The 241,375-nt window shown below is 38.3% G+C and overlaps 2 protein-coding genes across 7 annotated transcripts; one reads left to right on the top strand and one right to left on the bottom strand.

The window, feature by feature from the left end:
• Nucleotides 1–2,202: 2,202 nt before the first annotated feature.
• LOC117963566 (coiled-coil domain-containing protein 171-like) lies at nt 2,203–170,170 on the bottom strand. Of its 3 annotated transcripts, none has more exons than XM_059031740.1 (25): nt 169,975–170,170; nt 169,091–169,268; nt 166,838–166,988; nt 165,975–166,149; nt 160,930–161,120; nt 154,264–154,410; nt 153,334–153,426; nt 148,970–149,130; nt 148,250–148,376; nt 132,686–132,788; nt 123,889–123,992; nt 121,419–121,487; nt 120,724–120,924; nt 101,955–102,122; nt 97,526–97,714; nt 95,323–95,830; nt 94,589–94,705; nt 88,294–88,520; nt 83,434–83,616; nt 82,909–83,094; nt 66,284–66,429; nt 65,225–65,279; nt 50,650–50,778; nt 40,469–40,621; nt 2,203–5,526 (listed from the first exon to the last, which is right to left on the bottom strand). In XM_059031740.1, the coding sequence occupies exons 2-25, from the start codon at nt 169,240–169,242 to the stop codon at nt 5,362–5,364; spliced, it is 3,900 nt and encodes a 1,299-aa protein (XP_058887723.1). In that variant the 5' UTR covers nt 169,243–169,268; nt 169,975–170,170; the 3' UTR covers nt 2,203–5,361. The 3 variants fall into 3 exon arrangements, with proteins under 3 accessions (XP_058887723.1, XP_058887732.1, XP_058887733.1); XM_059031749.1 differs by lacking the exon at nt 169,975–170,170 and adding an exon at nt 169,749–169,849; XM_059031750.1 differs by lacking the exon at nt 2,203–5,526 and adding an exon at nt 13,073–14,418.
• A 13,093-nt stretch (nt 170,171–183,263) lies between these two features.
• On the top strand, nt 183,264–220,444 carry LOC117421552 (PC4 and SFRS1-interacting protein-like). Of its 4 annotated transcripts, none has more exons than XM_059031754.1 (17): nt 183,264–183,380; nt 184,493–184,587; nt 196,843–196,919; nt 197,418–197,556; nt 198,567–198,689; nt 199,296–199,400; nt 209,716–209,778; nt 210,142–210,208; nt 210,998–211,091; nt 211,713–211,935; nt 212,402–212,523; nt 212,843–212,898; nt 213,189–213,259; nt 213,565–213,666; nt 214,029–214,230; nt 214,455–214,545; nt 219,213–220,444. In XM_059031754.1, the coding sequence occupies exons 2-17, from the start codon at nt 184,516–184,518 to the stop codon at nt 219,283–219,285; spliced, it is 1,680 nt and encodes a 559-aa protein (XP_058887737.1). In that variant the 5' UTR covers nt 183,264–183,380; nt 184,493–184,515; the 3' UTR covers nt 219,286–220,444. The 4 variants fall into 4 exon arrangements, with proteins under 4 accessions (XP_058887737.1, XP_033891968.3, XP_033891970.3 ...); XM_034036077.3 differs by lacking the exon at nt 183,264–183,380 and adding an exon at nt 183,521–183,611; XM_059031755.1 differs by lacking the exon at nt 183,264–183,380 and adding an exon at nt 184,205–184,226.
• The last annotated feature ends 20,931 nt before the right edge of the window (nt 220,445–241,375 follow it).

Consider the following 241,375-nt stretch of genomic DNA (forward strand, 5'->3'; position numbering starts at 1 on the left):
TAATGTTACATTGACATTTTGAATTGCATACCACTATGTAGTTTTCCATATACTTAACGAAAAAAAGGTTTGAAATCCAACATGAAATACTGTACCATTGTTACAGCTTCTGGTGTACTTTTGAAATATAATTTTGTAGTTTCTTTGATAACATGATGTTAAATAAAATATCTATATTACATTCATATATATATATATATATATATATATATATATATATATATATATATATAGCCTGAGTGTTGGAGGAGTGAGATTCTTTGACTTTTAACTTTTTGGGAGAGAGAGCTAATAAAGAGTGGTTTTCACCTCTATTAAAACCAGCCCTGGTGTCATGCCTTCTGCATCGCCGCTGGAAACCAAGAACACAGTCGCTACATTGTTGTCAGAAGTGGAGGTGAGGCAGGTACCCTGAAAACACACTTGGAAGCTGGCAGGGGAGAGTGTAGAAATGCAAAAATAGACTCGCCCAAATAACTGGCATAGGCAAAACTAGATTGGCCCAGCATCGATGTTGAAGCTTTGGACGAAACTACACTCGCCCAAATTAATGGCAAGGGCGAACCAGATTTGCCCAGCATCGATTTTTGAAGCGTTGGACAAAACTAGACTCGCTCGGGCTAGCCCCGAAATTCAGTGAAAACTGTTGAAAAAACGGGTTTCGCCCAGTCGCCTCTTTCAAGTTCTGGGCCAATCTAGATTCGCCCGATTGGACACAGACGAGTGCCGAAAAAAATGGTAACTTCGGGATTCACCAAGAAGCTCTTGGCGAATATATATTTGTAATTATGTCTCAATCTAAACATTCTTGGTGATGCAAAACGTTTGGCCATAGCTGTACTATTTCATAGGGGAGATAGGTTTGAGTCTTCAGTCTATATTCTATATTTTTCCAGTCCTATCACTAACACACATGGTCCATTCAATAGATCGAAACAGTGGCGGATCCACATACTGGTGGAGATATTGTTTTTCACAAATTTGAATGACATAAACAGCAGCAGTAACATTTTTATTATAACCGTGTAACTTCTCAGCATGGTTTTATTTATTTTTAAACATACTTTGGTGTGGAGTTTCAAATGACAAAAAAGAACATTATCTATAGATGGTATCCTCCCATATTCCCTCTCGATATCCTCGAACCCGCAATCATTTACACCAGTGTTCTTACTCCAAGTTATAAAAAATACCAGTAAGATGTATTAGACCTTGCTGTACTGTTTCCTATTTTCCTGGATCACTTGAAGTAACTTTCAGTTTTTTTGTTTTTTTTTAATAAAACAGCAGCCTTTCACTTTTAGTTTTTTTGTATACAGTAAATGTTAATAACTGTTGCGGACTAGTGTATGTGCAGACTAGATATTACCTTTTATCTTTTATTTTGCCCATATTTATACTTTTATTCTCAGTTAGTTAATGTAGATATAGGGCCTTGGGCAAAACCAAGGGTGCTTAATGCTCCAGTTGCTCATTAACATGCAGGTTACAAACTGGCCCAGTGGACACTTTGACATCATTGGTGGGTACGAAGATCATTTTTAAGTGAGGGTCTGTTTTTGTTTTTTTCCTCTCCTTTCATGGAGCAATTAGCCTTCATGGCCAAGTTTTAATGTTTTGGTTTCCAAGACTTTTTCATTTTAATACGCAACGGTCAAAAACACTGCACACACACTTCTGATCTCCACGAGTCAAGCTGGCTGATCATGTGACCACAAGGCTCTAGGTGTATACAGAATGTCAAAATACAGTCCAGTTAATGCAGGCATATTGAAGTGATATTAAGCAGGGTGGAAATCAATTGTATGACTGTTACATTTCCTTGATATTAAGCAGAGTGTGACATTATCCAAAGTGATTTTATCAGGAGATTGTTTCCATTGACTCCCATTATATTGTGGTCGGGAAGTTTCAATTTAATGATATTAACTGGATATTAAGCAGGTATGACTGTATTTGCCTTCTTATGAAGAGGGGCTGAAAACGATATGCTGTACTTGAAGTTAAAGGTGGTTTTCGGTATTGCTTGTACATTACTGTGTTTTAGAAAGTAATATGAAAAATAATCTGTTCTTACCAATTGGCTACACAATGTAATACAGCTTTTTCAGTGGCTAAGGCACTTTATGTCAACAGGTTTTTATTTATACCATGCACAACTTTAAACATGAAAAATGACAAACAATTGAATTGAAGATATGGAGAAAGACTGACAGTCAAAGCATTTGCAATTGAATTTTATTTTAATCTAACTACTTGCTATTTTATTCAAAAGATTAATAAAAAGGTAAACATGAACAATCCATCATTGTATAGGTCTTGCAACACACTGAAATATAAACAGGAATTGTATTTTTATTATTTGGAAATAAAATAATGTATAACCTTAAGATGCTGTTACTTTAAGACCATTTTGTTTTAGCGATTCCAGCAATGGTGTGGAACAGGTTGACTACATCTCTGGCTGTGTATTTCACTGAAAGAAGACCATGCACTGCTTTAAATCACAACAAGCACACAAAGGTAGGTAGGCATATCAAAATGGGATGTTGGTAAAACATGATTGAACTTTATTGCTTGTTTTACACTATGCACAATGAGCCTTTAAACGCCATTATGTGCCCCAACGTTTGCATGAAAATCGTTTTATGGTAAGAACAGATTGTTAATACCAATAACTCAGATAATTAATTCCCACATTATACAGCTGGTGCCTGCTGCTGAAAAGAATTCCTGGAGACTGGGGCAAAGAGAATTACAAAACGTATTAGCTATGCTTGCCAGATCGCACTTTAATTTAGTGAATCATTTTCATCAATCCATTTCAGGATTTTTTGTTTTGTTTTCATTTTCAGCATAGGTAAAAAATACTTCTATATTCTGCAGTAAAATAAGGCCACAGACAACCTCTTAAATTACTATTTAATTCATAATAAAGGGGTGTTGTATTTAGCATTCACTCTCCATTTCTACAAAGGTTATAACTGAAATAATCAGCAACTAAAGGAGCTGTAAATCCACAAAAGAATACATCTTTTCAAAATAATATGCATGGCACAAGAAGAAACAGGACATTATCCAGAGAACGAGGAACTCCTTTTATGACACATAAATGGGATTTTAAAAAGATAGCCCTAGCATATCAAAATAGCAAGGGTACATAATGAGATCAATGCTATACTGTATGTGGCAAGAACTCAATTTTCAGGAGTTTGGGTAATTGTTTCAATTTAATTTTTAATGTTTAATCAAGCATCCAGCAAATGAATGATCTTTAGCTTGATTCTGAGTGCTCATCTTTTTGTTGTTTGCATTTTAAGCAACTCATTTTCATGTACTACATAAAATTTAATAAAAAAGTAAAAAAAAAAAAAAAAAAAAAAAAGCTCAATCAGGCTCAAATAAAACTGACAGGAAAAGTATTACAGTTCATTTCAAACTTATGGAATCAGTTCAAATAAACACAAGGTTGATAATTATTATACACCAAAAAGAAACTGGAACAAATATGTTTTCAAGCGCAGCACACATACTGTTTTTGTATGTTTTCTTGTTTGGATTTTTGTTTTTTATAACAAACATGTCCCCCAAAACGTTAAAAAAAATCCATCCACTCATTGGCCATTAGTGTTGTCAAAACTAGCATACAATTTTGTGTATGAATTGGCATTATCTTCAGGTTTTGGAATACAACACACACACAAAAGAAAAATAAAACATCTACCAAAAAACTTTAAAAAAAGAACGTAGCATGTAATACGGTTTACATAAATACAAATATTACTTTCACTTACTGTACATGAAACGTTCTTCATAAAAAAAAAAAAAAACTAATTATCTGATTTTGTCTTAATTAGTGTAACAGCAAACCCATTATTTTATTTTCTCTTGTTCAGAATACAAAAAAGCTCATGGGAGGGAAAGGTTTTGAGTATTCAATCCTATCAAGGGGGCAAAACCATCTATGTTTTACAGTAAAATAACTTACTGTGCTGAATAAACTACGACTGTAGGATGATGGGGTCAGATATTGTAATGAGCTGTGGAATATCTTTGCACCACACTATGTACTAAAACATCAGAAATACACTGCTGGTAGCATTTTGTGAACCCATCTCCATGCTCAAGGGGTTAAAGAGATTAATCAATGTCAATGCCTGATCTTTTGAATGCAATACAGAACAGACTGTCTAGCAATACCCTACAGAACTTCACTTTGTTAAGTCGCAGAGCACCCCAACGCTTGTCAAGTAAGTTGCCAGAAACTGCCTTCTGGTTAGCACTCAAATCCTTCCTGCTTGACCTATTATTTGATATTTGACCACTTGGTTGCAAGACACTTGCTCTTTCGAGCTGAAATGTCACTGGGGCATCTTGTCAGCTCCCCGACATCTTGGCCTGACATGTGATTTTACTTTTGTGTGCTACAAGGCAGAAAATGCAGGGCAATGGCCTTGATTCATGTGCTGTCAAACATGGGCGTCACCCTTGGGGTACCAGTCAGAATGGGAGACTGTCTTCGAAGGTCAAAGCAGCATTTTCTTGGAGAGTTAAATAAAAATAAAAGTCAGTGGAATTAGTTGCAGTGCCGGAATGGGAATGGTCCTTGTTAAGTTCATAAACATGTCATCTGAATCCTTTGCAGCCCCCGGTTCTCCCTTATCAAATATACACTAATAAAAAAAACAGGTTTTAAGAGCCTTCTGAGACCACAGCCAGCAGTAACACATTCAGATGTGCATGTGTTAGCGTGTAGCTTTACAAGAAGCAACCTAACCTTCTCACATTGACCAAGAGTGACATTATGGTGCAGAAGGGGTAGCAGTCACATCATTTCTGTTTGCAAGTTTGCAACTAAATGCTTGTCTTCAGCTGAGCTGACAAGAGAGAAGTGGGGGCTCAGTGAACCATGGCAGGGCTGCCATGAAATGACAGGAATCGTTGGCATACATTTCAAATAGCTTGCAAGATCCTATTAAAGTGCCGTATTCCCGCTTTAAAACAGACAAGTATGAAACAACTTTGATAGATAGAGACTAAAATGGCTTATTGATTTTTTTTTTCTTTTAAGTCTTTAGAATATTACCTAAAATGTGTCACTTTAACAATTGGAAATGCATAATAAGCATCAAACATAAATACATATTTTACAAAACACAAAGACTTTTTTTGCATTGACCGTTCATGGCCCCTGATGACTTTTCATTCATAAGTAATAGACAAATAATCAAAAATAATTACAAATATACATTACTAATGCACAGATAGGAAAATAAAAGGCTATAAAACAGCAAATCATTTTAGCATTCATTTTAATAGTATTCCCACAGTAGGTCACTGCATTTTATTTGAATGCAGCTCTCATTTAAAGGATTTCTGGACCCGTTTGGATGTATTTATGGTTACAGCATAAGAAGAGTTCTGGTTGTTGCGTCTGCTGCTTCCGGCCGTCTCTCTCAGCAAGCTGTATGAGGCGTCCATCTCCGGCTGCAGTGTGGTAAAGTCTTGATCGGGAAACTTCTCAGACTATAAGGAGAATAAAATGTAAATCAAAATGGGATCATTACTTGGAGGTACATACCAAACTAAATTACTCAAAGCAGTAGTTTAAAACCACATAACAATTTTTGAAAAATGTCAGTCTGTGACCAGATATTCCAAAGAACAGTAATTCAAACAGAACATCAGCTCTCCCCAATTTGAATGTATTTGTTAATGTTTTACTGTTTGGGATAAAAAAAAAAAACATAAACACAGTTACTGTATAACATATTACTGCGTATACAAAAAAATGATGAACTACCTACAGTTTAAAAAATAGGCAAATATAAAATATATACATTGTTGTAGAATATAAAACATGCATCTAACAGAAGTAATTGTTTTATATAAATGTGAAAATAGTATTTCCATTCATTCTGGATCTCTATATAAAAAAAAAAAAATCACAAATTGTTAGATAAATATGGCTCAACACACAAAAAAACATCAAGTTCCATATTGATTATTTGAAATAGGCAATCTTCCATTCTTAAAATTCTAATATATAAAAAATAAACTATATTAAGAACGGTAAGAACTCTCATTGACCAATCAGAATGCTGCACTGTACACAGTAATTAAAAATGTCATCTGTCTAGCTTTAAAAAAGGAAGGACAGCAAAACATTGCAATGGTAAAGAAATCTGTAATTACAGACTGTAAATTAGAAATGTTTAACATATAATAAAGTCACTTTGTACCAGTTTCTAGTCGCAATAAAACCCTGCATTACTGCCTGGTAGTTGACTGCGTTGGGAAGGCAGAGCCTGAGCTGTAGACTTCATTTATTACCCATATTTACATAACCAAGTGTAAAGATGTAGTATGAGCCTACAGTAAATGGTTTAATTACAGGGCAGTGATACTGGTATAATACAGGGTTGGCGATTTGTTTTATTTAAAAAAAAATAAAAATAAAAAAAAAACAATCAGATTTGATTTAGATAAGATTTTTTTTTTTTTTTTTTCAGTACAGCTCTACAGTACCTCCAAACTGTAAATTTAAAACTGTTGGAAATGGTGGTTTGTGAATAGTTACATATCAAACTAAATTACCCAATCTTGAAAGAATACATAAATAAAGCAAATTATTTATAATTGTGGCATCCTCTATAATGTGAACTAGAATATGTGAACTACAAGAATTTAGAGTACGCCAGAGAAAAATACCTCTCTCTCATGCCAGTCATTCTTTTTGTTTATTTTTCTTTCTTTGATTTCCTCTTTCTGTGTCAGTCCAAACACACACAGTTGTTACTTAGGACTACTTTGTTTTTTATAGTGTGTTCAATTGTTAAAATTCCTGATTGCACCACTAAATAAACCTGGTTTCAGCGGGTCTTAACACAGTGCTCAATTGTCTATTTGGGACCCCATCGCTCTGTCATCAGAATCGCTTCGGCGAATGTGTTAATGATGGGGCAGGCGCTCTATAACGGGGCAAGACATGTCTTCACAATACCATTTCAGTGCAGTATTTTTTTTTTTACATCTTCGTTCCATTTATGTGCCACAGAATCGGAGCCAAGCGGCGTTCGCGCTTGCACTCGCATTTGTGCTGTGATCACAATACAGCCTGTGGCAAAGTGCCCCGTCCCTGTGTGCATTTGTGTGTTGCGTGCGTGTGTCAATGTTGGTGTATAGTCATTGGTACACGGGATATAAACGGGTCTGTGTTTCACGTGTATTTAAAAAGTGTATATTTGTATTTAGGCACGGGATTGCACATCACGCACGTGCATTTAAAATATAATATGTGAACACGGGGTTTCACGTAATGAATTCACGTGCTGGGATTCAAGTGAATAATTAATTAGTAATTGAATCCCAGCACAAACAGTATAAATAGATGCACGTTTAGTCACTCGTGGTTTAGGTGTTCGGTGAGTGGAGAACGGGTGAGAGAGAAGGAGAAATACATTTAAATATCAATTGCTATTACGTGCTGGTAGGACCAGCACGATACTTGTTTATTTAAAACTCACCGTGTTTGTTTGTGTGTCTGTCCGTTTACTGTATAGTCCGTTTTGTTTGTCTTTTTATTTTGGCGTGTAGTGCCGTGTCCCGTGTTTTTGTCTGTTAAACCCTTTTATTTTCTGTGCTGTTTTATTAAATGCTGAGCGAAACCATTCGCTCAGCTCCACCAAACTCCAAGTCTCTGTCGTTTGTGTTCCTGTTTCTGGTCTGACGCCACCCACTCCGGCCGTCTTTGTGACAAGCCCTAAGAGTTTTAGTTTATAGACAGTAAGAGTTTAAGATGTTTGTGTTAATAAAAGGTTTTAAAACATACTTTTCCTTGAGAAACTATATAAAATAGGTAGTAAATGAAAAATTATTTAAATCAATACATATTTTTTAAAAATCAAATGATTTAAATCATGATTTAAATCAGCCAACCCTGGTATAATATTCAATTTCATATAATTGTATTCATTAGTAATCTGACAATTCAACATACCTTCCTGTACAAGGTATTCTGTAGGTTAAAAGTGCTACATTTCACCCACAAGGTAAACCGCCTTCCCTCCACTTAAATGAACTACCATTTTACTGTAAAAGAAAGCAAGACCTCCCATTGTCTGTATGCTGTGCAAGATAGCATTTTTGCTTCCACAGGATCCAATTTAATTTCACCCACACAACAGGAATAATTCTGTTTAAGGTAATACCACTGAGATACACAAAGAAAAAGCAACTCATTTTGTAGTTCCTGGTTTTTCTAAACTATAAATAAATATCCTTTTTTGTTTAAGTTGTCAATAAAAATACTCAAATGTGTAAATATGTCTAAGAGTAACATACCATATTTGGTAAGCTGAGGCCTGTGCCTGAGAACAATTCCCTCAGAATATGTTTCCCATTAAAGTTATTTTCAGGTTTTGATGTACTGAACAAAATATATTAAAAAAAAAAGTCCCACAACATTATTCAAAAACTTTAATTAAAAAAAAAACATATATATTTAATTATATGTGAAATGCAGTTGCATGACTATTATTAAACAATGCAGACCCACAAGCATGTCATTTCAGACCACAATAGAGGTTTCAGTTTGGTTCGGTTTGGTTTGATCTTTCTCAAATGAACTGACCCACTATTCTCTCAAATAAACCAAGTGTGATCAGTACAAAACCTCCTATTTTGGACCACAATCTAAAGAAAGTACCTTCAATTTGAAAGCTAAGCATGCAAATGGAACAGCTCTGTAATAAACCACTATTTTAGCAAATACAGCAAAGAACCGGCAATACAAAACTATGGCAAGACAAAACAGAACACAAACTCAAGTCAACAAACTCATTCATTATTTTCTGTTACAACAGACAAAACAATCAAATGCATACTATTAAGCAAATTTAAGAAAGGTACAAAAATTACACTGTCTAACTTGAGGGCAAATATTTTTAAGTTCCCTTGAGTGACTAGCGGATGACTTTCTAAGGCACAAATATGCTTATTTTTATTGCGGTCTCAGGAAAATAGTTTTCATAATCTGTAAGAGTGTTTGATACAACCAAATGCAGGTTAACTCATAACACATCAGTAGAACCATATGTTATTGGAGAAACATGTAATAAGGTAAGCACATACCACTAAAAGCATAAGAAATGGCATCTTTCCAATTGAGACTTGCAAAGCAAAGCCTCTCAATGTTCCAGCCCATCAAACTTATAGTTTACATATAGGTAACAGGATCCAGACATGAAAAGGGCCCTTTTTATTTGCAATATCATTTTTATTTGTCAGCAGCAGGTTTCTTTGGACAGTCATAACATCTTCCTAAAGCAGAAATCTAACTCAATATATCACTCGAAACCATGCACATTCTGTTATGAGCTTATCCTCTTGTCGCAATATTACTTTGTTTTTCTAAATCAAATGCAAGGTCAGAGGAAACTATTTGCTTTCTCTCTCAAAGTTTTTAATTGCCTTTTGCAAAAGGTATTAAAAGCAGGCTACCAACAACCAAAGACCCCTGAATATTTATGAGAACAAATCCCTTTTTATAACACTGAATTCAACTGAGTTGTAGCCCCCCACCCCACCCCCTGAACTCTGTTGACCAAAAGTAATTTTAGGTATATTAAATCAGTTAGTAATAACTTTCAGTCTGATCACACACCAAATTGTGACCACAATTAAATGTATAACAAGAATGGATCAAAGATATAAAGTGAAAAAAAGAAAAATGATATCCCCACTGCGACTGACTGTAAATACAAAATAGAGGTATCAGAACCATGAAAAAGTGGATCCCCATGACCTAAATCCACCATATATTATTACTATTTATTTCTTAGCAGACGCCCTTATCCAGGGTGACTTACAATTCTTAGAAGATATCACATTATTTTTACATACAATTACCCATTTATACAGTTGGGTTTTTACTGGTGCAATCTAGGTAAAGTACCTTGCTCAAGGGTACAGCAGCAGCGTCCCCCACCTGGGATTGAACCCACGACCCTCCTGTCAAGAGTCCTGAGCCCTAACCACTACTCCACACTGCTGCCCTAAACATACAGACAGACAGCTTCCTAAATATGGTAGCAATGATTCTATGGACCATTCTGAAGAACAGATTTGTACCCAGCTTCCATGGAGTTGTTAATCACATATGAACAGTCCAGAGTAATTTGACTACTTTGCAGACTTTGTACTGTCCTGGCAGCTTGTGGAGGTCCTACACCTTATGACAGGTGTTGTAAAAATGAGTTTCTATTGTTTTTTTATTGTTTAGGAAGAAATTGCTTTTAGAATGAGATTTCTTTATTAGGATCATTTTTGTAGTTTTATGTTAATATTATCATTGAAAACATAAGAAAGTTTACAAACGAGAGGAGGCCATTCAGCCCATCTTGCTCGTTTGGTTGTTAGTAGCTTATTGATCCCAGAATCTCATCAAGCAGCTTCTTGAAGGATCCCAGGGTGTCAGCTTCAACAACATTACTGGGGAGTTGGTTCCATACCCTCACAATTCTGTGTAAAAAAGTGCCTCCTATTTTCTGTTCTGAATGCCCCTTTATCTAATCTCCATTTGTGACATTTTAAAAAGAAAAACAATGGGCAAGATCAGACTTCATTGAAAACTGAAAAAAGATGCAAACCTGCATTCCAGCTTTGTGTGTGTTTTGCACTTCTATTTTCCCAGAACATTAGAATATATTGTACAATCATCTGAATGCAGAAGGGTTGGGGATAATGCTTAGAGCAAACAAGGGTTGACACATACAGTGTGGAATGTATTATTTTGGAAAGGATGGTGAAACTGAGCCGCTTTTCAGTTCTCTAACGGTGCTGTAGTCCACATGAACTTTGTGACAGGCCTCTGTCTCTCAGCCACACTTGACTGGCTCTTACTGACACTCAACTGTCAGACAGCAACCTTTTACCATGCTCCTAACATGCTCTACAGCTTCACCCAATTAACTCGCTTTCACTTGACATCGCAGCAAAGAGCTTCTTAATAGGTGGTCAAGGTGCACACTGTCTGCCTGCCCTCTGACTACTCACGCACAGCAAGCAGCTTAACTACCTTTGCTTCTTGCCTTTGTGCTTTTCTCCAGGACTCTGGATCCTTTCCATGGCAGTCTGTCCATTTACTGGAATGTGACAAGAGAGATGTGAAGTGGTAAGCTGTGCGAAACCCAACTTTGATTCAGTGTCTACATATAGAGGCCTTAGTTTACATATCACAGCAAAGGGCTATTTGTCCATTTTTTTATAGATTCAGTTAATAAAGAAAAAAAAAAAAAATGGTGACAGATGCTAGAGGGCTGCTAACACCGTCCACCGATGCCTTATCAATCTGAGTGGAATTTTTGGAGCGTTGCAAAACGGATCAGTGCCCAAAGTGAATATTTTCTTTGTTTTTCTTTGATGCCAAAGGTGGTTTTAAAACTACTTTTAAAATGAAAAAGCAGGATTTGTTTCATAAAGGTTTTCCACAATCCACCAAACTACAATCTGTAGTCTTGTACCCTGAAAAAACACATCAAAACAAGTGGTGTAGCTGAGCTGAGGACCGTGAGCTTGGAAATCAGACATGGCTACTGCGTTACCCTGCAAGCAAATCACTTTACTTGATTAGAGATTAGAAGGCTCAAGTTAGAAGTAAATGGCAAAAGCCCACTTTGAAAGACCCGAGACATTTTAGTCAAGCGATCCAGAGTATCTAGGTTAATTGAAAAAGTTCTTATACAAGGTTCCAATGCAGTTACCTTGCAAGCAATCTTTTAAATAAAAAATAAAGCAGACACGCTAATTGATATTCAAGCAGCATATGAATTAGTCTTCCTTCTGGCCTTGAAATGAAACTGAATTTGGCCCCAAAAAGTAAATAAGTTTCTCCCAGCCCCTCCAGCATCAAAATCTGTAAGCAGTATTGATCACAGGTATTGACCATTTGCCAGCTGCAGACACTATTACATAAACAAGCAGCAGAGGAATTAAAGTGCCTGTGGTTAAGGCCTCCCTCATGAAATTCAAATAAAAATGCTTCAGAGACAGAGTTTTGTGCCATATGGGCCATTAAAGCTCCCTTTTCATCAGGAAAAGAGTACCCAACAACTGTTCCCAGCAGGACACACTGTATGCGTGAGATCTACATGTTCCAGGCAGTTCCTGCTCTGTTAAAGGGCACCCATTTTAACGAATGTAAAACTTGGTAAATTACTAATGATATAAGTGGTTATTTGCTCCTTGTGCTTTACAGTACACAGTATGCATTTCAAATGACAAAGCACTACAACAACTTTTTTAAGACATGTTAAAGAAAGAAATTATGGATATAAATATAAATACCATTTAATGGGCAACAAAACAAGATACCCAAAGTACATTAATGTTTTTTTTGTTTGTTTTTTCTAAAGGAGAAGAAAACAAAACTCATCCACAGTACGGAAACAGAAAGCACATAAATGCATAAAAGCAAAAACTGTAAAACGAATCGCCACAATGCTTGAAATAGTTCACTTTTGTATTTAAGGTTTATTTTATTGAATTGTAACATAAAAGCTGCAATGTCCCACAATAAATAGCGCATTTTACTTGCAAAATATATTTCCTTGGTGTCTGTTTACAAAACTCTGTGCACTTGGAAGATAGTTCGCTAAGTTTATATCCTGCAACAATAGTTGTAGCTGTAGGGAAAGCTCCCCCACTTTTAAAACCTGCTTGCCATTACATTACTGTTACTTGTGTGCCAAACCGGGATGGTCCTGCAGCAGTAGGGTGCTATTGAAGACATCTTCAAGCTCTATTATACTGTAGTTTAAGAAGTAAAACAACCCACTTACCCCCCCCCCCCCCCCAAAAAAAAAAAATAGAAATGCCTATAGAGCTGATACTTAATACAGTATATGAACAAAATCTAGAAAAACATATGACTTTTAAGCACTATTAAAAGTTGCTTTTGCTTCAAATTTAAAACAAACCATTAATTTTAGATGAATGTCATAAGGAAACTAGCAACGGTACACTTACACCTAAATGCAATACAGAAAAAAAATCAACTAAATGTGCAAAGAATCAGATGTGAAACAATTATAAACACCTTTAAATGTGGGCAAGCTGAGGTTTTGTTCAATGCTAATGCCGATCCAAAATCTGACGAAAGTTGAATAATCTGTTCAACAGAACATGCTGTATGCTGTTTTAGTAATAAATATTCCCTACTACTATCCATTTAGACATTTTCAGGGTATACTTCTTTGGGTTTGACTAAAATTTCAGGTTTTCCTATGTTATTTAAAAATCACTCTATAGATTGGTAGAGATTAAAGTACACCCAGTTTTACTTAATCAAATTGAACTGTATCTATTTTTTTAAAAATCTGTATTCATTGAGATGTACAGAATATAAATTAGTATTATTATTATTATTTATTTCTTAGCAGACGCCCTTATCCAGGACGACTTACAATCGTAAGCAAATACATTTCAAGTGTTACAATACAAGTAATACAATAAGAGCAAGAAATACAATAACTTTTGTTCAAGCAAAGTACAAGTGTGACAAAGCAAAATTCAATAATAGAGCAGATAATAGTGATAGTTACATCAGGATGTGATTAAATACAAAGTACTACAGGTTAAACACTTGGCAGATTACAGTATTCTGAAGTACAGGATTAAATGCAGTAAAATAGGGGGCTGATAAGAGCAAAATAAAGCACATTTACATGAAGGGTGATAGTGTCCCAGGATACAAACAGAGGAGTTCTACAGGTGCTGTTTGAAGAGGTGAGTCTTTTTACATAAAAATCAGATTTGTGGAGCAAACTGTCTGATCTAGGCAGGGTCTTGGTGGTGCCATACACCTTCCACTTAATAATCGTCTTGACCATGCTTCAAGGGATATTCAAGGCCTTTGATATTTTTTTATGCCCATCCCCTGATCTGTGCCTTTCAACAACTTTGTCCCGGAGTTCTTTTGAAAGCGCCTTGGTGCTCATGGTTGAGTCTTTGCTTTGAAATGCACTACCCAGCAGAGGGAACCTACAGGAACTGTTGAATTTATCCTGAAATCATGTGAATCACTACAATTTAACACAGGTGGAGGCCACTTAACTTGGTGTGTGATTTTGAAGGTGATTGGTTACACCTGAACTAATTTAGGATTGCTATTACAAGGGGGGGTGGACACTTCTCCAACCCAGTTATTTCAGTTTTTATTTTTAAATAAATGTTCTACAAATTTCTAGAATATTTTTTCACTTGGAAGTTGTGGGGTAGGATGTGTAGAGAAATGAAAAAAAAAACTATTTTAATGCATTTTAATTCCAGGCTATAAGGCAACAAAAGGTGAACATTTTGAAAGGGGGTGTAGACTTTCTATAGGCGCTGTATGTCAGTGACACACATCACTTGCTATGCCTGTAAATGCAAAAATGAGAACTTTGTTAGTTACATCAAGTCTGACATACAAGTAGATGTAAAAATGCCTCTTCATTCTGATACTCTCAAACCTGGTATTAAAGAATGTCCTTAGCAAGTTTCAACACAATAGGACAAATGGTTCTGTAGTTACTGCAGTGACATCTGGTGGATGAAATGTCTGGCTAGGCATTACTGTCAGGCCACATTATTGGAAACACATTATATTATTTAACATGCATAAAATACAAACCAGTATTGTTCTATGGTACTTGTTATGTTGTACAAAGGAACACGAAAGTGTTTACATTATTTATTTCTTAGCTGACGCCCTTATCCAGGGCGACTTACAATTGTTACAAGATATCACATTATTTTTACATACAATTACCCATTTATACAGTTGGGTTTTTACTGGAGCAATCTAGGTAAAGTACCTTGCTCAAGGGTACAGCAGCAGTGTCCCCCCACCTGGGATTGAACCCAGGACCCTCCAGTCAAGAGTCCAGAGCCCTAACCACTACTCCACACTGCTGCCCATAAATGTCTGCATCTTAACCACAGAGCTTGTTTATTCACACGCTTAAGATGGCATCTCTGTCATACACACACACACACTGTTAAGTAACAGAGCGGATCAGATCACCGATGAAATCCGCTCTGCAGCGCTCTGAGCTGCTCAGAGGAAGCGGAACCGAGCATGCCGTTAAGTGGGTTCTTTCACAGAGTTGCTCCCAGCGGCTCACTTACTTAACACGCCCCTTCACTCACTCACGGCATCATGTATCTTAGCAACAGCAAGCATGACACAACACTCCACAACATCAGGCAACATAACCTAGCAACCACAACAACATTCATTGCAAACATAACAATCAGAACGGTAAGCACAATACCAAACAAACAAACAAACATAACAGTACTGTTCTTTCCCTCCCTATACTACTGTAGTTTAAATAATCAAGAATTTCAAATTAGTAATACAAGCACAACATAGAATATAATTAACTAAAAGCAAAAGTAATAGTAAAACACTGTTATTTATGCTTTCACGATAACCACAAGTAGCCAAAATGTCAAAACATGTTCCACTTTATTCAATTGCTAAGTTCAATGTCCAACTTCATACAAAACACAGTTTTATCATCAACACAAATCAGTGAGACACAGAAATGGTAGTGTGGGTTGCAGCATTTACATTTCAAAATCAGCTATTTAGCGAAAACCACATTATACATATTAAACAGCAATACATGTCAATAAAAGGTTTGATTTTATGTACAGAATCATTTATAGATGAAGTTCATCTGTCTGTCTTTCTGGATAAAGATTTTTGTCACCGAACTGTAAAAGGCATCAGCCTTCTGCTGCAAATTTGTAAGTCTCTCCTTCTCTATTGAGAGTAACGCCAATGCAGAAAGCCGTGCTTGACCTGTCCAGTTACGATTAAATGGTTTTATTAGTTTTAGTGCAGAAAAAGAATGCTCCACTGATGCTGTTGTGGCAGGTATAGTCAACACCAGTTATAGCAACTGTGGCTTCAAGTAAAGTTTGCAGCAAGTCGTGCTGAAATATGAAGTTTAGTAACTCCCCAGGCGATTTGCCCCGAAACACAGATGTACTATACATTCCGACGAGATCTGACTTCAGCCTAACTAATTCAAAATGCTTTGCATACTGGCTCAGGGTACCTAGTTTTTGGTCATCAAAATGTTTGGACATATCAGCAAATTTCTTGCCATCAACCAGACTGAGGAACTGCAGATGTCCGAAATTACTGTAGCAAGCTTGCATTTGTTGTGTTATGTTATCTCTAATGTGAAAGAAAAGTCGCTTCTTTTCTGTTTTGATTGGTAGACTGAGAGGCTTTTGTGGATATCACGTTCCTCCGACAGAGCTTGCTAACGGAAAAGCATTATCGATCTTTCTTTCATAGACAGTTACACAAAAAACAAAAACAAGTTCACAGTTCACTGGCGAGACCTCTACGGTCAACTCAGACAAACTGTCTGCGGCCTCGGGGCCCCTGTTCTCCACCTGCCTTCGAGCCCTGCGCAGAGTGTCCCCTGCACACAAGCTCCAGCCCTACGTGCTTGCAGACACTCGAGCTCCCCTCCAAGGAGCAGCAAGTGGTCAAGACATTCGAGGCAGGCCAAGGATATTGTAGACCTGAAAAGCCAGATGGCTCAGGAGCACCTGGTCAGGCAGCATGCTATTGACCCTGCTAATGCCTCAGCTCCGTCTCAGGCACTTGCCCTGGAACTGACCCCATTTTCACAGACGGTTGTCTCGGAGCGAGATGAGGCTATAAGCATGGACAAACACGACACAATCTCCATCGAGGCATCCTGGGATGGGGTCTCGATAGGATGTCCAGTCAGAGGTACAGGAGATGACCGACGACGCAGGCCCCAGCTCTGAGGTTGCCTCAGAGACTGACGTGGCCCCTCCCTCAAGCTCAGTTTGGGCGCTCGTGGAGTGAGCCTCCAGCTTCCTCCAGGTTCTCGGGAAGGCAACGTCTGAACAAACGCTGCTCTGTGTTCAGACCGGCACAAGCTTCGACCCCCCCAGCCTTTTCCGGTGTTCCCGGAGTTTCTGGAAGAGGTCAAGTCCTCCTGACAGCGACTGGCCTCGGGGCCGAGTGTCTGCAAGAGCGCGGTCCCTCTGGCCTCTTTGGAGGGTGCAGAGGCACTGGGGCTAGCACAGTTTCTGCTGGTGGATTCCACCATAGCGACTCAAAAAGGCATACGCAGCTGAAGCGCAGGTAACGCGCCTGGCCAACACAGGAGGCCTCTTGATGGCCTACCTGGATGGCATCCCTGTATCCCTTCCCGAACAGCTAGCTTCAGAGCTACGCCTGGTTTCAGGGACACTATTACAGATCTCCGGCTTCCTGGGGCAAGCCCTGGGCAGAAGCCTGGTAGGCTTGGTGGTAGCAAACAGACAGCTGTGACTGTCTCAGGAGAGGGTCCCAGATGCGGACAAGTCTGCCCTATTGGACGCGCCTCTCTCCCCTGGCCAGGTGGTGCAACGTATTTGGGAACGCTTCAGGGATGCCCAAGTTGATCTCTTTGCCATGGCAGAGACGACCCACTGCCCCCATTGGTTCTTCCACTGCGGAGGTCCACTAGGCGTCGACGCCCTAGCCCAAGGCGCTCTTGTAAGCATTCCCACCGATACCGCTCCTCCCTACCTTCCTAGAGGTCAGGAGAGACAAGGTGACAGTTCTCCTGGCGGCCCCCACATGGCTCAGGAGAATCTGGTTTTTGAACCTTTGCCAGCTGCTGCGAGGCCAGCCCATGGATCTCCTCAGTCAGGAGAGAGGCACTCTCTGGCAGTCGGAACCGGGCAGACTCCAACTGTGTGTCTGGCCCCTGAACGGAACTGTCTGTCCGCCTTACGGCTTTCAGACGTAGTCGTCGGTACACTGCAGAACGGCAGGGCCTATAAGTGGAAATATTTTCAAAATTGGTGCAGGACCAGAGGCCATGACCCCATTTATTGCCCTATAGCAACAATTTTGCAGTTTCTGCAAGATCTGTTAGAGGCAGGTAGATCCCCCTCTACATTGAAAGTGTACCTAGCAGCCATATCTGCATGCTATGTCCCCATTGACTCAGTATCCCCGGGCACTCATATACTAGCCACCCGTTTTCTGAATGGTGCTCAGCGGTTACATGCTCCTAAGAAGGACATCCTCCCCGAATGAAGTCTAGACGTGGTATTATAGGCTCTTACTAAGGCCCAGTTTAAGCCTATACATTCCATAGAGTTGAAATATCTCTCTATGAAGGCAGCCTTTCTATTAGCCATCACATCCGCTAAGCGGGTCAGTGAGATACAGGCTCTGTCCATGCACTGTTCCTGTATGCGTATTTGGGACAATGGAAACAGGGTATCGTTGCGCAAGAACACTGCTTTCCTCCCTAAGGTGATTACGGCTTTTCACTTGAATCAATCAGTGGAACTAGAGGCTTTCCATCCCCCTCCCTTTGCGGAGAAGACAGATCGGAGATTGAATTCCCTCTGCCCTGTTCGGGCATTGAAAAGTTATGTCGACAGAACGAGAGCGCTGCGTAAGTCTGACCAGCTCTTTGTTTGTCATGGTGAAAGGACCCTCAGTCAAGCCCTCTCACAAGCAACGACTGTCCCACTGGATTGTGGATATAGTTTCAACTGGGTGGGTAGCTGCACACTCTACTAGAGGAGTGGCGACTTCATGGGTACTCTTTAGAGGAGCCTCATTCAATGATATATGTACTACAGCTAGCTGGACTACTCTGCATACATTCACCAGGTTCTACCGACTTAATGTGGTAGATCCCTCTATGCCTTTATTAGGCACAAGGGTCCTTGAGGTTGTACGCTCGCACCACAAACATTGTGCGGCTTTCCCTCTATTGCAGGGGACTGGTGCGGCTCACCCTCTCGCTCTGGAGACAGTGGTGGGACCGCTCCCTCTGGCGCTGGAGACGGCAGTGATGGCTCCTCTCCCTCTCCCTCTGGCGCTGGAGAAGGCTCCTCTCCCTCTGGCTCTGGAGGCAAAACCAGCAGGCATTCTTCCTCTGCTGGTGGAGATGGGAGCTGCAAGTAGTCTCCCTTTAGCCCAGTGAGGGTGTAGGTAGGCGTGGCTCCTCCTACTTGGAATGCAACCTGCTGGGGCAGTCCCATATCGGCAGCCAAGTAGTTAATTACCACGGCTGCCGGGTTCACAAAGGGCACTGGGTAGTAGTGTTGTTCCCAGCGCTCCCAATGTTCCCCATCTCTGGCCAACAGCAGGTCAACAACCTTCGGGAGGTCCTCCCCATTCCACTCCGGGTCCGACACCCAGTCCAGCATCTCCTCAGAGAATGGGAAAGGCTCTGTCTCCTCCCTCCTGGGCTGTGGATGCTCTGGGACCTCTCTCCATTCCTGCTGTTGCTGTGGTTTTTGTAGCTTTCTTGTCCTGCCTCTATTCCCCATTTCTTTCTCTCTTATTTATTTTATTTTTGTAATCCTCACAGTACTCCTTCTTGGCCTGAGTCTTGGAGGTGCGGTTGTCCCGCACACAGGGGCGGGGCACATTGCCACAGTAGTACATATCTTAATATAAAAAATATATGTTATTGTGTTTCTGTTAAGTTGTTTGCAGGTATGGATATTGAAAGGCTACTGCGTACAGAATTGTTCCTGATGGCAAGGCAGTTTAGAGCTTTTAAATTTTCAAGAAGTGGCAGGTTAGGCCCTCCTGTTAATTTCAGATAATACAGAGAACAGAAAGTCTCACTAACGGCATGAGTTATATCCCTTGTTACTCATGTTCAAATCAACCAGTGCAAACATGTGGACAAAATTTGTAAAGCTGTAATGAAACTTGGAGAGTAACAAATTATAGGTAATTGGAGAGCTTAGAAAAATCTGAAATTTACATGACATTTTGATCCAGACTACAGACATTATTGATCAATAAAAAAAACATACATATGTAACACACACAAATAAATCCTTAGCCTATACAATAGCAATCACAGTGTGTAAGGAGCTTGAATCTGAAAACGATAGTGCAACATATAGGGCTTAAAGCAACAGGCATACCAACATCTAACAAGCATGATGTTTAAATTAAAAAAGAAAGAGGAAAAAAAAGTTTCCTGAACATAGTACAAAATTATTTTCTCTGGATAGTTTTAAGAGCCTACATCCTGTGCTAGAGTTCTCTAATTATCACCAGCGCAATTTACAATCAGAACACACAGAAAGCCAGTTCAGACCAGCTCATCTGTTGACTTTGGCCCAGGCCCCTCATCTCACTGTATGCAGCTGCCATTTGAGACTTGGTGACTCGGCAGAGGGCCTAGCGAGGGCGGGATGTGAAGTTGGACAAGGCTACAGAGCAAACATGGGCCTACTTCTTCTCAGTACTTTTATCGCACTTCCTATCTAAAGGTACCTCTGTTCAGCTATCTTTTAAGTTTGGTTTAAAATTAGGATGCTTTTTTTTTTCTACAGTACAAGAGCTTGCTGTGTCTGGTTTGCAAAAGCTGTCCTGTCAAATGTGCTTCTGATTAGGTGGCTTAATTACAGCTGTGAAAACAATGTTGATTTAAGCCTCCAGATTCCAGAGCATGTCAGACACTATTAACACTAGAACTGCCGTAGTTGTTATTTGTTTATTTAGCAGACGCCTTTATCCAAGGCGACTTACAGAGACTAGGGTGTGTGAGCTATGCATCAGCTGCAGAGTCACTTACAATTACGTCCCACCCGAAAGACGGAGCACAAGGAAGTTAAGTGACTTGCTCAGGGTCACACAATGAGTCAGTGGCTGAGGTGGGATTTGAACCGGGGACCTCCTGGTTCCAAGCCCTTTTCTTTAACCACTCGACCACACAGCCTCCTGTGTTATACTCATACCTATAACTGCCGCCAGCGGCCATTGTGACGGTTACATTTTAAACAACATCAATATTTAAATGAAAGACAAACTATCGGATACAACTCAAGCATTCAAGCACATCATATCAAACATCTGCATAGCCGATAAGTCATATTTAAATGAACAATTAAACATAAAAGGGTTTAACTTGCCACATATAAAGCACTACTTCAAAAATGAAAACTATAAAAATATATATATATGTATATGTATATATGTGTATATATATATATATATATATATATATATATATATATATATATATATATATATATATATATATATACACACACACACACACACACAGTACTGTGCAAAAGTTTTAGGCAGGTGTGAAAAAATGCTGTAAAGTAAGAATGCTTTCAAAAATAGATATGTTAATGGATTATATTTATCAATTAACTAAATGCAAAGTGAGTGAACAGAAGAAAAATCTACATCAAATCCATATTTGGTGTGACCACCCTTTGCCTTCAAAACAGCATCAATTCTTATAGGTACACTTGCACAAAGTCAGGGATTTTGTAGGCATATAGTCAGGTGTATGATTAAACAATTATACCAAACAGGTGCTAATGATCATCAATTCAATATGTAGGTTGAAACACAATCATTAACTGAAACAGAAACAGCTGTGTAGGAGTGTCACAAAGACGGCCAGAGTGGGTGGCGTCAGACCAGATGCAGGAAATAAAACAACAGAGAGGTGTGGTTTGGTGGAGCTGAGCGAATGGTTTCGCTCAGCATTTAATACACAGAACAGAAAATAAAAAGGTTGAACAAACAAACACAAAACAGGACACGGCACTATAGGCCAAAATAAAAAGACAAACAAAACTAACTATACCGACAAGACACGGTGAGCAGATTTTAACTATTATTATTATTATTATTATTATTACCTCCGTCTCCAATCCCGTTCTCCACTCACCGAACACCCAACCCCGAGTGAATGAAATGTGCATCTATATATACTGTTGTGCTGGGATTCAATTACTAATTAATTATTCACTTGAATCCCAGCACGTGAATTAATTCTGTGCAACCCCGTGCTCACATACTATACTTTAAATGCAATCCCGTGCCTAAATATAATTATACAATTTAAATCACACATTAAACACAGACCCGTTTATATCCCGTGTACCAATGACTATACACCAACATTAACACACGCACGCAACATACAACACATAACACACAAAATACACACAGGGGTGGGCACTTCGTCACAAGGAGGAATAAAACTGGGTGAGGAACAGCCAAACTCAGCTAACAAGGTGAGGTTGCTGAAGACAGTTTACTGTCAAAAGTCATACACCATGGCAAGACTGAGCACAGCAACAAGACACAAGGTATTTATACTGCATCAGCAAGGTCTCTCCCAGGCAGAAATTTCAAGGCAGACAGGGGTTTCCAGATGTGCTGTCCAAGCTCTTTTGAAGAAGCACAAAGAAATGGGCAACGTTGAGGACCGTAGACGCAGTGGTCGGCCAAGGAAACTTACTGCAGCAGATGAAAGACACATCATGCTTACTTCCCTTCGCAATCGGAAGATGTCCAGCAGTGCCATCAGCTCAGAATTGGCAGAAAACAGTGGGACCCTGGTACACCCATCTACTGTCCGGAGAAGTCTGGTCAGAAGTGGCCTTCATGGAAGACTTGCGGCCAAAAAGCCATACCTCCAACGTGGAAACAAGGCCAAGCGATTCAACTATGCACGAAAACACAGGAACTGGGGTGCAGAAAAATGGCAGCAGGTGCTCTGGACTGATGAGTCAAAATTTGAAATATTTAGCTGTAGCAGAAGGCAGTTTGTTCGCCGAAGGGCTGGAGAGCGGTACAGGAATGAGTGTCTGCAGGCAACAGTGAAGCATGGTGGAGGTTCCTTGCAAGTTTGGGGCTGCATTTCTGCAAATGGAGTTGGGGATTTGGTCAGAATTAATGGTCTCCTCAATGCTGAGAAGTACAGGCAGATACTTATCCATCATGCAATACCATCAGGGAGGCATCTGATTGGCCCCAAATTTATTCTGCAGCATGACAACGACCCCAAACATATAGCGAAAGTTATTAAGAACTATCTTCAGCGTAAAGAAGAACAAGGAGTCCTGGAAGTGATGGTGTGGCCCCCACAGAGCCCTGATCTCTACATCATCGAGTCTGTCTGGGATTACATGAAGAGGGAGAAGCAACTGAGGCTGCCTAAATCCACAGAAGAACTGTGGTTAGTTCTCCAAGATGTTTGGGCCAACCTACCTGCCGAGTTCCTTCAAAAACTGTGTGCAAGTGTACCTAGAAGAATTGATGCTGTTTTGAAGGCAAAGGGTGGTCACACCAAATATTGATTTGATGTAGATTTTTCTTCTGTTCACTCACTTTGCATTTAGTTAATTTTTGAAAGCATTCTTGCTTTACAGCATTTTTTCACACCTGCCTAAAACTTTTGCACAGTACTGTATATATATATATATATATATATATATATATATATATATATATATATATATATATATATATATATATATAACATTTTGTTCCAGACTACAGACATTACTGATCAATAAAAAAACATATATATGTAACACACAAATAAATCCTCAGCCTACACAATAGCAATCACTGTGTGCGAGAAGGAGCTTGAATCTGAAAACAATAGTGCAACATATAGGACTTAAAGCAACAGGCATACCAACATCTAACAAGCATGATGTTTAAATTAAAAAAGAAAGAGGACAAAAAGTTTCCTGAACATAGTATAAAACTGCAAAAACGAAATTATTTTTTAATTTAAAACAAAAGTAACATACGTTTTCTCTTCTGCATTTTTGTATAGCCCCTGCATATATTAAATATTATCTGCCATCACTTTTTTGAGGCCAACTCTAAATCACAAGGGTCTATACCCCTGGACTTGTTTTTAGAAAGTAATGATTTTTCTGCAACACTGGTCTGGGTAGTATTCAAACCAAGGTCTCAGAAGCAAACAGTCATGATTTATGGGTTTCGTTTGGAGGATCTTTGCAGTTTTAGGAAAGCTTCAATTTCTAAAGTTACTGCAGGTCAGCTTTATTTATACATTTTTTGTGACAGAATCATTAGGTTATGGATGTAACCCTGGTTCCCTGAAAGAGAAGACGATCACCAACCAGTACTTTTGGGATATGCCTGCCACAGGTCAGGTATTCACTGAGCATTTTATATCAAAGCTGCCGATAGGGCCCCTCTTTTGCATCAAACCCATGAATGCGAGTGATGCGAGTGATGCGACCTCGCAAGTTTGGTGGTCTTCTCTTTCAGGGAACCATGGTTACACCCGTAACCTAACGTTCCCTTTCAATTCGAAGACGACCACCAACCAATGCTTTTGGGAAAGTATACCAAAGCCGCCCCACCGTCACCATCACAAGGAGAGGAGCTGGAGCTGCCTCTGCCTCCACCATCACCCCCAAGAGGAGAGGAGCAGGACGTTATGCCACTGCCAGCTCCGCATCGCCTGGGGTCGCTGCCAGCCCTGCATGGCAGCAGGAAGTACTGTGGCCGGAACCCCATCACGGGGAGCTGCCGGCCACAAAGAAGGGGGAGGAGGTCCGGAGACCACCAACCCCAACAGCAGTTTCGCTGCCGGTGATCGTGGGGAAGGTCAGGAGACCTGCTCCCACTGCACCACTTTCGCTGCAGTAAGTACTGTGGCCGGAGCCCCACAAAAGCCCCCAGCGGGAGGAGACAGCATTGCCAGTAGCTACTGGGAACATTACCACCCATGAACCCCTTAAAGTCCCTGCTCTTGGCCTGGGACTTTGAGCGAGACTTTGGGGATTTTAAGGGGGGAGGTGGCCATTGAGGCCATGTGTGCTGCGCACAAGGGGGGAGATATGTGGCAATGTGCCCTGCCCCTGTGTGCATTTGTGTGTTATATGTTGCGTGTGGTGTGTTAATGTTGGTGTATAGATATTGCGGCACGGTATATAAGTGGGTGTGTGTAGCACGAGTTATTTAAAATGTATAATTGTATTTAGGCACAGGGATTGCACTTCACATGCATTTAAAGTACTTAATAATATGTGAGCACGGGGTTTCACAGATTAGTTCACGTGCTGGGATTCAAGTGAATAATTAATTGGTAATTGAATCCCAGCACAATTGTATACATAGATGCACGTCTCATTCACTCGGGGTTGTGTGTTCGGTGAGTGGAGAACGGGTGTGGAGAAGGAGAAAGTAAAAAGTAAATTAAAGCAAAGCATACCATTGCTATTTTGTGCTGGAAGGACCAGCACAATACTTGTGTGTTTATTTTTACTCACCGTGTTTGTCTGTTCGTCCACTTTTTAAGTGTTAGTCCATTTTGTTTGTCTATTTATTTTGGCGTAAAGTGCCGTGGTGTTTTGTTCAACCGTTTTACTTTTGTTTGTTAATAAACCTACTGAGCGTAGCCATTGCATCTCAGTTTCACCTTCTACTAATGTCTGTCTGTGTACATCTTTCTGGCCTGACGTCACCCCTACAGCCAGCCTGTTCAACACCTACATTTTTGTGTTTTCCCTCCTTTTCTTTACAGACCTTCATTTTGAGCTTGCCAATTGGTAGCATAATCACAAGCAAGTAAGCCACATGGCCTCTATGTTAGACAATCCAATTAATGGACAAGCTACAGGATATAATGGCTCTCACCTCTAAGTCACACCATTTGTTTTAAGATGAAGTCGTAGTGCCCAAAAGTTATTTCCTTCTGACGGATGTCTAGATGCCTTTGTGAAGATAGTTATCTTGATCTCAATGGAATTAATAGTGGGTTTGAAAAACCTAGACTTTCTGTGCTCACTACGAAGCACTACAAAATAATGGATACACCTAAAAAAACAGCTTGCATCAGTTTTATGAGACCAACATCATCAACTTTAATCTAATCTTAATCCAAATGTTCCAAATTCATTCATTCATATTAACTTGTATTGTGTTTTGACATTTCTGAAACATAAAATAAGGTCTGATACTGTACATGGCAATAAAACAATATAATCTAAGGCTAGCACTGTTTATAATACAGGCATGCAGTCAATTGGTCTGATCCAAGAAATGTGATGTTATTCCAGTACATTCATTTTCCCCAAACCTAAAATATGAGTTAACATACCCTGGTTGGCTTTAATTTTAACAACCAAACACAGAAAATGAAATTCACACAGACAAACAAAAATGATCACACACAGAATTGCACATTTTTACATGGCTTAGAGCAGTGGTTCTCAACGATCGGACCGTGGCAGCTTCTTTGCCGGTCCGTGTAAGATTTCATTAACCCTCTGCAGTCCATTTATTAAGTGCATGTCAGGCGCGTCAGGTCCAATTTATTTTCACACGCGCAGTTAATTTTAGACGCGCTGTTTAAAAGTATTTTTTTTCCACAGTCAAACGGGATTAAAAGGCCCTGCATATCAACAAAGCACTCACTAGGCATCTCCAGCCCCGCCCCACCCTTTCGTTCGCTATCGCTTTCACATATGCTAAGAAATAAATAATAATAATAATAATAATAGTCGTACATACCGATCAATCATCTCCTGATCACTTGTTTTATCACCAAACTCCTCAATAATGCGATCCAAGTCATTATTTTATTACTATAACATCTCAAAACATCTCAGGGGCAAGTATCACTATTCATGAGATACGCCTTTTTTGTTTTTTTTGTTTTTTTCAGCTTGTCTCAGCTCCTGTCGCTCCCACTCGGCCACTGAATGGTTTTCTCGGCTTTTTCCGGAGAAAAAACGACTAAAACCAGTTTTTTGCGTCTTTTTGATGATGTTGGACCAGGTCCGACATAGGACCGCAAAGGTTTAAAAAAATTAAAAATAATTTTGTTTGTTTGCTTTTTAGGTAAAAAAAATATATATATATATTAAGAAAAAAACTAAAAACCTGACACAGCATATTTATATTTAATTAGTGTGAGCGGAATTTCACAAAGTCACTCAGCGCTCTTAGTAAACTTCCATTCCACTCCATTAGCTCCACTCCAAGTCTTCTATTTACCTTAATGTTGGTGCGGAAGCTTTCAACAGTACTGTAGTAGAGAGCGGCGAGTGAAAGATTTGTTTTTATTTGATCAGATACATCAAAGCAAGTGCCTTTGCATCGGGTTTTTCAGAACTAGTAAAAGTTCAGGGAAACATAATCGAGATGAGGAATGCAATGAAAGGGAAGAAGGGTTGGAAAAGATGGGGAAACGCTCTGCCTTCAACAGAAAATATGATGGCGCTTACATTAAAGAATGGGTTTATTCCAAGCAGGGATGAAGAATGCCCAAAGCCTCAGTGTGTTTTGTGTGATTCTGACCAACAAAGCTATGAAACCTTCAAAAATGATTTGTCACCTGGAAACCAAACACCCGCACTTAAAAGAAAAGCCAGTCGAATTTTTCCAACAGAGGCAAGATGAAGTGAAGTCTCAACAGAAACTACTGCACGTCGCCACAACAACAAATGAAGGTATGTTAAAAGCATCATATCTGCTAGTCCTTCGCATAGCCAAATGAAGGTATGTTAAAAGCATCATATCTGCTGGCCCTTCGCATAGCCAAATGCAAGCCACCATTTACAATTGGTGAACAATTCATAATGCCTTCAATAATAGATGCCTGTCGTGAAGTCTTGGGTGAAGGATTAACCCTTAGCGGTCCATTTATTCAGCGCGTGTCAGGCTCATCACGTCCAATTTATTTTCACACGCGCAGTTTATTTTAGTCGCGCTGTTTAAAAGAATTTTTTTTCAAAGTTAAAACAGGTTTAAAAGGCACTGCATATCAACAGGGCACTCAGTACTGCATCTCCAGTATGGCCCCACCCCTCGTTCGCGATATTTTTCAAATAACTCGTAATACTACATACCAATAAATCATCTCTTGATCACTCGTTTTATCACCAAACTCCTCAATAATGCGATCCAAGTCATTATTTTATTACTATAACTTCTCAAAAAGCTCTACAAATGTCTGTGATATTCTCCGAGCGCTGGATGCTGAAGCAGCTATCTTGTTTGTGTATGTCCGTGTTATCTATGTGGTGTCGGGTCTATCAGTATTCATGAGATACGCTCCTTTTTTTTTTGTTTGTTTGGCTTCTCTCGGCTCCTATCGGTCTCCCTCGGCCATTGAATGGTTTTCTCGGCTTTTTCTGGAGAAAAAACGACTAGAGACCTGTTTTTTGCATCTTTTTGATGATGTCGGACAGGGTCCGACATTGGACCGGAAAGGGAAAATTGCGATGTCGGACCACGGCAAAGGGTTAATAATGCCTTCAATGATAGATGCCTGTCGTGAAGTTTTGGATGATACAGCTGCCAAAAAAGTCAGTGGCATTCCTCTGTCTACCGATACTGTCTCATGTAGAATTACTGATATTGCAGAAGCTATTGAGTCACAACTGACAGAGAGAGTGAAAACGTCAGGCTGGTTTGCAATTCAATTGGATGAGTCGACGGACATTTCCAGTGCCGCAGTTCTTATTGTTTGTGTGTGCTATGCACATTAAGGGGCGTTTCACGAAGATGTACTTTGCTGTGAAGAACTGCCACAAAATACAACTGGTGCTGACATTTTTCGAGTTCTAAACGAGTATGTGACAGGACGTGGACTCCAGTGGGACTGCTGCATTGGAATAACGAGCATGTGACAGGACGTGGACTCCAGTGGCACCGCTGCATTGGAATAACGAGTATGTGACAGGACGTGGACTCCAGTGGCACCGCTGCATTGGAATAGCGAGTATGTGACAGGACGTGGACTCCAGTGGGGCCGCTGCACTGGAATAACGAGTATGTAACAGGACGTGGACTCCAGTGGCACCGCTGCATTGGAATAACGAGCATGTGACAGGACGTGGACTCCAGTGGCACCGCTGCATTGGAATAGCGAGTATGTGACAGGACGTGGACTCCAGTGGCACCGCTGCATTGGAATAACGAGCATGTGACAGGACGTGGACTCCAGTGGCACCGCTGCATTGGAATTTGCACTGACGGAGCAGCCGCAATGACAGGCAGACATTCAGGTGTAGCGGCAAGAGTGAGGGAAGTTGCACCGGCTGCTCAAGCAACACATTGCTTCATTCATAGAGAGGTATTGGCAACCAAGAACTTATCTCCAGAACTTAATGATGTCCTCGGTATAGTAGTTAAAATGATGAATTTTGTGAAAGCAAATGCACTCAATTCTCACATCTTTGCTGCTATGTGTGAAGAAATGGGGGCTGACCACCATCACTTACTTTTACACGCTGAAGTGTGGTGGTTGTCGCATGGTAAAGTATTAAACCGAGTGTACGAACTGCAACGTGAACTTGAAGCCTTCCCGTCTCAAAAGAAGTCTCCTTTGGCAGAATACTTTAAGGATTTACAATGGCTGGCCAAGCTTGCATATCTGGCAGATTATATTTGATCACATCAGCTGAATCATTCTATGCAGGAAAATGTATCCAGTGTGTTTGAAATGGCTGACAAGATCACAGCTTTTAAAAAGAAGCTCAAAGTTTGTAAAGAAAGAGTCGAGCGCAATTATTTTGACATGTTCCCGTCTTTTGCATTTATGGCTATTGATGACAGTAAAGACGTTGCTCTCACTCGAAATTATTTCATCCCATCTAAAATTAACTCTTCAAAAATTTGAAGAGTATTTCCCCTCCGACTCTGATCCACGGAAAGGAAAGCAATGGGTTTGTGACCCATTCTCATCTCTAGACACAGAGACCTCTCTGTTGCCATCATTGGAAGACAAGTTGCTGGAATTGTCAAGTGATGCGGGTCTGAAGTTACAATTTCAAAAACGTACTCTACCTGTTTTCTGGATCAAAGTCAATACAGAATACCCACAACTCTGTGAACTGGCAGTCAAAACCTTACTCCCATTTCATTCTACTTATGAAAGTAGATTTTGACTGCACTAGAAAGACGCTCCAAAGACGCTCCAAGTGTCCTTGTCTGAAATTCATCGCCGGATTGAAAAACTTGCGTCTACAAGGCAGGCACAGAAATCTCATTAAGAGTCTGGTGAGTGAATCCATCTATTTATTTATTTATTTATTTATTAAAACCAAAATATTTCTAATGTGCAAATTCTGATTATTACTGTGTATTAAAAAAATGACCGTGCTCACTGTTACATTTACATGTAACCCTTATAATTATACCAGAATTATATGCACAAATCTAAACAGAAAAAAAACTGGCGAAAATGGCCTGATCCTTAAAGTGGCCAGCAGTAGTTTAGGAAGACAGCAGGCCGGTCCCTGACACCAAAAGGTTGAGAAACACTGGCTTAGAGTAGGATCTGCATGAGCATGAATGTGTTAACAACCCCTGGTGTCTCCAAGATCTGAACTGTGTTGATTGAGATTTATGTGTGGTTTTTCTAGACTACTTGCCATAGTGCTGCACAGATGAGATCTTGTTTCTTTTTGGTTAAAATGTTTGTGTGACCTGACTGGAACAGTGTGTCACTGCTGCAGGTTTGGCAGACAGCCTGCTCCTTCCTCCCACTTTCGCAGAAATGCTCAGCTTGATTTCATTACAAAAAAAAAAAGGACGAACCAAACAACTCAGGGACAGCTCCGACCCCACAAACGTGGGACCTTGGGAGGCAGACAACAAAGAACATGAAAGTGGGTGGAGGAGTTGGCGAGTCGTGAGAGAACAAAGACGATCTTAATATGTCCCTTAGGTAGCAGTGAGAGCCAGGTCGCAAACAGACTAGCTTTGACATTAAGGAAAGTATTTCCTTCTGTGGTTAATCTCATGCTGCTCAGTTCAACTTTAGAAACAGCACTAAATTCTTGTTGACAAGCTCCTGAGGGAACAGCTACATTTGCACCCAGACCCGCCCCCCCTCCCCCTCTAGATCCGTGTTGTGTTTACTCTGCAGTTCAATCTTTATCCAGAGCCTGTGTCTGTCGGGTGTTTACAAATGGAAGGGGCAATTAAACTTACCCTCTCTGATGTTAGCTGGCTTCCTAAGCTACAGCACATGGCTGTTCGAAGAGAAAAAAAAATCCATGAGGCACACTGATGATTGCTAGCCTTTTGCAAGGAGTCGACAGATTAAATAAACGATGCATTTGTCACAAATGAATGTGCTCCGGGTGAATTATGGTACAGGGAAGCTATCCTCCTTTTGCAGAATATACTTGAACTTGTTATTATGGCAGTAAATGTCTGCCTGATGGATGCAAGCATAAAATACTGTCCCATGACACAGCGATATATGTACTCAATAAACCACTGATGGCAGGTTCTCAACAATTATGAGCATCACCTTATCAGCCCGATTAAGCTTAAATGTCACCGTAAACTAACCTGAATGCGGACATGACATTCTGTTCCATTGTAACCATATATCCTAGCCCACTTATCAAATGGGCAAGGATAAGGTTTTTCCTATTGGTATGTTTTTAGTCAGAAGGCTTTGATTCTCTACATACAGGCATCTGTAACAATAAGCCATCAGTGGAAGTTACTGTTTAAAGGTTTTAATCTAAATAAAGGAATTAAACTGCATCTACCTTTTGGGGTTTCTTTATTAGAAATAAATAATTACACAGGGAAGATTTAAATGAGAACCGTCATAGTTACACCGCTGACCCTACAATAATATAATAGAAAAATCTCCTAAATAAACCAGTAATTGATTTATCATTGTCCTTGTGTAGTGGTTGCTTTGTCCAGTCAGGCCAATACATTTGCTGTAGGGTGAGCAACTCAGCAGCTAAAATATTTCATTCTCCTTGTATCCTGGTTCAAACATGTATGAAGAATTATTTCATTACCATAATCAGCCTCACATAAATGAGCTCTACAATGGCACTGCATAGAAAGGATATAGCATCATAAGATAGTAAATTTGCCAAATCATTTTACTTAAAGTATTTCTACACATTGAACAAAGGGTGTATGGTTGAATAACCATTAATTCACCTATGTGATTAACTCTTTTATTGGCTTGTACCTTTACAACAACAAGCTAGTCCATTTGTGAGTGCGCAAGAGAATGCACAAACAGCAGTAAGCAGCATGAGTAGGCATCAGGTAGTGGATGACAATTTCTCTATCTCCTAATTGTTTTAATTAAAATAATATTCCTGTATCTCTATACATTCTTGTGAATATTTATGCAATCTGAGCTGACTGATAGAATCATTTTAATATGATAAACTCTGATATAAACATTCCATTGTCATCATCAGTGCAGTGTAAGGGGTAGGGCAGTGTGATGCACTGCCATTATGGATTCTGACCCTTGTACATGTTTGTTGTCTGGTTCAATGAACAGTTAAACATAAGCAAGTATAATATGTTAAAAAAAAAGAGTCAATCTATTTTTTTGTTCCCCGCTAAATTCTGTTAAATATTATTATTATTTATTTCTTAGCTGACGCCCTTATCCAGGGCGACTTACAATTGTTACAAGATATCACATATATATATATATTTTAATCTTTCTTGTGCAGGAGGGCCTTTATGGACTTGTTATGCTATACAATGTGCCCAGTGGAACAGGTATTAGTGCAGCCCTCTCAGAGGAAAGCCTTTGCTCGCCCCCGCACTGAGGCACATGGAGTCAGAGTGGGCAAACAGATAACTTCATCAAGCTCACACAAAGCTAATTAACAAAAAAATTATGAAAGTTTCATTTCAGGGGTGTCAGGATACACTCCATTTAGACAATGCAATTTACATAGCTGCTAAGGGGCCATTTGGCCTCAAAGCTTAGACCAGGCTTAATCAGGTTGATGAAAGTGCAGCTTTAAATCCTTTAAAAGTAACAACATATCATCCACTGCCTCATTAGCATATTCCAGTTGTCTGGTATTAGTGTATTGCTCAAATTCTTAGGAAATGCAGATAAAAGCATTTAATCTGTTTTAATTGATTTTTCAGTGTGCTGAAGACAATAACAAACTTAGTGAACGCCTACTTCAGAGATTTGCAATTTTGTTTTTCAACTTCAGAATTCACCACTACATGGCAATGTCTAGAAATTGGAATAATGGCAGGATGCACCATTTCTCCACTGGCTTTTACCATGGCAATAGAAGTAATTATTAGGGCGTCAAAATGGTTAGTGGGAGGAGAACGCTTGGCTTCTGGAATACGACTGCCACTAATTAGAGCATACATGGATGACATAACAATCATGACTACAACAGTAGCCTGCACTAATCAGTTATTGGGCAAACTAATCAATAACATTGAATGGGCATGAATGCAATTCAAGCCCACTAAGTCAAGGAGCATCTCTATAATTAAAGGTAAAGTAGTGGATAAGAGATTCTACAATAACGGTGAGGCAATACCAACAGTGTCTGAGAAGCCTGTGAAAAGTCTTGGGAGATGGTATGATGGGGACCTGAAGGACACAGTTCATGTGGAAGAAGTGAGACAAGCAGTGCAAGGGCTGAACAGCACAGACAGTAGCGCTTTCCCGGACAAACTTAAACTTCTGGTGCTTTCAGTTTGGTCTACTGACAAGACTTCTGTGGCCACTCACTGTGTATGAGGTTTGCTTGACAACAGTAGAGAAGCTGGAAGCGTTAATCAGTTCATACGTCAGGAAATGGTTAAGAGTTCCACGTGGCCTCAGCAGAGTGGGACTGTATGGTAAACGGATACTGCAGCTGCCAGTCTCAGCTCTAACTGAGGAGTTTAAGTGCACCAAGGATCGATTGGAAATGACATTGGTAGAGTCACACGACGAATGTGTGAAGGAGGCAGCACAACCTGTGTTGATAACTGGAAGAAAGTGGGTGGCAAAGGAAGCTGTGGAAGATGCCAATGCTGCCCTTTGTATATATGATATCATGGGGTAAGTAAAGCATGTAAGAGGAGGCCTTTCTCTCAGTTCAGCTCCTCCTACATGGCACAAAGCAGCTCCAGCTCAACGGAGGAAGCTGGTAGTCAATGAGGTGCAAAAGCAGGAGGCGAGGATGACGTGCGTAATGGCAGTTTCCCAGGCCAAGCAGGGAGAATGGACGAGATGGGAGAGTGTGGAACAACGCAAGATCGGCTGGCGAGATCTATGGACAATGGAACAGAGCAAGATCAGTTTTCTCATCAGGTCAACATATGATGTTCTCCCATCACCACAGAACCTTAATCTATGGGTAGAGAGGATTCGTGGTGTCCTTTGTGTTCATCGCCAGCTACATTAATACACATTTTGACAGGATGTAAGGTGGGTCTTAGCCATGGACAGTTTACTTGGCGTCATGACCAGGTGCTGCGATGTTTGGCCTTAGCATTGAAAGACAAGCGCAGCATGACCAACAGGTTGCCACCAATGCCAGCACTATATGACACACAAAGAACATTCCTCCATCCACGGGACAAAACCTCCAAGAAAAGGTATTAAAACCAAAACTCGTCTAGGACAACTGGAAGCTGCTAGAGACTGGAAAATGCTGGCAGATGTTGGACAACAGTGATTGCCAGTGACTAACCTTCAACCTGATATTGTCTTGTGGTCTGGATCAGCACGCCTTGTTCACCTGGTAGAGTTAACAGTGCCATGGGAGGATGCTATGGATGGGGTGCACGAAAGGAAGAATCTTCGGTACGCTCAACTAGCTGCTTAAGCGAAACAGTGTGGATGGAGAGTTCAGGTTTACCCAGTGGAGGTGGGTTGTCGAGGATTTGTGGCACACTCAACAACCCGGTTTCTCAGAGACATCGGATTCAGTAGCCAAGAGTTGCGACACATAGTGAAGAACTTCTCTGAAGCAGCAGAGAGGAGCAGCAACTGGCTCTGGTTGAGACAAATGTTCTGGGCGGAGTCATCAAGCATAGTAGAAAAAAAGCAATGTCGATGTAAAGGAAAGTAAGTAAGCTGGGCTTAGCTGAGTGGGGGGCGGAGGGGGGTGATGTTTGGATGCCAGAATCACTGCCGAGCCCTACCTACTCCGCTCGTTGAGATGGTTGTCATGCTGATGCGCTAGGGAGGCCGCACTGTGGTTGATCCTTGGAGCCAGTATTGCAGCCGTTGTGTGTGCTGATGCGCCAGGGAGGCAAAATAGGCTGATCCCTGGAGCCAGCATTACACTTCAGCCATCAACACCAGGCAGAAGGCTATTTACCTCATCAGATGGAAGGAAAAGCAGATGGATCACATTAGTTTACAGTAAAATAAGCTATGTCTTAGTCGGTGCTTATCTTGGCAAGAGCTGAGTCCAAGATCAGCATGAAGTTTTAACACCTACTCTCATGTAATGGAAATCATAACAACACCATAGGAAATGGCATAATCCCCTGTGGGCTGCATTGTCAGGATTGGTGGTGGTGGTACAATAATGTTCAATGCAAATTAGTGACTACAGCAAGTGTGATTTTATTAACACATTATCATTTTTTTGTTTATTCTCCTTATTTTTAAGCAATAAAGAGTATTTGTTCATTGTTTGTCATCTACCATGCTGATCAACAGGATAGTGGGCTCAGCAGTATTTCTCAGACTCAATGGGCTTGTGCCGCTGTCATCACCCACATCCAGCAGGGTCTGTGGAACCAAGCTGCATACTCTGGTCTTTGTGTTCTTTGTTTTCTAACCATGTAGGATTCACCTGCCCTCAGGATAACCATCTAGCTCATCCAACCCAGTGTTCTTAAGAATAAACAGTTACAACCCCACTATACAGTGCCCTGGATGCACACCGGCTGTGGCATGTATTTCTTCTATTCCGTTTTCTTAACTAGATCTAATCTCCTACATTTTTTATCTTGAATTACAATAAAACTGCCTTTATACTTGTCTTAATTTCAGAAAACATATTATATATATATATTATATATATATATATATATATATATATATATATATATATATATATATATATATATATATATATATACACACACACACATACACACACACACACACACACTGAGTGTACAAAACATTAGGAACACCTTCCCCCTTTTGCTCTCAGAGCAGCCTCAATTCGTCGGGGCATGGACTACAAGGTGTCGAAAGTGTTCCACAGGGATGCTGGCTCATTTTGAATCCAATGCTTCCTACAGTTGTGTCAAGTTGGCTGGTAGTGGATCTCTACTCCGAATAGCTCGTTCCATCTCATCCCACAGATGCTCAATTGGATTGAGATCTGGTGACTGGGCAGGCCACTGCAGTAAGCTGAATTCACTGTCATGTTCGTGGAACCATTCCCGGACAATCCTAGCCTTGTGGCATGGGGCATTATTCTGCTGAAAAAATCCATTAGCAGATGGATACATGGATGCTGCCATGAAGGTATGCACCTGATTGGCAATGATGTTCAGATATCCTGTGGCATTCAAACGTTGCTCCACTTTTATCAAGGGGCCTAATGTGTGCCATGAAAACACACCCCACACCACCAGCCTGCAATGTTGACACGCGGCATGATGGATGCATGTACTCATGTGGTTTTCTCCATACCCTAGTCCTCCTATCAGCGTGAAACAGCAGGAACCGGGATTCATCAGACCAGCCAATGTTTTTCCAATCCTCCAGTGTCCAGTGTTTTCATTCCTTAGGCCACTGCAACTGCAGTTTCTTGTGTTTTGCTGAAAGACGTGGAACTCTGTTAGGTCGTTGGCTGTCATACCCCATTCGTGTCAAGGTACGACGAGTTGACTAACTGTAGCCCGTCTGTTGCTCTGCACAATTTGTGTCAGCCTCCTTTGGCCTCTTTCATCAATGAGCCGTTTTCGACCACTGGCCTGCCGTTGGCTGGATGTCCTTTGGGTGGTGGACCATCCTTGATACACATGGGAAACTGTTGAGATTGAAAAACCCAGCAGCGTTGCAGTTCTTGACACACTCAAACCGGCGCGCCTGGCACCTACTACCATACCCCGTTCACTTAAATCTTTTGCCTTGCCCATTTACCCTCTGAATGGCACACGTACACAATCCATGTCTCAATTGTGTCAAGGCTTAAAAATCCTTCTTTAACCTGTCTCCCCTTCATCTACACTGATTGAAGTGGATTTAACAGGTTACATTAGGTTATTGAAGTGCAAAGTTAGGGGTTTAACATTGAGCACCCAACTCAACCCTATATATATATATATATATATATATATATATATACACACACACATATATCTATCTATATATATATATATATAGATATATATACACACACACAGTCACCTCCAAAATTATTGGCACTCTTGTTAAAGATGAGCAAAAAAGGTATATAATAAACAACACAGGTAATTAGCTATATTTTATGCTCAAATATATGGGAAAACCATATTCTTTTATTCTAATACCATTGCTCAGAGAACAAGTTTTTTATTAACATTATACATTTTTTTCTCAAAAAGATAGGTGTCAGAATTATTGGCACCCCTAAAGATTCTTATAAATAAAATCAAACAAAATTAAATCTGCATTAACATTCTACTTCTTTAAGTTCATCTCAGTCTTAAGGAACTGTATTGTGGCCTTCCATGGCTTCCTGTTTCACTGGGGTATAAAAATGAGGTAACATGCATATGAAATCCATTTGTCATCCATCACCATGGGGAAAGGCAAAGAACTCACAAATGAAAAGAGACAAATGGTTGTTGACTTTCATAAATCAGGCAATGGGTACAAAACAATAGCTAAAAAACAAAATATACCACTTACCACTATTAGGGCAATAATTAAGAAGTTCAAAACCACTGAAACAGTGGTAAACTTGCCTGGTACAGGACGCAAGTGTATCTTGTCCCCGCAAACAGTGAGGCAGATGGTTCGGGAGGCAAAGGGAAATCCAAGGGCCACAGTTGGAGAATTACAGAACTTGGTTGCATCTTAGGGTCACCAAGTCTCCAAATCTACAATTAGACGCCACCTCCACGCCAATAGGCTATTTGGAAGGGTTGCCAGAAAAAAAGCCTTTATTGAGAGCAACCAACAAACGTAAGTGCCTGGAGTTTGCTAAACAGGCACGGGTGCTATGGTCAGATGAGACGAAAATAGAGCTCTTTGGCCACGCACACCAGCGGTGTGTTTGCCATCAAAAGAAAGATGCGTGTGCAGAAAAGAACCTCATACCTACTGTAAAATATGGTGGTGGATCTTTGATGTTATTGGGCTGTTTTGCTTCCACTGGCCCTGGGGCCCTTGTTAAGGTCAACGGCATCACGAACTCTACCCAGTACCAGGACCTTTTAGCCAGAAACCTGGTTGCCTCTGCCAGGAGGCTGAAACTTGGCCGCAAGTGGATCTTCCAGCAAGACAATGACCCCAAGTACATATCAAAATCCACAAAGAAATGGTTAATTGACCACAAAATCAACATTTTGCAATGGCCATCTCAGTCTCAGGACTTGAACCCCATTGAAAACCATAAGCGCAGACCGAAGTATATCAAGGACCTGGAAAGGATGGATGAATGGTCTAAGATCCCTCCCAATATGTAATCCAATCTCATTAAACATTATAGAAAAAGACTCAGTGCCATTATCCTTGCAAGGGGAAAGTGCACAAAGTACTGCAAACAAGGGTGCCAATAATTGTGACACTTCATTTTTTTTGGAAATAAATTTATAATTTGAGAAATGTGTAATTTTGGTTGATTCCATTGAATCATTAATAAAGTCAAATATATTCCACATGTTGGAAAATTACAATATAGCTCAGTACTGGTATTATTTATTTTATACAGCCTTTTCTTTATCAAGGGTGCCAATAATTTTGGAGGCGACTGTATACACATGAATCAGTGATTGGAAATCCTGGCCTGTGATTGGAGGAAAAATAGATCAAACTATTGTGCCAACATCCTTACACCACGGGTCAATAGTCTCAGTCTGTCATGTGATTGGTTCACATCACTGTCAGTCCCCGTCCCTTTTCAAATGAATGCCATTCTCTCTTGCGCAAGAGAAAATGGATGAACACCAATTCTGTGAGTTAACAGAAAATTCATTATAAAAAGATACTACAAAAGAAAGGATGCTCCAAACACTAAAATGGTGATTTAAAACATCACTGTTTTCTGACTTTCTGAAATTCAACTCGTCGATGTAAACAAATATGACAGGAGGGATATAAACTACATTATGCAGCAGTCGGCAAACCAAACGGAGATGGAGAAAAACTTGGCTAACTATACAGTATGAACTTTACAGTATAACTTGTCTGTTATTTATTTACTTATGCTATATCAGGTATATTTAAACAAAATACATAAGTCAATATTTATTTACGTATGCTTAAGGCATTATAGCCCCGTCTGTAACAATAGTCTTCCCTAGGGTCAATAGTTTTCTACTATAGCTCTCCTCTCCAGTCCATATTCTCTCTCTCTCATATACTTTTGTTCAAGTAAAATATAATCCAAGGCAAGATATCAAATCTGATGTAATAAGAACACAAGAAAGGTTACAAACGAGAGGAGACCATTCAGTCCATCTTGCTCATTTGGTTGTTAGTAGTTTACTGATCCCAGAATCTCATCAAGCAGCTTCTTGAAGGATCCCGGGTGTCTGCTTCAACAACATTACTGGGGAGTTGGTTCCAAACTCCCACAATTCTCTTTGTAAAAAAAGTGCCTCCTATTTTCTGTTGTGAATGCCCCTTTATCTAATCTCCATTTGTGACCTCTGGTCTTTGTTTCTTTTTTCAGGTTGAAAAAGTCCCCTGGGTCAACACTGTCAATACCTTTTAGAATTTTGAATGCGTGAATCAGATCGCTGCGTAGTCTTCTTTGTTCAAAACTTTTCACAATATATCCAAGTATTTTGTTGGCCTTTTTATAGCTTCCCCACATTGTCTAGATGAAGACATTTCTGAGTCAACATAAACTCCTAGATCTTTTTCATAGATTTCTTCTTTAATTTCAGTATCTGCCATATGGTATTTATAATGGATATTTTTATTGCCTGCGTGCAGTACCTTACACTTTTCTATGTTATATGTCATTTGCAATGTATCTGCCCAGTTCTGAATGCTGTCTAGATCATTTTGAACGACCTTTGCTGGTGCAACAGTGTTTGCCACTCCTATTTTTGTGTCATTTGCAAATTTAACAAGTTTGCTTACTATACCAGAATCTAGGTCATTAATGTAGATAGGAAGAGGACCTAATACCGATCCCTGTGGTACTCCATAGAAGAAAAGCATGTGTAACATAATAATATATTTAGAAAAGTATTTTAATTAGCAAAAAAATAATAACTAAATAAATGAATCAATAAACACAGCTCTATTAAAGATGCAATTATTATTACTTAAAAAAAAATATTTGGGTGGCATTCGAAACAATATGAATGCTCAAATCCACTGTTAACTTCTCCTTATATTGCTTCCCATTGAAATTATTCTTATTATTATTATTATTTGTTTATTTAGCAGACGCCTTTACAGAGACTAGGGTGTGTGAACTATGCATCAGCTGCAGAGTCACTTACAATTACGTCTCACCCGAAAGACGGAGCACAAGGGGGTTAAGTGACTTGCTCAGGGTCACACAATGAGTCAGTGGCTGAGGTGGGATTTGAACCGGAGACCTCCTGGTTACAAGTCTTTTTCTTTAACCACTGGACCACACAGCCTCCCTAAAATGTGTTGTTAAATTGTCTGACAGTATGAAACAGATTATAAGAGAGACTTACTGGAAGAAACTCCTCATTGTCACGCAGACATGCGGTCTGCAGTTCAGATTTCAGGGCTGCAATGTGCTGCTGGTGTGAAGACAATTCAGTTTCGAGTGTAGATATCTTTGAGCATGCCAGCTGGTACAGGTCCATGAAGCTTGTAATAAAATTCTAAAATGACACAAAAATGTAAACACAATTACAAGATTGCAAAACAATTTCGAAACATGTTTTAAACAATTGGTATAATAGTTCCCATATTTGGGTTATGCCGACAAAATGAACACCCCTTTTTAGTCCTGGGCCTCTATGAAGCAGACTGTGCGGTTTTGTGATATAGACCAACGTCACGTTAAAACCACAAAACTAGTTTCATGAGAGACCTGAGCCAGATTCCAACCCTGGCCTCCAGAGGTAAAGCCCCCCCGCCCCCCACACACACAGTTATAATAAAGCTTCCCCAAAACACTGTAAAAACGTACACACTTGTCTATTAACACATCTATGAGCACAAACTCCCTTCTTGTTCTTTTATCTACACTAAATACTTCTGTGAGGTGTTAAACCCATGAACCTTTATATTTGTTGTAATGTAATGAATTAACCAGAGATTTAGTTCATTATTTTTGTCAAATTTTTACAGAATTTCTTAAGCAAGATTAATTTGAAACAGCACAATAAGCATCTGGTATACTGAAACTAAATAGCCCCATTCTTGCTGTTATACAGGGACTGTACAAGTATGTTTCTTTCATTTTTAAATACAGACTTTATCCAACAAAACTATAATTTACTATCATTTTTGTAAAGCACCTTTCAGTAAATTATGCTTTTTGATGACAGCAGGATTAGACTAATCAATATAGCTCCTGTTTAGATCGTTAAAACAGACCACAACATGTTTACAACCAGTTTGGTTGTCTCCACATTTTTTAATATATAATACAACATTATGACACCCTGCTGGAAACAAGTATGTATAGTTTACTGTTGTGTCAAAATGATGATGAAAAAGTTAATGACCAGGACATAGATCAACAGTATGTACAGAATAGTAGAATAAGGAATGGCAGAGAAATGTTTAAATCACAATGTAACAAGCGGTTCTCAGATATATGCAAAAAAGTGTGACATACAGACAGACATGTCCATATAGTGTCTGAGTGGGCCAAATTAGTAAAAACTGGCTATTTTGGTAAACATCTACACAAAACTGAAAATAATGAATTAGCCTCTTTGACAATTGTGACAAACACAGTTACAAGTCTGCTTAAGTATGATATCACTGCACAATGTGTACATAACTATTATACTTGTGGATTTTCATTCCCCCCTCCCAACTAGCTGTCTAAAGACAAAAGGAGACATTTCACTTATCTTTGTTATATGAACTACTAACAACCAAACAAGCAAAATGGGCCGAATGGCCTCCTCTCAATTGTAAACTTTATGTTCTTAAGTGTGGGGAATTTATCAGCTACATTTTTACTTTTGCATTAATCAATTAATATAATAAATTAATCCAAAAAACTATTATTTAAATTTGTCAGTTAGTAACAATAAGCATTTAATGCCATGTTCAAGTTCTTTATTCAAAGACAAAATAGAATGCTTTTGTTAATTTAAAAGATTACTCAAGACATTTGATAACCTTTTCATGCAGCACTACAGTAACATGTTTGGAATTCTTTCCATGAAATAGAGAGTTGCATGGTCTCTAAAACTAGACATTTTTACATATTTGATGATCCTGTTAAAGGGTATCACCAAAGAAACGTGTTCATACTGTACATGAACTACATAGTAACTGTGTGTTAATTCCTGAGGCTTCCATAGATTCATGTTGTTTTTTTACACTCATTTAATTAAACTGTACTACAAACTTAACAATTAAGATTAAAATAATTTTAAAAAGAATGAAAATGTGTTGCTTTAAAATGTACAACTATATCTAGTTTATTACCAAAGTGCTGCTAACTCAGAACATACCAGAATTTACAGAAGAAAAAAAGAACTACAACCTTTGCTTTCAATTTAGTACCAAGATTTTGCTTTCGTTGACAAAAAAAATTAGACTTTCACATTATGGAGATATGCTAATACCAGGAAGTTATGACCTTAAAAGACAGAATTGCTTATTTTTCTATTCCATACATTTTCTACCTTTCTTTCACATTATCGGTAACTTGCATATTCACGGCTGAGTTTGCTCTAACTGCTGTCACTTAAATTGCCATGCAGAACAGGGCGAATCAGGGCCAGTTTTTGTCAGCAGCATCAATCGGGTGAACTTCATCAGTCTTTATTTCCAGGCATTATGCAAGAAAACTGACATTAAGAGAGCCTTAACTGACAGCAAATTAAATCAATCAGCAAATCACTAGGCCATAATAAACTCTCGAGTTCATGATAACCCTTTCCAGCCCAGGTCTTCGCATGCTTTAAAGATTGGTTTAATTGAAAAATGAACGGTTTCACAGTTTCTCTCACATGTTAGAAATCCCAATGAACATACCATAAGCTGCAGTAAAACATGTATTGGGGAAAAAATGTATTTGAGAAAAAATGTTGCCCATAAAAATTAAAAACACTTTGTTAATTAATATAGACAGTAAGATAGGTTACTGGTAGAGAAACTAGTATTACTGTGATTTACGTAATAGAGAGCTAAATATAACAATGCTTTTTTTAAAACACTGCTTATACTAAACAGTCAATTCTCGTTAAAACAAACTCGGATAAGAGGAATTTCCTGATTCTACAAATTTTCTACATGGTCCCGGCCAAATTTAGCAGTCACTTATTGTAAATGACTTATCATACGAATTCACTTAACACACATTTTTTGTTATTTTTAAAGGATTACATTGTGCTGCCAAATAATGAAACTATTTTAAAAGATGTCTTTCTGTCACTAGATCCCATCCTGACTAACCATAAAAGCATTACAAAAGCCTGAATAATCTTGAATCATTTTGAAAGTGAGTATTTTTAAAACTGACTAAAAAACGATGACTGTAGTCTTGTAACTGTATTCATTTAAATGCTCAGGTGAGTGACGTTACGATTTTCCTCCCATTTAAAACAACAACAACAAAATGTTTTTCTGGTATTTAAGCACAAAACAATATAAAAAATATGAAACCACATTTAAAAAACTGCCTGTAGTAAACACTGTTTTTATTGCACTTGGCTAAATGGCCCTCTTCCTACCAACACTGACCAAAATGTGCGTCATGGTGTACCTTTAGGAACACTAATCTGCCTTTTAAATTTTGAAGCAGACTCACTTAAATCGGAATTGCTACAGGAATATATATATATATATATATATATATATATATATATATATATATATATATATATATATATATTTTTTTTTTTTTTTTTTTTTTTTCAGAATTCCTGAACTACCTTTTTAAGCCTTCAGCATGTTGTTGTTGTGTTTATGTTAAGCCCTATCACCTTTCAAGAGCAAAGCAGGAACCGCTATAGCCAATAAGATTTGTTAACAAAGCTGAACAGGTATGTCTATCAAAGAATTGCACTTTAAGGCCCTTTCATGTAGTCATCTTCTCAGAAGTACTGGACGAGCCCCAGATATGTCCATGTAAATAGAACAGAGGGAGGTCTGAGAAAAGTGTCTTGTATACAGTATTTTTTGAAATTATTTCTTTTTTTGATGACGAGCAAGTCAAGGAGTTTAACCCTCTTGATGAAGAAATCTGCTCTAGGCTTGACAACAATGAAAAAATATTGATTATCAGCTAAAAATTACTATTACCTGGGGGCTCCCGAGTGGTGCATCCGGTAAAGGCGCTCCGCGTGGAGTGCAGGATGCGCCCTATAGCCTGGACGTCGCCGGTTCGAGTCCAGGCTATTCTGCTGACCGTGGACGGGAGATCCCAGGGGGCGGTGCACAACTGGCCGAGCGCCGCCCGAGGGGGGGGAGGGCTTAGGTCAGCCAGGGTGTCCTCGGCTCACTGCGCACCAGCGACCCCTGTAGTCTGGCCGGGCGCCTGTGGGCTTGCCTGCAAGCTGCCCGGAGCTGCGTTGTAGTCCGACGCTGTAGCTCTGAGATGGCTGCATGGTGGGTCTGCAGCTGAGCCTAAAAATAATTGGCTATTCTAAAATGATAAAAAAAAAAAAAGAAAAAATCGGCGACTACTAAATTAAAAAAAAATAATAATAATTCTATTACCACAAATATATTATATTTTATGGACAAATTAGTTGTTTACAGGAAGACAGAGAAACACACATCTTGATCAGTTAAGTATCATTCCACTACATGGCAGAAGACATCGAGGAGAAACTTGTTGAAGCAGTGAGGTAAAGACTCCTTTTCATGCTACAAATCGACAAGAGTACTGACAGCAGTAAATCAGCCCAACAAATGGTTTATGTTCTGTATATCAGCTCATCGTATGTTTTTGATGAACTTTCACTCCCCACTTCAGCAACACTTACTCGACCAGCGCTGTCAGGTTTTACTGGGCTATTTGGCTGACATATTTGACAATGAACTTAACCTTTCTTTACAGGTAAGAACTGTAACATTTTCACCGCACAGGAAAAAGTTCAGAGCTTTTCTCAAGAACTTTTGCTTTGGAGTAGCTGTGTGATGCAAGATAATGTAACTATGTTCCCGACACTGTCTTCTGTCATTATGGATTTTGGAATGTCGGTCCTGGAGGTTAAATATATGATGGTGGAGCACTTGTCTCAGATATGCACGCAATTCAGAGTATATTTTCCCGAAAGTGAGGCAAATGAATTGCAGGATTTTGCCTGGGTTCGAAATCCGTTTTCAGAAAACTTTTGTAGCAAAGGTCAAGATTTCTGTGAGTCTAAAGAGAATTTGGTTGACGTAGCTGGTGATACTGTTTTTGAGAGATCATTTCAAAGTTATGCCTATTGATCAGTTCTGGCTCTCAGTTAGAAAAGAGTTCACTGAATTGTCACAAACAGTCATGGAAATACTTGTTCACTTTGCCTCAACATATTTATTGTATTCTCGCTTATGTCCACTCAACACAGCAGCTTGAAAAGTAAGGGATAACACACAGAATTGGAGATTCGTAGGTCCAACTGTGCTGGTACCTCATGGCTGTATTGTAACTAATTCACATAAATACATTTCTGCTGTAATTATCAATTTAAAAATAAAAGTCCATGGATTTAGAAAAACTGGAATTTATGATGTGATCAGGAACTCCGAGGCAGTGTAAACTGCGCCTGCTACTGTGGTACCTGACGACTGTTATTTTTTTATGTTAAGCAGTTTTGTGTTATTTATTTAGTTTTTACAAGGGGTTAATTAGTACTGTAACAGCCAAATAGTTTATTCCAGACTTTAGAAAGTCTGTAACAAAAGCAAATTTGCTTTGGATTGTTATTGTCGTTGTAGATGCTACTATTAAGACACCAACCGTGGCATTTTTCTTTGTGAACGTGCTACAGTGAAAAATGACAAGTCAAAAACCGTCAAAATCTACCAAGGTAGCAAATCCACTGAATTTAATACCAGCCAAAATTTCCCGTTATACGGTATATAAAACCAACACACATATACATATTATATATATCTTTCTTATTTTAAAACAGTAATGTATTGAATTATAGCACAAGTAATAACATCTACAATCTGCATAATTTAATTGTATAATTTAAAAGAACAGAAAAATGATCTTGTATCGCCACAATGTTAGAGGCACATTGTTTTTTGTATATTCATCTGCAAGTGAAATTGATTTCTTTCCAAAGAAAAAAAAAATAAATAAATTAAAAAAAAAAAAAAAAGGATTTGTATATTTTTATTTTGACGTTATTTCTACTTCTAAATCATTGTTTTAGATTTTACTAGGATAAATACAATCTGGTGAATTTAACAAGAAGTTAAACTATTTGGTAATCTGGTAAGAATTATTTTATAAACCTTGTATCAATTAAAACACAATTGTTTTGTTTTTATTATTTTAGTATACTTCCATTTAAAACAATTATAACAAAAAGCACCATGTTCATTGGTAGTGAAACATGTCTCCCTATTTCTTTTCATTATATTTGTCCTTGTAATCCTCTTTACAAAGTCTGTGAATGTAGTCAAAAGAAACTCCATTTACAACACATTTAAGTGATTCTTGCTGAAAAGAGATCAACTGGAAACTTTGCTTCAGCCTGGGACATGATTTCCAAGAGGTTTGACGCTTTAACATATTAAAATCCTGCTTTTGAGCCACAGTAACAGGTACAGAACTTGGTGACTTAATGCATGTAGACATGTTCCACACCATATTCTACAGGCAACATATTAACACTACTAGGTCCTTCCATATGAAGTGTGACAATGAGGGCACTAGTATGTCACAGATTTATAATGAAAAATTAATTTGTGGGAAGTGTTCAATGTTGGAGAGCAGTAAAGAAGGACTAAGATGTTGTTACTATTGCACTTGAATCCATTTCCGGGGTTACTGTAAGCCTCTGATCTCTCTTAATTTACTGCATGCCACAGGCATGTGGAATAGATGTAGAAATATGGTTGCATGGTCTTGACCTTTAATGTGATCAAATTACTTGTTGTATGGGAATTATAAATACAAGACACACTGTGATTTTACATTAACAGAATATTCACCATATGCACTACAGGGGAACTGACATCCTCGACACAACCAAGTCAATATGCCGTATTTACAATACATTGGGTATTGCGATGTACTCTAGTGCTGTATGAACAAGTGTAATGTAGCTGGATCTTTGAGGATGCTAAAACAATAGATAACAGTGGATTGCGTCTGGAAGACCAATCACGTCACCATGGGATGTCCACTAGCCAGCACATCTGTAGCACAGAATACATATCCTGACAGGTCATTATCACTTAACACGGTAGGGATATATTTATATTGTTTAATACTGCATGATTTTAAAAAATGAAATTGCGGACGGTTGATAGTTTTTGCAGAGGGTGTTGGTTTTAGCGGATTCCACAATTTAATTGTGTGCACAGTTTTCTATTGGCCCTGCTAAAGGGACACAAAAAACTAATTATATCATGTCTTGTTCCCTACTAGGAGAAAAGTGAGGTCAAAAGATGATACAAAATTAGACATTTTTGCCTTACAACTCCAATCCAATTTAAAAAGTGTCATTTAAAAAAAGAATGACACTTTGATTTGATCTATGAACAATGCTACAGCTAAAATGGTTAAGGCACAGCATTAACAAGCAGGAAGGAAAGAGTAGACTGCTAGGCTTCATGTCAAGACCAGCAAACATTGCAAAAGACAGCTTCATAAGGCACTGCCAATAAACTAAACCACCCAGGCCTACGTTCATCTTGAATAATTGTGAACTGTATAATGTATTCAGTCACACACAATTCATAATGGAATGCACAAAACAAAACTCAACACACATGAATATCTGAACACCTTATCAGCACATCTGCACTGTAAGCACGACATTTCACGGTCCATATGTAAAACATTTTAAGTGGATCTCAAATTCAAGTTTATTCTCATTTTTAACCCTCAAGGGTTTTCAAGGTCTTTTTTTTTTTTTCCACACTCCCAATTTTTTATCTGGTTGATACAAATACTGAATAGTACATCACAGGGACCAGTGAAAGGAAAACCCAGTAATGGAGAATTTCCAGTACTGAAGAAGTTTAAAAATACATAATTAGCTTTCCTTTAAACCAACAGTGTGCCACTTCACAGTTTCCAGATCTACTGTAAATGTCCAAGGTTCAGAAAAGTTGGCTGTTACCCATTGAACCGTCAAATCAGTGCTAGGGAGCCAGTACAACTCTTGAGTTACCTGGAGGTATTGTGGACTGGTTGATGAAAACCCAAAGGATGGGTGGTACCCACTTAAATGACCCATCAAATCACTCCTAGGTTTTATGTTTTTATGGATATTCAAATGGCCCAGACTGGCAAACCTGACCAGATTTTCCTTGATCATAAATTGGTGAGAGTGTTTATGTAAGTAGAGTTTAGGTTTGTTAGGGCAGTATTATACATGGGGCCAGGTGCCCTGTCCAAAAATCCCAACATTTGTAGTTTAATTTACCCTGTAATAAAACAATGACAGGGGTAGCATACAAAAATGTATGTTTTTTAAGAGTTAGTTTGATAACGAGCCATTTGGAACCCATAACTCCCCGCCAACCCCAATGGAGGGAGATTTTGGATTTTTATATGTCATGTCAGTTTAAGACATCAGAGTTGTACTGCACAGTATGTTCTATTGTAGGGTCCTTGTAGCTTAAAAAAAAAGAACAGAGACTAGATTTGGTGGTGTTTCCACATCTGGCAGCAATACACCTTTTTGGCATTTTCCAAATATGCCACTCATACACTTACGAGTGTTACGAAGCAGCTGCATTCCCCTTCGTGCAATCACTTCCACCGGCGTCTCCCGAGAGGAGTTGTCTAAACCTATGGTCCTAGTTCTAAACCAGGAAGTGGCTGAAGGTACAGAAATCGGCTGAAAGGAGGTCAATAAAAAAATAACCAAGTAAACCTTCAACTACCAGTGGTTGCGAAAAGGTAATAAAAAAATAAACAAAAAACTTCTGAAACAGCGGCGCTGGCACGTGACAACGTAGTAATGTTAAATATTACAGTTGGGACAGCTACAGTTGGGACAGCTACAGTTGGGAACAGCTACTGTTCATTATGTTTATGTCCTGTAATCACTCAGGTGAAACAATGTCTTGTAAGTTGCCCAAACATTAATATTTTTCAACAAAACTTTCAGGAAGTATAGTAATTAGAATAGAATAACACATTTTTATACATGTATCTCAAGCAGAATACATAATAAAAAATACTTAACTAAAAAAATTTTTTATATATATATATATATATATATATATATATATATATATATATATATATATATTATTTCTTAACAGACGCCCTTATCCAGGGCGACTTACAATTGTTACAAGATATCACATTATTGTTTACATACAATTACCTATTTATACAGTTGAGTTTTTACTGGAGCAATCCCTGGGATTGAACCCACGACCCTCCGGTCAAGAATCAAGAGTATATATATATATATATATATATATATATATAGTGTTAATTATATATATATATATAATTTTTTTGCCCCAACACAAAAAATCTAAGCAAAAAAAAAAGAAAAAGTTTGTATGGTTTCTGAAGTACTTTATAATGTTCCCCAGTGTTCTCAAAAAGAAGACCCCATTTCCAAGATGCTACTGTAAAAAATAGATTTTTAGTGAATTTTTATAGGAAGAGAGTCAACTATAGCCTAAAAACATCTGGTCCTGGGGTAACATCCCACTGATAAATGCTGGGTCCTGAAAGGATTAACTGAAACAGCTTTCTAATGTGAAACAAATACTACCTAAATAACTTAACCATTACAAAGGCACATTTGTCTTCTTTTTTTTTTATTGCCAGCATTATTTAAAAAAAAAAAATCTAAATGTCTGGATGTCATGCTAAAAACGGCAGGCCAAAACGTATCACCACTCCCGTTTAATTTACAGCCCACCAGAAGTGGCAAATAACATCCTTTACACTCTCTAGTCATTAAATTTTTTCGAATTGCTTCCCACCCACCTCATCTTCTCATTCCGCTTTTTTTAACTGTACATCGAGCGAAGTTTACAAATAATAAGTTGCGTTAGAAGTGGTTAGATTAATTTGCTACACACAGTAACGATTGCGGGGACCAGCACTGGCATTTACATTTACTGGATCCGAGGACGACCCAAGCGCCAGTGCCTTATTTGTCAGGAGGTTTTGTCAAACAGAACTCTTAAATATGCAAAATTGAGACGCCATTTATCTACAAAGCATTCAGAATGAGAAAAGAAAAATGTAAACAAAAGAAACAGGACCTTTGCCATCAGCAACTTTCACAATGTGCAAAATGACAACTAGTACCAAAGATTCAAGCCAAGGAATCTCATTAAGTTAGGTACGTTATATAAATACTTTACTTTCTACATGTACTTATACATATATATATACAAATTAGTTTAAAAATGCTGGTATGAAAAAATGTGGCACGTGGTCTGTGGGACAAATCCAACTACCAAGGTGGTCTCTACATTGAAAAAGGTTGGGAACCACTGCTGTAATGTCATTTTCCCATTAAGGAATTATATTCAGATAAAAAAAGGTTTACGCATGCGTGCCAACCTGACAAGCTACAACTTCTGGCCCACCCTTCAGCCCTTCTGCTCCAAAGGTCTCCAGGTACTTCGGTACCTGCAGGGTGAAGTCATTCTTGGCGGCTGCAGTCCATGACAGTGAGAGCCGTTCGTTGACCTAAAGAAGAGAAAACAGCATCAATGGTAATTCCCCTTCAAACACATTAACTGGGATGAACTGGGTCCCCCTGAGCCTGCTGAGTGGACTTGTATTGATCGCTAGGACTGAAACCCATGAATAAATTTAGGACTAATTGATTTTTTTTGTTTTTTGCTGCAAATAAATCTCTAATTCTGAGCAGCGGCAGAGAATGTTAAAGAGGGGAAAGTGGCTTCCTCTGACTGAAATTAACAAAAAGAAAAAGTCTCCCAAAATGATTACATTTTTCCCTCTCCTCTGTATGATACAGTCCAGTCAAATGAAAAACTTGAGAACAGTCAACAAAAAAGTTCACCCTGAGCTTTGTTAAAAACAAAGCAAACAAAGAAACTGTTCCGTATTTGGGAGATACTGAGCTATAGCATGGGGATGTAACCCTTTCCGGACTAAAGACACCAGCTATTTTTTTTTTTTTTTATTGATGTCAGTGGGGATTCTAATACTGGTTTGGGGGAGAAGATGGTGTCAGATCTGCACTGTATACTAGAGTAGTTGTTTGCATGTGGAAAAAAGACGTCTGGAAAAAATATATAATAAAACCTATTTTTAAAGGTTATTTTTAAACTGAAAGGAAAACAAACTGGTAAGTTACAGACAAAATAACTATAAAATAAATTATGTGTTTATGCTCTAAATTAAAGAGCCACACCACAAACTCTGTCAATCCACCTAAAACCCCTTGTTAAAGAATCGGTACTAATTCCTTGTACTGCCTAAATTGGAATAAAAATAAATAAATAAATAGTCAGATACATTGAATAAATTCAAGCTCTATAAATCGTACACATATAAACTAAATGAAACAAATTGCTAGGATCGAATGGTCTGGAAAAATATTTTGAATATTGTGGCAAAATACATAAACACATTTAGTTTTTAGGTACCCTCTACTTTACAGTTCAATGCCTAAATAATTTTAATTTACTGATAATACCTTGAGACCATCCACACAGGCAAAGGAATTTAAAAGCCTTAGAATCTCTGCTTAAGATTTTAAAAAGACACAGAGATGCTCAAAAGCATTTAAGTACTGCAGTGCCACCTAATGGACAAAACCCTATGCCAAAATAAAAATGTAAGCAGTCAAGATGTGAAACTGAGTAAAACAAACAAGCAACCTATATTAAAATATAACATAATGTGTAATATTCTAAAAATATATTACTAAAGCTTGTGCTATGTACATTCAACATTTTGCCCGAAAATTCAGATTGGACATATTTCAATGCTAAAACTATTCTGTACAAAATGTGAACTCTAAGTCACAGAGTAATCTGAATTAAAATATCTATATCCTTTGCGTTAAAAAGGTATGTAAATCAAGCAGTGGAACAAAGAAGTCTTACTACGTTGCATAGATCGTATTTATTTATTTGGTATACTGGTGTATTTTTATTATTCACAAATCAGATTATTTTAGGTGTAATGTTAGGAGTAATGTTAATTAATTGGACGTCTCAAAAGATCTATATAAAACACAGATGCCCAATGCTGAAGCAGCTGGTTGGCAAAGAAATGGGGTCATAGTTGAAATATGCACCAGATTTCAGTGGAAAGTAGTAAAATGTTCCAGAGAAACACGTACACCAATTGTCTATTTTGGTTTAATTAAAATCAATAGTCAGACCATGTTTTCTGAATTAAGTAGTTATGTGGTTGATGTTGCATTCAATCTTGATACCCGAGACAATTAAAATAAATAAATAAATAAATAAATAAACAAACAAACAAATAAATAAATAAATGAAAAAGAATATACTGGACTGTAATGTAATAGGCATTTTTGTTTTTGTATTTTAATGCATATTTAGATTATATATTGAACAAATGTTGCAGTATTCAAATTCTCTCAAAATATTCTGCATGGATAATTTGCATGAAATCAGCCTTTTATGTTATGTGAACTACGCAATACACTTCAACCTCATGAAAATTCCTAGGAAGCCAAACATTGGTTTTAAATAAATCATGTTCTGCAATTGTCAATTTTGAGAACCAAGGTACAGCAGCTGTATATTATAAACACCATTCTAACACAAGTTCATACTGAGGGTGGGGTGCGTTACTGAGCAGAAGTTTAATGTCAAGCAGTAAGGTTTTATTATACCAGGTAACAATTATAAAGTACAAATCAAGCGCTTCATTAAATCATGTTAACATTAAAAATAAATTAAAAAAAACCTTACTGTGCCTTAATTTTATTACCACACAATATCGATTACATTTTTATATGCATTTTTCCCTTTCATTTTATGCTTTTATCTTTGGGATTTGGGACTTTCTAAGTTGATGTAAGGATGTTAGGTCAAAATCTATGGCCAACAAATATAGAACAACAACCTATAATGCAATTTTTATAACTTTGCAAGGTTTTGTTCAAACTCTTGACTCATAGGTACATAGATGACTTACACAATCTTTGGGGAGTTCATTTCATGTGTATTCAAAGAACTGTTCTTTCACCAGTGTGAAATTACCCCAAACACATATTTCTTACCTAAAAGCCTTTAAGTGATGCAAAAGGTATAATTAGAAGTTGCTACAAGTCAGGGAAAATTCTTTAGGCCCTCTTTTTTTCCTCCAGACACCCCAGATAAAAGGAAACACTCCTGTGGATTAAAGTGCTCAGAATTTATCAACATCAAACCACCAGAGTTTTGCCTTCTGCATTTTTGAACCACAGTCAATAGATCTAAATATTTTACTGCAACCTGGCCAATTTATTGTTTGATGTTTAAAAACTTGCGCAGAATCAAAGAAAATTCATAAAATTTGAGCCCCCAAATGAGATGCTATCAGCTTTGAAAGTCTAGTTTAACTGTGATATTGATGATTCTCTTTCTTCTGTGACAAAAGTCACCAGGGAGGCTACTAGTGTCGGAGTACAAAAGCATATTGCCAATAATACCGGAGAACAATGTATACGCCATGTAGGTAAGAGGGAATGAAATCTGCTACTGACACTTAAGCTCAAGATCTGCCAATAATCGTAGAAAAAAAAAAGATAAAAACAGCAAATATCTTCAATAAACAGAAATGCATCCCAATCTCTAACAGGTAAAAAGTAAGATTATGACTTATATTACCTATACCAATTATTTGTCAAAATCCCTGGAAATAAACAGACTGCTAATATAGTTTGAATTTTTTATTTATTTATTTTTTAACATCCATACAAAATACAGCAACCGTATACAAATATGATTCTGTTTGGATTTAGTATATTAAGGTATTCCTGTAGTATGGAAAAAAAACTGCATATCATGTGCACATAGTAGAAGGTAATTGAAAAGGATACAAAAATAAATCAAACTTCTATCTTATGCACGAATATTAGTGATACAGACGGTGACTAAATTATATATCCTGGTAATGTAATTTTTGTAGCTCAGCCGTAACTATGCAATGTGTGTTTGCCAGGATTGACAAACAGCATCAAAAACAATGGTGGGTATGAGGAGTGTATTACACAATCACTGTAATCTGAAACATACTGCACAGTGCAACATCACCGTTTGAAAACCAAAATCACTTTCATATACAGTTAAGTTCAGAACAGTCAGTTTTTATTGATTCAACACTTAAAAAAACGTGAAATGATTAAAATGAATCCTGGCTGCCAAATTAAATATTAAAAGGCATCAAGGAACTTCATCGTGGTGAGATTTCTAAAGAAATCATAATTATCAAACATTTACCCTCATAATAATCCACAGGAACGAGCTATCTATTAGCTCAGTTTATATAAATAATATTTAAAAGCTGAAAAGGGATATTTGGAGCACAAGCCAGCCATAATATTTTTGCAGTAGAATACATTGGATAAGAGTCTAATAATTTTTATGGCATGCCTGGGCTTGAACATTTTTTGAACGTGTACGTTTCTACGGTTGACATATTGTTTAACAAAGTTGTAACTTTTCCTCTAGTGAAAGATCAAAGGACACAAATGATGAAAAAATGCACTCACAATTTCAATAAGCAAAGAGATTCCTATTGTACTCTCCCACTAATGTCAGCCTTTTCTCAGCATACACTCATATCATTAGCATCCCATGTTTTTTTTGGTCCCAATGTACCAAGCTTGTCAATTCAAGACCCACTGACGTCTGTTGTGCTGGTAAGAGTGTGTTTCAGACTCCTGTCCACCAGGTTGTGAGTTTCACATTGCACAGCCTCAAACTCATCTCCCAAAAGGCTACCAAGTGGAATTACCTTTCAGGGGCTGCCTGTGGATTCAGCGGAATACAGGTGCCAGAGGTGAAAGACTTGTTTGTATCAATGCTAATAAACATACTGTGCCACCAATTCCCCTGCTCCAAATCAAATCAAGTGCTGAAAGTTGCTGAGGCAACTTAATTTTTTAATTTTTTCAGGTTTCATTGGTTAGGAGTAACACAGAATTAAAACAGAAGAAAAAGACCAATTATTATGTTTATTGTCTACTTTGTTTTTTTGTACTGCCCAGTTTTCCTGTTTATGTTATCTACAAGTAAGAGATATACAGTAAACTTGTCTTGCACTGGACCTTGCTTCTGTTGCACAATGATTTCTCTTTCTTCATGTTTTAGCAATGCAAACAAAAAAAGACTACAGTAGATGCCAAAACTGGGTGTTGGTTACAGATTGTAGTTGATAGTCCATCTGTCTGCAATAAGATTTTTACTAGAAAAGCCCCTCAGTCACAGTACATTTTTAGTGTATACAATTCAAGTAAACAAAAAAAAAATCTGCCTACTTATCATAATAATAAACTTTACCCATTGCTAACAATGTGTCAGGCAGTATATAACAGACTTGTCTGCTCATTATAGTCTGAAAATTATATACTTTAAATTAGGTCCAAAGACTAGAAGAGTTTTTCCTTTCAACAAATCTGTGATGGGCTTCTGTTTTTTTCTTTTTTTTTTCTTTTATTGAATATGGGTGACATTTATACAACTAAGAAGTAACTGGTTAGATGTAAATGTTGTTTGCTCAGGAGGGCAAACATGTATTTATATAGCACGGTTTAGTCTATGGCTGGATGGAGACATCCAGAAAGTGTGTAGAGTGTATAACACAGAGCAGTTCACAAGGGAACACTGCCTGGATAAGTTTGGTGGCTCATCCAAGGCCATGGGTTTTCCTTGCTTTGCTACAAACGGTGCTACCAACTTGATTAGTGCAAAGTTATTTCCCATGTTGCCTGTTAAAAAAAGAAATCTGGGAAGTGATCAAAGTGTATGTTTGCAACTGAATATATGTTAATTATCTAAACCACAAAATGAATGTACCCTAAAATTGATAAACTTGCCTTTTCTGCAGATTTCCTTCTACTGTATTGTTTTTACCAGGAAATTTCATAAATAGTATTTAGATCCACTGCTGTTTAATTATTCAAACAGATTCCAGGATTTATTAAATTATCATGATGTGATGTTTATTAAAAGCTTAAAACAATACAGTATTTTGTTCTTTTAAAATGCAAACTTTGCAATATCACAAAAGCTTAAAATCTGTCCCATGTTGTCTTTCCTGAATTTCACACCTTTGTGTTTATAGGGGTGATCAAACTAATCTACTATGACAGCTCCATGTGTAATATCATCCCACTGTTTGATTTTCTACATCACATTGTTTCTAACACCTTGACAACATGCCTTGTATCTAACATCCGCATTGTTAAGCACATTTTTAAATAGTTTATTTGTAAAACAGACGCTTAGTTGAGAATTAGGGGAAGGGTGGTTTTATTGATTGATAAGGGTGATAAAAGCTTAACCTTCTCTCTGATAGTTGTGTGCTGATTGAACAGGCAACAGTAAGAGAATACAGTGCAAAACTTGTGTCCTTCATAGAGAATCCATAAACGGTTCAGATTTGGTCTGACAAGGTTTTTAAACCTCTCGGGAGGTAGAGTGCCGTTGTTAGCTGATGGAGGTCAGTATGACACTGAATTGTATGTGATGACAGCACAGCTGGTTAGCTAATGACAAAGCTGCCCAAATGGCTAACTCCTGTATGCCCAGCGCAAACAGCCTTTACAATAAACCTCAGAAATCATCACAGACATACCTTCTTTAGGAAGAATTACATGTTATTTTTAATCGTAAATCTTGTAAGACCCTTCGTCTACACTGGCCCTAACAAAGAACAGCTGTCGTAAATCTCACATGACACATGTGTGTCTGGACAATTATTATTATTATTATTATTATTATTATTATTATTATTATTATTATTTATTTCTTAGCAGACGCCCTTATCCAGGGCGACTTATAATTGTTACAAGATATCACATTATACATTATTTCACATTATTTTTACATACAATTACCCATTTATACAATTGGGTTTTTACTGGAGCAATCTAGGTAAAGTACCTTGCTCAAGGGTACAACAGCAGTGTCCCCCCACTGGGGATTGAACCCACAACCCTCCGGTCAAGAGTCCAGAGCCCTAACCACTACTCCACACTGCTGCTCAACATATAAAAAAGTAATGTCAATATAATTAGGAAGTGAGTTCCTGATGTTTATTTAAGACAAATGCATTAAAAAAAAGATGCTAAATTCATACCAAGGCACTTCTTTTTTTGTTATTTTATATTATACACAATTTAAACCGCAGCCCTGCCTGAAAGAAGCACCTGATAAATTATTCCACAATCTTTCAGTGCAGTCATTTTCAAAAAAAGATGTATATGAATACTGACTATTGAGTACTATTACAGTATTATAAAACCATTACTTACTGTTGCTTCCTTGTGTAATGTGTTTCATAGTTGTAGTTTTGTTTGAAAATAAAACTGAAGGTGCTGTATAGAAGAGGGGCATTTTACACAGCATTTCAAAATTAGTTTTAAGTCACACAGATTCAGTGGTTCTTCACTGGCTATTTGTCGAGCTGAGCGAGAACCAAACGTGAAACTCCGGCCTCACAAGACATCTGAATCCAGCTGCGAGCCGAGCCGAGCCGAGCCAGGGGCGGGGTTAAGGATTTGTGTCCTTACGTTACATCAGTCAGTACGCCCCAGAAAGAAAAACAACAAACATGGGTGGTCAGCGAGTGTGATGAGAGAAAAGTACAGCCTTGGGACGCTGAGGAAGTGCAGGCTCTAGTTTCTCTGTGGGCAGACAGAAGTGTTCAGAAAGATCTGGAGTCGTGCGTCAGAAATGAGAAAGTTTATGCCTGAATTTCTGACAACTTGAAGCAAATGGTCGTGGGTATGGTACACTTATCACACACACTCAGAAACACAAAATTCTACTAAATTTCTCATCTTTGACCATTATTATATTAATATAAAGAAACATAAATTCGGAAAACAATTCTAAACTTAGTCAAATCTTTTTTCCCCTTCAATACAACTAATTAAACTTTAGTACATGGATATAAATCAGTAAAATTTGTGGATTATAAAGAAATTCCTAAATATATTTACAAAATATAGTGATACAGGATACAGCTGTACCGTTGGTCTATTCATTTTTGAACACCATTTGTTTGCGCATCTTTTGGCAAACTGAGTTCAATAACAACAATAATTAATAACAACTGTCTTTCGTTGCATGTGACATCAGTAGCACGGCTCAGCTCTGCAGCAGAAAAACAACCCAGGCTCCTCTTAACCGCACCGTGAGGGCTCGGTACAGCCCTGGCGCGGCTCAGTTATACAGTGGAAAAGAGGCATAGGGTGTATGCCAGCAACCTAACGATACATAACCCTATGTATACTCACCAAATACAGTTTTACTTTAAATATATAATACAAAAACATGTAGCCTAAATTAGAGTTGACGTCCTTAATTGGACAGTATTTTATTGCTGTTTTAATGCGTATTACTCCCTTTTTAATAACATTTTAAAGAATCTTAACAGAAACTAACCAACATACGGTATGTTTGTAACTAGTGTAATTGTGAAGGGTTACCATTAGTTTCTAAAATACAGAAGTCCATGTGGAGGGTACTTCTAGAATTACTTCCAAGTATAGCTAAATAATTCTACAGCTCAAAATATAATTTGATGGCCCTTTAATTTTTTGCCCCACTTTTGAAGTGACAAACATTTAGTCTATAAAATATTATGGTCAACTGCACCCCCTCTCCGCTCTCCTGCCTCCAGAGCCCGCTCCAAGGTGACTTACAGAGACTAGGGTGTGTAAACTATGCATCAGCTGCAGAGTCACTTACAATTACGTCTCACCCGAAAGACGGAGCACAAGGAGGTTAAGTACCCCTCAGTGATGGAACATCCCACCCACGGATATCAGGACTGCTCAGTCTCTGACCACCTTCCAGCGCCTCCTCAAGACACACCTGTTCAGACAGTATCTGTTAACCTCACAACTCTCGACCATACTGGACTATATGGCACCCAACTGTACCAGTACTTGCATCAGCTTGTACTTGCACTGAACTGCTCCATACCTTGCCTGCTCTTACCTATAACTACTTATTGTATCCTGTATTTTATTTTACTATATAGGTAACCGTACTCACGTTTTTTTTGTAATTGCTCTTATTTGAAATTTCATCCATTTATCATACTTCCTACCTGTTCTTACTGGACTTTACTCATATAAGCAAATATTTACTATACGTTTCAACTGCTCTTATTTATAAATTTACTGTATTCTTTATTTTGCTCTTATTTGAAATTCATCTTATTGTACTTTCATAGCTGCTCTTATCTGTATTATGATGTTCTGTATTGTGATATTTTATAATGTGATAAATTGTACTGTGATATTTTATAATGCGATACTTTGTACTGTGATATTTTGTAACTGTACGTCGCCCTGGATAAGGGCATCTGCTAAGAAATAAATAATAATAATAATAATAATAATAATAATAATAATAATAATAATAATAATAATAATGTAATGTTCTAAATGCCATCTTTTTTTTGTTGTGTAAAAGTGTAAAAAAATTACAACACACAATAAGAAACCACCATTCAGTAGCCCTAAATACAAACAACAACAACAACAACAACAACAACAACAACGCTGGTCTAAAAGAAACCAGATGCATACAAACAGACAATATTGTGATGTGGTGGGATCTTGAGTCAAAATGTTTACCTATCTCTGGTTCTAACATTTCATGTTCCGTGTATCACTTCCAACCTGCACAGGAAGCAGTCAGCTGAACAGCATGAATAGGAGTACAGTTGGGACAGTCTGCAAGTTAGACAGCACTTTGATGGATGACACCAAAAGGCTAATCAACAAGAAACACAATTACAGTATGTACAAATAAACAACCACAGCAGTTGCTGGAGGGAATCAAATGATTTGTTGTTTTCAGCAGCTGTTTCTTTTATTTATTTGTTATAACGATTAAGTAGCTTCAAATTACATTTTAGTAGTTTCTTGTTTTTACTGGCTTATTATGTGATGTTTGAAATCATTCTTTTTGTTTTACTTTTTGATATGTTCGGTGTTCAGGATGTGTTTTTCCTTGTTCTAGGTGCCAGTGACAGACATGTGTCTTTTTTTTAAGTAATAAGAATCAGTGCCATATAATGAAAAGCTACTGTATATTGCTAGCAATACAAGATGAAACTTAATACACAGTTGCTGTTAATCAGATGGAACCGATTCTTACTATGGTACCTGTATATATATGCATCTGCCTAGCATTAGCAGGGGCGCAGCATGCATTGAGGCAGTCGCCTCAGTAAAAATCAGCTAGGCAAATTTCTGAAAGGAAAAAAAAATAAAAAAAGTACCAAAATATATCTAAAAGATTATTTGTTTAATAATGTGCAAACTTTAATTTTTAAGCGTAGCATAATTGACATGTTTTCATATTATTATTTTTTTTTTTTATTTGCTGTTTCTTCGTAACATTCTTGTGGTCTCAGGCTGTATAGAAATCTGACAGCCGGGACATTGAAACTTCGCGCCACAAAGACATGTTCGGTTCTCAATGGTCAGTTTCCCTTGTTACCCGCGTGTAGCTCCAGAATTGGACCAAGATTACGGCTCCAGATCCGCTTAGTACAACATCTTTTTATGATCCGACTCCAGTGAATTCGGTTCTGATCCAATTTTTTGTTGTCTTTAGTACAACCAGCCACTGGACCAGCGGATAGTCCAGTATATAATATTTAGTGGACGGTTCTGTACCATACATAGCCTATTCAAAGATGAAACAAAGACACCAATCTATAATGCATTTCTTTCAGAAGAAGCCAACTCTGTGATTTTATTTCTTCTTATATTATTGTTTTTCTGTTGACAGTCCTGTGCAATGTGATGTTTAGCTGCAATATGTTTCGTTAGAGAAAAAATAAATCCAAGGAAGTACTGTTCTTGGGCTCCCGAGTGGCGCACCCAGTAAAGGCGCTCCTCGTGGAGTGCAGGATGCCCCCTATAGTCTGGACGTCGCGAGTTCGAGTCCAGGCTATTCCTTTGCCGACCGAGTACGGGAGCTCCCAGGGGGCGGCGCTCAATTGGCCGGGCGCCGCCCAGGTGGAGGGAGGTCTAGGTCGGCCTTGGCTCACTGCGCACCAACGACTCCTGTGGTCTGGCCGGGCACCTGCGGGCTTGCCTGTAAGCTGCCCAGGGCTGTGTTGTCCTCCGACGCTGTAGCTCTGGGTGGCTGCATGGTGAGTCTGCAGTGTGTAAAAAAAGCGGTCGGCTGACGGCACACGCTTTGGTGGACAGCGTGTGTTCGTCTTCGCTGCTCCCGAGTCAGCGCCGGGGTGGTAGCGGTGGGCTGAGCCTAAAAATAATTGGACATTACTAAATTGGGGAAAAAATAATAAAAATAATTGGCGACCACTAAATTAAAAAAAAAAAAGAAGGAAGTACTGTTCTTAATAGTGATGTGTTGTAGAAAATGTGTAAACCGGGCAGCTGAGTTTGCTTTATTTATATGGGTTTCATTCGGTTTGACGCTGATTCTGTGATTTCTTACATCATTTACTGTCATCTTCATAAGGAATTGTGACACTAAGAGAAAAAAAAATGCAGGTATATCTGGGTTAATACTATGGTTCATGAACAGGGATCCTAGTTTTCCACAATGAAAAAGAAAAAAATTCTCAGATAAAAAACAATAAAAATCTGTGTTATTCCTCAATTAGGCTAAAATTTAGCCCCCCTCTCCCCACGTCACATTATAAGATACACAAACAGTACTACTGAATAACTGATAGCACAAGAAGTATTTATTGGTACATTTTCAGATTCTAAGGAAGTTACAAGCTCACCAGTGCCATCAATCAACAATATAAAACAAACTTACCATTTTACTTTAAGCAGTACAAATACTTCTGTGTAGTAAAAAACAAAAAATAGTATTCATATTAGTTTATCTCCAAGTTAGTTTTGTTATCTGGATGGCTATTGTCAAACTTTTTTTTTGGCATCTTGTTCAGTAGTAACAACGCACTGGATACTGAAGTAAACTGCAGCTACGTTTCAGCATGAATGGGACAGCGCGCCTCGTTCAACCGTGACCTCTGTCCACCAGAACCAGTTTTATTGAACAAGTATATTTATGTAAATGTAAAGCAACATTGCCTGTGATTATATATGATGTGTACTGATTTGGCTGTCAAAAAAACAAAAAAAATCCTTGCATGTTTTTTGCCCCGCCCCAAGGGTAAAACAAAAAATTCTGCGACAGCATTGAAAAGCCGTGTTTTTCCACGTTATTCTGCAACAAAATGGAGTCTATATTTAAAGTAAAGCCTTCAAATCAGTATTTTTATTCGTGGCATCACACAGTCTCAGCACCATTATCAGCAATCTTACCAGTGTCAGCACCAGTCCCAGCACTGGCAGCTCCAGTCTTAACAGCCAGCAGTGTCAGCACCAGTCTTACCAGTCCCAGCAGTGTCAGCACCAGTCTTACCAGTTCCAGCTGTAGCATCAGTGTCACCAGTCTCAGCATTAACTTCAGTAGCAGTGAACCAAACGCATTTCTCTCAATGAAGGTATAAACCCATCTACTTATTCATATATATAAGTTCTATTCTTCTTGTCCTTTTTAATATCACATATTTATGAAAGTGTGAATAGGGTAGTTTTAGGCTGGTGTGTTTTTGCTGGGAGATGTGTTTAAAAAAATGTCATGAAATTACAAACATCATCCAAGGTGGGTAAAAAGAGTTAGTGACCTATTGTTTTGCAGTTTGCCTCAATATTCTCCAGGCTTTATAAGATGATAATTTTCACCTTCATAACATGAACAGGCTATGCAGGTTTTTTTTAGACAAAAATTGGATTTTAGCCTCAGTAAAAATCTATTCCTAGCTACGTCCCTGATTAGTATCTAGAAATGAAGAGCAGTTCAAGTCAAACAGAAAAACAACAATTTAGTAAATTGAGTGGTTTATATTGCAAACATCCTCAAAAGGAAAGGACCTACTGTTTGAAAAAATAGAGACCAGCAAACACACTGCATTTGAGTGGACAACTACAGTATGTGATAACTTACTGTTATAACAACAAAATATCTAACAACCCAACATAAAGGTATTGTGTCTGAAGTTAGCCCCACAAAAATAACTTTGTCTGTTGTTTTTATGTTATTGTTTTTTTTTATTCTCGTTTAAGTTTTTAAATGAACACAAAACTACTGAGTTAGAATCTTTTAAAGAGACCAGTACAATATGCCATAGACTGAATAAATAAATGATCTTTGAACTCTTAATACACAATGATGATGAAAATTAAAAAGTTAAGGGTCTATTTTAATTTGTATCATCCAAACCATAGAGGAAAAAAAAATGCTGCAGCCCTTTAACTCTACAATACAGTATTTTAATCCCAATGGTGTTTTCCCTGAGGGGTGATTTATTGATTTAGCTCAGTCTTTCACCTATGGCTTCAGACTACAGTGTTATAAAAGGGGGGCACTGCATTACTAAATTAAATACAAAAACAAAGGAAACGGTCCATGGCAGAACACCTCTATGAGTTTTAGGGTGGTATGGTTAGGTCATTAAAATAGACCCCTTGGCTTATAAAAAGTAGAGTACACCTCCTGGATCACCTAATTCAATGAAACCTAAGATTTGGGTATTTTAGTGGGTAAAATTATTTTGTGGCTGTTTAATTAAAAAAAAAAAAAAAAAAGTTCATTTAGTCAACAATCCTTGTTTAGCCAGGTAAATCTTTAGGAAGAATTTAATTTATATATATAGAACTTCCAATATAGTGTCCTGGAACCACAATGCACACAGTATTTTTAGCATATCTAGTGGGCTTTGAAATAAAGGTTGCAACTGATTAAGCATTTGTTCACTAATAAACCACCATACAATCCCGCTTAGTTTGGGACAATAAGCTATCAATGCTTGAGAGGCCCTACAATTAATAGTAGGGGCTGAGGTTCCTTGGTTCAAAGGCACCAAATGAACAGTCAAAAAATAATAAAACAATAATTGCTCATTTAAAAAAAATATATATATATTTGCCATTTTTAGAGATTTATATAAAGAGTAGACAAACATGTCAGCTAATTAATTTATCCTTACGTTTGTCATCAACCAATTAATGAGCACTAAATATTTGGCATATTACAACTTTAATATCCAAAATTAAATTAATAAAAGGGGGTCTTTGTGTACTGGATTCTCTTAATTTAAAAAGCTTACTGATGTGAGCAAGCAAAGGGGCAGAAAATGTAAAATCATATTCAAAACACTTGAGTCAGTGTGGACGAATGCACAAGTACAGTAAGTGTGGCCTTTAAAGTAATGACAAATACAATGATTTCTTGAATCACATAAATTAGAAATGTGTGTGTGTGTGCTACACAGCTGCATATATTTAGTATTTTATATGACTGGCTGTGTCTATAATTAAGAATACTATTGTGAAATCAAGATTGTGATTGTTGCCTGTTGCTTCCTTAGGACTCCAGTAAAAAACATATATTAAATTCCAGCGGGGTTTACCCTGGTCAATCCAATTTTTATTGAAATGTTTTTTATCAATTATATTGATGGGAGAAAATATTGTAAGGAATTGGGGCAGTTGTTCCTGCGTTTGAACACCAGCTTTATATCTTAGATCAAACACTGTACATATCAAAATGTAATCATAACAATTTTGCTGTTCTGCCTAATAGTGTTTCCAGAGCTATAAGAAATAAGATATACTACACAAAAATAAACTGTTCCTTATAAATTCATTTGAGATGTATGTTTTCAGTTGTCTACTGTATTCTATGCCAAAAACAACTGTAAACCACATCAATATCAGAGCCATATGTACATTAATCCAAGTCAAGTGTATTCCTTCCTTCTGCTTTTTTTTTTTTTTTTTTTTTTTTTTTACTTATTGCAATATTTAAGTCTGCTGCCTATTTGCAAATTCTCATGTTTTTATCTGGTTACCACATTTACTGTAGCTTTCAACATTCTAACAAGGTATACAAAAGAAACAACTTACCTCCTTAACACTGCCTTCTACTGAATTCATGTAGCCAGCGATGAAATCTTTACTCCTGTAAGGAACCAATAAAATAACATTTGTTATAGAAGTGCGTAGACACACATTATACCTTGATCTTGAATTAGTCTTGAATAGTGCTAAGGTATATGTTTATGGCTAATACAAAATGTGTTAGGAATAAGATCTTTATCATTGATATGGCCAGTGGTTCAAACAATAGCAGTACATTTGTACTTGACAGCACTAGTTATGGAACCTGACTGAAAGAATCCTAGAAAACAAATGTGTGTACCATGTGTAAAAAGTAGTCTCTCAAAAAGTGAGTGGTCTTTGACACTGATATTTACTGCACAACGCTGGCAATGAAACCTAATTGTGAAAATCACATACTACAAAAAAAGTTTCTAAAAACGCAGTGTTCTGTCTCAAAACCATAGAAACATTGAAGTCACAAGACCTCAATTTGGAACTTCTGTTCACTATTTGTTCTTCATTGTAACAATTTATTTAATTGAGTTTCTTAATTCATGCATGAAGGTTATCATAACATGCAACTAGTTTGTAGTTTGGGTACATCTTTTGTGTGTGTGTGTGTGTGTGTGTGTGTGTGTGTGTGTGTGTTTTGTGCGTGTGTTTTGTGCGTGATTGTGCCAGATTGTAGTAGTACATTTCAAAAGTCTGGTTTTCTGAACTTTTTTCTTATTATCTTGGGCTGAGCAAAGCTTTGCACAAATACAGAAAGAATTGATCTTGTGGACAGCAGTGTGGAGTAGTGGTTAGGGCTCTGGACTCTTGATCGGAGGGTTGTAGGTTCAATACCAGGGAGGGACACTGCTGCTGTACCCTTCAGCAAGGTACTTTACCTAGATTGCTCCAGTAAAAACCCAACTGTATAAATGGGTAATTGTATGTAAAAATAATATGATATCTTGTAACAATTGTAAGTCACCCTGGATAAGGGCGTCTGCTAAGAAATAAATAATAATAATAATACTAATAATAATAATAATAATAATAATAATATTTTAAGTGATCTCCCCAGGCTCCGATACTCACTTGGCTGCCATGCACAGGGCGCTCTCTGCATCACGGATGCTCTCCTCCAGTCGACGCTTGTCCTGCTCCAGCTGGGAAAGATGTTTCCTGAGCTGACGCAGAGATTGATCTTTTCTTCTCAGCTCCATCTTTGCCTCGGAAAGACTCTGGAAGCAAGCAGAAAAACAGCAATACTTGTCAGCCCTAGTTCATGACTTCTATTCACGCCATTGGCAATTCAACAACAAAAGATGAGGCGAAAAAAGACTCGCACTGGGCTTGAGTTGTCATATGTGAACATTCAGCAAGATTAAGATCAAAGTGTGCCTCACAAAAAACAAATCTGCAAAATGATGTTGATTTGTTTTAATTATTCATAGCAAAAACATGTATGTAGTAGAAACCTCTCAAACTCCTGACAAGAAAAAAAAAATATGTTCTTTACTGTGCATCAGCAGCAAACTAAATGCGATAACAAGAAAGTTCACCAAACATCATCATCATCATCATCAGTATACACCCGTTTGCTATATTTCAGTATAAGATCAAACAAATGCTTACACTCTCATTGAGCTTTGTTAGGCTGTAACAAAATGTATAGTGTGAAGAAAAATAACTCCCAACAGCTCAGGATATTTTGTTCATGAGTGTTCACTTGACTCCGGTGCATTTACATTACTCAAGAGCACAAGCACAAAAAAACCCAACACACTACACATAGGGACTTATGAGGGACAATGCTACTTGTTCATGCATGGTGCCTGCACTTCTTCTGACAGCTTTGCAAGGTGTATTGTAAAGAGAAACTTGATAAGAACAAGAAATAGTTATCTAAATTCATGTGTTGTTGCTTTGATTCACTTTGTATTATTTTCAGCTTTAGTCATCACATCTAAGTTAAAGACCTTTGTGGCCTCAATAGAGCTCTGTCACAAAGACGGCCGGAGTGGGTGGCGTCAGACCAGAAGCAGGAAATAAACAGACAGAAAGGTGTGGTTTGGTGAAGCTGAGTGAATGCTTTCGCTCAGCATTTAATAAACAGAACAGAAAATAAAAGGTTGGAACAGACAAAACACAGGGCACGGCACTTGAGGCCAAAATAAATAGACAAACAAAACGGACTAGACAGACAAATAAACACGGTGAGCAGATAACACTTATATTTACGCTTTTACAATTCACAATTACCTCTGTCTCCAATCCCGTTCTCCACTCACCGAACACCCAACCCCGACTGAATGCTACGTGTCTCTATATATACTGTTGTGCTGGGATTCAATTACTAATTAATTATTCACTTGAATCCCAGCACGTGAATTCATTCTGTGCAACCCCGTGCTCACATATTACATTTAACCAGCACGTGAAGTGATTTGTGCCCTCCTCGTGCCTAAATACAAATCTACACTTTTTAAATACACGTGAAACACAGACCCGTTTATATCCCGTGTACCAATGACTATACACCAACATTTACACACGCACGCAACATACAACACATAATATGCACACAGGGGCGGGGCACATTACCACATATACCCCCCCCTGTGCAAAGCACACATGGCCTCAACGGCCACCTCCCCCCTTAAAAATCCAGCAGTCCAGGACAAAGTCTCGGGCTGGGAAGGGAGGCTTCAGTGGGCCCATGGCTGGCCATGCTGTCAGCACCCCTGCCGGTAGTGGCACGGCTGACAGCATGCTGGTCCACGCCTGCAGCGAAATTGCTGCGGGGGATGCTGGTCTCCTGACCTCTCCCCCTTTCTTCGTAGCCGGTAGCTCCCTCCTGTGGGGCTCCGGCCACAAGAACTCCTGCAGCAAAACTGCTGCTGGGGAAAGTGGTCTCCTGACCTCTCCCCCTGTCTTTGTAGCCGATAGCTCCCTTTGGTGGGGCTCCGACCACAGTACTTCCGGCAGCGAAGAAGCTGCAGTGGGAGCAGGTCTCCGGACCTCCCCCACGATCTCCGGCAGCGAAACTGCTGCAGTGGGAGCAGGTCTCCGGACCTCCCCCACGATCTCCGGCAGCGAAACTGCTGCAGTGGGAGCAGGTCTCCGGACCTCCCCCACGATCTCCGGCAGCGAAACTGCTGCAGTGGGAGCAGGTCTCCGGACCTCCCCCACGATCTCCGGCAGCAAAACTGCTGCAGTGGGAGCAGGTCTCCTGACCTCCCCCACCTTCTTCGTGGACGGCAGCTCCCCTTGGTGGGGTTCTGGCCACAGTACTTCCTGCTGCGATGCGGAGCGGCTGGCAGCCCCAGGCGATGCGGAGCGGCTGGCAACCCCAGGCGATGCGGAGCGGCTGGCAACCCCAGGCGATGCGGAGCGGCTGGCAACCCCAGGCGATGCGGAGCGGCTGGCAACCCCAGGCGATGCGGAGCGGCTGGCAACCCCAGGCGATGAGAAGCGGCTGGCAACCCCAGGCGATGAGGAGCGGCTGGCAGCCCCAGACGATGCGGAGCGACAGGCAGCCCCAGGCGATGCGGAGCGACAGGCAGCCCCAGGCGATGCCAGACAGGCATCCTTGGGCGAAGCGAGGCCAGCATCCTTGGGCGAAGCGAGGCAGGGAGTCAGGACAAGCTGGGGTGCGGGTGTTGGCCCTCTTCTCGGCCTCTGCGGCCGGGCGGTTCTTCCCCATGCTTCCCTCAGCAGCCTATGCAAGGGCTGCTGAGGACCGCCAGCTTCACGTCCTGGCCCTTCTGGTGAAGGGAGAGGCAGCTCCTGCTCCTCTCCCCCTGATGGTGATGGAGGCAGAGGCAGCTCCTGCTGCTCTGCTCCTGGCGGTGGCGGAGGTAGAGGCACCTCCTGCTGCTCTGCTCCTGCCGGTGAAGGTGGGAGCAGCGTGTAGTCTCCTGGCGACGGAGGTGGGAGCAGCGTGTAGTCTCCCCCTTTTTCAGGGGACTGGTGCTGCTCTGCCTCTCTTGCAGGGGACTGGTGCGGCTCTGCCTTTCTTGCAGGGGACTGGTGCGGCTCTGCCTCAGAAGGGGAAACCAGCAGGCATTCTTCCTCTGCTGGTGGAGATGGGGACAGCAGGCATTTTCCCTCTGCTGGTGGAGATGGGGACAGCAGGCATTCTCCCTCTGCTGGTGGAGGTGGGGACAGCAGGCATTCTCCCTCTGCTGGTGGAGGTGGGGACAGCAGGCATTCTCCCTCTGCTGGTGGAGGTGGGACCAGCAGGCATTCTCCCTCTGCTGGTGGAGGTGGGACCAGCAGGCATTCTCCCTCTGCTGGCAGCTTGGGTCCTAGGGCTATGGAAGCCCCGACTTCCCTCTCTTTGTGCTGTGGACGCACCGACTCCTCCCTTTTGGGCTGTGGACGCACCGACTCCTCCCTTTTGGGCTGTGGACGCACCGACTCCTCCCTTTTGGGCTGTGGACGCACCGACTCCTCCCGCTCGGGCGTAGGACGCTCGGGCTCCTCCCGCTCGGGCGTAGGACGCTCGGGCTCCTCCCGCTCGGGCGTAGGACGTTCGGGCTCCTCCCGCTCGGGCGTAGGACGTTCGGGCTCCTCCCGCTCGGGCGTAGGACGTTCGGGCTCCTCCCGCTCGGGCGTAGGACGTTCGGGCTCCTCCCGCTCGGGCGTAGGACGTTCGGGCTCCTCCCGCTCGGGCGTAGGACGCTCGGGCTCCTCCCGCTCGGGCTGTGGATGCTCGGGCTCCTCCCGCTCGGGCTGTGGACGCTCGGGCTCCTCCCGCTCGGGCTGTGGACACTCGGGCTCCTCCCGCTCGGGCTGTGGACACTCTGGCTCCTGCCGCTCGGGCTGTGGACGCTCAGGCTCCCTCTTCTCCTTTCCCCTTCTCTGTCTCCTCCTCCCCTTCCTCTCCTGGGCCAGTTCCTCATCTCCCTCTTGGTAGGGGCAGCGGAAGGGACAGTTGGCGAACAGATGATCCTGGTCGCAGAGGAGGCACTCTGGCGATGGCTTGTTAAATCGCCGTGGATGTCTGGCCCTTAGGCGGCACTCCTCCTCCCTGTCCTTCACCTCTTTGTCCTCCTTCCATCCCATTTTATTTATTTATATATTTTTGTAATCCAACAATTTTTTTTTTTTTCCCCCCCCAAAAAAACTGCGGTTCCCGCTCTGGCCTGAGTCCTGGAGGCGCTGTAGATCCCACGCAGGACACCACGTGTCACAAAGACGGCCGGAGTGGGTAGCGTCAGACCAGAAGCAGGAAATAAACAGAGAGAGAGGTGTGGTTTGGTGAAGCTGAGTGAATGCTTTCGCTCAGCATTTAATAAACAGAACAGAAAATAAAAGGTTGGAACAGACAAAACACAGGGCACGGCCCTTGAGGCCAAAATAAATAGACGAACAAAACGGACTAGACAGACAAACAAACACGGTGAGCAGATAACACTTATATTTACGCTTTTACAATTCACAATTACCTCTGTCTCCAATCCCGTTCTCCACTCACCGAACACCCAACCCCGACTGAATGCTACGTGTCTCTATATATACTGTTGTGCTGGGATTCAATTACTAATTAAATTATTCACTTGAATCCCAGCACGTGAATTCATTCTGTGCAACCCCGTGCTCACATATTACATTTAACCAGCACGTGAAGTGATTTGTGCCCTCCTCGCGCCTAAATACAAATCTACACTTTTTAAATACACGTGAAACACAGACCCGTTTATATCCCGTGTACTAATGACTATACACCAACATTTACACATGCACGCAACATACAACACATAATATGCACACAGGGGCGGGGCACATTGCCACAAGCTCTCACAATCATATCCAGAAAATCGAGAAAATCCGGTACACCTGATAGTAAACATTAACCCGGCCCCTGCCTCTAAGAAGTACTACAGTAATAAATGCTATATGGAACAAATGTTCTACAAAGGATATCTAAACAACAAAAAGAATATATTAATTAAGATAACTCTTTTCATCCCTATACCGAGTTGCTCACCTGTGGTGGTAGTGAATATAGAATAATTTCAATAGAAAACATGTGGATGAAAACTTTTAAAGGCACAATTTAAAGCCCCTGCTCTGCCAATTTACGATATAAAAGCATTAAAACATCCATTATTATGGATACAAAAGTTAAATAGAAGAGTACTTATATGAACCGTTGAGGTACATAGAAGCCTACACAGAACAAAGCACTCTGTAACGTAACTGGTCGAATCATCCGAGACATATTTATCATCATCATCATCATCAGTAGTAGCCGTTTACAGCCCTATACATACCATCAGAACTCCTGGAGTTGACAGCCTTATTATGTAGGCTACCTATCTTATTATGTAGGCTACCTATCTTATTATGTAGGCTACCTATCTTATTATGTAGGCTACCTATCTTATTATGTAGGCTATGCAGTAGTGGCACTTGGTTTAAAGTTTCAGTGGGGCTAAGAAGCCAACCCCCAATCCCCACCCCAGAATCAACGATACTCTGCTGCTACAATATCACATTTTCTACAATTTTAACCCTTTTTTGTTTGTAAATACATTGCCAGGTCATCAACATATAAAACAGAAACAAGCCTAACTTATCTGTAGAGGAACTGGCCTCTTTGTTTTTTTTGAGAAGCAAACAGTTCTACAACCTGACTGTTAAAATCAGGAATGCTGCAGACAAGTTATTTTTCCAAGGAGAGTACACCAAGTGCGTTAAGCCTGTCGTGTCACTGTGTTGCGCGGGAATGCTTTAATATGCTTCAAATGTACTGAAACATCTCTTGGATTCCGCTGTTGTTACAGTGGAAGTAATGGCAATCTCAGTCAGCTGGAAAGTTTCAGAAAAAGCATCTTGCAGGGTGTTTTCTTCCAGAGGTGTACGCAATGTGGACACCGTCTTCAGACTTTCGAATTCACTACTGTTGTACACTTGTAAGTTTTTCTCTGCACAGCATAAGATAGCACTTCACTGCCATTTCCAGCTGTTCACCAGGAAAGACCACTTTAAATCTATGGAATCATTCTGGATCAATAAGATCAAATGACATTAAGTGGTTTGTTTTCTGGAATCGTTCTTTTGCCTGCAGAATCATAAGGTTTCATGCCTCTTGCACAAGAGGAGTGTTATTTAACTTCAGTCTTTTCTTTGGTGGTCCAGTTTCAGTTTTGGATTTTCCAGCTGAAAGGTTTTCTTTTATTTCTGTCACAGACTGTGAAATTGTCAATGTGAAGCATTGTACGGTGAAAAGACTTCAAAACGAAAAGAAAATCTTCATCCTTCAAAAGCTTTGCCAGCCCATATGATTGGTGAACTGATCCATCATCCCAGCTGTCCTCGCTCTGAATTTTCTCAAGGCACTCCAGTAGAGCATTTAGATTTTCATACACCGTGTTTACTGTTCTGCTTTTAAAGTTTCACCGAGTTGAACCAGAACTTGGAATTCGACTGCTACACAGGTCGTCAAGAACAGATGTTCGTTTTGGAGATGTTGCGAAAAATGTTGAAAATGCTGAAAGATTTGCAAAAAAAAACTGGAACAGGTTTGACAACCAAGCAGACTTGTCGCATAATAATATCCAGCTGATGGGCAAGCAGTGTACAAAGTGTGCATGTGGATAACTTTCTTTGAGTTTTGGTTGCACTCCATTCAAATGGAATCCCTCCACTACAGAGGCCCGGTTATATATCGTTTTACAAAACACATCTGATCAACCAAAGTGAGGCCTACTTAGTGCCTCAGCATGGCAACCATCTGGAATGGGTTGGGTGGGACACTTTACATGGGTCATCAGGTGGACACCTCCCACCTGATGACCCACGACAACTCGGGAAGGCTCGACAGTGATGCTGGTGACCTAGCACCACTCCCCTCCAACCCCCCCAAAGACCCCTCAAGGCTTTTTCTGAAGCGAGGCAAGGAACCATATTAGTAAATTATATATTAGGATATTAGTATAGTATATTAGTATATAACAGTATATTGCACAGGCTTCAGTGCACAATGCTTCACCTAAGGAATTCAATGCACAGAGCAATCTTAATACGCTTCCCCACCTCACTTTTTAAAAACCTTGAGGAGTCTTTCAGGAGAAATACTTGCTGGAATAGCTGCATGGCAAATAATGAACGGAGCATAAAGATAGTGAAGAAATTCTGCGCCTGCTTTTAAATCTTATATTATTTAGAAACTCCATTGAAGTTTGGGTCTCCAATATGTTGGGAGTTATACAAAGAAAAAAAAATGTCTGGCAACACCACAAAACATAATAATAAAATATATATACAGAATACTGTACATAGAACATTGCACCACTGGTGGGTGAAAAATTGCCTACAGCGCTTGAGAGTTATTAGCCTCTCGAACTCTCAGACAATATTAGGTATCATTATATACCACTTTCGATTCCATCTGTAATATTTTTTGTAGTGAAAGTTATTTGGAGCCCTAAATAAAAGACGATGCACCTTTATTAAGCATCAACTGAAATATATTTATTTTCTTCTGAGAAACCTTCAAGAATTCCCATCTCTTTCTAGAGGGAAAAGATAGCAAAATGTAACAGTCCATACCGGAGGGCAGCACCCACACAAGGATAACTCGCCAACCTACTTGGTTATGGGCTGATCAGTGAAGCACTATAATGCATGTTTACACTGCTACTGGGAATGCTTCAACAACAACAACCTTGTATAAAAACAAAGGAGATGGTGTCATGCCGAATTCTGCCCCTTGCTGAACTTTGCAGTACTTTGAGATATACGCATGTGTGAGTGTTTTGTTTAAGTTTGTCCGTGTGATTACTTAAGCTATTAATTTATTCACTGATGTGGTTTAAGGTGAAATTTCGCTTTATCTAGCCTCATACGGCATGTCAATTTTAAATATGTATTTAGAGACTAAAATTTAGACCCATTTAAAATCATCTAAACGTACACATCATTTGCCCTTTTCCATACATTTCATGTGTAATACGAGTACAATATTAGTAGTAAGCAGTATAGTCTTATTAGGAGTGAAATATTGCACCACAGTACCTGAATTGCAAATAGCAGTATGAAAAGATTGATGCATAACCCAAATAATGTTAGCGTAGTATTAAATGCTTAATTTAAGTTTCAGTAAACCAAAACATAAGCAATAATTACAAAATACAGCAAAGCACAGTTTAGCATAATGAATATAGTAATGAAACATGGCAACGCAGATACACAGACATGATAATGCAAAAAAAAAAATACATATACAGTACTGTGCAAAAGTTTTAGGCAGGTGTGAAAAAATGCTGTAAAGTAAGAATGCTTTCAAAAATAGACATGTTAATAGTTTATATTTATCAATTAACAAAATGCAAAGTGAGTGAACAGAAGAAAAATCTACATCAAATCAATATTTGGTGTGACCACCCTTTGACTTCAAAACAGCATCAATTCTTCTAGGTACACTTGCACACAGTTTTTGAAGGAACTCGGCAGGTAGGTTGGCCCAAACATCTTGGAGAACTAACCACAGTTCTTCTGTGGATTTAGGCAGCCTCAGTTGCTTCTCCCTCTTCATGTAATCCCAGACAGACTCGATGATGTTGAGATCAGGGCTCTGTGGGGGCCACACCATCACTTCCAGGACTCCTTCTTGTTCTTTACGCTGAAGATAGTTCTTAATGACTTTCGCTGTATGTTTGGGGTCGTTGTCATGCTGCAGAATAAATTTGGGGCCAATCAGATGCCTCCCTGATGGTATTGCATGATGGATAAGTATCTGCCTGTACTTCTCAGCATTGAGGAGACCATTAATTCTGACCAAATCCCCAACTCCATTTGCAGAAATGCAGCCCCAAACTTGCAAGGAACCTCCACCATGCTTCACTGTTGCCTGCAGACACTCATTCGTGTACCGCTCTCCAGCCCTTCGGCAAACAAACTGCCTTCTGCTACAGCCAAATATTTGCCAAATTTTGACTCATCAGTCCAGAGCACCTGCTGCCATTTTTCTGCACCCCAGTTCCTGTGTTTTCGTGCATAGTTGAATCGCTTGGCCTTGTTTCCACGTCGGAGGTATGGCTTTTTGGCCGCAAGTCTTCCATGAAGGCCACTTCTGACCAGACTTCTCCGGACAGTAGATGGGTGTACCAGGGTCCCACTGTTTTCCGCCAATTCTGAGCTGATGGCACTGCTGGACATCTTCCGATTGCGAAGGGAAGTAAGCATGATGTGTCTTTCATCTGCTGCAGTAAGTTTCCTTGGCCGACCACTGCGTCTACGGTCCTCAACATTGCCCGTTTCTTTGTGCTTCTTCAAAAGAGTTTGGACAGCACATCTGGAAACCCCTGTCTGCCTTGAAATTTCTGCCTGGGAGAGACCTTGCTGATGCAGTATAAATACCTTGTGTCTTGTTGCTGTGCTCAGTCTTGCCATGGTGTATGACTTTTGACAGTAAACTGTCTTCAGCAACCTCACCTTGTTAGCGGAGTTTGGCTGTTCCTCACCCAGTTTTATTCCTCCTACACAGCTGTTTCTGTTTCAGTTAATGATTGTGTTTCAGCCTACATATTGAATTGATGATCATTAGCACCTGTTTGGTATAATTGTTTAATCATACACCTGACTATATGCCTACAAAATCCCTGACTTTGTGCAAGTGTATCTAGAAGAATTGATGCTGTTTTGAAGGCAAAGGGTGGTCACACCAAATATGGATTTGATTTAGATTTTTCTTCTGTTCACTCACTTTGCATTTAGTTAATTGATAAATATAATCCATTAACATGTCTATTTTTGAAAGCATTCTTACTTTACAGCATTTTTTCACACCTGCCTAAAACTTTTGCACAGTACTGTATTTGGACAAAGTATATATTTGAAGGTATATATAGGTTTGAAGGACGTATAACTGCAGTGTACAAAAATAAATGATATAGAAAAATATGAAGTTTTTTTGGGGGGCTGTTCACAAGGTTTAAATGATTTAACTCGTGTATATATATATATATATATATATATATATATATATATATATATATTATATATATATTATATATATATATATATAGACACACACACACACACACACACACACACACACAATGCAGTGAAAAAGTATTTGCCCCCTGTCTGATTTTCTGCATTTTTGCATATTTTTGACACTGAATGTTATCAGATCTTCAACCAAAACCTAATATTAGATAAAGGGACCCTGAGTGAACAAATAATACAAAAATCTGATACATATTATGATGGCAAGGCGTCCAGGTCCTGATGCAGCAAAGCATCCCCAAACCATGACACTACCACCATGCTTGACCGTTGGTATGAGGTTCTTACTGTGGAATGCAGCGTTTGGTTTTTGCCAGACATAAAGGGGCCCATGTCGGCCAAAAAGTTCCACTTTTGACTCATCTGTCCATAGAACATTGTTCCAGAACTCTTGAGGATCATCGTGCTTTTTGGCAAACTTGAGACAAGCATTCAGGTTCTTCTTAGTGAGCAATGGTTTCTGCCTTGCTACTCTGCCACGAATCCCATTTTTGCCCAGTGTCTTTCTGATGGTGGAGTCATGAACACTGACCTTAGCCAAGGCGAGAGAGGCCTGCAGATCCCTGGATGTTGTTCTAGGGTTCTTTGTGACTTCCTGGGCGATTTTACGCCTTGCTCTTGGAGAGATTATGGCAGTACGGCTACTCCTGGGAAGATTCACTACTGTCCCAAACTTTCTCCATTTGAACAATATGGCTCTGACTGTGGTTCGGTGGAGCCCCAGAGCCTTAGAAATGGCTTTGTAAACTTTTCCAGACTGATGGGCATCAACAACTTTTTTCCGGAGGTCTTCAGGAATTTATTTTGTTCGTGGCATGATGTGCCTCTAGAACCTGTGTGCTGACAACTTCACTCTGAAGGTCAAAGTTAGTCAGATTTATATTGGGCAGGGCTGGCCCAAATCAGGCCTGGTTGTTGACCAAAGTACTCAAATAGCTGACCCTAATTATCCCTTTAATTGTGTTGAGTTAACTAGGAGGGGCAATAACTTTTTCACACCTGAAGATTGCATGTTTGATTACCTTGCACACCAAACAAATGAAAGAAGCACCAAACTTTGGTGTCATTTTTTCTCTCAGACTCCCTCTATATACTACTACAACCCAACAAAAAAATCTGACCAAATACAATGCGAAAAATGTGCAAAAATGCAGAAAATCAGACAGGGGGGAAATACTTTTTTACGGCACTGTATATGTATATATATATATATATATATATATAATTTCAGGACGTTTTGGACAACAGCCCTTCTGCTGTGTAGAAAATTATGTATTAACATACATACATACAGTATATGATGTCTAAAATGTACGTTTAATGTATAATACCAAAAGTTAACAGCAAACCACAGCGATGAATAAATTATATAGATTAAACAGATGATTACTTAACTATGTCTTATTACTAATGTATTCATATTCCACGATTTCGTGTAAAATATTAAAATAAGTATGTCACCTGGTCCATTTTAAAAGAAACGTAATGTAAGGAAATGGCTGTTCACGAGTTTGTGTTTTGATGTTTTTATAATGGTTTTGCTGTCTAAAATGTACATTTAATTTGTAATACCAAAAGTTCACGGTAAACCACGGCGATGAACAAATTAACAGCTTAAGTAACCACACGGACAAACTTCAACGAAACAATCACACATGCGCATATCTCAAAGTAGTGCAAAATTCAGCAAGGGGCTGTACTGAAAATATCAATAGCAATAATGCAAAAGTTGCATTTAAATAGGTTTCAAACATAGTTTGAAGAGGGTAATGTAGAGGGTAGGCACCATTTTTTTTATGATGTGTTGGTTAGCCGGTGCATTACATTTTAATTTGTTTGTAGCCTTTTTTTGAAAAAACTAAAAGTACACTATTGCGTATTTGTAATAATAAATATTGAGGAATACAAAATCATGGAGATTAAACTGCAATCACCATACAAACTTCAAACTCCAGTGATCAAATTGCAAACATGATTTTATCAAAAAATAGATTAAATCAGTTTCCAACTTTTAGATGCAGTGTAAAAGTTGGTGTAATTTAATGAAAAATGCATTTACTTTAAATGTAGTTTATATACTCAGTTAACTATCTCTACTGTATTACAAATCCAACTTAAATACTTCTGTAAAAAAACAAATCCCATTATTTTTAATTATAAATATATTTTCTAGTGGTAAGTTAAATATAATGAATAGCCACTTTCCCCTGTTGACAACTCAAACTCTGTACTGTATCATATTTTATTCAGGTTTGGTTTCTGAATTGGCTTGAATTTAAGCTACAAAAATATGAGCTTACATAGACAACACTTTTTTCCTCAAGTTTTCCAATTACAGTATAAATAGGACATATGTCCACAATGGACAGCACCGATTCATATTACAAATCTACAAGCCCTCATAACTGAAACGGACTAAACAGGAAGGTGCAACTTTTCTAGGTTATAGGAAACAAGCCATACAGTATGTATAACTCATCATTTGTGTCATAACACAAATGTGAGCTACACATGAAATGCTGTTATGTTTCTTTGAACCCCTGTTTGTTTAAAGCAATAGTTATTTGAAACAGTACTTTATGTGTAGGTTAGACACAAAAGCCTGTAATTAAAGAGATCAAGCAATTTTTCAGTTTTGAAATCTATAGAAATATTGGTGATTCTAAACCAAAGACAAGACCGCAAAAAGTGGGTTTATTTAATCGGCTCACAGGCTGCATGCTTTCCCACTTCTGTTAATCTAACTGAACCAACCACCAGACCAACTTTATAGCCCACAATATTTCCAAAGTCCTGTGACTGCGAGCAAGCAAGAGAGTGATGGAGGGAGAAGGTGTGCCTCAAGGCAGCAAAGCGGCAATGGTAAGTTGCAGGTTAGCCGCTAATTTCTTAACAAGGGTTGCTTGTGGAAGCGTGATGGCCTGATACCGAGGAAATGGTTCAGGAGAGAATAGGATAAATCAAGTTTAATAACTATGCTCCTAATTGTTCCCCCAATGCTCAACTCTAATTACTTGGAGAACTCTCTAGACTGTCACCTGATATTAAACTGTTGGAGGCCGAGTGTGGAGCTGTGAGATAATCAATAAACATTTAGTGGGGAAAAGAATGAAGATCCTGCTATGCAGTGGGAACCTGCAGCACCCAAAGCCCTTCTGTTCATGAGAAAGCCGATGGGACAGCCGGAATGATTGCAAAGCAATATTCCAAAGTACCGTTTCTAGGCCTTGAGACCTTCAGGCGATGGTACATTTGAGAGAGAAAGGTGAACACGGTCACCCTAATTACAGCCCACTTTCACACACTTTAGGCATAAGAAAAGACAGGCCAATTAGGTGGAAAGGAAGATAAGGGAAGTTTTATTTGTATACTAATTAAACCCCTGATGAAATTAAAGGAAAAACATACAGCTCTGTAATTGTGTGTCTGAGAAAGGTCACTGTAGGTGCAGTTATCTGAACAGCACAGCCTTCAAATGATTTCCCTTAATCCAAAATGCATCCCTCACGCTGCACCTTAGGTCCTCATCATTTGATACAACCTTATGAAAATTTCAGAGTTTGACAACTTGCTCATCTAAGCATTTACTGTTTATCAGTGCTTATTATTTTGAAGGGCAAAAATACATACATTTTCCAATTTTTAGAAAAGAAACAAAAATCGAGGATAAAGACTAGTCAACACATTTATCAAAGAATTTTACTAGTTTCATATTTCTATATATCCTTGTGACAGAGATCAGATGATTTTTGGTGTTAGAATACCCTAGCCTGGATGGCTCGACAACTAATTCCCAGGGTTCGGCGGAAGTCGGCCATCTACAAAGGGGTCAGAGTTATGGTACACTAAATCCTTGACCAAAAAGGGAAACGGTGTGGCATCCATGGATTGGAGGAGCAGTTGCACTCGTTAACCAAGAGGTCATGGTTGACGGTATATAAAGGGACGTAGTGATGTGATCTGTTCCTTTATTTATGGTTACGTGAAACCGAAAGGACCTGTGTATTGTTCTAGAGAACCGTGAGTGTTTTGTTTGTTTTGTCTGTCTGTCTAAAACTATGTTACTGTTCATTGTTTACTAGACTAGACAGCTACCACGATCCGGAGCTGTCTCCCAAGACCAGCACTAAACCTGGACAACACTGCACTACTTGTTCCCCATGTTTGCACGTAATAAACTGTATTTCACCACAAGCACTACAGCACTCACTTTGGACTTGTCACCGTGTTTGTGTCGAATTGTGTTTAGTACTGTGTTTATTATTTACGGGACTGCAACCCTTTATCATAACTGTGCAATACACATTGCTGTGGATTGTAAGCTTTTTATTATTTGCTGCATGGTCATCAGACCATTGGATTATAAAAATAAAACAAACCATTTCACCCATACTTTGTTGTCTGTTTGTATCATTGGATTACTGCACCTGCATTTCACCTGCGCACTAATTACCACTTTGCCATAATCCTATGATTGGGTGTGTTACAGTTATGAATGAAAGTTTTCTAAATTTGCAAGCTGTTACACAGCAGGCGTATACTGGAGAGCGATTCATGGTCTTTAATCCAACTAAGTCCTAAATAAGTTCCATTTTGTTTTAGAATAGTTACCACAAACCAGCTAAGAGTCAGTGGCTGTGAGCACTGTATTCTTCTGAACTCCCTCTTATATCTACCTCATTTTCTGCCTCCATGGGGGCTGGGGGGTTGGGGTGTTTAGCAATCGAACTGCCTTCATACCCACCTCTCAGTGAAATAAAAATTTCAAGACAGCACCACTAAAAAGCAAGACCAAGTTCCAAAACCAAGCATGTCAAGATACTGTGATACCTGCTCATGCGAACTGTTTAGATTCTAATACAATGTTGTTTTTAAATTGCAAGAGTCATAACTAAACTATTTTTTTAAAACATATCTAATATATAAAACTATAAACACTGACATCATATTTTCTGACATTGTTTGGAAAATCTATTTGTTTTAGAAAGCAGATTAGTTTACAGGGCCTAATGTACACTTACCAGATGAACATTTTCTGAGACACTAAGTAGACTAAGTAAAAAGTGATTATAAGGGTATGAAATCAGCCTTGTGATGCAGTGTGTCTCCATACAGAGATCAATTAAATTAATTAACTTACTACTTACTTTGTGCTACTGCACATATGACCAGCATAGTGTAAGCACTAATATAAAGTAAGCAGGGCAAGAATAGAACATGACTAACACTGGTGGGTCACTTATCTTTACAAATCAAGTGACTGGCTCCTGCTTTCAACTTGGAAAAGGTGTGAAGCACACAACTGACAGTTAAACTGTTCTTTACCAGCATGAAAAATGTAAAAAGGGTGACACATCTTTATCATGTGGTATCTCTTCTATAAAAGGTTTAATGACAGATCAACCTATCCCTTATTATTCAGTTCTTCAAAATGTCTCATCCCTTATTAGAGAGTATCTTCACAGAAACCCCCTGCAACGCATTGTCACAGGAAGCCATGTTGCTTGGGAATCAAAGAGGGTGCCCCACAGAGTGCTGTTAAATCTCCATATTATCTCACAAGTAAAGAAGACCGCATGTGGCAGCATCTTCAAAAGTCAAGTAATCTTCCCATCTGAAAGTTCTCAGCAGGGCACCTTGTTACTCATTTTTTTGCTGAATCCAACACATTTACTGCCCTTGCTTTAAATTGAAATAATTGCAGGCAAGACAAAAATATTAATAATTATCTAAGAGTGCAAATGGGACGCTTGGAGTTTGCACAAAAAAGGCACAGAAGTCAAGAATTAAAAAAAAAAAAAAACCCGGAATGAACAACTCTGCAAATGTATTATATAAGGATCTGTTTTTAAAGTTTTAGATTTACTAGAACTAAGTGCACTGCTAAAATGGTAAGCTAGGAATAGTTGTTTTGTGAACCATAACAAAGAATCCCTGTAAAAATGTAAAGGGGTATAACATCTTTGATCAAATGTCATGTAAATTTGAATGTATGTGAAATTTGTGGCCAAATCACGGGTCACATATCCAGAAAAATAGTTTAAACTCATGTTTATAGCAGGCTGCTCATTACTAAAGAATAAGCAGAGTTTAATATATATATATATATATATATATATATATATATATATATATATATATATATATATATATATAATTAATATTGTACTGTTACCATGTATTGCATACCAATACAAAGCAAACTAAATATCTACTAGCTGACGTTGTTTTTTTTTATTTTAGCCAACAAATTGTTCAGTTGTAGCAGGCAGCAATGTAACAAAAAGCACGGGGCAGTGACATCACCTCCCTAGCAACAAGCCTCCTATGTTGGAAATGGGTTCTTTCAATGCAGTGGGGTTGTGCATTTGAGAAAGGAGAGGAAGACTAATGAAATTAATTGGAGACTTAAGTTGATGAGAAGCAATTACCCTCCACAGTATGAATTAAAACAGTGTGCTGTTTTTTTTCCCCAAAATGAGAAAACGTAAATTCAAAGTTTAAAAGAATATTCACGATATATTCATAGGTAAAATGGAATTAATACACTGGGCCGCAGTTAGACAATAAATGGTCCGCATGCAGCCTGTGGGCCGCGGGTTGCGTGTCCCTGGTTTGAATCATTAACATAATAACAATCCAATTACAGGAATATATGGGTAGGAGTCAGGTTTAGTACATTTGGAAGCAATGCCTACCTTCACAGCCTCAGTAAGGGTCTGGTCCTTCTCAGCTTCCTCACCAGAATGCTGCTCCAGCCTGAGACCCAGCTCTTGCAGCTGTTGTGCCTGTTCATGGAGCAGCATTTGGGCCTGCTGCTGTCTTAGCAGGGCACTGTTCAGTTCTTCGCACACATTTTCAAACCTCTCTAAAGGGACCATTGCCTAAGAAAGAGGACACAAAAAGAAGACACGCACATATATTTTCTTAACTCCAGGAATAAATGATGTATACATACACTTTGTTAATTATTGTGTATGAATAAATGAGTGTATATTTAGGAAAGCAGTACTGAGGATATTAGGTCAAGCCAGTTTGTTATTTTATGTCCTATACACCTAATCCCGCTGTAGTGTGGGGTGAGGGGTTGAACAGTAGAGTGGTGATACAAGTTACATAGGGGTCTACAGTAAACCTTACATTTTTGTCCACACAGTAGTTTAACAGTACATACATTTTTATCAATACAAATAGAGGCTTTCAGAATACAGCAATATACTTACAGCTTGTTTAAACTCCTTCAGTTTTTCTTTCAGTCCAAGTGCTTTGTCAGCCTCCTTTCTCATTTCATTCATGCTGCGCTTAAACTGTGAGAGTTCCATACGTAAATTGCGACGTTCCACTTCAGCAGCATGCAGGCGTTGCGTAAACTCAAGAATGCGACCCTGCAAGATGGACACGGTTTGCTATCCATAAGAGAAAAAAACAAAACATTATGTTACTTTCTTCCTTCATAAAACACAGTAAATTGTAACCTCATTAGACATCCTTTATTACGGCAAAAAGGTGTTTATGTTGGCTGATTATTCAATTCTGTAGACATAAGACAATTTGAGCCTTGATGGTAACAAACAAAATAGGGTTTTAAAATCACTGCAGTTAAATTACATGTTGCATATATATACATATATATATATATATAATGTGTATATATATATATACACATTATATATATATATATATATATATATATATATATATATATATATATATATATATATATATATGCTAAGTTCACTATAACGAACCCTGCTTATAATGAACACCCGTTTTTAACGACCCCAACAGCAAGAACCGATTTTTTCAATGCAAATTTGCCCTATTAGAACAATCACGTACAGGATCGACCCGGATACAACGATCTCAGTACTGACTGACACTGAACTTTCTCCAGTGTCAAGTAGGGGTGAGACCGAATAGTCGAACATTCGACTATTCGATAACGATGGCACCTGTCGACAAGTTAATCCAACATTCAAAAGCTAAAAAAAAAAAAACTATTTTGAGTTTATTTTAAAGCCTGTACTGCTGATTGGCTCTATGTAGCGGTAATGAAGATTGACTGGAGGGTGGGATTTGTTATTTCTTGTCTGTGATTGGCTAAACTAGAACGTACCTCGGCTAACGATGGCTTCCTCACAGAAAAGTTCAGCATGGAAATACTTCGACAAAGTAAATGAAAACAGTGTTAAGTGTAAAATATGTGCAGTGCATTTAAACTACCACAAATCTACAACTGGTATGTTAACCCACCTAAAAGCCAAACACCCTTCTGCGACGCTAGCAACGACAGAAAAGGAAAGAGGACCGCAACAAACCGCCATTGCATCCTTTGCAGTGAGGCCTCGTCAGTGTGACAACGTACGTGCTGAAAAAACATCAGCCCTTATTGCTAATATGGTGGCAAAGGACATGCTTCCCATAAGTTTTGTTGAAGGTGAGGGCTTTCGAAATTTGTGGAACCGGAATACACAGTCCCTGCACGAAAAACAATTACCACTCGACTCGAAAAAATGCATGCTGATTCAGCAGCTTCTGTCCGCAGAAACGTGTCAAAGGCTGAGAAGGTGGCGATTACTACAGATGCGTGGACTGCACTGAATACCGAGTCGTACGTCATTTCATAGAGGATTGGGAAATGAAAAGCGTAGTTCTACAGACTCGCGCCATGCCAGAGAGGCATACAGCAGAGAATCTCGCAGATGTGTTGAACACCGCTGTAGACCATTGGGGTTTACTGGGGAAAATCACTGCCTATGTTCACGACAATGCCAGCAACATCATCTTGGCAAACTCAGAGTTTGTTGAATGGGACTCGAATTTGTGCTTTGCACACACTCTGCAGCTCGCCATCAACGATGGATTTAAACTTGGTGCCATACATAATGTAGTTGGTGCGGCCAGCCGTCTTGTGTCGCATTTTCATCACAGTGCAATAGCTACTCAGGCTCTGAAGTTGAAACAAAAACAACAAACTCTGCCTGAGCACCGTCTGGTGCAGTATTGCCGGACCCGATGGAATTCAATCTATGACATGTTTGAGCGCTTACAGGAACAGAGATGGGCAGTTGTCGCAGTCCTATCTGACAGGGTGTACACAAAGCATTCAGATGCCCGCACACTTGACCTGGCTGACGACAGCTGGGACGTCATCGAGGAGCTACTGCCAGTGTTACGCTCCTTGAAATGCGCTACAACTGCTTTGTGCGGTGAGTCGGAGGTATCGATCTCTATGATGTACCCTGTCACGTCCACTCTGCTGTCCAAGCATCTGATTTCTACCACAGAAGAGTCCACAAAAGTCTCACAGTTTAAAACAACTGTATCCGAGTCACTTAAGCGCCGCTTGGCACCCGAAGACACAGAAACAGCGCAGAAGGTGGCGCTCATCGCTTCATTTCTAGACCCCAGACACAAACACCTGAAGTTTACAGAGGATGCTGTCAGGAATGCAGTCAAAGATAAAGTTGGGGAATTACTTTCAAGTCTCTCGGAGAACACTGATATCGCAGAAGAGGAACCAGGTACATCAGAGGCAAGTGGACCACCCGCAAAGAAACAACGATCTGTCAAGGATTCTGCTGTGGCTACTTTATTCGGAGATGAGTACTACACAGACGCCACAACCTCTCTGCAAACGGAACTGGAAAAGTACACACAAGATGAGTGCATTCCTCCCTATGAAGACCCTTTGGCATGATGGAAGGTGAATGAAAACAGGTACAGGAAGTTATCACGGCTTGCGAAAGCCTACCTGTGCATCCCAGCAACTTCTGTACCAGCTGAGAGAGTTTTCTCGGCTGCGGGCCTGATAGTCAACAGACTGCGCACTCGTCTTCTCCCGGACCATGTGGACATGCTGATTTTTTTAAACAAGAATAACTGAACATGATAATAATAATGGACATTGATAGCCTAATTATTCCTAAAGTTTTTGTTAGGATTATTTTTTTTTGCTTCCATGGAAAGCTAGTGCGTTAATTCCACTCAGGTCTTTTTGTTCATTCATTTATTTATTAATGTTATTAAGCTAGCTACATACATACATAGCAAGCTTTTTTTTTTTTTTATTCACTGAACTCGAACGCACAGGTATGTTTCCGATTTGATTTAACATAGACCGGTAGTCTATATGTTGAGTGTGGTTTGAAAACGTGGGAAAAGTAAATCGTTTAGTTAAGTGGACTGTATAAATTAGCTAGCTAGATAGTCTAATGCATTTTGTATTTCGCTGTTATGACCGGAAAACATTATTGCCACAAGGACGCTAATGTTAAGGCATTTGCCTCGCAGCTCACATTGCTAAACTATTTTTTATTTTTAAATTGTCACAACCTTTATAATTCATTTGAAATTGTAAATAACGGAAAAGGCTGTGACAATATCGGTAAAAAAAAAATAACGCTTGCAAAATACAAGAGTCTCACACGAGAGTTGACAGGTGTGCTTATGTTATTGCTGCTGTTACTATGGCATTTCCGTATGTTTCCTAATAGGAAGGTATTTTTTACATAGCCTAATGTTTATTTAACAACGTTGTTAAAGTTGTTGTGTTAGCTAAGTATTTTCAAATAAAGTTCAGAATTTATTGCAATTGCAATAATTGTGTCACATTGCATTATTCCGCATTTAATGTACGTCTCATTTTGAAAGACGGGGGGGGGGGGGGGGGGATGGTGCGGCGACTATTCGATTAGTCGACCTCAACAGCTGTGGAATTATCGATAGTCAAAATATTTGTCATGCACATCCCTAGTGTCAAGTATGTTATTCACTCAGTGAAAACAAACACCATGGTTGACTAATTCAAAGATAACGCTAATTCAAAAATGACCTATTGTAGTACGAATCATGCATGACAAATGCAATCGTCGGGCGTGAAGAGCAATCTACGCTGGATAGCTTTTTCAAGAGAAAGGCCATGTAATTACTGTATTCAGCATGTAAGTGTACATTCTTTCCTTTTTCATTTCTTTACTGTTTTCTTTTAAACATACCTGTAGCAGGGCGATTGTCCTGCGCAGGTGGGAATTAGTGCTGGTGTAATTTATATGTGGAAACGGGTTTGTTTTGTGTGCTTTTTGGAGTTATGTTTGATCAAATGATTGTTTACAGACAGGCGCTCAATTGACACTTGCTGCCTGCTTTCGGTCTTCTGTATTGCGTCCTCTGTGCTTTAGCATCGTTGGTAGTATCACATGACCATTTTGTTTACTTTCTATTTTGTGTTTAATAAATCCTGCGCGCCTGTGCCGGCATTTCAACTCCAGTGCAGTCTCGATCTTGCAATGCGGTTACCCACACATGTGACACGAGTACCTTGTCACAATACTGTTTAAATGTTGATCAATGTGAAGGAATCTTCATAAAAGTACTATATATTGATGTTCAATTCAAATTTGCCGTTTTGTCATTATTCTGATACAGAAAAATGCCAAACCCTATTATAGTGAACACCTTGATGTAACGAGCATTTCTCCAGGTCACATGGGGGTTCGTTATAGTGACGTTAGCCTGTGTGTGTGTAATATATATATATATATATATATATATATATATATATATATATATATATATATATATATATATATATATATATATATATTCGATTTGGGAAGTTGAAGAATAATATTTCCCAACCAAACAAAAGATTATTTTGTTTTAAAATAAAAGTGTATTTCAGCAGATATTCACTCTATATATGTAAAAGAGGAAACTGGCTTGGTAGTGGGATCGGAGGACTCCCACTGAACCTTCGCTTCTCCTCATCTGTGTTGCTGCAGTGAGGAGTAAAATAATTGGGCAAAAAAAAAGTAAATGAAAAATATGATTTATACAAAGTTTGTACAGTGGTTTCATTATCCAGGAAGGCAATGTGCTCTATATATCTAGAAATAAAAACATACTCTTTATTCCAACTTCTTAGTGGTTGCAGAATTTTACTGAAATTGAATGCCACTTATTTCAGATATGATCTTAATTTCTAACTATTAGAAAGTACTAATTGTCATTAAGGTTACTATCTTTAATTATTAATGGGAAAGGGCAAATACTCTTAACATGCTCACATTTAATGACCCTACCTTCATGGGCACAGTGGCAGGCATTCCTGCTTTAAGCATCCTTGAATTCAATTTGTGCAGCCCATGTGCCAGCCTCCTCACCAGGGTTCCCTTCTCTCCGTATCTAATGGGTTTGGCAGATTCCCCAGAGCCATTATCCATTTCAACCCTCAGCCGATCCATGAGCTTGGAAAAGGAGCTCTGAGCAGCGCTTACCAATATACGACTTGCAGACGGAGCACTGGGATCTAAAAGATCATCAGTTATTGAGGTTATACAAAAGAGACTATAACATTGTACATACAACTTTGTTCTAGCAATGTCAATCCTGTCATTTCTTATATTCTTATACAATTAGAATGATTATGCACTACTCTACATAATAAACCTAGAAAGTTCTTGCTGCGATTTTGTAGGAAATTGTAGAACTATTTATTGAAAGAAGTACAACATCATGTGACAGGAAGAAAATTGATAGTGACTTGTTACGTAGTACAACAATTCTTTTCATAATATAATTGATGGGGTGGGAGCCTGGGCTATAAGAATAGCTTGTTAGATCGTAGATTGGGTTGGTAGAGGAGAGACTTCTAGAGAAAACATATAAAAGGGTCGTCTTGCTTGAGGAGAGGCGTGGCCTCCAAGACTGTGCACAGCATCCCCGAGGATAGAACAGGTAGCGAATGCAAACCTGAATCCTTCGGGGATGGAATAGGTAGCAGATGAAAACCACGAGTGGCTCTCCAATAGCCAGAGAAAAGTAGTTTCTCTGGCTATTGGAGAGCCACTCGTGGTGGGAGCGGACATCCTCCCTCAGGAAATCTGAAAACAGGTGGAAAGTAGAAGGTTAGTTAGGACATTGAGTACTAAACACATAGCAGGCTAAGACCCAAGCGGAAATAGGAAGAGAGAGAATTGAGCCTCTGATTTTGAGGTAAGTAATAGCGCATGAGCTGCGGATAGGTGTGGCCGGGGGTCCCCACTGACTTGTATGATGAGAACCCCCCTTATCCGAAGAGGTGGAGTAACCTGACCCGAGGTCGGGGCGGTGAGATCACAGTGCGGCAAACAAGAAAAAAAACCACGTGCCAACGGATAGGAAAAACACACAAGACAACAATAAAAAGGGGGCTAGACAGATGTATGGCTTATGTGTATGTATAACTATACCTATATCTCTCGCTCAGTGGAAAGGAAATGGGAGGAAACCGCTAGTGGTCCCAGCGAAGATCTAGCCCCCACTCTGGGCAAGCTAGCGATACTGTGCTGAGCTGTGGAAATGTCAGAAATGGAAGAGCGAATGTACAAGTCAACTGCTGAAGAAGACCAGTGCCCCAGACTCTTAATGAGATACTGGCTGATTCTTGCCTTGGCTGCCGATGTCGCTTCCCTAATCCTGAAGGAGTGAAGGCTGTAGAACTGAGGCGGAAGGCCTGTCTTGGAGATCAGACAGGCCAGGTGGGAAGAGAGCCAATGTCTCGATACGACTGAATGGGAAGAATCCACAAACAATGGGTCTGATGGGAGGAGGGGGTTCCTACATGTGAGGTATCTAGACATGTAGCTGTAAAGGCAAAGAGGAGAGTTAATCTTTGACAGCTGAATGAACTGGCCTTGATGAAGCCGATCTGTCTTGGAACTGCAGTGGGATCCGGGAACCAGTGAGAGGTCACAGGAACAGATGCCAATGGAGGGAAAACTGGCAACTGATGGAACTGTGAACTCTGCGCATCTGAGGAATCTGAAGAAAGCAGTTAAACACATCGTCTCACAAACTCCCCCCTCTGACAAAGAATAAAAAGCATCGTAAACTAAATACTGAACAAATGGCTTATCTTCACGATCGCTGAATGACTCCTTTTGCGCCGCAAGCCAGGCAGTTCTGGGTGCTTTGACACCAAAGACAGAAAACAGTCCATCTCATACATCCAGCCGACAGGGGGCGGAATAGCGGACTAATTGAGAACAAGGGGCCACGTGGACTCAGGCACCGCCCAAAACAACCAAACTATCCAATCACAGGGGTAGAGAAATTACAAAAGTATGAGTGCGACACTCAAACAGGGCTCCCAACACGAAATCCAAGGTTCTAATACACAAACCAGTCTTTGAACTGTGACAATCTGGAGATCCAGCCTGCGACCAGCTGAAACAGAGATAACTATTCTAGTGTTTGCCTTGGTGTGGGAGTCCGCTGCGTAAGATGTCTAAAATCCTAAAGTACAGTACTTGTAATCAAATCTCTAACTTAGCTCCGATTGATCACCGGAGAAAGAGTTGGATAAACATTTGAAGTCGACATAAATTGAAATATATTCAATTTACTGAGCTAGTGCCAGAGTTTTGCGGTGAAATATTCCAGACATAACCGGATAAAGAGTGCACGTATTGGTGGAGGAATTGCTGTTTCAGTGGAATACCTAAATAGTTAATGACTCTTGTTCTTTGCAAAGACATTTCTTTCGTCCCCTGAAGTGAAGATGAACCGAAGGAAGGCAGACCTCGGAACCTGGGAGAAGGGACAAGGGCCTCGCATTGATCAGTACTTCTTACAAAGTCAGTCAAGTCAGTCGAATGAAATCCAGCGACAGGAAGCAAACCACAGTTCGCAGGATATCAGCACCCCTGTCATAGACGTGAGGAGGACTTGCATGGACACAGTTAGTGATGAACCTAATGATCCTTGTGAACCTGGTCAGACAAACCAGCATAAGAGAGAAAAGAACCTCAACGGGCGCAAGCCTGGAGTTAAATGGCCAAGAGCTTGTGAGAAAACTGCATGGGACACAGTAAACACAGATCTCTGCTTTGCATTGGAAAGATTAAGTGGAACAGTTGAAAAGAAGCTGGATAAATTTGGGGACATCATCTACGCATATGGAAGTGAGAGGTTTGGAGTTGAAAAAAGGAAGGAAAAAGTACAAACTATTCCTGGAAAGTCTAGACGGCAGCAGGAGATTGAACGCTTAGTTAGAGAAAGGAGACAGCTGAGGAAGCAATGGAGAAGAGCAGAACAAAGTCAGAAGGAGGGACTCAATCTCTTACAAAGGGTCATAAAAGATAAGCTTGCAACATTGCACAGAGCTGAGCGCCTACGGAAACGCTACAAAAAGAAGGAGCGTGCGAGAGCTAACTTTTATAAAGACCCATTCAAATTTGTAAAGAAGTTATTCACCAGTGAGAAGAATGGCACACTAAAAGCATCTAAGGTTGAGCTGGAGAGATATTTGGAGGAAACACATACAGATTCAAAAAGGCAGGAGCCTATGTCAATTCCGTCAGACATCCCACCTATCAATCCACCAGAATACCAAATGGAGGACTGTCCACCTAAGTGGAAAGAAGTAGAGCAAGCTGTGAAAAAAGCAAGGGCTTCATCATCTCCAGGGCCTAATGTAGTTCCGTACAGAGTGTACAAGAGTGCTTCAGGAGTTATACGAATTCTGTGGAAATTGATGAAAGTGGCATGGGAAAAACAGGTTGTACCAAGAGCATGGCGCCGAGCAGGTGGAGTCTTTATACCTAAAGAAAATGATTCTACAAGCATCAGTCAGTTTCGTCCTATTTCCCTATTAAACGTAGAAGGCAAGATTTTCTTCAGCATTATTGCTCAGAGATTGTCAACTTACCTATTAAAGAACTGCTTCATTGACACTTCAATACAAAAAGCGGGCATTCCAGGTTTCCCAGGATGCTTAGAACACATCAATGTGATCTGGCAACAAATTCGAACAGCTAAAAAGGAGAGGAAGGAGCTCCATGTGACATTCCTAGATTTGGCTAATGCATATGGTTCAGTGCCACATGAACTTCTTTGGGCAGCATTTGATTTTTTCAGTGTACCGATGACAATAACAAAGTTAGTGAAAGCCTACTTTGGAGATTTGCAATTTAGTTTTTCAACTTCAGAATTCAGCACTACATGGCAATGCCTAGAGGTTGGAATAATGGCAGGATGCACCATTTCTCCACTGGCTCTTAAGCATTATTTGGACAGTATTGTACTGCAGGAAGTAGTATATTGCTCTCATAATGGCGAGAAAAAGGCAATTAACAAAGGAAGACAGACAGACCATTATAACACTTAAAAGTGTAGGTCTTTCCTTTAGAGAAATTTCAAAGAAAGCCAAGGTGTCAGTGAGTACAGTTTCCTACACCATCAAAAGGCACTTGGAAACTGGAGGAAACTCTGACAGGAAGAGGCCTGGCAGACCCAAAGCCACAACAGAATCAGAAGACAAGTTTCTGAGAGTCAACAGCTTGCGTGATAGGCGGCTCACAGGACAACAGCTTCAAGCACAGCTTAACACTGGTCGAAGTAAGCAAGTCTCAGTTTCAACTGTGAAGAGAAGACTTCGAGCTGCAGGTTTGACAGGTTGAGTGGCAGTAAGAAAGCCATTGCTAAGATGGCAAAATAAGAAAAAGAGGCTTGCCTGGGCCAGGAAGCACCGCCAGTGGACTACTGAAGACTGGAAGAAGGTCTTATGGACCGATGAATCAAAATTTGAAATCTTCGGTTCATCACGCAGGGTTTTTGTACGCCGTCGAGTAGGCGAAAGGATGGTTCCTCGGTGTGTGACACCAACTGTCAAACATGGAGGAGGAAGCGTGATGGTCTGGGGCTCTTTTGCTGGATCCAGAGTCGGCGACTTGCACAGAGTGAGTGGCACCCTGAACCAAAACTGCTACCACAGCATTTTGCAGCGCCATGCAATACCCTCTGGTATACGCCTAGTTGGTCAGGGGTTCATCCTACAGCAAGATAATGACCCAAAACATACCTCCAGGCTATGTCAGAACTACCTTAGAAGAAAAGAACAAGACGGTAGGCTTCAAATCATGGAATGGCCAGCACAGTCTCCAGACTTAAACCCCATCGAGCTGGTTTGGGATGAACTGGACAGAAGGGTGAAAGCAAAGCAACCTACAAGTGCAACACATTTGTGGGAACTTCTGCAGCAGTGTCGGGAAGAACTTTCCGAACAATATTTGATTTCCATTGTAGAAAGAATGCCACGAGTGTGTTCGGCTGTTATATCTGCAAAAGGTGATTAGTTTGATGAGTCAAAAATTTAGATTAAATTTTGTTAAACAAAACGATTCCATGATTTCTTTTTTATCTCCAATTGTTTATTTGTTCTATGCTTTAATTTCAGAGTACATTGAGACATTAAACTGCGTAAATTTCAATAAAAACTGGAAAAATGGAGGTGTTCTAAAACTTTTGACCGGTAGTGTGTGTACATACATACATACATACATACATACATACATACATACATACATCAAATTGGCTTTCACAGATGTATCTTGGGCTCCAGCTTGCACACAAAAGGCTGCCGGAAATGACTAACTCAGTTTACTCCAATACATTGCAAGTAATTTTTTATTCACAAAAATAATGTCTTCAGAAGGGATAACTTTCTGACTAAGAGGTTGTTTTTTTGTCAATTCGATCTATATCTACTCAAAAGTATTTCTTGCCATCCACCATGAAACTGACATTTTTATTTCAGCAATATAACCTTCATAAATTAAAAAAAAAAACCCCATTCAAGCAGAGAAAGCAACATCTCTGAGAAATACAGTCCCAGGGACAGGTATCTGAGAAAGAGAGTGCACTGCCTGGCTCCTAACAGTATAAAGACTTCTATAAAAGCACTACATTATTTATGCACGTCAAAACTCCTAGACACAGACAACAATAGAACTGTTTACAAATCAAACATTTAATATACAGACAATACAAGAAACATGTTTGAAGAGTACATTAGATAGAGAGAGAGAGATAGATAGATAGATAGATAGGAGATACACACACACACAGAGTTGTCCCGCGTTATACCGCCCCCTTTTATAAAGCCACCCTCGCATACCGCCAGCTATTCTCTCTGAACAAATGTCACCAATATAAAAACAGTGCTATTTTTACCCGTTATATCGCCACCCCACTGGCTGCCATCCGCCAACTTCGTGGCCAATTAAAACAAAGTTATGCAGTTAACTTTTGACTCGCTTTCCTAATTCATTGTTAACTGAACATCCATACCAATGTCATCAACATGTAGGAGAGAGTTATCTAATTGCTTGCCAATTACTTGCCAAATTATTAACATTAAAAGACACTCTCCAAAGAGATTCCAAAAGCTATAGGTATGCCGATTTAAGGCGGACATGGAAAAACGTTTTGGGGATGATATAAAAGAATGCAAGACAGATGGATTCGGCCAAATTAATTTTGTAATAATATTTAATTTCTTGAGCTTGTGGACAGCAACAAATGAATATTACAACTTGTGCATGGTATTCAACTTACCTGTTTTAGATATGGTGTCTTGTAATTCCATCATAGAGCTGACCACTATAGCCAGCAGATCAGAACTTGTAAACCACTTCAGGGCTTGAATGCCATGTTTATTTTCTTTATTTTTACCTACAAATAGACCAAAACAGACCTCCATTAAAGTGCTATTAACTATATTTACTTGTCAATTTCAACAAAAAAACACTTAACTAACCAGGGTAGTTGTTCTTACTTATTAGTAACTGACAGTAAGGGAAATGCAAAACACACCCTTATATAAATATTTTTAATAAGATTTTTAAGCTCCAGATAAAATTGCATCAGGGTCTATTTTAATGATCTAAAGACTCGCGGCTCCAAATAGCTACACTCTTTAATTCTATACTAAAACCGAGCTGGGTTTAAATGTATAACCAAGATGAGAACACACTGAGATTTACATTTAATTAATAAAGGGGTGCTGGTAGACAGCATGCATTCTGGTACCTGCAGCCCTTACCTTACACAGACAACTTCTGTGTGACAATGACCTTCATGACTTACCTTTTTATTACTGAGAAGGAAGGACGGATGTACGGATGGAAAGCATCGATTTACTGTGCAGTACCTCGTTTGGCACATTTTCCAGTACTTAAAATTAGATCTGGCCTATTTTTCTGTATCTTTAACCCATTGAAACTCAGCATGCAATTCCAATAAGTTCTAACAATGATATGGATAAGTATACAGACCAAAAAAGTACATACTTTTTGATTGTTGACTTGGCTTTGTCCAACCCATGTGGACCGTCAGGCCTGGAAGTTCCTGGAAGCCGTCTGCCCATGAGAAGAGATATCTTGAAGCCTTTCCTAACCTCTGGAAGCGTCTGGCCGCTATCACAGCTATGACGCCTTTCCGAAAAACTTTAATTAGTCCATTAGACTGCAGTCTCGGAACGTTGCCCCCACGCTTCTCCTCTTTTTTGTCCTCCGAAGATAACGCAAGAACCAGAGTCTCGATCTGATTTTTAAATGCCAAGGTGGCATTGACCTGCTCCAGCAGCATGTCCTTTTGGCTAGATATAGCACACAGGTTACAGTAAAGGGGGTAAAGGGCCCCTGCCATCAAAGCGCAGGCGGACAGGAGAGCAGCATTCTCTCTTTGGGTTCCAGGTAAGACCTGCTTGAGATGCAAGAGTTCAAGTGCCATCTGATCCCTGATCTTCTCTAGACTAGCCACTTTCTCGTTGGCTTTATCAGCTACTCCTTGACAGTTCTGTAAAGGATTAGTCACATTGATGTTGAGACTGAAAATATTAATTGAATTACGAAACTTTACCCCCATTTTCACTAACATGTAACATCATAATCTTACATTATGTCAACTTGCAAACACAGGTTCTAAAAGTTATAAAACTCATCCCACATTGTCTTTTAGGGTTAGTTTCTTTTTCTCAGAATGAATGGGTTAAAAGACACATGTTGCTTTTATTGATGTAGAGTATGAGATATTTAGAAAACATTAAAAACAAATTTAAAAGAATCGATACTTAACTAGCAACAGGTTTTGTTTTTACAATTCACTGTACACACTGATGAAACAATTCCATAAGAGTGGAACCATGCAGTACAGGAGAGTGCAACAGTGGGGAAGCAATGTCTAGCTGCCCCCTACTAAGCAAATACAAAATACAGCCAAAGAGTTGTTGGAAATATGAAAATGATTAGGAAAAAAAATTATACAAAGAATTATGAACGTCTAAAAAATGTAATTGCTATCTCATAACTCCAATTGAATGTCATTATTTTTCACTGTACCTGACTGATATTGCAAAGGGCAGCACATTCAACAGTACTGGCATATTATTACCAAGTCCGAAAACAAATGTATTTAGAACCAAATTTCCAGTGACCAAATATACATAAAATGTATAAGGTCACTTTTTAACAGTGTTTGTGTTCTAACTTTTATTGCCATGCCTTAAAGTGAAAGTGAGGGGTAGGCGAATCCCTACAAGAAATGCCACTTTGCTGACCTCCACTACAAATTATAAAAATCCCAATTCGCCCATTACATATTTACTGAAACTACTAGGTAACCATTTCCTTTAGCTTTAAGTTATCATCAATTTCAATGTCATCAACAACAAGCATTCAGAGCTTTATGTTTAAAATTACATGAGGATTGAAGACACAGGGGCCTATTCAATTCACTAAACAACGCTGTCGTTCAGATCATTAAAATAAGGCATTCCTTGGTGTTTTACATACTTTTACTGGCGTTAAATGTTTGATTTTAAAACTTGGTACACAATGGGCCCTATTTTTATTTAGAGATGCTGCTAAATACATACCAACATGTAATATATAGCCTTATCATTCTTTTTTGTTATTCTTTGTTTCATACATTTAAACATAAAAAAAATCCTGTGCAATTTTTTAAAAATCCAATTAGTTTTATTGTTTTCTCCCCAATTTTGAAATGTCCAATTATTTTTAGGCTTAGCTCACCGCTACCACCCCAGCGCTGACTCTGGTGCGGCAAAGACGAACACACGCTGTCCTCCGAAGTGTGTACTGTCAGCCGACTGCTTCTTTTCACACTGCAGACTCACCGTTCAGCCACCCAGAGCTACAGCGTCAGAGGACAACGCAGTCCTGGGCAGCTTACAGACAAGCCCGCAGGCACCCGGCCAGACCACAGGGGTCGCTGGTGCGCGGTAAGCCGAGGACACCCTGGCTGACCTAACCCTCCATCCCCCCCGGTTGCGCTCGGCCAATTGTGCGCCGCCCCCCTGGGAGCTCCTGTCCTCGTTCGGCAAAGGAATAGCCTGGACTCGATCCAGGGATGTCCACACTATAGGGTGCATCCAGCACTCCACGGGGAGCGCCTTTACCGGATGCACCACTCGGGAGCCCCTTAGCCCCTGCAATTTTTAACATCAAATGTTAAATAGTGTGCTCACTGTACCTGTGCTCTGGCATGAACTTCCCCAATCAAAGCAGAATAATGCTGCTCCAAGTCTTTCTTCTGCTTCTGCCAGCCAGCTTCGCGACCTTTGACTTGCTTTGCCAGTTTACAGAACATGTTTTCCTGGGTCTGCTGCAGCTCCTTCACCGCATCATCTCTGTTCTTACAAACATACTCTAGATGGGATATCTTAAGAGGGAAGCAGAAAAGGCCATCAATGTTTTCTTTAAACCTAGAATGAATGTGTGCTTTGAAAAAACTGTTCCCAGGCAATAGTTGTGACTGCATTCAACAGTACAGACCTAAAATGAAACATCTGACTAGTCTGTATTATTTATCTGCGGTTTGTTTTTGGATTATGTTGCAATCACATGTCAACACTTAGAACACTGTTTATTTATTGTTTGCTCTAAAATTGAGTCATGATTATCATAATATTTTTCAGCCAATTATCGATAAAGAACAAAATCTATATCTACAACACTACAGTACCATATGGTTGCGTTTCAGCAGTGGGGCATATAGATGGTTTGCCGATATACAGTATTACAGTAGAATTAGAAGATTAAAAGGCTGGATGTGTGGAAATCAGTAGCTGTTGGAAATATGGGAATCTTTCAGGGGACTACTCATTTGCGACCCCTTTTCCTTTATAAAAAAAAACACATTTTAAAATCAAACATTGTTTTAATGGAAAAGTTGTGGGAGATAAAGGTTGGCATTATTAAACTGGGTCACATTGTTTTAATAATTGTGCACTTTGACACTTAAGATGCAAGGTCAGCCTTTCATATAGTCCATAAACACTGAAGTAAAAAAATTACACAAATATGAAATTCGCTGGAGAGGAACTGACACAATCAAACCTGAGTGGAGAATCTCACGACAAGCTTTTCAAGCCAGCATTATTAAAAAAAAACACATCTATTAAAACTGTACATTTTCAAAGCCTCCCAAAATACAAATATTCCGTTCTGACATTTAGAATTAAAGGGAATATGATAAGTTTAGAAAGTAAAGAATGTGGACAATTTCATACAACATCTTAACTCTTTTCCCCAAGGTGATCCAGAGTGCTGTATCCAGTTTACGACTCCAGTTCTGACTGCGTCTTATTAAAGTGGAACTATCAAAGGTGAACCAATCATATGAACAAACACTGAACAGTATAAAATGGTTAAATATATTCAAACTCTAAACAATGATCTTAATATATCATGGTTAGGTATAGAGAATACATGAGAGAAGCTGGCACACGTCACCACTATAGAAGTGATGCACTACTGTTCTGGTTGGTGAAAACAAAGCATTCAATTCCATTATAAGAAATAGTAATGGTTGGTTTCCTTGTGTTTGTTTTGATTTTTCTAGTGGTTAGATAATGGTATATTTGTTGCAGCAGTACTGCTTAACATCTTAAAGTAAAAAATGTGTGTGCAAGCACCAGTAAATATTATATATTATTATTATCATCATTAATTAGTCATTTAGCAGATGCTTTTATCCAAAGCGACCTACAGAAACTAGGGGTGAACTATTTCTTTTTAATTTTCTAAAACTAATAGAAAACTACTCATTCATAAATTAAAATCAGGAAATTGAATGAATATTCTGAATTATAGGCTTACTTAAGATAACATTACTGTCTTAAAACAGCTTTTATGTGAATATTTCATAATTGTAATAATATTATTTCACTGAATTTTATTGGCAACAGTATTTAAAATAATCCCTATATCTCACCAAATTACCTTACATAACTGCTGTAGAGGAGAATGTGTGTCGTAATTACTTTTCAGATGATTTATAAATAATATATTTATGGTATATTAATACAGGGGTTACCAAACTGGGGGCCGAGAACCCATTTATGCAACATGCATGGGGGCTGGGCTGCAAGCCAAGATAAAGTGAAATATTTTCACAGCCTTAACGTATAAGTGCAACCCTGCCTGAGGGTTTCAATTATCCAGTAACCGTGTTCCTTTCCACGGCAGGATTGCTACATTGACCATGATAGCATGTATGTATAGCATAGGAGGCTTTCAGTTAAATATTATGGAAAAATGATGTACATTCTAGAACCATTTAGCTTTACAGACTCGGAAAAATGTTGTGTTTGTCACTGTCTATCCCGTCATGTTTTCATAAAGAAGAAAGGGGGTTAAATTGTACCAGTGTAAAACTGGTCTATAGTTAATGGCAGTAATGTTTCTTCAAAATGCTAAGCTATCAGCGTTCTACAAAAAGAGAAAGGACAAGCACTGTGTGCGTGTGACAAGATGACAGAGGTTTGAGACTCAGAGACAGTTTTAAAGTTCAAAATAAAGTTTTTTAATAAACAAAAATAATCAAATAAATAGGCACACGGGCCAAACAAAAAGGTTTTAAACATAAAATAAACATAAAACAAAAAGCAAAACTTACAAAAATAAAGGTTTCCAGGCTGGGCGTTGCCTTCACTGGATTCAAAAACAAACAAACAGAGAAACAGCTCACACAAAACACTGGCTCCTTCTCCTTCCAGAACTCTCTCCCAAGCCAGGGCCTCTCCCCTGGCTTTTATCCCCTGTGGCAGGAGCCCAATTATTATTATTATTATTTATTTATTTCTTAGCAGACGCCCTTATCCAGGGCGACTTACAGTTGATACAAGATATCACATTATTTTCACAATTAATCAATAATTGCTGATTATTCAATTAGGGCTCCAGCCACATTCTCACATGTTTTCCTGGCAGGGAGGAATTTAACCCCCTCCCTGCCAGTCCCAACCACGTTCATGAAGACGGGGCAGTCCCCCGTCACAGTGCGTTATAAGACATGGCTTGTAGCTAGTGGCTTGTCACTTTTAGCAGACAAGTTACACTTTTTGATTTTGGCATTTTTGGAACACATATTATGATTGGATTTGGGTGGTTGTTCATTCAAATGTACAACAATTAACATACCGATTTAAATAGGTCAAGCGTGAGAATGGTCTGAGTAATAAACACTTAAGGGCCAATACACACTGGACGCAAACTGAAGGAAAATAATTTGAAGTTACATTATTTGAGGAAACTATAGCTAGATGACTCCCTAATCTCATTCTGGCAGTGTATCTCTGTTCTGGTAAGTCAGTTACCATATTTTAAATCTATATTATATATCTATATTTACAGCATATTTAAAATTAAACAAACATTCACAGCATTTGATGGTATTGAGATCAAATGCGAAACCTGGGCGTGAGGCTTGTCAAAGCCGCAGGGCAAAGCATGGAGAGTGTGGTCCAGTGGTTAAAGAAAAGGGCTTGTAACCAGGAGGTCCCCGGTTCAAATCCCACCTCAGCCACTGACTCATTGTGTGACTCTGAGCAAGTCATTTAAACTCCTTGTGCTCCGTCTTTTGGGTGAGGCATAATTGTAAGTGACTCTGCAACTGATGCATAGTTCACACACCCTAGTTTCTGTAAGTCACCTTGGATAAAAGAGTCTACTAAATAAACAAATAATAATAATAATAATAATAATAATAATAATAATAATAATAATAATAATAATAATAATAATAATAATTCAACCACTGTGTGAATTATTTGACAAATACTGTACCCCGGTCATTTAGACTGCTGTGGGATACTTTGAGATACATAAAACCCAAATGGTGCTGCATTGATTTCACAGTGGCCAAGTAGCATCTACTCTAGATTATATTATCCAAATAACTGCTAGGTAAAGACAAGATTGAGAAAGTAAGTAAGCTATTTCGAGCAACTATGGTAATTAAAAGAACTACTAGTCTGCTCTTTGCTGGTACACTTTATGTATCCACAACCATTTGTTAAAGTAAAGATTGCTACATTATATCCTAGCACTCAAGGAAAATGATTTCCCTCACTTTGCTAATTAGTTAAGTTTCAGACACTTTAGGCCTGCTGCTCATTACTTATTCAGTGTTTGTGGGAGGACACAGATACTGTGCAATTGCAAATCAGAATGTTTAACAGAATTTTGCACTTGTAATATAAATGTTTGTATGTGCTTACGTTGCACGGGTTGCAAATAGATCATTTCTGGTTTTGTGCTGTGATTAAGAGTGGGTTTATTGCTCGAAATGAATGTCCTCTTTGATTGCTTCATCAGTATGCTTAATTTATGTTCTGTTAATTAGGTCCTTGTGGCTAATACTGGCTAGTAGCATTAGCAAGTCCTGTGCAGAAAGTGGAGCGAAGAGACTTCATGCAGACCTCAGTCACATTTACATGCCCATAGCAATGGCATCAAACTGAGTTGTAGACTAGTCATAATTAATGCTACTGAATTATTAATAGACAAATCCTTTTTGAAATGAGCCAAGTGTCAGCCCTTCTTTATGATGCGGTGATGAGGACAAATGTCATTAAATATAAAATCGGGTGCCTGTCATGCCCCCAGGGATGTTTTACCTTCTCATTAGCTCTGTGGAGGTCAGATGTCAAGGCGTCAACGTGCTCCTGCAGGACTGTACACAGCTCTGACCAGGAGAATCTCCCCAGCAAGCCCTCTGGTTGTTTTATTAACACACAGCCCGCTACCAAATGCTGGTACAGATTATGGAGAAAGGTCAGCTTCTCCTGTGAGGAAAGAGTGGGATTGTTAGAAAACACCTTATGAAAAAGCAGCTAGTTGTTACAGTATGTGCTTCTAAAAATGCAGTGCATGTATTGTTTTGTTTAAAAGATGCCTACTACACATACATATGTACAACAAAACAAACATTAGCAGCACCAGCACTGCTCACATTTTTCTTGTCTTGAATATCTTTTTATTCTTATTTTTTTTAATCATTTGTAGGTATTTCAAAGACAACGCTATAGAATGAAAAAAGGTTGTTTCTTTCCAGGTACACATTAAAATCCTGTGCCATCAGTCAATTTCTGTCCAATGGTCTAGCTGCAATCAGACCATTTAGCCTTCAGCAGAGGAACAGATTTGATGTCAGGAAGCAATTTAAAGGAAATATTTAAATCTGTAGCATTATACTTGAAAATCAAATCCACAAAATGAAAATGAAAACAAGGGGGAAAAAAACAAACAAACAGATGATTGTAGTAGGAATTTTTTTTATTATTATTATTTTTTTTATTTTATTTTATTTATTTTTTTAACGTCAGCAGCTGCAATGGATATAACTATTAGACATACCTAATATATATATACAGTGCACTCCGTTTATAAGAATCACATCCGTCCCGGGTGATTTGATTCTTATAAGCGGTTCATTCTTAAAAGCGGCCCGATATAATTACAATTAGCAAAAGCGTGCCTCTGCGCATCAGCAGTTTAAATGCAGTATACAAATGACAAAGGTGCTCAATCACTGAGGACAATACATCAAAACAAGTCCTTGTGGGTAAGCAACTTATATGATCACGATTATGTTTACTCAAGGCTGCAGAATCCTATTTTACTACAGTATACTTGAGAAGCGTTTGTCTCGCGAGGGTGCCTAGTTTAACTGCCGTGTGGTGTTACGTGTAATGGCCTTTGAATTAAAATGGCATTACAGTACAGTATTTTACTGTCAGGACTACCACTGCATTTAAGCATCTGTGGCTTACTTACTTTCAGTTGTGATGCAAATCTCACAGTTTTTCACTAAGCAGAGATGCAAGCTCCGCTATCCCCCTCCCTCTACGTGCATATCACATACCAAATTCAAAAGCAGCTTTATTGGCTGTACATGTCATTGCACTTGATACAGTACCGTATTACATGTAGTCAGTTTGCCCCGAAATTATTCTTATGAGTCGATTGCTTGATTCTTGCAAGCAGATTATTTTAGCATGGTTAGTACAGGAATGATTTTGTCCCAGTGGTTTTGATTACTATATACAGTTGATTCTTACAAACGGCATGCACTATATTTGTGTTCTCATACTGTATATTTCATCATATTTTTTACTGTATGACTGTGCTATAAAGTGAAAATAAATTTCTCTTCACTTTTTTAAAATGGATATTTACAGAGAAAGTATAACAACTTTTTTGGAAATAACTGATCTGGTTAAGATTCATGAGAGTCGCCAGATGATTTATATTTTTTGCTTAATAATAATAATGAGCTATTTGCATTCTTAAAATGGAGGGTCTACTGATTATCCTTTTCCTGAGTACTGACGTTGCGTAAATGCCAGGAAGTGTCCGTATTTGTTCACGTTAAAAGCTTAAAGCAAAAACTGTCAGGGCTTGATCTTAGGTCCCGGTATGTGATAGCCAATTCTGCTTATTAATAATAAAAACACATAGGCCTATAGCTTCTAACTGCACTACTTACATACTTTTATTAAATCGTTCTGTGCAAATGTATTAAAATAACTTAGATGCTATAAATTGCACTTTAACAAAATATATAATTAGGGATTCTGATTTTCAGTTTTAACCGATAAAATACAATAAATCACCCCAATACAAAAAAAAATGAAATTGGTGTATATCCAATAAACACCGGAAAAACACTGGAAATGGTTACTCAATTCAAGTTGACTTCACCCCTTTACCATTTTAAAAAAAAATGTACTACAACAAAAACAAAAACAAAACTACCCGACTTGTATCTATCGTTGATTCGTTCTGAATACTTTAAACCTACCCCAACTACTGAGTGGCAGCAAATTCCAATTTTTTTTTATTGGAGACTCCGCTTGCAAGATTTAAAACAAGATTACTATCAGGATGGAGGCTTGATCGCGGGATTTAAAGCTGTATTACAGTTAAGATACAGAGGATTTAAAACAGAATTGCAAACTGTGGCGAAATGTAAAAAAAAAAAAATGCCTACACAAAAACCCCAGAGAAATGTGCCCATGACATTTAGTTGTGGAAGACAGCAAAGGAAAGAAGGTACAACTTATATGTGCAAATACTTTTGAGTTACTATACAGATTTTGACAGAAATAAAACATTTGGAAAGTAACCGAAAACAATAAATTTCATACAGTATATAAAAAGCGAAAGTCCCGAAAAAAGATTTACATAAAACTCAAAAATAGCTAAATATATGCACCGAAAAATGTAACCAATAAAAAACGAAAAACAGAAGCCCTATATATAATACATCGATTGTGTTTGGTTCTGCGCATTACTAAATGCAAAAAATAATTTTAATAAACAGATTATAGTAATGACTGTAATTATGAAAATAATCTCTGATTATTAGTCCCTTCTTCAGAAGTTCAGCCCCCATACCTAAACATTAGCTATGCCCCTAACAGTTTAGACGGGTTGCAGACCATATTGGGACTTTCTGATTTATTTAGCCACTGTAACCTCATTTTTACTGTGTTGAATTACACATCTTGAAGAGGCCTGTTTTATATTATATGCTACATTCCCTCTGCTTGGTTTTGAAGTGGTCTGGTTGATGTTTACAATGAAGGGACTTGCGTCCAAATACCTCGTAGCCTCTTTCAAAAAAAAAAAAAAAAAAAAGGGAAAGAAGGAAGAACTCCAAAATAGATGCCTTTCTAGCCAATTCTATAAATACAACAAAAAACACCATTTAGATAAAAGTAGTACCAGGAACATGCCTCTTTAGCTTAGCTTATTAATGTACTTATTAATGTGCATTATGCATGAATAGGCTTACTTTATACAAGAGGGACTACATAACTTGGTGAACATCCGAGGGACTTGCAAACCAACTGTAATTTGTATCAAGCTATAAGCTACCCTGCAGACATTTAAATTGCTAATCACTGCATATTTTTAAATACTGTATAGATAACAAATTATTTAGCCATCAGCTCTGCTACCAAATAATTTAAATTAAAACAAAATCCTTTTTTATATTTTTAACTTTGAACGCAAAATCAGTTTTACTCAAGTGACCTCTTTAAAGAACAGGACTCCAACACATCCATTTAGTTTTGTTATTTTTCATAACAAGCTAGGGAAATCTGATGTTTTATCAGGTGTATGTTTTTTTTTTTTTTTTATAAAATATATTTAGAAAATGGATCACTAATTTCCTTTAACCTGATTGGTCAATATGAGAGCTTAAATCTCTGACAAAGGACCTTGAATGTTATCTTTCAACTACGTTTAAATCACTGTTTGAAATAAATCAGCTCGAAAGTATTTGTGTATTTGTTTTAACTTTTTTTTGTATTTATTTCACTAAAAAATGTTAGGGCCTAACAGTAACTTAAATACTGAAACGTACACAAATACAAGAACATGCACTAAATCCAAATTAAAATGTTTTAATTCTTTACATGTTCTACAAACAGTTCACAAACCATTTTAACTTTTCTGTACGAGATACCTGGACTGAAGAACAGCTCCAAGTAAGTAGAAGGTTTTTTTTTTTGTATTATTTGGCATTTGGAAATACCCACGAAGCGTCCACCAACACTGGGATGAAGCCCAAGTGAAGGCTAACAGACCTCAGGTGGAATTCTGAGCAAACCTCATTACTCATAGAATAATAAGTGTTTCTTTTCATTAGCAACAAAAACTAGAGCTGCATAAAATCCTGAAAAAAAACAAACAGAAAAACTGTAAAATAAAAAAAAATGTAACATCCATTTTTTTATTAGCAATTCAAAAGAGGGCTTTATCGTCTGGCAAGGCCCTTCTCGTTATGTTAAATGCCCTAGCCTCGGGACACTTAATGACACGAGGCAGGTCTTACCAGACGAAAAAGCCCTCTTCTTCGGGTTCTACTGCTTTATTAAAAGGGAAAACTGCATTTACAATTCACTTATAAAAACTCTGGAATACCTAGCCAGTAATAACCATTACTCATGGTAATGGTATTCTTCATTGCACTTGTGGCTCAATTTGTTTTTGATTTATTTATATCCAGCATTTGCCCCCAAAAATATGCCTAACACACAACTAAAATTTTCAACATGTGTATGTATTGTCAAAAATACCCAGTAGCAGAAAGAGCTCAAGTATGAACTCTAATCCCACAGACAAAGACTGAGAACACAAGTTCAGTCCCTGTTGCTAAATCCAAGCGTCGCCATTTGGGCTCAGTTTGCTTGGGCTGTGAGAATCCATGCATGCTAAATGACACTTTGGCCTTTGGACCATAAACTTCCAAAACAAATTTACACATGTTAAGTCTAACCACCATTTTGTAGACATGCTGACTTTACATTATACACAGGCTTCTAGTTTCCTTCACTTTAATCAATAGCTCATGTGCACAACTATTCTAGTAGATTCATATGCACAATTAGGAGTGGAAAGAATGTCTGCCTCTAGCTCAATTGGCACAGGCATCAATATTTGTCTGAATAATCGCATCAAGATGGAGGATTAAAAAAGCTGACAAAGTTTGTTTTTTGATGATACATTTATGGTCTAGTCAGGCAGGATGAAAACTGACATTATCTCAGTTTTCTCCTAATAGTCCCCACCTTTTTTTAATAAAGACAAACCAGTTACAGGAATCAGAACAGAAATGACATCCTTGTTTTGGAAAATGTGTCAACAGGCAACATGATTTATATTTTATAAGGAACTCCATTTACCTTCTAGGGTTTTGCTCTAAAAAAAAGTTATTTATTAAACTAATAATATAGGCACATGTGTTGATACACTTGAGTATAACAAACCTGCTGTCAGTTAAAATAAGTTACTCTTTTGGTATTGTACATTCCCAGGGCTGTGCGAAAATAAAGTAAAAAATCTGAATTACTTACTTTTGGATTTCCCCTTTATTTTATCTCTATCACACAAAATGGCCTTTGAGATCATCTGTGCTATTACATCTCTGATTTACTTTCTCTTTGCGGCATGCTCTTTAATATTGTAGACAAATTATTTGCTGTCTAAGATGCAACATAGTATCTGTCCTGCAATATTCCAAGTTGCATTCTTCAATTTTAGATGGTTAAGCAACATTCCAGTACTGTACTTCCACCAGTATACTTCTATTTTACTTCAAGTACTGAGCATGGAACTGATGTTGTGGCCTATTTTATAAAAATATTGCCAAAAGTAACGTAGCTGAATTTCACTAGATCACTAGAGCAATGCAGTAAACAGACTTCTAACATGGTACTGTCAACCCATGCACTACTGGTTAAAATGAATGATCTTAAATTGTGTTTCATATATTCTGCTTCACTGCAGGAAAACAGCAGATATATATTGAAAACTGAGAAAAATAAAGTTAATGAACACATCCCACAATCAATGAATGAAATTAGCCAAATAACAGGTTAGAATATCAGTGACTGTTCAGCACCTTTCTAGAGTTTAAATGTTATAAACATTTTAATTTACCATCCCTACAGTCATGACAGCTGAACTTTATTAATAACTTTTTAATCCAGAAAGCAATATTGAAGTTAGCATCCTGAAATCACAGAATAAGAAAACCTCAAGCTATTAACACCTTTATACTGTATAACTAATATGTCAGAGTTATACAAATAATGAAATGAATTGTTAAAATCGGGTCAATAATTATGTTCTTAGGGTCAAGTTTTAGTTTTTTTGTTTTTTTCTCACAAGGAGATAAAACTCAAGAGTATAATTAGATACAGTTTTCTTGAAGTATATTCTATAACCCCTCTACAGTAGTCATAGCTACTGTAAATAGTGTATCATTTTAATTGCTATTGGTAGTGAATTACTAAATCATTTTAAAGCCAAACTATTTCTATACCATTTTTCTAGCCACTATAATAAACTAGGCTTTAGTTTTCAATAATACAGTACATATGTACATTTTAATTACATGACATGTATGCTAAAATGGTATTTTACATCAACTATACTTTGGTAATATTTAATTCCTTATCTGTTTAATTACAGTATACAATAATAGTCACCAGCTAAAAGAACACCCCTCGGGGAAGCAAGCAAAGTGTTCTCTTAGCCAAAGTTCTCCAAGACGGAGTTGACCACCAGACACAATATGAATCAATAAATCAATAAATATTTATTAACTTGTCATGATACATGCGCATCAACATATGAAATGAACAGAATAAGTATGAGAAATGCAATAGGCAAGTAAGTATGTTAATAAACTTTAATAATAAAGTAACAGTCAAACTAACGTAAATAAACTAACTGTCAAACTAAAATAACACAGCACTCCGACGTGCAGCAGCAGCTCTAGATACATTATGAATACCTGTACATGAGCAATATTCAAGACATGCACAAAATTATTTAACAGAATGGAGAAGCAACTCACCAGAATGGAAAACACCAAATTGCTCTGTGACTTGTGTCTGATTCAGGTTTTTTTCAGGAGCTCGAACAATTTCAAACTTTTTGTAGCAAGAGAAACAGCAGCACGTTTCGCGGTTTGTTTACATGCCATTTTGTAGCGATGAGGAGCACTCGGAAATCAGAATACAAAACGAGGCAATGATAGGACGGTGGTTCTGGAAAGATTGAATAATCCAATCGGTGTGCCTCAGGACACTTTTGCGATGATGAGTTATCAAGTTACAAAATAGTACTGTATCAGTTTTGAATGAATCGCTAGTGGTGCCAAAAAGGTGTTCTTATATGTGAAGTTCCTGTTCCTTTAGGTGGAGAATTTACAATGGGAAAAATCTGTTTCATCACAAGGATGTTCTCTTAGGCGGTGTTCCTATACGCAAAGACTACTGTATCAGCAACTTACAGGCTCCAATACACACTATGTCACCTATGGACATAGGTCATTGCTGTGTTTTGTTTCGTGTTGTGTTGCAGACTCGTATCAACCCAGGAGCTGAAGCTATGGAGCCAGCACTAACCCCAGGAGGATCTACCCCTGCACACGACCACAACCCAGGAGAGCGTCCGCTCCGCAGGATTAACTACTACAGAACCCTTCAACTGCAAGACGGTGCTCGTGAAGGCATTGCTCAGCCGAGGCCGTGTGGAGGCAGGAGTCGCAGTGAGCACGGGGAGCCCAGAAGTAGGTTAGTTTAGGGGAGGTTCATCCCAAACAGTGTATAAAGAGGGTTTGCATAGAGTCGTAGGTTCCTGGAGCGGGACGTTCCTTTTAGTGGGACTAGCGCTTGCCATTTGTGTGGCAAACTTTTATTTTTAGATGTGTTTTGTTTTCTTTATTAAATGTGACACTAGGGCTACCATTGCTGGCGTGTTCATATTAAATCTGAGTGTCTGTGCGGCGTGTCAGCACCCAGTGCTCTGTGTCTGTTCAACGACGTTCAACGACGACCCACACACGTAACACTTTACCCTGTTACAAGGTGATAGAGTATCTTTTTTTAACACCTTGCAATGATAACTAATTTAACATTAAAGCAATGTTTAAAGAGTGCAGTATTAGTTTCAGTGCTCTGAACAAAATGGAAATTAAACCTAAACCTGAAAATCTCTCTCTAATTAGAGTTTCTCTCTATTATGGCTAGAAATATCTGATTACGTTTTTGAGTTTTGAAATATAAACAGAGGGGTGGGACACTTAAGCGATTTAAAAAAGAGGTGGTCTGGTTAACACTGGCTCCAGTCCAATCCCATGTGTGACCCAGTTATTTTGGCCTGATTCAGATAATTTGAGTTAAAAAAAGAAGGGCTGGAGATGATGTTTCCAAGATGTTAGGCATGAGCTATGTGGCTAAAAAACAAGTCTCCACTTCACCCACAAGGTTCTGTTGTGCAACACAAATGCACAGTAGCTTTCTTTTAAACCTTTCAAGTTGCATCGGACGAGAACAAAATGCAGGAAAACCAGTGAAGAGCTCTCCAAAAATGTGGTAATTATGCATACACTACTTTCTAACTTTCAGTAACACTGAAAATAGTATAACGAAAGGAGAAACAGTCGGATGTAATGATTTTTTTTTTTTTTTTTTGATGATTTCCATTACACGAGAGTAGATGTTAAAACTGGAAATCATCAAAAAAAAATGAGTACGTCACAAACATCTGAACAACCGAAGCGTGCATATATATATATATATATATATATATATATATATATATATATATATATATATATATATATATATACACATATACATATACATATAGTGCCTTGCATAAGTATTCACCCCCCCTTGGACTTTTCCACATTTTGTAATTAAAATGGATTTAATTAGGATTTTTTGTCACTGATCTACACAAAATAGTCCATAATGTCGAAGTGGGGAAAAAAATCTACATATTTTTCACAATTATTTACAAATAAAAAACTGAAAAGTCTTGATTGCATAAGTATTCACCCCCTTTGCTGTGGCACCCCTAAATAGGCTCTGGTGCAACCAATTGCCTTCAGAAGTCACATAATTAGTTGAATGGAGTCCACCTGTGTGCAATTAAAGTGTCGGAACACCCCCGGAACACCTTTAAATCCATTATTAAAAAATCGAAAGAATATGGCACAACAGCGACTCTGCCTAGAGAAGTCCACCAAAACTCAGTGACCAGGTAAGGAGGGCATTAGTCAGAGAAGCAACCAAGAGGCCAATGGTAACTCTGAAGGAGCTGGAGAGATCCACAGCTGAGATGGGAGAAACCGTCCATGGGACAACTATAACCCGGACGCTCCACAAAGCTGGGCTTTATGGAAGAGTGGCAAGAAGAAAGCCATTGCTGAAAAAAACCCATATCAAATCCCGTTTGGATTTTGCCAAAAGGCATGTGGGAGACATGTGGAAAAAGGTTCTCTGGTCTGATGAGACCAAAATTGAACTTTTTGGCCTTAGCACAAAACGCTATGTGTGGCGCAAAGCCAACACTGCTCATCACCCTGAGAACACCATCCCCACGGTGAAGCATGGTGGTGGCAGCATCATGTTATGGGGATGCTTTTCATCGGCAGGGACTGGGAAACTGGTCAGGATTGAGGGCAAGATGGATGGAGCCAAATACAGGGAAATTCTAGAGGAACACCTGTTTCAGTCTGCAAGAGACGTGGGACTGGGGCGGAGGTTCACCTTCCAGCAGGACAATGACCCTAAACACACAGCCAAAGCTACACTGGAGTGGTTTAAAAACAAGAACCTGAATGTCTTAGAATGGCCCAGTCAAAGCCCAGACCTCAATCCGATTGAGAATGTGTGGCAAAGACTTGAAAATTGCTGTTCACCAATGATCCCCATCCAACTTGACAGAGCTTGAGCAATTTTGCCAAGAAGAATGGGCAAAAATTGCAGGATCCAGATGTGCAAAGCTGGTAGAGACTTACCCAAAAAGACTCACAGCTGTAATTGTTACCAAAGGTGCTTCTACCAAGTATTGACTCAGGTGGGTGAATACTTATGCAACCAACAAATGTATTTTTTTTTGTTTAATTAACTTTTGTGTCACAATAAAAATATATATATACAGTGCCTTGCAAAAGTATTCAGACCCCTGACCAATTCTCTCATATTACTGAATTACAAATGGTACATTGAAATTTTGTTCTGTTTGATATTTTATTTTAAAACACTGAAACTCAAAATCAATTATTGTAAGGTGACATTGGTTTTATGTTGGGAAATATTTTTAAGAAAAATAAAAAACTGAAATATCTTGCTTGCATAAGTATTCAACCCCCACACATTAATATTTGGTAGAGCCACCTTTTGCTGCAATAACAGCTTTAAGTCTTTTCGGGTAAGTATGTACCAGCTTTGCACACAGTGTCGGAGTGATTTTGGCCCATTCTTCTTGGCAGATTTGCTCCAGGTTGTTCTGGTTGGTTGGATGACACTTGTGGACCGCAATTTTCAAATAGTGCCACAGATTCTCAATGGGATTGAGATCAGGACTTTGACTGGGCCACTGTAGGACATTCACCTTTTTGTTCCAGAGCCACTCCAATGTTGCTTTGGCCTTGTGCTTGGGATCATTGTCCTGCTGAAAGGTGAATTTCCTCCCAAGCTTCAGTTTTTTTTAGCGGACTGAAGCAGGTTCTCTTGCAGTATTTCCCTGTATTTTGCTCCATCCATTCTTCCTTCAATTTTAACAAGATGCCCAGTCCCTGCTGATGAGAAGCATCCCGACAGCATGATGCTGCCACCACCATACTTCACTGTAGGGATGGTGTGTCTTGAGGCATGGGCAGGGTTAGGTTTTCGCCACACATAGCGCTTTGAGTTTTGGCCAAAAAGCTCTATCTTTTCCCACATCGCAGCTGGGTCACTCTCATGCTTTCTGGCAAACTCCAGACGTGCTTTCAGACGTGCTTTCAGTCTGTATACCGTCTTTGAGACAACTGTAGATCCCCTCTGCATTTCTGGATTGTGAGCAGTCCTTAAACATGAGAAATCGCTCGTACACATTCAAGTCAGTGCTGACATAGCGAACATAGATCGAAAGATGCTCTTGCTTGAAACATCGCCCTTCGTCAGCTATCAGGCAGTAAAATCCCACATTCCGCACATCTTCAGCTGTTTGTTTCCTCACCAGGTCAGTCGCGATGGTACTTTTTGAGTAACGGCTTCTTTCTTGCCACCTTCCCATACAGGCCAGTGTTATGCAGAGCTCTTGATATGGTTGACTGGTGCACCATTACTCCACTCCCAGCCACTGAACTCTGTAGCTCCTTCAAAGTGATTGTTGGCCTCTCTGTGGCTTCTCTCACAAGTCTCCTTCTTGTTTGAGGACTGAGTTTTGAGGGACGGCCTTTTCTTGGCAGTGCCTGGGTGGTGTGATGCAGCTTCCACTTTCTGATTATTGATCCAATTGTGCTCACTGGGATATCCAAACATTTGGATATTATTTTGTACCCTTTCCCTAATCTATGCATTTGTATTACTTTATCTCTAACTTCTGTAGAATGCTCTTTGGTCTTCATTTTCCTTCAGATTCACAGCCTGACCAATGATCCTTCAACAGTGGGGTTTTTATCCAGAAAATGTGACAGCAACTTTCATGGTTCACAGGTGGAGGCCAATGGTAAGGTAATTGTGTCCTCGTTATGGCAATTTCTTTCATCGGTGTAAACTTGGAGCTTCCACAGCACAGGGGTTGAATACTTATGCAAGCAAGATATTTCAGTTTTTTATTTTTCTTAAAAATATTTCCAAACATAAAACCAATGTCACCTTACAATAATTGATTTTGAGTTTCAGTGTTTTAAATTAAAATATCAAACAGAACGAAATTTCAATGTACCATTTGTAATTCAGTAATATGAGAGAATTGGTCAGGGGTCTGAATATTTTTGCAAGGCAAAATGTTTATATACATATATATATATATATATATATATATATATATATATATATATATATATATATATATATATATATATATACATACATATATATATATATATATATATATATATATATATATATATATATATATATATATATATATACATATATATATATATATATATATACATATATATATATATATATATATATATATATATATATATATAACATTTATTTTACAAATAAACATCTGAACAGACATCGGTTTACAACATACCTATTTATAAAACTGAAACGATAGCAATATATTTAACTTTTCAACAGCAATCGGTTTATTATGCGCTTCTCCACGTCGTCTTTCTGCACAGGGAACCTTCCCATATATTTCCAGCATCTTATCAACTGCTTGAGGTTTGCAGGCTAGAATACCATCTACACTTCTGGCTAGTGCTAGCGATTCCTCAGAAAACCTCCTTTTAATTTCCCCTGTTAGAGCACTTTTGTCTGTTATTTCGTGGTTCAGAGGGAAGCTGCTCTCTCGCTCCGCAGCTAGAATCCACAACGTAGGTCGCCCAGTTTTAAGGTCTTCCTCAGTCGCCTTGGTTCGGCTTCGTCCCCCTCAAATCGATAGTCCTACATTTTCACTGTATAGCAGGACATCCTCCCAGACACCGTTCCATGCTTGTTCATTTTTCATTTTTTCCAAAGTTGTGGCAGTGCTCGTTGCTGCTGTGTAGAGCGAGGCCTTTTCAGACTGCAGCGCCTTGTGAGCGACGTGAATCAATGACAGCAGAGTATCAAAGACAACGAGACAGATGATGAAATCTGTTTTTTACACTTGGAGCAGCAATCTATTTGCCTCAACAAAAATTCCGGTTACTTCCAGAGCTCCGTAAGGCATTGGATAATAGCCTTCAAATCAGACTTGCACGCTTTGACATTTCTCCACCTGCACGCCCAACGTGTATCACTCAGACTGGTCAATAAACCAGATTTTACACCAAGTGTGCGCTGTACATTGCAGAAAAGTGAATGGGTCCCGGGCATAGAAAAAAAAAAACAGTACAGTGACTCCAAGATGCAAAAAAATCCTGACACGGTTCTGTTTACCTTACAAGCATCCACAAGAACAAGATTCAGTTTGTGTGCCATACAGTGGGTGTAGATGGATGTTGGGTGGTCATTCCTAATTTTCTGCTGGACTCCGTTTGTGTTTCCGGACATAACGCTTGCCCCATCATATGCTTGGCCCACGATAGGAATAGAGCTTAGTCCAACTGTCTGTATACCGTCTTTGAGACAACTGTAGATCCCCTCTGCATTTCTGGATTGTGAGCAGTCCTTAAACATGAGAAATCGCTCGTACACATTCAAGTCAGTGCTGACATAGCGAACATAGATCGAAAGATGCTCTTGCTTGAAACATCGCCCTTCGTCAGCTATCAGGCAGTAAAATCCCACATTCCGCACATCTTCAGCTGTTTGTTTCCTCACCAGGTCAGTCGCGATGTACAGGATCTCATTTTGAAATCATGGCTTGTCATGTTGAACGTGCCGTGCAGTTTCCTTTGAAATTGCTTGTCATATTTTGCAAAAAGACAGCATAGCTCAAGAAAATTCCCTCTGTTTTCAGATGTTTCCTTTTCATCATGCCCTCTAAAGGCCAGTCCTTGGTGTGACAGATAAAGTAGCAAATAGATAATTTTTCGAGCATATTCTCTGTTTTCCTCAACTGTCATCTTAAGAGAGTTTGACAAGTGACACACAACTGAGCCCGATTCTACATGGGTAGCAGAATACAGCATCGGCAGGTACACTGTATTCACTGTAGGATATCGATCAAACAATGGCGATGAGAATGATTGATTTTGCTTGCTGAAAGAACTTTTGGGATAAGTACCCAACTTCACCTGTACAGGCCCATTTGATCGGTCCCCAAGTTTTAAATCAATTGAAAAACCACCAGCAGCAGTAGCAGCACAACAGCGTATATTTTTATCTGTGGTGTGTACTTTGTCGGCAATTTTTTCCCTTTCATGTTGATGAGGGATTTCCATACTGACTGCAATATTTTCCAAGCTGGCGGTTTGTGAAATTAGCTTCGGCTGAATTTCCTCATTGTCTGCATCTGTGGTAGAACTTGACTGTTTTCGTTTAAAAAAAATCCTTATGTCCGCTGACATTTTCACCACTTTGTGAGCTCGCAATACTACTGTGCACAGGACATAAACCAATCTGAATCTCAAACTGCAGCATACGCTATATTATTACAACAAAAATGTTGAGACCCGTCACCCGCCCCCATCCACAGTAAAGGAAGCTACTGCACTCTGCGAGGCTACGGTGATTTTGAGTACCTTGCAAGTTCGTTATGGGGTTTAAAGTAAATCGTTGTGTTAAGGATTTAGAAAAGTTTGTTAAATATTTTTTTTTTTTTTTTTTTTTTCTAATAGTTATTGTACGTTTGGGGGGGCTGAGCCCAGTTAGCCTTGGTGCAGTTTACACTGCCTCGGAGTTTCTGATTGCATCATAAATTCCACATTTTCTAAATCTGTTGATGTAAATGTTCGGTCTGCTTTTAATTTTTTCAAGCAAATTGGCTTCATCACACTGTCATTCTCATATTCACTTTGACATCCGACACATTCTTTCCCTTGCCTAGCGCTTCTTTAACCTTTGCTGCATACCAGTCTGTCAGAGGCCGGGATCACTCACTGTATGCCACACTCCGATTGGTGGAAGAATATTGGCAATTCAATCAAAACCGCCAATAAACCCAAAATAAATTTCCACCAAAATGTCAGTGCTTGGAAATTCTGGCCTGTGATTGGTTAAAACCTCATCATAGGAGAAAAAAATAGGATTTAACTATTGCACTATTGCCCTCATATCCTTACACCACCAGGCAATAGTATCTGTCTGTCATGTGATTGGCTCATATCACTGTCAGTCCCGCCCTGAATGGAAAAAACTGCTAAACGGCGATTCTGTGAACTAACAGAAAATTAATTACAAAAAATACTACAAAAGAAAGAAAAAAACTTGCGGTACGAACTTTAAAAAACATTTTCTGTTATGTATTTATGTTACTTATGCTGTATCAGCTACATTAAAAAAACAAACAAACTGTAAAGCCATAAATATTTGCGACCAAAATATTTGGCAAATCACACCTATAAAACCAGAAATGTTGGCGACCTGGTAGTAGTATATTACTTCATTATATGTACAGCACTAAGATATTCATGCCAAAAATGTTTACTTTTTTTTTTCATACGCGAAAAACGCATTATAAAAGGCTCGCAAATATTTATGGCTTTACATTATAAAAAGTCATATTTACTATACAACCTTACCTCTCATTATTTTGACTGACTCTATTGAATATGTACTGCAGGCTCAGCTAACAGTGGAAAATTAAATGCAGCTGCAGCTTCGGGCATTATAGTCCCCTGTCATTATTTATTTAATTTTTACTCCTGTTCTGCTGAAACAATAGTGTCTTGTACTCACAGAAAAAATAATAATTCGATGCAGTCTCAACTCTGCCTCCTGGTGCATCTTTTCAGTTCAACTGCCGACAGCCAGGCGAGTAGCCAGAGTTTGTTTATTATTGAACACAGATTGGTGGGATGTACAATCTCTGAACTAAAGTTTCCGTACACTGCGTTGTTTTTACTACGTGCATTACCATTGCTGGTTGTGTCATATGAGCTGTTCAGTGTGTTGATATGTAAATAAATCCTGTTTGCCTGTGGGGTGTATCAACTTCAACCTCCGTCTCGATCTCCTGCCTGTCACTCAGCAGTGAATGCACGCACCCACACGGCAGACGGCTACTCTGTCACAAGCATTAATACCCTGTATCTTTCTATACAAGGGATTTAGGGGAGCCCCCTAAAAAAAGCACAGTAATTGTTACAGCTGTGTATAATGGTATTTTAAACATTTATCTGCCTTTTTACATACCCGCCCTTACTCTGGTCCCACCGCAGTCGGATACGTCACGCACTACTGTACTGTATTACAGTGCTTTGTTTTGCAATAATTTCACAATTTTCTTTGTATAGTATTAGTGTAGTCCCGTACTTTTGTGTTTACATCGGTGAAGTTTTGTTCGTGTGAATCTTATATTTCTTTTTATCCCAGATAATTCTCAGAGTTCCTCAGCTTTACTTACAGGTCATCAGGACCTTCTGTAAAATTTAAAACTCAGGCATCCTGTGTCTTTTTAGTCCTGTGCGAATTGACCATGTCAGTGTTGTGTTAGAATTGATATAAGCATTTCCAGGGGTATTCACCTCAAAGCAATACCAGCCTTTACAATAAACCATAATAGAATATTAAAATTGCTACAATCTGTCCTGAGATTCTAGTGTATAACCAAACTGGGGATGGGCGAAAATACAAAACATAATGGCCAATTCTTAAATTCATACTTGGAACAAAGCATTTGAAGGTATGTATGGAAATACCAAGGGACAAAACAGTTATTCACTGTGGTCAAGGAGCCTGTAACCTTTGGAAAAGAAGGTACAACTAAATGAAAAGGCCCTCAGTTGATACGCTTTGTTCTTCCTCTATTTTGCACAAGTTAATTACATCTGATTTGATTGTTTACAAAGCATGCAAAAAAGCGCCCTCTCTGGCCACAACATCACATTTCATTTTGAATGTACTGACTTTCCTTGATGAAAACAAGTCCATGTCTGGGAGGTTAAAAGACACCCTCTGCTTTTGACCAACTCTGATTTTTAGTCCCATGCAAATCATGCTTTAAACACACTGATGTTCCTGACATTATGAATGTATAATGCTTCAAAATTAACAAAGCTACTACAATGTAGTATAATGACTCCCTTTGAGATATAATATTTTCACATATCCGATAGACCCCTGGAACCAACTCAGTTGGATGTGACAGGTTCTACTGTACACATTCTCAGGAATATCCCTAGCCAATGAGGTTGCTCCATTCAAAAGACCTTTTAGTTGTATTTAGTTATTTTTTTACACATTTCAGAGCTTTCAAATGCTGGTCTGGACAGTCAGATATTACAGTTACTACAAGCAATAGTGCAAGTTTCTAAAAATCGAGCGTGTATTCTTCAACAAAATAAGGGATTTCAAATATTTGATATGATCAGTAGGTTAGTCTTTTGCGTGAATGTTTTTTTCTGCTGTTCCGCATCTTGTCCTCTTAAGCAGATATGCTTGTGATAGACCCAATGATTATATAAACATACAAGAAAGAGGTCTGTGGGGTGAAATGGAACAATTAATGCTGAACAAACAACCATTCTGAATTTATCCAGGGAAGTGAATGTGTCATGACTTTACATAAACCTAAAACTTTGTCATTCTTTTGACCTCAACATATTGAGTTATACCATGTGGAGACTTTTTAAAAAGCAGGACTTTGCATACAGTTAAGAGTTAATTTCAACCAGTGAGAAACAGAAGGGGAAGTGGGGGAGAGCACATAATCAAAGCTGGAGAACAGCCAAGACACCATCACTTCGCAAATATCTACTGTGTTGATCCACCAGAAAATCCAATGAATGTGTTCCATTCTATTAAATTAGATATTATATTACACACATCCCTGGCTTGAATGCATAGTTTTAGAAACATGCAGGGCTGACAACCAAGTCGCAACTGCTAATAAAAAAAAAATTGTCAAATATTAATAGGTATGATTTGGTTATAAAGTAAATGTATTTTCAACTCACACTGTTCACAGCAAGTGGAGGGGTGAAGCAAAATGTATTTTGTGTAAGCAGTAAAAGTCTGTTGGCAACCAGAATGACATGTTTATCATTTGGTGCTAAAGGGATGCTAGACTGGAAGCAGTAAACCTCCTAATCGGAGGAGAAATGACAACTGCAGTAATCTAAAAAGACTAGCTTTTAAATGTCTTAACCCTCATGCATCCAGTTGATTTCAACATGCTGCAGTACTATAGCTACAGCTGATGGAACTGTAATACTGATAACGTACTACGGAACTGTACATTCCCACTGTGGCAATGTGGCCACGCCCTTGTGCGTAGTTTATGTTTATATGTTACGTGTTGTGTGTAAATGTTGGTGTATAGTCATTGGTACACGGGATATAAACGGGTCTGTGTTTCACGTGTGATTTAAATTGTATATTTGTATTTAGGCAAGAGGATGGCACATCACATCACGTGCATTTAAAGTATTAGTATGTGAACACGGGAAAGTGCACTTTAATTAATTCATGTGCAGTTTTACCGAGATTCCAACTGAATAATTGACTAGCAATCGAGTCTCGGTACAACTGCATAAAAGCAGCATGTTTTCACTCACTCGGGGTTGGGTGTTCGAGAGTGGAGAACGGGAGAGAGAGGAGTAAAAAGTAAGAACGTAAATATAAGTGTTTTCACTCACCGTGTTTGTTCGTTTGTCTGTTAGTCCGTTTTGTTTATATATTTATTTTGGCGTAAGTGCCGTGTCCTGTGTTTTTGTTACAACCTTTTTATTTTCTGTTCTGTTTAATTATTAAATGCTGAGCGCGATCACGTGCTCAGCTTCATCAAAACCCCAAGTCTCTGTGTGTTACTTCCTGTTTCTGGTCTGACGTCACCCACTGCAGCCGTCTTTGTGACACCCACCCACAACAGTTTAAAGGTTTACATTATTATAACTTGGCAAAAATCATTTCTACTTTATCATATAACTGATCACAATTATCTTTAACTACTGTATGCAAAAAGGTTAGATGACATACAGGCAGATGCCTCCATATATGATCTGGGGGTATATGGAGGTAGAGAGAGAGTTTGAAAGGTTCATCATAATTAGAAAAGAGGTTCTCTAGATACATGTCAAACATATTACATATATGTTGCATGTTTCAACTGTATCCTCATTGTTGGAGACATGAATACCCAGTGGTGGATAATAAAATAATAAGTCAATAATTCTACAGTTTCCATTTTGGACCATCTGAAAATAATGTCATCATACCTAGACTTTAGGTTCATATCATATATATGTATATGTAGAATTCATTTTTGTGGGAAAAAAACAAAAACATGATTAACCAAACCTTCTGTTAACAGTAATACCTCTGAATCCTTCTGGTGAACCTGAGTAAGCTTCTGGATTTCATTTTCAGCTTCCATGGCACGCATTTTCTCTGTCTCCCAGTGGTGCCGCATATTCTGCAGCTCCATTTCAGCTTTGCCTACGAGGGCCTCTCTGTCTGCGCATTCAGAACGCAGTTCACTTAACTCATTGCTGGCATCAGAAAGGTTCTGTTGTGCTTCCTAATATGACATTGGAAGAAAGAATGAAACTTCTAGTAAAGTTGCTTATTGCCCAGTGTTTTTTCCCCCCCAGTGAATTATTTATAATATGCCAGTATGTAATGACTTTAGATGTGATGTAATGTGCTGGACTGACAGCACAACAGACCGGTGGCCTCTGCTTATTCACACACCAAGACACAGTGCCAGTTTCCCTATACTATATCTTTAGATTTAGTGAATTTAAGAGTGAGTGGAAATAGGCGTATTTCTTGATAAACAAAATAGACATTCTTATTTGCTCCTATACTTGATAAGCCACTTGCTGATAAGAGGTCATGAGGCACAATACTTCCAAAAAAGGGAAAGTTGCTGCTGTATTTTAAGCTATTCTGTTCAAAGACACATGTTTTTCAGGGTTCTTTTTTTTGTTTGTTTTTTTGTTTTTTTCTGTGTGCCTCTTGGTTTCACAACTATAAGATTTGCACAAATGGAAAATAGAAACATTTTCTCACCTCAATCTCTTTGTTCTGTGCCTGGATTGTTTCTTCTTTCAACTGACATTCTTTAGTCATTTGAACCAGCTGCAAAAAACAACAACAACATCAACAACAACGTTTTTCTTTTAAAGTGCTTTCTATTAAAAATTAAGCAAAAACCTACACCAATAAAATGTTATTCTAAACAAGACCAAGTAGCTGCAGAGTCCAAGTCTTAGAAAAGGCAGTGATCTACCGAAATTATATGTCAAATACTGTATACGTCAAAAATACAAATCTAACATGAAATGCATTATTTAGAAATAAAAACTTTGACGTACTGTACAGGACCGTACAGATTTGTACACCTACAGATTTCTGCTTCACTTAAGTGTTATATGTGCTCTTGGGGTTCAGTTCCACGAGAGAGGAAAGTGAATATGAGCTACTTGTACTAATATTTTTCCAGGAGTGCTGGCTGGAAAAAAATAAATAAATAAAAAAATAAACCTACAAAAAATACATAAAAAGACTCCAAAGCTTAACTTAAATGTGCTATTTGATCTGTTGCTATAAAAATTCTGTACCCAGAACTGTGCAAAAGAGCACCCATATTTTTCTACAGTATTTCGATCAGGCAAAACATAGTGTAAGTGAGCTTTTCATAGCTTTATTAAAGGTCATTACCACTTTCTTGAGTAAATGTATCAGTGTGAGTGAAATGCAGTGTGTATTATTGTTTTTTTTTGACTGTACAAGAAAGCCAATACTGCCCCATTTTTTTAAAAAAAAATTTTTAAATCTGTGTAGGTCACTTGAGTGTTGCACAGCCCCTGGCACAGTAGGACACAATTCCAGGGTCAGTCATTCGCTCTCCTACCAGGGAGTCAGGTGGCAGGTCATCTAAGGAACCGCAACAGCTTGCGATTTATTTTTTTTGACAGTTCATTCTTCTTTCTGTCAAACAGTTCCATTTACATTCCTTCAGAGCCACCCCCTTAGTCGTCCCACTGCTGTCTCTGGCACATATTCTCAACTAAGCACACTTCTTAGCCAAAGCCTGCTGAGTCGACCTTTCTACACTGCTGAGGATCATGTGACATCCATCTTCCCTAGTAACAATTCACTGTGGGCAACGTGTTCCTACTTACTTGGAGGCTTTCCTCTCAAGGCCTCAACAGAGACATTTAAACTACTGACTGTTACTTCAGAGTCCTATACAGGCCGGATCAGGTAGTTCTTAGAACCTTTAGAGGCGTAATTATTTCCGTCAATTACTTGTAACTGTGCTCGTTGCCCTGCCAAATCCCCCATGAGCACATAAGACATGGCCTTTTTATTAAACGGTGGCTAACAGAGGCAAACTAGCACAAATTGAAGGCTTTTTGATAAATTGGCTTCCCCTGCTGCCCTGTAAAGTTTGAGGATAAATGAAAGAAGACTTATGTAAAGGACTAAGGAAACATGTGTTAGCAGTCTAGTATGTAACTACTGTATTTAAGCCAGGTACTCAATTTTCAATGTTTAATGAACTCCACTTATAATGTATGTGTCTTTAATTTTATCCTGTGTTGTTATAAAGGTTCTGTGTACATTTATTCTATAGTGATACTTTAAAGTTTCCAATAGCAGCCCTGGTTACTAGAAACATAAAAATGCCATATTAGGAATACTAGGAAGAAGAGAACAAATGAGTTTTAGAACCTCTTTTCTAACTTATTCCTAGTATCCGCATATAAAATAAGCCTACCTTTTAGTACTCATTGCTGGTTTAAATTGACACAAAAACTAGCAAGATGTAATTAGTGCTGGCTATATTTTCACAGCCTTTGATTTACAATTCAGCATAGCTTTTGGTCCTGAGGATAGGATTCCTGTAGTTCTGAAAGTTCAAATTAAGCCACACGAGTAGAATAAAAAAGTCAGTTTATAATGTTAAAATTGGGAAAAAGTGTATATAGACCAGTGTTACTTGTGAAAAATACATGGACTTGGATAATTATGGAGGAAACACTAGCTTTAATGTCCTTTTTGTCCAAGCATATGGGCCAAACTTTTCAATTACGCAAAATAAACACACTCAGAAAACACAGACTGATGTCCAACACAAACAAGCACTTTGGCCACTGCAGCAGACCACCCTGTAGACTGAGGGAGTACATTTGAAACTTTTTTTTTTTTTAAGTTACAAATGTATACTGTACTGTTGCCACAGCATTATCATCTGTCAGTTGCTTGGGATGCTTATGTTTAAATAATGGTTCAAGTTGTGTTTCATCCAGTTTTTGTTGTTTTTCAGGTTTTTTTTTTTTTTTTTTTTTATTGTATTGCAGTTTGTTTTAACTTTGACACTAGAGCAACAACTATCTGTAGTTGTATGTGCATCAGACAACAATGCATGTTTAAAACAATATTTAGTCCCTGGTTGAAGCAAAAACCTGGACACTTACCAGTGCTGAAAATCACTGTTCTAGAACTATCTATAACTATAAAAGTCCAACTGTACCTCATTTGAAGTATCTTCAAATCTGTCCTGGTAACATGTCAAGGTCCTCCTCAAGTTCTCAATAATGACAGTGAAGTTCTGGGGTTTCTCTTTGTCTCTCTCACCTAAAAAACAGAAAGTCAAGCTTCTAACATTTTTAATGAAAGACTGAGATGAAAAACAACCATTAATGTTCTTAACTTTCTTAAGTTGCTGTGTATGCAAAATATAACCATTAAACAAAAACACGAGTTGTAATCCTGTAAATTTGGGCTTCAGCTTCTAGCGTTTTTAATGAAAGTCTGAGATGAAAAATAACCGATAAATGTTGTTAATTTTTTCAGTTGTTGTGTATGCAAAATATAACCATTAAACAAAAAATGAATAAATATACAGGGTTTCAACAACACTCCTTATTTATTGTGTTTTATGTAGTTTCGTGTGAGCCTATTCCCAGTTAACTCATCTGGATATAGAAAGGTTTAGATTGATTGTTTGAGTGCTTTGGTTTGAATTATATTACTTAGCTGTTGATTAATTTGTTATGAAAATTGAGCATCTGCCATGTATTCTACAATGTATAGGAGATGCATCTCCCAGAATTTTAGGATTGGTCACATATTATATCCCTCCATACAAAGCATGCTGACTTGTCACATCCTCATTGCCCATTGGTCCTTGCATCCTATTGATAGTGTTATGGCAGGCTAGTCTGTTGTGGTTAAAGCATCCAGTAAACTACAATATAATAAATGCAGTTGCCAACAACAGTTTTGCACATTTTGTGCAAAAACAACACTTTGGTTAATATCCATTCCAAAATCTTTAAATTATTACATAACTACAATGTGAATACACAGAAGGAGTTAAGTTCCTACCAGTTCTGGTAATTCTACATCTTGCATAAGCACAAAATGACAAATATAACCATGGCCAATTTTCCTCACACCAATATCCCAATAAATGGGACTAAACCTATTCTGCAAGACACACGGCTAGAGCTACTTTCACTACAGTCATGTCAATGCATGATTTAAAATAAACAGCATCACAAAAGAAGGTAACCTCCCTCCAATTTATCAGGATACAAACATTTAAAAGAACTATCACAGATGTGTGTTCTATCCAAGTCATAATTCATTACTATTCCTGCACTTGTTATTTGTCATGTCTAATAAAGTCAGGTTTTATCTTTGGAACAGGTCTATGAGCCAGCCTGAGCAGGGTAGAATTTCCATAATGAAGACAGTGACATTTTTGTTTTAATTTCTAACCAACTCATAGGGAGAAAAGATTACCAGTGCAAACCCCTAGTGGTCAGTTTGTATACTAACCACTTACAGAAAACTTGCTCAAGACTTGCTCAGAGACGAAGATAAAAAATATATTAGACTGTATTAAAAGTGACAAATCTATATAAGTGCTAAAACAGTATTAAATAATGCTTCAGAATACAAACAAAACATTATGATCAGGTTCAAATTCATTTTTTGGTCTGAATATTCTTCATTCTAAACACACTTTCATACAGCATCTTCTAATAAACTGTTTGGCATAAAATTAGAGAGAATGAGCAAAATTAGAAACACTTGCCATAACAGAGAGGAATAAGTGCTCGTTCCTCCTCGACTACTTTTAAGGAAGTTTTCTATAATGGCTCATCACTTTTGAGACTCATAGAACATTATTAATTTGTAGTCTTGGCTACGAAAGAACCTTATAGAAATCAAGAAACAAACCTTAGACAAAGTATGGGCTAATCAGATACCTGTGAGAGAAATGTTATTAAAAATGTTATAATCAAAAAGCTAACAATAAAGGGGATAAAGGGGAGCTGGATACTACTGGGAACTTTGGATAGAAGAGCAGTTTGAATATATATATATATATATGTACACACATAAAATTCAGTCTTTTGTATTGTTTCTTTATACACTGGCTAAGGGGTTGATTTGATCAGCCTTTACCATGCTTGCCAAAACTGGGGAACCACCGTGAATTACACCAAACACGTATGGTGGTTATCCTGGGATTACCTCTAAAAAGAAGATGTTGACACAATCCAGGAGGGTTCCCTGGTGCTGCAGAATGGTCTCAAAAACATCCAGCTGTAGTTTATCAAAAGATGGGTACAGGTTGATCAAATCAATCCCTAAGTACGGCAAATCAAATGTATCACTTTCTTTTGCACATTATAGAAAGTGTCCAGCATAAACATACTACCGTTTTTGGCCAAATAAAACCCTGTAATTTCTTTTGTGTGCAATAGTCCCAATCACTTCCTAGTTCCCCTTTAAAAAATTGAGCTTATTTCACATTTTCATTAAAAGTTATCCATTACAATTCCCTTAGTTCCTCTTAATTCCACTTTCAAACTTGAATAATAAGATCTTCTTTGATCACATTCCCTGTTAAGGTTTAATGTCTCATTTCCTGCAGATTGTATACCTTAGAGGCTTATTTAATACATTTTCTATGCCCCAGTCGTAATTTCCCTGTCCTAAACAAAAAGTCCACTTTCCCACTTCCCATCAAAATTCCTCTTTCAAGTTTTTACATTCTGCACTCCAACTTTAAGCCTCAGATTTTGGTTTCCTCATCATACAGCAATCCTGTTTGCCAACACAAAAAAGTCCCTAAGCTAGGCCTTTATCAGGTCTCTGTTTTATAATCCCTTTAGCAAGTCAAGAGAAAGGTTGAGAAAAAGGTTTAAAAAAAAAATTAAAAAAATTTAATGCTCAATTTTATTTTTTAATTATAATGCATTTCTTGCTTTAAGGATCCTGCTTGCCAAACACTAGGGGCATTAAAGCACAGAGCAGTATTGGCGATTTGTTCTCATCATATGATTTTTAAATATCATTCTTAATTTATTACATTTTTAACTCCATATAAAATCAACTCAAATGTAATAATGTGAGGGCAGTTAGAATAAAGCGATCAGCCACACAAAGACTTGATCTAACAACAGTTTTTTTTTTTTTTAATGCCATACTACTTGTGTTCCTTCTTAACACAAAGAATGTCATGTTTTAAATCGAATTAGAGGGTTATAAAGGCAATTAAAACAGAAATAGGCACCGTCTATCAGACTAGAAAGTGATATCTAGACCCTTTTGTAGATATAACACCTTTATATGGCTAACCCATTTATTCAAACGTGTCTGTTACTATACATGTAAAACGTTTTTTGGTCAGACAGAACTTGCTCATGAAAGCTTTCTCCAGGGTTCATATAGGACATGGTAAAATAAATTTCAAGGACTTTCAAGGACTTTTTCAAGGACCAAAATGTTGTTTTCAAGGACATCATTGGCTGATTTTAAATTTAACAAATATTCCATCTATGTACCAAATGCATTGAAAACTAAGTATTATTATGTAATATGTAACATGTAATAGCTTTTAATTGCCTAATTTATTTTCTTTGATCCTTTCTTTTGTAATGTCTAATACATTACATAAAAAGGAACAAAGATCATACTATGTGGTAAATGTTTAAAAAAGAAAAAAAAGTTTAAACCTTCAGATTCAGCCAATTCAACACTCATGGGGTGGAGAATTTGCCTTAAACAAAGAGTAGGGATGAGCTGGTTACTCAGACGGGTGAGATTACTGTAGTATTTTTAACAGTACAGTTGGCATGTTTAATATTAAAAGGTACAGCAGAGCATGTAGTCAAACACTAAGGAATCAAAAGCAGTTAATATAATGCATGGTAAAATACAACTTACTACATTAATTGATTTAAAAATGTCAGGGTGAAATGCAGTTCAAAGTAGCTGTCTATTGTAATGTAATTTCAAATCTTCCACAAAAGAAACATTTAAGATTAAAGATGCAGCATCCAGTGCCAAAAAACAGTATGGAAAAAATCACAAATGTTAATATATTCAAACTTTGAACAGCAATAACGTTCAACTGGAAAAACAGGCTGGGAAAATAATGTGTCAGTAAGAAAATGATGCGTCTTGGGTGTAAAAAACAACACAAAATAAGTTGGGGTGGGACAATTGATCAAATGGGGGCAGAATCCTGAAGAAAGTCCAAACATCTGACACTGGAACAAGAATGTTTTTTTAATGGTTGCAAACCACGCATTCAGTCTATGATTTTTTTTGTATTTTGCTCATCACGTCTCCTAACTCAGCTTTCTTTTCTTTCAGAGATTTTGCGAAATGGTTCAATCGGAGGATCCATTGTCATGGTTTTGAGTTTTCTGCTTCTTCTGCAGCCTTCTCTGTTTCCTCCTGCAGATGCTCAATGTCTTTATACAGCCTCCTCTTCTTTTCATTCAGCTCCATAATTTCTTGCTCATGTTTTCCCAGTCATTGGGTCATCTGGTACTTTTCCAAGTAGCCAGCCACATGGTTTGCCATAAAGATGAAAAATGCAGCTTTGCAGGAAGGAGCAGCTTGCCACAAGCTTCTTTAACTAAGGCAAATGTTTTGCACTTTGGGGTGGTGAAACTCTTGTCACTTTAGACTTTCTTCACAAAAGCGATAAGATGAGGAAGCACATCCAAGGCCCTTGTTGCCACAGGAATGTTCTCTACCCATCGATGGGCACAAAACATTAAAGGGAAAACAGACGTGCCTGTTATGGTCACAAAATCATCACACCGAGCAGGTGTATCCTTAAAAAGTTGGTGTAAGGCCTGTAATGTGGTTTCTAGGTCCCAACTGGTGGTGCTAAAGGCAGCTCGGAAGGCGTTGTGTATGTTATGTAAAGCACAGGATCCTATGTCCACAAGCCCCTTATCTGTAGTTTCAGGCAGGGGACCAGACGTGAAATTTCGATAGAACTTGTGGTTGACATTTGGTGCATCTATCGATATCTGGAGCGAGTTCTTCAAGTTAAATTTTTCTGTCAACACACTGAAGCATGACAGACAATTGCAGCCGTCCCATGGCTCATTAAAGCGGAATCCACATAATGGGTAGCCACCTTGTTTGTTGCTGGAATGTCCAGGAATTGGGTGTGCAAATCCATTTGCTTTAGTTGCAATTTCTTGTTTAAAGACTCATCAAACAGTAGGACATAAGCGTAATTTTTATGTATTTTTTCCAAGAGCAAGCGACGCAAAAACGGGGCAAGACCATGATTGACCACGTAAGCTGTTTTTCTCTCCACGCAGGCATAAGTGTGAGCAATTGCACTATCAGGAAACATTAATTGAAAAAGATTAGAATTATCTTCTAAAAACTCTTATAGGAGTAGTTGAGGTGACGCTTTTCAGTGTCCACAATATTTGTGCATGCCATGTATCGCTGTTCGTTGTCCAGTATGCAAATCCTTTTGACTTAGAAGTAGAAGGTTGTTTCTACAGGTAAACAAAGGAGTACTCCATTATCATGATATTTCATTAATTAAAATGTGCTTATATGCTAATCCAAGAATGATTTGTGGCAAAGTCTTGAATAAATATGAAACATGAACTGACCCAGACTTTTCAAAAATAACCCAAACTGTAATCTAAACTTGGATCTTTTTACATTAAATATTGCAGCATTACTATGTGTGAGCCTTTTTATGTGAAAAAAAAACTGCTATAGTAAAATCGATGTACTTTAGCTAGGGCTTATAAAAAAAGAAGTAAAAAATAATAAAGAAATCTGCAAATATCACAGTAGATATCAGTTTCACATTTAGTTCTTCAGGAGGTTGAGAGAACAACTTTGATTCATTAGAAATAGGTGATGCTTTTAATTGGTTTTTTAGTTTGTGCTATTATTTGTTTTAGTTATATTTATGCTTACAAGAAGTTAAAAGTACTTTCTTTACTGTACTTTTAAAAACATTTACATAATGTTTACTTTTAACTATATAAGAATGCAAGTAAATAAATAACTTAATCATATGGACAAACCAGGCAGAAAATTAAAAGGCGTCAGCCAGCTGAATATAGAATAATAAACAACAACAACAACAACAACATGCCTTTTAACTCTTTGCAGACGGCCCATTATAATATCTGTTGAATTTCAGAATTTAAAGGCAGGGACTGTTCGAATTCAATAAAGTTGGCATAATTCAATAAAGATGTTCTGTCTGTGAACTTTAATTTGAATAGGCTTAATATAATCGGTCTGTACGATATAGACATAAATATATTGCATCATTGTAATAACACTTTTTAATAGTACTATGAAATAATTAATATAATAAAAAACAGTTATCAGGATTCAATAAAGAGTTTGTCTGTGTGAACTTAAGTAGCGAAAAGCTTGAGTTTAGGTGTGTTGCTGATCGCCGACTTAATTTTGTGTGTATGTTTATGTTGACAGATACTTTATTAAAAAGCTACACAGACGGTTTAGTGAAAAAAATCACATCTTTTAATATGACCATGAAATTAAGTAATAATGAAAAATACTTTTTTTTGTTATCTATCATTACCATATAATCATGTAGTATAAATCACTACTCCGTTTACAAAGACGTGATGAACCCACACACTGAGTTTAAATACAAGACAGGTTTAAGCACACAAAACTATCATCGTTAAATATTCGGTTAATATTCTTTGCGTTGGGCAACAGCCAGCCGGCATACAAATTTATGTCCTGCCACGCAGGATTGTATTTACATTTTTCTGGCATTTACCTCTATCACTGTCCATTAACAAGTTGGTGTAATACGTAGAAACATGTTTGCGCTCTTTTACAGATAGGTCTATTACATGGAAAAGGGGGGTGTTTATAACAGAGTCTTTGATTTTAAAAGTACAGTATTTATAATCAGATTGAATGTCTTCTCATGCAGCCATTTTATTATATTTTACATGACTACACTGCACGTGTAGACTACTGGGGAAATCTGTGATTATAGTGATCAAAATTACCAGCTGCTGGGACAATACATTCTTCGCAGTGAACACCCCCACTGCAGGAAATGCAATAACGTATTCTGCAGTATCAACATCAATAGCGATTCTATAGAGACATGACATGAATAATTGAAGTCAAATTTATAATTTACAAAAATTTTGAATGGAAGTAAGCAGTAATAATTTTGTGAATAATCCTCAGCAAAGTTGATTTACCATGTTTTCCAGTACTTGAATTTCATTAGGTGAAATTCAAGCACTTTCCAGGACTATAAGGACCTGTGCGAACCCTTTTTCTCCAACTATCTTTCTCAATGTTCCTCATATAAAGACTACTACAAGGACTATTCTTTTTATTAAGGAAAAGAGAAAATAATCTGAACTGAGCATTTAGAGGCTCAGCTCCACAACTGACTAACAATTTAAAAATGCAGGAATTTGCAGTTGTTCCTGTAAACTGGAATACAAATGCTTCCAATTTGCAGCCAAAGCCACAAGGTTGTCTTTGGCAACCAATCTGATTTTGCAGAGTCCTGTGTTTTCACATCTTCCATGTCTCAGGGTTTTCTTGTATTCCTCCCAAGAGTACACAGATTTGCAAAAAATGTGAACGGTAAAAAGTGTGTTTTAAAATGCATAATCCATTAACAAATGCTGTGAAATACAAAACTGAAATGTCCTAGAATTCACCCTGTTTTTAAAATCTGTATTTGCTTCATGTGAATTAACATGTTAGTTAAGGTGACGCCCAAAAGCGTACTGACACTTTTATACAGTGTGCTGACACGTACTACATTCACATGCCTTCCTGCAACAGTACTAGAACCACCAGAGATACCTTGGTTGAGAAAAAGAATCCTTTTAGCGCACGTTTTATTCACTTAGTGCACAGGGGAGTATAGAATTTAAAAGGCACTAGACAGTCAACACGCGCCTGTTATTTTTCTCAGTGTATATGTTTAAAACTTTTCTTTGGCCTATCAAGTTTCTTTCTGATGAAATGTGTTTATCAATAAAACATAATAGTTGATATTATGGGGCAATGAATGGCAAATGGTATACAGTACCACTTAACATTAAATGTAAATACTATTCACTGTTCAATGGCGGTAAAAGGACATATTCATTTGTTACACTATATTCCCCCAACATGCAAACATGTGCACAATTTATTCAAATACAATATGTTAAAAAATCCTATGAAAAGTAAATGATCTGATTAAGCTACTGAAAGAAAAAAAAACTTGTGGCTAGTGTTTATGATATGACTTTCTTCTCACAAGTTGGCCATTGATTTATGATACATTACGGCAATACGTATCTTAGGGCTATCTTAGTGTTGAAAGGGTTCACTAAATATTTTAAGAGACAGTTTCCATTCCCAACCTTTCTATGTTTCTGAAATATTATATAAAAAATATTTTACTCATTACCGCCTTAACTTTTGTCACCTTCCTTGCTTGCACATACAGCACCATATGGCAGAGCATATCAGGAGGGTGGTTTGTTACAATAAACTATAGCCTCGGTGATATTCTCATAATTAATTTGTTGTATTATCAAACTTATAACAGTTGCTTGGAAATGCCCCATGCAACCCTTGCTGAATACATGACCTCCAAGTTGCTAAAGGTCGCATCAAAATTTGGCTCACTTCAAGTAAAACATCTGCTCCCCTTGCAGGCAGACTGTAAGGACCCCAGTCTCAGCTGGATTTACAGCCCAGCAAGTGAGCCCTTTCCCTGTCCTACCAAACTGACCCTGGAATTTATAAATCAAATTGTTGGCTGACAACAGCAGGTCCACACTCATTCACCCTTTTCAACCAGCTTGGTCACTCTACTGCTGTGAGGACTGCTCCTGTCTTGTCATCAAATCATAGCATGTTGAGAAGAGGGAATGTCAGAGGCATCTGTAGTATTCCCACAAAGCAGCGACTCTTGGAACACTGACAGAAGCATCTGTCATTTTATACCTTCAAACACTAACCTGATGTCCGCAGGCCTGACATATTGCAATGGTGCAAGAGTAGCTCCAATTCTCGCATGCAGCTCTCATAAGCCTCTTGAAAATAGGCCTTACGTTCATTTGCCTTAAAAAGAAACAAAAGCTAAATTAAAAACCAAATTAAAAATAAATAAATAAAATAAATAAATCATAGATTCTGAGAAGCAGTTCTCTAGATGTAAATCTTTAAGTGTGGCATAGACATATAGTTTTTTTTGTGATACAAGTACGAAAATTGCTAGAAATGTACATTGTGAATAATCTCAGATATGTGGGCATTGCCGTCGGCAGTTACTTCCGGTCATTTTCAAGATGGCCACTACTTCCGGTACATATGTTTCTACACTATATACCTATGCAAACTTTATTTTTTTCATTATTTATTTTTTTAAACTTTCATGGAGCAATCTGCATGGAAATTGGCAGGAATGTACTTTGGGAAATGCTGAACAATAGCCAGTATCAGGGCATCATTGTCGCCACAAATGCAAATCAAATTGGCCGCCACACGACTTCTAGGCTAGAGGGGGAGATGTGAGGAACATGGAAACCCGACTGAGGTTTTTGTGTTCAGACTGTTCGTCACATTTTATATTATAGGGCAGTACCAGTATCACTTTTAGCATTAGTGCCCATGAACTTGGATGGTCCTGATATCAAATCACAGACCACATCGGTTTCTTCCCAAGCAGTTCTGGCAATCTCCCAATTGATAGAGTACAACAGCTATATGCATCGTCAGGAAGGATCCACAGGTCTTCATCATAACAGACACCGTGAGGCTCCCCTTACAATTTACATCGGACCTCTTTATGCGAAGACACATAAACGACAGCTTGTGGATGAAATGTTAGGCCTTGGACTATCCATATCTTACGATGGAGTACTGGACATTTCCACAGATCTGGCAAACAGTGTGAGTAACAGATTCAGCATGGAAGGTGCTGTCTGCCCTCCCAATCTTCACCATGGTATTTTTACAACCGCTGCGGTTGACAACATTGACCATAATCCCAGCTCCCCAACTGCCCACTATTCATTTCATGGTACTGGGATCTCACTCTTTCAACATCCAAGCAAGGAGTTCAGTGGGGTAGAACATTAGACAGATATTATTCAACAGGAACACAGCAGGAAGAGGACAGTGTTACTTCTACCTGAGCATTACAGTAACGTACCACCTGCTGTTCTCAGAAACAAACACTCAGTTGTACCTGAAGTTCAAGAATCTCCTCTTAGAAGTGGCAGCAAGAGAGTAAAGCCTGCAATACAGAAAGAGAAGAAATGGCTCGAACACGTCGGAGAGAGCAAGCCATCCAGTTAAGGAAGGAACCATGAATTTGTCCTGGGCGGCGAATAATGCCTGCTAGCAGCACGTGGCCGACATGCCTAAGTCAATAACTTATTTTCTGCCACTGTTTCCTGATTCTTCCAAGTCTGTGTCTATGATCCACCATGCCATGAATCTAGTCAAGGAAGCTGTCGAGTTCCTGAACACTTTGCAAATACCTGTGCTGGCTATGGATCAGCCATTGTACACCATCACAAAACAGATTCAGTGGACGTGGCCCAAGACAAATGGAGTGGACAAGTTTGTAATTCTGCTAGGAGGCCTCCACATAGAGATGGCACCTCTCAGTTTGATCGGAAACTGGCTTGAAGACAGCGGATGGACACTGGCCCTCACACAAGCAAAAATTGCATCGTCTGGAATGGCTGACTCCTTCCTGAAGGGAACCAATGTCAAGCGAACGAGACACGTACATGAAGTAACCGCGGACAGCCTGTACACTATTGCAAAAAGCACACTCCATCTTCTGCAAGGGTATATCGGGTGGCAATGAACCTCTGCGGTTAGACAACTGGTGCACTTAAAAATCTCAACAAAGTACACACTTTTAATTCTGGATAATCACTGCACCTAGACATACTGCTGCTTATGTTAGTCAGTTTACTACGAGAGAGAGATTTCATGTTGTATGTAGGTACACTTTCCAAGCTAGCTCCCTGGTTCTTCAGTCTGGACCATCACAGCTACTCTTGTGGCTTCCAGTCCACATACGTGACAGCCTAAAAGCAAAGAGAGGCAAAGGGATCCAGAGAAGGATAGGCTCTCTGTACATATTCCCAGTAACTGGTAGAACTTCCTGCATGTTGATGACAACAAAACAGAGTTCTTCAGTTTCTTGGGCAAGCAGATTATCACAACACATGGCCAGGGAGTAATCTGTAATCCACCTCGGAAAGATCCCTCACATCTGTCTCTATGTACTCATGAAAGGCGGACACAAGAATGTTTGTACATATAGCAGATGCAATAAATGAAGGACATAGAAAGATAAAGACAAAGGCATTGTGGTCTTTGCCATATCTGTTATACAGCAGTTGGACGTTGATGAGATTTGGATAGCTTTCGGAGTATCAAATAACTTAAGATACATAGCAGCCCATGAGATCGCCAGCACCCTTGGTCCCAATAAGTCAAGAGCTTTTCCAGTATTCCATGCATACACTGGGTGTGATACTGTGTCTAGTTTTAATGGAAGAGGTAAAAAGACTGGAATACTTGGAATAGCTTTCCTGATGCCACTGCTGCATTTACTTCTCTGGCTGATGCACCACAATAAATTACCAAGAACAGTTTGTCAGAAATTTCCAGTGTCAATGTTTGTTCACGGTAGCAAAGCAGACAGTGTCAACATCACAAGGAAGCAGCTTGTGATGAATAAGGGAAAGGGTATTGATGAGTTACCACCTACCCACGCAGCACTTCAACACTGTACAAGATCGGCATATCAGGCAGGTCACATCTGGGGAGAAACACTAGTTCCACCTCCACCCTATGTTGAATGGAGAATGTAATAACTGCTCTTAATTTTAATACAAGACAGTTTTCAGACATGTTAGCTTTTGCTCTAATAAAGTTTGGCTTTGTTCTAATACAATTATTTACTTCTAATACAGTTTGTTCTAATAAAGTGCTAGAAGTCGTGTGGCAGCCATTTTGATTGGCATTTGTGGCGACAATGATGCCCTGACATTGGATATTGTTCAGCATGTCTGCCAATTTCCATGCAGATTGCTCCATTAAAGTAAAAAAAAAAAAAAAAAAGTTTGCATAGGTATATAGTGTAGAAACATATGTACCCAAAGTCGTTTAGTGGCCATCGTGAAAATGGCTGTCGGTACTCACTGCCGGTGATGCACACATCTGAGATTGTGAACAATGTTAAGGAGGACATTTCTACTAACTTTCAGCAATTCTTATGTATCTTGTTACTCATCAACTTTAATATACTCTCCACTATACACACAACATACTTAAAGTATTGAGTGAACACTCCTCGATTTCTTAAACTTTTGGTTACTGCCCCCTGTCCACTACACTTTAAAAAAAAATATGTTTATTTCTTTATATACACATCCTGGGCTGTAAGCTAGCAAAATAAGCCAATACAACTTACCCTTCATATGTCATGTTATTATTATCATTGATATTAATTATTTATTTATTTATTTCATTTCATTTCATTTATATAGTGCTTTTTATACAAAAGTATTGCAAAGCACTGTACAGTACATAGCAGAAAAAAAGAACAAACCACAATACATTTGTATAGCATTTTACACATACAGCTGCCACAATCAGACCATTTAAATAACAGTTAAATAACAGTATATACATATTACAAAAGCAGCTATTTTAAAGTTTCATTAAAACCCACTAAGATAAGAAAGCCATTTTATAAAAGTGCATTTTTAGTCTTGACTTGAAAACTGTAACAGTCCCAGCTTCCCCGACAAACGAAGGCAGAGCATTCCATAATTTAGGAGCTCTACAAAAGCCCTACCTCCCGTGTTGCTTTGTTGACCCTAGGAATAACCAGCAGCACTGCATCCTGTAATCTCAGAGTGTGGTTTATAAGATACAGGGTCTCCTGCAAATAACTAGGTGCTAATCTATTCAGGGCCTTGTAAATTACCAGCAAAATCTTAAAATCAATTCTATACTGCACAGGAAGCCAGTGTAAAGAGGCCAAAACAGGGGTAATATGTTCACTTTTCCTGAATAAAGAATAAAGTTCATTACAATAATCAATTTTTACATGAAACAAAGGCATATATTAGTCTCTCGGCATCAGATACAGAAATAATTGGTCTAAGTTTGGCTATATTTCTCAAATGGTAAAAAGATACTTTAGAAACTTCCCAAATGAGAGATCAGGATCACAGATGACCCCCAAACTCTTAATTTCTAGTTTAAGTTTTGACGAGAGGCTGCAAGGGTCAAGCTCATGTAATCCCACATTTCCTTTTAGCTGGTTCTATAAACCCACTAGCATAACCTCTTTTATCTGAATTCAACAATAGAAAATTCTGTAGCATCCAATGCTTGGTGTCCGTAAGGCAAGTAGATAATAATACCCAGGCAGAAGAAATCCCTGACTTTAGTGACAATATATAGCTGGGTATCATCAGGGCAGCAGTGTGGCGTAGTGGTTAGGGCTCTGGACTCTTGACCGGAGGGTTGTGGGTTCAATCCCTGGTATGGGGCACTGCTGCTGTACCCTTGAGCAAGGTACTTTACCTAGATTGCTCCAGTAAAAACCCAACTGTATAAATGGGTAATTGTATGTAAAAATAATGTGATATCTTGTAACAATTGTAAGTCGCCCTGGATAAGGGCGTCTGCTAAGAAATAAATAATAATAATAATAATAATAATAGCAATGGAAGTTCACTCCGTGTCTGCGGATAATGTCACCTAACGGTAGCATATATAATGAAAACAACAAGGGACCTAGAATGGAGCCCTGTGGAACATCACAGACAACTTCTGATAAGGCCGATTTTACCTCCCCAATAGAGGCAAACTGAAACCTATCAAAAAGATAAGATTTGAACCAGGATAGGACAAGGCCAGACAGTCCTACTGTGCTTTCAAGATGATTCAGTAGGATGGAATGGTGGCCTGAGTCAGATCTTATCAGCAGATCATTCACAACTCTGACAAGGGCCGTCTCAGTGCTATGTGCAGCACGAAAACCAGACTGAAACTTCTCGAATATACCATTAAGAGTTAGAATTTTTTGTAATTGAATTGCAACAACTCTCTCTAAAACCTCATCTAAGAATGGTAGGTTGGAGATTGTCCTAGTTATTTAGGACTTATGGGGACTTTTGTGTTTCTTAAGCATAGGCTTTACCACAGCTACCTTAAGTGCTGCGGGAACTATAACAGAGAAAAGTGAAACATTTACAATTTTTAAAATGTGGGTATTAGTAACAACAAGAGCATATTTTAATAGTTTTGTAGGATCAAGAGAGCAAGTTGTAGCTCTCATATGTTGAACTAGCTCTGTCAGTTCCTACAAAGAAAAAGCCCCCATAGTAGCCTTAATAGGTCTAGCTGGTAAAATTGTGCTGGAGTCCTCCTTAATAGACGATCTCTGTGGAATCTCATTTCTGATGTCTAGTATCTTATATTTAAAGAAATGTAAGGAGTCTTTGCAGCTGTGAGAGGAGCCAATGTCTAGGGCTCCTGATTTTCCATTCTTGGGAATGGCAAATTACGTTTTTCAAAATGACCAATTCAGTTTTTTTCCATTTTTCAAAATGACCAATTCATTTTTTTCCCGTTTTTACCAATTTATTAAGAATTAACCATGTAATTTGACCATAAATAACATTTTTACATTAAAAATCTATTGAATTCATTTGTTTTATACAAGTCCTGGGGATAATGTAGTTTTCAAGAAAAATATTTCTTAAAGCAGTCCACTAGTAATAATGTACTCTAGGTCAGTCAAGAAATAAAGGTGTTTTGAAAAAACAGCTTATTGCTGGCATTACCATATACAGACTAGTCAAAAACAAGGGGTATTATTACAAAAAAATATAATTTTCATAAAATGACAAATAAAATACAATGTTCAGGACACTTATTTCTCCCATCTGTAGTTTCATCTGCAACAACGCAGACTGGTTTATGCTGTACTTCCTGTAAAGCTGCTTGCATGTGTTTCTCAGATAGTTGCCTTAGTTACAGCAGGGCTCTTCAACTAGTTTTTTTTTTTTTTTTTTTTTTTTTTAAGGGGGCCTGATTGGAAAAAAAAAGTTAGGTGTAGGCGGTCCAGGGTATTTTACTCTGCACATTTTAAGCAATAATAAATATTACATAACTTAACACTAGAAGCCCAGCGGCAGTCATTTTGGCGGTTTTTGGTTTTAAAATGTAATTTTCTTCCAGTCATGTAACACATATGGGGCTGCGCATTCATGTACCTTTCTGTCCGTATGTATTAAATATTCTCATAAAGTAAAACACGCAGGAGTGCAGAAATAAAGGAGATATTAAATTATACCTAAAAGCCCCAGGAGCAGTCACATTGACAGCCACACAGAAAATAATTGTATTTTGATTATAGAGAACGGTATTTTACTTTATTATTTTTATGAACCAGTCTGCAATGTATATAGCTGTAATTAGATTAGTCTCTACTCTCTACTCTCTGCCTGAGTGAATGACTGACAGTCTATTGTTTTTAAATCACCCTTTTCAGGTGCGCTGTTTAGGTCAGTCAATTAGCATCGGGACTAGTGAAAATAAATACCAGAGACCATGGACTTTTACAACGCACCAAAATATGGAGTTGATGTTTTGAATAAGATGGCACAGAAGTATTCCGTGAAAGCTGGCTCCCGACGGTGCCCTGCTCAGGTGTTTTACAATGTATTGGACGTAGCAGCCATCAACTCCTGGGTACTTTACAAAGAATGCACGGAAAATAATTTACCAAGGAGAGAATATATTTTACAGTTAGCACAGGAACTTCGCAAGAAGCATTTGGAACAGAGGGAGACTGCCAAGCGTGTACACACAGCTGAAGCTGGCAACCCCGCTGAGAGCTGCAAGAGACGCCAATGCCAGGTTGGCAAGTGCAATTAAAAAAAAACTTCGGACAGCTGTGCCATGTGCAGAAAGGCGGCGTGGAGAAGCGCATTATCTGTGTTGATTGTGAACAGCCTTAGACTCAAGGTTGTCGAAAAAAAATAAATTAAGACTTTTTTTTATAACTTCTTGTGCTGTGCACGTCTGTAAAATGTTTTCTTCTAAGCTTACTTATCTATGTTCAGTTGCTTTTGCGCATCTGATAATAAACCGACTGCTGTTGAAAAGTTAAAAATGTATTGCTGTCGTTTCAGTTTTATAAATATGTTGTAAACCGATGTCTGTTCAGAGGTTTATATACAGTGCCTTGCGAAAGTATTCGGCCCCCTTGAACTTTGCGACCTTATGCCACATTTCAGGCTTCAAACATAAAGATATGAAACTGTAATTTTTTGTGAAGAATCAACAACAAGTGGGACACAATCATGAAGTGGAACGAAATTTATTGGATATTTCAAACTTTTTTAACAAATAAAAAACTGGAAAATTGGGCGTGCAAAATTATTCAGCCCCCTTAAGTTAATACTTTGTAGCGCCACCTTTTGCTGCGATTACAGCTGTAAGTCGCTTGGGGTATGTCTCTATCAGTTTTGCACATCGAGAGACTGAAATTTTTGCCCATTCCTCCTTGCAAAACAGCTCGAGCTCAGTGAGGTTGGATGGAGAGCATTTGTGAACAGCAGTTTTCAGTTCTTTCCACAGATTCTCGATTGGATTCAGGTCTGGACTTTGACTTGGCCATTCTAACACCTGGATATGTTTATTTGTGAACCATTCCATTGTAGATTTTGCTTTATGTTTTGGATCATTGTCTTGTTGGAAGACAAATCTCCGTCCCAGTCTCAGGTCTTTTGCAGACTCCATCAGGTTTTCTTCCAGAATGGTCCTGTATTTGGCTCCATCCATCTTCCCATCAATTTTAACCATCTTCCCTGTCCCTGCTGAAGAAAAGCAGGCCCAAACCATGATGCTGCCATCACCATGTTTGACAGTGGGGATGGTGTGTTCAGGGTGATGAGCTGTGTTGCTTTTACGCCAAACATAACGTTTTGCATTGTTGCCAAAAAGTTCGATTTTGGTTTCATCTGACCAGAGCACCTTCTTCCACATGTTTGGTGTGTCTCCCAGGTGGCTTGTGGCAAACTGTAAACAACACTTTTTATGGATATCTTTAAGAAATGGCTTTCTTCTTGCCACTCTTCCATAAAGGCCAGATTTGTGCAGTATACGACTGATTGTTGTCCTATGGACAGAGTCTCCCACCTCAGCTGTAGATCTCTGCAGTTCATCCAGAGTATTCATGGGCCTCTTGGCTGCATCTCTGATCAGTCTTCTCCTTGTATGAGCTGAAAGTTTAGAGGGACGGCCAGGTCTTGGTAGATTTGCAGTGGTCTGATACTCCTTCCATTTCAATATTATCGCTTGCACAGTGCTCCTTGGGATGTTTAAAGCTTGGGAAATCTTTTTGTATCCAAATCCGGCTTTAAACTTCTCCACAACAGTATCTCGGACCTGCCTGGTGTGTTCCTTGTTCTTCATGATGCTCTCTGCGCTTTAAACGGACCTCTGAGACTATCACAGTGCAGGTGCATTTATACGGAGACTTGATTACACACAGGTGGATTCTATTTATCATCATTAGTCATTTAGGTCAACATTGGATCATTCAGAGATCCTCACTCAACTTCTGGAGAGAGTTTGCTGCACTGAAAGTAAAGGGGCTGAATAATTTTGCACGCCCAATTTTTCAGTTTTTTATTTGTTAAAAAAGTTTGAAATATCCAATAAATTTCGTTCCACTTCATGATTGTGTCCCACTTGTTGTTGATTCTTCACAAAAAATGACAGTTTCATATCTTTATGTTTGAAGCCTGAAATGTGGCAAAAGGTCGCAAAGTTCAAGGGGGCCGAATACTTTCGCAAGGCACTGTATATATATATATATATATATATATATATATATATACACACACACACACATATATATATATATATATATATATATATATATATATATATATGCGCTTCAGTTGTTCAGATGATTATGTGACGTACGTATTTCTAAAAGCTCCAAATGCCTTTTCATATTGTATTCTTTAACTACTGACACATTAATTGCACAATAAACACATTGGCTTTGCGTTCGGTACAGTTGGTAAAATAAATAAGTATTTATTGGTCCACTCATTGTTGAATCTACAATTTTCACCATTTTCTGTTATTACTACAGTAGCTAGAGTAGAGAGAGAGAGATGTTATGGCAACACGAGTAAAAAAAATTAAAAGTCACTCTGAGTACATAGTGTTATTAAAACAGTAAGAAAACTAAAGGTTGCACCACGACCAGCATGCCGTTTCCTTGTGTTGAGTGTGTGACGGAGTAACGGATTTGCGATAACTAAATAAATTAATACACAAATTCAATTAAGTTTTTTTAAACAACTCGACTCACACAGCCCACAGGCAGCGCCGCAACAGAGACAGACAGTCCATCAGCTTAAAGCTTTATATAAGTGTCATCACTGGGCTTCTGGGTAGTGTAGTTTTCAAAGCATTTCAAATTATTTTTTATAGGAGAATAATAGCGGTAAAAGATTTAAAAAATAGCGTTAACTTTTTTTTTTTTTTTTTTTTTTTTATAAAAGATTCCATTCCCAAAATGCCAATTCCGTTCCCAATGCCTAATTCCGCGATTCCGTCCGTGCTTCCACAATCGTGGAAAATCAGTAGCCCTAAATGTCAAGGTTAGGACTATTCGGGGAAGGATTCATTGATTTATCTAGGGTTGCAAAAGGAAATGTAGGATTATTTTTATTTGTTTAAGTTAAATTATAATAATATGATGATCTAGCCATGCCAGAGCCTTCCTATATTTAACCAGGTGGCCCTTCCATGCGATGTAATGAACATGCAGTTTAGATTCCCGCTATCTCTGTTCTAGTTTACGACCCTCATATTTAATCTCATCTCATTAAGCCATGGTGAGCTTTTTTTTTAAAAGACACTCTCCGAGTTTTGATTGGCGTTACAGTATCTAAGATACCAGTCAAGGTGTTGTAGGTATTAAGGCATTAGGCAGATATGTCACGTTTTGAAAAGTGAAACTGCAATAGGGCACAATCCCCTAGTTGACTCATCACTTAGAATATATGACTTGAACTAATGGCTTCAATTATTAAAACTAACATTGTACATCTGTTGTGGTCCCTTTCATTTCTCTTGAACACCAGTGGTTTATACTGAAATATGTTTTTAAAAAAAAGTTTGCAATACTTCTAGTGCAAACACAAAGAAATATTCTGGAGAACAAAAAAAAAGAAAAATTCAGCACTATAAAGTAAAATGTAACTATCAGTACTCGGAATACAAGTTAACTGCTCCGGAACTAAAAAACTTAACAAATCCCATTTTTGCATTTGTATGTGTAAAACAACTTCATGAGCAAGTAAAGAAGGTGAAAAGTGTGAAATGAAAGCAAATTTAAAAGGTGCACTGATGCCTTCTGACAGGGAAGCTGAGACTTTTACTGTCTTTACAAAAAAACTTCTGTATTAGTTTTCCTATTTTACAATCAAAATGGCATTTTCTTTTTGTCCTTTTTCTTTTACTTCCAATTTTATACCATTTTTGTTTTAGACTGTTTTTAATGTAATGGTTTAATTGTTCTTTGTGTGTGCGTGTGTGTGCGTGAAGCACTTTGGGATCCTTGTGATGAAAGGCACTATAGAAATGTGAATTGTTGCTGTTGTTGTTGATGATTAAATTGAATAGATTTCCAAATTTTGAAAATAAGACAATAGAGGTATTTTGTGTGGTTAGTGGAGGGTTCAAATAATCAAATAAGTAAGACGGAGTTTCATAGAAATAGACCAGTTTACAAGCATAAAGCTCCAGTCATCAGATCGATCAATCCAACACAAGCATAGTACGCATCACAGAACTTTTGTTGGAATAATTGTCAAATACAACTTCCCAAATGTTTGGCATACGGTTTTCCATAAATATAATTACAGGAGACAAACGATAAGCACTGTAAATCAAATACTTCCCTTAACTCAAAAAATTATTTCAGCTTTTCCGTTCAAATCCCTCTTAACAAGCTGAATGAGTGCCAAAGGTAAAAGGAGAAAGATGCCAACTGACAGGGTCTCCATTAGAAGCACAACTGCCAGGCTCAGCCTGAGCCCCCCCCCCCCCCCAGCTGCCGAAGGACACAATCACTCATTGATCCCTGGGAAGGTGCCCTTCACTGAATTTCAAGAGCCGATAAGCCTTAATGAGACATCCACTCCCACAGAACATGTATTTCTGGGAGGGAAGCAATGTGCCTCACAATCAGGAGCTGCCATTGTCTGTGTAGGAAAAATTTTGACTGCAAGCATTCGTATAGAAATGTTTTTTTCCCACTCTTCCAAGGTATGTGAAATGTACAGTCAACACAATAATCATTATCAAATGAGGGTTAGATCGGCCAGGGTGTCCTCGGCTCACCGCGCACCAGCGACCCCTGTAGTCTGGCCGGGCGCCTGCGGGCTTGCCTGTAAGCTGCTGTAAGAGTGTAAAGAAGCGGGCAGCTGACGGCACACGCTTCGGAGGACAGCGTGTGTTCATTTTCGCCCCTCCCGAGTCAGCGCAAGGGTGGTAGCGGTGAGCTGAGCCTAAAAATAATTGGGCATTTCAAATTGGGGAGAAAATATTAAAAAATAAACTAATTGGCAACGATTAAATTTTTAAAAAAGAAAAAAAAAAAAAAAAAAAAAACCAGCTGCTCTAGGGAAGTACTAAAAGTTACAAATAATATAGAACGCTTTAAAAGAGGAATCGCTTTTGGGCTTTTTAAGATAAAAAATAAGTTTGACATTACAGCTGAAATCACAGATAAAATATGTAAAATATGTGCTTTCCTGCACTTGTTACAGCTATTTGCATGTTCTAATTGCTATACTGCAGGTACCCAGTATATTGTGGCCTTAAGCTCATGTGTTGTATGCAAAATGGTGTTCTGTGCAGAAACGCAAATAAAACATGCTTTGTAGGAAACCCAGACAAAACCACCTTGTTTAATCTAATTGATTTTCTATCACATGAATTCAGACGGTGTCAAGCTCTTCTTTTTTATGTTAACTTTGTGGTAATCCCATGCCTTTTAATGGGTTCAAACATCTAGTTCAGCACACCTCTAACTGGTCATGCTTTGAGGTATGAATGTAGGTTAAGGTCAGCCAGGGTGTCCTCGGCAACCCGCAAACCAGCGACCCCTGTGGGCCTGCCTGTAAGTTGCCAGAGCTGCGTGGTCCTCTGACGCTGTAACTCTGAGGTGACTGCGTGGCGGGCCTGCAGTATGAAAAGAAGTGGAAGGCTGACGGCACATATTTTGGAGGACACGTGTGTCCGTCTTCGTCCCTCCTGAGTCAGCACAGAGTGGCAGCAGTGAGCCGGGTTGAAATAAACAATAAATTGGGCTTACCAAATTGGGGAGAAAATAAGAAAAAGTAATTGCCGATTCCAAATTTAAAATAAATAAATAAATTAATAAATTAATTAATAAATATTATGTTTTAAGACAATTGTTTCTTTGAATGTTTTTTGGTCATTGGCTGAACCTGCTAAATGCCTTTTATGATATCTGGCTAAACTCAATGATATTTTATAGATGATAAATCTAGAAATGTCAGCGTCACACAGCACTGCCCATTACAGTATAACAAGGTACAAACACAACAAATAGGCAAACACAGCATTTGTTAACAACCCATGTGTCAGTGCCATATCCACAGCATGTAGAATACCATGTCCTACCAAAAGCCAAAACATCAAAATATCACACAATATTTCCAAACCTTAAGGTTAGTACCACGAAAAAAAGTCATTTACCAACGTTCAACACATGGAATAACTTCTTCCAACAAAGATTCACAATTCTAGGGCCAGAGGCTAGAGATGGAAAGAAGGCTGCCACTTTTATGTGCAACCATTCCAAGTTTTACTGAGCTTAATAAGACAGGCTTAAGCTTAAAAACTTTGAGGTTCATAAGCTATTAAGTAAAACTTATAACGGCTCAAACTCATGTCAACTGGGACTTCTTTTTCCATCATTGTAGTCATGCAAGCCGGACACCATGACTTTGATTCAAGATAAGGACAGTTTCATCACAACTGCATGAGCAGATCTCTCTATAGATGAAGTCATAATATCAGTCGCAGGAGAATAATAAAGGGAGCTTGACAAATATTTGTTTTGCTATTTAAAATACCAAACTGATTAAACATTTAGTTATTTTAGTCACCCATTACCAATACATGAAATATCAGTTTTATAATTGCTGCTTTATGAATCTGAGCAGGTCTCCACACAAATTATATATATATATATATATATATATATATATATATATATATATATATATATAGATATAGATATAGATATAGATATCCAGGGCGGCTTACAATTGTTACAAGGTATCACATTATTTTTACCTACAATTACATTATTTTTTTACACATTATTTTTACATACAATTACCCATTTATACAGTTGGGTTTTTACTGGAGCAATCTAGGTAAAGTACCTTGCTCAAGGGTACAGCAGCAGTGTCCCCTAACTGGGATTGAACCCACGACCCTCCGGTTAGGAGTCCAGAGCCCTAACCGCTACTCCACACTGCTGATATAATTTTTATATATATATATATATTATATATATATATATATATATATATATATATATATACACACACACAGTACTGTGCAAAAGTTGTAGGCAGGTGTGAAAAAATGCTGTAAAGTAAGAATGCTTTCAAAAATAGACATGTTAATAGATTATATTTATCAATTAACTAAATGCAAAGTGAGTGAACAGAAGACAAATCTAAATCAAGTCCGTATTTGATGTGACCACCCTTTGCCTTCAAAACAGCATCAATTATTCTAGGTACACTTGCACAAAGTCAGGGATTTTGTAGGCATATAGTCAGGTGTTTGATTAAACAATTATACCAAACAGGTGCTAATGATCATCAATTCAATATGTAGGTTGAAACACAATCATTAACTGAAACAGAAACAGCTGTGTAGGAGGAATAAAACTGGGTGAGGAACAGCCAAACTCAGCAAACAAGGTGAGGTTGCTGAAGACAGTTTACTGTCAAAAGTCATACACCATGGCAAGACTGAGCACAGCAACAAGACACAAGGTATTTATACTGCATCAGCAAGGTCTCTCCCAGGCAGAAATTTCAAGGCAGACAGGAGTTTCCAGATGTGCTGTCCAAGCTCTTTTGAAGAAGCACAAAGAAACAGGCAACGTTGAGGACCGTAGACGCAGTGGTCGGCCAAGGAAACTTACTGCAGCAGATGAAAGACACATCATGCTTACTTCCCTTCGCAATCGGAAGATGTCCAGCAGTGCCATCAGCTCAGAATTGGCAGAAAACGATGGGACCCTGGTACACCCATCTACTGTCCGGAGAAGTCTGGTCAGAAGTGGCCTTCATGGAAGACTTGCGGCCAAAAAGCCATACCTCCGACGTGGAAACAAGGCCAAGCGACTCAACTATGCACCAAAACACAGGAACTGGGGTGCAGAAAAATGGCAGCAGGTGCTCTGGACTGATGAGTCAAAATTTGAAATATTTGGCTGTAGCAGAAGGCAGTTTGTTCGCCGAAGGGCTGGAGAGCGGTACACGAATGAGTGTCTGCAGGCAACAGTGAAGCATGGTGGAGGTTCCTTGCAAGTTTGGGGCTGCATTTCTGCAAATGGAGTTGGGGATTTGGTCAGAATTAATGGTCTCCTCAATGCTGAGAAGTACAGGCAGATACTTATCCATCATGCAATACCATCAGGGAGGCATCTGATTGGCCCCAAATTTATTCTGCAGCATGACAACGACCCCAAACATACAGCGAAAGTCATTAAGAACTATCTTCAGCGTAAAGAAGAACAAGGAGTCCTGGAAGTGATGGTGTGGCCCCCACAGAGCCCTGATCTCAACATCATCGAGTCTGTCTGGGATTACATGAAGAGAGAGAAGCAACTGAGGCTGCCTAAATCCACAGAAGAACTGTGGTTAGTTCTCCAAGATGTTTGGGCCAACCTACCTGCCGAGTTCCTTCAAAAACTGTGTGCAAGTGTACCTAGAAGAATTGATGCTGTTTTGAAGGCAAAGGGTGGTCAAACCAAATATTGATTTGATGTAGATTTTTCTTCTGTTCACTCACTTTGCATTTTGTTAATTTTTGAAAGCATTCTTGCTTTACAGCATTTTTTCACACCTGCCTAAAACTTTTGCACAGTACTGTATATATATATATATATATATATATATATATATATATATATATATATTTTTTTTTTTTTTATGTTAGCAATATTTTATATTAAATACAGTATGCAGTTCCCAAAGTGTTTTTTTTGTTTGTTTTTTTGTTTGTTTGTTTTTTAATTGGTTATTATCTTGTTACCAGGTTATTTCTTATATTCTAGAGGGTCATATAAAACATATACTTAATGATGTTTATTTTGAAAAGCTGCAAGAAGTCTTTATCAGCCTCACACATGCACCAAAAAGTAAATAAACAAGACTTGCAATACTAACCATCTCAAGTTCGGCTGATGTTTTCTCATGGCCCTGCAGTTTTTCAGACAAGTCTGCAATTTCTTTCTTGTATTGTTCTATTTCTTGACTTATTTGTTTTGATAAAGATGAACTGTCATTTTCAAACCTGCAAAAGTAAAAACACATCCTTAAATTTATTTTTTAATAAATTCTATATATTAGTTTTGTTACTTACATTCTAACCTTTTAAAAATGAATATGCTGAAAAATGCAGTTTCCTTGAAGCCTATACTGAAATTATTAGCATGTGGGTCTTTTTGTAAAATGTTCTCTACAACAAAATGCCAAGACATAAAGCATGCAATTGGTGTATTACTTAGGTTAGTCACTCATCAGATCGAAAAGCCCAGAATACCAGTAGAAAAGCACTGTTTTTGACAGTATTAAGTGTTTAAAAGTGCAATTAATTTTAATGTTCTAACCTCTTATTAGCAGCACTATAATCACCCCCCAACAACAACCACCACCTTGAATAAGCAGCCAAAATTCATCACCACTGACAGTAGTAAAGAATAGATTTTGGTGATCCAGCAAATACAGAAAGTTTTATCAGGAAGTGTGTAGGAAAACAAAAGATTTGGCAACAAAACTTCAAGTATGCCTGGCTAGCAGCATTGGTATTGTGCGTAATCAAGAGAAAACAATGAAGGATATCTTTTGAACATTCAGTACAGTAGTCATACTAAAGTGTGCGCTTACCTTTGTAGTTTTTCTATGGATTGTTGGGCATTTTCTTTCTCTTGCTTGTATGCCTTCTCCACCTCTCTGAACTGCTGTTTAATCATTTCGAAATTGGACACAGCTTCGGCATGGCTTGATTTTTCAACCTGTAGTGCAGCTTCAAGGTCACGAATCCTCAACTGGAATTAGGAAAAATAACCTAATTTTTTAGGTTATTTTTAATCAGCATCTCTATAAATCAATTAACTTCTTGGATAGTTCTTGTCATTTGGCACTAATAAAAACAGCTGTCTGGAAAGTTTGATGCATTTTTTGCACATTTTCTCAATTTAATACAGTAGAATGCAAACTAAATATTCCTAGTACTGGTAATAAGTTTAAAGGAGATGGTGGTTTTATATTGTGCTATACTGTTAGGGTTGCCACCTGTCCAGGTTTGACACGGACACTTTGATAATTAGCATCTGTGTCCAGGTGGCAGGAATTAACAAGCCCAGGCGCCTTAATGTTCGGTTTTACGTGAAATGCATAAGAAACACCAACGTTCCTTTCAAAGTTTGGCGTGGCATTTATTTTGACTTTATTGGTGGTTTTGATTGGATCGCCAATAATACTTCCACCAGTCAAAATGTGTCATACAGTGAGCAATCCCGCCCTCTGACAGACTGGAATGAAGCGCTGGACAAAGGAAGGATTTTGGAGGATGTCAAAGTGAATATGAGAATGGCAGTGAGTGATGAAGCCAATTTGCTTGAAAAAACTAAGCAGACTGGACATTTCAATCAATGGATTTAGAAATTCTGGAATTTATGATGCGATCAGAAACTCTGAGGCAGTGTAAACTGCATCTGCTACTGTGGTACCTAGGACTGTTCTTTTTTATGTTAAGCAGTTTTGTGTTATTAAGTAACAGCCAAAATTGTTCATTCCAGACTTGTTAGAACATCTGTAACACAATGTTGCAAATTTGCTTTGGATTGTTATTGTCAATACATGTACTACTAAAGCCCCTTTCACACTGGCACTCCTAACCGGGTCCAGACCCGGGTCCTGACTAACTGGGTCACAATCCCGCGTAGTGTGAAACCCAGGTCACAGCGACCCACCTCAGGATGTGGGTCGACACACTTTGACCCGGGTTGAGCAAGACAAAATGCTTGATGGCCGTTCATAAGCCATCGCAATAACAAACAGCCATGCCTGTGTGAAAGTTTAATTTCCGCAAGGAACGTTTCTGTTTATTCTGTTTAGCCATATTTGTGTTGCTTGAGACACTGCAGGAGTCAGATTGCAGTAGGGATGTAGAAACATTTGCTCTTGTGGCTGACTGTTCAATCTAGAGAAGCTTGGATGGAAACATCAGTAATAAGCTGTTTCCGGGGCATTGATACTTGCATTGTGTACTTGCATCTGTCATCCAGGTCAACCCTACCTTATCAAAAGCAGTGTGAAATCGTGTAACCGACCCACATGACACCGGGTCCTGCCAGGGTAGGTTCTGACCGGGGTAGGTCATGCCAGTGTGAAAGGGGCTTAAGACACCCACTGTGCAGGTATTGCAAAGTCCCTAAACAATATGCACAAATACATTAGTTCTGCACCGTATAAAACTGAGCTGATTTTGCCAGTGCTTGCTGGTCTACACTAAGTGTACAAAACATTAGGAACACCTTCCTAATATTGAGTTGCACCCCCTTTGCCCTCAGAACAGCCTCAGTTCGTCGGGGCATGGACTACAAGGTGTCGAAAGTGTTCCACAGGGATGCTGGCCCACGTTGACTCCAATGCTTCCCACAGTTGTGTCAAGTTGGCTGGTAGTGGATCTCTACTCCGAATAGCTCGTTCCATCTCATCCCACAGATGCTCAATTGGATTGAGATCTGGTGACTGGGCAGGCCACTGCAGTAAGCTGAATTCACTGTCATGTTCGTGGAACCATTCCTGGACAATCCTAGCCTTGTGGCATGGGGTATTATCCTGCTGAAAAAATCCATTAGCAGATGGATACACTGCTGCCATGAAGGAATGCACCTGATTGGCAATGATGTTCAGATATCCTGTGGCATTCAAACGTTGCTCCACCTTTATCAAGGGGCCCAATGGTGTGCCATGAAAACACACCCCACACCATCACACCACCACCACCAGCCTGCAATGTTGAGACGTGGCATGATGGATGCATGTACTCATGTGGTTGTCTCCATACGCTAGTCCTCCCATCAGCGTGAAACAGCAGGAACCGGGATTCATCACACCAAGCAATGTTTTTCCAGTCCTCCAGTGTTTTCGTTCCTTAGCCCACTGCAACCGCAGTTTCTTGTGTTTTGCTGAAAGAAGTGGAACTCTGTTAGGTCGTCGGCTGCCATACCCCATTCGCGTCAAGGTACGACGAGTTGTGCATTCTTTTATGGGTCTTTCGGCACCAATGGTGTACTGGACTGTCAGTTGACTAACTGTAGCCCGTCTGTTGCTCTGCACAATTCGTGCCAGCCTCCTTTGGCCTCTTTCATCAATGAGCCGTTTTCGACCGTTGGCTGGATGTCCTTTGGGTGGTGGACCATCCTTGATACACACGGGAAACTGTTGAGCATAAAAAACCCAGCAGCGTTGCAGTTCTTGACACACTCAAACCGACACGCCTGGCACCTACTACCATACCCAGTTCAAAGGCACTTAAATCTTTTGTCTTGCCCATTTGCCCTCTGAATGGCACACATACAGTACACAATCCATGTCTCAATTGTGTCAAGGCTTAAAAATCCTTCTTTAACCTGTCTCCCCTTCATCTACACTGATTGAAGTGAATTTAACAGGTTACATCAATAAGGAATCATAGCTTTCACCTGGATTCACCTCGTCAGTCTATTTCATGGAAAGAGCAGGTGTTTCTAATGTTTTGTACACTCCGTGTATAAACCAGTTTTAAATTTAAAGCATTGTCGTTTCTGCTTTATTGTTAAAGTTTTCACACGTGGTCTGTCCTACAATTACTAAATGATACTGTGATCATTCCACTGATGTTAGTGAACCATAGCTAAGTTTTAAAACTGAGAGTTAGCAAATGTCTGTCGTATTGCAGTTAGTAATCCTTTCCAATTGCTGCAATCTTAAAATTAAGGGCCACATAAAGAACGATTAATAGTATACTGTAGCTACATTAAAAGGCTTTCTTTGTTGTTCTCTAAGTTGCTGCAGTGACACTGTAGGTGATGCTGTACATTCTACTTTGTCCCCAGCATACGCTTTACATTAAATTGATCTGCGTGTGATTAAATACATAACCATTACAATAAAATATGGTTTACTTACCATATATAATTGTACTTAAACCACATATATGTGTGTGTGTGTGTGTATGTATAATATGCTTTAAATATTTAGCTGTAGCCATTTGTATCACTGAAATACCCAAACCAAATTTGAGTATATTTTGACTCCTTTTGTCTTTTTACAGACACACAACCAATAGTGCCTTTTTTGTAGTTTGGAACGTGTTTTAATAATGTTTGTTAATATTTATTATATGCAAGGGGTGAAATCTGCCATGACATAATGGCTGTAAAATAATTCTGACCGTCACAAACAGGCTCTTCAGTGACTGTCTGGAAATGTATTTGTGAAAATAAAAACAGACAGCATCGTCGCTTCAGAAATTGCATTGATTTACCACTGTGTTACTCATCACCACAGCTACTTGTCTCAGGTGAGATTAGCTCTAATGTACTATAGCTACTATTGTTCTGGCTTGCAAGTTCGATTGCTAGAAATATCAAGAGCACAATACCGTGTATACTGCATGATTATTGATTTGTACCAAGATCTGGTGATATTGTGTTAAACTGTATTAGTTTTGACAGACCTAGGCTAACTGAGAAATACTCTATGTCCAGGTTTGGTCTGTGGAAAATGTGGCAACCCTATGCACTGTATTAATATTAATATTAAAAGGGATACTAAGGCTTCAAAAAACATGTTCTTAACTCACATTTAAATTAAAACGTTCTTATGTGTATCATATTATAGCCATACACACAAGATAACTAAAGGAAGAAAATGTCTCAAAATAAATCTCTCTGGAACCATAATTTAGGTTAAATGGCATGTCTTATGGATTAGTTTGTAAACATGAAGGGAAATGGATTTGTGAAAAAGATACAGCCAGTGGTTAACACCATGTCTGAAATGTTCAATTCTTACTGACATAAGTTAAAGGGGTACCTTAAGTTGCTCGAGTAGTTTCCATAACATTGAAAATACGAAGTTTGCATCTGAAATGGTTTGACATATTAGCAGATGAAGCAGTGCAGGTAGATGTATGAAATTTGCATTTAATTTCCTAACATGGATGCTTAATTAAACATGGTAGAGAACACAAAGTTTACCTGAATGATTTCAGAGTTGAATTTAGATTCTAAGTGGGCTGCTCTTTCCGACTCAACATTTTCATCCAGATTCTTCACTCTCTGCAAAGCTGTCTGAATACCAAATATAAAGCTTTTTTAGTTCACAGCATCAATCAGAATGATACTTTTATAATCTACAGTAGATTATTATAAATATATATATTTTTTGCATCATCATTCCTCATTATTAAAAAAAAATAAGCAGGAATCCAAGTTTACCAGATTCCTGTCATGGTCTTCAATTGACAATGTAGGTCTCACATTTGCAATTTTGTAACATGTGTTGCTTTCAAAACTGCATGTGAGACATATATATATATATATAGAATGGAAGCACATAACAGGCAAGATGTCTGGAATTACTTTCGTTAGCTGCAACAACCACTTTAAGGTTTACATGTATATAAAAGTTATTTTAGTACTCATTGAAAACACACAACATTAAAATTTGACAGATGTTAAAAACGGTCGGATGACTTACAGCTTTTTGTTCAATTTGAAATAAACACTTCAAAGTAAACAGCTGGATTTATTGTTGACTGTCCATTTTAGCAGTCACATATTTACACAATTAGTCCTGTATGTACAAGAATTCTAGTTACGCACGCATATGCATATCTTGTACAACTAAGTATGAACACTCATGAAATCAAATTTACGGAATTATAGTTGCCTGATCTATGTACATTTTGAAATGGAGAACTGAAGATGGAAAATCAGGCCCCTATCGTATATTTTCCAAATACTTATACAAAACCTACAAGTGAACAGTAACTGCATTACTCCTTCATCCCACAAGAGGGCTCAAATGCACATAAAATCAGTTGAATAACATGTCAAGGGGGCATTTCTATCTGAAGGGCACCACACTGCAAGTTCAAATTAATTCTCAGTGAAAAACATTCTTACCTCTAATTCTTTTTTTAATCTCTCCTCTCGTTCGGCACTGTACTCCAGCTCGCTTGCTTGACGTCTCAGAGCATCTTCATCTTTGTTTTGGTCCATTTCCAGCTCCATCAGCTTTTTATGTAGGTTCATTAATGTTTCTTCTTGGCCCTATTAAATGATTGTTATAGAGTCCTCTTTATAACTGATTTCACATCTCCACCATGTGGCCGAATATATACATTAGTGGCTGCCATAGACATCTCACACAAACACCAGCTACACTGCATATATATTATTCCCTAGAACCAGATTGACACTCCACACAGCTATGAAGTAAATTTTATGGGGATTGTTGATCTATGTACATTTTGGGATACCAAATTATGATCAACACATCTAGTGTTGGGCCACCTCTGCTAGTTTGTGAACCCCAAAAATTTGGTTACTGGGATTTGGATGTCTTGCTTATTTGAGGGGACCATTATTTATTCATGCATGTGGCCTATGGCAGGAAACAAATACAAGTACCTCACCACAGACCAGCAGGGGTGCTCCAACATTTTTTCTAGGATATCAAAAAGTAATGATATTGCCTTGCATGTCGCCAAATCTACTGGAATTCTCAAACATAAAATCAAAATTCTTGAATGGAGCTATATATGCCATAAGAATGCTTAAGACTGCCATATATTAGGGTTGGGCGATATATTGTATATAGGGGTATACTTGTATAATTTTATTCACAATAAAAATATTGTGGGGTTGGATTATATCGTGGTTTTTTTTAGGGGGTTTTGGCCAGTATACAAAAGACGCAAGCTGCTGAACAAAATAAATAAATAAATAAATAAATAAATAAATAAATAAACAAACAAATAAATAAATAAAATAAACCAAAATAGTATTATGTGAGAAAGTAAAGAGGTGTTGACATTTGAGGAAGGCACAGCACACAGACGGTGTTTGGGCATGACGTTTCATTCACCAGGCGCTCCACTGAAGCGCCTCTCGAGCCAATCATATTCACCCAGAGGCTCAGAAACGTGATGGCAGCAACGAGTAAGCAGGGAGAAACAGACGAGAGCGGCGAAGTTTTAACTTCCCAACCAAATGAAGGAGATGACCTGGTACCAAAGAAGGGCACAAGCTCAGTAGTTTGGATATTTTTCGGTTTTAAACCAACTGACACTGAGCAAAGCACAGTAATTTGTAAACTCTGTTCGAGGGCCGTGTAAGCGAAAGAAGGCAATACAGCAAACCTCTTTCATCACCTGAAGCAACGGCACCCAGCTGAATTCAACAAATGCAATGAGTTACGCCAGTCTGACATTGACAAGACCGTCAAGCCAAAATCATCCTTGAAGCAAAAATCAATATCGGAGGCATTTTCAAGTGTCGTGCCCTATGCCACCAACAGCAGTCGGTAAAAACAAATTACAGATGCAGTTACCTACCATATTTCAAAAGATATGGTTCCTGTGTACACTGTGGAGAAAGAAGGCTTCCGAAAGTTGTTGAAAACTATCTTTACCTTGCTATCGGTAGTTTTTTTTTTTTTTTTTTTTTTTTTAAAGTACAAGACAGTGTTATTTAGAATTAATGCATGTATAGTAACCATTTTTATTATTTAAATATTGAATTATATTTATAAATCGGTTTTTTTTCTGTTGATATTGAAAAAAGTTAAAATGTTAAAATAATATTTGAAATATTTTTTCAGTTATTCCAATCCATGACCCTAATATGTAAAAACTCTTAAAAAAGAGAGTGTTGTTTTATTAGGATTTAAAACGTGGTTCTACAGAAAGAATCTCATTTTGCATCAGTTCAAATGGTACTCGCAGATTAGAAAGCATTGTGTAAAAATGTTATAGAGTTAACATTATTGTTTCTCATATTGTATTTGAAAACAGACTACGTTTTAGCCAGATAGAGGGAAAAAAGTTCCTGTGCTGTGGAACTTTTTTTCTCTTTGGGTATTTGTTTTTAAACAAACAGACTGCTAACAAAACATTATAGACAATGAGAATTCAAATAATATCATCTACAAAAACAGCTTTTCTCCCAATCGGTACTTACGGAAAAAATGTGATTATTATTTGAGAAAACATTAATATGAGGTGTAAATGTAATCATTGTTTTCGCCATTTCTAAAAGAATAATTATACAGTTTTAAATTCCATAAACATGGTTCCTAATATTTGCTTTTTCTTTCTTTTTTCTTTATAGAAAAGTGTGAAAGGTGATTCCCGCATTGACTGTGCTGTTGGTGTGTGCAAGAAGGTGGTGAGCACTTTCTCTTACAGCTGGAAAAAAAGGTGGGCACTGGCTTCAGCTTAAGATGAGCTCAATCTACCTCAGCACCAGCTGGTAACAGAGTCACCTACACATGGGGGATCTCGTCAGAAAATGATCCAAAGGGTGCTGGAACAGGAAAAAGCAATAATCCAGGTCCTAGCTGCAGATCAAAAAAACCAGGCACCTAGTTCCTACGTGGCAGGACACTGATGTCCTGGATTCAGTGAACAAGTCTCTGGGCCCATTGCTGGATTTCACTGATGTTCTTTCAGGTGACAACTATGTGAGTATCTCTTATCTGAAACCTGTCTTACATCTCCTCAACAACGGTGTTTTAGCCTTAAAAAGAAGAGGATACAGAACTCACAAAGTCCATTAAAATTAAGATTTTGACCTCTCAACTATAAGTAGTCTGACACCCAAGATCTTCTGGACATTGCATCTTTTGTCGACCCAAGATTGAAGGTGCATTATATCAGCGAGGACAAGGTTGCCACTAACCAAACAAGACGAGTCAGAGTTGGAATCACTGGCACAGCAGAAGAGGAGCTCCACTGGCATTACCAGCAACAGCAGCAGAACTGAGACCGATCCCCAAGGAGAAGTGGGAGCACCAGCCAAAAACACCAAAAAAACCTTGGGCAGCTTTTTGAAGATGAGCAACATGCCAGGAGCTACAGCTGCCCCCAATGTGCCTGAGAAGGAAGCAATAGATCTTGAAGTGAATCACTACTTGCTCACTCCTCTGGCTGATAGTGAATCAGATCCACTGACCTGATGGAAAGCTCAACAGGTGAACTTTCCAAGACTGAGCAAACTTGCACAGAAATATTTGTGCATTCCAGCAACAAGTTCTCCATCTGAGAGAGTCTTCAGCACCTGTGGAAACATTGTTACATGCAGTCGTTCCAAACTGAAACCTGAAGCTGTTGACCAACTTGTTTTTTCGGAAAAAAATTTGTAAAACGTAGCAGCATACAAATGTTTAAAATAACGTGATATATATCGTTATCATCTGTAAGGTCTAAAATACTGTGATATTATTTTTAATGCATATCGCCCACCCCTACTAATATATATATATATATATATATATATATATATATATATATATATATACACAGACGTGCTCAAATTTGTTGGTACCCTTACAGCTCATTGAAATAATGCTTCATTCCTCCTGAAAAGTGATGAAATTAAAAGCTATTTTATCATGTATACTTGCATGCCTTTGGTATGTCATAGAATAAAGCAAAGAAGCTGTGAAAAGAGATGAATTATTGCTTATTCTACAAAGATATTCTCCAATCTTGTAATCAGTCACTCAGCCTATTTAAATGGAGAAAAGTAGTCACTGTGCTGTTTGGTATCATTGTGTGCACCACACTGAACATGGACCAGAGAAAGCAAAGGAGAGAGTTGTCTGAGGAGATCAGAAAGAAAATAATAGACAAGCATAGTAAAGGTAAAGGCTACAAGACCATCTCCAAGCAGCTTGATGTTCCTGTGACAACAGTTGCAAATATTATTAAGAAGTTTAAGGTCCATGGAACTGTAGCCAACCTCCCTGGGCGCGGCCGCAAGAGGGATATCGACCCCAGATTGAACAGAATGATAGTGCGAATGGTAGAAAAAGAGCCAAGGATAACTGCCAAAGAGATACAAGCTGAACTCCAAGGTGAAGGTACGTCAGTTTCTGATCGCACCATCCGTCGCTTTTTGAGCGAAAGTGGGCTCCATGGAAGAAGACCCAGGAGGACTCCACTTTTGAAAGAAAAACATAAAAAAGCCAGACTAGAATTTGCTAAAATGCATATTGACAAGCCAGAATCCTGGGAGAATGTCCTTTGGACAGATGTCAAAAACTGGAGCTTTTTGGCAAGTCACATCAGCTCTATGTTCACAGACGAAAAAATGAAGCTTTCAAAGAAAAGAACACCATACCTACAGTGAAACATGGAGGAGGCTTGGTTATGTTTTGGGGCTGCTTTGCTGCGCCTGGCACAGGGTGCCTTGAATCTGTGCAGGGCACAATGAAATCTCAAGACTATCAAGGCATTCTGGAGCGAAACGTACTGCCCAGTGTCAAAAAGCTCTGTCTCAGTCGCAGGTCATGGGTCCTCCAACAGGATAATGACCCAAAACACACAGCTAAAAGCACCCAAGAATGGATAAGAACAAAACATTGGACTATTCTGAAGTGGCCTTCTATGAGTCCTGATCTGAATCCTATCGAACATCTATGGAAAGAGCTGAAACTTGCAGTCTGGAGAAGGCACCCATCAAACCTGAGACAGCTGGAGCAGTTTGCTCAGGAAGAGTGGGCCAAACTACTTGTTAACAGGTGCAGAAGTCTCATTAAGAGCTACAGAAAACATTTGATTGCAGTGATTGCCTCTAAAGGTTGTGCAACACAATATTAGGTTAGCGGTCCCATCATTTTTGTCCATGCCATTTTCATTTGTTTTATTATTTACAATATTATGTTGAATAAAAAATCAAAAGCAAAGTCTGATTTCTATTAAATATGGAATAAACAATGGTGGATGCCAATTACTTTTGTCAGTTTCAAGTTATTTCAGAGAAAATTGTGCATTCTTCATTTTTTGTGGAGGGGTACCAACAAATTTGAGCACGTCTGTATATATATATATATATATATATATATTTTCCTAGAAAAATTCACCTGGGGGTTTTGAGACATGCCACAATCACACAAGCCTTAAGCAGTAATTTTACAGGGGTACCAAACTCAAGATGCATGCCAAAATCACACAAGCCTTAAGCCATACTGCATGCATCTTGAGTTTGGTACCCCTGTAAAACTACAGAATGGGCTTACAAATGTATCTTTTTAAAATACTGGATGTAAGCTATTTTAAGGACAAAGCACTACAGCTTTAAAGGAATTTGACTCATTTTAGCAAAATATAACAGAATTACAGTTAAAAAATGATCATACATGACAAAATGATAATTGATAATGAGTTTTTAAAAAAAAAAAATCAGGTTATATATGTGGTCTAAATACTAAAATTGACAATTCTATGAAATAAAGCTATTAAAGTTTTTATCTTTAGGATTCTTCAACATTTTTAACTACTTTTGACTGGTTTTTATTATCTAGCATTTACTAATGAATGTTCATAAGCTCAATATTCTAATGTTTTGCATTTTAACATTTCAGTTTGTGTTTGAGTGTTTTTTACTGTCTTCTCAAGATCTACAAAATGCAGTGTATGTTTACACAATATTACATATATATATATATATATATATATATATATATATATATATATATATATAAAATACAAAATAATACCAAGTCCTCCAAAGCCCAGCAGAGGTCAGGCTTGCATTACGGATATACAGTACTTTTAATACATTTTATATATATAAAGAGAGAGAGAGAGAGAGAGAGAGAGAGAGAGAGAGAGAGAGAGAGAGAGAGAGAGAGAGAGAGAGACACACACACACACACTGGACTATGTTGTTAAAAAAAAAAAACATGCATACAAATTAATGTGTGTAAGAAAGGTGTTCCTTTGATTCTAGCATCACAAAGCTCTAGCAGTAAATAACTAAAGTAATAAATAGGTATTGAAAGCTACAACCGATGAAAGCTTTTAAGATCGAAAATCATCTTCTAAAAGACTTATACATGGAATTCTACAAAAAGGGTTAAAAATGGTGAATTCAACTAGCATTTGTCCCTGAATGATAGAAAGCATATTTATTAATGGTTTGTGAGTGTGGAAATACAGAGATACAGCAGACTTAATTAAAAAAAAAAAAAAAAAAAAAAAAAAAAAAGGAGAGCAACCAGGATTTGCTTGCAGATCTGGTTCCTAGAAAGCAGGCTCGAAACCTTGGTTATACACTCCTTTCCTCATTAAAAATTGCTAAAGCAACAAACAAAAAAATCCCAAACAGAAACCAAGTGTTTATAGTTATACAAACAAAGTCAGACCTATCAGAAGCTTTTTAAACTGCATTATAATTGTAACTGCAGTTGCAGTTTGTCATAAAACTTATTTTTTTGTAGTAGAATAGTGGCACACTTATCTGGTTATACTTGCAATACACTGTGGCAGCCATGAATATTAAATCAATAAAAAAAAGTACAAATTAAAATAATTGAAAAATATTTCACGGATTAGTTTAGTTACATAATCCCTGCCTTCAGCAAGAAGAAAATAGGTCAGTTGAAGATGCCTTACCCAAATAAGAATTTACCTTTGTAAAACTTCTTAAAACTACTGGTGGTGATGTGATTTCTATGGCTAAGGCAGCAATTATTCACGTCAAATTGATTTGGAGTATCAATATAAAATACCTTTTTTTTTGCTTAATACAGTCGTCTGAGTATCATAATGAATGTGAGGATACCTGAAGGACTTCCTCCAATCGATCTCTCTCTGCAGAAAGGAGCTCGGTGTCAGTGTTGCAGGTCTGAATAATTCTGTCCCTCTCCTCCAGCTCACTCTGAAGCACATGCTGGTCTTCCTCTCGTGCTTTCTGAGAGATGTGCAAAGCATTCTGCAAATCAGCAATTCTCTGCTGCATTTCTTCATTTTGCGCTTGAAAACATAAACAGTAAAACACACAATTCAGGGCAAGTTATACAAGGTCAGTCAAGTTCAAACATGTGCTTTATCAAAGTGCAATATTTAATAACTTCCTGTTTCTAAGAGACTGCGTACATTAATTACCTTGGATTATTTTTTACATTTTCTTTATGCCTATTTACAAAAAAATAGTCATAAAGGGACAGTGTGCACTTTTTGATTTAAAAAAAAATGACATCTTGAAATATTCACATGCGTTCCTTACCAAACGCGTGCAGACTCTGGCCGAGGGGTAATAAGATAATTAACAACTAGTTAATCCCTCGGCCAGAGTATATAAACCTGCAGCTCTCTGCACTCGGGGTTGAGTGTAGAGAGGAGAGTACGGGAGAGCGGAGAGAGAGAGCGCGAGAACATATAAAATTAACAATTGCTATATTTAAACAAATATACTTGTTTCTATTTGTTTGGCCATCGCGCCTTTTTGTTTTGTGTTTTGTTCATTGTTTAAATCTTTTTTTTATTTGATTAATTAAATACGCTGAACGCAATAGCATTCAGCTTCACCCGCCCATCCACTGTTGTTTGGTTTCTGTACTTCCTGGTCCGTGACGTCATCACACATCACCACTGCGAGCCAGACTGTCACACACAATTGTAAACTCTTCAGTTCATTTGAGGTTATGTATGAGCAGATCTAGATCAGGTACACATTCTTCAAAAATGTGTGTTCTTCCTCTATTGTTGTTTCTGTCTGCATCATTATTTACCAGGCTTATTACCCAATATCTTTTTTCAACCTCTGAAAAAGCTACATTGAGACAGGTTTTAGAAAAAAAAAATAATAATAAAAAACACTAGGGATGGGCAACTGTAATTTCTACCCTCTTTGCAGTTGTGTGATTATTAAATATAAAATTGTGACAGGGTCACCCCTGCCCCGGGGTGTATTTTGGTTTACTGTATATAGTGTGGTTTATGTAGCACGGGTGATTTAAAATCTATGTTGGTATGTGGGCACGGTGATGTCACAATTAGTTCACGTGCAGATTGTGCTGGGGCCAGATTGAATGATTAGCAATTGAGTCCCGGCACAGTTGTACTTAAGAGTCACGAATTTCTCACTCGGGGTTTGGGTGGTCAGATGTGGACCGAGAGAGCGAGACAGTAAGTGCCAAGGCTGGATCCTCCAGCAAAGGCAGTTCTTGCAGCGGTGCGGTGCACTCCGGAAGTGGCGGTGGCGCTGGAAGTGGTAATGATGCCCTCAGCGTGGGGCACTCCGGCAGTAGCGGCTGCGCTGCGTATTCCGGCAGTGCAACTACTGCGGGTGGAGGTGGTCTCCTCACTCTCCCCCTTCTTTGTAGCTGGCGGTTCCCTACTCATGAGCTCCGGCCCCAGAACTTCCGGTAGCGCAACTGCTGTTGCTGGACATAAAGCCCCAGGTGATGACAAGTAGGCATCCCTGGGCGATGGCGAGCAGGCCTCCCTGGGCGATGGTGATGGCGAGCAGGCCTCCCCGGGCGATGGCTAACTGGCCTCCCCAGGCCATGGCAAGAAAACCTCCACGGGCCATGGCAAGCAGGCTTCCACAGGCATCGCAGCCTGGGGTGTTGCAGGCTTGGCAGCCCTAGGTTGTGCAGACTTTTTTAAGGACAGGGCAGGAGTTGACCCTTGGGAGGCGACAGCAGGAGCTGACCCTGGGGAGGAGGTGGGAGCAACAGGTGGTCTCCCTCTAGCGGCAGAGGCGGGAGCAGCGGGCAGTCTCCCTCCATCACTGGGGATCAGTGTGGCTCTCCCTCGGTCATGAGAGACTGGTGCGGCTCTCCCTCGGTCGCTGGGGACTGGTGCGGCTCTCCCTCGGTCACTGGGGACTGGTGCGGCTGTCCTCTGGGCTCTGGCGTGGACGTGCCTACTGCCCGTGGAGCTAGAGTAAGCATAGCTCCTCCCGATGGGATCAGAAACTGTGCGGGCATTCCCATATCTGCAGCTACGGCATGTGAGGCAGGTGTCCTGGTCTGTCTGTGGCGATGGTACAACCTTCAGGCAGATCCACTCCTCCGTTGACTCCACCTCACCCCGATTGAAAAGGGGGTCTTCCCAGGGGCATATGTCCATGAGGTGCCCATACCCAGGCATGCAAGGCTCCACGGAGCCCCTTCGGCTTCCAACTGCTGCTGATGTTCATGCCACCTCTGTATGTATTCATCCACCTCCATTTTCTCCATTCTTCACCCACAAAAAAAAAATTAAAAAAATAAAACAAAGTGTACCCACAGTACTTCTCCTGGCCCGAGTCTATGAAGGTGCTGTTTCCCACTTCTGAACACCATATGTCACAGACAGCTTGTGTGATGACGTCACAGACCAGGAAATGCAGAGACACAGTCTGGTTCGAGTGAAGTGTTGTTGCGCGTGTTTATTGTAAATAAACTAAACAAACAAAACACTTCTCACAAAAGTAAACGGCACGTTAGTCAAAACAAACAAACAGAAAACAAAGCAAACACTAAATCAAACAAGTAGCAATTGTTTATATTTACTTAGTACTTAGTAAACACCCAACCCTGAGTCAGAAATCCACATAAATCTACAAATTTAATAGTTGATTATTAATTTCCAAAATCAAAGTTTTATATGAGACAGAAAGTAAAGCTGCACACCCCTGATCATTTTTCACATCCATCTCAAAGAAAGGACATTAGCTAGTAAGCCTGGTAGTTAATGAAGCAGAAACATCAATACAGAATTATAGAGAACATAAAAGAAAATTATACAGGCAAGAAACTGAAGGTTGCGAAAATGTGGATGGTATAAATCGCTTTAGCAAACTGTACACTTAATCCTGCTCAATTGGCCAAGTGCACTGGACCTTGACAATAATTAATGAGTAAGGCTTACAATACTGTTAAATTAATAAAGACTTTCTTGCCCAAGGCTAACTTGAAGGCAAGCAATTTCATTGTGTTGGGTGCCATACTAATGTTTGCTCATAAAATGCCAACTACAGTCAAAGCTAGCAGTTTCAATCCAAAGACACTCACTAAAATGTTTGCTTTTGGAGATTTATATTATTTAGTTTATTGCTGCTATACTGTAATACAGTTGGGATTTGGGCTGGATTTAAAAAGGCCAGAAAAACAATGATTAGAAACAACTATTAAAAAAAAAAAAGTGTATGACCTTTATATATGATCTTTACTGTTCCCAAATAAGTTTTCCCAAATGAACAGCAGGTCAGGGTCAATTAGCATGATGAATTTCATGAGGATTATGTTGTGTAAATACTTTTCTATAGTTCAAGTTTTTTTTCTTGTTTGTGCCCGAGTTAGAAGTAGGGCTTGAAGTTTTTCGGTTTTAACCAATAACCGAAAAAAATCACCCCCCGAAGACCTATTTAGAAGATTCATTTTTTATTTTTTTGGGGGGGTTTCAGAAGGCAGGCAGTGTGCAAAGACATTGCTGATGACCAATCATCAATTCTGTGCACTACGTAATACACATCGTAATACGCATCACTTGCTTAGCAACGGGCTTAACGACCATGAACACAAACAAACCAGCAACATGGCGTTAGGGTTTCATTCAGTGATGAACCGAAAAAGTTACTGTAAATATAAAACTCCTGTAGAGTTATGTTTCTACTAATGCATAATAAAGTTTCTTGTGTCAATGACTGCCTAATTATTACTACTATCATTATTACTATTATTATTATTAATATTATTATTATAGCTACAGAAATATCAAACCTTAAATCGGAGTACCATGAGGTTTAATCTTAGGAAAAAATGTAATTCTTGTATGTTTAGAATAATTACTACAGTATGCTATTGTCATATGATGGGGTGGGCAGAAAAAAAAAGAAAATATGAACTGTAGTGTGATCGATACGCGGGAGGTAATGGCGGTAATTTCTGATATTTAAGGAGGCAGTGTGGTCCAGTGGTTAAAGTCCAGGGCTTGTAACCAGAAGGTCACTGGTTCAAATCCCACCACTGCTGCTGACTAACTCACCGTGTGACCCTGAGCAAGTCACTTAACCTCCTTGTGCGCCATCCTGCGGATGAGATGTTAAATCAATGTCCTATTGTAAGTACCTCTGCATATTATGCACAGTTCACAGCCTGCCACTGTAAAGCTCTGTGTGATGGTGGTCCACTATGAAAGGCACTATATAAAAATTAAGATATTATTATTATTATTATTATAATAATATAAGGCTTGTAGGGAACTTGGTCCAGATTACATTCCTGAGCTGGTGATGTCATACACTCTGGGTCGCTCTCTGCGTTTCTCTAACTCAGGTAGCTCTCTGTTTCTTCCTTCCTCCGCATCTCTATGGGTGGAAGAGTTTTTTCTAATTATGCGCCCAGACTCTGGAACTCACTCCCTGAGAATATCCGCCAGAACAGCTCGCTTCTGATTTTTAAAAGCAGGTTAAAAATGTTCCTTTTTGATATGGCTTATTCTTGAATGTACTGCGCTTTGTGATAACTCTTTCAGGTTGTGAAAGGCGCGATATAAAAACCAATTGCATTGTATTGTAACATTAAATCTGTTACTTCTCACAATTCTCTGATTCAAATTGCTCCAGAGTTCTATATTGACGGAATCCTAATGTGGGCATCCTCACTTCAACACAGTAAGTTAATGTTTGTATATGTATTAGTGAAATGTACATTCAATGTATTATAGAAAATGAAAATGTATGTGTTTGAGTGGTGTTTATTTTTAATAACCGAAAAAAAAAAAAAAATTATTTTGCCAAACAATAAAAAACGATAACCCCCGAACTGAACAAAAAATGAAAATCGAAAAATCCAAGCCCTCATTATAAGTTATGTGTCACATACACATTCGCTTTACCTTTCAATTGTTCTTTCACTTGATACAAATTTGCCATCCTTTCCTCTGCAGTGCATTTTTCCAGCCCAGCATCCTTCCTCACCAGTGCAATCTCATACTCCACATTCTGCCGTATAGCCTCCCCTTTCTCAAGCTGAGCTCTTAACTTGGCCACCTGACTTTCATATCTTGAAATCTGCAAATACAATTACAACAGCGCCAGAGACATAGTTTTAAATCCATTTGAAAAACTAAAATTTCAGTAAACATTTTCATTTTGTAAGAAATATTTGTGCAAAGATTAATCAAATTAGGGCAAGGCTGTAAGCCAGCCAAAGCTTTCCTTAGCCCCAAAAAAGTGGCCAGAATGTTAGTTATAAATACAGTAATTGCAATGCTATTGAGTGGTCTTATAAAGAATCATCACAATTCAATAGCAGTTATCAACATAAATTATTTATGTGGACATTTATACAGCTGTCTATACTACAATCAGTTGCTCAGGGTCATTTTTTATCAAATTTTAGCAAGAAATATTTATTTATCTTTTTAATGTTGTAATCAAAGGTGTATTTAAAAAAAATGTTATGCAACACATTTTCTATGACATTTTGCCCCTGGCTAGATGTTCATCCCTGTTATGTCCCACCCCAGCGCAGGGTCACTTCTTGCAACATTTACAGAACTGCTTAATATGAAATACTTAAGGAATGACTTCACTTCACAACCCCGCCCTTCTTTTTCTGTTCCATCAAAAATTGAAGTTTAATGCATTCTATCAACTCAAATTTTTGTATGCAAAAAAAAGTGTACTGCAGAAGAAGAAAATTAATGAAAAAACGGAATGAATCCCTTATAGGGGTAGACCTAATTATGCAATTTACCTCTTCATTGTACTTGGTAATGATGTCCAGCTTCTCCTTTTCAGATCTGTTGAGTTTCCATCTCAAATCTTCCTCTGTATCAAAACTACTTCCTTCAGATTTCTGTGAGTGTTCACGTTCCTTCTGGAGGTGAACAATGATCTCTTGCAGCCTGTGGAAAATAAGGAAACGTGTATCATCAACACATCAAGATTTTAAAGCCTTTAATAGATTTGTTTTATTTCTCATACAATTTTATGATTTTTATATTCAGATTCCTGTTGCTCCAAGATTGAATTTGTATTGTTTTTACCTGGCTCCTGCTTAATTTTGCTCTGAGTTTGAGCTTGGTGGTAGGGATGGGAATGTCCATATGCTGTCCTATGCTGTTCATGTAGCTCATGTAGCTCAGTCTTTTCTTGCAAACCACAGCAGTTTAAGTATAATTATATCATGACTGCGACAATACCGCATTGTATTACATCTCTTTTTTTTGTAAAATACTTCTATTTTGTAGTCTCTTGTATTAATTACATTGAATAATTAAATATAGTTTTACTGTGTGCAATGGTGCATTCTAACCACTTCCTTTACCCATTGCTACAGTACTTGTATCACCCTGCACTTTTAAGAACGTGTTTTTTATGTGTCAGGAGCTTGAGTAATTCATAGCCATGAAGAAATAATTTTCATATTTACTTATAGTAATACGCTGGGCTGCAGCGGCAGGCTTTGCGTGGCAAATGGGTCTGTTCAGACCACTTATATTTGTTCCAATACAAGATAGATTACTTGAATAAACGACTGCACGTGCCCATCCTTACTTGGTGGAAGATCCTCCGTGCTTGGACTGAACAGCCTTTCACATTATATTCAAATGATATCCCTACAGCTACAGCCAAAAGCTTTGCTTCACCCTATAGAAGTAACTCGAGTAATTTTGCTTCATAAAGTTGAATGAAACCTGCTGAATATTGTTACGTTAACATATTGAATTGCAAACAGCTTTGTAGTTTTCATTATACTTAACGAAAAATTACAATACTGTACTACTGTTATGGCTTCCAGTACATGTTGATGATATCTTTGATCATATGATGTTAAATAAATATCTAAATGATTAAATAAATATCTAAAATAATAAATATCTAAATGATGTACATATATATATATATATATGTATATATGTATATATATATATATATATATATATATATATATATATATATATATATATATATATATATATATATTTGGTCATAAACTTTTGGCCATAGCTGTATATGACCTTTCAACTCTGTCAGCCCTGCCTACTCCCTCTTTACTATATGACTGTGCAAGCAGGTGCATGGGCTTATACTGGGGTATACTGTTTTCTGAGAAAATACAGTTAATCATGGTTTCATATATAAACCTGTCTACCTGTCTCCTAGTATAAGTGCCCCCATGGTTGAAGTGTAAATGCAAGATGTGGGGTATGATATCTTTATACTGTATGCTTTACTACACATCAACAGGATACATTTTGATAGATACATTGATAAAAAAACACAACATTGTAAGCCTTGTAACTACATTTCTAATAGATTTTTCATGCTCTTATCTCTCATATAAGCTCACTCCTTTGACATATGTGCACCTATTATATGGTATATACATGTAGTAGGTGGAGCTTGCAGGGTTGAAAGGTCATACTGTCATATGACTTGAATGGCTTGAGGAAGGCCAGGCACTTGGGATCTCCAATGAATGTCCAAACCAGGTAAAGGCAGACTACTATATAGAAAAATTATAACTGGATGAACAGTCAGGGCCACTCAGAATGACTGCAAACATCATATAACAGCAAGGACAGTGTTTTAATATACGGTGTAGTATATGAAATATTGGCATAAAAATAAAGGGGGGGGGGGGGGGGTTATCACTTCTTTAGGTGGGGTGCCCCACATATATATTTTTTTTTTTCATAATTAGGATAGTTTCCTTATGTTGAAAATGTATAGATGATTCCTGTAAAATGGTCTGTTTAATATCAGTCAATCCCCTTTTTAAATTTCTGTTAGAGCTACTGTAACAGGGCTTCAAATGTAACTATAAAGTTGTAATGTTGTAAATATAAGCAGTAATGTGTATTTGGCAATAATTAATAATTGACAATAATGAAATCCCTGTATTGAATTTACAGCATCTTTAAATGGCATCTTAAAATATGTGGTGTGACATACTGTACAAACTGTGAGTTAACATTCTGTAATTGAATTTTGAATATGGTACCTTGCAATTTCATCAGCAGAGCTCTTTCCAGATGAAGCTGCACTTGTTTTCTGTGACTCCCGCATACTGTGCTTAGAATCTCTGTACTTGGATGTTGTTGACCTATGAAGGTCTTGTTTTCTTAATGTTGCTCGGGACTCTCCAGCAGACATGGCCTTAATTTTTCAGGCGAGCACTCCTACAGAAGGGGGTGAACAAGAAGTAGACTACACATTCGTTTTACATATTAATAACTTAATCAACCTATACCCAGATGGCTATCTTATAATACCCTTGGTGTCGCAGATCTATTGGCAATCTTATTTGATCTCTATTTAAACTTTTCCCAAACTACCTTTACAAGTTGATATACAATACTGTATTTTCTATATAAATGTTGGACATGCTAAGCTGCAGAAAAAATGTTCATAGAAAAAACAGAGGATTATGTTTTCCATATATCTTTTGTCTGACACTTCCAGAGAAATGATTTAACTTGCTTCTTACATCATGTTCGTTACTAAAAAAAAACAACAACAAAAAAGGATTCTCGCAATTCGTACTGTGTACATTGATTTGTATTAACGTTACTCAAACATATATATCCTTCTTTCATATGATACCGAAACGGCAACTTCACAAAAACTGACTGGTTCTATTTTTAACCAAATGCACGTACCATTATTCGTCGCTGAAAACTGAAATGACAGTAATTTCTGATATTATTGCACACACAATTAATAAGCTCTATGTACTGTATGTACCACACACGTATTCAGTGAGAACGAAACACTGTCATTTACAGCGTACACTGCTTCTTTAATAAATCCACCAGTTTCTGTTTTGTTTACAGCAGGGTATTATTTTTTTAAATCAAAAGAAAATCAGCGAACTTGTTAACTTACCAGCTCGATCCGAGTCAGTTTAAAACTGACGCCATGTTTCGTATTCCTAGTTTACAACGGTAACTTCCGCCAGCATTCTGCGCTATTGATTGGTCAACAGAAAAATGTGATGCAGTTAAAAGGAATAATAACAACACCGTCCCTCTGAGCCAGAGAATTCTACTGCCCGCTACGGCGCCAGAAAGCAGACAAGTGCCGCTTCTGCACAGCTTAGTTGGCGCGCAGGCGTTAACATCTTAAATAGTACTAGTGAAACCAGAGATTGTGTTCCCGGTTATCCACCGTGGGCAAATTGTGTATGTAATACATTTATTATGAAGTGGTCAATTTGCTTACGATTTGCCAATAGGAAACAAAATATATAAGGTATATTTTGAATAATAGGCCTATGTGTAAATCACAACAGGAAAAATGTATTTTCTCCATGGGGGATGAATTTCTGAAGGTGGTTTTAGAAATGAACACAAGGAGTGGGCAACTGTCATTTGTGACTATGGCAACTGTGAGTTAGTAAATAGAAAATCCTCATTAAAAAAATCACACTTACACTGGGGACATCATCCATAACTATTAAGCACTCTATTGTGCTGAATTATGAAACACTTCAGATAGGCAACAGAATTGTTATTGCTGGAATAGTAAGCATGGTATAATAATATACACAGAAAGAATAATAGATTAGTAGTTTTCCTGTGCAAGGTAACTGCAACAGCAGATTACTGAATGTTTAAATTTAGTGCCGTAACTGTAAAAAAAAAAAAAAAAAAGGACTGTTCACTCCTGTCAGACACCACAAATCAAAACAGTTGAGCGAAGGAGATGATCGAATGCGAGCGATTGCCATGTTGGAAATGGGCGCTAGGCAAGTTGTTGTTGCTCAGACGTTGGGCAGTCTATGATTAGCAGATTGTGGGCGGAGTACAGACAGACTGGTCGGACAGCCCATAGATCTCTAAGCGGGCAGCCAAAAGTGATCAATGGTAGAAAGGATAGAAGACTCATCAATTTAGCCTTTAGAAATTGCACTAGAAATGCAATTCAACTCTGTCAAGATGCTGGCTATAATATATCAACCCAGACCATTGTTTGTCAGGCTTGACTTCAGTGGTGCCATGGTTAGGGTTAGGGTTGGGGTTAGGGTTTGGGTTAATGTCTTGTGGTCTGGTAAATCAAAGTCTCATCTCAACTTCAAACATGGGACGATTCATTTTTGGCACCGTTGCGGAAACGTCACTGACTGCAACATGGTACCCCGCAATAGGTATAGAGGAGGGTCGGTTATGGTGTGGGCTGGGATCACCACAACCGGAAATAAGAGCTGCACATCCTGAAACGGAGTATCACACTATCAGACCAGTGTAGCTGTCCCATTTGCACAGCACCATGGGCGTGGTTTCATCCTCATGGACGACAACGCTAGACCACATCGGGCTCGGGTGGTAACTGATTTCCTCCAGCAGCACCAAATCAATCATTTACCATGGCCTTTGATGTGCCCCGACCTAAACCATATAGAAAACCCCTGGGACACCCTGGGTAGACATCTGCGAGCCTGACCTTACACTCCCAGCAACATCCAACAGTGGGCTTTGTCCCTGCAGGAAGAATGAAACCGCATCCCCCAAGAAGACACTGGCAAGCTTATCAGAAATAAGCTTCCTCATCTGACTGCCTGCATCTCTGCTGGAGGGGGTCCAACCTGCTATTAACTGATGTGTGAAAAATGACGCAACCCCCTACATGCATATTGACTGCTATTCTTAGGACAATTTGATCCCAAACATCGAGATTACAGATTAAATATTCCTTTTAATGAATTCACAACATTACTGATTAAATTTGGGTTTTCACATGTGCCCTTTTTGATTTTGGTTATGCTTATCTTTTTGTGAGCAGTATATCAAGGAAAAATATATATTATAAATAATCTCTTTAATGTATTACTCAGAACATAACATTATTAACAATATGTGATTCCTTTGGAAAGAGTCCAGCAAACAACCAGTGTTATTCCATTGCTAAAAGGAATGAGGAATGAAGATAGGTTGAGGAAACTGAATCTGGAACAAAGAAGGGTCAATAGTCAATAGTTAGTGCAGCACAGAAACCAGGAGCAGAGCACACGGCTGGAAACTGAGATGAGACAGCTTTGGGACAGAGGGTAGGAGTGAGTGGCCTACAATTCTAACTTCTCATGTCGTATACCATATGACATCCATTGAATGGTCATCACTGTTCATAAATATCCTCAAAATGACTGGAACCACAGTATTGAGAAATGGTTTTCAAGGACAACATCAACAACAACCACCTTGCCTTTTTTATTCCTCAGGGTGCTTGGGAGGGAGTGTGTGTGCATAACCAAAACTTTACTTCTTTTAGCTGAAAGAAAGCGCTGTCTAGTACGTAGCTCAGACTACACACCAGCTCAAAACGATGCCTGGACACAAAGGCTGTATTCATAAAGTGTCTTTACCGGGGCATTTAATCCTTGATGTGACTAAAAGTACTTTTTCAACAACTTAAATGTTTTTATTTACATTAGGATAATGTATTCTCCTTGTAAATTATATCAATAGAAATATTACATTAAATAATTCACATTTGCATATTTTAATGTTTTGTCCATAGACATATATACTTATTTATTGTTCATTCAACTGTTCAAACTGAATAAATTAGGAAACATTCTTCCTATAAAATGTGAAATGCAGGAAAAGAATGGAGCTGCTCCAGAACCTCAGCTCTGGCTCCATGTTCCAGAGTGCTCCAGCATCCCCAGCTCCAGCTCCGGAGCACTGCTCAGAAAACTGGCAAGCTCCACTAAGGCACCAAGGGCTCCATAGCCAGAGCACATCCAACCCTATTTTGTAGAACTCCGAAGCCAGTACAGAGTTAGCTGTGTGTATGGAGATTGAGCATTTCGGTATACTAGGCACCCCAAACTGGGAGAAACACTGAGGTATAATAATTGGGCACAATAAAAAAAATAAAAACAAAATAATGACATTAATTTATTTATAAGAGCTAGATGTCATAATCTGAAATGTTTAGGCTTTACAGGACTTAACATTCTAAAACAGTGTTTACCTTAATTTACAGCAAAACCATCAAACTAAATAAGGAAGAGGAGGAACTGAATATCTCCACCATGTGTCACCTGAGACTGGTTCTGTTATTCAAGTGTTCAAGAGTGGTCAACAATATTTCATTTTTAAATTATCTTTTAATTAAACACTGAGACACACTTTTTTTTTAAATTGCAAATTATGTCGAAATTCCATTATTTAATAAAAATGTTGATTATTTCTGCAGGAGAACCAACTCCAAAATGTAGAATTCATTCAGTATGTTCACTTTTGTTGTTTGTTGCACATTTTTCTATATTTTTTAAAATGACAAAGAATTAAATACAACTTTAAATCTATAAATATCTTATTATAATGGTAATGTAATCACTCTCATCTGCTTATAAACCTAAAACCTCCATTTACCATACCTTAGAGTTTACCACCCAATGTACCTAGATTACCATTTAAAATAATGAATGGTACGTTATTGTAAGGGGCTGCTCTTATTCTGGGGCCCGCTCTGCCGCTCCAGCTCAAAGGCTAATGAATTTACCTGCCTTGGATGGCCTTCCAAAAATGATATCTAGCTGTTAGTTGATTGTGGAGTCTCTTGCACTTTTCACTCCTCCTGTCTCGGTTTTTTTTTTTTTGTTTTTTTTACCTGGATTATTACACGTTTTATTGTGTGTTACTGAGACAATGTCAAGGTGTCAATGTCAGCAGATTTCAGTAATCAGAGGGACTCACTCGCTCTCTGTGACACTTACAGCGTCATACGCAGACAGCGACTATCTTGATTAATGAAATGTATCTAAAATTTAAAAGCAATACAGTAATTAAAGACAACATTAAAGCACAGTTTAACCATCTTTACTAATCTCTTCTTTATATGAAACCACACCACAAAAAACGCAAAATGAAACGTAATTCAATCTGGGATTTTTTATTATTATTATTTATTCCGTCATTTTCAGACAGTACTGAGAGACTACACAAGACTACAGATCTGAAAAGATATGTCTACTATATAGTATTTATATGTGTTATGCATGTAAAATAATACTATTTGTGATTAATTAATGTATTTTATTGTATTTATTGTATTTATTATTATTATTATTATTATTATTATTATTATTATTATTATTATTATTATTATTATATTTTTTACAGCGGGTCTGGCTGGTTTCAAATTTTCTACCCGTGCCGACCCCTAAAATAACCTACTCAACTCTGAGTAACCCTGAGTTAACACTGAGGGGAAAAAAAGAGGGGAAAAAAACGGTTTTTCCAAGGTCTCGCCACCAAGAAGAAAGACGTGTTGGTAGGAGGTGTCTCTGCAGAAACCGTAGGCTCCAGCCGTGTAGCTCCAGACTGTAGTCGTGCTGTGCAGCTTCTAAGTGACGTAATCATTCTGCGCTACAGCCCGATCACATGATAAGGGTGATGGCTTGCTTTATTTTGTGAACATGCGCAATGTTATTGTTTAACATAGGTTGTACCCCACAGTGCGTCAATTGCAACAAACACAGAGTTAGTACGCACCAAAATATTTACGGCAAAAGTTGCCTATCTAAGCCCGTCCCTCATCCCTCTGCACCAACACATGATCTGATCAACAACCCGTTCACAAACTTGCTCAGCATCAACTGGCCCGTTCTGTCACAATTCAATTAAATTCTGCCTAATCTATCCCAGGCTATCCCAGAAAATGACTCATTATCATAATGTGTTACTGTTGCCATTCTTTTTACTGTGCACCTCCCAACACTATGCCACGAGAAAGACGTACTGTATCCAGTGGCATAGCTAGACTTGGAAATATAGGTGGGCCCCAATTTACGGTGGACGGTCAATGACCAAAGTTTCTGACGTCACAGGAAATTATTTAAATCCATCAAAACCCTGAATACGTCAAATATTTCCCCTGTAAATCCATTTGAAATGTTTGAAGTAGACACACAAATACATTTATATATATATATATATATATATATATATATATATATATATATATATATATATATATATATATATATATAGTAGCTAGTAAATGACTTACCATTGCCTAAGTAACAGGGTAAGGCGCTGAGGCTTGCTGCTGAATAGTGCAATTATAAAATCGTAGTCCAGAGAATCGACGGGAGAGACAGCATGTTCAAGTGACTTGTTAGCATTGAGGCTCACTCAGCTGTCTTACTCCAGTTCATAGTGGAGAAGAGCCTTAAAAGTGTGTGCATATTTGGAAAGATAATCAAGTGGCAACCATCTCAAACTTAAATTAGGGTTGGATCATTTTTCCCCACAGTCGATTTGCGCTTTATTTGTTGAACGAAGATTAAAAACTTTAGCTTCATCCATATTAATGTTGTACAACAAAGTATGCCAGTAGTAGACTTTCTCTATTGCCAAATGTGTCCGATGTTGGCAAACATGCAGACGCGGCTTTCATGAGGCCATATCATATCATATGTGTCATTTTGAAAGCGGCTGTTCAATTCACAAAGTTGACAATCTAGTAAAATATGATTCCACACTGCTCTCAGATCTTCATTAGAGTGCTCCCTGGTTGACTTTCCCCAAAGATGAAGTAACAAACGAATCATCCAGTCAATTTGGTAATTTTCTATTTTGACATTTATTTTCACATGTTGCCATTTCCACTGCTGAAGTAGAAGTAGTAAATGAATAATTTGCAGATCCGGAGGAAGAAGATGATATGCGAGTTGCATTTGTGGGTTCATTATTTGTCTGTTGACTTAAAAAAAAAAAAAAAAACTAATTTGTTTTGGCATGTTGACCGCCGCACTACTACTAATTAACCTGCAATTTGCTTAAAAAAACTGCATATTTTAAATAAAGTTGGACTATGGAAACGTCTGGGACTTAACAGATCCTCGCCAACTGCCTCAAAAGCTGTCAATCAAACACAGCTTGCACATGATTCATTGTGTAAGAGGAAGATCCCACCCAAATATTGCATCACAGTGACTACTTTGCTTTGATTGGCTAAAGCCTGTGACATTTTCTCTACAGCCTATTTGTCCTAAACTTGAGCTCTTGCCTTCGAGGTGCACAGTTTGGAAAATAAATAAATAAATAAATTATACATTTACTTAAACTTAGCATTCACATAGGCGCAGATTTGGGTAGGCCTGTGTGCTAACTGGGTGGGCCATGGCTATGCCCCTGACTGTATCATCATTGGTTAATGAAGGGCGAACAGGGAGGATCACTGTTAGGCTGAGATCAATATGACCGTGCTTCCATGTTCAATCACACGTGTACGTGTTCACTGGCAGTGTCACTGTGATTTTTCTGTCTGCAAGCCCTATGCCAGCTCAATAATGTTTAAAAAAAAAGAAGGAAGAAGTGCTGTCTAAAGTTGCAGCAAAGTGTTCTAGGATTTGCCTAATGTTCAGATAAGCAATGGATGCACAACAATTCATCCCGACAATAATAATAATGTGAACTTACAGTTGTCAAGTACAGTACCTCAGAAAGGAGAGATTAGACAGAATGAAACTGAATTGTGAAAAGACGGCCTTAAATTGCAATACATTAAAATGCAACGGTGCAATACACATTCTAACTCCTCAGTGTACATAAATTGTTAATTTATATTAACATTCTAACTCCTCAGTGTACATAAATTGTTAATTTATATAGACATTTCAATGACCATTGTCCATTGCTGTTTTGTAATTCAATGTCATTCCCCCCAAAAACACCAACGCTAAAATTGAGCACACAATAGGTAGATAATTATTAGTTTTGCTCAAATTCTTACACCAAAAAAACAACAACAACTGAGCAAGTAGCAATGGAATGGTTCAAGTAGCAGCTCTCTGCGTTATGAAACGAGTAGGAAAGAACGATGCTGAAGGTGGCTTCTTATTCGCATTCCAGCTTCTTATTCGAATCCCGCAAATGTAACACAAATTGAATAAGTAAGTGGGGTATTCAAGGATAAAATCGCTTTGGACAGCTTATTTCAAATTGGATTCTCACACAGACGGAACCCATCTACAGAGATTCTCACAGAGGGGGGACATCTCGAAGTCATCCATTTGTATTTATCCCGGCCCAAAACAGATTTTGGTAAAAAAAAATAAAGTAAAAAAACTGCTGGCTAACATGGCACAGATTGCAAGTTGGCCAATAACGCAAATTGAATAAGTAACTGGGGTGTTTCAAGGGTTAAATCACTTTGGGCCACTTATTTCAAAGTTGATTCTAACAGAGGGCTGACAGGTTTACTGTATGACAGGTTTTGAGTTCACACCTCATTACCAAAGACTGGATGAGCGTGGAAACTCTTATTGAGTTACAATCTTTGCAAATGAAGTACATATGGGTGGCGTAGAGAGATCTCCTCTCTGTCTGAATACATTTTGAAATAAGTGTCTCAAAGCGATTTAACCCTTGAAATATCCCAGTTACTTATTCAATTTGCAATTTGCATTTTGGGCTGGGATAAATACATATGGGGGACTGTCACATATAGGCTTGGTAAGACCAGGAAATACACAGGCAACAAGTACTGAGAGTAAAGCACTGATTTATTGCAAAATAAACACAAAGGTTGAACACAAAACAAAACACTACAAAAACAAATGGCACAATGGCCAAAACAAACAGACAAAAGAAACACTGAACAAACCCCAAAACAAGTATTGTGCTGGCCCTTCCAGCACGAGTAGCACTTGTTTACTTTTTTTACATTTCTTTCTCACGTCTCTCTCTCACGTTCTCTCCTCTGAACACCCAGCCTCGAGTGCGAGATCCATGATCCATGCAGCTGTGTCGGGACTCAATTGCTAATCATTCAATCTGGCCTGGCACAGTCTGCATGTGAACTACTAATCCTTCCCTGCCGGCCTAAAACCACAGTGCACAAATACATATATACATTTTAAATCAGCCGTGCTACATAACCCAAACCATACAAAACAACACATAACATAAAATACGCACAGCGGCGGGGAGTACCCCATCACAGTGATGTAGAGGGGTCACCCCTCTGTGAGAATCAACTTTGAAATAAGTGGCCCAAAATGATTTAAGCCCTGAAATACCCCAGTTACGTATTTCATTTGTGTTATTGGATAACATACCAACTTGCTATCTGTGCCATGGTTGCCGTTTTGAACTCTGAAGTTCTCCTTGACAGATTTCATCACTCCAAATATCAATGTGCCTTCATTTTGGCATCTGAGCATGTCGCTACATGATCCACCATTTTACAACAGGCCTCAGAAATTGTATACGCTGCAAGCAGTATTGATAGTTGTTCTCAACGCCAGGCACCTGTTCTGAGTGCTGTATTTGTAATGTTCACACTCCGAACCATATCAGAAAGCATTTTGGGATATTGGAGGATACACAAAAAATGTAGTTTGTTATCATAGATTCCACACTTTTGACAAACTGCACTACCTGATGCGATCTAATTTAGAACCGGACTCGAGACTACCCCCTGAGGTGGTCTCGAGTACGGTATTAAACTCTGCGTAGTGTAGATGCTAACCGTACTTAGCGCCTTTAATACAGTTTAAAGGCAACTAATATGGTTTAAAGGCATAGTGTGGACAGAGTCGTAGTGTGGACGCTTTGAGCTGGATTAAGCACTTTTAAGTACGGTTCTCAAGATCAGTTGTGTAATGTGGACATTTGTAGGAATTAAAAATAAAGGTGCAGAGTGTGATTATTGTGCTAGGTGAAACAGTTCTTTTAAATGCCAACTTTAGTTACCAATGTGTATAAAACATGTAAATAAGCAGTTTCTTTTTTAGTTTTTCAAACTGTGCTAAAAAAAAAAAAAAAAAAAAACTTTTAATGTATTTTTTTTTTTTTTAATTACTCAGCAGTAATACATTTTTCCACCAGATATGTATAGGACATATTTTGCAATGGCTGAATGATATGTAACACAAAGCTTAATTTAAAGGTAACATGTTATTGTTCTGCAGAAAATATATTTTTCTCTTTGTAGATTTTAGGACATTTTACTGTAGATTTCCATGGGGACTAATTAAAATTGAACAAAAATGGTGCTGTGGATTTGCCATACAAGCCCATGCCTGGCTTCAGCACAGGGAGCTGTGTCCTGACAGGCTCCAATCTAGGCTGCTGGTTCATAAAAAAAAAAAAAAAAAAAAAATTAAAAAAAAGCATTTTCTGAGTAAATAAATAGTTATTATTAAGCCAAACTGTGTTGTTTCTTTATGTGGCCAATAATTAGGGTTATATATGAATCCTAAGAAAAATTACACAACATCCTACACTGTGGCCTTGGTGCCCTCTACAAATGTATTGAACTGAAGGCCATTTTGGCCTTGCCGTTTTTGTTGACCAATTTAGAGCCTGAGATAAGATGCAACAAGTTAGGATTAAAACAATGTTTATATACAATGACATAATAGTAATGCAAGGATAGTGCTTCAACCGAGAACAGTAACGTGGTGCTTAGGTCAGTTGAGTACAGTACATAGTAGGAGGAGTAGATCGAGAGATCTACAAGTGCAGTCTAGGGTGTTTATCTTTAAATAAAATAAGACAGCTAGGTCACATGACCTTTTAGAAAAGAAGAAACAAACTCTAGTAACAGCAGGACACCAGTTTTCAAAGGCCCAGCTGGACAAAGGAGCCACTGTGTCCTACTGCAGCAGTACAATAGTCCACAGATATTCAGTACTGTACCCATAATGGGCTTCTTCAGATAACAGGTTTAATCCTGAAAGCACAGAACCAAGAAACAATCTTTTAATTTAGACACGGTGCCAGCTACCACCCAAGGAAAAGAAAAATACCACAAAAATGTCATACTCCTGTTACTCAGTGTTTCTGGTATATTACAACGGGACTGTGATGGTGTGTATTGGTTCATACCATTGTAATACCACTGGTATGCCCAAATATTATGCCAATAACATTGTAACTGCTATTTTGCTTCCAATAAATTCCCTCCATTGAATTGCCATTGAAGATAATTTTCGAATAGGCATGTTTCACATCATTATCATGCTTGTTCATATTTTTGATGTTCGAGTTATTTTGTTGAGCATTTCCTTTCAGTTAATCAAAAGCGCAGGGCTAACAGAAATGTACAAAAGCAGTTGATTTTTATTCATCTGGTAAAACCGCTTACAGTTTCTACTGTCCTTGTGGTTACCTTGCAACATTTCTCATGTAAATTCCCCAATAAAAGATACGGTAGTTACAACCACAACATTCAACTTTATTGCTGCTAACAAAAGCAAGCATAACAGGGAGTTGCATTTATTTGGGGATGGTTAATCTGTCAATAGCAGGTGTTTTAAAGATATTAATCTCTTGCCAATATAAGTGCAGGGTTATATTTGCAGAAAAAGGGCTTTTTTCATACATAGATATAAATTCACTATAATTCAGAATGTGGGCATATGTAACAGGAGACGCTTTGCTAGGCAACCAATTGAGCAGGTAGGTTCACCGGGTGCTGAGCTGATCGGGAGGTCCGGATTGGCTGGGGGCTATGCCCGGGGAGGCTGCATGCAGCTCAAAAGGCGTCTGCGCCACAGTTCGAGGCTACTGCACCGCAATACTACACAGAGGGGCGCTTTGTTTACATCAAGGAGGAGAGCGTCTGCTCTGCAGGATAACTACTACAGAACCCTTCAACTGCAAGACGGTGCCCGTGAAGGCTCTACTCGGCCAGGACTGTCATAAAGACACGGTCACTGGGAGGCTGGGACTTCAGGAGCAACAGCAGTAGGTTAGTTTAGGGGATGTTGATCCTAACCAGTATAGAGAAGATTTCGTAGTGTAGTAGGTTCCTGGAGCGGGACGTCTCTTAATGAGACTAGCGCTCGCCTTGTGTGGCAAACTTTTATTTTTAGCTTTGTTTTGTTTTCTTTTGTTTTCTTTATTAAATCTGGCACTAGGGCTACCATTGCTTGTACCCTAGTGGTAGCACTTCCGTTGAATTAAATCTGCGCACATGTGTGATGTGTCAATACCCAAGGATCTGTGTCAGACTCATTATTCTTCAGTGGTCCACACATGTATCACTTCCCCTGTTACAGCATGCTACAATTATTCTCAAGAAATATACTGGTATATATAAGATTTAGGTTCAACTGTCCCTTAAAGTGGCTGTAGCTAATAAAATAATTTTATAAACCTCACCTGCCAGTAGATTCCCTATATAGCTCTAAAAAGTGTAGTTTTGAAGAAACATAGGCTATCCCAAATATTACAAAAAAATGCATGTGGTACTACACTATGTAAAAGAAAGTTCTCAGTTTGCTTGCCTCGCCTTCCAGGATATCTATTACTGCTTCCCTTCCTAGGACATTTCACCTCAGCAGTGTATTTGGGGTCAAACATCTTACTGAATGCAAAGCATGTCAGTTATATATGGAAAGCAGCTAGTTGGCTACTGACTATAAAGGCCCTGAAAGGGTGAGGATAATTTCAGTCTCTAAGTAAAATAACCACGAAAGTGTAAGACTATCAGAAAGCAAGGCCTACAAACAGAAATCTCTGTTACCTGGTGTAGAACCAAATATCCTGTTTTAAAATATAGCTTTTTTTCAAGACTCCACATTTGAGACCTAGTGATGGAACATGCATGCAATGTACGATTTAGGGAAATATATAATTGAGAATTATATATTTCCCTATATTTCCCTTTAATACATATATAACAGAGAATTGTAAGGGTCTGGAACCAACTCCCCAGTAATGTTGTTGAAGCTGACACCCTGGGATCCTTCAAGAAGCTGCTTGATGAGATTCTGGGATCAATAAGCTACTAACAACCAAACGAGCAAGATGGGCTGAATGGCGTCCTCTCATTTGTAAACTTTTTTATGTTCATCTTATGTTCTTATAATTTTAGCTACTGTACATTCACTTTAAATACAGATCAATGTAGTTTTCTCTTGTTACCATGTTTGGACTATTACATTGCCATTAGATTCTAATACATGTATTTCCAATTCCAAGTCTTTACACAAAATAGTGTTTATTGTTATGGTTGCAGGCTTCATTATAGTAGATTCAGGGCCCTTTTTTGAGGTAAGTGTTCAGGCAAACATGTATAACCAGCAGGAAACAACTTAGTTGCACAACGGAGCAGTATAATTATGCTTAAAAAAAACAATCATTGGATAAACAAAACCTACAATAACACTGTCAACAGGGTATAGGATCACCATGGGCAGCTAGATGCTACTGATTCAACTTGACAAGTCTGGAAGGTGTTTTCTGTTCTGCTCTGTACTACTCCTCAGTGATTACTGCTTCTATTTCCTTCAAAGAAATTGGGCGAGGAAACTTTCAGCAAAGTTTGTTCTCCAGAATGGCCCATTGTTATCACTTTTAAAACCCCTGTTAAAACATTAGCCATTTATGCAGTCATGGATATAGAAGCTAGGGTAAAACTACAGAATAAGCAGCAAGTAATGTTGGAGAAGGTACTTTTAACAAGCAATCTGTTACTGTACCAATTGCTTGAGCAAAATTGTAACTCGTTACATTAACTTACTACTTTTAAAAACATAACTCTTTACAGTTATAAAAAGTCACTTCTCAGTTTACATTTTACAGAGGTTTTTTTGTTTTGTTTTGTTTGATCAGGCTGCAGCTTGAAATATTCTATCAAATGGTAATGGTAATATTTATCAAATGCAATAGATTGGGTCTTATGAATTTGTTTACTTGTGCAACTTTGTCTGCTAAGAAATAAATAATAATAATAATAATAATAATAATAATAATAATAATAATAATAATAATAATAATAATAACTTTGCGGTGACTTCTCATTTTGTCTTGTTCATCGTGAATTGTTTTTCTTTTAAGAGAAATTGGTTGTCTGTTTCCAGTTTTAGTTTGTAAAACAATAATCTATAGCTTTAGCATTTGTTTTAAATGTTCCTACAAACCTTATGACTATAGCAATTGATTGCACCTGTACCAATTTCTGACATTACACGGGTCAAGTTGTGGTACAGGTATCACATTCTGACCCTAACTGGATCCATCTCCTAAATTTCCATTTGATGTCCAATCCCTCAGAACTTTCCTGACTGAATTTTTATGAACAGGAACATACACTAATTAAGTCGTTGTGTATTTGCCAGTCAGAACAAATACAAGATTTTTCCACTGGATCAATTTGGGCATAACAGTTGGTATGCGGAATGTGGATTCCTGAAATCAACGCCTGCTATTTAAAACGAATTAGCATTTGAAGTCTGCATCTCCGCATATGTCTTCCTGTGCATTTTGCTCAACCCTATGAAGTTTGCGGAAGAACCCAATAAACAAGGGGGTACGGCTTAGTAGGTATGTACAATTTTTAGACAAAATGTCACCTAGCATGTTCCCAGTGCTTGGTTGTGTATCTACAAACAAATACCTGTGGTAAATGTTGCATTTTTAAACAGTTCTCGAAAAATGCAGTGAGCCCCCCCTACCCACCAATTATAGTGGTATTTCCCGGCGCACAGCTGCGCGGGAGTGCAGACTAGTCTCGATTGTGCAGGGACGGCCACTGCTGAAAGGGTTTTGTTGTTGGTAAGCTTGAATTTTTGGTTCGGTTTGGTTTTCAATGTTAGGAATATTTAAAAATATTAAAAGCTATATAATAATTTAGTGAGGGAGCTGGTAACATGCATATTTTGAAAAAGCCATAGCTCGATAACTGTTTTCTCCTCGACCTGGGGGTGTTTAAATTGATTATACATGTCTGCGTGGTTTTATTTTCATATTGGCTAGTTGTATTTAAATTGTGTGATGGTTGTATTGTTCTTTTTATTTGTCAGAAAATGTTTGGTTATATACGCGTCAGAAGTAGCTTGTTAATTATAGTAGTTTTGTGTTCAACAAGATTGGGGGAGGGGTTGACATTAATGTATCCATTATTTTGGTCCATTAGTGGGAGCTGACGTTTTTTCTCTTTTACATCTAGGGAAATGTATACACATGCTGAGTAACAAACTTTACATATTAGGCCAGATAGGAAATGCTAAATGTTTGCATGCAATATTGCACTGTTTGTAGCTACAGACTATAGTTCTTATACATTTGTTTTGATTGCGTAGGTCCATGTTCTGTTTGAAAAAAAATAAACTTTTTTTTTTTTTTTTGGTAAACCGACCTTATTTTGAACGATTGATATTTTAAAATAAGGTGAGACTTAATAACTCATACTGAGGACACAGGTCGGAGCTGGACTGTGTTTGGAGTTCTGCCTTCGACTCGAGTGCCGGCGATTTACGTGAAATAAAATGAAAGTAAAAATGAGACGTCGTCATGTGTGTAATTATATAATATGCTGTTACTGTTTAATGTGTGCACTGCAAGTAGTGCAGTAGCCCCTACCTAGGATCCGCGGCTTGACACTGTCTGATGTGTTTTTAAAGGAACCATTTCATTCTGTGAATTTGTCTTTTAAGGTGACTACGTGAATCCAGCAAACATGACTCGAGATTACAAACCAGGCGATCTGATTTTTGCCAAAATGAAGGGCTACCCTCACTGGCCAGCCAGGGTAAGTCACTATGCTGTACTAATACATCTTAACAATTCTGTCGTCCACAGTCTTGTTCGATTTCACATTCAATTGTATTTTATGTCTGTTATAAGACTACTTATGTAATTTAAAACTACTCTAAGCACTACCACAAAGTAGATGTTTTGTATTTTTTTGTATTTTCTTTTTTTTTTTTTTTTTTAACACCCCACCTGACAACCACAAAGAGCAGAAATACACATTTCTACTAGTGCAGTAGTTGATTAGACTTCTCAAACCTATAGCTCCGGGAGCAGATAAATTAAAAGATCATCTTGTATCTCTACTTGTTTGCATGTTATGCAGATCATGCGGAGCTCATATTTCTAAATGGGTTTAAATATGTAAACACTGAAGTTGGTCACTGAATGTGAAATACTTTGTTTTTACTCATTAGACCAGACATTGCCTTCAGTTGTCTTCTATTCACAAGTAAAAATTAACAACTAAGTGGAAAGATCTGGGTTAAGTTAAATTATAATTTGTCAATAAGAATATGAATTGCTGCTCTATGCAGTAGATGTGTAACTAAATAACTTAATATGGAGAAAAACTTAAACATTATAAGTACTTGCTTATCTCACAGTACTAATCAGTCTGGAGCGCCACGATGACAGTTACATCAAAGTAATTTTATTCTGTGATCCCAACGGTTATTTTATTTTAGCTTTCTCTTTTAGTGGTTTAGTAAAAATGACACTTGCAGTGCAATGCAGCAAAGGGAGTTATTTAAAGTTTCTTTAATGATTACCAGTTTTTGTGAAAAAACCACACTATGAATTCATATAACAGATATTGGGTCTCAACACTTTCACTCACTTAAATGTGAAGCTTAGGTGGGGTTGTACAGCTGCAGTAACCGTTGGATAACATGGCATTTGAGAATGCTGTTGAACCAATGAAATGTCTTAGGTACACTTAGGTTTCTGACACACGAAACAGCACATTACCCCTGCCACAGTAAAAATGGAAACTACATTCAAATCTTTTGTTATTTTAAAAACACATAATGTTAGAGACCTGTGCTGTGTGTGACTGGGTGTAGTATTTGATCGTTACGATCACAATGATTCAGTAAATGTTCGTGAAAGATCCAAAAGACAAGGTTCACAATATAGCGGTGAACTAAAGATTCAAACTCCAAGCAGCAAGATTCCGTGACCCGAGGCAAGTTCTACAACAACTTTGCAGCTTTTCTGTCAGAACTTTGGTGTGATATTGCGAGCAAATCTCTGGAACCTTGGAAGGAGTTTGTAATTGCAGGTGGTTTTTAAAATAAGCTAGCGAAGTCGGAATTAAGACATGGAGTTGCAGACATTCCAGAGCTCTATGCAACACATGAAGAGGCTGATGCACGTCTTTTCCTACATGCATCAAATGCTCTGCTTAACTGCCGATGACTGGTTATGTGCACCCCAGATTCAGATGTTGGTGTTTCAGTTTTTTAGGTATCCAAGAACTCTAAGAACTGGCATAAAAGACAAGCAACACTCTTTTTACAGCACATTCGGTTGCAACCAAATGTGGCCCAGACCTGTGCAATATACTTCCTGCACTGCATGCAATTACAAGGTGTGATTCTACTGGCAGCCATTGGAAAAATAAAGCCTCTCGTTATTACTGCAAATCTTGCTCAATTTTCTGATCTAAAGAGTTTGGGCACCAGAATTAAGCTTTTCAATGGAAACTTTTACTGCTGTGGATAATCTGGTGACTACAATGTATAATGGCAAGGCTAATGATGGTGTGAATCGTCTGCACAACAAGAAGTTGTTCAAGAACCAAAAGAAGAATGAACAACTTCCCCCCCCCAACACAAGAGTCAATGAGGAGGAACTATCAGACATACACCTGGCATAATGCTTTAGTGGCAAAAACTGAAGTAACTAGTCATGGCAGGCAGCTGAATGAAGCCACTGGTGCTATTGTGCACACACATTAATGACACAGCAAGCAGCTCCTGATAGGCTACTACAGTTATTCACATGTGGGTGCAGGAAATCGGTATGCAAAAGCAGTTGTAGTTGTGCTAGGAACGTTATAGCTTGCACAGAAGCATGTGGATACATGAATGAAGATAACTGGCAAACTCCTTTCTTTATTGGTTTGCTTGAAAGATGTCTTTCCAGGCACCAACAAACTTTCCACTTTATATTAATTACCAGTAATCGCATTCTGTTCAAAAATCATCAGAAAGTAATATGAATGACTGGTTAACCTCACTGTGGGAAAACAAAAATGGCCTAGGTAGCTACTGTATGTGAGATTCTCGGTTTACTAAAGATCGGTTTCATGAAAAAGGTATAAAGATTATACCCCATATTACTTTTATCAAAACCTCTTTTACCAAAGTTCCTCATAGACCGATTCAATACATTGATCAGTGTTACAGAAATATTATTCATATGGATGTTGATTCTTTTGCTTTCATCACGATGCAGTTTGCTTGCACTAAAACTTTTGAGTTTAGTAAATAATACTGCAATATTGTATTGCCCATGTCTCCAGTTTCTAAAGCTCTGTGTAGCTTTTTATGATTTTTAAAACAAAGTTAAAACAAAGTATGGATGTGCCACTGTAACGTTAATTTCATAAGCCACTCTTAAAGGCAAGATAAACAAAATAGTGTTAGTAATTAATTAACTCAATTTAAAAGAACATAAGAGAAAACGCTTTTTTTGTTTGTTTTGTATTTTGTGTTGGTGGTCAATAAATCATCCCTGCAGATGAACACCAACAGGCTTTAGATCCAACATTGTTTAGGTTATTAAAATAGAAACCAGTGACTACTTGCAGCAGTACCTGAAACATTTTGTTATTGTAAAAAGGGTTTTGTTATTTTAAATTTATGCGTCAGTTTCAATGTCTTAACTTTATTTTAAATTATTACCATGGTTTATACAAAAAATGTGTATGTTCATGCTATGACTTAGAAATTGCGATTTAAAAAATAAAAAAAAGCAAGCAACTCAATTTTACTTTTAAGACGCTAAGAACGATAATGTGTAAAAACCTGAAGCTGAGTTTTGAGTGAACTGTGACAAATAGGCTCAAGTCTCCTGACCCTGCTGCGAGTCTCCCTCCTCCTGAAAAATTATAGAAAACTTGACAACACAAGGCTAAATGCACTCTCCCTCTCTCTTTAAAACTTTACTGTAATTACAAACATCAAACGTGCTAGCATTTGCTAATCAAGGTGCATGCATAATTAATAGTTCTGAGTGTTGGTTGGTCAGTAACCTGTCCATCAATGATATACAGCATATTGCAATAGCTACGGATTTGAAGGTGGGAGATCGATCGTGGTAAAATGGTGTAAAGGACAAAACTGAAACAAACTCAGGATGAACCCCACTGGTAAAAAAAGAAAGATAAAATGCTGCTGGTTTAATGCTGAGACTGGATTGGAAATATCGTAACCGTTTTCATCCTTAGTTCATATTAACTGTAAGACCACAAAGCATATTGTTATTGGATGGTAACTGTAGATCTGTGAAAGTAAGCACCTCACAATCCAACAGTTAGAAGGCTTCCCCCCCCCCCCAAACAGTTCTCTCATATGATTCCTGTGGGAGATAGCGCCTGTGGGTGAACGTACACAAACTGGAAGTCCAAACAAAAAAAAGTGCTGTTAAGTGGTTTATTACTGGTCTGTGACCGTTTAAACAGGGGTATTTATGGGTGGGGGAGGGCGGGCAAATAAAAATGTAAACAACAAAAAGTTTCTTCTGTACAGCCGGCCTGTGCTTGCGAAGGTAGCCTTGTATCAGATTTCTCCCCGCTCACTCGGCAGGTTCTGGAACAGTCCCAAAGTAGCTCCTGTTCCCACAACTATCCGTCGTTAAACCAAAAGGTTAGAATTCTCCGCAATATAGTTTACTGTCCGCATAGACTCCAGGCTCCTCTCCTCTCTCCTGACCTCCTCTGCACAACCAACTCCGTCAACCACACACTCTGCTCATATACAACAAACCCTGCCCATTGAATCAGCCCTGCACTTATCCTTAGGAAACAGGTGTAGCTAATAAGACTGACTCATCAGCATGGTGTTTGAAGCACATGTGCGGGTTTACCTCGCCCAAGATGGCCGCCCCAACCGGACATTAGACTTAAGGTCCACGCCATCTTGGAGAGGGTGGGAGTTAGCGCACACTGCACTGCCCCTGGTCGTAAGGCCACACTTCACCCCTGAACAAGGGAGAATACTTTACCTTGCCACAGTTCCCTTAGTATTAATGTGGAAAATAGAATATGTAATGACAAGCTGCCTTTTTGATTTTTGCATGTGGATTCAGTGTGCTCCAGTTTGGACTACCATTTCACTTCTGAGAAACTTACCTGGCCAAAATATATGGCACAATTTAGGAAGAACAAATCATGCGATCAAAGTGTATGTACATTTAATACCTTGTCTCCATGAGCACCAATCCGAAGACTTGGTTGCCCAGGGCTCAAGGCTACTTACACACACAGGCAAAATGCGTTTGGGAGTTCATCTTTTGCTCTTAATACGGGTTGTATACACACACAGTTCGGTTACAAATGGCAGCGACAACCGCACTAGTTAATCCTGTTCGGAACAAGTATGGAGTGCGGTTATTAATTCAGTTCGGTTAGTTAATGCGCCCTAACTGTGTGTGTGTATTACAACCGCAGTTGGTGCTCAGTGGATTTCTGTGCAGCTAATGATATCATGTTTCAGACATTTCGTGTCAAGTAGATTTTGTAATATTGATGACTAGTACGTTCATAACTGGTAAATAGTGCATACATATAATATACTTTTTTAAAAATTAAAAATCAAAGTACAGTTGTATAATATTTTGTTGTAAGAAAAAAAAAATGTATTTGGTTTTGCCACTTAAATAAAACAGTATGGGACAATTCGTATCCCCAAACGTGACTGCAACTCGTTTTTCCACCGATACTGATCGTCTCATCTGTGTGTTTTGGCACGCCAGTAAATGACAAAGACGCATATACGACTCCTTAGACATGCGTACATTTTTAATCCTGTCATTTGGAAACCAGTCAAGTCGTTCCCACCAGCCTTCTGGTCAGAAGATGGCCCAAATGTTTCGATCTACCGTCATGGTGCTGCAGATCGTCGCCGCTGTATTTAGCAGTGCAAAAAAAGCAAAACGGCATCTCCGCTGGTTTTGCAGAAAAGAGCAGAGCTGTGCTTGACAAGCTCTCGATCGATTATGTACAGTACTTTCTTCCAAAAGCATAAACAAAAACGCAGCCTCCATGTTCTCACACAAAACCTCACGATCGGCATGTAATGATGGCCCGAGTTCAGTGGTTTGTTTAAACGGAGTCACTCACTTCAGTAATGAAAGGTGTGTGTGTGTGTACAACAAAGAACCGCAGCGAGTGCCGTTTGTAAATACTGTTGCTGAGCCAGCTGCAGTGTGTGTGTGTGTACGTAGCCAAAGTTTGCCAAAAACCTTAGGGGCATCTAGCTCCTAGACTTAAAAATTTGGTAGCCAATTAACAAAATTCGGGGCCAAGTGAATTATTCTTAGTTTTATAACTCCAGCTGATATTAAAATAAACTGATATAATTAATGTACTAATATAAAATGTACTGACTCTAACAACCAGATGCTTTTTTCTGATAAGATGGAATGTTAAATGTCAGGAAAAGTCATACGATAGATTAAGAATATTTATTAAGCATACAGTTGATTAGACAATAATACATTACCATATTATTGCACATTCTTTGGCCTTTGGCGTCGCCATTGAGGTACCCCTGCCCATAATATAGCTTGCTGACAAGTGTAGAGACTGACTGAAGGGAAGCCATGGTCAGGGGGGCAGAATAGCTGCCCTCCCCCTTAGACGAAGCAGGTGAAGGCTGGGGAGGAGGAGGCGAACTCTAGCACACTGCAGGGACAGAATGAATGGGGGAAAAAAATAAATTATAAAATGGGTCTTTTAACCCTTTGCGGTCCATTTATTAGTCAGGCACGCCAGGTCTAATTAATTTTCACACGCGCAGTTAATTTTATACGCGCTGTTTAAAAGTATTTTTTTTCACAGTCAAACGGGTTTAAATGGCCCTGCATATCAACAAAGCACACACTAGGCATCTCCAGCCCCTCCCCAGCCTTTTGTTTGCTATAGCGTTCAGCTGTGTAAGAAATAAATAATAATAATAATAATAGTCGTACATACCGATCGATCATCTCCAGATCACTCGTTTTATCACCAAACTCCTCAATAATGCGATCCAAGTCATTATTTTATTACTATAACATCTGAAAAAAGCTCTGCAAATGTCCATGATAGTCTCAGTGCGCTGACGCACTTAACCAGCTTGTTTATTATGGACGGCCATTATCTGATACCTGATACCATGTATGATTATTCATGAAATACGCCTTTTTTTTTTTTTCCCCGACTTGTCTCGGCTCCTGTCGCTACCACTCGGCAATTGAATGGTTTTCTCGGCTTTTTCCGGAGAAAAAACGACTAAACACCAGTTTATTGCGTTGCTATAATGATGTCGGACCCAGTCCGACAAAGGACCTGTGAGGAATAATTGCAATGTCGGACCCAGTCCGACAATGGACCGCAAAGGGTTAAATACTGTATCCTGATTGGTCCTTTTTATGCCACTGTCGGAGTATTTCAAAATGCAAACAACATCTTTGTTGCCACTGTCAAACAGTACCGCAAATCTGGCATGGATACCTCCTGTCACTACTCCCGGATCACAAAGGACGATTTAAAATAAATTAACTAAATAATAATCTTCCCCAACACTGTCACCTGACACTGCCTCAGGTCTTGTGAGAGGTTTGTTTTGATGTGCAATATGGCCAGACGTGGCAAAGAAGGTCTGTGTGATTTTCCTGCTGCACTTCCTCAGACAACAACAAAGACAACAATGAATAAAACACTATGTTGCTCGAAATCGTTTGCTGCAGCTCCACCTACTGTTCAGAATGAATATCTAAAAATACAATACAGTAATCCGGATTGTGGTGGGACCAGAGTAAGAGTAAGGGCGGATATGTAAAAAGGCAGATAAATGAATCCTGTTTTAAATACCATTATACACAGCTGTAACAATTGCTGTATTCACACAATTATTTTTTTGAGATTCAGCTTTTATTAGGGCGCTCCCCTAAATCCCTTATGTAGAAGGATACAGGGTATTAATGGTTGTGACAGTAGCCGTGTGGATGCGTGTGTTCGCTGCTGAGTGACAGGCAAGAGAGCGAGATGGAGGTTGAAGTTGATACGCCCCGCAGGCGAACAGGATTTATTTACGGAACACACAGAACCTCACACGTGACACTACCAACAATGGTTGCACACAGAGTACATACAACCCAGTGTACACAATTTGAAACCGATTTGATGTAGTACTGGTGCTCGACCAACAACACTTGTCTGTGTGTTTTTATGCAATTCATTGCACTGAAGGCTCGCTCACACTCGGCAGTATATTTTATTTTTTTAACAATTATTTTTATTCATTTTCCAATTTTGGAATGTCCAATTATTATTCAACCTGGCTCACCGCTGCAACCTCCAGACTAACTCTGGAGAGACGAAGACGAGCACTTGCGTCCTCTGAAACTAGTGCCGTCAGCCTTCCGCTTTTTTTCACTCTGCAAGCCCGTCGTGCAGCCATATCCAGAACTTAGTGTCGGAAGACCACACAGTTCTGAATTGCGTACAGGCCGGCCTGCAGGTGCCCGGCCAGCCACAGGGGGTCGTTGGTGCGCGGTGAGCCAAGGATTCCCCAGCCGACCTAACCCCTACCCCGCCTGGGCAGCACTTGGCCAATTGGGCACCGCCCCCTGTTAACTCCCGTCCACGGTTGGCTGTGGCATAGCATAGCTCTGACATCTTCGTCTCTCCCAAATTAGTTCGGGGGTTGAGCCAGGTTGAATAATAATTGGACATTCCAAAACTGGAAAATGAATAAAAATAATAAAAATAAAAAATTATAAAAAAAATTATATACAGTATAACCCGGTTAATATCCCAACCCGCTTATCACGTTTTTTTTAAAACCACTTGCCACTCACCATAGGTTTCTATGTTAAATTAACTCTTTTAATACCACTAGGAACCCCGCTTATTATCCCCATTTGAGTCGTTTACCAAAGCTGCGCAGATGAGGTGTACTGTTTTAAATAAATTATTTAACCAATTATACTATCCCTAGATTAATAAACATTGTGTAAACCCTATCAAAAGCGGTACTGGAAGGGCGTTACTTCAGAAGTCACGCCTTCAAAATGTTGGTTAAACTGACTGGCTACATAACTAGCCTGATGCACTGTACGTAGCTAGCTACAAACAAAAATGTCTACTTGAAAAAGAAAAGATCTGACAGACACTTGGTAACAGGAAATGATACATCTCTGTGAAGGAACACCAAAGATTTCACATCAACATTGCAAAACAATTCAGAATTGATCGGTCCACTGTTAATAAACTACCGAAATCGGGAGCTGGCTTTGTTGTTCCTGATTTTATTAGATTGTACACGTAGCCTTGTTTGAGTTGTTAGCTACAGTAATTATGTTACGTTACAGCAATAAACTTAAGCTTATGGTAGGGTAAGTGTTTTAGTGGACTGGTTTCCCCTGCACTGAGCTAGCTAGACAAATAATTAATTTCTGCTATTGTTTAATTAAACATTCTTTAGAAAAACCTATTTGATGTTACAGTACTGTAATATTAGTACAATATTGCAATAAGATGTACAGATATGGATTATATTCAGTTTTCTTTATTTATATGTAAAACGGTTGAATATGGAGTGCTTAAATGTCCCTTACTTTCTACTGCGTGGTTGCGCCATAGGATAACATGAGACCCTGTTTATATCCCAACCTGCATAATATCCCCAAATAACTGCACGGTAATGGAGATATTAAGCGGGTTACACTGTGTGTGTGTGTGTGTGTGTGTGTGTGTGTGTGTGTGTTATATGTGTCATGTCAAATGTCAGCAAGCCTTCAGTGCTATGAATCGAATAAAAACAGACATGCGTTGTTGTTTGAGCACCAGTACTATATCGAATCTGATTTTCAGCTTAAGGTCCTCCCGTGGAGGCTTTTGACCCTGAAAGTGCCTTTTACCAGGTGTGTCACACTAGAGCCCCCCACTGTACATTTAAGAGTGTATAGATAATGGGTTGAAAAAAAAAAAGTTTATTATTTGCTCCCCCACCCCATACTTCATTACTCTAACTGTTATATATATAAGAAGTTAAAACCTTTTAAATTCTTCCTTTAATCACTAATAATAATAATAATAATAGGTGCACAGACGGCGATTCCTTGAGGGCTCCGGGGCTCAAGCTGTGGGCTTGCCTGTAAGCTGCCCAGAGCTGCGCTGTTCTCCGACGCTGTAGCTGTGGGTTGGTTGCATGGCGGGCCTGCAGATTGAAAAGAAGCAGTCGGCTGACGGCACACGCTTCAGAGGACAGCTCTTAATCCACAAATCAGCGGTTTTCACCTTTGCCATTCACATAGATTTCAATAAAAAAGGCAGCACTTTACTGTAGTAGTTTTAATATTTAATCTTTTTTATTAGTGTGTTAATAAAATTTAACTGCGTACATGCTTGTTTGTGTTGATTACTGTACTGGTGATTGGGGGGACATTTTGAATGTCAGGTTATTGTGTGGGAGTTTAGACTGTTCATTGCTTACTGCGGCTGAATCACATTAAAACAAACGTGTTCGTTCTAAAAGGTGGCAACTATCATGCATATCAAGTACATCATTTCAATAACGGTTGTAGCAAGTTAACATTTTTTTAAGCTTTCAGATACTGCCAATTCAAGCCTGTGGGACATTGTGACTGAGAGCGAATGAATCCTAGTCAACAATCTCCTTCCCGATCTGTGAGGGCGCTGTTTAACAGGAACAGAGTACCTTGTACTGGTTGGTCTGGCAGTTCATTCCAGGGTCAGTCAGAAGCCAGCCAGCCAGGAAGGGGGCGGAGTCACAATGCCCGAAGTCATCGCCCTAAAGCGGTACACACGATGTATGTGTCGGTCATGGATTGGAGGAGATGTGACTGAACTAGCTATCGCAGGGGGTGTGACTAAGGGTATAATTGGGGATGTGACGATGTAATCTGTTCCTTTTGATGTGGTTATGAGAATCATTGAGAAAGGAAACGGACTGTGATGAGCGTATCTTGAGTTTTAAGCGTACGACTTGTCACTGTAATTACCTTGCACCGCACCTGCACTCACTGTTGGGAGACGTGACCGTTTCTCTGTTGTGTGTTGTTCTTTGTATTATTATTTCGGGACTGAACCCTGTGGTTTATACGCGGCAATACACATCGTTGTGCAGAGCCAGCATTATTATTTAACGATCTCAAGCAGACCAAGAGAAAATAAAGAACTGTTTGAACCGTAAACTTTGTGTCTGTCATTGTTGGAGTGCCTGTACACCTGAGCACTGCAAACCACTCAATCACAGGCATACACCAAAAATCTACGATGTGATTGGCTTTCTCTTAGCTAGTACACCTGTTTCGTTCCCATGTTAACAGATGCACCATCGGCAGTGAATGCCACTATTTTCCACGAAGTTAATTGTACCTTTAGCCAGCGACGAAAAAGCCTCTTCTATGGAACTAAAAATGCCATCCTTGTACAGCTTTGCCCTCGGCATTAATAAATCTTGCACACACTTCATTCTCACTAATGCCCTTGTCCGTGCCCCCATCAGCCAGTACAGTCGTTTCAAAATGATTTCTTCAAGGTCTCTTTCCAGTGATTCTGCTATTGTCGAAATTAACTCTGCACATTTCACATCAGACATGTAGTTTATGCTGATAGGTACCCCGTTTTTCACCCCGTGTTCGGCCACGGTACAAATTTAACAAATTGCTGCTTCATTTTTGGTTGTTGTGTAGGCTGTGTTAAATTTTGCTTTTCGGTCAGGAAGTGTTCTGTCAACAGTTGTGGTGGCAGCTTTCTCGTCTGCTTTTATTATAGACCTTGCTGTTTCTGTGTCAAAAAATCATGAGCAGCTTTGTGCTTATTGCTGTTTATCTTTTTTTAAAAGTAGTGCAGCCGGTAAGCATATCAAATTTTCTCCAGCGGATATATACATGGGTTACATAGGAGAACAGGGCCATCAGATCTCCTATTCAGCCAGCTGTAAGTTTGAAACCAGTGGTTTTGTATTTTTCTTATTGTCTGAGGTTTAGTTCAATGTTTTTTTGGATTCGGTTGACTGGACGGTACATTTTTGCACTCGGTGTCATTTGATCTCCTTTATATTAACAAAAAAAACAATAAAAAGCAAAGTTTTGCAGGTTCTGTTCAGGCAGCCCTAGTCACATGACATATACTATTGCAGTTCTGGCAGCTCACATGATGGCAACGAGAACGTGACATAGAAAGTGGCGTTAGTTTGGCGGCAGCGCTATGCACAAGAGGAGTCTTTATTTTTTTTCCACCACGAAACCACATTTTAATGGTGTATCGACCTCCCCACCCCCCACAGTAGCCGATTTGAGAGTGCAAATTAATATATGATCGCAGAGACTAATTTTGGTCGCCTCTGGCAACCCACAGCTCGCCAGTTTGAGCCCTGTTTCCATGCAATGCAAGTTTGACAGATGTTGGCAGTTCTTTCCCAGAAACCCTTGCGGATAAGGTCACATTCATTTGTTTAAAGAACCAGAATGATGGACACTTGCTTTGCTTCTAACAATCCTAATGGTTCTTTTGAGCTTTTTGGTACAAAAAAAAACAAAAAACTACACGAGAATATTAAAACACGGAAAAAACAAGTTCACCCCGGATGTGGATTAAATGTTTACTCCCACTCATTACTTGATTGGTCAGTGTTGTGATGGACCTCGCCCATACTGCTTTGGGGAAAGGGTCTCAAAAAAAATCAGGGGCAGCTTTGATTGGTAGCCAATGCAGGTTGGCTAAATTTAACAAATGCAGTATCAGGGGCAGCAGGGTTTTCAACCCGGGTTGAGTGGCGCATGGAAACAAGGTATAATTTAGCTTGTCAGGTGAATAATGCTTCTATTATTAATACTAGGAGTGGCTGCTGCTTATTTGTCTAAACACCGCAATCTTTATATTTGCATAAGGTGTTAAATCTTCAAAGGGTAGGGGGCTTGAAGTCATCTCGGTATAAGACATGACTTGGCTCACTTTTCCTTATTTTTGCTTTTATTTATTTATTTATTTATGTATTTAATTTATTTGTTTTAGGTTGATGACGTTCCAGATGGAGCAGTAAAACCTTCCAATGTTAAATTGCCAATTTTCTTCTTTGGCACTCACGAGACGTAAGTAGGAAAGATAATTAATGTGTGGGGTGTGTTATACGGTCCCAATGGTACTGCTAATCTGATTTACAGCAGCCATAGTCGGTTACTATTATAGTTACATTGTGTTTTAATTAATTACCAACTTGAAGTCTTGTGTAAATAGTGTAGAAAATTATATATATATATATATATATATATATATATATATATATATATATTAAAATAATGTATACGCAGTCACCTATCCTTCATTTTGGCATGTCTTTGGCCGTAGATGTAACTGGCAGTCACAAGATTTGTGTAGCTACAGAACTGCATTTCCTCAGCTCCAACCAGGTATCAGTTAATACAGATGCCTGAGTTTAAAGGAAAGGACTTGTTTATGAAATTAGAAACTGCGTAGATTCAGCTATGAAACTTTACAGCATTATTTATTGATGGACCTTGACCTGACCTGAATAATATTACTGTGGCTTTTCTTGTTGTCATTATTTAATTAATTTTTTTATTTTGCAGTGCATTTCTGGGCCCCAAAGACATCTTCCCCTATGCAGAAAACAAAGACAAGTATGGCAAGCCCAACAAAAGGAAGGGTTTTAATGAAGGCCTTTGGGAAATTGAAAATAACCCAAAAGTCGAGCTCTCTGACCAAGAGGTAAGTTTATCATTTCAAATCTAGAAGTAATGCTTTTAAAAAGTGTTTTTTCTTGTTAGTGAAAACATTGATCATATACTATGAGCAAACCTTTAAAAAGTCATAGGGTAAGTTCAACAAGTACAGTGGAAGCTGAAACTCTAGGATAGGAAGGCAGGAAGGTATATGCAACCTGTGTTTTATAGTTCGTATAGACTGTCATGCACATCTTTAACCCTTTGCGGTCCATTTATTAATTGCGCGTCAGGCACGCCAGGTCTAATTCATTTTCACACGCGCAGTTAATTTTAGACGCGCTGTTTAAAAGTATTTTTTTTCACAGTCAAACGGGTTTAAATGGCCCTGCATATCAACAAAGCACTCACTAGGCATCTCCAGCCCTGCCCCACCCTTTCGTTTGCTATAGCGTTCACCTATGTAAAATAAATAATAATAATAATAGTCGTACATACCGATCGATCATCTCCGGATCACTCGTTTTATCACCAAACTCCTCAATAATGCGATCCAAGTCATTATTTTATTACTATAACATCTCAAAAAAGCTCTGCAAATGTCCTTGTTTTCTGTGCGCTGATTCAGTCAGCCAACTTGTTTACTTACGTCCGCCCCCGTTATCTGATACCTGATACCATGTATGACTATTCATGAGAGACGCCTTTTTTTTTTTTTTTTTGCGACTTGTCTCTGTGCTGTCACTCCCACTCGGCAATAGAATGGTTTTCTCGGCTTTTTCCGGCGAAAAAACGACTAGACACCCGTTTATTGCGTTGCTATAATGATGTCGACAAAGGACCTGTGAGGAATAATTGCAATGTCGGACCCAGTCCGATAATGGGCCGCAAAGGGTTAAAGGTGGCTGTATTATACTGTATGTATAAGAAAAGTTACTTTACCCAAAAGTTTATCCTCCAAAGTGAATAGCCTTTTGAAGAAAATGTGGTGTTTTATCAGTGTTTGTGTGCAAGTAGCTATTGGTGTTGATGCTGCAGGATTAATTTGTTATATAGATGCAGCCAGTGGGGAGTGTGACCGGCAAGGACCCTGTATCTGACAGCAGCCAAGAACAAGAACAGCAGGTGGAGGAAGAAGCAAAGGCTGGAGATAAAAGAAGAAAATCCACAAGTGCCAAAGTAAGGAAAAAGTGCCTGACTTCAGGCAGCAGTAGCTCATTGGTTGTTCACCCTAAACAAACTGCTGCAATAAAATGGATAACCCTATGACTTAATTATTGTAGAATTGCACACCAGCAAGTTGTCGTCTTGAGCTGGTTTGTAGAGCTTTAGGAAGTCTGCTTTCAGCCGTGTGGATTGTGACCAGGCTTTATTACGATACAGCTACAACAGATGTATCAATGTACTTTTCTTCACTGAAGGGTATATACAAGTTGTATTTCCCTGTGTTAAGGAAAAAATAATATTCTGGTTTAGTTGGTTTTGGCTGACTATAATCAAGATGGAATGCTTTGTAAGTAGATCTTTCTGGATACATTTTCATGTGATTTCCTAAATTGGCAGTGGGTAGATTCCTACTATTTCTGTATTTAAGATTAAATGGGAATATAAAAAGCAAAACTTTATATTAGGTTTCTTTAATGTAGAGTAAAGGGTGAATAACAATATATCGTTAAATGATGAGATTTGCTGTATATAAGGGGGGCAATAATTGAATGCCTGCTTGTCTGGCTGTCCTAACCCTACGCTTGCTGCAGTGTTGACAAGTGGTTGGTTTTGCCTCAGGTACCTGCTAAACGCGCTCGCTTGGCTACTGCTGGTTCTGAGGGAGATCAGAAGGAGGCAGAGGGTGCAAACAAGGATACTGTGAACTTGCCAGTTTCTGGTTATGTACGTATGTTAATGCTAGCTCTCGATTCCACTGCCCTGGGGGGCACTTAAGTTGTACTGAGATGGAGCTTCACTTGGTAATTTATGAATGTTTAAATGCTATGCAGGTGTCTGTGTTTAAACTGGATCTATATACACACACTCTCTTCATATTACATTCTCATGTATACCGACAGCCCTGGTGACTATTTTCTAAGCAAAGAAACCCTAAATAATCAAATAATGTTTTAACATTGCAAAGACTTAAGTACAAAGTGTAAAAATAAAAAAACAAAAAAAAAACACGTACACAAAGTATATATTGAAATTATGGCTGTCACTCACTAACATTTTTGATCGGTTCATTTATGGGCATTAGTTGATTTAATCTGTAGATTCATCCGTGCACATTTTTTAATAAAGGTAAAGATCTTATAGTTGCTGTCCTGTATAGTAATAATACTAAAATCACAGAATGTAAAAAAAAAAAAAAAAAAAAATGCCCAATGGGAATTTGGTCTTTTTTTAAAAGCATTTGTATTATTATTTTTATCTTGGTAAATGTCTCTTTGTCCCTCCTTCCTGATTTGTATCTATCATTGATTCATTCTGAATACTTTAAACCCGCCCCAACTACTGAGTGGCAGCCATTCCTAAATTTCTATGGGAGACACCGCTTGTGAGATTTAAAACAAGATTGGAAGACAACAAGGGAAAAAAGGTACAATTGAAGTGTGCAAGTACTGTCGAGTTCATACATAGTGACACCCAAGAATTTTGGAAAGTAACCGAAAACAATAATTTCATACAGTATATAAAAAGTGAAAGCCCCGAAAAAAAAACTATTTATGTAAAACTCGAAAATAGCTCAAAATAAGCACCAACGAATGAAATTAATAAAAACCAAAAAACAGAAGCCTTATTTGTCATACATTTTTTTTTAAAACCTAATTTCTTTAAATGTAAAATAAAGATGGCGTATGAATGTGTTATGAACATCTTACCTGACGTCATCTATTTATATTGGTGAGGTATCTTTTTTAAAATTATTATTATATTATTATTATTATTATTATTATTATTATTATTATTATTATTATTATTTATTTCTTAGCAGACACCCTTATCCAGGACAACTTACAATTGTTACAAGATATCTCATTATTTCACATTATACATTATTTCATATTATACAGATATCACATTATTGTTTACATACAATTACCCATTTATACAGTTGTTTTTTTACTGGAGCAATCTATGTAAAGTAGCTTGCTCAAGGATACAGCAGCAGTGTCCCCCACCTGGGATTAAACCCACGACTCTCCGGTCAAGAGTCCAGAGCCCTAACCACTACTCCACACTGCTCCATACAGCTAGGAAATACTGTCAGTTAAACCGGCTGCTACATCATCTAGATTGGCCCAGAAAACAGGTTTAAATTATGCCGCTGCTGATGTGTTGAAGTTGAAAAGGCCTTTTGACACCTTGTGGTCTAAATTGGTATGTTGCAATTGAGCTCATAGACCGGTCTTATTTAGGACCCGTTTTCAGTTTTAAACCTCAACGGGTTTAAGTGGAACGTTGCAGTCCACCCAATGTGTTTAGGCTTTTGTCAAGTCCAATATTTTAGTTTTCCTTGTATTTCAGCTTTGTTTGAATAAACTAAAGGATTAACAGTATTTATTTAATACAACAACAATGGAATTACTTCCAAACCCGAACAGCATGGCTGTTCGCAGTATAAGTAAGCAATAACAGCCACACAATAGGAACCACCTAGGAAGTGCTGTAATTTTACCTCGTGCCCTGAAGGGTGTTGCGCTTATAAAATGGGTAATTAAAGTTAAATTCAGTGTTGTATCAGATTACTGTAACAGCCTCTTCGCCAATAGAAAGTTCAGACCCCTTTTAAAGTCATTATAGCGAGGGTTGTGTTTTTCCACAGTAAGAATGGCTTATTTGACTGCATATCATGAACTAAAATAAATATTTCACAATCCAACATAATATTTTTCAAAACAGAAAAAAAGCTTGGTTACATTCAAAAGGTTTCATTTTCTCTAGTTGCTATGCAACAAATGTTCCTAAATATTTAAATGCTTACCTGAAAAAAGTAAATGCTAAATTGTTGACTATTTTGTTTTTTATTAAAATAGACATATTTTCACCATCAGAGAATTATCAAAATAAAAACATAACTAAATGTAAAAATAAGACGCGTGAAATGTCCCCTTATAGTACATGACAGTGATCTCTAGCAGAAATATTTCCGATCTTTGATGCATGGTTTTTTTTTTTGTTTTGTTTGTTTTTTTGTTTTTTGGGGCGTTTTAAAGCAATGGATGGTACATCCAATTTTTTGCACACGTATAAGTAGAAAAGTTTAAAAGGATCACATATAATATTTTGATGCAAAGAGGGAGGCATAAATGTTTAGAATGCACTTGTATGAAATACACACAATTTACGTTTTGCCATCAATTTCGGAGCAGTTTTGAAAATGAACTTTAGGATGGAAAGTATTTGGCCATGAAGGGAAATTTTAAAAAACATAATCATAATACAGCCGTAAAAAATAAAATAAAATCCTTTGTTTTGTCGTACATAATTTGTCATACATAATCAAACTAGGAGGTAAAACCTCATTTTTTAAAGTTGTGACGATCCTAAAGGTTGGTAAAGCACCTACTTAGTGTGATCTGTACCGACAGTGTTTTCCAGACATTAAGAAAAAAACTAAAACGTGTACGCTCGTTATTTATTTTATTCTGTCTTAAAACTATATTCTTCCAATATTATAAGCATAGTAAAGTAAGTAAATAAGGACATATGTTTTTAATCTTGAAATATGATAGTGTTAAGGTGCTGCATTTTATTTAGATAGTTGGTTTCCCTTTCGTTCAGTTTTGTTTATATATATATATATATATATATATATATATATATATATATATATATATATATATATATATATATATATATATATGAAATACACAGTGGTTTCCAGAAGTATTCACCCCATACCAATAATGTCACATTTTGTTGAATTACAAATAATGTATGCACAGTTTTTCAAACAGACTTTTTTTTTTTTTTATTCAAAGCTGTAGTGGTTAAACTGAACACTGTTATATGAGGAGGAGGTTAAATGTCAGCAAAACTTGCAAAGAAAATGTACAAAATTAAATGTACTGGTTGCATAAGTATTCAGCCCTTTAAGTCAGTACCTGGTAGAAGCACCTTTTGCAGCAATTACTGAGTCTTTTTGGATCGGTTTCTACTAGCTTTGCACAGTAGGATGGTGACATTTCTGCCCATTCTTCATGGGAAAATTAGTCCAGTTCTGATAAGTTTGTTGTGGATCATCGATGGACTGCAGTCTTCAAGTCACGCCATAAATTTGATTGGATTCAAGTCAGGACTTTGACTGGGCCACTCAAGAACATTAATTCTCTTCTTGTTCAACCACTCCAGTGTGGCTTTGGCTTTGTGCTTCGGGTCATTGTCCTGCTGAAATGTGAATTTCCTCCCCAGTTTCAGAGTCTTGGCTGACTCGAACAGGTTCTCTTCAATGATTCGCCTGTACTTTGCACCATCCATTCTCCCCTCTATCCTGACAAGCTTCCCAGTCCCTGCTGAAGAGAAGCATCCCCATAACATGCTGCCACCACCATGCTTGACAGTTGGGATGGTGTTGACAGGGTGATGTGCAGTGTTGGGCTTGCGCCAGACGTAACGCTTGGAATTTAGACCAAAAAGTTCAGTTTTTGTCTCGTCTGACCACAAAACCTTTTTCCACATGTCTGCAGTATCATCTACGTGCGTTTTTGCAAACTCCATACGAGCTTTAAGATTAGGTTTTTTGAGTAATGGCTTCTTTCTTGCCACCCGTCCATACAGGCCAGCTTTGTGTAGGGACCGGCTTATTGTTGATGTGTGAACATTGACTTCCATCTCAGACACAGAACTTTGCAGATCTCTCAAGGTCATTGTTGGCTTCAGAGTGACATCCCGAACCAGTTTCCTGCTTGCCCGGCTGCTCAGTTTGGGAGGGCAACCTGATCTGGTTAGTGTCTAGGTGGTATGATGCATCTTCCACTTCTTAATGATGGACTTCACTGTGCTGGGAGGGATAATCAGCACCTTTTGAAATTTTCTTGTACCCTTCTGCTCTGTGCCTCTCTACCACTTTATCCCTGACTTGTTTCGAAAGCTCCTTGGTCTTCATGGTTGCTATGTTGGATCACTATGTGAGTTGCAGCTTGAAAGTCTTTATATACCCGAGGGAAATTATCTACAAGTTAAACCTCTTTGAGTACACACAGGCTGAAACCATTTCACTAGTTTTGTGACCTTTCAAACAAATAATTTGCACCTGAGCTGATTTAGGGCTTGAATTCTTACTTATTTATGTTCTATATGCATTTTTTAACTTTATCAGTGTGGAGTAGTTTGTGTAGATTCTACATGTAAAGTCTAATTTGAAAGTGTCGTGGACTACGCTCAGGTGCCAGCAAAATGTGAAAACTTTGCAGGGGGTGAATACTTCTGCAAATCACTGTATATGTGTGTGTGTGATTTGATATATATATACACTACCGGTCAAAAGTTTTAGAACACCTCAATTTTTCCAGTTTTTATTGAAATTTACGCAGTTTAATGTCTCAATGTACTCTGAAATTAAAGCACAGAACAAATAAACAATTGGAGATAAAAAAGAAATCATGGAATCGTTTTGTTTAACAAAATTTAATCTAAATTTGACTCAAAGTAGCCACTTTTTGCAGATATAACAGCCGAACACACTCGTGGCATTCTTTCTACAGTGGAAATCAAATATTGTTCGGAAAGTTCTTCCCAACACTGTTGCAGAAGTTCCCACAAATGTGTTGCACTTGTAGGTTGCTTTGCTTTCACCCTTCTGTCCAGTTCATCCCAAAGCAGCTCGATGGGGTTTAAGTCTGGAGACACTGCTGGCCATTCCATGATTTGAAGCCTACCGTCTTGTTCTTTTCTTCTAAGGTAGTTCTGACATAGCCTGGAGGTATGTTTTGGGTCATTATCTTGCTGTAGGATGAACCCCTGACCAACTAGGCGTATACCAGAGGGTATTGCATGGCGCTGCAAAATGCTGTGGTAGCAGTTTTGGTTCAGGGTGCCACTCACTCTGTGCAAGTCGCCGACTCTGGATCCAGCAAAAGAGCCCCAGACCATCACGCTTCCTCCTCCATGTTTGACAGTTGGTGTCACACACCGAGGAACCATCCTTTCGCCTACTCGACGGCGTACAAAAACCCTGCGTGATGAACTGAAGATTTCAAATTTTGATTCATCGGTCCATAAGACCTTCTTCCAGTCTTCAGTAGTCCACTGGCGGTGCTTCATGCCCCAGGCAAGCCTCTTTTTCTTATTTTGCCATCTTAGCAATGGCTTTCTTACTGCCACTCGACCTGTCAAACTTGCAGCTCTAAGTCTTCTCTTCACAGTTGAAACTGAGACTTGCTTACTTCGACCAGTGTTAAGCTGTGCTTGAAGCTGTTGTCCTGTGAGCCGCCTATCACGCAAGCTGTTGACTCTCAGAAAATTGTTTTCTGATTCTGTTGTGGCTTTGGGTCTGCCAGACCTCTTCCTGTCAGAGTTTCCAAGTGCCTTTTGATGGTGTAGGAAACTGTACTCACTGACACCTTGGCTTTCTTTGAAATTTCTCTAAAGGAAAGACCTACACTTTTAAGGGTTATAATGGTCTGTCTGTCTTCCTTTGTTAATTGCCTTTTTCTCGCCATTATGAGAGCAATATACTACTTCCTGCAGTACAATACTGTCCAAATAATGCTTAAGAGGGTGTAGTAACACAGTCTGTTCCAACACTGCTTTTATACAGACAGAGGGTTTGTAAGTAATCAACAAAAGTTGGGACACCTGTAGGAATTGTTAGCATCAACTTTCAAGGCTTAATTTACTTCCATTGCTGCAGAACAGCTGTAAGTTGTTAACCCATTACTTGTTCCCTGAAAAAGGCCTTTTTCTATAACTCTGAAATGTACATTATTTTTCAGTTTTTGGTAACCTAAACTTTTATTTTTAACCTCTGGCAGTTTACCGCTTACCTTTGTACCATTTCAGGTTATTCACTGGACTTGAACTGCTTAAATTTCAATAAAAACTGGAAAAATGGGGGTGTTCTAAAACTTTTGACCGGTAGTGTATATACAGACGTGCTCATATTTGTTGGTACCCCTCCACAAAAAACGAAGAATGCACAATTTTCTATGAAATAACTTGAAACTGACAAGTAATTGGCATCCACCATTGTTTATTCCATATTTAATAGAAATCAGACTTTGCTTTTGATTTTTTATTCAACATAATATTGTAAATAATAAAACAAATGAAAATGGCATGGACAAAAATGATGGGACCACTAACTTAATATTTTGTTGCACAACCTTTAGAGGCAATCACTGCAATCAAACGTTTTCTGTAGCTCTCAATGAGACTTCTGCACCTGTTAACAGGTAGTTTGGCCCACTCTTCCTGAGCAAATTGCTCCAGCTTTCTCAGGTTTGATGGGTGCCTTCTCCAGACTGCAAGTTTCAGCTCTTTCCATAGATGTTCGATAGGATTCAGATCAGGACTCATAGAAGGCCACTTCAGAATAGTCCAATGTTTTGTTCTTATCCATTCTTGGGTGCTTTTAGCTGTGTGTTTTGGGTCATTATCCTGTTGGAGGACCCATGACCTGCGACTGAGACAGAGCTTTCTGACACTGGGCAGTACGTTACGCTCCAGAATGCCTTGATAGTCTTGAGATTTCATTGTGCCCTGCACAGATTCAAGGCACCCTGTGCCAGGCGCAGCAAAGCAACCCCAAAACATAACCGAGCCTCCTCCATGTTTCACTGTAGGTATGGTGTTCTTTTCTTTGAAAGCTTCATTTTTTCGTCTGTGAACATAGAGCTGATGTGACTTGCCAAAAAGCTCCAGTTTTGACTCATCTGTCCAAAGGACATTCTCCCAGAAGGATTGTGGCTTGTCAATATGCATTTTAGCAAATTCCAGTCTGGCTTTTTTATGTTTCTTTCAAAAGTGGAGTCCTCCTGGGTCTTCTTCCATGGAGCCCACTTTCGCTCAAAAAGCGACGGATGGTGCGATCAGAAACTGACGTACCTTCACCTTGGAGTTCAGCTTGTATCTCTTTGGCAGTTATCCTTGGTTCTTTTTCTACCATTTGCACTATCCTTCTGTTCAATCTGGGGTCGATTTTCCTCTTGCGGCCGCGCCCAGGGAGGTTGGCTACAGTTCCATGGACCTTAAACTTCTTAATAATATTTGCAACTGTTGTCACAGGAACATCAAGCTGCTTGGAGATGGTCTTGTAGCCTTTACCTTTACCATGCTTGTCTATTATTTTCTTTCTGATCTCCTCAGACAACTCTCTCCTTTGCTTTCTCTGGTCCATGTTCAGTGTGGTGCACACAATGATACCAAACAGCACAGTGACTACTTTTCTCCATTTAAATAGGTTGAATGACTGATTACAAGATTGGAGACATGTGTGATACTAATTAAAGAAACTAATTAGTTTGAAATATCACTATAATCCAGTTATTTATTATCTTTTCTAAGGGGTACCAACAAATGTGTCCAGGCCATTTTAGAATATCTTTGTAGAATAAGCAATAATTCATCTCTTTTCACAGCTTCTTTGCTTTATTCTATGACATACCAAAGGCATGCAAGTATACATGATAAAATAGCTTTTAATTTCATCACTTTTCAGGAGGAATGAAGCATTATTTCAATGAGCTGTAAGGGTACCAACAAATTTGAGCACGTCTGTATATATATATAAATTTGTTAGCCAATCGCAGTGAAAGTTTATATATACAGTTTTGCTTTTGTGGATGAGGAAAAAGTTACAAGAAATAGATGTCAACAATTAGGAGGCTGTGTGGTCCAGTGGTTAAAGAAAAGGGCTTGTAACCAGGAGGTCCCCGGTTCAAATCTCACCTTAGCCACTGACTCGTGGGCAGACGCATGGCAAATTAAATTTAATAGAGAAAAGTGTAAAGTATTGCATGCGGGCAATAAAAATGTGCATTATAAATATCATATGGGAGATGGTAAAATTGAAGAAGGGAACTATGAAAAAGACCTAGGAGTTTATGTTGACTCAGAAATGTCTTCATCTAGACAATGTGGGGAAGCTATAAAAAAGGCTAACAAGATGCTCGGATATATTGTGATAAGTGTTGAATTTAAATCAAGGGAAGTAATGTTAAAACTCTACAATGCATTAGTAAGACCTCACATAGAATATTGTGTTCAGTTCTGGTCACCCCGTTACAAAAAGGATATTGCTGCTTTAGAAATAGTGCAAAGAAGAGCAACCAGAATTATCCCGGGTTTAAAAGGCATGTCGTATGCAGACAGGCTAAAAGAATTGAATCTATTCAGTCTTGAACAAAGAAGACTACGCGGCGATCTGATTCAAACATTCAAAATCCTAAAAGGTATAGACAATGTCAACCCAGGGGACTACTTTGACCTGAAAAAAGAAACAAGGACAAGGGGTCACAAACGGAGATTAGATAAAGGGGCATTCAGAACAGAAAATAGGAGGCACTTTTTTTACACAGAGAATTGTGAGGGTCTGGAACCAACTCCCCAGTAATGTTGTTGAAGCTGACACCCTGGGATCCTTCAAGAAGCTGCTTGATGAGATTCTGGGATCAATAAGCTACTAACAACCAAACGAGCAAGATGGGCTGAATGGCCTCCTCTCGTTTGTAAACTTTCTTATGTTCATTGTGTGACCCTGAGCAAGTCACTAAACCTCCTTGTGCTCTGTCTTTCAGGTGAGACGTAATTGTAAGTGACTCTGCAGCTGATGCATAGTTCACACACCCTAGTCTCTGTATGTCGCCTTGGATAAAGGCGTCTGCTAAATAAACAAATAGTAATAATAATTATTTCAGCAATTTTTTTGCAAAAATGCCAATTAAAAAATATTCATACCCTTTGATGCTTTGATAGTATTGTCTACAAGGTACTATAAATTTCAGTATGATAGTGCAGAACCTAATACTAGAAAAGTCTAGAAAATGCTGGATTGTAGGTGAACATTCTTTTGAGAGTATAAAAGGGTTAGGCAAAAAGTAAAGAGCTATCTGAAAATTTATTGTCATAAAGCTGGAGAAGGATACAAGAAGATTTCCAAGAATTTGAGTATCCCAATTTCAACTATTGTTTCTATTATCAAGAAGTACAAGACTCATAGTACTGTCACAACGCTCCCACGGTCTGGAAGAAAGACGGTTTAGAAGTATTGTGAGGAAGGTCAATAACAATCCGAGATTGACTGCCAAAGATATTCAAAGTGAATTATCTGCAAGTGGGAATGGAGTTTCCATTTCAGTCATAGGTCAAGTATTGCTTCGAGGAGGTCTCAATGGTCGCAGTCCTTAGGAAAACATCACAAGGACAATCAGTTAAAGTTTGCAAAACGGCATATGAATGATGGATATGAGTTCTGGTCAAAGGTTTTGTGGAGTGATGAAACAAAAATCGAGCTATTTGGTCACTCTGATAGTCGTTACGTTTGGAGAAAGTCTGGTGAGGCGCACAAAGAAAAGAACACCATACCTACTGTCAAGCATGGAGGTGGTAATATCCTTCTATATGGCTGTTTTTCCTTTAATGGCACATGACATTTATTTCCAATATATGGTAAAATGGATTACATAGCATACCAAAAGATATTGGCCAATCATCTGAAACCCTCCACTACAAAACTTGGTTTAAAGTGCAACTGGACGTTCCAACACAACAACGATCCAAAGCATGCATCAAAATCACTTCAGAATGGTTAAAGAAGAATAAAGTCAAGGTTCTGGAATGGCTGAGTCAAAGTCCTGATCTAAATCTGATTTGAGAATCTTTGGTATGAGTTGAAGAAGGCTGTGCACAAGAGAAGTAAGTCCATGGAATTTGAATGAACTGGTAGACATTTATTTCTTGTAATTCTTTTTTTCCCTCATCCACAAAAGCAAAACTTTTGCTGCAAAAGATTTTTCCTATAATTGAGAAATTTCTAGAAATTACGAATTTCCATTGGAGTACGTAAACATTTGACTACGACATGTAGTGTTGTACACATGCATGTAACAGTTTTAGGACTATAATGAATTTTACAATTACAAACAGCCATGCTATATAAATGGATAGAAAATATAGTAAATATTTGCTGTCTCAAGTTGATGTTTTTCCTATGTTCACAATGTTCAAACACAGTACAAGAAGCACTGTTAACTTGTAATTTCTATTCATAAAGGACACTGCCAAGAAAGGTGTACCTGAGACACCAGTGAAAGCCAAAAGAGGAAGAAAGAAAAAGGTAAAGAAACCACTGAATAATTCACCAAGTTCCATTACAGCAGTTTCAATGCCATTTTTGTTTTAACTTGGCTGACCTATGTGCAAGTTTCTCCTGTATAGAGACAGTAGTTATTCTCTTGATATTTGGTAAACAGATGTATTATTTGATTTCAGTAAAATGTACATACATTTTGGTAGATGTCTTGTTAAATTGAAACTTAACATAAGACTTTTCTGAGAGCCACATAGGAATCCTAGCCATGTAATATTATAAGCCAGATGTTATGATGATTTTTACCAACTATGGGAATCCTGAAGAATGAGTTAACAGCAGCAAATTGTCACAACCATTTTACATTTCTGTTTTAATTCTGCCATTTAGATTTTGGACATGGAACCAGAATCTGAAAAGGATGAAGTAATTGCCAGCCCTGTATCAAGCCCACCAGGTACAACGTGGTGACTGACAGATTTGCATTACTTTATTTATTTAGTATTTAATTTCCATGTGAGGGGCTCCCGAGTGGCGCATCCAGTAAAGGCGCTCCGCATGGAGTGCAGGATGTGCCCTATAGTCTGGACGTCGCGAGTTTGAGTCTAGGCTATTCCTTTGCCGAACTGAGGACGGGAGCCTCCAGGGGGTGGCGCTCAATTGGCTGAGCACCGCCCAGGGGGAGGGAGGGCTAGGTCAGCCAGGGTGTCCTCGGCTCACCGCGCACCAGCGACCCCTGTAGTCTGGCCGGGTGCCTGCGGGCTTGCCTGTAAGCTGCCCAGGGCTGCGTTGTCCTCTGACGCTGTAGCTCTGGGTGGCTGCATGGTGAGTCTGCAGAGTGTAAAAAAGCGGTCGACTGACGACACGTGCTTCGGAGGACGGTCGCTCCTGAGTCAGCGCAGGGGTGCTAGCGGTGGGCTGAGCCTAAAAAAATAATTGGACATTACTAAATTGGGGAGAAAACAATAAAAATAATTGGCGACCACTAAATTTAAAAAATAAATAAATAAATAAATAATTTCCATGTATGGAGGGGTGGTGCAAACTAAATTGCAGTGTGGTTTGTTTACGTCGAACATCCAAATCAATCATACATTCTTTATTTCATGAAGTGAAATCAGAACTTTTTCCTTATACTAAACCATGATTTCATGCTTAGTTATGGTAATTCTGCTATGCTGCAACAAATTGTTTAAATTTAAGCATTGTTTAGTAACCCACACCAAAATTATCTTTAATTTTGTAGTTGCTGAGGTTGTGACTCCCAAACGACGAGGCAGGAAACCTAAAGTAGAAAAGCTGCTGTCTCCTCCTCTTCCTCCTACCTCTGGGAGTGAGATGTAAGTATATGTCAATCTTTTTGTTGAGTACCTTCAGCACATGAAAGAACAATGCATGCAAAACCATTGAATTTTGATCACCATTGTGACAAGCATGTGATAACTTGCTTGTGGCAGATGCTATGTAAAATGGCAAATTGTCCCTCCATGTTAAAAAAAAAAAAAAAGTGTACATTTAAAATGCAACTGTGCAGGGAAAGATCTAATTACTTTAGTTCCTGTTTGTGCATAGGCAAGATGTGTGTAATCCAGTATCTAAATAAAGAACAGATTGCAGTGGCCTCCTTGGGAGGCATCATTGAATTGTCTTGGAATTCTTCCAGAGCGATAGTACAGTAGAAGATTAGTATGATGCTGTTCTTCCAGATGGCTTGGCCTCTAAAGCCATAAGGGAATATTTAGAATTGGTAAAAGGATATATTCTATAAAATAATCTACATTTTTAAATAATCAATCCCATAATTCCAGTAAGACAAATTGTTTCTGCTTCATAGTTTAAGCATTACAATATCTCCACAATTGTTAGTTCCAGTGCTAATTTAATTAATGGGTCAGGAAATTCCTTCACGTTCACATTTCTCAAAAGAAAACGGTTGTAAGGATTTAATTGTTGTTCGGAAGGGATTTGAGTGAACCAGAGAGGAAGAGGAAGCGAGGGTTGGAAGAGAAACCTACAAAGCCACAGAAATCTGAGGAGGAAGACAAAAAGAAGGATGGGAGGAAGAGAAAGGATGAAGAAAAGCCCACAGACACTGGTGAGAAAGAAAGCAAGAAAGAACCAGAGGTCAAACGGAGAAAAAATGCCAAGGGAGGATCCTCGTCCGACTCGGAAGAAGACGGAGAGGTAGCGGCATTGTTGTGTTTAAATGAGTGACGGGTTTATATGTTAACTCTTCTCAGGAAATGTATAAAAAGACTTGTCATGACTGACTGATTTCACAGACCTTGATTAGCACAAATCTACCTCAGATAACAGTAGGTAAGTGTTAATTGGGTCTGTGAAACCAATAGCCCAATAACCAACTCTTCTAATGAAAATAAATAGTTATGGGCACAATTTTAATATTTAGTTTACTGGTCTGTTTGAGTGCCATATTTGTTTCCTATACAGCTAGAAGTGTCTGCGGAGAGACTTGTAGGGTGAGCATATAGTTTATGTGTATATCACAGATTTGAATGCATTCATATTACACATTTTAAAACTATTGTATGTTAATGTTATACATTCTTCTTTATCACACAGACAGATGGGGGGTGGACTGATCTTATTACTGTAGGTAACTAACCTTCCCTTTTCTTAAATGTAACAGAAAAACAAGAATGATAGATTTGCAGCTGCCAAAAGGCGCAACGTCTTAAAAGCACAGCAAGATATGTTGGAGATAGAAAGGGATGAAAGGAGACGTAAACTTGAAGAGCAAACGGCTTCAGAGTGAGTATGATCCTCCACTTCCAGAAGTGTGCATTTAAAAGACCTTTCTTTTCATTGATGTCTTGATGAAATTCACTCTAGCAGTCTAACTTATTAAAGCAAGTTGAATATGAAAGGCAGGTAGTTGACTTGTATGAACACATTACATTTTCCTTGAAATACTGTGTAAGTGTGGTATTCTGCCACAAAGTGATGCTATTATTGGCGTAACATTACAATAAAACCAAGGTAAACTTAGTTTCTACTGTACTATCTGTCATTCACAGTTTGTATCGTTGACTAGCTATGAATGTTTGTTTTTTCTCTTTCCTTATAAAAGGCAAAGCAAAGAGGATGGAAAGAAGCCAGAAGAAAAGAAAGTGGAAAAGAAAAAAGGTGAGGTTTGCTGCATAATCCTTGCTATGTTAGTGGATTTTAAAAGTTGTTGTTTCTTTTGGTTGTACATGCTGATATTTTAACCAGTATGATGTCAGTGATGCTGATGCCATTGCTTAAGGAATTTTCAAAAAACAACTCTGTAATACCAGTATACCATTTCCAAGGGAATTCAGCAATATAACCCCTTAGATAGAATACTCTGTATTGACAAACTCATGTTTTAATCCAAGATTTAGTTTTAATCTAGATCCCTATTGCCTCTTTTTATATGTTTTACCCCACTCTAGATTTATCAGCGGACTCGAGGCTTCAAAGGTTACATGGAGAAATCAAAATATCACTGAAGATAGACAGCCCAGTAAGTTGTTGCCTGATTTAACAGTGATGAATGAAACCTGCACATGGAATTTCGGGAGACTTGTTTGCGCACATCTCTTTGAAACATTGAAGCCCATGTCAACTGAACTCTTTACTGACCAGTTGGCTTTAATGCATCTTGGATACAGCACTGATTGTTTGTTCTTAACTGCTGCGGAGGAATTTTTCACTAGTAAGGACATGACCATATTATATAACTAATGTCTCCAGTGGCATCATAATTGTTTGTTTTAGTAGTGGTGTACAGTTGTATGTGGTTGTGAAATAGATGTTTTTCAATTTCAGGATGTGAAAAAGTGCATTGAGGCATTGGATGAGCTCGGAACACTCCAGGTTACAACTCAGCATCTGCAAAAGCACAGCGAACTTATTGCAACTCTCAAAAAGGTTTGGCTTTAGATGGAACTGCTCAAATGTACCACTAGGTGGCACATTAAAACCAAGTTTTTTTTACCAAGCGGTATAGTCATTACAAAAACCATTACAGCTGCTCATTTTAATGTGAAAGCATTCCTATACAAGTAGTACAGTTACTGTAAAAATGAAGATACTGTTTTATGAATTGAGTGAAAAACGCAGTAGATATATCTTAAACCATTTTAGACTATTTCATGAAATGTTAGCATCCTGTTAATTAAAAAAATAAATAAATAAGTTGGTGAGGGTTAAGTAGATTGTATTAAGAAAATACATGCATGGCAGTCATGTGTAAAACAAAGCTTGTTCTGGTGTCTGTCTCTATCTGATAGATCCGTAGGTTCAAAGCCAGCCAGGATATCATGGACAAAGCCACGATGCTGTACAACAAGTTTAAAACCATGTTCCTTGTTGGGGAGGGTGATTCTGTCATTACTCAAGTGCTGAACAAGTCCCTTGCAGAGCAAAGGCAGCACGAGGAAGCCAAGAAAGGGGCCATCAAGAAAGCAGAGCAAGCCAAAGAACTAAGCACAGGTACTTTAATTATTCATCCTGTGTGTGTAAACATGGGGTTAATTGGGATAAAACAACTTTATTGTTACAGGAGTTAGGTGGACTCCCACCCCCCCAAAAAAAGCGTGAAGTGCTAAAAAAACCCAAAATGTGCCTGCCAACACCACCCTGTTCCCATTTCCTTATTATAGCATCTTGTGAATTTATTTTTTTTGTATTTATTTTGAAATCCCTGTTTTGTTAAGACACCAAGGGAATGAGTGGAGATGCAGAGAAAAATCCATCCCAGCAGGACCAGGATAAAGAAGAGACCACTGGCAATGCAGAACAGAGCAGGTGAGGTGCCAGGTTTGCTCTACTTGCCTGTTTTTTATATATGTACTGTTGTGGCCTTCTGACCTATTGCACAGTTTAAGAATCTTTAAATGGTATGATGGGTGTTTTTCCTTGATGAAAACTAGTCCACATCTGGGATGTTACTAGACGTCCTCTCCTTTTGACCAACTCAGAGGATACCTGGGGCCGTATTCTTAAGTCTTCTTAGGACAAAACTTAAAGTTTGTAGAAGTTTAATTCAGTTTTTCTTACGATCTTCCTAAATTTAAGTTCTTAAATATTGTCTTTTAAGAAAGAAAAACAAATCCTAAGTAATATAGGCCTAAGGCTGGTAAACTGCATTTAGAAAACATGTTTGTGATTTAGCTAAACACAGCACAACGGACATATTAATTAATGTAATATATGTATCTATTTTATACCTGTATACATATTACTAAAATAAATAAATAAACCACGCAAATCAATCCTCGTTTGCATTTGGGCCAATCTAAACAGAAATAAAATGACTATCAATAATTCTCAGTGACAGGCTTTTTAACTAAATGGGGATGCTGTGTGATTCGTGTTCTTGTAACTAATAGAAATACAGCTGTAAAAAAAACTATCGTGGCCCAACTCCCATCAGCAGCACGGACCTATTTTTTAACTGACCGAAAGTCATGCTTCAACCTGGGGAATCTGCTTGCCGATCTGTCTTTAGGACTACAGCTTCCGAAAACGGAGATAGCCCCGGTGACTAGATTGTAGTGCGGCGAATAGATAATGGTCGTCTTAAGGGTAAAAACAGTCTCTAAAGACTGAAAAAGCAAAGAGTTTATAAGTTCGTTCCTCCTTGCACTGGCCATTGGCTGCTGTGGTGTTTATCAGGGACATGCAATTATTATTATTATTATTATTATTATTATTATTATTATTATTATTATTATTATTATGCATTTTCCTTTTTGTAACTGTCTGTAAAAGCAAAACAAAGGCAATACATAAGTTGTGATTAGCTAGCTGCAGTGACCTGTCAAGCACTAAAAGGTGAGGTAATTTCGCACTGTTTTTAAATCACCTGAAGTGTTGCTGACATCTCACACTCACGTTTTGTCTTCTCTGCCTTTTGTAAGATCAACCACAAGGCCTCCATTCTATAAAAAGTTGCGATATTTTAAATAAGACCATTCATACACACCTCATCGATATGTAATACACACTGCATACATGTTTTCATTAATTGATATTAAGCATATCATAAATAATCCTTAAAACGATGAAATTGTTAGTTATACAGTCAGCACTCGCATATTCGACCCTATAAAATTTTGACTTCAGTGACAGTTAAACGTGTGTGACCTGATTTTTCATTTTGGCCTGTTCCAACCTTTATCCATTTTTTCAGGGAACACAAAAAAGATACAATGTCAAATACATAAATGAAATGACTTTTAAAATAAGTAGGCTTCCATTTAGATGTTCTGTAGTTGGTTTTGTTGGTACAGTACTATATTTAACAGAAGTAGTATTTTAATTCAGGACGATATGATTCTGAAAATCACTTGCCAAAAGAGACCACCATAGACTAATACAGTACATATTTTTAAATCCGGTACATATTGTAGCAGTATGTAAAATTCCCCATTAACGACCTAGCAGCAAAATGAAATCAAAATGTTACCCATGCACAGAACTGCAAATGCACAAAAGCAACTAAAGATCACATTTTTTAAAAAGTGCATTACGGTATCAAAACTGTTTTAATTAACTTTTTACATTAACTGTAGCTCATCTCATTGTTTTTGCTGCATTTTTGTCATGTGAAATTGGAGGAAGCGCTGTGTAACTACACAATAAAGACAGCATGCTTTGGCATCCGAGAAAAAAACAAAAACAAACGCGGGCTGTGGCGGATAAACAAGTACATTGTAACATTGAAGAGATGGGTTTTGTATCACAAAACTGGTGACAAAGTCGGAAATTGCGTGACGGGTATGTGCATTAATTTGTTACATATATATAATAGGGATTGATTTTATTTTTAATACAAGGGTGGTAAAACGCGACCGACATGTATCTGGGTAACGGATATCGGAGTGCTGACTGTAGCATGATTTGGGTCTATATTAACTGGTTATAAAATCTTAAAATACCAACATACCCACAATGAAAAACAAACAACTGTGGGAATTTGTAAGATTCACAATAATATATAAAAAATGTAAAACTACTTAATATTAAAATATATATTTATATTTCTTTTTTTAAACTATTAAAACATTAAAACCTTGGCAGGTACATACCAGCCACTGTATAAGAGCTACTTATTTTAAGATGAGGGTTAGTTATCTTAAGTGAAGAGAATTTTAAAGGTTTTTTTTATTATTTTTTTTTATTTGAAGAATACCAATTAAGTTTAAGAAAAAAGGTAAGAAAATTCCTATTTTTTGAGAATAGCAGTTCTTAACTCTTTTTTTTCTTAAGTCCAAAGTTAAGAAAAAAGTTGGATTTAAGATTTTTTTTTCTTAAGAACGATTTAAGAATATGGCCCCTGATTTTAGCCCTTTGTGAATCATGCTTTAGTCAACATGTTCTAAAACGAGCAGAAAAAAGGTAAAATATAAAAATGTAATACTGTATATACTTATTTTTACGGCAGATTGATTTGGAACAGAGATTAACCCTTTGCGGTCCATTTATTAATCACGCGTCGGGCACGTCGGGTCTAATTAATTTTCACACGCGCAGTTAATTTTAGACGCGCTGTTTAAAAGTATTTTTTTTCCACAGTCAAACGGGTTTAAATGGCCCTGCATATCAACAAAGCACTCACTAGGCATCTCCAACCCCGCCCCACCCTTTCGTTTGCTATAGCGTTCACCTATGTAAGAAATAAATAATAATAATAATAATAGTCGTACATACCGATCGATCATCTCCGGATCACTCGTTTTATCACCAAACTCCTCAATAATGCGATCCAAGTCATTATTTTATTACTATAACATCTCAAAAAAGCTCTGCAAATGTCCGTGTTTTCTGTGCGCTGATTCAGTCAGCCAACTTGTTTACTTACGACCCGCCCCGTTATCTGATACCAGATACCATGTATGACTATTCATGAGATACGCCTTTTTTTTTTTTTTTTTTCGACTTGACTCGGATCTTGTCGCTCCCACTCGGCAATTGAATGGTTTTCTCGGCTTTTTCCGGCGAAAAAACGACTAGAAACCCGTTTTTTGCGTTGCTATAATGATGTCGGACCCAGTCCGACAAAGGACCTATGAGGAATAATTGCAATGTCGGACCCAGTCCGACAATGTACCGGAAAGGGTTAAACATAGTTTAACGATAACATTCGAGGTCCCTTACCAGATATTAGGGACCTCATAGTGACCAACCAGGTTAAAGGAAATCTGATCTATTTTCTAATTTTCATTTACACATGGCGAGTGGCCAACAAAACCTTACCGGTCCATTACCTTCTCTGTCAAATATAAACTAGGGCTGCTCCAATAAAGATTTTCTTGTCCGATACCGATAGCCAATGGTTATCTGCCCATATCGGCCAATACCAATAGGATACCGATTAATAATAGATAGTGCAGGTTAGCTATTGTAAACTACTAGAACAAGGCATATGGCTTATATTTAAACTGTTTTATAATTATAAATGTTAAATTAACATAGTTTACTTGTTGTATTTGACAAATGAACAGGTATTGTTTACTTGCTGCATTTACTTTAGAAAATGAATACAAAGAATAATGTAGTATTACATTGTGTGCTTGTCAGCAATTTATACATTTGTTTTACAACAGTCACACAAATAGCATTTTGCATTTGTACTAATAAAAACACCTTATGTAGAAAAAAATATAATGTGACATTAACTTTTATAGCCACTTGGTGTCAAACATTGCGTATTATTATAACTTCTACCTATACTCTACAGTAGAAAAGAAATGTAGCCTACGCAATGTCAACTGCAACATTTGTCAAATTATTATTTTAAACACACTGCTTAAATGCAGCACATCTTAAATTTGTTCACTTAATCCAAAAAAAAAAAAAAAAAAGAGATGCCATAAAAATATAACATTTCCGGTTACAAAATTTAGTCAATCTTGAATTTGTTACTTAACAAAAGACGGCACAATAATCGGTTTCTGCTTCAACATGCCACCAAATACACCCGCAACCAACGCAGATTAAGCAAGGTCAACAACAATTATAAAAGGCCATTTTACAGTACATTGTGTAATAATAGTGTAATGACCCGGCAGTCTGCGCTAACTAACACGGACACGGAGAGAGAGTGCTGAGCAGCACGGGGCAGGCAAACACTCCCGAGTCTTAAATATTAAAAGAAGAGCTTTTTCTAACGGCTATCCTATTGTCCAAACACCGCTCTTTTGAGAGACATATTTACTGCAGGTTGATCGCACGTTACACAGCACTGGGAAAATGACTGTCTCAGTTTTCTTGCGTCATCAGTATAGTAAGTGCGCCTGACCAAACGTTCAGTTCTGTGCTGGTAAAAATTCAAGCATAAATATCGGTGTACATTATCGGTTAAAGTTATAAAAACTGCTAGTCGACGATTGTTTTGTTTTCCAAAAAAACTATTCACTGCTGGTCTGAACATGAGCTGTTGCAATGAGTCTCCCTTTGTGTATTACCAGTGCTGGAAAAGAACCGACTAAAGAGGAATCTGAAAAACAGCAGAACGGTGGCGAGTCTTTGCCTGAAAATTAGACTGAAGGCGGAGGAAACTGTCACCACTCTGTTTAATATCGCAGCAACAGAACTTATGTTTTGTGTGGTGTGTGTTTTGTTTTTTTTGTTTTGTTTCTTGTTTTTTGTTTTTTAATTAGATCTTTTCAGACATTTTGACTTTGTTGTGATTGTACCCTATATTTGACATTCAAAACTAGGTAGATATTTGAAAGTTTTAAACCAAGTCTGTTTTATATTAAAATGTGATAGTTTTAAAACTGTTACACCTCTGTAGTCCTTTCTCCAAAGCCGTGCATGTACAGCAATACAGATTTTGGTACATTTGGTTGAAAGACCATAAAATGAGTGGCTGTATTTGTAAACAAAATAAAGTCCATACAGGCCAACTGCTGTCACGGTCCATTTTACAGTAAATAAACATTTGAATTCAGGAAATATTCGCTGGTTTTATTCATAATCTGCCTTTTTCAAAATGTTTGTGAAGTGTTGTCTTTTTTCTAGTGTATTTAGTAAGTTCTTTGTGACTCTACTCACAATTTTGAAGAATCCTCAGTTCAGAGTTGGATTCATCTGCTTTCATTGTTTCCAGGTCATAATCCTTTCTGTGAAGCTCTTTGTCAGTGTACCCCTTATTTGTTGGCATGTCGAAACCATAAACTTTAAGGCACACCTAACTTTGAGAACTTAACTTTAAATCTAGGCCTATAACTTTTGCTTGGGATACAAATACTAGTATGGTCAAATGTAGCTGATTTGTAAGTAATGTCATTTTGTTGTTTTTAAACATTAACTGTAAACCTGGGTTAGTCTTTTTAGTAGGAGCAGCTAAGAGTTCTGTTTCCTTGTTTTTTGTTCTTGTTGGTGTACTTGTACATATTTCTTAAATACTGCTCATTTACAACTTTACTTTTTTTAGCGTGTTTGTTTGTTTTGTTTTTTTATAAATGCACCAATAAAGCTATAGTAAACTGCCAAAGTAGTTTTTTCTTTTGCTTAAAATTTATTTTCAAAGGTAATGCTGCTGTTAAAGTTCTCATTATTAAAGTTGTATTAAATGTTTTGTTCACATGTTGTATTTTACCGACACGTTTATGTAAATACAAAGTATTTTTGTGCTTAGAATTCTTAATTCTGTTCTGCCACCATTAATAAAAAGGTTTGTCTAATGTTTTATGTATTTACTGTGGAAATGTGTGTGTTTTATTTGCTTAGAAGCCTGGATTATTAAATAAAATGTGGGTTTATTTCTACATATGGACTGTATCTGTACCAGTCCAGTGGAATTTGCATTGGCTGAGTAAGCCTAATTAATATACAGTAGAACTTCAGTTACGGACACCAAACGTAAATGACCGGTCAACCGAACACCCCACTTTTAGCTGGATTTAAAATGGTCACTCAACCATCCCTACAATGTAACCAGAATCCAGTTTAAAAAAGCGCAAGGTTAACCTACTGAAATGGTAAGAACTAGGAAATGCAAATGTGTTACATTTTCAATTGAAAGAAATTAAAAATGTTTAAGCACAGAGACATTTTCCAGTGCTTAATTTGAGCCGGATCCTGTCGGAACAGGATCCGGCACCTCTCCGATTTTTACTTTTTTTGTTCCGGCACCTAATTTGTCCGGATCCGGTACCTCTCGCGGCATGACTTTAGTATTTTTTCCACTGTTTGCACTGTAAACATTCTAATAAAAGCGATCAGAGTTAAAGTTGCCTCTGCCTCCTCGTTATTTCTCCCGCCCCCCGTAAATGCGCATCCTATCCTGCCACACCGATTCCAGACCTGCTCTCTTATTTGTACATAGAGGTTATGGGGTGGACCGGCGAGGTAAGTAACTGATCTTGAAACAGCGGTGGTCAGCTAGCGAGAGGTCCCTATGTAATCACGTCTCGTAGCCTAATCTTCGCTACTGAATTTGAAACGTGTCGTGGGAAAGGAAAGCCAAATCAAAAATGAGGGGGAAACTGCTCCTGATGGCGATGCCTGCGCTGCTAATCCCGCCAGTTCAGCATCACCACCGGCACGTCCTCCACTAGCTAAAAGGCCACTAGTGAGTCAGACTCGGCGGGAGACGGGGACGGGGTCGGGGAGGACTAGTGATGGGCAGTTCGATTCTTTTTAGTGACTCGATTCAGTTTGGTGACTCGATTCATTTCGTTCATTTGATTCACTGATTCAATGACACAAAACCAATCAATGTAGACCGCATTAAGATTGTTTACGTAGGTTTACTTGAACCAGAAAGAAGGAGTCGTCCACAAACTGCATATCACAAAAGCTAGGGAGAATCTATATTTGGTTGACTTGGTTCATAAACATTAAATTAAATATAGTTTGACAAATTATATATATATATATATATATATATATATAAATAAAATACTGGAGATAACATAACAGTTTGAACCATTAGCATTGTTTAGCCATCAGTATCAATCTAATCTAATTTAATTTAATCTTTAAAAAAAAAAAAAAAAAAAGTCAGTTGCATTTCTTATGTGTTTTTTTTCTATACATTTGGAGTCACCCATTGTTTTTTACAACAACAAAAAAGTGAGGCTTGAACGAGTGGTACTTGTGGAACTAATCCGTGGTATTTATTCAGCACATAGCAAAATGCTGTTTGCCCAATTCCTCTTCTATCCAGTAAACCTTTGGGATTAGTCATGTAACTCAGTCACACGTTGAAGCACACCCATAACCGCAACATGTATATTTTATAAAAACAAAGTTTAAACGTGTATATATTTAGTATTTTTTTTGTGTTTAACACAGTAAAATAACATTTAGAAAATGTATATTTAATGTGTGTGTAAAATATAATAGACGTTTAAGAACGTCATCCATTAGAATGTGCAATATCCTCCTAAAAGGTGGTTGTATCGTAGCTGATACTACGTGTCACCTTGTGGACTAAGGGGAATCGCCGTCATTATTAAATTATAAAATATTTAACCGTAGTTGTAAATCATCATGTATAAAATACATTCATTCCTCAAGGTCAAATATGTAATCACAAGTTATATAATTAAGCCTTGGGTACAATAACGTTACAATACCAGTAGATGTTTGTATTTATTTATTTTGGAAATGAGGTGTATATCTCAATAATTATTATTATTATTATTATTATTATTATTTAGTAATTTGGCTGACTTTACTCAAGATAACTTAGAAGTATTAATCATAGGGAGGGATGAAACTAGCAAAGAGTGTGTGGAATGTACAGTAACGTCCTCTGCCTAGAAGTATTAATCATAGGGAGGGATGAAACTAGCAAAGAGTGTGTGGAATGTACAGTAACGTCCTCTGCCTCCGACGTAAAAAAAAACAAAACAACAAAGAGCCCTCAGAAAAAAAGGTTTTTGAACATGCCTGAACCAAGGCCCATTTAGCGGCAACAAGCATTGTATCCAAGGCTAAAGATGACACCTTAACACAGGTTATAGTTACATTGTCTGGCTACATTGTGTTTGTCACTTTTTTTTTTCTCATGTGTTCCGGTACCTCGGAGCCCCCTGGAACACCCCCCCTCTCGCACTCACTATGTGTTCCGGGACCTCCCGATTTACAAATTAAGCACTGACATTTTCTATCATCCTCGGCAATGGGAATATGGTATTGGGAATTGTCAGCAATTTATAAAAAAATAAATAAATTAAGGCCAAGAAAAAATTCAGCAATGAATAACAATGAAAACAGATGTATCATACGCAAAGCTGCTGCTGTTGCTGATTTTGATATGGCACTTTTTGGAGAAGGCAAATTTAGTGTGCCAACAAATGTATCAGAGGTGAAGTGTAGACAGAGGTGAGGCAGATTTCAAAGGAAATGCGTGCCATTTTAATAGGAGCATTTTCGTTTTTAAAAAGCAAAGCCAAAGGAGTCTGCAAAATGCAACGTAAACCTGTAAAGGTAAGCGGGAGCAGTATGGTTTATTTTATTTATGTAGGGAGAAAATAGCAGAAACTTCTAAAAAATGAAAACATACATGAGCAGAAATATTGCATTTATTATTTTTTTATTTTAAAAAATCTTTCGTTATGAAGTGCATTATACTTGCCAATTTGGTTCCCCATCAAGTACGAAATGTAACCGTTACCGAATGGGTATTTATCCTTAAAGACCCTGTGACCTAAGTAGATATAACAAAGACTGCTCGTCAGAACCTGTGACGCAGTCATGCCTCCCTCTGAGGGCATAAATAGACTGCACGCACCGATGTTCTTACAGTCACCCCCTTTTGTTGTATAATGGTACGTACTGATGTTAGTGTTACATTTGAAATAACCCCACGTACTTAACAGCAGTTCATGTAATTTAATTGATTTCTGGTCTGGGGAATATGGCCAGTGGTCCCCGGACACCAGTATGGGAACCCCTGCATTATAGTACATACAAACATTTGAATAGCTTTTTAGGAGATCACAATTTGCCTAAACTGGAAAATATTGGAGAAAACCTGGAAAGTTAGCCTGACTAATGAAAACATAATTTATTAACCACATACAAACCTTGTGAATTTTTTGGATAAAAACATTTATTTTGACTGGTAACCTAAACACACATACATGGGCATGTTAAAAAAATATTAAACTTGCACACTCTGAAAATAAAATTAAAAAAACACCAAATAGTGTTTGAAAGTTTTATTTTGAATCTGTGTTTTATCTTATAACACTTCAATCTTTATTTATGTTTTTCAGCACAGTACTTCTTGGCTCAAGAGGCCTGAGCACTTAGCTGTTTTGGCTGGTTCTTTTGTTTCAGGATTACTCGTGGCTGAAACAAGAAGTCCATAAAGTGCTCTGCTCTAGAATAAACCCTCTACAGATGTATATAAAAGTTTACGTACAATGCTCTCGTAAGACTTCTTTAAGTGTTTACCCTTCACAGTGTGTAAAGCTTTGGAAAATGACTTTGTCCCTGTTGCACATCACCAATCTTTCAGGAGAACACAAGGCTTTCAAGATCTTTGCAGTCTTGTGAATAGGCAGCACTGTGGTGCAGCCTTAAACGGCTGTAAAAAAATAGCAGGCAGAGGCGACTGGAATGAAACTGACCAATCAGAAGCAAGGTTAACACCCTTGAAATACTTCACGCCTGAAAACAAGTTATTCATTTTATGTAGTACCAGTAGTCGTGGCTTGCAGGTGGCAGCATCGAGACATTTTCTTTCCGATTATGCAAGTTGCATAAAAATAGGTTTATTAATAAGCAAAAATAAACTGGACCATACATGCAGTCTACATATCCAGCATTTAAATGAAAAATTTGCACTTTTGCTGGCTTTTAAAAATGACACAAAAAAGGTCCCGCATTCACACAACTTGAACATGTGACCTAATTTTAAGCTATGTTTTTTTCTTTTCTTTTTTTTTGGTTTGTTTGTTTGCTTTTATGATAATAAACATTTTGTTCACTAAATTGTTCTGTGGCACAAATCTGTGACAAGAAGAATGTCTTTACATAAGCATAAAGAAATTCACCAAACAAAAATATTATCGAGGTCCTACTATTCTATACATTGTAAAACAAAACCAGCAACACGTTTGTATTCTATGTGACCATCCCAACATTACCAAGCTCATAGTTTGATTATGAGCCATATATCTGTTCACCGGAGTGTTTTATAAGGAAAAACTAAATACAAGTTTTGCGTCTTGCCATAGCACACGACCTTGTTCTGTGTATAATTATTCATAAGTAAATTCATAAGTAAATTAAATCATAATCTGATGCGTCACAGTCTTCAATAGCGTTTACGTTAAAGTAGAAAAATAGCTTTGCAGAACTGCATTGATAGTAATTTAATTTGAGAGATTGAGTGAAAAATTGAACCTTCATAAAAATGGCTTCTTTCAGTATCTTCAATTACGACATTCCCTAAAAATAAAATTGTCCTCTGAACTAAAACTCTTGCCCCCCTCTGGCCCAGCCCAATATCTCCTAAAACATAGAGGGGTGAATTGACTCGTCTCTAATGTATACCATTTCCTGATATGAAATGAAGGGGAGATTGTTGCCCCATTTGATAAATGGGTCAGTGATCTTAATCTGCCAAATGACTGTCTTTTGGGGAAAAATATGTAATACTACCCTTTCAGTTTCTAATGCAAAAATCAACCTCATTCAACATAACATTCTCACAGAGCGCATCTTTCCAATAGTAGGCTGTTTTTAATGGGACTCAACTGCCCAATCATGTCAATACTGTAAAGGAGATGAAATAGACAATTATATCCATGCACTATGGCACTGTCCAATAATAGAGAACTATTGGAAAAAGGTACTGAGCGCTCTGTCCTGTATCCTTGGCTGTGATATTCCTTTCTCCCCTGCTCTGTGTATACTTGGAGATTATTATTATTATTATTATTATTATTATTTATTTCTTAGCAGACGCCCTTATCCAGGGAGACTTACAATCGTAAACAAATACATTTCAAGTGTTACAATACAAGTAATACAATAAGAGCAAGAAATACAATAACTTTTGTTCAAGCAAAGTACAAGTGTGACAAACCACAATTCAATAATACAGCAGATAATAGTGATAGTTACATCAGGATATGATTAAATAGTGATAGTTACATCAGGATGTGATTAAATACAAAGTACTACAGGTTAAACACTTGGCAGATTACAGTATTCTGAAGTACAGGATTAAATGCAGTAAAATAGGGGGCAGATAAGAGCAAAATAAAGCACATTTAAATGAAGGGTGATAGTGTCCCAGGATACAAACAGAGGAGTTCTACAGGTGCTGTTTGAAGAGGTGAGTCTTAAGGAGGCGCCAGAATGTGGTCAGGGACTGGGCAGTCCTGACATCTGTAGGAAGGTCATTCCACCACTGCGGAGCAAGGGTGGAGAAGGAGCGGGCTCTGGAGGCAGGGGAGCGTAGCGGAGGTAGAGCCAGTCTTCTAGTGCAGGCAGAGCGGAGAGGTCGAGTGGGGGTGTAGGGAGAGATGAGGGTCTGGAGGTAGCTGGGCGCAGTCTGGTCAAGGCATCTGTGGGCTAGTACAAGAGTCTCGAACTGGATGCGAGCGGTGATCGGGAGCCAGTGGAGTGAGCGGAGTAGTGGAGTAGCGTGGGCGAAGCGAGGCAGAGAGAACACCAGGCGGGCAGCAGAGTTCTGGATGAGCTGGAGCGGACGGGTGGCGGACGCAGGGAGGCCAGCCAGGAGGGAGTTGCAGTAGTCTAGACGGGAGAGTACCAGGGCCTGGACCAGGAGCTGGGATCTGTCAGCATTCAAAACCCCTCCAAAAGGAAAATAACTATTATTACTATTCCTCAGTATTGCAAAAAAAAGTAATTTTATTAAATTGGGAAAATAGAACAAACACAGTCTCTCATTGATTAAATACAAAGTCTAATCATGCGTCTATGGAGAGACTCACAGCAAGGATACAGTGAATTTAATGAAATATGGGACCCATATAGCCCAGGAGGGATAAACCAATATACCAATCTACTTCGCTATATATCATTATTATTTGTATAGATATGTTCTCTTTATTATTATTACTTATTTTATACTGTATGCTGATATACACTTGTATTACACTCCTCCGATAGCAGGTACTGGTGAATGTATATGTATATTGGGGTGTGCCGGCATAGATGTACTGTATATTATTATTTATTTCTTAGCAGATGCCCTTATCCAGGTCGACTTACAATTGTTACAAGATATTACATTATTTTTACATACAATTACCCATTTATACAGTTGGGTTTTTAATAATAATAATACAGATAGTGATTATGTATGCTTAAGAACAACAACGTAATAATAATAATAATAATGTTGCACTTTAAAATACTTAAAGAAGCTAATAAAAAGGATCAATGAAGGAATTTGTAAAGAAACACAATTGAGTAATGCAGTAAGTTGTATATATAAATGTATAACAATAAAATAATTTTGTTGAAAATATCAGTTTAACTATACTACTATTGTCTGCTGACAGCTGGAGATGTACTGGACATCAAATCAGACTGCAGTACTACTACTGGTACCACGAAGGAAAAAAAAATAATAATACTACAAGTACAACTGTACAATTACTACTAATATATGATAACAATAAAACTGTCAAGTGTATGTTTTCATTGAAAATGTTAGTTAAACAGTAAATGACCATTTACACAAATATTTAAATATTTAAACATTAAAAATTTACATTTACAGCTTTAGGTACTTGCCACAAATACTAGCAGAGTACAGGAGCAAAGTTTATGGAAACTAATGAAGATTTTATTTACATATGCGGTTTATGATTGTGCCTTCTGTCCACGGCACAGAGAAGAAAAATGACCCCAGTCTGTAATCTTTGTCTAGTGTTCCAACACCTTCTGCGACAGGAGACCAAGGGATGTTTTCAATTGACTTAAACAAGGACTGATCTAAATATCACAATTTCAATGCTAAATTGTGACCAAACCTGTATCTTTAATTGCTTTTAATGACACAAATACACTTGAGACACACGAAAAGGTGTTTATTTTGTCGAAGTCCCCATATTTTAATTATTTAAATTACAGAAATATTTAAATATGTCAGCATTTAGATCAATGATCTGATTGGATTAGTAGTGAGTCATCTCTCCCTTTAAGCTTTGGTCTGAAGATTGGGTAATGGTTTATTGTCAGCTCACCTAAAATGATTAATCCACACTGCAAAATAATCGTATTATAACAAGACTGCTAAGCAGCTTTTAGACATGCTGAACTTCTAGAACTTCTAGAACCCATTAGTTGATGTACGTTTGGCATGCTGCACATTTCCGGCTCAAAATCCAATGTTTTTTTTTTTCTCAAAAGTGGGTAGACTGTTTTATAAAGGCAGTCATCCTGAAGTATAATTCTGATGCAACAGAGAGAGAAAAAAAATAATGAATTATGTACCACAGTATGAAGAAGAATCCATTGGCCTGGATGGTGGTTTTGGTTTGGCACTTGAACTTGGGAGATTGGTCATGAATGTTATGTGAACAGACAGATCTTTTACGCTGTAAAATGTCTATGAATTTTAAAGGTTATAGCTTGTTTCTGAGAGCAGAAACCCGCCGCAGGGTTTCAAATTAGGCCATTTTTATATTGTGCTTGCTGTTTGGTTATTTTAGAAACAGATATGTGTATGTTATAATAGTGGACACACTTTAATACACAGTATTATTACAAGGTGTAAGGCCCTGATACTCAATATGCACATCATTTGCCAAATGTGACCCACAGCTGACCCACATTTCTTAAAATAATATAGGCCATATTCACTAGACTTTAAGTCTTGTTTTGTGTACGTTTCAACTTCTCAGATGTATTGTTTAGTTTCTTTTTGGCCATTTGAACATTAAAATAATGTAATAACTCTGTAGTCTCCAACCACCCCAGTATTCTTCTTCTTTTACACCTCTGACAATTTTCTGGTGTACCAAAAAGGGTCGCCTGAAGAAACTGCCGACTAGTCGCATACCGAGCTCTTCAAGATCGCAATCAATTTGACAAGAAATACAAGCACTGAGAAATCACAAAGTAGAATAATTTGTTTTGTGTTTTATTTTAAATAAGAAACATTTTCTATACTGTATATACTGTGTATTTTCAAGGTAATTAATATGGCATTTATTAGCTGGACAAGCAATATTTTATTTGTAGATTAAATTGCATATCAGCTAAAAAAACAAAAAAAAACAAAAAAAAAACAGTGGTGCAATTTAAACATGATGGATGGGAAAGAAGAGTGGGGGTACATGTACCCCTGGGGGTACTTCTAAGGGTTACAGGGGGTATGCAGGATGACTCAGAAGTGCAAAAAATAAAAAGGAAAGTAAAAGAATATAATGATCTTGAATTGATTAAACAGTATTTTATATATTTTATATTATCTCAAAACACTATGCATAAATATTTTATTTTTTAAGTTTACAATCTGACTGTAGTTTCAAAAGTATCCACCTGTGCTAATGTGTGGTTTCAGTGGCACACTGAAGTGGCAAAGTGGTTAACTGTGTGCAGGTGTAGGTAATGCAGCAGTGAGCAATGGTGTTTATTTTTATAATCTAATTGGTCTGATGACCCAAATTCAGCAAACAATAATGTTAACAAGCAATACAGCATTTTGTATTGCTTGGTTGTAATCCGCGGGATGGTCCCGAAATAATAATAGTCCCGTACTTAAACACCCACACGTAACACAAAACACATACACAAGTTCAAAGTGCTCGTGGTGTATTTACAGTTTATTCGTGACACAGTGCAGTGATGTCCGGGTAAGTGCTGGCCTTTGGCGACAGCTCCAGATTGTTCAGCCGTCTAATAATAACAAACAGTATATTTCATAGACACAACAACAAACAAACAAAACACTCATGATATAAATTCACGTCCTCCTTTCGGTTCACCTTAACCATACCAAGGAACAGATCACCGCGCTCCATCCCCTTTTGTACCGTCCATCATGAACCCTTGGTTAACGAGTGCAACAGCTTCTCCATTCCGCGGCTGTCACATTATTTCACTTCCGGGTCGATGATTTAGTGTAAGCTCCGCCCCCTTTCTGGAAACTTCCGCCTAACCCTGGGAATTAATTATCTGGCCTTCCAGTCCAGGGCACTCTGTTCCCTTTACACAGCACCCTCACAGGTCAACTTATTCAAAACCTTTAAGAATTTATGGTAAAGTTTTTAGTAAGCATGACACCTCCACTCTATTTTCCTGTTATTTTTGAAAGTGCATTATTTTTGGAGCAATTGCAGCAAATATTTGCATGTTTTGGTTTTTTTTACTTTCAGACAGTTTAAAAAAATGGAGATAGTATACTGCTCATGGAAAACTGCAGACATGAAACTTTTTAAAAGTTGAATAAAAAACTGGCAGACTGCCACATGCAATGCCTCATTCAGATGTGTGTGAACTTTATGAGGTTGACTCTCCTCTGCTACAATGGATCTTGAGCTTGTTTGGAGGTTCTAGTTTCTAGCAGGGGATCCCAGCTGGAACCCACACTTCCAGTGTATAAGGTCAATCAACTTCTTGCTTAAACATTGTATTTTTGTGGTTATAAATACTTTACATTTCCCAGTATCCTCTTCTTGTTATGAAAGGCTGTTGCTGGAGAAAATCATGCAGCCCTCTTTAGTAGTGGACTTTAATTACTCTTGGGTCTTTATGGATATGTATTATATTACTGTATACGGAAGAATAGGAAAATACAGTTTTTACAGATTATAAAAATATACAAATATACTTATTGCATCCACAGTTTTCATTTTGTAATCACAACAAACTATGCATTGGTTCTTTGCACTGGGGGTTGAGTTTCCTAATACAGAAGCTCCTCGGTTAACAATGAAAGCCATTAGTATGTCGTTGATGTATTAGTGAGGTTTCTAATAGAATGATAACTTTCTTACACACAAACAATATATTTTGTGGTGCAGTGGAAGGTTGAAAAAAGAGATAACTAGGCAGACTGACGGAACTTGTGGGAAGCTGAGCGCGGACGAGAGTGATTAGTATACTTTTAAAGAAAGCAAAACTTGGAAGCGGTGCTCACTGGTATTGGCACCTGTACAAGAGAGTGTTCGTGGTAAAGAGGGGGTGAGCCGGTCATTTGTTTGGACATTTTACTTTTGGTTAGGAAGAGTACATGGCGGATTGCATTTGGTATTTTCTCAGTCTCTGTCTGCGCTCTCGGTTCCGTTCGATCAGTGCTGCCAGGTTTATCTCTGTACAGTATGTGTGTTGTATGTATTTTAGTTTGTGCACGGCCGGCACGCTTGTTTTAAATGTACATTACTTTTGAGGGTTGTTTTTAGATGTTTGTTTGTGAGGGGTCCTTGAGGGGGCGGGTTATTAAAGTCTTATGTCTACAGCAGTATGAGATTGCTTCTGCATGGCAAATGGTATTGTTAATTAAGATTGCTGCAAATGTATACTTTTGCTGTTGACTTCTATTATTGCTGTTGTTGATGTGTATTTATTGCTCATTTTATATTGTTGCTGCTAAATCATACTGTAGTCACTGATGTATTTTTCTTGCTGCTAAATTACACTTTTTGCTACTAAATCATATATGTATATTGTTAGAGAAGTGGTGTGAATCTAAACTGTTAGGCTATAGAGTGCTGTTGTGGCTTAGTTTCAGCTGTTTATTTTTATTATTTGAAAAATCTCTGATTTGCTGGTGTAAATGCAGGTTTGTTATTTGTTTGTTTTGAATTTGTTTGAATATTAACTCAATAGATTAGTTGTGTTTCTTTTGTTTATTATTGGAGTTTTTGTTTGCTTTCTTTTGTTTTGTGTTGGGTTGAACACAGGCAGTGGAAACTGATCTGCCTCTGTACTCGAGCAAATGGGTATAATTGTACTGGTTTTGCCTATCTCTATACACCCTCAAGTATTTATTGTGGACTGCCCAATAAGAATTGTAGTTCTGTCCTAATAAAAATGTATTGCTTTTTAATACTGTCTCAACTGGCATTTGTTTTTTGGAGAGGACTTTCACTGAAATCCCCAATTTTAAAATGGGTGTGCTATATACAGTGTGGGTAGGTAGGTAGGGGTGTTACAGTGTGGGTAGGTAGGGGTGTGTGTGTGTGTGTGTGTGTGTGTGTGTTATATAAAACTTATCAACGTGTGTCTAATTTTGGGACTAAAACCCCAATGATGTAGTCGGCTACAAAGCACTGTGAAATATTTTATTATAACTTTAAGTGTTACACACCTAATAGATAGATACTGTATCATGCTTACTTCAGGTGGGAAACACCAACACCACTAGTAAGATAAAATGCGTTTGGGGGGGGGTTTGCCTCTGAGCTTTAATTATATGGGGCGCTATGTGCAATGAAAAACAAATCCAGCTCGTTTTGACATCGCTCTGTCACGTAAAAACCTAGCTCATTGACAGTGTTATGGCAAGTATTTCTAGTTTGTCCAAACCCTGGGGTTTGGCATTCTGCTCTGCAGTGAAGCAGGTTTCCAGCACAAAAGGTAATGAGCTTACTTTGCTAACATGCTCCACAGCATGTTGTTGTTGCTGAAATCGCTACTAATTTGAAAGGTCGCTCACACAACAGAGAGCATCCCTGAGCTGTCAGTTAATGACTGCCCAAAACCTGTATCGTCTGAAGGGGGTTGCTATCCTTGTACATAAAGGATGGAGAAAGGAACAGTCAGGTTTCTAGAATGGAGACGAACAGCTGGTGCAGCATGTTTTATTCACAAGATGAAGTAAACTCTGCAACTCCAAATAGAACAAAATGGGTGAAATAATCCTTTCAACTACTGCCTTCAAGTCCTGGGGAAGGCAGTACCCACTGCTTATCCTTATAGCATATTTTATAGCAGTAGTGTCAAAAACATACAAACTGTTAAAAGATGACTGTTGGTTTTAAGCAATTTTGGATGCGTTTCTCTAGAAATCTCCAAAACTCAGTAGTGTGACATAGATTTATGGCCTCCTCCACTATATTCCATAATGTTGCAATTTTCGGTGCTGCACTTAATTACTTAAATGGATTAGGCCTCAGCACTTAACTAAGTCTTACAACCCGGTTAGCTTTTCCAAGATTGCACTTTACAAAAATTGTTGCTTAATATTTAATTACTGAATCTTTACATGTCTACATCCCCTGAATTATTTAAAATATGTTGAAGAAAAGTTGTTGTATTTGGGAATACTAATACGTTTCTTTAACACGCTGTTAAATATTGAGTCTTTTAATGATCAAAACAGAAACCATAGACTGAAGAGCAAAGGACTGGGAGAAGTGTAGCACATTTCAATACACCCAATAAACAAAATAACAAGTAAGAGCAGTGATATCAATCATGTGAAAAGTTACAAACAAACACAAGGCCCACATTTGCTACTGAAACAATGGTTATAGACCCAAATAAGGCTATTTCAGTTACAATTTCCATGGTCAACCTGCTGATGCAGTTTAATTAATGACTATGATAACCAATCCTCCCACACCATCACCCAGTTCATGCTTGTTTCCTCAAACATACTGTGGAGTCACAAAGAGAAGCTGAAACAATGTTGTCTTTCATTTATATATATAAAAAAATAGTCTGATTTACATGGTTTGAGGTGTAAACGCCATTAACGCCATCTTTTCATGTGCACTAAAAAAGTTAACTTGCTGCCACTTTCCCTCATTAATATTATACTTGTCATAATCTATACTTGTTACACATGTCTGAAATAAATAGACCATTTGAAATATTGTTTGTTGTACATGTTGATTTACAGTTTACCTCATGTAATGTGACCGGATACAGGATGTTCATGGTTAGGACAATCTCCCCCTCCTCCACTTGATCCTCTAGGTCTCCAGGCATCCGCAGTGGTCCTGTCCTGTGGAGGTGGTAGCCAATCCCCCTCAGAATTTGGTGGGGAAAAATGGAGTATCATGGAGATTTAATTTGTGTAGCCCTTCCATTTCCCAAAATACTGAGGTTTTCAATGTGGCATTGTGACAGAGATCGAATGATTCTTAGTGTTAGATATCCCTCCAGACCTGCAAGGGCGCTGTGTAAAGGGAACAGAGTACCCTGGACTGGATGGCAAGACAGTTCATTCCCAGGGTTAGACGGAAGTCAGCCATCTAGAAAGGGGGCGGAGCTATGGTACACAAAACCAATGACCCTGATGGGAAACAGTGTTGCATCCGCGTATTGGAGTTGACCAAGGTGTCATGAGTGAAGGTATAAAAAGGGGAAGTAGTGATGTGATCTGTTCCTTTGTAAATGGTTAGAACAAACCTAAAAGGAGACTGGTGAAAACATGAGCGGTTTGTTTGTACTGTCACCAAAGGCCAGCACCAAACACTTGTATCACAGATAACTGTATTGCACCATGGGCACTAATTCACTCACTAATGGACTTCTGCATGTGTTTTGTGTTTCTTGTTGGGTGTATAAAGAACGGGACTATTTCTGGACAAACCCAGGGATTATAAATAAAGTAATACATGCCGCTGTATAACTTAGCATCATTTATTGTTTACTGTTTGTTTTGCTGTCAGGCACCGGAATTACAAATCATTAAACAACATTGCACCTGGATTATAATTGTCTGTCTGCTTATTGATCCTGCACACTGTTAACCACTTTGCCACAGGCATGTAAGCTAAAAGTAAGGTTGGGTCAAACATTGGTAATGTCTCAAGTGTTTGCCATCTATCAACAGGGATCAATGGGTCAAATTTAAACCTGTATTTTTCCAGTATGTAAAGGAGCAATAGTGACTCATATGACTCTAATTTCCTCTTGATCTGCTTTGTTTCAAAGAGTTCACAAAGCCACAGCATCCAACATTAAGGGAGAAGCCACAGAAGACTGAAATCGAGCTGTACAAAACAGCTCGTTTGAGAATAAGAAGGTTTTTTGAATAGAAACTCACAGCTTCTAGTAATCTCAATTCATGTATATACAATGTATTTCATGGATCCATGATACTTGTGACAAAACAAAAAAAACAGACTAATCCTGCATGTAGGTCAATGGCAGCCTTTTATAAACTATAAAGGACAATATCTGACAATGCCAAAGGCAAAGTGGCATTTTCTGTACAATTCCTCTGATAGTGTTTATGTAGACCACATCATTGAGCGCTCTTAAAATACTTCATCATCACCATCACCATCAACAACACATGTGTTACAGACCCTGATTAGAACTACATTTGGGCTGCCTACTGTTACCTTCAGTAAGGGAGTCCAGGGTTTCTGTTAATCAGGATCTGTGGAACAGGAATTATATACAGTACTGTAAATTAATATTTTATGCTAGTTGTCACAGTACTCAATGTTTAAAACAAACTGCTGCAAAAATGTCAGCTTTCTCACGCAACATTCTCTTTTAATCAATTCCATGTGCTGCAGTAAACAAACGATCCATATCTTTCATGCTGTGATGGCTGAAGGGAATGTTTTTGTCAATTCAGCCAAAGTAAGAAACAAATTTGTTACGGAAACGCAGATAATTTTGTCTCAAATCACCTTAAATTGAAACGTGTTCCAGTGTGACTACTGAAGAATTGTTAAACATGTGTGGTAAAAAAAAAACAGAAAAACCAGTGGCCTGACATACACATGACAACTAGATATGGGAGGTTTTGGGAACAAAAGCAAAAGATAATCAAAGGGCTGGATCATATCAGATGGAATGGTTTGTAGACAGGAAGTAAAATGGAAATGTTAAAAAGGTTGTATCATGGATATATCAAGGTTGAAAATAATTGGTGGAAGCAGCTACTGGAGAACTTCAGGACTGCTGCATCTCTCATTGTCCTCTGTGGCCTCCTCAAGACTCACCTGTTTAGACTGCACTTGTAGATCTTTTGATCTACTCCTCTTACTATGTTCTGTACTTGCATGACCTAAGCACCATGTTACTGGATTCTCAGCTGTAGCATTAGTTCACTACTATTATGTTATTGTATATAAACTGTGACAGACTGGGGGGAGGAAGAGGAATCAAATGTAGTACAGGAGGGGTCTCAAAAGACTACATCCCCCAGAATGCAACAGGAAGGAGCCAGGATGAGAGTCACCTGGCTCCAATCAGTAATTATTATCACCTGCCTGCAATTAGCAGGCAAGTACTTAAGTATTTAAACCAAGAGAAATGTTTGTTCTACATGGTTTCCAATTTTTGTGAAGTGAGACTGTCATTGTGAAGAAACCTGGGTGGGGGTATAATGGTATTGTGTGAACCTTTGCTGCGTTTGATGTGTGTTTAAAAACTGTTTTGTGAAACTGGTAGACAGCTTAGCTGTCCGGTAATAGAAATGGTAATGGTTTTTAAGGGTGAAAATGAACCTGAGCTGTAATGCTCTTTCACAATACATTGTTTTAATCCTAACTTGTTACATTTTATCTTGCACTTTATTTTACTAGTATTCTTTGCACTTTCTGTAAACTATACTGTATTTAAATATTGTTTTGCATTGTAAGTCTGGGGCACACTGTACCCTTTGCACAGCGCCCTCGCAGGTCGGGAGGGAGATTTGTAACTCGGGTTCATTCTTTTTCTGTCACAGGGTATTTTCAGAGTTCAGTTTTAAAAACAGAATCCTGTTTTGCACACATTTACCAAAACAGCATAATTACATAATATAAGAACATAATTAAAGTATATCTAACTTAGTGTGTATTACCACCATTTTGTACCATTTATATGAAAGACACATACATTATATACATTGACTGATGGCTCCTTGCATGTATTTTAGTCATGCACTTTTAGTTCATATCCCAGTCTTTCTATTTCAGAAGGAACCTTCCAGAGACATTGAAAGCATGCAAGTCATAGGAAGACCATAGGCAGACGATCAGACTATGATACAAATTTAATTTGGACGTGCAGGACAGACAATTTTACACCAATTGCTATATGGAAAAAATATGTTTACCATAATCTTTAAAATGTTAGAATATTTACTTGGTTTCATTAGCTATATGTACTTTAACTGAGCAAAACAGAAGTCGAAATACAAAAAATCAAATTAGATGTATACTTTTGAAAATGATAAATATATATATATATATATATATATATATATATATATATATATATATATATATTTTAGCTCAAAGAGCCAGCTGCCCAACATTTCGATATGTTGTACATATCTTTCTCAAGGGAGCCTGTGTTTGAATCAAAACATTGGAGGTATTTATAGGTTTTTGACGGCATGACAACTATTTGTTATTGTTTACATTCAAATCCATGATTTATTCTTACATGATGTAATGGTGTTCTATATATTGTGACATCATTTTTACTTCTATCTTTGAATCTGTATTAATTCTAATTAACACTACTTTATATAAACTTATATTTTTATTATCATATATATTACATTTACTAACATTCTTGCCAATTTCTATTGATAAAATATTTAGGAAACCATCTTATTGCTGGTAAAGTTACAGTACTTTGGAAAACAAAATCCCACAACAAAATAATGATTGTAAATAAGTCTTTACAATCTCATCTCTTCTTTTAAGCTGTTAATCATGTATATATGTATTTATTTATGATCTATTTTGATGTGAAAATCTATTAAAAAACCAATTCCAAGTCTTTAAATGTAGTGTTTTAGTAACGTTACTGTCGCAACCATGCTTGTACACATTAAAGCACATTGAGCCAGGCCTTGCATTTATATTCACCTTTAACTGTAGGGGCGCATATACTCTGACAAAGGTGCATGGGCTTATATACGAAACAAAGGAGCAATTGGATTCTCTCAGAAAACAGTGTGTTCTCTAGTACAAGCCCATGTGCCTATCCAGATACCTTTGGCTAACCTCTTCATCAATCCAGCCAAGTACTATATCTGCTTTCAGCAAACTGAATCAATGAAAGTTATAAATCAGATTTCTTGGGATTGCTAGAGTGCCATTCTCTCTAATTACATTCTTACTGCGTGAATATGCCAGTACTAGATTTACAACATATTACTTGCTGTACATCTCACTTAAAAACACAAACTGTTTCAAGCTTGTGCATTATTTCTAATAGCAGTTCTGTCTTGTACTAGCACAATTAATCCTGACTGGTCTGCCAGTAAACCCAGAATTTTTTATTTATTTTTTAAACAAGGCCACTTACTACTATTATTATTATTATTTATTTTTTTTTTTTTTAAATACTCAAGCTGATTTGTAATTTAATGAGCAAGGCAACTCACAAGTTAAGTGTTACCTCCAAAAAGATTACCATTTACTACCCATGCAAAATGACTAGATGATGTTTTATTTTTTCAGCTCTGCAAAGTGATTTTATCGATTTTTGAAGAGGTTGATTCTCTCGTGATACCAGGATTTTTAAAAGTAATCGAAACAAGCAGACATCTCTTTAATAAAATCCTTAACTATGCCCATTTTTAGTTCGGTATAGGGTGTATGGTGAAACTTATGTCGAAACTGTGGTTAAATAGTATGCTATTTTAAAATACAGTTTAGAAACTCCTGCACAATATTCATAAATACTGAGTGCTAATTAGGGAGTGGTCACATGTATAAAAAGAGCCAGAAATGCTTTGTTTGTGGGAGGAGTTTGGGGTGTGTTTGTGCTGTGAGTTGTGAAGTGGTTTGTTTTGGGTAGTGAAGGCGAATATCCAGCCTACTGGTTAGTCTTTTCTTAAACCTTTTATTTTGGCCCTTGTGCCCGGTAACATCTTGGGCCACAGCACTGTCCCACCTGTAACGGCAGGAATTAGAGACTCAAAGACAGAAGCTGCAGTTCAAGCAAAACATGTACATTTATTACACAAACACAAACCAAGGGCCAAAATAAAAGGTTTAACAAAAGACTAACCAGTAGGTTATGAAACGGCATGGCTGTGTTTGCCCTATAGTTTAGCACATTAAGCTGACTTATGGTGGGGTTAGAATGGCATCAGATCCAGAATCTCTGTCACAGGGAATATTTTTTGGAAGGTGCTGTGCATGCTCTTGACATTAATTGACCCACTTTTTTTTCTTTTTACTTTTACTCCAGAAAAAGTCTGGTGGTGAGACTGACCCAATAACATTTAAATATCATACTGTTACTCAGGGTAAACTTACAGTATACAGCTTTCTTTTGTTAAGACATAACATTATGTGGAACTGTCATGCATTCTTCAATAACTCCCCTTGAAAAAGGCAGAACACTAAAAGAAGGAAACACACAAGTTCTTATTCAGTTCACTGACGTCAGGAGGTGATAAAGCCTGAAATATAATTAAAGACCAAAACCTTTCATCCATTTGAGCTTCATTTCTATTCATTTCACCAGTCCTGAATCCGAGATGACAAGCATTAGCATGCTGTTTCATCAGTTTGCGTCTAAACTATTGTCAGCTTGCCTTTTCAAACACTGCTTTCTTGGATATAACTCTTATTATATCCTTTATTGTTTTGCTGTTGATCTTTTTGTTATCTCTTTATCCTTCTACAACATTGTTAGTTCACTTCTGGTACAGAACGTATTAGGAATCCACACTCATGGTCTTATTTTTTAATACTTTTGTGGCAGGGCTGAGGCCTGCCCCTGTAAATAGTATGTTTTGCTTTGGGTTTCTAAATAAAATATGGTTTTGGGTTGGTTTGTAAATAACAATGTGTTTGTTTAAGCTGCCTGGAAGCCTGGGTATAAAACCATGTATCAGGTTTAGCAACAGTTTGTCTCCGCACTTTCAGGTAACGATCCTCCCAGCTCCGTCTCCCCAAGCACAACCATCTCACTAATCAACACAGTTCCCTTTTATGCTCCAAGCCACGCCCCATCAATCCTCCATGACCAATTGCTAGTCAGTTGTATTCATGGAAAAACAATGGTTTTGACAGATGGGGCAGCAGTGTGGAGTAGTGGTTAGGGCTCTGGACTCTTGACCAGAGGGTCGTGGGTTCAATCCCAGGTGGGGACACTGCTGCTGTACCCTTGAGCAAGGTACTTTACCTAGATTGCTCCAGTAAAAACCCAACTTTATAAATGGGTAATTGTATGTAAAAATAATGTGATAACTTGTAACAATTGTAAGTTGTCCTGGATAAGGGCGTCTGCTAATAAATAATAATGTGCAACTCAAAACACCTGTGTGACTGTCCTTCTCAAGATGGCCACCGTAAGCCGACTCTATACTTAAGGTATGTTCCATCTTGGTGCTGACCCACGAGATGATAGGCCAGGTTTTACCCCACCTTCTTACCTTCACCCTGCCACAATAAGAAATAAAAAAGCAAATGAACCAATAGTTCATCACTTTACAAAAAATGTACATAAGATGAATGACTGACAATTTGTAGATTTAGAATAAATAGTTAGATAATGTACAATACAGAAGAATAAAGGAAAATGAATGGATAAATAGACTCAATACCATGATGCCTGAAGGTTTAAATATAAAGGAATAGTAGATTATTACATCATTATCTGAAGTAAATTACATCAAAAACCCATAAATAGATTTAAACAGAAATAAGTGAGTCTAGTTACCATGGCATCAAACGCCTAGTACCTTCACTGTTTGTTTCCAAACACACATTCCCTTGACAAATGTGTTAAACATATGCTGTGTACTTTACATCTGCTCTTACAGGTTTTAATCTACTTTACTGTGGACCAAAATGTCAGATAAATTACTACCGGTGCTTTTGGAATAATTTTTTACATTTCTTCTGAAATGTTGGGTAATAATTTAGAATATGTAATTAATTATTAATGGTATTCTTTCAACCTTCTTTTCTCTTGTATTATTCTCAAGCAGTTCATTTCTATTGAATTTGTCAACTCTTTAATTCTCTCAATATATCTCTCTTTATATCCTCTTTTTTTCTGTTTTGTAGTCATTTAATCAGAACAGCTTATTTTTTATCCTTATACCTAGTACTTTAGGAAAGGCTCTTTCAGTATGGATAGGATGTGCAGATGACATGTATAGGTACTGATGCATATTAGTAGGTTTTGAGTAAATATCTGTTTTAATTAAATCTCTGAACAGGCTTAACCAAGGTATTTAAGAATTAAATTTCAGATTTTGTCCACTGAAATGTTAGGGTGGATATTATTTGCTAATGATTACATTGTTATTTGAATTATGAAACTGGAAAAGAGGTTCTTCTCATGTGTCCACATTCCAAATATGTAATTGTGACAGAAATACAATGAGTTTTGGTTGTAAATCTCCTTCCCTACCTGTGAGGGCGCTAGGCAGCGAGAACAGAGTTCTTTGGACGGTCTGGCCTGACAGTTCTTTCCCCGGGCCGGGAAGTCGGTCAGTCTGGAAGAAGGCGAGACTCCATTGCAGGAACATATTGACCCGGAAGGGAAACGACGTAGCAGCTGCAGATAGTAAAGATAGCTGCACTCATTTACCAAGGGGTCATGCGTGATAGCACAAAAAGGGGACAGAGAATCGCAATCTACTCCTTTGCTTTGGTTACGGAAACATAACCCAGAAGGACCAGTGCAGCATTTTATAAAATATTGTGAGTGTTTGTTTGTCTTGCCTATAATTGTTACTTGTGTTTTATAGACAACTAACACATTCCGGAGCTGTCGCTAAGGGCCAGCATAAAACCCAGAAGAGCAC

The sequence above is a fragment of the Acipenser ruthenus genome, chromosome 1, assembly GCF_902713425.1.
Source record: "Acipenser ruthenus chromosome 1, fAciRut3.2 maternal haplotype, whole genome shotgun sequence".
NCBI classification, from domain to species: Eukaryota; Metazoa; Chordata; class Actinopteri; order Acipenseriformes; family Acipenseridae; genus Acipenser; species Acipenser ruthenus.

Coding starts and splice junctions, on each gene's coding strand:
- LOC117421552 (XM_059031754.1), top strand. CDS start 184,516: ATGACTCGAGATTACAAACCAGGCGATCTGATTTTTGCCAAAATGAAG. Junction 197,557..198,566: donor TCGAGCTCTCTGACCAAGAG/GTAAGTTTATCA, acceptor TTTGTTATATAG/ATGCAGCCAGTGGGGAGTGT. Junction 213,667..214,028: donor TTATTGCAACTCTCAAAAAG/GTTTGGCTTTAG, acceptor TCTATCTGATAG/ATCCGTAGGTTCAAAGCCAG.
- LOC117963566 (XM_059031740.1), bottom strand. CDS start 169,242: ATGTCTGCTGGAGAGTCCCGAGCAACATTAAGAAAACAAGACCTTCAT. Junction 83,095..83,433: donor TGAAGGAGTTTAAACAAGCT/GTAAGTATATTG, acceptor CCTCTTTCTTAG/GCAATGGTCCCTTTAGAGAG. Junction 65,280..66,283: donor GCCCTGTGCATGGCAGCCAA/GTGAGTATCGGA, acceptor GGTTCCTTACAG/GAGTAAAGATTTCATCGCTG.